We start from the raw sequence: 282,977 nt of genomic DNA on the forward strand, positions 1-282,977 counted from the left end.
ATTTTCTTAGTTCATAGGAATGTCTCTAGAGCTAGAATTCATGTTATTAAGACTACTACTGATTTCGAAAAGGGTAAGTTCCCTACCTCATATCTTGGGACTCCTCTCTCTTATGGGAAAATCTCTATTTTTGCCTATGATCCGATCATCTCTAAAATTCGCAATAAGGTTGTTAATTGGAAAGGACGTCTTTTGTCCTCTGGGATAAACTCACCTTACTGAAATTTGTTCTCTCTTCTATTCCCATTCACATTCTATCCATTCTCAACCCCCAAAAGAAAGTGATTGATGCCATTCATAAAGCTTTTGCCACATTCTTCTGGGGAGGTAGATGGTCAGCCTAAGAAAAATGGGTCTCTTGGTCTCACATTTCTCGCCCTTTACCTGAAGGCGACCTTGGTATTCATAATGTCTTTGATATTCTCAATGCCCTTCATTGCAAACTTGCTTGAAATTTGTTTAGATCTAATTCCCTTTGGGCTAATTTCTTTCACAACAAGTATATGCCTAACAATTTTTCTCATATTCACATCGAGGCCAAACCTTATCACTCCAGCACCTAGAAAGTCATTTGCAAATTCATTCCTATTATTCATCAAGAGAGTCAATGGAGAATTCTTGAGGGTGCTATAAGCTTTTTGGTATGATAATTGGTTCGACACTGCTTCTCTTTTTCAAAAAGGTGTTCGTGTTTCTTCCCCCAATCTGTAAATCAGAGATGTCTGTACTCATTCTGGGTGGAACTGGGATGAGATTCTTAGTTTGGGTGACCATTCTCTCTTACATGAACTTAGGTAGTTTTCCATATCGCTTAAGCCTGGCTCAGACATTAAAATTTGGAAACATTCTATAGATGGAATTTTCTCAAGGATGCATCTCCCCATATTTCTTTTTGCCACCTTCATTTCGAACAAAGTTATTCCCTTAAAAATCTCCATTTTATTTGGAAACTTTGGCACAATGGTATTCCCCTATATGACAATATTCAGCATTGTGGTATCTCTATTGCTTCTACTAAATGCAACTGTAATGTTGTTGGTTCTTTGGAAACTGTTTCTCATTTATTTTCTTATTGCACTTTTAGCGAGACTATTTGGTGATACTTTTGTAATGTTTTTGGCTACACCCCCACTTCTTTCCCTAACTAGAAAAGTCGTGGCATTCACTAGTGGTATTACTTTCTAGGCAATGCTAAACTCCACTTGATTGTCTCTCTTATTCTTACTTCATTTTTTGGGAGATTTGGCTTGCCAAGAATAAAGTCAGGTTTGATGGCACCCAGATCAATAGTCTCTCTATTATCTATAAGGTTAAAGCATGGTTGAGAGATCTCAATTTTCTTCTCAAACCAAAAACTATTGTATCCAGCGCTAGTGTTACCACGTTAGACACCTTCCATCTCCTTATCCTAACAATTAGATCCAGAAGACCTATCTTAGCCAAATGGATTCGTCTTGTCGTTGGTAGTTTTAAGTTAAACATAAATGGTGCCTCTAAAGACAACCCTAGTCCTGCTAGCTGTGGGAAAGTTTTATGTTCTCCTGATGGTGCCTTTATTGTTGGATTTTCTTTCTTTTTGGACGTTGGTACTAATACTTATGCTAGAGAAATGATTTGTACAAGTCCCAAATAGACAAGTCCTATACAAGCCTTTGTAAAAAAGTAGACCCCACTTTAAAAAAGTGTAAAAAAAATTATTATTTATTAGTAGGACCCATTGTTTTATAAAAGGCTTGTATGAGGTTTGTCTATTTGGGACTTGTATTTAGCATTACTCATTATGCTAAATTTTCTGCTCTGAAGTTGGGACTTACCTTATGTTATCAACTGAGTATTACTGATTTTATTGTGGAGTCAGACTCTCTTCTTATTTTTAATTGGTTTAAAAATAATTTGTTGCCCTCTAGGTCCTATTTCAAAATTTGGGATGACATTCTTCATTTTAAAAGCGCTTTACAATTTGATATATTCCATGTAAATAGAGAAGGCACTGCCTTAGGTGATAACTTTGCTTCTTTCACTACAATGGGCAATACGGTAAGCTTCTCCTCCCTTTATGAATTACCTAACCGCATGATTGTTATATTTTTTTTAGATCGTGTAGAAACGCCCACGTTGTATCATTAATTTTCTTTTCTTTATTTCTCACTTGTAATTAGTTTTTATTAAGGATTATAGTTTTTATAGAAGCCTATTTTGAGATTTCTTTAACCCTTGTGCTTCCCTTTGTATAAGATATTTATCTCTCATAAGTGAGAGCTAATCAATAAAATTGAGTTAATATTCTCTTATATTTTCTTTTTAGAAAAAGAAAATTACTAACCTGTTCTCTTCTTTTTTTTTTTTTATAAAAAAAAAAAATACTAACCCGTGCTGAGATAGGAAAGATATAAGATTTTGTGAATCAAATATTCCAGCAGTTAGAGATGAAGACGCTGGCTGGCATTGGACACGCACTAACCATGCATTGGGTTCAGTAGTACTGATAATAGTTTGGCAGCAATTGACCTGATAAGACATGCATGCAGTCCAATTTTTATAAGATAGAAGCTGTTTTTTTCTTTGTTTGTTGAGATGCGTGTGATAACATTGCCCAGCTGGACTTCTGTGATATCTGGCTGTTCCCAGGCTGGAAGCTGGTCAAGTGACGCCATGGATCATCAGTAGTTGTTCTGTCAAATATTAATGACGATGCATGCAGCTTGGTCATGATGACCGTCCGGACGCCTTTACCATTTCGATTTTACTTTAAAGCGGTTGCCACTTGGATAGATACCTACTTCATGAGTTTGGATACCTTTTTCTTTTCTATCTTTTCTATCATGTAATATTTATCCAATTCACCTGCATAATTAGAACAGATGTTTAGTTCACCAACCTTAAACTATTTGAATCCTTTGATATCCTCTTCCACTGTTTTGATATCATATATGTTCTCTCTATCCTCAGTGAATGTCAGTAAAATTCAAAGCAGTATAATGATTGGAATTTAATAATTTGATTGATATAATTATTTTGATATAATATTTTTCACTGGTTTTCATGTGCTCTCTAAATATTGAAACCTCATTATATAGTACTATAATTTTCACATCTAAATATTGGAAAAAAAAAAATTAATTAGTACTGTTCTTAAATAATCATGATTATCAATAATCATAACGGTGAACTCATATGTTGTAGTACTGTTCTTAAAATTGTTTTTATTTCCTCTTGGATCTGCAGTTGGTTATCCCTAAATATATAGGTCTTGATTTATTTTTACCGATGAAATAGGTTGAAATAAAAATTAAGTTGAATAAAATATTATTAAAATATATATTTTTAATATTATTTTTATTTTAAAATTTAAAAAAGTTAAATTGTTTATTTTATTTTGTGTTGGAATTTAAAAAAGTTGTAATGATTAAATGAAATGAAACTAGTGTTGAAAACAAACGAATCTAAGGTGCAGTTTGAATAGTGAGTTGAGATGAGATGAGTTAAGATAAAAGTTGAAAGTTGAATAAAATATTGTTAGAATATTATTATTTAATATTATTATTGTTTTGGTAATTGAAAAAGTTGAATTATTTATTATTTTTTTTATGAGAATTTATAAAAATTATAATGATGATATAAGATGAAATGAAATGAAATACTTTCACTAGGGGCTTGAATGATCTGCATTGGAATAGTCAAACAACAAGGGCTTGAAATATGAGCTACAATATTTGGGAGTGTTTCTTCATAGAGATGTGCTAGGTACAATCCACTTAAGCAGTCCCTACATACGCTACTGTTTGTCATTTCTCCATGTCAGCTTAGGTCTTGAACACAAGTGGCGTTGCAGCAACAACAACAGATGAGGTCTTATTTCTTGACACACAACAAAGTGTCATTACACAGGTATGCAGTAGTTCATGTAAATAAATTTGTTTACTAAAGTATGATAATTTTTAAGTGATTTTTTAAGTGTATTTTCATTAATTCGGTTACAAGTGGATCTGCAACATGGTTAGTTTTAGTCGGTGTATTGGAAGTTGGCAGGAACTTTATGCTTGTGGAGGTGTTGGCATTTATGGAGCTGGTTGCTTATGGCATTGTTCATTTGAAATGTAGTTGTTGCCAATCGCTGTTGGAATTTTTGTACTCAACCTTTGTGGTTATTGTTTGTATTTGACATTAGCCATAGCTACATTTGTGGTCACACTTTGTATTTATGATCACGGTTTGTACCTGTTGTGACATTTATTTTCAAACAAAAGCAACAAGTGGATACTATATAAGCAATATACTTGTTTTGTGCTTTTAATAAAGAATGTCATTTATTTATTTTTAAAACAACCTGAGTTTGCCTGGACCCTGGTTTTTAAAGTTAGTCTGCTTATTAGGTGCTGAAAGTGTTCGACATATACTTCAGTTTCACACTTTATTAATGCACTAGTATGTAAAGAAGAGCAACTCTCGCATATTACAAATCTCAGCTTACTATTACAACTACAAATTTAATGGAAAATATGTTATATTGAAGGGATCATAACTTTGGTACAGTTGAAAATATAAGCTGCATAGTACAACTTTGACAAGACTGCATATTAATGTAAAATGTTTACAAGTCACCAATCTGGTTACACTAGAACACAAAGTTAACAACATACAAAAAGTCCCTAACACAAACTTAATCTCCTATTGATCTTGATCATAGCTTAAACTTTGAATCCTTTGATCTCCTCTTCCACTGTTTTGATATCATATATGCTCTCTGTATCCTCAGTGAATGTTAGTAAAATTCAAAGCAGTAGAATGATTGGAATTTAATCATTTGGTTAATATAATTATTTTGATAAGCAACGTCGTCTAGCTTACTGCAATTTTTTTCACTGGTTTTCATGTGCTCTCTAAATATTGAAACTTCATATTTTATAGTACTATGATTTTCACATCTAAATATTGGAAAAAAAGATCATTAATTAGCATACCATTTTATATACATTAATTATCAATAATCGTAACGGTGAAGTCATATGTAGTAGAACTGTCCTTAAATATTTCCTCTTGACTCTGCAGTCGGTTATACCTAAATATAATATACAGCCTCCTCCTTTTTTTTTTTTTTTTTTTTTTTTTTTTTTTTTTCAGATAAAATGAGATGAATTGAAATAAAAGTTAAAAGTTGAATAAAATATTATTAACATATATTTTTTTAATATTATTTTTATTTTAAGATTTAAAAAAGTTAAATTTTTTATTTTATTTTATGTGAAAATTTAAAAAAGTTGTAATAATTAATTGACATGACATGAGATAAGATGAGAATAGTGATGAAAACAAACGAGATTAAAGTGTCATTTGGATAGTGAGTTAAGATGAAAGTTAAATAAAATATTATTATAATATTATTTTTTAATATTATTATTATTTTAAGAATTAAAAAAGTTGAATTATTTATTAAATTTTTTTATGAAAATTTGAAAAAATTATAATGATGATATAAGATGAGATGAGATGAGATAAGACGAAACACCTTCACTAAAATCTTAATGATCTTCATTGAAGTAGTCAAACAATAGGGACTTGAAATATGAGCTATAGTATTTGGGAGTGTTTCTTTATATTTGAATATATTCTATTCATCTTAAAAAATAATATTTTATTTTAAAAATTCAGATCCGACTACCTTTATATTTTATTTTAAAAATAGACCCAACTAATAGTTGAGAAATAAGCTGAGAAAAAATAATAGTTGAGAAATAATAATTTATGTAAAAATTAAATTATTAATTAATATTAAAAAATATGAAAATTTAAAAAGTTATTATTAAAAAATAATATTATATTATTATTTTAAATAATTAGAGTTATGTATTGAATTTGATGATTTTAAATTTATAAAAAATATGTATTTTAACTAAATTTTAGAGAGAGGATGAATTCAATGCTTATGCTCGACTATATCCAAAACACGAGGCCCCACAAAATATTTATATGTGCGAGACAATTGAAGGTCACATATAGGTGCATAGACCTTATCGAAGTTAGCGCACTGATAAGTACTGTACGTGCAGGAAGCGCCACAACAGAAATTGTATTCGCATAGGATCTCGATCTTATAATTTGCTTCATTTTCAATTCCTCCGGCAATCCGAATACTGCAATGGCACCACAATATTCAGGCGCCGACCACCAGCTTCACTTTGTGATGATACCGTTGATGTGTCCGGGACATATTATTCCCATGGCCGACATGGCCAGGCTGTTGGCACAACGTGGTGTTATCATCACCATTATTACAACAACCTTAAATGTCATCCGAATCAAGCCGATCATCGGCCATGCCATTGAATCTGGGCTCCCAATCCGAATTGTCCAGCTCCGGTTGCAACTCCATGAGGTGGGCTTGCCAGAGGGATGTGAAAGTATTGATACAATCCCTTCACGCAGCTTGTTTGGGAACTTCTTTGCTGCTGTTAATAAGCTGCAACAACCGCTGGAAGAATTACTTGAAGACATGGAACCGACTCCGAGTTGCATATTGGCCGACAAGAATCTTCCTTGGATAGCTGATGTTGCTGGAAAGTTTAACATACCAAGACTTTTATTTGATGGCACAGGTTGTTTCAATCTCTTATGCTGTCATAGTTTGCACGCATCTCAGGTCCATGTGAGTGCCTCCGATTCAGAGTTCTTTGTAGTGCCAGGTTTACCTGAAAGAATTGAGTTAACTAAAGCACAGCTACCATCAGGCTTGAATCCCTCCATGCAAGATTTTAAAGATCTTCATGCAAAGATAAGAGCATCTGAAGAAGGAGCTTATGGAATAGTGATCAACAGTTTTGAGGAGTTGGAATCAGCATATGTTAAGGAGTATCGCAAGGCAAAAGGAGATAATAAAGTTTGGTGCATTGGCCCGGTTTCACTATCCAACAAGACAGACTTAGAGAAGGCTCAGAGAGGTAACAAGTCCTCCATTGACAAAAACAAGTGCTTGAAGTGGCTTGATTCGTGGCCTGACAACTCTGTTGTTTATGCTTGTCTTGGAACCCTTTGCCGCCTCACACCATTACAACTAATAGAGCTTGGTCTAGGCTTGGAAGCTTGCAACAGGCCCTTTCTCTGGGTCATTAGAGGTGATAATGGAAAAGAAGAGCTGGAGAAGTGGATATTAGAGGATGGTTTTGAAGAGAGAACAAACAAGAGAGGCCTCTTGATTCGGGGCTGGGCTCCTCAAGTACTGATTTTGTCACACCCTGCAATCGGAGGGTTTTTGACCCATTGCGGCTGGAACTCAACGCTAGAAGCAATTTGTGCTGGCGTGCCAATGGTGACATGGCCTCTTTTTGCAGACCAGTTTTTTAATGAGAAGTTGGTTGTGCAAGTTTTGAAGATTGGTGAGAGAGTAGGGAATGAGATAGCTGTCCCCGTGGGAGAGGATGCGAAATCTGGAGTCTTGGTGAAGAGGAAGAAAGTTAGGGAAACTATACAAAAGATAATGACTGAAGGAAAAGAAGGGGAAGAGAGAAGAGAACGAATAAGAAAGCTTGCAGAGATGGCAAGGGAGGCAACAGAAAAGGGTGGATCTTCATTCCTTAACATTACATTGTTAATCGAAGATATAAGAAAACTAGGCATGGGCATTCAAGCTTAAAGTCATATGCAGTAAAATGATATTTAGCCCTATGTTTTTGCATTGAATGTATCGTTTGGATATTTGAATTTATTTTTAATAATTAAGAAATTGACTATTAATGAAGTTGTAATTTTTTTCTTAATGACCAATGGTGGTGCATGCTTATAATATATTTGAAAGAAAATATAAAAATAAATGCAATTTATACTTTGACGAGACAAAAAAAAGCGGTCCAGCACCCTAATCGAGAATGCATGTCGTTCTTTTATGTTGTCTTTCTTACACTATTCCTTAGTGTTCATGATAATGCAACACAAATTGTGAAAAGATAACATAATGTACAAGCTGAGATTGCTGTGTAAAATGTTCTTAAATGTTCATTCCGGGATCTAAAAGAGTAATACTATATATAATTATAGAATGTGCAAATATAATATAGTTATTTTAAAAAAAGTGAATTCTATTATTAAAACATTAATTTCTTTTCATATGGATCCGTATTTATTATTTTTTTTAAAATAATTATATAATACTTGCACATACAATTACAACTATTATTTTTCAGTCAAAAAAAGTTATTTTAATGCTTCTATTCTTTTTAGTTTCAATTAGTTTGAAGAAAGCTATGCTTTTCTTTACGAGCAGTGCTACTTTGCCGACTGAGTAGAACCGCTCATTGTTACTGCTAATTATTTTTCTAAATTTTTTATTTTTATTTTTCTATTCATATTTTTTAAATATATTTAAATATTTTTTAAAATTAAAAAAATATATAAATATACTTAAAATCACTTTTTTTATGATTAAATAAAAAAAATTACTAAACGATTAAATTGAGCTGTAAGTAACGGCATAGTAATTTTTTTCCTTTCTTTCTCACTGATCATCTGGTTGAGTGCTGGCAGCGTACTGTGCTCGTGTCACAAGTTCCAACTATCCATTTCAATTTGATGCTCTGTATCTTAATGGAGGGAAGATAAGTACACGACTGAATTCATGGCATGGGAAACGTGCCTTGGTTTATCATTCCCATTCCCTTAATGCTTATGTATGCTCTTACGTCACAGCCAAACCAAATAACTGAACAAGAAGGTGACACCAAAGCTCAGGAACACTGCTGTATATTTTAGCAGCAAGGCAAATGTATCAACCAGAAGAAGATTGTTTCTCAGCCACTAATATTTTGGCCCGGAAATTGCAGCACGGTATGTGTTCTCAGCAGGATATCTTTTGCAAATACCTCAAGTTTTTATCTAACTTATTTTTTTTAAAAAGAAAATATTTTTATTACAAAATAATTATATAAAAATAATTTTATAAATTAAAATAATTTGATGTGATTTATCAAATTATAAAATTATTTTTATTATAAAATAAATCTAACGAATATTACGAAACTACATAAATAATTTAAAGAAATGCCGTCTTTTCTCTTTTTACAACAAAAAAAATGTTCTATAATAAAATATATAATGTCACACCCCGTTTTTGTGGGAGAATCTTTTAATTTGAAATTCATAATAATAGAAAACTTAAATACAATACTTTTTTAAAAGTAAATGACCTACAAATCCTTCTAAAGAAAGTAGACTCGACATGAATAATATTCTCTCAAATATCACAAATCCATTTATCTTACCTGACACTTATCTCACGTTTTTCTTATAATCTTGTGACGGTATATGGGTTCGAACGGTATAGGCTATGTTCGAACACGACTGAAATTATTTACGTTCGAACGTTGTGTGATCGTTCGAACTCTACGAACATAAATTTTATTCGAACATTACGTTTACGTTCGAACACTATTGTCGTTACATAGAGTTCGAAGTTTTACGTTCGTTCGAACGATATCTCTTTAATTTAAATCAATAATAGAAAACCAAATAGACATTCATACTATTTGAAAAAATACATTAGAAACTGTTTAACACTCACAAAAGTGTTAAAATAAGCGCAAACTAAATAAATAACAGTCGAGACGGGCATTGTTCGTACATAAATAGATAATCCCAAAATCCATCAGTTGCTTGGAGGCCTGTACTGTTGCATAAGCTGTTGCATTTGGAGTTGCATCTGTCTTCTGAACTCTTCTTGTTGTTCTTCATGTTGTTTGAGGCGCATCTCCATATCTGCTTGTTTTGCCAATTGAGCCTCTAACTCATGCTGTCTTGCAGTCAATTCTTCGATTCTGGAATTCGCATTCTCTAGCGCTATAGAAGTCGTAGATGCATTCCCAGAAGAAGAGGAAGAGGGACCAGGCTTTACACAACGACCCAAACCCCTCAAATATCCTGAACGTTGACCCAGGACTTGTGTAAAAATCTCAATATCACTTGTTGAGGAATTTTGATCTGACGCAGATTCAGCACGTAGGACAATCATTTTATCCTAGTCATATATAAGATAAAGAATTAATATCGTCATAAATATTCTAATATATTTAATTAAAACAGGTTATAAAACTTACATAATTTTCATGGGCATCAGGATGAGTCCACTCTCCATTACGATCAGTGTGCGATGCAGCATATAATTTTGTCAGATCATAATTAGTATCTGAATCTTGCTACAATAAATGTGTTAAGATATAAAATCATTATGATTCATCCAAATAATTAACTATATCCAATAAAAAAAAAATAGCAATACCAATTTCTTAGAAAGGCGATGGAAAGATCTTGAGCCTGCATGATGATTAATCTTCAATTTTGATCTATTTGTTTTGTTTATAGAACTTCGCTCCTGCAAAGAAATTGAAAATATGATGAAGCGAAATGCCAGATAGGACAAGTAAAATAATTAAATTTCATTATACCTGATATGATGGATCTTCAAACATGTCACAAAGTTTTTCCCACTCAGAAGGTCGGACATCCTGGAAAGGATCTTGGCGTGCATCTTCCTTCTTCTCAAACTTATTATAATACTCATGACACCTCGCCTTATATTTACGGAATGCATTACCCATAAGCTCTTCCACAGTCTTACACTCCTCTCTCCGACCAAAATTTAATTCGAAATCATCCTTAAAAAAATAGTCACAAACACATTATCATTTATAATATTCTAAATTTAAGTAAAATATAGAAATTTATTCTACTAAATCAATGTTTTAAACATTACCAAACAACGCTTCTTGATAAGCTCTTTAACATCTTGGGGGACTTTCTTCCATGAAGTCGTTGCCAAAGGTGCGTATGTTCGTGTAAGAGCACCCACATGTGATGCAAGCCAAGCTGCTGGTTGTCCTTCGCCCCCAGTATGTTCGTCAGGAATGTTAACCTTGATCTTACCCACCTTCCGATATTTTTCCAACGTCACCCCTCTAGTTGTGCCTCGACCTTGACGAGATTGTACTGTAGATTCTATAAAATATAACATTGTAATCAATTTCATTTATATCTCTATTATAGGACCTTAATTAATAACTTTTATGAGTATTAGATTTTTACCTTGTTCTGTAAAATCAATCTCTAATGGTGACAATGAAGGAGAGCTAGGAATAGGTGGAGATGGGTTGCGAACTCCCTTCCTCTTTGGCGGCATAATTTCAAACTACTGATACATTCAATAAGTAAAATATTTGTCATCAAGTGTAATGTTAACACATAATTGGTCAATCAGAATCTGTATCAGTTTCATTTGATAATTCGCTCTCATCATCTGTAGATACTTCAGATGATTCAACATTTTCCTCAACTGTCGCATCAACAATTTCAGCCTCAATATCTTCTCTATTTAATGGAATCATCTCATACTGGCTCAAATCCACAAACAAATTTAAGGCGGGTTGACTCTCTTGGTATGCTTCTTGAGTAGAAGAGTCATCTTCTTCTTCATCTTGTCCTTCCGCCTGAGGGATAACATCATATATATATTTCTTGGAGAATATTTTTGAACTACTCGCCATTGATTTCCTAACTTCGGGTCATCTAAGTAGAATACTTGAGATGCTTGAGAAGCCAAAATAAAAGGATAATCTTCATACCTTTTTTTGATGTATTAACACTCAAAAAATATTCATCATCACGGACTCCAGTACGAGGATTGCTTAAATCCCACCAATCACACTTAAACAGATACACCGCAAGCTCTCCCAAATATTTCATTCCAATTATATCGACAATAACTCCATAGAAATCAATATTTTCTCCATCATGACTTCCTTCGACTAGGACACCACTATTTTGGGTTTTCCTATAACAATCTCGATCCAGTGTGTGATACCTACTTCCCTGAGAAATACATGCAGAAAATCGAGCAGCGCATCTCGATGGGCCACGCGCCAATGCATACAGTTCATCAGATATATCATTTGGATTATTTGCATGCAATTGTACAACCTACATATTGAGTAAAGCGTATACTATATCAAAGTTGAAATTAATAATTTTTCATTTGTTATTGAGTAACGCATATTTAATTTCATTACCCGTTCTTCAAACCATCTCGGGAACTCCTCTTCATGTTTTTGGTTTATATCATTTACTCATAGTTCCTTGAGCACGTTAATATGATCACTGAAATTGATGATTACCACAAATATTTTATATTTTGTATTTTTTTAAAATTAATGAGGCAATTTAAATTAAGAAAAAGTTATAACTTACTTCAAGTAGTTCTCTATCTCAGGGCAATTGTTCAGCACGTACCACTGAGCTTTCTCGAACTCTCTTCCACACAAGTCATAATCACGCACTGCACCAATTGGACGAACTTGTTGGGAAAACACAGAAAATATATTCTGTTGTCTTGCTCGGTCAACGTCAAAGTTTCTTTCTGGCCGATCAAACCGAGTGTCAACTCCATGGAAATATTTGGAACAGAAGGTATGCCACTCATCGTCAATATATGCTTCTGCAATTGATCCTTCTGGATGGGCCTTGTTACCCACTATACGTTTCAACTTTCCAAGAAATCGTTCAATGGGATACATCCATCTATATTGAACTGGTCTTACAAGTCGAGCCTCACGTGGCAAATGAACGGTTAGGTGAACCATGACATCGAAGAATGACGGTGGATAAATATTTTCTAGCTTACACAATATTATGACAATTTCTCGTTCCATTCGATCCAAAGCTTCTACATTCAACGTCCTAGCACATAAGTCTTTAAAAAATGCACCCAACTCAGTCAAAGCCACACGCACATCTCTGGTCAAGTACCCACGGATACCAATAGGCAAGATATACTGTAAGAAAATATGACAATCATGACTTTTTAATCCAGTTATTTTCCAATCATTTGTTCTCACACATCTTTTTAGATTTGAGGCATAACCGTCCGGTAATTTGATCTTCATTAGCCACTCACAAAATGTAACCCTTTCATTCCTTGACAATGTATACCACCCAATCGGCATATAGACAGACGAACCATTTTCTTGCAACTGCATTTCCCGTCTTATTCCCAACCGCTTCAAATCCTTCATTGAGTTTATTGTATCCTTTGTTTTTCCTTCAATTGACATCAATGTTCCCAATACGGATTCGCAAATATTTTTTTCAATATGCATAACATCAAGGCTATGTCGCAATTTTAACTTCGACCAGTACGGGAGTTCGAAAATATACTCTTCTTTGTCCAATTCAACTCATTCGTAGCTCGTTTTCTCTTTCGTTGTTTTTTACCAAATTCATTACAACCAACATTTATCAATTGTGCAAGTACATCTTCGCCAGACAAATATGGTGAAGGTTGGCCCCATTCAACAGTTCCATCAAACATTCTAGAATTTCCACGCCATCTATGGTCACCAGGTAAAAATCAACGATGACCCATGAAACATAATTTCCTCCCGTACGTAAGCCATTCAGATTTGGTATATTTGTTACAAGTTGGACATGCCATTTTCCCCTTAGTACTCCAACCTGACAAATTCCCATAATCTGGAAAATCATTTATTGTCCACAACACTGCAGCATGCATCTTGAACGACTTGCCTGTTGACGAATCAAATGTGACAACCCCATTCTCCCACAAATCTTTCAATTCTGCAATCAATGGCTGTAAGTGTATGTCTATATAATTTCCCGGTGACCTCGGACCTAGGATGAGCAAACTCATCATGAAATATGGATCTTTCATACACTTCCACGGTGGTAGATTATACGGCATAAGTACAACTGGCCAAGTACTATGACTAGTACTCATGTTCCCAAAAGGATTAAATCTATCTGTTGCCAACCCAAGTCTTACGTTACGCGGTTCTTCAGCAAACCATGGGTGTTCTTGATCAAATTCCTTCCACACCTGGGAGTCAGCAGGATGTGACAAAATATTATCGTTCCTTACTCTGTCTGATGAGTGCCATGTCATATCTACAGCCGTTGCGCGTGACATAAATAATCGTTGTAATCTAGGTATCAATGGAAAGTGGCGTATGACCTTTTGCGGAACATTTGCCTTGTCCGATGTCCATCTTGACTCGTGGCATATAGGACACTCGTTCAACTGCTCATTCTCTCTCCAAAATAATATGCAGTCATTCTTACATGCATGTATTACGTTGTAATCAAATCCGAGTCCTCGTTTCAACTTTTTTGCTTCATAAAAGTTACGAGGTAAAGTATTGTCTGTCGGCAGTGCCTCTTTAAACAACTCAAGTAACATATTGACTGCCTTAATAGATAATCGACACATTGATTTTATGTGAAGCAATCTTACAGTAAACGACAACTTACTATGTCTTCTGCATCCTGGATATAGCTCACGATGTGAATCATTCCACAAGCGTGCAAAAGTGTTATGGCCCCCATCATTTGAGCTTGATGTGTCCGTGTCACCTTCATTCATAAACATTCCCGCACCGATGTCACCTAACATTTCCTCCATATCCTCATCGTAATCATCTCCAATAATCTCTGGTTGTACATCTTAATCGATCTCTTCTTCTTCATGTGGAGCTTTAAATGAAGTTGGATATGGTTCACCGTGTAAGACCCAATCAGTATAACCCTTATCAATACCTTTGACAAACAGATGCTCTCTCACCAAGTCTATCTTATGAGAACGCAAATTCCTGCATTCTCTGCATGGGCATCTGATACGCCCATCACTATCACATGTACCCAATGCAAACTCCAAGAATTTTTTAACACCTTTAGCATATACATTGTAATTCTGACCCAATCGATCGCTAACTCTCATCCAACTCTTATCCATGCCTAATTATATTCATTACAAACAATATTGTAATGCATCAGCAAACAACTATGTATCATGTACCAATTAATGAGTATGCCACCTTTCACCGGGTAGTTGGTCCTATCCCATTCGGTATTGTAAGATCATAGTCGCCAACCTATGATCTATTATCTGTCACGTCCAACAAAATTTCGGCAGCATCTCCCCATAGTTCTCCAAATATGCTCGTTTGGTTGTGTGCACTGACGATTAACACGTCGTTGCACCATCACCGAAACTGCATATCCAGAGAACAATGGATGAATCTACCAAAATCATAATGTTGGACGACAACAGATATAGTTCTATAGTTTGCGAGAATGATCTTACAATCCCAAACTGTCCACTCTGGACAATTCAAGAGTTATCAATCAAGCATTCATCCGGATTGATAATTCTCGAACGGGTCTAAGGTTTATTTTGATGAACAAACAATGCAAAATATGCTAATATATGTCAAACAATAACAACATATTATTTATACAACAATACAACAAAAACTTAATTAGTAGGTATTATTAAATCTTAACTATTTATATTTTAATTTAAAGATTTAGTAGTATTTTAATTTGAATATTAATTTTATTAATTTATATTTAAGTATTTAAGTATTATTAAATCTTAACTATTTATATTTTAATTTAAAGATTTAGTAGTATTTTAATTTGAATATTAATTTTATTAATTTATATTTAAGTATTTAAGTATTATTAAATCTTAACTATTTCTATTTTAATTTAAAGATTTAGTAGTATTTTAATTTGAATATTAATTTTATTAATTTATCTTTAAGTATTTAAGTATTATTAAATCTTAACTATTTCTATTTTAATTTAAAGATTTAGTAGTATTTTAATTTGAATATTAAACTTATTAATTTATCTTTAAGTATTTAAGTATTATTAAATCTTAACTATTTCTATTTTAATTTAAAGATTTAGTAGTATTTTAATTTGAATATTAATTTTATTAATTTATCTTTAAGTATTTAAGTATTATTAAATCTTAACTATTTCTATTTTAATTTAAAGATTTAGTAGTATTTTAATTTGAATATTAATTTTATTTATTTAGAATTAACAATATTAAATGGTAATTGGTCCTAATTATTTGTGATTTAGTAGTACATATAAGTTATAACCATACCAAACCTAACGTATTCTGTATACGTTATTGATGTAATGTCATTATCCGTTCGAACTATGAGAACCTATGTTCGAACAAAATGAATACGTTCGAACGGTAATCCGAACCCGTTCGAACGTATTCATTCCAGATTCCAGTCGCCTTCAACAACGCCGAAAACTCCATTAATCCCAAACTCTAACAAACACAAACAACAATCTCAAAGCATACAACTTTCTAACATTGCAAAATATAAAGTTCAAACCATACATTTCTATTTTAAAAGAAATACCTGAATTTTTGAAGATGAAAAGGAAATAATCCGAGAATAATCACAAACTATCCTACAAGTAATAATCCGAGAATAATGGAGTGAGATGAATAATTTTTTTGAGCTTAAGGGCTAGTTTGAGAAAGAATACCTCTGATATGCGAAGGGGTAATCTTCGGGCGACCACACGGAGCGACAGCAGGAGGAGAGAAACATAATTGTGAGGTTCTGTCGTGTTTTTGAAGAACATTTCATGTTCGAACGGTTATTTACTAACCGTTCGAACGTGAAAATATTAAGCGGGAGAAAATTCCCTCCTAATTTTCACGTTCGAACGTTAACATATGTGTTCGAACGTTATTGATTTATTACCGCTCGAAAATTAACAGTTCGAACTTTAATTTCTAACTGTTCAAACGGTATTGTAAATGTTTATTTATATTTTTTTTTCATTACACCTTTTGAATAAAAGAACAACATTAATATATATAGACATATTAGATGATACTATAGTTTAATTGGCGGGATATTTTCCCACCACTGCAATAATCCATTCGAACTATAACAAATTACGTTCGAACGGTAATCCAGCTGTCTTGTTTTTGGCGGGATGTTTTCCCGCCATTTGCCTTGTCCGTTCGAATGTTTTTTTACGTTCAAACGTTAACATATGTGTTCGAACGGTTTACGAGTACCGTTCGAACACATATCCTTTATGTTTAAATATAACTTTTTTCATCATTAAATGAAAAGTACTATAACATCATATGTATTAGTTATATATACTATCATATATAATGTAATATATACTATCATATATATAGTAATCTATACTAAATATATAGTATATATATATAGTAATATATATTATCATATATGTAGTGACCTATACTATCATATATATTATTAACAATTTATAGGAATATAAATATAGTATACATTTAATATATTTTTTAATAAACTTACAAAACTTCTGATCGAACGTGAAATAGTAACGGTCGAACGGTTTTATATTAACCTTCGAACTTTAACTATTAACGTTCGAACGGTTATGCACGTATAAGTTATCGCAGGCAGCTCATTCTCTCACGCCGCCGTCCCCACCGTTTGAAAAAGCGAGAAAACGTTTGAACGCACTACATTCACTACTGTCTGCCGTCGTGATCAGCACATACGCCAATCACTTTTCCTCCCAAGTAAAGGTATGTATTTTCAAACTCATTTTACCGTTTATTTTATAATTTTATGGTTTTATTTGTTTTTTTTTTAAATTGCATTTTTTCATCAATAATTACCGTAGAACATCATAAATCTATCGTAGGATGTTTAGAAATGAAGAGTACTTTGTTTTTAGTCGAAGAAACCACGGAATCGATTAATTTTTGAGTATTTTCATGGCCACTGAGTTGACTCAGCCATGGCCGAGTTAGATCTGTTTTACGTTCGAACGGTATTAACCAGTCCGTTCGAACGGTAAACCTGTACGTTCGAACGTTATTAATTGTCCGTTCGACCATATATTTAGACGTTCGAACGCTAATTATTAAATTCATTCCATTAACATTTTATTAGCTTATTAAATTGTTTTCATCGTTTAATTGATTATATGTTCTATCAATTAATTTATTAAATTGCTATTAGTATATAATTTTGTAAATCTTTTAGTCGTAATTAGATTTTATCACTAATCTTGAATGTATATTTTATTTTTAAAATTTCAGGATCATAATAATGTCTTATCGGGGCCGTAAACATGGTAGATCAGGAGAACCTTCCATCCAAACAGTTCGAGAGCGGACCGTTTTACTTGAGCGACAGGTAAAACTGTCTGATTTTGTCACTCTTATATGGGAGGGTCATTCCCTCCCATCAGTATTCAATGATCGTGGTTGGGCACCAATCTTAGATCAGCGAGAAGAAGGAATGGAGCTCGTTTCCTTCATTGAGATCGTTACTGAGTTCTATAAAGAGCTCGGTGCTGCTAGCCCAGACGATGGAGGAGCATATAGGATCTGTGTCCGAGGAGCTCCTGTTATATTTTCAGCAGAAGGACTCGCTGTATATCTGGGTATTCCTAGGCTTCTTGATGCCTATCCAAACCTGCCCCCTAGAGAGTCTGGTCCTTCAGGTGATGCAGCTATGTCTCAGGATGAGGGACTAGATTACACAGATGAGATCGATACACTTGCTGATCACGAGATCAGAGACTTGATTGTTGGTCCAGATGCTCCAGTGTATGATGGCTCCAAGAGTATTAGGCAGGCAGATTTATCTTCATTCTTCAAGATTATGAATTTGATCATTGCCAATAATATTGACCAACGGCAGCACAAGACGGAGGTCGGCATGGATCGAGCGAGATTTATGATACGGGTCGCTCGTGGCATCCCGATCGACCTCGTTGGTTATATATTTGAGAGAATTCGATCAGAGGCACGGTTCATTACGACAGATATACTTCCGTTTGGGATCCTCATCACTCGATTTTTGCTACATGCCGGGGTTGTGTCCGAACCTGCAGAGCGTTCCCGATTTCCGATGGCACCGATCAACAGCACCACCCTATCACGGAGAACAGGACACTCTAGATTTCGTTTTCGTGGGGCTGTTCCTGACAGGGCTGAGATTCAGAGAGATGCACAGCCGGGAGATACTGGAGTATCGGCTGGTGAGACATCTACATAGGCTGAGACATCACGCACATATATTCGCGAGGAGATGGCTGACATATTGCGTGCTGAGATCAGCGTACACACATCAGCAGTGATTGATGTAGTGCATACTGCCATGTCTGAGTTGCGTACAGAGATTATGGCTACCGTCTCTGGGTTACGTACAGAGGTTAATGAGTTACATACAGTGATTAATGCCAATAATGCAACTCAGGTCACAGTTAGTACTCGATTGACACAGGTAGAGACACAATTAGCTGCAGTCGAGGATGTGTGTAGAGACCTCGCATCACAATAGTTTTTATCTTTTATTTATATTTTCTTTTGTTGTAATTATGAACAATATATATGACATATTGATAATTTGCTTTATTTGGTTGATTAATATATATGTGGTTGATAATATTTATTTAACTAAAAATCTTATTTAACGTAAAAGAAATTATTAAAATATTTTAAAATTAATTACATAAAATTAATTAATGAATTTGTATATATGATATATATTTTTTATATTTTGAGTTTCGTACCGAGATTAATATTATACATTCGAATGTATAAATGTGGTGCTTGAATATGTTCTAACTAAATATATTCCGTTCGAACGGTTTAGAAACCTTCCCGCCAGGATTTACGACCAAATATTTTCTGTTCGAACACAACAAATTCTCGTTCGAACGTTTTTGAACTTTCCCCGCCATAATAAAGTAATTATCCGCCAAATTTTACTGTTCGAACGTATTTTTTCACTTTCGAACGGAAAATTTTTTTTGAGACGATTTAATTCGTCACAGAAAATACTGTTCGAACGGTTATTTTGACGTTCGAATGATTTTCTAAATTCATCGATTTTTTGGGACAAAATTTAAATTTCGTCTCAAAAAATGACTTTTAGGGATGAAAAATATTTCGTCCCTAAATAATTTCGTCCCAAAATCTCAAATTTGTTGTAGTGTGAGTCAATTACAGAATACAGAATAAAACAATCTAAAAAAAATAATGGTATTTTAGAATTATTTCATTACAATAATAATTTAGTAAAAAATCATTCTGTATAAGCCTAATTGAAATAGCATCAAAAACATAAATACAGACCATGTTTAACCCAGTGACAAGTAGGGGTGTAAATTTAAACAGAAAAACCGGTCTGGACCGGTTCTTAGAATATGAAAACTGGCCAGTTCCGGTCCGGTTCCGGTTTTAGGATTTTTTGGACCGGACCGGACCAGTTGATAAAATATATATATATAAAATAATATTGTTATTATTGTATATATAAGTTTTATACAAAATATTATATATATTTATATATATTAATATATATAAGTTTTATATATTATGTGTAATTATAAATTTTTATGTGAAATTTTTATATATAATATATATAATTATATATATTCATATATGAAATAATTTCTTATTATAATTTATAAATTATTACATAAAATTTTAATACTAAATCACTAAAAGTTTATAACTAATACTAATATTTAATATATAGTTTATAATTAATACTAATATATAACTTATAACTATACCAATAGTCTAATATTAATACTATTATATAGTCTAATATATTAATAAAAGTATAAAACATATTTTTTTAAATCAGTTTTTTTTTTTTTTTATAAAAAAATTTTTAATGAAAAATTGTGAAACTTACATTTTAAAAAAAAGTAAAAACCAGACTGGACCGGATCGAAAACCGGAAGTATTGGTTTAGGAGGATAACCGGTGCGTAATCGGTTTTGAAAAATACAAAACCGATACATACCGATTCGGTCCTAAATTTTGTCCAAAACCGGACTGGACCGGTTACACCCCTAGTGACAAGATTGTGCATAATTGTGGTTAGTCAAGGAGAACAAATGCCACTTTATCTCCAAAGTTAGTGCATTCAGAACGAAGGCCACAATTGTACACCTATATGGGGTGTAATCGGTCCGTTTCAGTCTGGTTTTGGATATATTTTAAAACTGAACCGATACATACTAGTTTTGAGATTTGAAGAACTGATATCGCACTGGTTATACCCCTAAACCGATATTTACAATTTTACCTGTTCTAGTCTGATTTTTTTAGTATATTATATAGTATATATATTATAGTATATAATAATATAGTGATAATATATTGTAGTATATTATAATATATATCTTAATTGTATTATAGACTATAGTGATAATATATAGTTATTTATATAGGGTTTTAAAATTTAATATTATATTAATTAGTAATTTATCATATAATACAAAATTATCTTATATATAATTATATATATTATATATAAAAAATATTTTATAAAATATAAAAAATCAAAATATATATATATGAATCGGTCTGGTACAGTGTTGGAAAAAGGAAAATCGGAACCAGACTTATTTTGACCCATTTTGCCTCTCTTATGGACCGAACCGAACCTGGGACAGAATGGTCTAGTCTGATTTATTGGTTCACAGGTTTTTTCTTTCAACCCTGCACCTATGTTAATGTAATACCCCGTTCATTCCTTCTTATGTACGCTTCTTATTTCTGACGTATGTTCCTTCTTTCTGACGTAAGCAAATTCGAGGATGAGATTATGCAACAGTCTGTCCTTCTCTCTAACAACTGAGAGCATCGTCATGCATGCCGAACCCCGATGGCGTGTTTTAAAAGATATTATGTGACTTCTAAGGCACGCCCATTGTTTTAAATGTACTGAAAATATTTATAAGGAGTATTTCCTATGTTATTGAACTAAGTTTGATTTTAAATACGACAATTATAATATTCTTGAAGAGCTCTAAAAATATTATAATTGTCGGAAATCGTTGAATATTATTATTAAAATGATTTCAGTTATTTATAATATTATGGATTTAAACTATGTTGAAAGTTTTAATTAATTAAATGGTTTTATCATTTTAAATATATTAAATAAGACTTCATCATTTATTAATGATGAAGAATATTATTTTATAAACTAAAGTTAGTTTAAAATAATATTCTACCTTAATTCCTCTAAGTGCTTTTAATTAAGTTAATGTTTACGCATTTTCAAATCAGAATTTTAATTTCTCATCATTAGATCGTTTTGAAGATCCCAAGACGAAGGGACTGGGTTAAATACCCAGACCCCCTCTCTTTCTCCCTCACTTTTCCCTCAGCTCTCTCTCTCTCTCCTCCCTCCCCTTCAAGCGTACGATGTACGCAGTCCCCTCTCTGGCCGAACTGCTCCACCCCTCAGCCTAGCACCGCCGTGCGCCTCCTTCCTCCCTTCCACCGGCACCTCCTCCCTTCGGAGAGCCTCCCTACACCGGTCTCTCTCTCTCACGCTCTCTCTTCCTCTCTCTCGGCAGTGCACAGCCCGAATGGGCTTGGTGCTCACTGCACTGCCGTGCGCCGCCCAACGACGCCACCACCTCCACGGTAGCTTCCCCTCCCGCCGGCCATCACCCTCTAGCAAGCTCGACATCTACCTCACGACCACCTTCCTCCCATGCACGTTCGTGGCCTCCTCCATGCACGGGTTCACTGTGCACGCTCCTAGCCCTGCCGTGCGCGGCCACCTTGGCCACCGGACACCACCACGAGCTCCTCCTGGTCTCCCCCTTCCTCCTCCCTTGGACCCATGGCCAGTAGCCCCTCCTCCATCTCACGGTTCCTCCCTCTCTCACGCATGGGTTTCTCACCCTCCACCACTGTACACTGCCACCCACGGCAGATGACCACCATTTCCAGCCTCCTCCAGCCACCACTGACCCATCCCAACCGCCCATAGCCCTGATCTGCCACCCATGCATGCACACTCTCTCTCACTCTCTCACGGGCTTCTCCCCTCTCACACGGTCATTCCTCCCTCCACCATCGTGGACCACCGTGCCACCACCTCTGAGCCTCTACGGCTCCACCAGCAACTCCTTTAGCCGAATCCTAGGTCCAAACCACCACTTTATGTGGTGGGTAGCCACTGCACGTGGTGGACAACCACTGTACACGGCTAAATCCGCCGTGTTATGCTATTGCCACCATCACAAGGCCACTACGAGCCCTTCCAAGACCACACTTAGCTATCCAAATGCCCAAACAGTCACCATACGTGGGTTAGCCGCCATGTACGACCCTTTCGACATCATCGACGGTGACGATCAGCGAGCAACGCACGGGTTATCCCGTCGATGGTATAACCCTCTATCTCTCGTTATTTATGATAGTTGTTGATTAGTTGACTAGGTTGTGGATTGTTCTGTCAGTATTGTGAAGTTCGCTGTATTGTGATGTGTCGTGTAGTAAAGTGTTGGGCATTCTGTGTAATGAAGTGTTGGACATTATGTGTAGTGAAGTGTTGGGCGAAGTGCGCTGTGAAATGTGGAGCGTAGTTAGGAAATGTAGTGTAAAGTGTTGTGGGCTGTGCCGTGTAGTGTGGTTGTGGAGTATGTGCCGTATTGGTGATGTGGCATGTGAAATGGGAACAATACACGCTGAGTGTACTCTCTGTGTGTGTGGCGTAGTATGAAATAAGGAGAGTATATGTACAATATACCCTCCTAGCATATTGTGGAATGGGAAGAGTACACGTAGAGTGTACTTCATGTGGTAGAGTGATGCACCATAGGCGGGTATGCCATAGTGGTAATGTGGTGTAGTGTGTATGAAAGGAGTACATGTGGAGTGTACTCCATGTGATGGAGTGATGCACCATATGATGGGTATGCCATAATGGTGATATGGCGTAGTATGTATGAATGGAGTACAAGCGAAGTGTACTCCATGTGGTGGAGTGATGTACCGTATGGCATGTATGCCATAGTGGTGATGTAGTGTAGTGTGTATGAAGGGAGTACACGCGGAGTGTATTCCATGTGGTGGAGTAATGCATCATATGGCGGGTATGCCATAATGGTGATGTGGCATAGTGTGTATGAATGGAGTACACGCAGAGTGTACTCCATGTGGTAGAGTGATGCACCATATGGCGGGTATGACATAATGGTGATGTGGCGTAATGCATATGAAGGGAGAACACGAGAAGTGTACTCCATATAGTGGAGCAATGCACCATGTGACGCATATGCCATAATGGTGATGGGTCGTAGAGTGTGAAAATGGAATATATGTGGAGTGTACTCCACGAGGCAGCGATATTCCGTGTGGTGTGTCGCAGAGATAAGGATGATTGTGTGGTTGATAGGCGTGGAACGTGATGAGTAGTGTCGGGAACTGTGGAACAATGTCCCGAAATAGTTATGGTGTAGCCTGTAGTCTGAGGTGACAAATGTCACTATGATGGACTTATGGCTAGGAGTATGCGTGAAGTAGCAGAACAAGTGTAAGAGTACATAGCGAAAGCATGACTGGGTAACGTCACGAAATGACATGATTACTGACAGTCGTGCTTGTGATGGGTGAGGAGTTAGTGTAGAAATGATGTAGCAGGAACGTGACGAGACGTCATGATGTGATAGGAGTACGTGAGGAACCATACTCGTGATGAGTTAAGGGTTGATGTAAGAAATGACGTAGCGGGATGTCAGGTGACGTGACAAGGTCATGGTGTAGCTCAAGTGTAGTCTCGAGCATTATGATGTGACATAAGGCGTAGTGGTGAATGGAGTCTTGTCATGTTAAGTGTTGGGATGAATTGTCAAAAGGGAGGGGTAGCATGAAGAGTCATGCTAGCCGGGTTAAGAGAAGGTTGATATCGGAGTATGACCCTTGTCCTTGCGTGTAGGTGATCAACGTGTTATATGTTGATCTTAGGTGCTAAGGGGGGGTAAGGTATAAGTGTAATTTGGTTAGACACATGTACCGAACAGATTCACTATATGTAATAGGTAATCTAACTTAAGCACAGTTACACAGTGCTTAAGTCTCAGAGTTGGCTTAGAGCCGTGTGGCTTGTATGGATGGGAATGAGGATTTAGTATGGGATAAGGTGCATGAAAGTAGTGGCGGGTGTATTGTTAGGATTGGGATGCATGATTCCATCGGTCCAAATCATTCTTCGAATGAGGTTAGTAAAAAGAGTAAGACGAAGGTCTTAGTGTCTTAATCCTAAGGTGAATCATGGGTTCACTTTAGTGGATGAGCACTCGAGACAAGAACTTGAGTTGGAAGATGTGGTGATCGTAAGTGGTCCCCGAAGGGTTTAACATAGTAAAGGGCACGTAAGAGCACCGGATAGAAGGAGAGTGTTCCAAGTGATGTGTAGTTCTATTTCTAGTTTAAGTTGCTTATGCATTAGATAGAGAATGACATTAAGGTTATGTGTATGCATGTAAGTTGCCATCTGACAGGCACAAATGGACTGCATGATATGCAAGTAGCATGGAGTCCAGGTAAGTATTAGGTTCATACTCTTCTAGAGTCTTTCTAAAATATAAAGAAACAAAACGAAACGCTTTTCCTCATGATGCTTTACAAAAAGACACGAAAGACGATTTACGAAAGAAAATGCTAAGTGTTCAAAGGTATACATATGTACGGCCCTCCTTGGCAGTCCCTTTTTACGCAATGAAAGTATTAATTGTACGCATGTGAATGGATGACTATACGCTGTATTTATTGTATGTATTTTCTAAGAAAATTCATAAACTGCATGAAAGACATGAAAACGGTCGCTTTTACGGATCCCACTAACTGACGCTTTCATGTGTGCCATGAGGTGATACTCATGGATGCCGTGAAAGATGACGTTTAAGGTGATGCTTATGGATGCCACGAAAGCTGATGTTTAAGCTCATGTATGTTTTAAAATGAAGTTTTCCATGAACGAACTGTTAAATGAAGAATAGAGCTAAAATGAACTGAAAAAGGGAAGACGATTTTCGGGCTTACGCCCCAAACGATGTTTTTCTCATGAAATGATTTTTTCTCATGAAAATGAATGTTTTCTCATGAAATGACTGTTAAATGAAAGAAAAGAAAAGAATGAAAGCTCCAGCTCTTTAAAGCTGACATGAATGAATGAAAAGCAAAGAAAGACATGAAAACATGAAATGTATGAAAAAACGTAATGGCCACGTGAATGAATGAAAGGGTACCAATGAATGGGCAGATTGCAATGCCGGGTAAGTAGTACTGGTAGTGCACCTAGTGCTGCTCCCTATGAAAGGGATTCTCAACCTGTGACCATGGGCGGAGTCCGGGTCCAAAGGAAGACCGCTAACCCCAACACACGGGGCGTAACAATATGTACTGGCCTATGAAAGTGATAAGAAAGAATGTATGAATGCATGTATGCATGAACGCACAAACGCACGAACGCACGAACTTTTAAGAAATGAAGGCACTAAAGGGGGACACGTTTTACGAAAAGAAAGTCTATTTTCAAAAGAAAATCCTGTCCAATGAAGTTTTCGAATGAACGCACGTATGCACACAAGCACGCATGTACGTATAGTATGTATGAATGATGAATGCATGAATGAAAACCTATGTTGTTGTATTTTAACTGTATGAAGTAATGCTTACGAGTTATCGACTCATTTTAGTTTTTATGCATGTCCCTCCCCCTCACAGGAACTAAATGATCAGGACGGACACGGCCCATGGGGAAGAGCACGGAAGTCTAGACACAAGTTTTAATCGTACGAGGGACCATTTTATTATAAGATTAATGTTTTCTGCTGTAAACCTCTTTTATTCTAAAAACACATTTTATGATATAAACGTAGAGTCTTGCACCCTGGGTATGCAAGTAAAAAGTTTTAAATCAAACGGTAATTCTCGTCGTCCTTTATAAAAACATTTTATAAAAAACCTCACCACAAGGGCGGGCATTATAGTTAAGGTCAAACAGAAGCCACATTATATACCTGTGGTAAGACCATAAGAGAGGCAACAATTATAACATTTGGCAGGGCCATAACCAAAGTAATACATAATATTATGCCTTGAGAATTTCATATACAATTCAATAACAGAATAATATACTTAATATATAATATCGTAAAATCTATTAAAAACTTCATACTTACATATTCACATTTTACGCAATAGAAAAACAAAGTACAGAAAAGTTGCTCATGATTATACATGTCATGATAAAATGTCATATTTTATTTCTTAGATAAAAAGAGTAGTGAAAAAAATAATCAAGGTTGGTTTCATAAAAAAAAATATGCAAGTTTTATAAAACAATCAACCTCAGCTCATTTTAGACAATGTCAAGCATAGGAGCACTGCCTACCTAACTTTTGCAGTGTACTATTTAAGCCTTGAATTTGAATAGTAACATTATCATAACCTAATTAAGAAAAATATCACTACATATTAATAACTCATACCAGTAGAAAACCAGCCTAACTAACAAAATTCTATAACCTGTACCATAGCTTGATAAGAGCCACAATCCATTAGCCCATAGACAAATAGTGCATAATGGTGCCTCGGGTTTATCACAACCCAAGCATTAAATCCGATTAGTCCAACCTTCTTGAATTTGCTTAAATTCGATTCCAACACGCATCACATTTACATTTATACTCCCAACACATCAAAACACTAGCTTACATCTTACAACCATTCCCTCATTCGACCGTGACATTATCATGAAGGAACCTTCCAAACATCAACCAAGCCATGAAATCACTTAACTACAATTCCAACCTCCAACATAGACAACCCAAACTTCTAGTAAGCACCAAACATACAAGTCACAAAACTTAAAGGGTGATTACAAGGCTAGAGCTCGAGGGTACCATACCAGTCTTGGAGCGGCGTCCACTCGATGTCACCTAGAGATGGTTTGTGGTGGTCTAAGACACTTGGCGAGATGAGGCAGTGCAGCTCGCTCTAGTGGCCTCCACTCGTCACAAGGGTTACACTACAACAAAGAGTAAGCAAAGTGAGAGATCGAGAGAGAGAGAGAGAGAGAGAGAGAGAGACATATTAGAGTTGTGCTGACCATATATGCATAAATTTCAACAACCCAATCGAATATATGTGCCTACCAACCTAACATATATTCTGCTCATCCAAGCAAATGCATCAACCATCTTAGCATATGAGGCAATCATGTGCCAACCATCCCGAGCATATGTGCCGACCATCCGAGTATATATTCCAATCATTCGAGCAAATGGCCAAATGGGCCTGTTGACATAGCTTAAAAATAATGCAGAGAAAACTTCCTTACGTTCTTTCTCATTGAAAGATGTTGGTATTATACAGAGAGTAGTAGTAAAATAGAAAAGCTATACGGAAAAGAGAAAGGGAATAGAAAGGGAATATTGTTTGTATAACTTGAGAGAATTACTAACTAACTTGTCTACAGTTCTATTCTAGAAGGAAGGAGAAGAAATATTGGTATGTTGTTGTATGTGGCGTGGTGCATGACTCTGCCATTCTGTTATTGCCGAGTTGCCCAGTATGCATTCCATCTGTTTGTCAAAAAGTGTTGTAGATGAGTCACTACGTCTAATATGCCCAGTCGAGTCCAATGGGGTGTCAACCACATTGAGACTCGATCGAAAATAATGAAACTTTCCTGCAACAACTGGTTTGGTGAGCACATCAACTATTTGATCATTGGAACTACAAAAGATGACTTGTAATGTCTTGGTAGCCACCTTATCTCTAACAAAATGGAAATCAATATCCATGTGCTCGGTCTTCGCATGATATACTGGGTTCATCGAGAGGTAAGTAGCTCCTATGTTGTAAGACCACAAGGTAGGAGCTTTAGGCAAAAAAAATTCCCAGATCATGTAGGATTGTTTGTAACTAGATGGTTTTGGCTGCAGAAGATGCAAGCGATTTATACTCTACCTTAGTTGATGAGCGACCCACAATGCTTTGCTTTTTGGAGCTCCAAGAACTAAGGTGATGACCCAAGTAGATGTAGTACCCTCTAGTTGATCGACAGTCATCGGGGCAACCCCCCCAATCAGCATCAGAGTATGCATGAAGCTGAAAACTGAACTGAGTCTTGAAAAACATACCGAAATTAATTGTAGATTTGAGATACCTTAGGATACGCTTGACTGCACTCCAGTAAGAGGTTTTGGGAGTGTGCATAAATTGGCATACTTTGTTCACTGCAAAAGAGATATCAGGCCGAGTTAGAGACAAGTATTGAAGTCCTCCAACAATGCTTCGATAAAGAGTAGCATCTTTGAAATCAGAGGGATCAAATTTTGACAACTTAAGGGAGGCTACCATTGGTAATGAAATGGGTTTGGCAAGAAGCATTTTGCTTTGTATGAGCAGATTCTTAATGTATTTCCTCTATGACAACAACAAACCAGTAGGCATATGATCAACCTCGAGGCCAAGAAAATAGGAGAGGGTGCTGAGGTCTTTAACTAGGAAGACACGACTCAAATCATGAATAAGCTTCTCAATGGCAGATTGATGTGGAGATGTAAGCACTATATCATCAACATAGACCAACAAATAAATTTGAATACCATTGTAATTGAGAATAAAAAGATAGGGATCTGCCTTGGAGGAGCTAAATCCATAGTCAAGTAACCAAGTGCTGAGTTGAGCAAACCATGCTCTCGGGGCTTCCTTGAGACCGTATATGGCTTTATATAATTTGCAGATGAAAGTTGGGTGTGCCGAATCCACAAGACCCTGAGGTTGTTGCATATAGACTTCATCAGTTAAAGAACCATGCATAAAGGCATTTTGAATGTCAAGTTGTCTCAAGGACCATTGTCGTGTAACTGCTATAGAGAGAATCAGTCGGATTGTGGAAGGCTTGACCACAGGGCTAAAGGTCCCGTGGTAGTCCAAACCATGCTGTTGATGAAATCCTTTTGCAACTAAATGGGCTTTCCTCTTGTCAAACGAGCCATCTGCTTTACTTTTTGTGCGGAAGACCCACCTGCAACCAAGCACATTAGCCGTGGGAAAAGAGGGTACTAAAGACCATGTTTGATTCTGCTGGAGAGCTGTAAATTCTTGTTGTATAGCTGCACGCCATTCAACAAACTTAGAGGCAGTTGAATAACTTGATGGTTCATCAGGAACCGAAACATTGATAGTGAAACAATACGGAGAGGGAAAAGGTATGGTGCCATCCGTGAAAGTGCTGGGTCTAAAGGACTTTGTTTGGGCACGTGTGATAATGGGAGAACGAGGTGGTATGAGAATTGAAGATGTATTTTGAGGAGAAGGAGCTGGACTAGTTTCAGACACAAGGGATGAGTGAGGCGATGAAGAGGAAGGTGAGGGTGATGATTCTGTAAGATGAGAAATTGATGGGCTTGGGCCAGGTCCAACGATGTAAGGAAGGAAAAGTGGTAGTGAGGCCTTTCAGGAATAGAGGCGAAACTGATTATAGTGGGCCGTGTGGTAGAAAATGGAAAAGAGACCTCATTAAATGTAAGGTAGGAATGTAACGAATATATTTGCAACATCCGATTTTAGTTTGAGAGGAAAGAAACAAGTGTAACGTGTGAATTGATCAACAAAACAAAGATAGTATTTATAACAAAGTCTAGAAACATAAGGGGATGGACCCCAAACATCTGCACAAATTAACTATAAAGGTCTAGTAGAAATAGACCAACTATTACAAAAAGGTAATTGCTAACTTTTAGCATGTGGACATTCTAAACAATAAAAGGAAGAATTATTTGGAGTGGTAGACATTTTGAGTGAAGAACACATGAAACGAGAGCAAGAGAAGGGTATCCTAGCCTTCGGTGCCACTGAGCCAGACTTGTCCATTCACCAAGGTTAGCAGATGGGCTGGAAGATGATGACAGCTTAGAAGGAAAAACATAGAGCCCATTATGAGTAGGCCCTGTGAGGAGCACTTTCTTGGTCTTGTTGTCCTTCACAAAGAAATGAGATGAGTGAAAATCAAAATAGCATGAATTATCAGTACAAAACTGTAAAACCAAAACAAGATTTTTTGTAATGTTTGGAACATGTAGTAAATTGTGAAGGGGGAAACTGGAGGAATTAACAGAGAGATGAGAATCACCAATATTTTGGATGGGTATACTAGAGCCATTTCCAACCCTTATTGAGTCACTACCAGTGTATTGTTCAAATGAAATATTCAAGTTAGAAAAATCATTAGTAATATGATGTGTGGCAGCTGAGTCGGGATACTAGGCATAATCAGTCAAGGAGTCAGGAGCAGTGTAATGAGCTAAAAATGACTTTGGAGCTTCAAACTAATAAGAGTGATCAAACCAAATATGACACTATAATGCAACATGTCCAAACTTGTTGCAAACCTGACATGTAGGTTGATCTTTGTTGAATGGTTGTCGAGAATGTGAGTTAGAGGAGAAATTACGTCCTCCACGATTGTTGTTGTTGAAGTAGCTGCCCCTGCCTCGACCTTGCCTCCCATCATGATAAGAACCATGACCTCGTTGATCCCGAGATCCAGAGAAGCTGAAATTCACAGAAGGCTCAAGAGAGGAGATAACACTTTGTTTTGGTGAGACATACGACTCTCATGGATGAGCAACAATTGAAATAATTCATGAGAAAAAATGGAATCTGCTCGGGTTGTAATAGAGGTAATAAAATATTCAAAAGATGGACCTAGTCCATTTAGAAGGTCGGTGACTACCTCTTTATCAGGAAGAGAGTGCCCAGTTGCAGCTAAGGAGTCCACTGCGGATTGTACCTTACCAAAATAGTCAGAGATGTTTTAGTCTCCCTTTGAAAGATTTGTGAGCTGAAATCGTATCTGGAATTCCTTGGCTTGGGAGTGAGAGGAGAACATAGATGCCAAGGACGTCCAAAGTTTGCGAGCTGTTGTTGATGAAAGCACATGTCCTATGATGGATTCACTAAGAGAGGAAAAAAGTATGCTTAAAACAAGTTGGTCCGTTCGTTTCCATGAAGAAAAGGCTGGATTGGTTTTTGGGATATTAGATGTAGGATCAGTTATAAATTCAGAAGGAGGAGAGACTGAGCCATCAACGAAGGAGTAGAGATCATGCCCCCGTAGATAAGCCAAAATTTGTACCTTCCATGGAAGGTAGTTATCATTTGATAATTTTGCGGTGACTATATGGGAGAAGGAAGAAAGTGTGGGAGAGGAAGACGATGCAACCATGATAACAAAATACTGAAGATTAGTCTCGACAACTTTGATACCATGTTGACATAGCTTAAAAATAATGTAGAGAAAACTTCCTTACGTTCTCATTGAAAGATGTTGGTATTTATATAGAGAGTAGCAGTAAAATAGAAAAGCTATACGGAAAATAGAAAGGGAATATTGTTTGTACAACTTGAGAGAATTACTAACTAACTTGTCTACGGTTCTATTCTAGAAGGAAAGAAAAGAAATATTGGTCTGTTGTTGTACGTGGCGTGGTGCATGACTCTGCCATTTTGTTATTGCCAAGCTGTCCTGTATGCATTCCATCTGTTTGTCAAAATGTGTTGTAGATGAGTCACTAAGGCTACGTTTGGGTAGTAAGAATATCTGAGAAGTGTTGAGAATGTTTGTGAATAGTTATGAGTAGAGATTGAAGTGGATTTGTGGGTCCTATTGAGAGTATTTTGAGTTGTTTGGATGTATGAAGTATGTTGAGTTGTTGACTTTTGGATAAATAATTGAAAAAGGTGTGGGTCCCATCAATGATTGATTTTTTCTAATGATGATTTTATTTATATATAATAGTGATAAATATTATAGTGATTTTATTTTTTATTTCTATATAATAGTGATAAATATTATAGTGATTTTATTTTTTATTTCTATATAATAGTGATAAATATTATAGCGATTTTATTTTTTATTTATATATAATTGTGATAAATATTATAGTGATTTTATTATTTATTTATATATAATAGTGATAAATATTATTGATTTTAATTTTAATTTATATATAATAATAATAAATATTATAGTGATTTTATTTTTTATTTATATATAATAGTGATAAATATTATAGTAATTTTTGGAAAGATTTTGGTATGAAGATGGTTCATTGTGTTTGGCATGTAGAGTATTTTCAATAGTATGAGAATGCTTAAAAAGTGTTGAGGTATGTTGGCTACCCAAACAAATAGTAAATCTAATAGGGTCAACAATCAAGGCATATAAGTTACTCTCGTAATGACCATATCTAGATAAGCGCTGACCATCCTAACATTTTCAAAGTAATCTTGTCAATCACTCAAACAACGTTAACCCCTTACAAGCATTTTTTATTTTTCATTTGGTTTTTATTTAAATGACTTTAATACACAAAAATAAAGGCGCGAGAGAGAGTTAATACTCAACTCACCTCTCTTCTTCCACAATTAGGTGAAGACTAGGGGGCCGGAAACCCTAATTGAAAAACCTTTCAGCACGCCAATACATGACTCTTTTGCGAAGTGCTCCCTCAGAATTTTCCACTCTAGCCCCCAAAAGCAAAAAGGTTAAAAGATACTAGATGACCAAGTGAAAGTGAACATCCTTGAGTAAATCTTTAGAGAGGGTATCCTTTGTTTCTACTCTCTTTCTTTTAAGAAAAACTAAAAATTTAAAGGTCATTTAGATATAGAAACGGTTTCATCTCATCATTATAATTTTTCTAAATTCTCACATAAAATATAATAAACAATTTAATTTTTTCAAATCTCAAAACAATAATAATATTAAAAAATAATATTCTAATAATATTTTATTCAATTTTTAATTTTCATCTAAAAAAATTTAAAAAAAATTATTTTTTCTATGGACCGGCCCCTTGGACCTCAAAACAATCATTCAATGTCTACCTTCCAAAATAAATGACCATATACTTAAATAATTTTAAATGTTATGAAATTTTCAAGGTTAAAAACACTTCGCTTTCTTTATTCATAATATTTTGTATTCTTTTGATTGAACTACACCAATGTTAAATGACTATAAATTTAAAATAATAGATGAAGATCATGTTTAAGCAACTGCACACAATCAAACTATATATAACCTAGAAAAAAATAGAATAAAACTAAAAAAAACTAAGCAATGCCCCAACACATTGCATAGGTGCATGTCATGCGACTAGTCTTTAAAAAAACCTAGATTGTAGTAACTTCAAAATCTCTAAAGCTCCCCTTATATGGGTATTCTTAGTACTGTACAAAGGCCAACTCATGTGTAATAATTATATATATCTCTATAAGAAAACTTTTATTTGTGATTAACTATTTCCTGCGAATATGATTATTTCCTATAAAAATAAGTCTGTTTTTATTACAAATAATTATTTTTGTTGTAAATAATCCATCACAAATACATATATATATATATATATTTTGTACACACATGTACATAATAATTGAAAGTGAAGCTCAAGTCAGGACCTACGTGTGCCCACCATATATATAAAAATGGATTCAAAAGAGAAATGATGTCCTCACAATCCATTCATAAGTATTTCACAATTTCATAATAAAATAATATTTTTTTAAGAGAAGTAACAGGGCATCCAGTAGTTTGTTTCAGGTCTAGTTTGGATATTGAGAATACGTCACTATTATTTATTATTTTATTCTTATTTTTCACATACTTTTTATTATTATTTACAGAATATTTGAGAATACATCACTACCCAAATGCAAGCTCAATCTCTTGTGCTAGCTCTCATGATTTATATTTATCATGCAAGGTCCAAGAGTGCTCGGAGCTTTTTCTAGTATCAGGTTGCCGAATCAAATTGAAAACTCACTAGTTCCATAAGTAAAGGGTTCAACCCTTATTTTCTACATGTCTATCTCTCTTGTTTACAACTCTTATATATAGGCTGCTTTCTAGCACTACTTTCAAATGCAATCATTTGGACCCTAGACCTGAGGTCTTCACTTCAATTGCTCAGTCCAAGTGATCTGCTGCACTTGGAAATTTTATTGGAGAAGTATTGGTTGTTGTAAAGTCACTATAAAAGAATTTGGTTTTTGTGACGGATGAAACCATCACAAAAAATAAGCAAACCATCACAAAGACTTTTTTGTAACAGTTTGAGACCGTCATCTAAAAGGAGTCACAGAAAGTTATTTGTGACAATTTACTGTTCAATTGTCACAAAAAGTTTTTTTTGTGACGATTGGATGTCTTCCGTGAGATGTAACATTTGAACGTGAAAATTTTTTGTAACAGTTAAAATCTGTCACAAAAAGTAACATTCGCATGTAAAAACCAATGTTTGAATTTTAACCCAACCGATTAACATTCAAACATAAAAAAGTTAGATGTTCGTTGTTTTTGCTTCACACAATTAATATTTACGTTCGAACGTAACGAACGTTTGCTCGAAGACGTTTGAATGTAGCATTCATATGTTAATGAAGAAGCATTTGAACGTAAAATGTTTAACGTTCGGATGTTGGGCTGCCGTTCGAACATATCTATTCTAATAATTCGAACATTTAGATCGTTTATGGGTGGAAATGTTCAAACGGAGTGACTTACGGTTGAACGTTGGATCCACAGTACATTTGGAGTGACTGTCATCAAGATTACCCATCGTGTAGATATTCTAAACGAGAAGGTCACGACATTGATTGAGGAGTTCTGCAATACATGATTTGTGAACATGTTAATCTGATTGTTGTTTACAAAATTTTATCATATTTTGTACTTTATTTTTATTATATGTAATGAACAGTATTATTTAATATATCTACTGTTTTTGAATTTCAATTCTCAATCTTTTTTAATGTTAGCTTATCCAACTTTAATATTAAATTACTACACTTCAATTCTCAATTTTTTTCAAATTTGAAACATACAACTTTAATATTAAATCAATTAACGTTCGAACTTGAATCATTAACATTGAATGTTGGCACCAAAATTTACACGTCCGCACGTAAGTAGCCTTAACGTTCGAATTTCCAGGGCCCGTTCGAATGTATACATACGTTTGAATGTGAATATGTATACGTTCGAACGTAATACAATTTCTCGGCTATCTTTAGTGACGGTTTCCACAAATTGTCATAGAAAATACTTTTTGGTAACAGTTTGAAGACTATCACAATTGCCAAACTGTCACAAAAACTCATTTATGTTATAGTGACTCCTCCCGCGCACACTAGCTAATCTTTCTTTTTTTATTCATGATCCTCTTCCTATCTATCTCTTTCTTGTAAAATGCACCTATCCAGGGATGTGTAAAGCAGCCATAGATTGACATTGGTGTGAAAAAAGTACCATGCCGCCAACTCGTAAATCTCCAATAGCGATAACTATTTTTCAGAACACTCATGCAGTTGCATTCAAGTTCTTTCTATCAAAAGGTGCAATTAGTGCGTCATTCGTTGTCTTGTCTAAGTCCTCTTTCACATTGAATACTTGATGAATGGAATCTCACAACTTGTAAGTAGAAATCTAGACGAGTAGCTTAATTTCTTGCTTGTTTGAGGTCTCTTTTGGTTGCTTAAAGGCATCTCATAGAATAATCCATGCTTATTATTAGTAGTTGTTGATGTGAGAAAAGTTGGCTCAACAGGCTGGAGGGAGAAAAAGAGTCAATCACGACCCACTGGGGCGACTTAGGCCTCGATCAGTGTTGTTTGGAGCCACCAGAGGTATTCCGGTGTGGTTGTAGGATGTCAATGCATAAGTGCAGAGAAAGTAAAGAGAGATGGACACAAAGATTTACGTAGTTCGGCACTAGGCTTACGTCCACAGGGGTTTGTGAAGAGGACTTTCCACTATAATGTATTAGTTTACATTCACACATGGTCTCTCATATTTTACTATACAAAGAAAGCTGTAGATCTGCTTGTTAGAGAAGAAAATCCCTCTGGAGCGACCTCTTCGAAACCAAAGAAGAAGAAGTCGAGAGCGTCCTTTTAAAGTCGTCTAGTCCCTCCCCTTTATCTAATCCCCCTGCCATGAGGTGACTTGACCCTTGGCGTGTCTAATTTGCTCTCCTTAGCCTCTGACCCCTCTAACACTTACATGTTCTCATGTCCCTTCTTATCTCTTTCTTGTTTCCTCTCTTGTCCCTAGTGGTGGGTTGGACCCAACCATGGGCTATGGTATTTTATCCCTTTACAGAAGTCCGCGATTCTTAAGGGCAACTTGTTCTAACAAAAGTCCTTGAGAATCTTTAAGATAAAATACACCACAAAAGTCGTCAACAAGAAAATAAAATAATCCGCTTGTGTTAGATAAGGATGTAACAAGATGAATCGTGACAATCATGAAGATGAGGATGTGATGAGATCATGATGGTATGAAAAGATGATGAGATGATAAATGATGAGATGATGATGTATATGGATATAAATGGATGAATCGTGAAGGCTATGAAGACAATGTAATGAGATCATGACATGAAAAGATGATGAGATGATAAATGATATGCAAAAATTACGAGCTAAGCCGACCAAATCGGTAAGGATAAAAACCAACACCTTGGCCAATCTAGTGAAGAGTGGATGCTTTGCAAAATGATAGTAAAAGCCCCCGTGCTTATTTCTCTCTAATTATTTAGCCTATCTCTCACAAGTAAGAGACAACCTAATTTATGAATATATGATGCTTGCAAGGTAAACCATCAATAAATGTAGTAATAGAAAATGCGAAAAACAACACAAATATTTTTACAATACTTATCTTAATGTTACAAAAATAAGCATCTACTGGATAAATGTGATAAATGGTATATCAAACCTATACTTTTAAACTTCGAGATAACTTCATCTCTTAACAACATCTCATCACAAAACCTATTACAAATTCTAAAAATAAATTAAGGAGAATAACAGTATACAACAACAAATATCAATAATGTTAACAATAATGAAACTAATGAGGATGATCTCAAAACTAATGATGATGATAATATGAAAAGATTATGCAATGATAATGTGATGAGATCATGATGATAGATGAGGATGTAACGAGATAGATCGTGACAATCATGAAGATGAGGATGTGATGAGCTCATGATGGCATGAAAAGATGTTGAGATGATAAATTGTGAGACCATGATGAGTATGCTGATGTAAAGAGATGAATCATGATGGTTATGAAGATGATGTAATGTGATCAAGATAATATGAAAAGATGATGTAATGATAAATGATATGAAAAGATGATGAGATAATAAATATAAATGGTGATAAATGATATAAATGGTGCCAGGTTGGTCCTTTGGCCCACCCACCCTTATATATATATGTACATATATATTTATAAATATAAATATAAATCATAATATCATATATATTAAAAAAACAAAGCCTTAACTATAATACCACTTTTTCTCTCTCTCAATCTATGTTTAGTCATTTTTTTCCTTTGTAGCAGACGGCCCCCTCCACCTCACTCCTCACTCCCTCACCCCCTCACCCTTCTCTTTTTCACATTTCTTTCAGACTTTCAAGCCTCAATGCCCACCATCCCTTCTTCTCTCTCTTTTTTCTTCTCCTCCATAGTTTTCATCTTCTTCTCCTTTTTTTAACCAACTTCTCAAATCTTTCCATTATCGTGGCACCAAAAACTTGACTCACTAAAAAATGAGTAGCACAAAGGTTATTCTAAGTGCAGGAGGATGTCGCGTAATAATTAGGAAAAAATTCCTAGATCGTCTCCTCAGGGAAAATTACTTAAAATCAAACTCGTTTAAAATGGTGAAAATATTAACAAAGAGAAAATAAAAATGATGGTATGTGTAATAGATGGAAGAGTGCAACAAGAATGAAAAGGGTACTAGTCATGGACTAGATTCATATTTTTTGATTTTTGAGTGTTGAAATGAAATGTACAAGACTAACAAATTAAAATTAACAATTAAAGAATCAACTAAACTGAACAATCTTAATTAATCTGAAAATTAAACAATAAAACTGAAATTATTTAAGTCCTAATTAAACTTTAATCAATCTAATATGCAATGGAACTAAGAGATTAATAAAATTAAGCTAAGAATTAAACTAGATTAGAAAGTAATTCACAAAATACGAACTGAAAATTGAAAAACCCCAAAATCAAGATTCTAGGGTTCATCATTGTATTCAAATCACTAATTCTCAAAATTAATCCATAGTAATTGTAATCACTGTTCAATGAAAGCTTAAAGAAGTGAGAAAAATAAATAACACGAAGTAAATGAACAAAAAATAAATTGCCCAAACTTCTAAACCAAAAATCTCAAAAATATTCCATAAACTTTAAATTGAAATTAAATAAAAAGTAGGGAATGAAAAGAGCAAGCCAAGTAAATGGAGATGGAGGTGGTAGGGAATGGAGGAGGCTGCTGGAGCGACAATTGGACCCTGGAAGAGTTCTTCAAATGTGCGGCGCTGCTCTCCAAAAATTCCACAATTTCGTGCTAATGATATCCTTAAATAGGGTAGAAAAGAAACCCTAATGTCTTCATATTCCCGCACACAAAATTGTTTAAATTTTAGGACTCAACTTGGCAGCCATGTATGCACTTCAGAAGTTAGAATTTGGAAATCCTTATTAGAGACAACTTTATAGCCCTTTAAGATAGCTTTCCAACGCATTAAAAATCGTATCAATCTGATATTTGAGTGGAAAATTATGATTAAAATACTAAAATGTGTCCATTCTGTCTCCTAACGTATTTTGGACTCTGATCCGAATTACTCTCAAACCCTATCATTATCCTTATTTGAAGAGTCCTATACTTGTTGAAAGTTCTTAGATTATTCCTTCTTGCCCACTTGAAAGTCATTTGAATTTGAAATTAGAAATAAAATAATAGAAATTAGAAATAAAATAAAATAAGAATAATAGAATATCAAAAATATGTTGTGCATGTGAATGAACATTGTCCAATTAAATCACAAGTTATAAAATTAAGCATAAATCATGCTATTAACCAATTTAAATCACAACTCAGATTTATTCATCTTATCATTTTTTCATCTAAAACCAATAATAATGTAATGAAATAAATAAAATATATTGGTTCTAAATGTATAAAATATGCAATAATTCAGCTCAATCAGTGGATACTGATGGCAATCTCGCAGGCTACAACAGTAAGACCACAGTTTAGTCGTGGGTCTCTACCACTCAAAATCGCGGTATTTGTTGTAGGTCTGTATGTTAGAGACCCATTGTGACTATGAGTGATGAATTTGCAAGTTTAACAATCCACTACTACAACTATGGGCTATAAAGATCTGTGACCCGAGACCACGACATGTGGGTTTGTGCACAATTATTACTTGGTTTTGTTTATTTTTTTCATTTTTGTGAGTTTTTTTTGGTTTTTTGTTGGATTTATGATATTTTCTAATATGTAAGTTTGTTTGTTTTGATCTGTAAGTTTGTTGGTTTTTGTTTGGATTTTTATTGGACCATTTTTGTAAAAAAATGTGGTGTTGAACTGTGTGGTTTGACAGTGGTGGCTCCAATCCACCTCCTGCTATCCAGACGAGGTCACCCAACCACGGGTTTACCCCTCTCCCTTCCTAGTCAATGCATGTAACAATTCTAGTGAATAGTGGATGCTTTGCAAAATGATAGTAAAAGCCCCCGTGCCTATTTTCTCTAATTATTTAGATCATCTCTTAAATCACAAATAAGAGACAACATAATTTATGATTATATGATATTTGCAAGCTAAACCATCAATAATGGTAGTATAGAGAATGCGAAAAACAACACAAATATTTTTCCAATACTAAAAATAGACATCTATTGGATAAATGCAATAAATGGTATATCAAACCTATAATTTTATAACTTCGAGGTAACTTCATCTCTTAACAACCTATCATCACAAAATCTCTTGCAAATATTAAAAATAAATTAAGGAGAATAACAGTATACAACAACAAATATCAATAATGATAACAATAATGAAACTAATGAGGATGATCTCAAAACTAATGATGATGATAATATGAAAAGATTATGCAATGATAATGTGATGAGATCATGATGATAGATGAGGATGTAACGAGATAGATCGTGACAATCATGAAGATGAGGATGTGATGAGCTCATGATGGCATGAAAAGATGTTGAGATGATAAATTGTGAGACCATGATGAGTATGCTGATGTAAACAGATGAAACATGATGGTTATGAAGATGATGTAATGTGATCAAGATGATATAATGATAAATGATATGAAAAGATGATGAGATGATAAATATAAATGGTGATAAATGATATAAATGGTGCCAGGTTTGTCATTTGGCCTACCCAGCCTTGTGTGTATAGATATATATAAATATTAATCATAATATCATATATATTAAAAAAACAAAGCCTTAACTATAATATCACTTTTTCTCTCTCTCAATCTTTGTTCAATCATTTATTTCCTTTGTAGCAGACATCCCCCTCCCCTCACTCTTCAGCCCCTCACCCTTCTCTTTTTCTCATTCTTTTCAGACTTTCACGTCTCAATGGCCAACATCCACTTTTCTTTCTTTTTTCTTCTCCTCCATATTTCCCATCTTCTCCTCCTATTTTTAACCAACTTCTCAATTCTTTCCATTATCATGGGTACTCATGGCCGTTCCACTGGCTACAACGGTAAGACCACAGCTTGTTCGTGGGTCTCTACCACACAAAATCACGTTATTCTTCGTGGGTCTGTATGCTAGAGACCCATTGTGACCATGAGTGACAAATTTGCTAGTTTAACAATCCACGACTACAACCATGGGCTATAAAGATCTGTGACCCGAGACCACGGCATGTGGGTTTGTGCATGATTATTACTTAGTTTCGTTTATTTGTTTCGTTTTTGTGAGTTTGTTTTGGCTTTTTGTTGGATTTGTGATATTTTCTAATATGTTTGTTTGTTTTTATCCGTAAGTTTGTTGATTTTTGTTTGCATCTTTATTGGACTGTTTTTGTAAAAAATGTGGTGTTGAACCATGTGGTCTGACGGTGGTGGCTCCAATCTGCCTCCCGCTATCAAGACAGGGTCACCCAAACACGGGGTTAACCCCCCTCCCCCCTTCCAGTCCATGCATGTAACAATTCTAGTGAAGAGTAGATGCTTTGGCAAAATAATAGTAAAAACTCCCGTGCCTATTTATCCCTAATTATTTAGTATATCTCTCAAATCACAAGTAAGAGACAACATAATTTTTGAATATATGATGTTTGCAAGGTAAACCATCAATACTGGCAGTAATAGAGAATGTCAAAAACAATACAAATATTTTTCCAATACTAAAAATAGACATCTATTGGATAAATGCAATAAAAGGTATATCAAACCTATAATTTTATAACTTCGAGATAACTTCATCTCTTAACAACCTATTATCACAAAATCTCTTGAGAATATTAAAAATAAATTAAGTAAAATAATAGTATACAACAACAAATATCAATAATGATAACAATAATGAAACTAATGAGGATGATCTCAAAACTAATGGTGATGATAATATAAAAAGACGATGCATTGATGATGTGATGACATTATGATGGTATGAAGAGATGATGAAATGATAAATAATGAGATGATGATGAATGCGGATGTAAATAAATGAATCGTGAAGGCTATGAAGACGATGTGATGAGATCATGATGATATGAAAAGATGATGAGATTATAAATGATATGAAAAGATTACGAGTGATCGGTGCAAAACTACAAGTGCATAGTATTGTAGTTTTATAGTAAAGTGATGAGAAGAGTATCGTCCTCAGAGATTGGTAACTTACTTTTGATAAATACTGAAATTATACTAATCTCAACTTTATTTAGAAAAGTCACTAAGATTTTTGTAATTGCAAATTAAAATAAAATTAATTTAAAAAAAAATACTCAAAGGAAAAGAAAGATATTGTTTGAAGATCAAATCATTGAGAAAGAAGACGTCTAGGAAATCGATTTCACCTAATTCCTTACTATACTTTACTCATCTAACTAATTGAATTTAATTCTTTCTGTTTGTTAGTATATCTCCACAAACATCCAAAAGCCTCTTTTGGTAGTCAATTGGAAATTATTCTTGTTCATCATGTTACACAAGAGTATGCAAATTAATAAGATAAGAAAACAATAAGATCAATAATTTTAATACTACATAGGTTCATACAAATCTTTCGATCTCTATATTTACCTATGCCGAAATATCCAATATCTATCCTATAATTCCCTCTTTCGATAGCAAATCACAAGATTAAAATCATCTAATTACTGGCCAGTTAATTAGAAGTAATAAGGTCAGAATAAATTAGACAAATATAGGAGAGAATTACTTCAAATTAACATAGAAGATCAAACATAGTTCGGAACTAGATTACATCGTTTTTCTAGAATAAAGAAAATTTAGTTCATGCTAAAAATTAAATTTAACATAAACCAATTCACCATAATTTTTCTGAGAGAAGAATAGAAGAAAATGAACACAGAAAATGCTCCTCGCAGTCCGCAGTGTCGTCCCTCGCAAGCCGCAGCGTCTGAAACTAAAAACTCCAAAGAAATGCCCCTCTAAAAAAGAACTCACCAATTTCGTGCTAATGATATGCTTAAATAGGATAGGAAAGAAACCCAAATGTCTTCATATTCCCCCACACAAAATTGTCTAAATTTTAGGATTCAACTTGGCAGCCACATACGCGCTTCAGGAGTTCAAATTTGGAAATCCTTATTAATGACAACTTTGTAGCCCATTAAGATAGCTTTTCAATGTACCAAGCATCGCATCAATCTGATATATTAGAGTGGAAAGTTATGATTAAAATACTAAAGTGTGTCCATGCTGTCTGCTAGCGCATTTTGGACTCTGATCCAAATTATTCTCAAACCCCATCATTATCCTTATTTGAAGAGTCCTACACTCATTGAAAGTTCTTAGGTTGTTCCAACGTCTTTCCCACTCGAAAGTCCTTTGAATTCGAATGGGTTTGTACTTGCTCTTTTGTAAACTCTAAAATTAAACATAAAAATCTACTCAGGAGTATTTCAAAGTAAATAGAAACTCAATTCAATAATACACATTAATTCCAAAGATTTCTATTAACATTTTAGCGTTTTAGTCCAATAATAGGGTATTTAGACTAAAGTTTAAATTTAAAAAGTGATAAAATATAAGAAATTATGCAAGTCATCAACAAACTAAGCCGAACAAATCAGTAAAGATAAAAGCCAACACCTTGGCCTACAATGCGATGGAGAGCAAGTCTACTACCTGCCTAATTCTATGGGTGGACGAGCTTTAATTCGCCTGTTTCAAAGGCTAGCGGGCAGGTGCCTGGTTGGGCCTTTGGCCCACTTGGACTTTAATATATATAAATAAAAATAAAAATCATAATATCATATATACTAAAAAAACAAAACCTTAACTGTAATACCAGTTTGTCTCTCTCTCAATCTCTTCTATCATTTCTTTCCTTTCTAGCAAACATCCCCTCCCCCTCTCTCTTCACCCCCTCACCCTTCTCTTTTCCTCATTCCTTTCAGCGTTTCACGCCTCAATGGCCACCATCCCTTCTTCTCTCTCTTTTTTCTTCTCCTCCATATTTCTCATCTTCTCCTCCTCTTTTTAACCAGCTTCTCAGTTCTTTCCATTGTCGTGGGTACTCATGGCAATCCATAGTTTACGACGGTAAGACCACAGTTTGGTCGTGGGTCTCTACCACTCAAAACCACGATTTTTGTCATCGGTCTCTATGTTAGAGATCCATTGTGACTATGAGGGATGAATTTGCAAGTTTAATAATCCATTACGATGACCAAGGGCTATAAATATCTGTGACCCGAGACCACGGCATGTGGGTCTGTGCACGATTATTACTTGCATTCGTTTTTGTAAGTTTGTTTTGGTTTTTTGTTGGATTTGTGATATTTTCTAATATGTAAGCTTGTTTGTTTTGATTTGTAAGTTTGTTGATTTTTGTATGGATTTTTATTGTATTATTTCTGCAACAAACTTGCAAGTAAGAGACAACCAAATTTATGAATATATGATGTTTGCAAAGTAAACCATAAATAAATGTAGTAATAGAAAATGCGAAAGAAATACAAATATTTTTACAATACTTATCTCAATGTTACAAAACTAGACATCTACTAGATAAATGCAATAAATGGTATATCAAACATGTCATTTCATAACTTCAAGATAATCTTTTAACAACTTGTCATCACAAAATCTCTTACAAATTTTAAAAATAAAATTAAGGAAAATAATAGTATACAACAACAGATATCAATAATGATAATAATAACGAAACTAATGAGGATAATCTCAAAACTAAAGATGATGATAATATGAAAAGATGATGCAATGATGATGGGATGAGATCATGATGATAGATGAGGATGAATGATGATGTGATGAGATCATGATGATAGATGAGGATGTAACGAGATGGATCGTGACAGTCATGAAGATGAGGATGTGATGAGATCATGATGATATGAAAAGATGATGAGATGATAAATGGTGAGATGATGATGAGTATGCTGATGTAAAGAGATGAATCGTGATGATTATGAAGATGATGTAATGAGATAATGATGATATAAAAAGGTGATGTAATGATAAATGATATGAAAAGATGATGAGATGATAAATAATATGAAAAGATTATGAGCCAAGCCGAGCAAATCGGTAAGGATAAAAGCCAACACCTTGGCCTACAACACAATGGAGAGCAAGTTTGCTACTTGCCTGCATGCCACAAGTGGACGAGCTTTAATTAAACAGTTTTAAAGTCCAGCAGGTGGGTGCCAGGTTGGGCCTTTGGCCCACCCAACCTTTGATCTGTAGATATATATGTATATATATATATATATATAGATCATAATATCATAAATATTAAAAAAACAAAACCCTAACTATAATACCCCATTTTCTCTCTGTCAATCTCTCTTTAGTCATTTCTTTCCTTTCTTGCATACCTCCCCCCTCCCCCTCTCTCTCTAGCCCCTCACCCTTCTCTTTTCTTCATTCCTTTCAGAGTGTCACGCCTCAATGGCCAGTATCCCTTCTTCTCTCTCTTTTTTCTTCTCCTCCATATTTCTCGTCTTCTCCTTCTCTTTTTAATTAGCTTTTCAGTTCTTTCCATTGTCATGGGTACTCATGGCCATCCATAGTCTACGACGGTAAGACCACAGTTTGAAATTAGTGAAAGCCCCCGTGCCTATTTCTCCCTACTTATTTAGTCTATCTCTCAAATCACAAGTAAGAGACTACGTAATCTATGAATATATGATGTCTACAAGGTAAACCATCAATAATGGTAGCAATAGAAAATGCAAAAAACAGTACATATATTTTTATAATACTAACCTTAAAGTTATAAAAATAGACATCGATTGGATAAATGCAATAAATGATATATCAAACCTGTAATTTTATAATTTCGAGATAACTTCATCTCTTAACAACCTGTCATCACAAAATGTCTTGCAAATATTAAAAATAAATTAAGGAAAATAATAGTATGCAACAACAAATATCAATAATGTGAACAATAATGAAACAAATAAGGATGATCTCAAAACTAATGGTGATGATAATATGAAAAGATGATGCAATGATCATGTGATGAGATTCATGATGATAAATAAGGATGTATGATGATGTGATGAGATGATGATGGTATGAAAAGATGATGAGATGACAAATGGTGAGATGCTGATGCTAAAAAGAAAGAAGTATAAGTTGAAGAAAAACTCAAGAGACAAGGGGCTGCAAATTGTTGCTGTAATAGCTGTAGAATTGTTTCAGATGTGCTATAATGCAGCTCCTATTTTGACACTTCTAAAGATTGATTCTTATACAAGGGGTCTTGAATGATGTGGCCAATTATGGCTTGAGAGGAGAATTTGGAAAGGTAAAAGGGCTGGAACAGATCATTACATCTGTTGAGATTTTCCTTTTGTCATGCAGCTGCGACTGTTGCTTTTTGCATCACTCTTAGCTGCTATTTGATGTCTCTATGAGGAGTTATTTCAAGGCTTTAACACAAATTCATGGAGAATTAATCAAGGTCAAGATGAAACTGAAGAGAGGAGAGGAATAGGACTGATTTGTAGCAATTAAATCAAACCAGAAACAATGTAAAGATAGATGACAGTTTTTGTTTTCACCTCAAACTTGAACTAGTTTAAGTTGTTTCTCTAACCTTCGAGCTTCCTCCTTTTTCTATAGACTTCAATATTGTTTTTGTGGTTTCTATGAAGGTTTTTCTACCTCTTGAAGTGGCCTAAAACAAGGGAATGGTGGAGATAAGATCTGAACAATAGAAAGAAAAGAAAGGAACTGTGTGTTGCTGTTCCCCTCAGTTCCAGCTATGTAGAGCTGGTTTTGGTCTGAGATTTTAACGTCATTTGGTACTCCTAATGTCACATATTGAGGTTGAGTTAAAGAGATGAGATAAAGGCAAACTAAGGTTCTAGAACTTAAGAGGAATCAATTGCTGAATTTTCTGCACTAGCTCGTACAGCCAGCCAGTTAGTTGTATACCTGTTTCGAAACCCCCCTCCTTCAACTATAATCCCAACTACACAAGCAATGAACTAGCTTTGAAAAAAATGGAAATAAGCATGATTTAAGGGTAGACATAGCATAAAAACAACAATAGATAGTTCTTGATAAACCAGAAAATTCTAAGAGAAAACTTACCAATTTGAATGAAATCCTTGGTTGTTTACTTAGTTATTAGCTTGAGTAGAAGGTAAAAAAATACATACCGATCTCTACTAGTTTAACTCATAAAAACGGAGGCCTAAACATAATTGAAAAGTGATTCAAATAGAGGAAGAAGTATAGTTAAAACTATTGCAGAACTTTTTTGTAGAAACTTTACAGCTTGGAACAAAACAAGGCAGAAAATCATCTCACCTCTTCAAGCAGTAGATTGCACGAATTATGCATGTTTCTACCTTCCCTCCACTTGGTTACACAGCCAACTAAACAAATATTAGAGGAAAAATGTAAGGACAGATGAGATTAGAAGACACTATGACAGAATCTGTTGCAGAAAATTTCAGAACTTGGAAGTGTGTTGCTGCTATCTTTTTAGGTGCTAAACGTGAACTAAGAGAGGGAAAAATGATGGAGTTTTAAACTAAACTGAACTTAGTCTTCTTATAAATGAAATTTAAGCCAAAGTTCCAGCCTTGTAGAGTGAAGATATAAGCTAAAACTGAGGGGGAAACTGCTGCAGCACAAATAGAAAACATCACAAATTTCCTGATGTACTTTGAGCTCTAACAGGTGGTTTTAATCCTATTTACAGATCCTATTTTCCTTCCTTATGATTATCCACTCAAATACACAAGATATAGAAGAAATATGTGAGAAAAGGAAGGTGAAACTCACTACATAAATTCTGGACAGCAGTAGATATTCAAAGAAAAGCTAAACATGGTTGCCGTTTGTGTGTATTGTGCAGCCAGCTGCTCTTGCTTATTACTTGAATTTCCACTGCCATCCCTTGCTTCAACTGCTATCGTCCATTTCAGCTGCTACATGATGGGAAAAAGAAGAGGAAAGCAAGAGAGGAAGAGCCATGGACTTTAGGCTGAAGGAAGTGAAGATGATGGGATCTGTCTTGGGGCTCAAGGTGTCGACCGATTGTGGGTGTTAGGGAAATATGTAGTAGTCTTAAAACGAAGATAGAAAAAGAAAGAGATACGGATGGAGATGATGAGTACCTGGTAGGATCACAAAGAAACATTCAAAATAGTCCATACAGAATACGTTCTCATTGAAGGGTGCGGGTGGGCTGAATGTTAGAGGATGAGCCAAACCAGAAAAGTATTATAAGGGGATTTGCATTAAACTACAAAATCAAAATACCCCCGTGGAGAATTATAAACATATATGAATCAATTTTCACTAGAAAGATTGGGGAAAAGAAAAATTAAAACAATGACTGCATTCGTTTCAGATACGAATTTATTTGAAGATATAGAGAGAAAAAAAACAAAAAACAAAAGATATGTTGCAAATCGTTAATGGTAAAATTTCCCCCCATCACCTTCACTTACATATGACCCGCAGAGGCCTTGCAGAACCACGATCGTAGTAGGTCTGCCTTGCCGTGAGAAATCTTTGAGGTGCTTCTCACTGCAGGATAGCTGAGGACCTGTGAGAAATAAATAGTAAAAATCGTGTAGACCCAAAGGAATGATGTGAGGAATACTCAAGCTAGTAAGTTTTCAAGCTAATAAGAGGAAGACCAAGACAAGAAAAAGCTTAACGGAATAATGTGAGTAATACTCAAGGGAATAATGTGAGGTGTACTCTTTTAACTAAGAGGAAGAACCAGACAAGAAAAACCTAGCTAGCAAAAGAACAAGAAGCATATGCTCATCAATCCAAAAGGGAGAAGAGAAATAGATGAGATAAAAAGGCGTACATACCACCAATCTTTAATTCGAGGAGACAAATGATTTCGTACTCGAGCACGTCTGATTCTCACGCCCTCGGCTTGGATTAGAAAATCACCTCTAGCGTTGAAAACAATTAATCGAGAGGCTTTTGCAATAGAGTTACACCGATTGAGCAAAATGGAGGGCAAAGACCAAACCGACACTGGTGAGGATTAACGAGGAATTTCACCGGAAGTCTCTCTCTATTCAAAATTCAAATTGGACAATGGAAAGAAACTAACGGCTCGTGGATGTATAAAAGCTGAGGGCTTTGTGGGTTTTTTCTTCTTTTTTTTTACCGTTGCTGGAATGGTTTGCGTTTTGTTTTTAAAACTTTTTAAAATAGAAATTGAGCAACGGAAAGAATGGCTAAATTTCTCTCCTTTCTTGTCTTATAAAATGATTCAAAATACCCACATTTAATTTGGAAAAATATAAATATAAATATAAATTTTTTGGTTTAATTTTTTTATTTAATGTATAGCGAAAATTAAGAAACATAAAATTGTGGGTTTGGTATAAAATTAATAAGACGAAATTACACTTTGTATCTCAAAACTATATTGAGTGCCACAATTTAAGATTCAATTGTTAAGCCGAAAGAATAATAAGTTAGAAGAGATGATTTAAGGAGAAAGAGAAATGATATTTGTTTATAAAAAAAATAATATTTATAGTCATAGAGTGCGCAAGTGTTGCATGGGATATACATGAAAAAATTAAATTTTTAATAGTAAATCTCTCTTTTTTTAACATGAGTGCGCACAACTCATTATTATATCTAATATGAACTGGTAGAAAAAGAATGACACCTCTCACTCTCTCGAAAAAGAATGACACCTCTCACTCTCTCCTTTTTCTCTCTAAAGTAGCCCCCCTCAAATAACCAAGACTAGAGGGGAGGGGGTTGGAGCTTTGTCTCCTCCCTCCCCCCTCCCTCCTCCCTCATCCATCTTCTCTCTAATTTTTTCTTTTATTTTTTCTGATTTTGTATGCTTTTCTTTTAAAGTAGTGCGAAATGCCGATATGTTGTTTCTCCAGAACCCGACGACCACCACACACTCCACCGCAAGATTCCCAAGTCACCAATTTTTTAGACAGGTGAAGAATTTCGTCAAACGGAGCGGCACGTGAGCCACACACAAGGTCCAAAGTACACGTGTGACATCCACGCGCCACTGCAAGGGGAGCTCTACTGCCGCCACGCGCCACCGCAAGGGGAGCTCTACTGCTGCCACGCGCGGCATTTCTGTGACCAGGGCTATCGGTTTTGTCAGACTCGACTGTCCACTGTACTTCCAAAGTGGCACGTGTCCCTCACGCGCCACCACAGTCCCTATGTTTGTTTTTTTTTATTTCATCTAAGGTTGAGAATGCGGATCTACAGCTTTCCAAGCTGTATTTCTCTATTTTCTCATATATCATTTACGTTTTCTGTTATTTCCGTTGTTTTACATGAATAATAAAAAAGAAATAGTCTCTTGAACATTTTTTCCATATATGAAAGTCATCTCCTCCTTTAGGGGTAGGGTTTGAAATCTCTGCTTTAAGCAGAGTGTGGTTTCTCAGATGGTTTGTTTGTAGAAAATTCTAGAAGTTAAGATCATACCAATTATAAAAGAATTTGTTTACTGGTGGAGCCCTAACTATAAATAATTGGTTTATAATCTGAGTTTTTTCCTATATGTATCAGTCACAGTTGTAACTTCACTTTCATAAATGAATGCAATCTATTTAAAAAAATGAACCGGTAGAGATTTTAATTGATATTTCATCTTGCATATATTGGAAAGAGTAATATTATATACAGTTTTAGAATATTCAATCATCGCACACTCAATTTGAAACCCCATGAGACTCACCTTAACAAAGAGTTTTTTCATGAATTTTAAATTTCCTCACTTTTTTTAAAAAATAAATACGTAGAACTTAGACTCTCAAACTGTTAAAGATCATTTTCCAATAGAAAAATGAGAAATCATGAAAGTCTTTAATAATATTATATCTTCAATGTTCTAATCTTTCCTATATAATAAATGGTGTGAAGACCTTGACCTTGACACCTAAAGTTGCACTTTGCCAATTCCCACCAAATTTGGAAGTGCTTTCATCATTGAATCCTCGTGATTTTTCTTCGTCTTTATTTCTTTAATGTCTTCCCTGGACATCCAGAGGACCACGCATGTAATTTCAGCACCGGTGGAATTCCAAACCAGACAGAAGATTCCAACTCTAACGAAACAACATGAATCTTAAAACTCTCCTCTGCTTCCTCTGCCTCTTTATCTCTCTATGTCACTCCTGCGCAACCCCGACCCTATTATTTCAAGCATGGCATGCAACCCACTGTCTTTCTCTTTTTGTATCTTTTCTGTATCTGCATTCATGTTTCGTAGTAATTGTTTATAATCGTATGGTATGATAGGGGTTCAATTGGGAATCGAGTAATAAAGGAGGATCGTACTTACAATTCACATCTATTAATCTTATAGCATAAAATTAATATACTAGAATAATTAGACATTAATAATTTATTAATCTCACTAATAAGTTTGATGTTACTTATACTATACTAATATAATTGAACATTAATGAATTAGTAATCATTAATAATAAATACTAAATTCTCACAATTAAGTTTAATATTAAAAAAATTATAATACTAAACTTATATAGTGTCATATGTGTAAATGATAAACCGGATCGGACAAGACCAAAACTGAAAGTTCCGGTTTTTAAATTTCCAAAACCGGTACATATCAGTTTGATTCCAAAATTTCTCCAAAATGGGATCATATCGAACCAGTTACACCCTTAAATACGACTCACCACCCCTACCGCCAATTGTGGAATCTCATTTTGGCAGTGCTAATTGGCTACTAACGAAGCGACGTCATTTTGTAAAACACAATCTCGTATCATCTATATTTTCATTATCTTTTAATGACGTGTAAGCCTATAATTTTAGCGACATTTGGGATGCATATAAGAAATACATAAATTTTAAAATTCTCAAAATTTCACATAATTTTATTTCCCAATATTACTGAAACACAAAATATTTTTCAATTTCAAATCTTCAAATTTTTTTATCTAATCATTTAGTTAATCATTATCCAAACACAAAAATAATACTTTTATAAACTTCAAAATAAAAATAAAAATCAAATAATAAAATCAAATAATTTTTTAATTTTTTAATATTTTTATTCAAATTTTCTCTCATTTTTTAAAAATTAATAAAATGTATTAGCTTAAACCATTTTAATACTATTCACATCGTTACGACATTTTTCATTGTACAAGTATATTAACAGGTGATGTCGTGTTGGTGAGCTACTGGAGGCAAGTCGAACCCATGACGTTGAGACTACGCTTGGATGTTTAATCCGCACTGCACATGTGCGGAGTATGAACTTGTCCTACTCGTTTAGTCTCCTTAAAACTCCTTACCTTTCTCTCTTTCATTCCGTATTTAAATCACTCGTTGAAAGCAAGAACTCTGGCCAGGCATTGGGCCTTTTCCGCCAATTGCTGCAATCAAACGTAAAACCAAATGACCTCACTTTCTCTTTGCTCCTTAAAGCCTGTAGATCGTCGTCGTCTTCTTCTGCTTTGAATTCACCCAATCAAAAGATACAAGCAAATCAGATTCAGACCCACTTGGTAAGATTGGGCTTTGACCAATTTGTATATGTGAGTACTGCATTTCTTGATTTATGCATGAAATTGGGATGTATAAAACATGCACAGAAGTCGTTTGATTATATGCGTGATCGAGATGTTGTGACTTGGAATGTATTGATTTGTGGGTATTCGCGAAATGGGTATGATTCTGATGCATTGGAACTCTTTGTTCAAATGCTTAGAGAGGGTTTTAGTCCTTGTCAGACGACTTTGGTTAGTTTGGTTCCATCTTGTGGTCAGCATGAGCTCGTGTTTCAAGGGAAGTCTATTCATGGGTTTGGAATTAAGGCTGGCCTTGATTTGGATTCTCAAGTCAAGAATGTGCTTACCTCTATGTATTCTAAGTGTGCAGATTTGGAAGCTGCAGAACTTTTGTTTGAGGAAATGGTTGAGAGAAACGTGGCTTCTTGGAATACCATGATTGGCGCCTATGGGCAGAATTGTTATTTTGATGACGCTATGCTTGTCTTCAAACAAATGCTGGAGGAGAGTGTGGAAGCCAATTCAGTAACCATTGTGAGCCTTCTGTCAGCAAATGCTCATCCTGAATCTATACATTGTTATGCAATCAAAACTGGTGTTGTCAATGACACTTCTGTGATTACTACACTTGTTTGTGTTTATGCAAGGTACATGAACACAGAATTTGCCGAGCTGCTTTATGAGTCATTTCCCCAGAAGAACTTGGTTTCCCTTACAGCAATTATTTCAAGCCATGCTGAGAAAGGAAAGATAGATTTGGTGGTGGGTTGCTTTAATCAAATGCAGCAATTAGAGATGAAGATGGATGCAGTTGCTATGGTCAGCATCCTCCATGGGATTACACATCCTGCTCACTTGGGCATTGGACTCACATTCCATGGTTATGGATTAAAGATTGGGTTGAGTGATAATAGTTTGGTTGCAAATGGCCTGATAAGCATGTACTCCAACTTTGATGATATAGAAGCTGTTTATTCTTTGTTTTTTGAGATGCGTGAGAAAACATTGATCAGCTGGAATTCTGTGATATCTGGCTGTGTACAGGCTGGAAGGCCAAGTGACGCCATGGAGTTGTTCTGTCAAATGAAGAGGTTTGATCACAGTCCAGATGCCATTACCATTGCGAGTTTACTTTCAGGTTGTTGCCAACTTGGATACCTACAATTTGGGGAGAGACTTCATACTTACGTCCTAAGAAACAATCTAGAAGTGGAAGATTTTGTTGGAACTGCTCTTATAGACATGTACACCAAGTGCGGAAGAATAGAGTGTGCTGAATGGGTGTTTAAGAGCATCAAAGAGCCATGTTTGGCAACATGGAATGCGATAATCTCAGGCTACAGTTTATATGGGCTCGAGCATAAAGCTCTTGGCTGTTATTCTGAAATGCAAGTTCAAGGACTAAACCTGATAAAATTACCTTCTTGGGTATTTTAGCTGCTTGTACTCATGGGGGTCTTGTTGATGAAGGGAGAAGATACTTCCAAATCATGAGAGAAGAGCTTGGCATGGTGCCGGGTTTGCAGCACTATGCATGCATGGTTGGTCTCCTTGCTCGTGCAGGCTTGTTTGAAGAAGCAATGGATTGTGTCAAGGATATGGAGATTAAGCCTGATTCTGCCGTGTGGGGAGCTTTGCTAAGTGCTGCTTGCATCCATCAAGAGGTCAGGCTTGGGGAATGTTTTGCCAAGAAGTTACTTTTCTTGGATTGCAGCAATGTTGGGTTTTTTGTGTTAATGTCAAATCTTTATGCTATGAAAGGGAGGTGGGATGATGTAGCAAGGATGAGGGACATGATGAGAGACAATGGTGGGGATGGCCGTTCAGGAGTTAGCATCATTGAAATGACTTCATTTGAAGACATGAATAGAAACTAGAAACTTGTGCTTGAGTAAAGTAAATATGAATACAAAATTTTTGGCTGCCTGAGTTTTTATTTTAATTTTTTGAATGCTGATTGATTTTATCCTATATTTGTTACATAAATTCACTTGCATCTAGGATTTGATGCAGTTGCGCGTGAGAAATAACGTATTTGATTAGAGCAATTTCACTACAGCCAATTTAGGATTTCCCAGTCTTCTGAAGTAGGGGTGATACCCGCCCCCTACGGGGCGGGGCCACCCCTCCCCCGCCCCCCGGCCCCGCATGGCGGGGCGGGGTCCCCCGTCCATTGGGCCGGGGTGCGGGGGTGGACCCCCACCCGTCCGCACCCCATACTGGGCCTTCGGCCCAGTACATTTTTCTGGGCCCTAAATGGCCCAGAATCGGTTTTTGGGCCACTTTGGGCCCAGAATTCGTTTTTGGGCCATTTGAGCTCATTATTTAAATTAAAAAGTATATAGATTTAAAAACAGGAAAAAAAAATAATATATATATATATATAGAATCATAGATTGAACTATTACGTTATTAACTAATTAAGTAGTAATCATCACTAAGGCAGTAAGGCACTATGCTAAAATATTTTGTTTACAATTATACAAATTAAGAGAACTAATAAACTATTACACTATTACAAACTCCTCTAAAAGAAATAAATATTACAAATTGTACAATTAACTATTGTAGCAACATTACAATTAATTATAAATTAACAAAATCATAATTTTTCAATTTGATCAATTTGATTTTGGGGTGGAGCCGTAGCGGTGAGTTCACTGAGTGGTGAGTTATGTCTATTGCTATGAGACTGAAAATCAAGATCATAAAAGTCAATAAGTTATAAAACCTGAAATATTAATAAGTTAAAAATAAAATAAATTAGAATTAAAAAGTTATAAAGATGAAACAAAATTTTAAATGCAAAAAACAATTATGGAAGAAATTGTGCAAACCATGACAATGGTGGGTCCAATACAAAGTCATACTGCATCGGAGGTAGCCGTAGACGTCGTCTCATGTATCACTATAAGTATTAAATTTGAAATCAAATTAATGAATACCAATTAAATGAAAATAAATAAATTAAAATAAGAAATTGAAAATGAAATTAAAATAAAATAAATACCATATCCAAACTGATCATTACTATCCTCCTCGACGTTGGCCTTCTCATACTCAAGAACATCCGGAACATGAATTGGAGTTCCCTTGATCTAATTCTACGTGCAAATCAAAGCCTCCACAGTGGCAGGAGCTAATGAACTCCGAAATGAATCTAATACACGTCCTCCCGTGCTAAAGGCCGACTCTGAGGCTACTGTGCTATCAGGGATGGCCAAAAGTGTGCAGGCTATCTCTCCAAGGATGGGATACTTCACAGCATTCACCTTCCACCAACTTAATATATCAAAATCTCGTGAAAATGGTAGAATCTCTGCTGCTAAGTATCTGTCTATCTCGGGCTGAGCCTCTATAGAACTCCGAAGGAAGGGGGTCTGCTCATACCTCTCACCCCACTCCAATCTACGTCTTTTCCCAACCTCGACTTCAAAAACTGTGAGCCTGAAGCTGAGGGGATAGGTGTAGGTGCCGCAATATTACCACCCCGCAGGGTGGAAAACTCATCAAATAATCTAGTAAGGGTTTCCCGAACCCTTGCTGCAATAAGCTCTGCCCATACTTGCCCGTACGCAAGGCCCAATCCAAATATCATGCCATCCAACTTATACCTCGGGTCAAAGACGACAGCTATATATAACAAAATATTAGCCTTCGTTAAATCTCCCCAATACTTGTCGTACTTTGTCCTCATAATCAATGACATCTCCCGCATCCTAATGTGACCACCCGCGACCATGTCATCTAATTCTTCTTTTACCCTACATATTTGCTGACATACAACATTGGATGTAGGGTACAAAGTTCCAGATAGCCTCATGGTGACATCGTAAAAAAGCCTCAAAAACTCTACAAAATTAGTTACAATTTCTCAATCATCCTCTACGGGTTTCCCCAATCTCCCGTGATCATCAAAATATTTAACATATTGGATGTCTTCGTCACCCAATAATGTAAATGCCAGCTTATATTCTTGGGCCGCCTCCAACATCAGAAATGTTGAGTTCCATCGTGTAGGCATATCAGTACAAAGGCCCCTCTTAGATGTTAGGCCCGCAAATCTCGCAGCAACCTTGAATTTGTCCAACCTCGAAGGAGAAGATCTCACCCATCTCACAGCAGTCCTAACCCGAGCAATCGAGTCATGAAGATCTCTCAAACCATCAGTGATAATCAGATTCAGAATATATGCCGCATATCTCACATGCAGACACTCACCACCCATGAGTGTCTTATTTGCCTCTCTAAGATAGGTCTTTAGATGTCCCAATGCAACATCGTTAGACGAGGCATTATCGACTGTGACTGTAACCACTCGGGTCAACCCGCACTCCTTTATTGCGGCCTCCAAGGCCTTTCCAATTGTCTCACCCTTATGATCGGTGATTTTACAAAATTTTATAATTTTCTTTTGCAATGTCCAATGACAATTAATAAAATGCACAGTCAAAGACATATAACTAAAATTTTGGATCGATGTCCAAGTGTCAGTGGTGAGACAAACAAATTGATCCGCCAATTGACCCCTCAACTTCTCCTTTTCAATGTAATAATGTTTTTTTACATCTTTTGCCACCGTGTGGCGAGAAGGAATATTAAACCTTGGTTCCAAGTAGCGAGAATACACTTGGAACCCTTTCCCATCAACAATTTGAAAAGGTAGCTCGTCCATTATGACCATACGAGCTAGGTGTCTTCTACACTCATCGGGATCATACTTAGTATACCCCTTCAAAGTTGCACCTCCACTAGTCTCATCCGCCATTTTTTTAAGTCCAATTTCTAGCCTAGATTGGCTTTTGTCTTGTAATGATCTTAATATTAGAATTTTTTTGCATTGCTCTTCTAAGTGCACTTTTAATTGTGAGGTGCCATGTTTCCTATAGTGACATCCATAAATTTTCCCACAATAGTTACACTTGGCTTGGGGGTTACTTGAGTCACCACCCTCTAGTTTGGTGAAATGACTCCAAACTATTGAAGCAGGTTTCTTGCTGGGCTTGGGGGCGGGGCAAGGTGTCGTAGGGCTAGGGGTAGGGGTTTGAGTAGGAGGGGTAGGTGTAGGTGTAGGTGTAGGTGTAGGGGTAGGGGTGCCCTCGGCCTGGAAATGAGAGCTCGCACTAGAATCTGCTGGCATATCCATGAACTCAAGCAAACAACAAATCTGAAATTATAGAAAACATAGCAAATATATAATGAACATAAAAAAAAAAGTAGAATAAAAAATTAGACCATATAATTCATCAAACAATTGTAAAAAATTTAAAGTCATAAATTTTAGGCATTAAAAAGACACATTAATTATTCAAGTTGTAAAAAGACTTGTAGTGGTTTTAGTTATTTTTTATTGTACTATTTTAATTATTTTCCCGAACTCAAAACAGACAAATTTGAACCAACATATTAAGAAAAATGATCACATCCGAGCATATTAAATTAAATAAAGAAATTAAATACAATACCATAAAAATGAAACGTCTAGAAATCAACTCAAAACAAGGGATGAGATGTTGATATGAATGGATAATAATGATTATGGTCGCTTTACAAAAGGATGGATGTCCATATCGATAATGGGCATGCACCATAATTACTGTGTTAGTATGAATGTTCCAAATTTGTTGAGGGCTTTGTCTTGTCACCCTAAATGCTTTCTTTTTACTAAAACAACATGTTTATGCAAATTCTCTTTTGTGTTCAAATGAATTTGACATTCATAATATATATATATATATATATATATTTATAACTTGAAAGACTATAAGGCATAAGCATAGCAACTATATAAATTATAATGAACATAAAAAATAAAAATAAAAAAAGTAGAATAAAAAAAAGTACCACTTGACATTCATAATTTTATTTCATCTTAATTCATTATATTGAATTTCAAAATACCCTAGTGCATTCTTTTTTTTTTTTTTTTTGTTCAATTTGGTAGGCAACATCAAATTCTGTTTTTAAACCCCTAAATTAATTTTTTAAACCCCTAGTGCATAGCAATTTTAAAGATTAAACCCCTAAATTAATTTAGGGTTTCGGATTGGAGCCCTAAATTAATTTAGGGCTCCAATCCGAATTAATTAGACCCAATAATATTGAAATTCAGTGATTTACACACATTATATAATACAAACAAAAAAAAAACAATTCACAGCACACAATTCACGGGTCACGGGAGTCATTCAAAATTTCAAAGATCAAACCACATGCACAATCTAAACTCCACAGCACACTATTCACAAAATCCCATCCTCCATCTCCGATAAACCCCATCCTTCCTCCAATCTCCATTAAATATGTAAATCACAAAAAAATTAAAGTGTCGAATTTGGGTTTCTTACCTTCGGAGATGAAGAGAGAGGAACCGGGTGCGAGTCCGAGTCGTGCGACGAGGATGGCGATGCAGATAGACGGACCGGGCGGCGGCTCACGGCTACGAGAAGTAACTCAGAGAGAGAGAGAGGCGAGAGCGACTGAGAGTGAGAAGAAGAAATCGAGGCAGAGGCGAGAAAGGGGGGGGGCTAGGTTTCAGTTTTAAGTTTGGGAATTTTAAATCCAGGCATTTTTTTTTTAATATATATGTAAATAACGTATATAATATAATTATATATAATTATAATTATATATATATATCCAGGGCGGGCAGGGCGGGGGTCACCCCAGCCCGCCCCCGCCCCCGAATGTTGCCCCCCGCCGCCCGCATCTGACGGGCGAGGTGATCCGCCCTGCCTAACGGAGGCAGGGCCGAAGCGGGGCGGGGCAGCGGGGGCGGGGCCCCGCTGCCCGCCCCGCTGCCCACTCCTATTCTGAAGTAAAATAAACATATGCTATTTTTCCTGAAAAATAAACGTTCGCAAATTTTGTTTTTCCCTTCTCTATAATTTATTATTAATTCTCCATTAAAGAATCTTCAACTTATCGTGATTATTGATTAATGGTTTCGTCCTACCCTTGGTAGTTTTAAGTTAAACATAAATGGTAGCAATTGACCTGATAAGCCATGTATCTAGTCCAACTTTGATAAGATAGAAGCTGTTTTTTCTTTGTTTGTTGAGATGCGTGTGATAACATTGCTCAGCTGGAATTCTGTGATATCTGGCTGTTCCCAGGCTGGAAGCTAGGGCTGAGCAAAAATCCGACAATCCGACTCCGAATCCGACTCCGCTCCGGCTCCGCTCCGAGTCCGCTCCGACTCCGACAAGTCGGAGTCGGAGTCGGAGTTTTTTCCCTATTGGAAGTCGGAGTCGGAGTCGGAGTCATTGAAGAACCGACTCCGACTCCGCTCCAATCCGCCTCCGACAATCCGCCTCCGCCTCCGACTTGGTCCTCCGACTCCGCCTCCGATTTTATACATATTTTATAAAAAATATGTGTTTTTCTATATATTAATCATTTAAATTTTATACAACTATATCTTATATAGTTAGTTAAACTCAATAATATACTAGTTAAATAATATATTTATACTATAATATATAGACTAAATTGACTAATAAATAATAATAGTTTAGTATATGACTATATGTAAATATCATACTATTACAAATTTATAATATTACTACCATGTTACATGTAAGTTGTAACACTAAATTACTAATGTATAAATATAATAACATGTAATACTAATGTATATATAATATACTATAAACACTAAGGTGCATAATAACATCAACATGTAATACTAATGGATAAACACTAATCTATAAATTTAGAATAACATATAATACTAATGAATAATAACTAAAGTATTATTCATATAAATTTTATATAACAATATCTTGTATTAATTATATTTTTTGACTTAATAAATTCTCAACATATTCCTTTTGATAAATATATTAGTAATACTAATATACATTAGTATATTAATTAGATTTATGGTCTAATACTAATACTATTAGTAATCCACTTTAACTAATACTAATATTTATACTAATACTATTATAGACTATAGTTATAACTTATAGTATTATACCTACACTAAATCACTGATTCACTATAACTTATACTAATATAGTTATGTTAAATCACTATAACTAAAACTAATGTAGTTATACTAATCATTATAACTATATATAGTATTAATATCACTATTAGTATAATATATAGTATTAATAATAACTAATACTAATATAACTATTACTATAACTAATGTCACTACTAGTATAACTAATACTAATATTAATATACTAATACTATTAGTGTATTACTAATATTTATATATATTAATATATATATCAAGTATAAGAGATTTAATATATATAATATTAAATCACTAACATACTAATAGTATGATACTATAGTATTAGTAATTATACTATAAGATATAGTAATAGACTAATAGTATAATATATTAATACTATATTATATATAAAATAGTAATACTATATTTTGAATCTTCATTTCATATACGGTGCCTTTTTGTTTTAATATTCATATATAATAATATATATCATATATATAATATAATTAAAAATAGATTCATAGTAATTATAATAGTATACTATAGTAACTATACGGTGCTTTTTTTTTAATCTTCATTTCGTATACGGTGCCTTTGTTTATTGTAGTGATTAGTTGGATGTGGATATGGAATCATGGACGATGGGAGTACATGTAAAAATATGACTTTCTTTTTATTTTTTGAATGTATGTTAGTATGTTACTTGTTTTATTTAGTTGTATTTTTTATTATAATCAAAAGTTTAATAAGTTTAGATTGTAATTTTGAGAAAATTGAAATTTGAAAGACCACAATTTTTTTTTAAAGTGGGTCAAATATGAAGCTAAAAAAAAATTTTAAAAAAAAGTCAAAAAATCCGACTCCGATTCGACAAGTCGGAGTCGGATCGGAGTCGGATTCTCTACATGTCGGAGTCGGAGTCGGAGGTCGGATTCGACCTCCGACAAAGTCGGAGTCAGAGTCGGAGGTTGGGCCCTCCGACACCGAAACTGTCGGTGCTCAGCCCTACTGGAAGCTGGTCAAGTGACGCCATGGATCATCAGTAGTTGTTCTGTCAAATATTAATGACGATGCATGCAGCTTGGTCATGATGACCGTCCAGATGCATTTACCATTTCGATTTTCCTTTCAAGCGGTTGCCCACTAGGATATATACCCCTTTTTTTTTTTTTTTTTCTTGCAAGTAAGTATTTTATAGATAAACCATCAAATACAATATACAAATTCAGTGAGATGAGAGTCTCCTATAATTTTCTCAAAATCAACACACATTATAACACAAAAGTAAGAAAATAAAGGAGGTGATCGGAGTCAAAAATTTGACTCCCATCCAATTTCCACAAAGGGAGATCGTTTGAAGACAATTTTTGAATAGTCTGATAAACAGACTATCAACTTGCAGCTAAAAGCCACAGTACAAAAGGGTGTGCTGCAACTTGTTGGTCTGGACAGGCTAGAAGAAACCTTCACATCCACTTTCACTTGATCTTCGGTTAGAAAAAACAGAAACATAATGTAGCAACTAAAAATTGAGACGAATCATTGGCTAAGGGCCACCACTGGATGTGGCAGCACGTGCAGTACACGCATCACATCTGGAGAGAATTGAAAAGACAGAACAGCAAAATCCGACACCACTGATTCCAACGGTGCCGCGGTTGTCCACTTGGATATATTCCTACTACATGAGTTTGGATACCTTTTTCTTTTCTATCATGTAATATTTATCCAATTCACCTGCATAATTAGAACAGATGTTTAGTTCACCAACCTTAAACTATTTGAATCCTTTGATATCCTCTTCCACTGTTTTGATATCATATATGTTCTCTGTATCCTCAGTGAATGTCAGTAAAATTCAAAGCAGTAATTTGATTGATATAATTATTTTGATAAGCAACGTCGTCTAGCTCAGTGCAATTTTTTTCACTGGTTTTCATGCGCTTTCTAAATATTGAAACCTCATATTATACAGTACTATAATTTTCACATCTAAATATTGGAAGGAAAAAAAAAAAAAACATTAATTAGTAGTGTTCTTAAATAATCATGATTATCAATAATCATAACGGTGAACTCATATGTTGTAGTACTGCTCTTAAAATTGTTTTTATTTCCTCTTGGATCTGCCGCTGGTTATCCGTAAATATATAAGCCATAGTTTTTTTTTTTGCGCATATGAGATAAGATGAGATGAGTTGAGATAAAAATTAAAAGTAATAAAATATTATTAAAATATATTTTTTTAATATTATTTTTGTTTTGAGATATAAAAAAGTTGAATTGTTTATTTTATTTTATGTAGAAATTTAAGAAAGTTATAATAATTAAATGAAATGCGACTAGTAGTGAAAACAAATGAAGCTAAGGTGCCATTTGGATAGTGAGTTCAGATAAGATGAATTGAGATAAAGGTTGAAAGTTGAATAAAATATTGTTATAATATTATAATTGTTTTGGTAATTGAAAAAGTTGAATTATTTATTATATTTTTTTATAAAAATTTGAAAAAATTATAACAATGAGATGAGATGAAACATTTTCACTAAGGGCTTGAATGATCTACATTGAGGTAGTCAAACAATAGGGACTTGAAATATGAGTTATAGTATTTGGAAGTGTTTCTTCATATTTAAAGATGTACTATTCATATTCAAAAGTAATATTTTATTCTAAAAAATCAGACTCGACTACTTCGATATTTTATTCTAAAATTAGACCCAACTAATAGGTGAGAAATAAGTTGAGGAAAAATAATAGTTGGAAAATAATAATTTAAATAAAAATTAAATTATTAATTGGCATATAGTTAGTATAGTTACAAAATATGAACAAAAAAATTTTAAAAAAATTATTGAAAAAATAGTATTATATTATTATTTTGACTAATCTAATATAGAGTTATGGCTTGAATGCTTTTGAATTTATGAAAAAAAAATAGTACTACATATAGTTACAGTTTTACTTATACTTTTATTTACAAGATTTATTTTGTTAGTTTTATTTTAAAATTTAAATTTCATAATTTTTAACGTATCAACTGACACGTTCAAAAATAAAATTTTTATAAATTTTTTAAAATATATTTAACATTTCCCCACTCTTTTATGTATTTTACCTAAGGATAGTGCTACTGGATTGACGGTTCCAGCCGATGGTGAACCGATGCAATTTTCAGAGTTTTTTTTTTCCTTTCAAATACTTGTTTTTTTTACATTTTTAAATACTTTTTTTTTAATAAAAAATACATAAATTAAATAATATTTACTTTCTTAATCTAAAAATAATAAATAAATAAATAATCATCGGTCAAACCATCAGCAGACCATCGGTTGAATGAGCATTTCCCTGTACCTAAATTTTAAGGTGACGATGAATCCAATGTGCTCTAACTATATCCAAAACACGAGGCCCACAGAATATTTATATGCACGAGACAATTGAAGATCACATATAGGCCATAATGCATAGACCGACGTTAGCGCACTGATAAGTACTGTAAGTGCAGGAAGCGCCACAACACAAATTGTATTCGCATAAGATCTGAACCTTATAATTGGCTTCATTTTCAATTCCTCCGGCAATCCGAATACTGCAATGGCACCACAATATTCAGGCGCCGACCACCAGCTTCACTTTGTGATGATACCGTTGATGTGTCCGGGACATATTATTCCCATGGCCGACATGGCCAGGCTGTTGGCACAACGTGGTGTTATCATCACCATTATTACAACAACCTTAAATGTCATCCGAATCAAGCCGATCATCGGCCATGCCATTGAATCTGGGCTCCCAATCCGAATTGTCCAGCTCCGGTTGCAACTCCATGAGGTGGGCTTGCCAGAGGGATGTGAAAGCATTGATACAATCCCTTCACGCAGCTTGTTTGGGAACTTCTTTGCTGCTGTTAATAAGCTGCAACAACCGCTGGAAGAATTACTTGAAGACATGGAACCGACTCCGAGTTGCATATTGGCCGACAAGAATCTTCCTTGGATAGCTGATGTTGCTGGAAAGTTTAACATACCAAGACTTTTATTTGATGGCACAGGTTGTTTCAATCTCTTATGCTGTCATAGTTTGCATGCATCTCAGGTCCATGTGAATGCCTCCGATTCAGAGTTCTTTGTAGTGCCAGGTTTACCTGAAAGAATTGAGTTAACTAAAGCACAACTACCATCAGGCTTGAATCCCTCCATGCAAGATTTTAAAGATCTTCATGCAAAGATAAGAGCATCTGAAGAAGGAGCTTATGGAATAGTGATCAACAGTTTTGAGGAGTTGGAATCAGCATATGTTAAGGAGTATCGCAAGGCAAAAGGAGATAATAAAGTTTGGTGCATTGGCCCGGTTTCACTATCCAACAAGACGGACTTAGAGAAGGCTCAGAGAGGTAACAAGTCCTCCATTGACAAAAACAAGTGCTTGAAGTGGCTTGATTCGTGGCCTGACAACTCTGTTGTTTATGCTTGTCTTGGAACCCTTTGCCGCCTCACACCATTACAACTAATAGAGCTTGGTCTAGGCTTGGAAGCTTGCAACAGGCCCTTTCTCTGGGTCATTAGAGGTGATAATGGAAAAGAAGAGCTGGAGAAGTGGATATTAGAGGATGGTTTTGAAGAGAGAACAAATAGGAGAGGCCTCTTGATTCGGGGTTGGGCTCCTCAAGTACTGATTTTGTCACACCCTGCAATCGGAGGGTTTTTGACCCATTGCGGCTGGAACTCAACGCTAGAAGCGATTTGTGCTGGTGTGCCAATGGTGACATGGCCTCTTTTTGCAGACCAGTTTTTTAATGAGAAGTTGGTTGTGCAAGTTTTGAAGATTGGTGAGAGAGTAGGGAATGAGATAGCTGTCCCCGTGGGAGAGGATGCAAAATCTGGAGTCTTGGTGAAGAGGAAGAAAGTTAGGGAAACTATACAAAAGATAATGACCGAAGGAAAAGAAGGGGAAGAGAGAAGAGAACGAGTAAGAAAGCTTGCAGAGATGGCAAGGGAGGCAACAGAAAAGGGCGGATCTTCATTCCTTAACATTACATCCTTAATCGAAGATATAAGGAAACTAGGCATGGGCATTCAAGCTTAAAGTCATATGCAGTAAAATGATATTTAGCCCTATGTTTTTGCATTGAATGTATCATTTGGATATTTGAATTTATTTTTAATAATTAAGAAATTGATTATTAATGAAGTTGTAATTTTTTTCTTAATGACCAATGGTGGTGCATGCTTATAATATATTTGAAAGAAAATATAAAAATAAATGCAATTTATACTTTGACGAGACAAAAAAAGCGGTCCAGCACCCTAATCGAGAATGCATGTCGTTCTTTTATGTTGTCTTTCTTACACTATTCCTTAGTGTTCATGATAATGCAACACAAATTGTGAAAAGATAACATAATGTACAAGCTGAGATTGCTGTGTAAAATGTTCTTAAATGTTCATTCCAGGATCTAAAAGAGTAATACTATATATAATTATAGAATGTGCAAATATAATACAGTCACTTTAAAAAGAGTGAATTCTATTATTAAAACATTAATTTCTTTTCATATGGATCCGTATTTATTATTTTTTTCAAAATAATTATATAATACTTGCACATACAATTACAACTATTATTTTTCAGTCAAAAAAAGTTATTTTAATGCTTCTATTCTTTTTAGCTTCAATTAGTTTGAAGAAAGCTATGCTTTTCTTTACGAGCAGTGCTACTTTGCCGACTGAGTAGAACCGCTCATTGTTACTGCTAGTTATTTTTCTAAACTTTTTATTTTTATTTTTCTATTCATATTTTTTAAATATATTTAAATATTTTTTAAAATTAAAAAAATACATAAATATACTTAAAATCACTTTTTTTTATGATTAAATAAAAAAAATTACTAAACGATTAAATTGAGCTGTAAGTAACGGCATAGTAATTTTTTTCCTTTCTTTCTCACTGATCAGCTGGTTGAGTGCTGGCAGCGTACTGTGCTCGTGTCAAGTTCCAACTACCCATTTCAATTTGATGCTCTGTATCTTAATGGAGGGAAGATAAGTACACGACTGAATTCATGGCATGGGAAACGTGCCTTGGTTTATCATTCCCATTCCCTTAATGCTTATGTATGCTCTTACGTCACAGCCAAACCAAATAACTGAACAAGAAGGTGACACCAAAGCTCAGGAACACTGCTGTATATTAGCAGCAAGGCAAATGTATCAACCAGAAGAAGATTGTTTCTCAGCCACTAATATTTTGGCCCGGAAATTGCAGCACGGTATGTGTTCTCAGCAGGATATCTTTTGCAAATACCTCAAGTTTTTATCTAACTTATTTTTTTTAAAAAGAAAATATTTTTATTACAAAGTGATTATATAAAAATAATTTTATAAATTAAAATAATTTAATGTAATTTATCAAATTATAAAATTATTTTTATTATAAAATAAATCTAACGAATATTACGAAACTACATAAATAATTTAAAGAAATGCCGTCTTTTCTCTTTTTACAACAAAAAAAATGTTCTATAATAAAATATATAATGTCACACCCCGTTTTTGTGGGTGAATCTTTTAATTTGAAATTCATAATAATAGAAAACTTAAATACAATACTTTTTTAAAAGTAAATGACCTACAAATCCTTCTAAAGAAAGTAGACTCGACATGAATAATATTCTCTCAAATATCACAAATCCATTTATCTTACCTGACACTTATCTCACGTTTTTTTTATAATCTTGTGACGATATATGGGTTCGAACGGTATAGGCTATGTTCGAACACGACTGAAATTATTTACGTTTGAACGTTGTGTGATCGTTCGAACTCTACGAACATAAATTTTGTTCGAACATTACGTTTACGTTCGAACACTATTGTCGTTACATAGAGTTCGAAGTTTTACGTTCGTTCGAACGATATCTCTTTAATTTAAATCAATAATAGAAAACCAAATAGACATTCATACTATTTGAAAAAATACATTAGAAACTGTTTAACACTCACAAAAGTGTTAAAATAAGCGCAAACTAAATAAATAACAGTCGAGACGGGCATTGTTCGTACATAAATAGATAATCCCAAAATCCATCAGTTGCTTGGAGGCCTGTACTGTTGCATAAGCTGTTGCATTTGGAGTTGCATCTGTCTTCTGAACTCTTCTTGTTGTTCTTCATGTTGTTTGAGGCGCATCTCCATATCTGCTTGTTTTGCCAATTGAGCCTCTAACTCATGCTGTCTTGCAGTCAATTTTTCGATTCTGGAATTTGCATTCTCTAGCGCTATAGAAGTCGTAGATGCATTCCCAGAAGAAGAGGAAGAGGGACCAGGCTTTACACAACGACCCAAACCCCTCAAATATCCTGAACGTTGACCCAGGACTTGTGTAAAAATCTCAATATCACTTGTTGAGGAATTTTGATCTGACGCAGATTCAGCACGTAGGACAATCATTTTATCCTAGCCATATATAAGATAAAGAATTAATATCGTCATAAATATTCTAATATATTTAATTAAAACAGGTTATAAAACTTACATAATTTTCATGGGCATCAGGATGAGTCCACTCTCCATTACGATCAGTGTGCGATGCAGCATATAATTTTGTCAGATCATAATTAGTATCTGAATCTTGCTACAATAAATGTGTTAAGATATAAAGTCATTATGATTCATCCAAATAATTAACTATATCCAATAAAAAAAAATAGCAATACCAATTTCTTAGAAAGGCGATGGAAAGATCTTGAGCCTGCATGATGATTAATCTTCAATTTTGATCTATTTGTTTTGTTTATAGAACTTCGCTCCTGCAAAGAAATTGAAAATATGATGAAGCGAAATGCCAGATAGGACAAGTAAAATAATTAAATTTCATTATACCTGATATGATGGATCCTCAAACATGTCACAAAGTTTTTCCCACTCAGAAGGTCGGACATCCTGGAAAGGATGTTGGCGTGCATCTTCCTTCTTCTCAAACTTATTATAATACTCATGACACCTCGCCTTATATTTACGGAATGCATTACCCATAAGCTCTTCCACAGTCTTACACTCCTCTCTCCAACCAAAATTTAATTCGAAATCATCCTTAAAAAAATAGTCACAAACACATTATCATTTATAATATTCTAAATTTAAGTAAAATATAGAAATTTATTCTACTAAATCAATGTTTTAAACATTACCAAACAACGCTTCTTGATAAGCTCTTTAACATCTTGGGGGACTTTCTTCCATGAAGTCGTTGCCAAAGGTGCGTAAGTTCGTGTAAGAGCACCCACATGTGATGCAAGCCAAGCTGCTGGTTGTCCTTCGCCCCCAGTATGTTCGTCAGGAATGTTAACCTTGATCTTACCCACCTTCCGATATTTTTCCAACGTCACCCCTCTAGTTGTGCCTCGACCTTGACGAGATTGTACTGTAGATTCTATAAAATATAACATTGTAATCAATTTCATTTATATCTCTATTATAGGACCTTAATTAATAACTTTTATGAGTATTAGATTTTTACCTTGTTCTGTAAAATCAATCTCTAATGGTGACAATGAAGGAGAGCTAGGAATAAGTGGAGATGGGTTGCGAACTCCCTTCCTCTTTGGCGGCATAATTTCAAACTACTGATACATTCAATAAGTAAAATATTTGTCATCAAGTGTAATGTTAACACATAATTGGTCAATTAGAATCTGTATCAGTTTCATTTGATAATTCGCTCTCATCATCTGTAGATACTTCAGATGATTCAACATTTTCCTCAACTGTCGCATCAACAATTTCAGCCTCAATATCTTCTCTATTTAATGGAATCATCTCATACTGGCTCAAATCCACAAACAAATTTAAGGCGGGTTGACTCTCTTGGTATGCTTCTTGAGTAGAAGAGTCATCTTCTTCTTCATCTTGTCCTTCCGCCTGAGGGATAACATCATATATATATTTCTTGGAGAATATTTTTGAACTACTCGCCATTGATTTCCTAACTTCGGGTCATCTAAGTAGAATACTTGAGATGCTTGAGAAGCCAAAATAAAAGGATCATCTTCATACCTTTTTTTGATGTATTAACACTCAAAAAATATTCATCATCACGGACTCCAGTACGAGGATTGCTTAAATCCCACCAATCACACTTAAACAGATACACCGCAAGCTCTCCCAAATATTTCATTCCAATTATATCGACAATAACTCCATAGAAATCAATATTTTCTCCATCATGACTTCCTTCGACTAGGACACCACTATTTTGGGTTTTCCTATAACAATCTCGATCCAGTGTGTGATACCTACTTCCCCGAGAAATACATGCAGAAAATCGAGCAGCGCATCTCGATGGGCCACGCGCCAATGCATACAGTTCATCAGATATATCATTTGGATTATTCGCATGCAATTGTACAACCTACATATTGAGTAAAGCGTATACTATATCAAAGTTGAAATTAATAATTTTTCATTTGTTATTGAGTAACGCATATGTAATTTCATTACCCGTTCTTCAAACCATCTCGGGAACTCCTCTTCATGTTTTTGGTTTATATCATTTACTCATAGTTCCTTGAGCACGTTAATATGATCACTGAAATTGATGATTACCACAAATATTTTATATTTTGTATTTTTTTAAAATTAATGAGGCAATTTAAATTAAGAAAAAGTTATAACTTACTTCAAGTAGTTCTCTATCTCAGGGCAATTGTTCAGCACGTACCACTGAGCTTTCTCGAACTCTCTTCCACACAAGTCATAATCACGCACTGCACCAATTGGACGAACTTGTTGGGAAAACACAGAAAATATATTCTGTTGTCTTGCTCGGTCAACGTCAAAGTTTCTTTCTGGCCGATCAAACCGAGTGTCAACTCCATGGAAATATTTGGAACAGAAGGTATGCCACTCATCGTCAATATATGCTTCTGCAATTGATCCTTCTGGATGGGCCTTGTTACCCACTGTACGTTTCAACTTTCCAAGAAATCGTTCAATGGGATACATCCATCTATATTGAACTGGTCTTGCAAGTCGAGCCTCACGTGGCAAATGAACGGTTAGGTGAACCATGACATCGAAGAATGACGGTGGATAAATATTTTCTAGCTTACACAATATTATGACAATTTCTCGTTCCATTCGATCCAAAGCTTCTACATTCAACGTCCTAGCACATAAGTCTTTAAAAAATGCACCCAACTCAGTCAAAGCCACACGCACATCTCTGGTCAAGTACCCACGGATACCAATAGGCAAGATATACTGTAAGAAAACATGACAATCATGACTTTTTAATCCAGTTATTTTCCAATCATTTGTTCTCACACATCTTTTTAGATTTGAGGCATAACCGTCCGGTAATTTGATCTTCATTAGCCACTCACAAAATGTAACCCTTTCATTCCTTGACAATGTATACCACCCAATCGGCATGTAGACAGACGAACCATTTTCTTGCAACTGCATTTCCCGTCTTATTCCCAACCGCTTCAAATCCTTCATTGAGTTTATTGTATCCTTTGTTTTTCCTTCAATTGACATCAATGTTCCCAATACGGATTCGCAAATATTTTTTTCAATATGCATAACATCAAGGCTATGTCGCAATTTTAACTTCGACCAGTACGGGAGTTCGAAAATATACTCTTCTTTGTCCAATTCAACTCATTCGTAGCTCGTTTTCTCTTTCGTTGTTTTTTACCAAATTCATTACAACCAACATTTATCAATTGTGCAAGTACATCTTCGCCAGACAAATATGGTGGAGGTTGGCCCCATTCAACAGTTCCATCAAACATTCTAGAATTTCCACGCCATCTATGGTCACCAGGTAAAAATCAACGATGACCCATGAAACATAATTTCCTCCCGTACGTAAGCCATTCAGATTTGGTATATTTGTTACAAGTTGGACATGCCATTTTCCCCTTAGTACTCCAACCTGACAAATTCCCATAATCTGGAAAATCATTTATTGTCCACAACACTGCAACATGCATCTTGAACGACTTGCCTGTTAACGAATCAAATGTGAAAACCCCATTCTCCCACAAATCTTTCAATTCTGCAATCAATGGCTGTAAGTGTATGTCTATATAATTTCCCGGTGACCTCGGACCTGGGATGAGCAAACTCATCATGAAATATGGATCTTTCATACACTTCCACGGTGGTAGATTATACGGCATAAGTACAACTGGCCAAGTACTATGACTAGTACTCATGTTCCCAAAAGGATTAAATCTATCTGTTTCCAACCCAAGTCTTACGTTACGCGGTTCTTCAGCAAACCATGGGTGTTCTTGATCAAATTCCTTCCACACCTGGGAGTCAGCAGGATGTGACAAAATATTATCGTTCCTTACTCTGTCTGATGAGTGCCATGTCATATCTACAGCCGTTGCGCGTGACATAAATAATCGTTGTAATCTAGGTATCAATGGAAAGTGGCGTATGACCTTTTGCGGAACATTTGCCTTGTCCGATGTCCATCTTGACTCGTGGCAGATAGGACACTCGTTCAATTGCTCATTCTCTCGCCAAAATAATATGCAGTCATTCTTACATGCATGTATTACGTTGTAATCAAATCCGAGTCCTCGTTTCAACTTTTTTGCTTCATAGAAGTTACGAAGTAAAGTATTGTCTGTCGGCAGTGCCTCTTTAAACAGCTCAAGTAACATATTGACTGCCTTAATAGATAATCGACACATTGATTTTATGTGAAGCAATCTTACGGTAAACGACAACTTACTATGTCTTCTGCATCCTGGATATAGCTCACGCTGTGAATCATTCCACAAGCGTGCAAAAGTGTTATGGCCCCCATCATTTGAGCTTGATGTGTCCGTGTCACCTTCATTCATAAACATTCCCGCACCGATGTCACCTAACATTTCCTCCATATCCTCATCGTAATCATCTCCAACAATCTCTGGTTGTACATCTTAATCGATCTATTCTTCTTCATGTGGAGCTTTAAATGAAGTTGGATATGGTTCACCGTGTAAGACCCAATCAGTATAACCCTTATCAATACCTTTGACAAATAGATGCTCTCTCACCAAGTCTATCTTATGAGAACGCAAATTCCTGCATTCTCTGCATGGGCATCTGATACGCCCATCACTATCACATGTACCCAATGCAAACTCCAAGAATTTTTTAACACCTTTAGCATATACATTGTAATTCTGACCCAATCGATCGCTAACTCTCATCCAACTCTTATCCATGCCTAATTATATTCATTACAAACAATATTGTAATGCATCAGCAAACAACTATGTATCATGTACCAATTAATGAGTATGCCACCTTTCACCGGGTAGTTAGTCCTATCCCGTTCGGTATTGTAAGATCATAGTCGCCAACCTATGATCTATTATCTGTCACGTCCAACAAAATTTCGGCAGCATCTCCCCATAGTTCTCCAAATATGCTCGTTTGGTTGTGTGCACTGACGATTAACACGTCGTTGCACCATCACCGAAACTGCATATCCAGAGAACAATGGATGAATCTACTAAAATCATAATGTTGGACGACAACAGATATAGTTCTATAGTTTGCGAGAATGATCTTACAATCCCAAACTGTCCACTCTGGACAATTCAAGAGTTATCAATCAAGCATTCATCCTGATTGATAATTCTCGAACGGGTCTAAGGTTTATTTTGATGAACAAACAATGCAAAATATGCTAATATATGTCAAACAATAACAACATATTATTTATACAACAATACAACAAAAACTTAATTAGTAGGTATTATTAAATCTTAACTATTTATATTTTAATTTAAAGATTTAGTAGTATTTTAATTTGAATATTAATTTTATTAATTTATGTTTAAGTATTTAAGTATTATTAAATCTTAACTATTTATATTTTAATTTAAAGATTTAGTAGTATTTTAATTTGAATATTAATTTTATTAATTTATATTTAAGTATTTAAGTATTATTAAATCTTAACTATTTATATTTTAATTTAAAGATTTAGTAGTATTTTAATTTGAATATTAATTTTATTAATTTATCTTTAAGTATTTAAGTATTATTAAATCTTAACTATTTATATTTTAATTTAAAGATTTAGTAGTATTTTAATTTGAATATTAAACTTATTAATTTATCTTTAAGTATTTAAGTATTATTAAATCTTAACTATTTCTATTTTAATTTAAAGATTTAGTAGTATTTTAATTTGAATATTAATTTTATTAATTTATCTTTAAGTATTTAAGTATTATTAAATCTTAACTATTTCTATTTTAATTTAAAGATTTAGTAGTATTTTAATTTGAATATTAATTTTATTTATTTAGAATTAACAATATTAAATGGTAATTGGTCCTAATTATTTGTGATTTAGTAGTACATATAAGTTATAACCATACCAAACCTAACGTATTCTGTATACGTTATTGATGTAATGTCATTATCCGTTTGAACTATGAGAACCTATGTTCGAACAAAATGAATACGTTTGAACGGTAATCCGAACCCGTTCGAACGTATTCATTCCAGATTCCAGTCGCTTTCAACAACGCCGAAAACTCCATTAATCCCAAACTCTAACAAACACAAACAACAATCTCAAAGCATACAACTTTCTAACATTGCAAAATATAAAGTTCAAACCATACATTTCTATTTTAAAAGAAATACCTGAATTTTTGAAGATGAAAAGGAAATAATCCGAGAATAATCCGAGAATAATCACAAACTATCCTACAAGTAATAATCCGAGAATAATGGAGTGAGATGAATAATTTTTTTGAGCTTAAGGGCTAGTTTGAGAAAGAATACCTCTGATATGCGAAGGGGTAATCTTCGGGCGACCACACGGAGCGACAGCAGGAGGAGAGAAACAGAATTGTGAGGTTCTGTCGTGTTTTTGAAGAACATTTCATGTTCGAACGGTTATTTACTAACCGTTCGAACGTGAAAATATTAAGCGGGAGAAAATTCCCTCCTAATTTTCACGTTCGAACGTTAACATATGTGTTCGAACGGTATTGTAAATGTTTATTTATATTTTTTTTTCATTACACCTTTTGAATAAAAGAACAACATTAATATATATAGACATATTAGATGATACTATAGTTTAATTGGCGGGATATTTTCCCACCACTGCAATAATCCGTTCGAACTATAACAAATTACGTTCGAACGGTAATCCAGCTGTCTTGTTTTTGGCGGGATGTTTTCCCGCCATTTGCCTTGTCCGTTCGAATGTTTTTTTACGTTCAAACGTTAACATATGTGTTCGAACGGTTTACGAGTACCGTTCGAACACATATCCTTTATGTTTAAATATAACTTTTTTCATCATTAAATGAAAAGTACTATAACATCATATGTATTAGTTATATATACTATCATATATAATGTAATATATACTATCATATATATAGTAATCTATACTAAATATATAGTATATATATATAGTAATATATATTATCATATATGTAGTGACCTATACTATCATATATATTATTAACAATTTATAGGAATATAAATATAGTATACATTTAATATATTTTTTAATAAACTTACAAAACTTCTGATCGAACGTGAAATAGTAACGGTCGAACGGTTTTATATTAACCTTCGAACTTTAACTATTAACGTTCGAACGGTTATGCACGTATAAGTTATCGCAGGCAGCTCATTCTCTCACGCCGCCGTCCCCACCGTTTGAAAAAGCGAAAAAACGTTTGAACGCACTACATTCACTACTGTCTGCCGTCGTGATCAGCACATACGCCAATCACTTTTCCTCTCAAGTAAAGGTATGTATTTTCAAACTCATTTTACCGTTTATTTTATAATTTTATGGTTTTATTTGTTTTTTTTTAAATTGCATTTTTTTCATCAATAATTACCGTAGAACATCATAAATCTATCGTAGGATGTTTAGAAATGAAGAGTACTTTGTTTTTAGTCGAAGAAACCACGGAATCGATTAATTTTTGAGTATTTTCATGGCCACTGAGTTGACTCAGCCATGGCCGAGTTAGATCTATTTTACGTTCGAACGGTATTAACCAGTCCGTTCGAACGGTGAACCTGTACGTTCGAACGTTATTAATTGTCCGTTCGACCATATATTTAGACGTTCGAACGCTAATTATTAAATTCATTCCATTAACATTTTATTAGCTTATTAAATTGTTTTCATCGTTTAATTGATTATATGTTCTATCAATTAATTTATTAAATTGCTATTAGTATATAATTTTGTAAATCTTTTAGTCGTAATTAGATTTTATCACTAATCTTGAATGTATATTTTATTTTTAAAATTTCAGGATCATAATAATGTCTTATCGGGGCCATAAACGTGGTAGATCAGGAGAACCTTCCATCCAAACAGTTCGAGAGCGGACCGTTTTACTTGAGCGATAGGTAAAACTGTCTGATTTTGTCACTCTTATATGGGAGGGTCATTCCCTCCCATCAGTATTCAATGATCGTGGTTGGGCACCAATCTTAGATCAGTGAGAAGAAGGAATGGAGCTCGTTTCCTTCATTGAGATCGTTACTGAGTTCTATAAAGAGCTCGGTGCTGCTAGCCCAGACGATGGAGGGGCATATAGGATCTGTGTCCGAGGAGCTCCTGTTATATTTTCTGCAGAAGGACTCGCTGTATATCTGGGTATTCCTAGGCTTCTTGATGCCTATCCAAACCTGCCCCCTAGAGAGTCTGGTCCTTCAGGTGATGCAGCTATGTCTCAGGATGAGGGACTAGATTACACAGATGAGATCGATACACTTGCTGATCACGAGATCAGAGACTTGATTGTTGGTCCAGATGCTCCAGTGTACGATGGCTCCAAGAGTATTAGGCAGGCAGATTTATCTTCATTCTTCAAGATTATGAATTTGATCATTGCCAATAATATTGACCAACGGCAGCACAAGACGGAGGTCGGCATGGATCGAGCGAGATTTATGATACGGGTCGCTCGTGGCATCCCGATCGACCTCGTTGGTTATATATTTGAGAGAATTCGATCAGAGGCACGGTTCATTACGACAGATATACTTCCGTTTGGGATCCTCATCACTCGATTTTTGCTACATGCCGGGGTTGTGTCCGAACCTGCAGAGCGTTCCCGATTTCTGATGGCACCGATCAACAGCACCACCCTATCACGGAGAACAGGACACTCTAGATTTCGTTTTCGTGGGGCTGTTCCTGGCAGGGCTGAGATTCAGAGAGATGCGCAGCCGGGAGATACTGGAGTATCGGCTGGTGAGACATCTACATAGGCTGAGACATCACGCACATATATTCGTGAGGAGATGGCTGGCATATTGCGTGCTGAGATCAGCATACACACATCAGCAGTGATTGATGTAGTGCATACTGCCATGTCTGAGTTGCGTACAGAGATTATGGCTACCGTCTCTGGGTTACGTACAGAGGTTAATGAGTTACATACAGTGATTAATGCCAATAATGCAACTCAGGTCACAGTTAGTACTCGACTGACACAGGTAGAGACACAATTAGCTGCAGTCGAGGATGTGTGTAGAGACCTCGCATCACAATAGTTTTTATCTTTTATTTATATTTTCTTTTGTTGTAATTATGAACAATATATATGACATATTGATAATTTGCTTTATTTGGTTGATTAATATATATGTGGTTGATAATATTTATTTAACTAAAAATCTTATTTAACGTAAAAGAAATTATTAAAATATTTTAAAATTAATTACATAAAATTAATTAATGAATTTGTATATATGATATATATTTTTTATATTTTGAGTTTCGTATCGAGATTAATATTATACATTCGAATGTATAAATGTGGTGCTTGAATATGTTCTAACTAAATATATTCCGTTCGAACGGTTTAGAAACCTTCCCGCCAGGATTTACGACCAAATATTTTCCGTTTGAACACAACAAATTCTCGTTCGAACGTTTTTGAACTTTTCCCGCCATAATAAAGTAATTATCCGCCAAATTTTACTGTTCGAACGTATTTTTTCACTTTCGAACGGAAAAATTTTTTTGAGACGATTTAATTCGTCACAGAAAATACTGTTCGAACGGTTATTTTGACGTTCGAACGATTTTCTAAATTCATCGATTTTTTGGGACGAAATTTAAATTTCGTCTCAAAAAATGACTTTTAGGGATGAAAAATATTTCGTCCCTAAATAATTTCGTCCCAAAATCTCAAATTTGTTGTAGTGTGAGTCAATTACAGAATACAGAATAAAACAATCTAAAAAAAATAATGTTATTTTAGAATTATTTCATTACAATAATAATTTAGTAAAAAATCATTCTGTATAAGCCTAATTGAAATAGCATCAAAAACATAAATACAGACCATGTTTAACCCAGTGACAAGTAGGGGTGTAAATTTAAACAGAAAAACCGGTCCGGACCGGTTCTTAGAATATGAAAACTGGCCAGTTCCGGTCCGGTTCCGGTTTTAGGATTTTTTGGACCGGACCGGACCAGTTGATAAAATATATATATATAAAATAATATTTTTATTATTGTATATATAAGTTTTATACAAAATATTATATATATTTATATATATTAATATATATAAGTTTTATATATTATGTGTAATTATAAATTTTTATGTGAAATTTTTATATATAATATATATAATTATATATATTCATATATGAAATAATTTCTTATTATAATTTATAAATTATTACATAAAATTTTAATACTAAATCACTAAAAGTTTATAACTAATACTAATATTTAATATATAGTTTATAATTAATACTAATATATAACTTATAACTATACCAATAGTCTAATATTAATACTATTATATAGTCTAATATATTAATAGAAGTATAAAACATATTTTTTTAAATCAGTTTTTTTTTTTTTTTTATAAACAAATTTTTAATGAAAAATTGTGAAACTTACATTTTAAAAAAAAGTAAAAACCAGACTGGACCGGATCGAAAACCGGAAGTATTGGTTTAGGAGGATAACCGGTGCGTAATCGGTTTTGAAAAATACAAAACCGATACATACCGATTCGGTCCTAAATTTTGTCCAAAACCGGACTGGACCGGTTACACCCCTAGTGACAAGATTGTGCATAATTGTGGTTAGTCAAGGAGAACAAATGCCACTTTATCTCCAAAGTTAGTGCATTCAGAACGAAGGCCACAATTGTACACCTATATGGGGTGTAATCGGTCCATTTCAGTCTGGTTTTGGATATATTTTAAAACTGAACCGATACATACTAGTTTTGAGATTTGAAGAACTGATATCGCACTGGTTATACCCCTAAACCGATATTTACAATTTTACCTGTTCTAGTCCGATTTTTTTAGTATATTATATAGTATATATATTATAGTATATAATAATATAGTGATAATATATTGTAGTATATTATAATATATATCATAATTGTATTATAGACTATAGTGATAATATATAGTTATTTATATAGGGTTTTAAAATTTAATATTATATTAATTAGTAATTTATCATATAATACAAAATTATCTTATATATAATTATATATATTATATATAAAAAATATTTTATAAAATATAAAAAATCAAAATATATATATATGAATCGGTCTGGTACAGTGTTGGAAAAAGGAAAATCGGAACCAGACTTATTTTGACCCATTTTGCCTCTCTTATGGACCGAACCGAACCTGGGACAGAATGGTCTAGTCTGATTTATTGGTTCACAGGTTTTTTCTTTCAACCCTGCACCTATGTTAATGTAATACCCCGTTCATTCCTTCTTATGTACGCTTCTTATTTCTGACGTATGTTCCTTCTTTCTGACGTAAGCAAATTCGAGGATGAGATTATGCAACAGTCTGTCCTTCTCTCTAACAACTGAGAGCATCGTCATGCATGCCGAACCCCGATGGCGTGTTTTAAAAGATATTATGTGACTTCTAAGGCACGCCCATTGTTTTAAATGTACTGAAAATATTTATAAGGAGTATTTCCTATGTTATTGAACTAAGTTTGATTTTAAATACGACAATTATAATATTCTTGAAGAGCTCTAAAAATATTATAATTGTCAGAAATCGTTTAATATTATTATTAAAATGATTTCAGTTATTTATAATATTATGGGATTTAAACTATGTTGAAAGTTTTAATTAATTAAATGGTTTTATCCTTTTAAATATATTAAATAAGACTTCATCATTTATTAATGATGAAGAATATTATTTTATAAACTAAAGTTAGTTTAAAATATTATTCTACCTTAATTCCTCTAAGTGCTTTTAATTAAGTTAATGTTTACGCATTTTCAAATCAGAATTTTAATTTCTCATCATTAGATCGTTTTGAAGATCCCAAGACGAAGGGACTGGGTTAAATACCCAGACCCCCTCTCTTTCTCCCTCACTTTTCCCTCAGCTCTCTCTCTCTCTCCTCCCTCCCCTTCAAGCATACGATGTACGCAGTCCCCTCTCTGGCCGAACTGCTCCACCCCTCAGCCTAGCACCGCCGTGCGCCTCCTTCCTCCCTTCCACCGGCACCTCCTCCCTTCGGAGAGCCTCCCTACACCGGTCTCTCTCTCTCACGCTCTCTCTTCCTCTCTCTCGGCAGTGCACAGCCCGAATGGGCTTGGTGCTCACTGCATTGCCGTGCGCCGCCCAACGACGCCACCACCTCCACGGCAGCTTCCCCTCCCGCCGGCCATCACCCTCTAGCAAGCTCGACATCCACCTCACGACCACCTTCCTCCCATGCACGTTCGTGGCCTCCTCCATGCACGGGTTCACTGTGCACGCTCCTAGCCCTGCCGTGCGCGGCCACCTTGGCCACCGGACACCACCACGAGCTCCTCCTGGTCTCCCCCTTCCTCCTCCCTTGGACCCATGGCCAGTAGCCCCTCCTCCATCTCACGGTTCCTCCCTCTCTCACGCATGGGTTTCTCACCCTCCACCACTGTACACTGCCACCCACGGCAGATGACCACCATTTCCAGCCTCCTCCAGCCACCACTGACCCATCCCAACCGCCCATAGCCCTGATCTGCCACCCATGCATGCACACTCTCTCTCACTCTCTCACGGGCTTCTCCCCCTCTCACACGGTCATTCCTCCCTCCACCATCGTGGACCACCGTGCCACCACCTCTGAGCCTCTACGGCTCCACCAGCAACTCCCTTAGCCGAATCCTAGGTCCAAACCACCACTTTATGTGGTGGGTAGCCACTGCACGTGGTGGACAACCACTGTACACAGCTAAATCCGCCGTGTTATGCTATTGCCACCATCACAAGGCCACTACGAGCCCTTCCAAGACCACACTTAGCTATCCAAATGCCCAAACAGTCACCATACGTGGGTTAGCCGCCATGTACGACCCTTTCGACATCATCGACGGTGACGATCAGCGAGCAACGCACGGGTTATCCCGTCGATGGTATAACCCTCTATCTCTCGTTATTTATGATAGTTGTTGATTAGTTGATTAGATTGTGGATTGTTCTGTCAGTATTGTGAAGTTCGCTGTATTGTGATGTGTCGTGTAGTAAAGTGTTGGGCATTCTGTGTAATGAAGTGTTGGACATTATGTGTAGTGAAGTGTTGGGCGAAGTGCGCTGTGAAATGTGGAGCGTAGTTAGGAAATGTAGTGTAAAGTGTTGTGGGCTGTGCGTGTAGTGTGGTTGTGGAGTATGTGCCGTATTGGTGATGTGGCATGTGAAATGGGAACAATACACGCTGAGTGTACTCTCTGTGTGTGTGGCGTAGTATGAAATAAGGAGAGTATATGTACAATATACCCTCCTAGCGTATTGTGGAATGGGAAGAGTACACGTAGAGTGTACTTCATGTGGTAGAGTGATGCACCATAGGCAGGTATGCCATAGTGGTAATGTGGTGTAGTGTGTATGAAAGGAGTACATGTGGAGTGTACTCCATGTGATGGAGTGATGCACCATATGATGGGTATGCCATAATGGTGATATGGCGTAGTATGTATGAATGGAGTACATGCGAAGTGTACTCCATGTGGTGGAGTGATGTACCGTATGGCATGTATGCCATAGTGGTGATGTAGTGTAGTGTGTATGAAGGGAGTACACGCGGAGTGTATTCCATGTGGTGGAGTAATGCATCATATGGCGGGTATGTCATAATGGTGATGTGGCATAGTGTGTATGAATGGAGTACACGCAGAGTGTACTCCATGTGGTAGAGTGATGCACCATATGGCGGGTATGACATAATGGTGATGTGGCGTAATGCATATGAAGGGAGAACACGAGAAGTGTACTCCATATAGTGGAGCAATGCACCATGTGACGCATATGCCATAATGGTGATGGGTCGTAGAGTGTGAAAATGGAGTATATGTGGAGTGTACTCCACGAGGCAGCGATATTCCGTGTGGCGTGTCGCAGAGATAAGGATGATTGTGTGGTTGATAGGCGTGGAACGTGATGAGTAGTGTCGGGAACTGTGGAACAATGTCCCGAAATAGTTATGGTGTAGCCTGTAGTCTGAGGTGACAAATGTCACTATGATGGACTTATGGCTAGGAGTATGCGTGAAGTAGCAGAACAAGTGTAAGAGTACATAGCGAAAGCATGACTGGGTAACGTCACGAAATGACATGATTACTGACAGTCGTGCTTGTGATGGGTGAGGAGTTAGTGTAGAAATGATGTAGCAGGAACGTGACGAGACGTCATGATGTGATAGGAGTACGTGAGGAACCATACTCGTGATGAGTTAAGGGTTGATGTAAGAAATGACGTAGCGGGATGTCAGGTGACGTGACAAGGTCATGGTGTAGCTCAAGTGTAGTCTCGAGCATTATGATGTGACATAAGGCGTAGTGGTGAATGGAGTCTTGTCATGTTAAGTGTTGGGATGAATTGTCAAAAGGGAGGGGTAGCATGAAGAGTCATGCTAGCCGGGTTAAGAGAAGGTTGATATCGGAGTATGACCCTTGTCCTTGCGAGTAGGTGATCAACGTGTTATATGTTGATCTTAGGTGCTAAGGGGGGGTAAGGTATAAGTGTAATTTGGTTAGACACATGTACCGAACAGATTCACTATATGTAATAGGTAATCTAACTTAAGCACAGTTACACAGTGCTTAAGTCTCAGAGTTGGCTTAGAGCCGTGTGGCTTGTATGGATGGGAATGAGGATTTAGTATGGGATAAGGTGCATGAAAGTAGTGGCGGGTGTATTGTTAGGATTGGGATGCATGATTCCATCGGTCCAAATCATTCTTCGAATGAGGTTAGTAAAAAGAGTAAGACGAAGGTCTTAGTGTCTTAATCCTAAGGTGAATCATGGGTTCACTTTAGTGGATGAGCACTCGAGACAAGAACTTGAGTTGGAAGATGTGGTGATCGTAAGTGGTCCCCGAAGGGTTTAACATAGTAAAGGGCACGTAAGAGCACCGGATAGAAGGAGAGTGTTCCAAGTGATGTGTAGTTCTATTTCTAGTTTAAGTTGCTTATGCATTAGATAGAGAATGACATTAAGGTTATGTGTATGCATGTAAGTTGCCATCTGACAGGCACAAATGGACTGCATGATATGCAAGTAGCATGGAGTCCAGGTAAGTATTAGGTTCATACTCTTCTAGAGTCTTTCTAAAATATAAAGAAACAAAACGAAACGCTTTTCCTCATGATGCTTTACAAAAAGACACGAAAGACGATTTACGAAAGAAAATGCTAAGTGTTCAAAGGTATACATATGTACGGCCCTCCTTGGCAGTCCCTTTTTACGCAATGAAAGTATTAATTGTACGCATGTGAATGGATGACTATACGCTGTATTTATTGTATGTATTTTCTAAGAAAATTCATAAACTGCATGAAAGACATGAAAACGGTCGCTTTTACGGATCCCACTAACCGATGCTTTCATGTGTGCCATGAGGTGATACTCATGGATGCCGTGAAAGATGACGTTTAAGGTGATGCTTATGGATGCCACGAAAGCTGATGTTTAAGCTCATGTATGTTTTAAAATGAAGTTTTCCATGAACGAACTGTTAAATGAAGAATAGAGCTAAAATGAACTGAAAAAGGGAAGACGATTTTCGGGCTTATGCCCCAAACGATGTTTTTCTCATGAAATGATTTTTTCTCATGAAAATGAATGTTTTCTCATGAAATGACTGTTAAATGAAAGAAAAGAAAAGAATGAAAGCTCCAGCTCTTTAAAGCTGACATGAATGAATGAAAAGCAAAGAAAGACATGAAAACATGAAATGTATGAAAAAACGTAATGGCCACGTGAATGAATGAAAGGGTACCAATGAATGGGCAGATTGCAATGCCGGGTAAGTAGTACTGGTAGTGCACCTAGTGCTGCTCCCTATGAAAGGGATTCTCAACCTGTGACCATGGGCGGAGTCCGGGTCCAAAGGAAGACCGCTAACCCCAACACACGGGGCGTAACAATATGTACTGGCCTATGAAAGTGATAAGAAAGAATGTATGAATGCATGTATGCATGAACGCACAAACGCACGAACGCACGAACTTTTAAGAAATGAAGGCACTAAAGGGGGACACGTTTTACGAAAAGAAAGTCTATTTTCAAAAGAAAATCCTGTCCAATGAAGTTTTCGAATGAACGCACGTATGCACACAAGCACGCATGTACGTATAGTATGTATGAATGATGAATGCATGAATGAAAACCTATGTTGTTGTATTTTAACTGTATGAAGTAATGCTTACGAGTTATCGACTCATTTTAGTTTTTATGCATGTCCCTCCCCCTCACAGGAACTAAATGATCAGGACGGACACGGCCCATGGGGAAGAGCACGGAAGTCTAGACACAAGTTTTAATCGTACGAGGGACCATTTTATTATAAGATTAATGTTTTCTGCTGTAAACCTCTTTTATTCTAAAAACACATTTTATGATATAAACGTAGAGTCATGCACCCTGGGTATGCAAGTAAAAAGTTTTAAATCAAACGGTAATTCTCGTCGTCCTTTATAAAAACATTTTATAAAAAACCTCACCACAAGGGCGGGCATTATAGTTAAGGTCAAACAGAAGCCACATTATATACCTGTGGTAAGACCATAAGAAAGGCAACAATTATAACATTTGGCAGGGCCATAACCAAAGTAATACATAATATTATGCCTTGAGAATTTCATATACAATTCAATAACAGAATAATATACTTAATATATAATATCGTAAAATCTATTAAAAACTTCATACTTCATATTCACATTTTACGCAATAGAAAAACAAAGTACAGAAAAGTTGCTCATGATTATACATGTCATGATAAAATGTCATATTTTATTTCTTAGATAAAAAGAGTAGTGCAAAAAATAATCAAGGTTGGTTTCATAAAAAAAAATATGCAAGTTTTATAAAACAATCAACCTCAGCTCATTTTAGACAATGTCAAGCATAGGAGCACTGCCTACCTAACTTTTGCAGTGTACTATTTAAGCCTTGAATTTGAATAGTAACATTATCATAACCTAATTAAGAAAAATATCACTACATATTAATAACTCATACCAGTAGAAAACCAGCCTAACTAACAAAATTCTATAACCTGTACCATAGCTTGATAAGAGCCACAATCCATTAGCCCATAGACAAATAGTGCATAATGGTGCCTCGGGTTTATCACAACCCAAGCATTAAATCCGATTAGTCCAACCTTCTTGAATTTGCTTAAATTCGATTCCAACACGCATCACATTTACATTTATACTCCCAACACATCAAAACACTAGCTTACATCTTACAACCATTCCCTCATTCGACCGTGACATTATCATGAAGGAACCTTCCAAACATCAACCAAGCCATGAAATCACTTAACTACAATTCCAACCTCCAACATAGACAACCCAAACTTCTAGTAAGCACCAAACATACAAGTCACAAAACTTAAAGGGTGATTACAAGGCTAGAGCTCGAGGGTACCATACCAGTCTTGGAGCGGCGTCCACTCGATGTCACCTAGAGATGGTTTGTGGTGGTCTAAGACACTTGGCGAGATGAGGCAGTGCAGCTCGCTCTAGTGGCCTCCACTCGTCACAAGGGTTACACTACAACAAAGAGTAAGCAAAGTGAGAGATCGAGAGAGAGAGAGAGAGAGAGAGAGAGAGAGAGAGAGAGAGAGAGACATATTAGAGTTGTGCTGACCATATATGCATAAATTTCAACAACCCAATCGAATATATGTGCCTACCAACCTAACATATATTCTGCTCATCCAAGCAAATGCATCAACCATCTTAGCATATGAGGCAATCATGTGCCAACCATCCCGAGCATATGTGCCGACCATCCGAGTATATATTCCAATCATTCGAGCAAATGGCCAAATGGGCCTGTTGACATAGCTTAAAAATAATGCAGAGAAAACTTCCTTACGTTCGTTCTCATTGAAAGATGTTGGTATTATACAGAGAGTAGTAGTAAAATAGAAAAGCTATACGGAAAAGAGAAAGGGAATAGAAAGGGAATATTGTTTGTATAACTTGAGAGAATTACTAACTAACTTGTCTACAGTTCTATTCTAGAAGGAAGGAGAAGAAATATTGGTATGTTGTTGTATGTGGCGTGGTGCATGACTCTGCCATTCTGTTATTGCCGAGTTGCCCAGTATGCATTCCATCTGTTTGTCAAAAAGTGTTGTAGATGAGTCACTACGTCTAATATGCCCAGTCGAGTCCAATGGGGTGTCAACCACATTGAGACTCGATCGAAAATAATGAAACTTTCCTGCAACAACTGGTTTGGTGAGCACATCAACTATTTGACCATTGGAACTACAAAAGATGACTTGTAATGTCTTGGTAGCCACCTTATCTCTAACAAAATGGAAATCAATATCCATGTGCTCGGTCTTCGCATGATATACTGGGTTCATCGAGAGGTAAGTAGCTCCTATGTTGTAAGACCACAAGGTAGGAGCTTTAGGCAAAAAAATTCCCAGATCATGTAGGATTGTTTGTAACTAGATGGTTTTGGCTGCAGAAGATGCAAGCGATTTATACTCTACCTTAGTTGATGAGCAACCCACAATGCTTTGCTTTTTGGAGCTCCAAGAACTAAGGTGATGACCCAAGTAGATGTAGTACCCTCTAGTTGATCGACAGTCATCGGGGCAACCCCCCCAATCAGCATCAGAGTATGCATGAAGCTGAAAACTGAACTGAGTCTTGAAAAACATACCGAAATTAATTGTAGATTTGAGATACCTTAGAATACGCTTGACTGCACTCCAGTAAGAGGTTTTGGGAGTGTGCATAAATTGGCATACTTTGTTCACTGCAAAAGAGATATCAGGCCGAGTTAGAGACAAGTATTGAAGTCCTCCAACAATGCTTCGATAAAGAGTAGCATCTTTGAAATCAGAGGGATCAAATTTTGACAACTTAAGGGAGGCTACCATTGGTAATGAAATGGGTTTGGCAAGAAGCATTTTGCTTTGTATGAGCAGATTCTTAATGTATTTCCTCTATGACAACAACAAACCAGTAGGCATATGATCAACCTCGAGGCCAAGAAAATAGGAGAGGGTGCTGAGGTCTTTAACTAGGAAGACACGACTCAAATCATGAATAAGCTTCTCAATGGCAGATTGATGTGGAGATGTAAGCACTATATCATCAACATAGACCAACAAATAAATTTGAATACCATTGTAATTGAGAATAAAAAGATAGGGATCTGCCTTGGAGGAGCTAAATCCATAGTCAAGTAACCAAGTGCTGAGTTGAGCAAACCATGCTCTCGGGGCTTCCTTGAGACCGTATATGGCTTTATATAATTTGCAGATGAAAGTTGGGTGTGCCGAATCCACAAGACCCTGAGGTTGTTGCATATAGACTTCATCAGTTAAAGAACCATGCATAAAGGCATTTTGAATGTCAAGTTGTCTCAAGGACCATTGTCGTGTAACTGCTATAGAGAGAATCAGTCGGATTGTGGAAGGCTTGACCACAGGGCTAAAGGTCCCGTGGTAGTCCAAACCATGCTGTTGATGAAATCCTTTTGCAACTAAATGGGCTTTCCTCCTGTCAAACGAGCCATCTGCTTTACTTTTTGTGCGGAAGACCCACCTGCAACCAAGCACATTAGCCGTGGGAAAAGAGGGTACTAAAGACCATGTTTGATTCTGCTGAAGAGCTGTAAATTCTTGTTGTATAGCTGCACGCCATTCAACAAACTTAGAGGCAGTTGAATAACTTGATGGTTCATCAGGAACCGAAACATTGATAGTGAAACAATACGGAGAGGGAAAAGGTATGGTGCCATCCGTGAAAGTGCTGGGTCTAAAGGACTTTGTTTGGGCACGTGTGATAATGGGAGAACGAGGTGGTATGAGAATTGAAGATGTATTTTGAGGAGAAGGAGCTGGACTAGTTTCAGACACAAGGGATGAGTGAGGCGATGAAGAGGAAGGTGAGGGTGATGATTCTGGAAGATGAGAAATTGATGGGCTTGGGCCAGGTCCAACGATGTAAGGAAGGAAAAGTGGTAGTGAGGCCTTTCAGGAATAGAGGCGAAACTGATTATAGTGGGCCGTGTGGTAGAAAATGGAAAAGAGACCTCATTAAATGTAAGGTAGGAATGTAACGAATATATTTGCAACATCCGATTTTAGTTTGAGAGGAAAGAAACAAGTGTAACGTGTGAATTGATCAACAAAACAAAGATAGTATTTATAACAAAGTCTAGAAACATAAGGGGATGGACCCCAAACATCTGCACAAATTAACTATAAAGGTCTAGTAGAAATAGACCAACTATTACAAAAAGGTAATTGCTAACTTTTAGCATGTGGACATTCTAAACAATAAAAGGAAGAATTATTTGGAGTGGTAGACATTTTGAGTGAAGAACACATGAAACGAGAGCAAGAGAAGGGTATCCTAGCCTTCGGTGCCACTGAGCCAGACTTGTCCATTCACCAAGGTTAGCAGATGGGCTGGAAGATGATGACAGCTTAGAAGGAAAAACATAGAGCCCATTATGAGTAGGCCCTGTGAGGAGTACTTTCTTGGTCTTGTTGTCCTTCACAAAGAAATGAGATGAGTGAAAATCAAAATAGCATGAATTATCAGTACAAAACTGTAAAACCAAAACAAGATTTTTTGTAATGTTTGGAACATGTAGTAAATTGTGAAGGGGGAAACTGGAGGAATTAACAGAGAGATGAGAATCACCAATATTTTGGATGGGTATACTAGAGCCATTTCCAACCCTTATTGAGTCACTACCAGTGTATTGTTCAAATGAAATATTCAAGTTAGAAAAATCATTAGTAATATGATGTGTGGCAGCTGAGTTGGGATACTAGGCATAATCAGTCAAGGAGTCAGGAGCAGTGTAATGAGCTAAAAATGACTTTGGAGCTTCAAACTAATAAGAGTGAACAAACCAAATATGACACTATAATGCAACATGTCCAAACTTGTTGCAAACCTGACATGTAGGTTGATCTTTGTTGAATGGTTGTCGAGAATGTGAGTTAGAGGAGAAATTACGTCCTCCACGATTGTTGTTGTTGAAGTAGCTGCCCCTGCCTCGACCTTGCCTCCCATCATGATAAGAACCATGACCTCGTTGATCCCGAGATCCAGAGAAGCTGAAATTCACAGAAGGCTCAAGAGAGGAGATAACACTTTGTTTTGGTGAGACATACGACTCTCATGGATGAGCAACAATTGAAATAATTCATGAGAAAAAATGGAATCTGCTCGGGTTGTAATAGATGTAATAAAATATTCAAAAGATGGACCTAGTCCATTTAGAAGGTCGGTGACTACCTCTTTATCAGGAAGAGAGTGCCCAGTTGCAGCTAAGGAGCCCACTGCGGATTGTACCTTACCAAAATAGTCAGAGATGTTTTAGTCTCCCTTTGAAAGATTTGTGAGCTGAAATCGTATCTGGAATTCCTTGGCTTGGGAGTGAGAGGAGAACATAGATGCCAAGGACGTCCAAAGTTTGCGAGCTGTTGTTGATGAAAGCACATGTCCTATGATGGATTCACTAAGAGAGGAAAAAAGTATGCTTAAAACAAGTTGGTCCGTTCGTTTCCATGAAGAAAAGGCTGGATTGGTTTTTGGGATATTAGATGTAGGATCAGTTATAAATTCAGAAGGAGGAGAGACTGAGCCATCAACGAAGGAGTAGAGATCATGCCCCCGTAGATAAGCCAAAATTTGTACCTTCCATGGAAGGTAGTTATCATTTGATAATTTTGCGGTGACTATATGGGAGAAGGAAGAAAGTGTGGGAGAGGAAGACGATGCAACCATGATAACAAAATACTGAAGATTAGTCTCGACAACTTTGATACCATGTTGACATAGCTTAAAAATAATGTAGAGAAAACTTCCTTACGTTCTCATTGAAAGATGTTGGTATTTATATAGAGAGTAGCAGTAAAATAGAAAAGCTATACGGAAAATAGAAAGGGAATATTGTTTGTACAACTTGAGAGAATTACTAACTAACTTGTCTACGATTCTATTCTAGAAGGAAAGAAAAGAAATATTGGTCTGTTGTTGTACGTGGCGTGGTGCATGACTCTGCCATTTTGTTATTGCCAAGCTCTCCTGTATGCATTCCATCTGTTTGTCAAAATGTGTTGTAGATGAGTCACTAAGGCTACGTTTGGGTAGTAAGAATATCTGAGAAGTGTTGAGAATGTTTGTGAATAGTTATGAGTAGAGATTGAAGTGGATTTGTGGGTCCCATTGAGAGTATTTTGAGTTGTTTGGATGTATGAAGTATGTTGAGTTGTTGACTTTTGGATAAATAATTGAAAAAGGTGTGGGTCCCATCAATGATTGATTTTTTTCTAATGATGATTTTATTTATATATAATAGTGATAAATATTATAGTGATTTTATTTTTTATTTCTATATAATAGTGATAAATATTATAGCGATTTTATTTTTTATTTATATATAATTGTGATAAATATTATAGTGATTTTATTATTTATTTATATATAATAGTGATAAATATTATTGATTTTAATTTTAATTTATATATAATAATAATAAATATTATAGTGATTTTATTTTTTATTTATATATAATAGTGATAAATATTATAGTAATTTTTGAAAAGATTTTGGTATGAAGATGGTTCATTGTGTTTGGCATGTAGAGTATTTTCAATAGTATAAGAATGCTTAAAAAGTGTTGAGGTATGTTGGCTACCCAAACAAATAGTAAGTCTAATAGGGTCAACAATCAAGGCATATAAGTTACTCTCGTAATGACCATATCTAGATAAGCGCTGACCATCCTAACATTTTCAAAGTAATCTTGTCAATCACTCAAACAACGTTAACCCCTTACAAGCATTTTTTATTTTTCATTTGGTTTTTATTTAAATGACTTTAATACACAAAAATAAAGGCGCGAGAGAGAGTTGATACTCAACTCACCTCTCTTCTTCCACAATTAGGTGAAGACTAGGGGGGCCGGAAACCCTAATTGAAAAACCTTTCAGCACGCCAGTACATGACTCTTTTGCAAAGTGCTCCCTCAGAATTTTCCACTCTAGCCCCCAAAAGCAAAAAGGTTAAAAGATACTAGATGACCAAGTGAAAGTGAACATCCTTGAGTAAATCTTTAGAGAGGGTATCCTTTGTTTCTACTCTCTTTCTTTTAAGAAAAACTAAAAATTTAAAGGTCATTTAGATATAGAAACGGTTTCATCTCATCATTATAATTTTTCTAAATTCTCACATAAAATATAATAAACAATTTAATTTTTTCAAATCTCAAAACAATTATAATATTAAAAAATAATATTCTAATAATATTTTATTCAATTTTTAATTTTCATCTAAAAAAATTTAAAAAAAATTATTTTTTCTATGGACCGGCCCCTTGGACCTCAAAACAATCATTCAATGTCTACCTTCCAAAATAAATGACCATATACTTAAATAATTTTAAATGTTATGAAATTTTCAAGGTTAAAAACACTTCGCTTTCTTTATTCATAATATTTTGTATTCTTTTGATTGAACTACACCAATGTTAAATGACTATAAATTTAAAATAATAGATGAAGATCATGTTTAAGCAACTGCACACAATCAAACTATATATAACCTAGAAAAAAATAGAATAAAACTAAAAAAAACTAAGCAATGCCCCAACACATTGCATAGGTGCATGTCATGCGACTAGTCTTTAAAAAAACCTAGATTGTAGTAACTTCAAAATCTCTAAAGCTCCCCTTATATGGGTATTCTTAGTACTGTACAAAGGCCAACTCATGTGTAATAATTATATATATCTCTATAAGAAAACTTTTATTTGTGATTAACTATTTCCTGCGAATATGATTATTTCCTATAAAAATAAGTCTGTTTTTATTACAAATAATTATTTTTGTTGTAAATAATCCATCACAAATACATATATATATATATATATATATTTTGTACACACATGTACATAATAATTGAAAGTGAAGCTCAAGTCAGGACCTACGTGTGCCCACCATATATATAAAAATGGATTCAAAAGAGAAATGATGTCCTCACAATCCATTCATAAGTATTTCACAATTTCATAATAAAATAATATTTTTTTAAGAGAAGTAACAGGGCATCCAGTAGTTTGTTTCAGGTCTAGTTTGGATATTGAGAATACGTCACTATTATTTATTATTTTATTCTTATTTTTCACATACTTTTTATTATTATTTACAGAATATTTGAGAATACATCACTACCCAAATGCAAGCTCAATCTCTTGTGCTAGCTCTCATGATTTATATTTATCATGCAAGGTCCAAGAGTGCTCGGAGCTTTTTCTAGTATCAGGTTGCCGAATCAAATTGAAAACTCACTAGTTCCATAAGTAAAGGGTTCAACCCTTATTTTCTACATGTCTATCTCTCTTGTTTACAACTCTTATATATAGGCTGCTTTCTAGCACTACTTTCAAATGCAATCATTTGGACCCTAGACCTGAGGTCTTCACTTCAATTGCTCAGTCCAAGTGATCTGCTGCACTTGGAAATTTTATTGGAGAAGTATTGGTTGTTGTAAAGTCACTATAAAAGAATTTGGCTTTTGTGACGGATGAAACCATCACAAAAAATAAGCAAACCATCACAAAGACTTTTTTGTAACGGTTTGAGACCGTCATCTAAAAGGAGTCACAGAAAGTTATTTGTGACAATTTACTGTTCAATTGTCACAAAAAGTTTTTTTTGTGACGATTGGATGTCTTCCGTGAGATGTAACATTTGAACGTGAAAATTTTTTGTAACAGTTAAAATCTGTCACAGAAAGTAACATTCGCATGTAAAAACCAATGTTTGAATTTTAACCCAACCGATTAACATTCAAACATAAAAAAGTTAGATGTTCGTTGTTTTTGCTTCACACAATTAATATTTACGTTCGAACGTAACGAACGTTTGCTCGAAGACGTTTGAATGTAGCATTCATATGTTAATGAAGAAGCATTTGAACGTAAAATGTTTAACGTTTGGATGTTGGGCTGCCGTTCGAACATATCTATTCTAATGATTCGAACATTTAGATCGTTTATGGGTGGAAATGTTCAAACGGAGTGACTTACGGTTGAACGTTGGTTCCACAGTACATTTGGAGTGACTGTCATCAAGATTACCCATCGTGTAGATATTCTAAACGAGAAGGTCACGACATTGATTGAGGAGTTCTGCAATACATGATTTGTGAACATGTTAATCTGATTGTTGTTTACAAAATTTTATCATATTTTGTACTTTATTTTTATTATATGTAATGAACAGTATTATTTAATATATCTACTGTTTTTGAATTTCAATTCTCAATCTTTTTTAATGTTAGCTTATACAACTTTAATATTAAATTACTACACTTCAATTCTCAATTTTTTTCAAATTTGAAACATACAACTTTAATATTAAATCAATTAACGTTCGAACTTGAATCATTAACATTGAATGTTGGCACCAAAATTTACACGTCCGCACGTAAGTAGCCTCAACGTTCGAATTTCCAGAGCCCGTTCGAATGTATACATACGTTTGAATGTGAATATGTATACGTTCGAACGTAATACAATTTCTCGGCTGTCTTTAGTGACGATTTCCACAAATTGTCATAGAAAATACTTTTTGGTAACGGTTTGAAGACTATCACAATTGCCAAACTGTCACAAAAACTCATTTATGTTATAGTGACTCCTCCCGCGCACACTAGCTAATCTTTCTTTTTTTATTCATGATCCTCTTCCTGTCTATCTCTTTCTTGTAAAATGCACCTATCCAGGGATGTGTAAAGCAGCCATAGATTGACATTGGTGTGAAAAAAGTACCATGCCGCCAACTCGTAAATCTCCGATAGCGATAACTATTTTTCAGAACACTCATGCAGTTGCATTCAAGTTCTTTCTATCAAAAGGTGCAATTAGTGCGTCATTCGTTGTCTTGTCTAAGTCCTCTTTCACATTGAATACTTGATGAATGGAATCTCACAACTTGTAAGTAGAAATCTAGACGAGTAGCTTAATTTCTTGCTTGTTTGAGGTCTCTTTTGGTTGCTTAAAGGCATCTCATAGAATAATCCATGCTTATTATTAGTAGTTGTTGATGTGAGAAAAGTTGGCTCAACAGGCTGGAGGGAGAAAAAGAGTCAATCACGACCCACTGGGGCGACTTAGGCCTCGATCAGTGTTGTTTGGAGCCACCAGAGGTATTCCGGTGTGGTTGTAGGATGTCAATGCATAAGTGCAGAGAAAGTAAAGAGAGATGGACACAAAGATTTACGTAGTTCGGCACTAGGCTTACGTCCACAGGGGTTTGTGAAGAGGACTTTCCACTATAATGTATTAGTTTACATTCACACATGGTCTTTCATATTTTACTATACAAAGAAAGCTGTAGATCTGCTTGTTAGAGAAGAAAATCCCTCTGGAGCGACCTCTTCGAAACCAAAGAAGAAGAAGTCGAGAGCGTCCTTTTAAAGTCGTCTAGTCCCTCCCCTTTATCTAATCCCCCTGCCATGAGGTGACTTGACCCTTGGCGTGTCTAATTTGCTCTCCTTAGCCTCTGACCCCTCTAACACTTACATGTTCTCATGTCCCTTCTTATCTCTTTCTTGTTTCCTCTCTTGTCCCTAGTGGTGGGTTGGACCCAACCATGGGCTATGGTATTTTATCCCTTTACAGAAGTCCGCGATTCTTAAGGGCAACTTGTTCTAACAAAAGTCCTTGAGAATCTTTAAGATAAAATACACCACAAAAGTCGTCAACAAGAAAACAAAATAATCCGCTTGTGTTAGATAAGGATGTAACAAGATGAATCGTGACAATCATGAAGATGAGGATGTGATGAGATCATGATGGTATGAAAAGATGATGAGATGATAAATGATGAGATGATGATGTATATGGATATAAATAGATGAATCGTGAAGGCTATGAAGACAATGTAATGAGATCATGACATGAAAAGATGATGAGATGATAAATGATATGCAAAAATTACGAGCTAAGCCGACCAAATCGGTAAGGATAAAAACCAACACCTTGGCCAATCTAGTGAAGAGTGGATGCTTTGCAAAATGATAGTAAAAGCCCCCGTGCTTATTTCTCTCTAATTATTTAGCCTATCTCTCACAAGTAAGAGACAACCTAATTTATGAATATATGATGCTTGCAAGGTAAACCATCAATAAATGTAGTAATAGAAAATGCGAAAAACAACACAAATATTTTTACAATACTTATCTTAATGTTACAAAAATAAGCATCGACTGGATAAATGTGATAAATGGTATATCAAACCTATACTTTTAAACTTCGAGATAACTTCATCTCTTAACAACATCTCATCACAAAACCTATTACAAATTCTAAAAATAAATTAAGGAGAATAACAGTATACAACAACAAATATCAATAATGTTAACAATAATGAAACTAATGAGGATGATCTCAAAACTAATGATGATGATAATATGAAAAGATTATGCAATGATAATGTGATGAGATCATGATGATAGATGAGGATGTAACGAGATAGATCGTGACAATCATGAAGATGAGGATGTGATGAGCTCATGATGGCATGAAAAGATGTTGAGATGATAAATTGTGAGACCATGATGAGTATGCTGATGTAAAGAGATGAATCATGATGGTTATGAAAATGATGTAATGTGATCAAGATAATATGAAAAGATGATGTAATGATAAATGATATGAAAAGATGATGAGATAATAAATATAAATGGTGATAAATGATATAAATGGTGCCAGGTTGGTCCTTTGGCCCACCCACCCTTATATATATATGTACATATATATTTATAAATATAAATATAAATCATAATATCATATATATTAAAAAAACAAAGCCTTAACTATAATACCACTTTTTCTCTCTCTCAATCTATGTTTAGTCATTTTTTTCCTTTGTAGCAGACGGCCCCCTCCACCTCACTCCTCACTCCCTCACCCCCTCACCCTTCTCTTTTTCACATTTCTTTCAGACTTTCAAGCCTCAATGGCCACCATCCCTTCTTCTCTCTCTTTTTTCTTCTCCTCCATAGTTCTCATCTTCTTCTCCTTTTTTTAACCAACTTCTCAAATCTTTCCATTATCGTGGCACCAAAAACTAGACTCACTAAAAAATGAGTAGCACAAAGGTTATTCCAAGTGCAGGAGGATGTCGCGTAATAATTAGGAAAAAATTCCTAGATCGTCTCCTCAGGAAAAATTACTTAAAATCAAACTCGTTTAAAATGGTGAAAATATTAACAAAGAGAAAATAAAAATGATGGTATGTGTAATAGATGGAAGAGTGCAACAAGAATGAAAAGGGTACTAGTCATGGACTAGATTCATATTTTTTGATTTTTGAGTGTTGAAATGAAATGTAAAAGACTAACAAATTAAAATTAACAATTAAAGAATCAACTAAACTGAACAATCTTAATTAATCTGAAAATTAAACAATAAAATTGAAATTATTTAAGTCCTAATTAAACTTTAATCAATCTAATATGCAATGGAACTAAGAGATTAATAAAATTAAGCTAAGAATTAAACTAGATTAGAAAGTAATTCACAAAATACGAACTGAAAATTGAAAAGCCCCAAAATCAAGATTCTAGGGTTCATCATTGTATTCAAATCACTAATTCTCAAAATTAATCCATAGTAATTGTAATCACTGTTCAATGAAAGCTTAAAGAAGTGAGAAAAATAAATAACACAAAGTAAATGAACAAAAAATAAATTGCCCAAACTTCTAAACCAAAAATCTCAAAAATATTCCATAAACTTTAAATTGAAATTAAATAAAAAGTAGGGAATGAAAAGAGCAAGCCAAGTAAATGGAGATGGAGGTGGTAGGGAATGGAGGAGGCGGCTGGAGCGACAATTGGACCCTGGAAGAGTTCTTCAAATGTGCGGCGCTGCTCTCCAAAAATTTCACAATTTCGTGCTAATGATATCCTTAAATAGGGTAGAAAAGAAACCCTAATGTCTTCATATTCCCGCACACAAAATTGTTTAAATTTTAGGACTCAACTTGGCAGCCATGTATGCACTTCAGAAGTTAGAATTTGGAAATCCTTATTAGAGACAACTTTATAGCCCTTTAAGATAGCTTTCCAACGCATTAAAAATCGTATCAATCTGATATTTGAGTGGAAAATTATGATTAAAATACTAAAATGTGTCCATTCTGTCTCTTAACGTATTTTGGACTCTGATCCGAATTACTCTCAAACCCTATCATTATCCTTATTTGAAGAGTCCTATACTCGTTGAAAGTTCTTAGATTATTCCTTCTTGCCCACTTGAAAGTCATTTAAATTTGAAATTAGAAATAAAATAATAGAAATTAGAAATAAAATAAAATAAGAATAATAGAATATCAAAAATATGTTGTGCATGTGAATGAACATTGTCCAATTAAATCACAAGTTATAAAATTAAGCATAAATCATGCTATTAACCAATTTAAATCACAACTCAGATTTATTCATCTTATCATTTTTTCATCTAAAACCAATAATAATGTAATGAAATAAATAAAATATATTGGTTCTAAATGTATAAAATATGCAATAATTCAGCTCAATCAGTGGATACTGATGGCAATCTCGCAGGCTACAACAGTAAGACCACAGTTTAGTCGTGGGTCTCTACCACTCAAAATCGCGGTATTTGTTGTAGGTCTGTATGTTAGAGACCCATTGTGACTATGAGTGATGAATTTGCAAGTTTAACAATCCACTACTACAACTATGGGCTATAAAGATCTGTGACCCGAGACCACGACATGTGGGTTTGTGCACAATTATTACTTGGTTTTGTTTATTTTTTTCATTTTTGTGAGTTTTTTTTGGTTTTTTGTTGGATTTATGATATTTTCTAATATGTAAGTTTGTTTGTTTTGATCTGTAAGTTTGTTGGTTTTTGTTTGGATTTTTATTGGACCATTTTTGTAAAAAAATGTGGTGTTGAACTGTGTGGTTTGACAGTGGTGGCTCCAATCCACCTCCTGCTATCCAGACGAGGTCACCCAACCACGGGGTTTACCCCTCTCCCTTCCTAGTCAATGCATGTAACAATTCTAGTGAATAGTGGATGCTTTGCAAAATGATAGTAAAAGCTCCCGTGCCTATTTTCTCTAATTATTTAGATCATCTCTTAAATCACAAATAAGAGACAACATAATTTATGATTATATGATATTTGCAAGCTAAACCATCAATAATGGTAGTATAGAGAATGCGAAAAACAACACAAATATTTTTCCAATACTAAAAATAGACATCTATTGGATAAATGCAATAAATGGTATATCAAACCTATAATTTTATAACTTCGAGGTAACTTCATCTCTTAACAACCTATCATCACAAAATCTCTTGCAAATATTAAAAATAAATTAAGGAGAATAACAGTATACAACAACAAATATCAATAATGATAACAATAATGAAACTAATGAGGATGATCTCAAAACTAATGATGATGATAATATGAAAAGATTATGCAATGATAATGTGATGAGATCATGATGATAGATGAGGATGTAACGAGATAGATCGTGACAATCAAGAAGATGAGGATGTGATGAGCTCATGATGGCATGAAAAGATGTTGAGATGATAAATTGTGAGACCATGATGAGTATGCTGATGTAAACAGATGAAACATGATGGTTATGAAGATGATGTAATGTGATCAAGATGATATAATGATAAATGATATGAAAAGATGATGAGATGATAAATATAAATGGTGATAAATGATATAAATGGTGCCAGGTTTGTCATTTGGCCTACCCAGCCTTGTGTGTATAGATATATATAAATATTAATCATAATATCATATATATTAAAAAAACAAAGCCTTAACTATAATATCACTTTTTCTCTCTCTCAATCTCTGTTCAATCATTTATTTCCTTTGTAGCAGACATCCCCTCCCCCTCACTCTTCAGCCCCTCACCCTTCTCTTTTTCTCATTCTTTTCAGACTTTCACGCCTCAATGGCCAACATCCACTTTTCTTTCTTTTTTCTTCTCCTCCATATTTCCCATCTTCTCCTCCTATTTTTAACCAACTTCTCAATTCTTTCTATTATCATGGGTACTCATGGCCGTTCCACTGGCTACAACGGTAAGACCACAGCTTGTTCGTGGGTCTCTACCACACAAAATCACGTTATTCTTCGTGGGTCTGTATGCTAGAGACCCATTGTGACCATGAGTGACAAATTTGCTAGTTTAACAATCCACGACTACAACCATGGGCTATAAAGATCTGTGACCCGAGACCACGGCATGTGGGTTTGTGCATGATTATTACTTAGTTTCGTTTATTTGTTTCGTTTTTGTGAGTTTGTTTTGGCTTTTTGTTGGATTTGTGATATTTTCTAATATGTTTGTTTGTTTTTATCCGTAAGTTTGTTGATTTTTGTTTGCATCTTTATTGGACTGTTTTTGTAAAAAATGTGGTGTTGAACCATGTGGTCTGACGGTGGTGGCTCCAATCTGCCTCCCGCTATCAAGACAGGGTCACCCAAACACGGGGTTAACCCCCCTCCCCCTTCCAGTCCATGCATGTAACAATTCTAGTGAAGAGTAGATGCTTTGGCAAAATAATAGTAAAAACTCCCGTGCCTATTTATCCCTAATTATTTAGTATATCTCTCAAATCACAAGTAAGAGACAACATAATTTTTGAATATATGATGTTTGCAAGGTAAACCATCAATACTGGCAGTAATAGAGAATGTCAAAAACAATACAAATATTTTTCCAATACTAAAAATAGACATCTATTGGATAAATGCAATAAAAGGTATATCAAACCTATAATTTTATAACTTCGAGATAACTTCATCTCTTAACAACCTATTATCACAAAATCTCTTGAGAATATTAAAAATAAATTAAGTAAAATAATAGTATACAACAACAAATATCAATAATGATAACAATAATGAAACTAATGAGGATGATCTCAAAACTAATGGTGATGATAATATAAAAAGACGATGCATTGATGATGTGATGACATTATGATGGTATGAAGAGATGATGAAATGATAAATAATGAGATGATGATGAATGCGGATGTAAATAAATGAATCGTGAAGGCTATGAAGACGATGTGATGAGATCATGATGATATGAAAAGATGATGAGATTATAAATGATATGAAAAGATTACGAGTGATCGGTGCAAAACTACAAGTGCATAGTATTGTAGTTTTATAGTAAAGTGATGAGAAGAGTATCGTCCTCAGAGATTGGTAACTTACTTTTGATAAATACTGAAATTATACTAATCTCAACTTTATTTAGAAAAGTCACTAAGATTTTTGTAATTGCAAATTAAAATAAAATTAATTTAAAAAAAATACTCAAAGGAAAAGAAAGATATTGTTTGAAGATCAAATCAATGAGAAAGAAGACGTCTAGGAAATCGATTTCACCTAATTCCTTACTATACTTTACTCATCTAACTAATTGAATTTAATTCTTTCTGTTTGTTAGTATATCTCCACAAACATCCAAAAGCCTCTTTTGGTAGTCAATTGGAAATTATTCTTGTTCATCATGTTACACAAGAGTATGCAAATTAATAAGATAAGAAAACAATAAGATCAATAATTTTAATACTACATAGGTTCATACAAATCTTTCGATCTCTATATTTACCTATGCCGAAATATCCAATATCTATCCTATAATTCCCTCTTTCGATAGCAAATCACAAGATTAAAATCATCTAATTACTGGCCAGTTAATTAGAAGTAATAAGGTCAGAATAAATTAGACAAATATAGGAGAGAATTACTTCAAATTAACATAGAAGATCAAACATAGTTCGGAACTAGATTACATCGTTTTTCTAGAATAAAGAAAATTTAGTTCATGCTAAAAATTAAATTTAACATAAACCAATTCACCATAATTTTTCTGAGAGAAGAATAGAAGAAAATGAACACAGAAAATGCTCCTCGCAGTCCGCAGTGTCGTCCCTCGCAAGCCGCAGCGTCTGAAACTAAAAACTCCAAAGAAATGCCCCTCTAAAAAAGAACTCACCAATTTCATGCTAATGATATGCTTAAATAGGATAGGAAAGAAACCCAAATGTCTTCATATTCCCCCACACAAAATTGTCTAAATTTTAGGATTCAACTTTGCAGCCACATACGCGCTTCAGGAGTTCAAATTTGGAAATCCTTATTAATGACAACTTTGTAGCCCATTAAGATAGCTTTTCAATGTACCAAGCATCGCATCAATCTGATATATTAGAGTGGAAAGTTATGATTAAAATACTAAAGTGTGTCCATGCTGTCTGCTAGCGCATTTTGGACTCTGATCCAAATTATTCTCAAACCCCATCATTATCCTTATTTGAAGAGTCCTACACTCATTGAAAGTTCTTAGGTTGTTCCAACGTCTTTCCCACTCGAAAGTCCTTTGAATTCGAATGGGTTTGTACTTGCTCTTTTGTAAACTCTAAAATTAAACATAAAAATCTACTCAGGAGTATTTCAAAGTAAATAGAAACTCAATTCAATAATACACATTAATTCCAAAGATTTCTATTAACATTTTAGCGTTTTAGTCCAATAATAGGGTATTTAGACTAAAGTTTAAATTTAAAAAGTGATAAAATATAAGAAATTATGCAAGTCATCAACAAACTAAGCCGAACAAATCAGTAAAGATAAAAGCCAACACCTTGGCCTACAATGCGATGGAGAGCAAGTCTACTACCTGCCTAATTCTATGGGTGGACGAGCTTTAATTCGCCTGTTTCAAAGGCTAGCGGGCAGGTGCCTGGTTGGGCCTTTGGCCCACTTGGACTTTAATATATATAAATAAAAATAAAAATCATAATATCATATATACTAAAAAAACAAAACCTTAACTGTAATACCAGTTTGTCTCTCTCTCAATCTCTTCTATCATTTCTTTCCTTTCTAGCAAACATCCCCTCCCCCTCTCTCTTCACCCCCTCACCCTTCTCTTTTCCTCATTCCTTTCAGCGTTTCACGCCTCAATGGCCACCATCCCTTCTTCTCTCTCTTTTTTCTTCTCCTCCATATTTCTCATCTTCTCCTCCTCTTTTTAACCAGCTTCTCAGTTCTTTCCATTGTCGTGGGTACTCATGGCAATCCATAGTCTACGACGGTAAGACCACAGTTTGGTCGTGGGTCTCTACCACTCAAAACCACGATTTTTGTCATCGGTCTCTATGTTAGAGATCCATTGTGACTATGAGGGATGAATTTGCAAGTTTAATAATCCATTACGATGACCAAGGGCTATAAATATCTGTGACCCGAGACCACGGCATGTGGGTCTGTGCACGATTATTACTTGCATTCGTTTTTGTAAGTTTGTTTTGGTTTTTTGTTGGATTTGTGATATTTTCTAATATGTAAGCTTGTTTGTTTTGATTTGTAAGTTTGTTGATTTTTGTATGGATTTTTATTGTATTATTTCTGCAACAAACTTGCAAGTAAGAGACAACCAAATTTATGAATATATGATGTTTGCAAAGTAAACCATAAATAAATGTAGTAATAGAAAATGCGAAAGAAATACAAATATTTTTACAATACTTATCTCAATGTTACAAAACTAGACATCTACTAGATAAATGCAATAAATGGTATATCAAACATGTCATTTCATAACTTCAAGATAATCTTTTAACAACTTGTCATCACAAAATCTCTTACAAATTTTAAAAATAAAATTAAGGAAAATAATAGTATACAACAACAGATATCAATAATGATAATAATAACGAAACTAATGAGGATAATCTCAAAACTAAAGATGATGATAATATGAAAAGATGATGCAATGATGATGGGATGAGATCATGATGATAGATGAGGATGAATGATGATGTGATGAGATCATGATGATAGATGAGGATGTAACGAGATGGATCGTGACAGTCATGAAGATGAGGATGTGATGAGATCATGATGATATGAAAAGATGATGAGATGATAAATGGTGAGATGATGATGAGTATGCTGATGTAAAGAGATGAATCATGATGATTATGAAGATGATGTAATGAGATAATGATGATATAAAAAGGTGATGTAATGATAAATGATATGAAAAGATGATGAGATGATAAATAATATGAAAAGATTATGAGCCAAGCCGAGCAAATCGGTAAGGATAAAAGCCAACACCTTGGCCTACAACACAATGGAGAGCAAGTTTGCTACCTGCCTGCATGCCACAAGTGGACGAGCTTTAATTAAACAGTTTTAAAGTCCAGCGGGTGGGTGCCAGGTTGGGCCTTTGGCCCACCCAACCTTTGATCTGTAGATATATATGTATATATATATATATATAGATCATAATATCATAAATATTAAAAAAACAAAACCCTAACTATAATACCCCATTTTCTCTCTGTCAATCTCTCTTTAGTCATTTCTTTCCTTTCTTGCATACCTCCCCCTCCCCCTCTCTCTCTAGCCCCTCACCCTTCTCTTTTCTTCATTCCTTTCAGAGTGTCACGCCTCAATGGCCAGCATCCCTTCTTCTCTCTCTTTTTTCTTCTCCTCCATATTTCTCGTCTTCTCCTTCTCTTTTTAATTAGCTTTTCAGTTCTTTCCATTGTCATGGGTACTCATGGCCATCCATAGTCTACGACGGTAAGACCACAGTTTGAAATTAGTGAAAGCCCCCGTGCCTATTTCTCCCTACTTATTTAGTCTATCTCTCAAATCACAAGTAAGAGACTACGTAATCTATGAATATATGATGTCTACAAGGTAAACCATCAATAATGGTAGCAATAGAAAATGCAAAAAACAGTACATATATTTTTATAATACTAACCTTAAAGTTATAAAAATAGACATCGATTGGATAAATGCAATAAATGATATATCAAACCTGTAATTTTATAATTTCGAGATAACTTCATCTCTTAACAACCTGTCATCACAAAATGTCTTGCAAATATTAAAAATAAATTAAGGAAAATAATAGTATGCAACAACAAATATCAATAATGTGAACAATAATGAAACAAATAAGGATGATCTCAAAACTAATGGTGATGATAATATGAAAAGATGATGCAATGATCATGTGATGAGATTCATGATGATAAATAAGGATGTATGATGATGTGATGAGATGATGATGGTATGAAAAGATGATGAGATGACAAATGGTGAGATGCTGATGCTAAAAAGAAAGAAGTATAAGTTGAAGAAAAACTCAAGAGACTAGGGGCTGCAAATTGCTGCTGTAATAGCTGTAGAATTGTTTCAGATGTGCTATAATGCAGCTCCTATTTTGACACTTCTAAAGATTGATTCTTATACAAGGGGTCTTGAATGATGTGGCCAATTATGGCTTGAGAGGAGAATTTGGAAAGGTAAAAGGGCTGGAACAGATCATTACATCTGTTGAGATTTTCCTTTTGTCATGCAGCTGCGACTGTTGCTTTTTGCATCACTCTTAGCTGCTATTTGATGTCTCTATGAGGAGTTATTTCAAGGCTTTAACACAAATTCATGGAGAATTAATCAAGGTCAAGATGAAACTGAAGAGAGGAGAGGAATAGGACTGATTTGTAGCAATTAAATCAAACCAGAAACAATGTAAAGATAGATGACAGTTTTTGTTTTCACCTCAAACTTGAACTAGTTTAAGTTGTTTCTCTAACCTTCGAGCTTCCTCCTTTTTCTATAGACTTCAATATTGTTTTTGTGGTTTCTATGAAGGTTTTTCTACCTCTTGAAGTGGCCTAAAACAAGGGAATGGTGGAGATAAGATCTGAACAATAGAAAGAAAAGAAAGGAACTGTGTGTTGCTGTTCCCCTCAGTTCCAGCTATGTAGAGCTGGTTTTGGTCTGAGATTTTAACGTCATTTGGTACTCCTAATGTCACATATTGAGGTTGAGTTAAAGAGATGAGATAAAGGCAAACTAAGGTTCTAGAACTTAAGAGGAATCAGTTGCTGAATTTTCTGCACTAGCTCGTACAGCCAGCCAGTTAGTTGTATACCTGTTTCGAAACCCCCCTCCTTCAACTATAATCCCAACTACACAAGCAATGAACTAGCTTTGAAAAAAATGGAAATAAGCATGATTTAAGGGTAGACATAGCATAAAAACAACAATAGATAGTTCTTGATAAACCAGAAAATTCTAAGAGAAAACTTACCAATTTGAATGAAATCCTTGGTTGTTTACTTAGTTATTAGCTTGAGTAGAAGGTAAAAAAATACATACCGATCTCTACTAGTTTAACTCATAAAAACGGAGGCCTAAACATAATTGAAAAGTGATTCAAATAGAGGAAGAAGTATAGTTAAAACTATTGCAGAACTTTTTTGTAGAAACTTTACAGCTTGGAACAAAACAAGGCAGAAAATCATCTCACCTCTTCAAGCAGTAGATTGCACGAATTATGCATGTTTCTACCTTCCCTCCACTTGGTTACACAGCCAACTAAACAAATATTAGAGGAAAAATGTAAGGACAGATGAGATTAGAAGACACTATGACAGAATCTGTTGCAGAAAATTTCAGAACTTGGAAGTGTGTTGCTGCTATCTTTTTAGGTGCTAAACGTGAACTAAGAGAGGGAAAAATGATGGAGTTTTAAACTAAACTGAACTTAGTCTTCTTATAAATGAAATTTAAGCCAAAGTTCCAGCCTTGTAGAGTGAAGATATAAGCTAAAACTGAGGGGGAAACTGCTGCAGCACAAATAGAAAACATCACAAATTTCCTGATGTACTTTGAGCTCTAACAGGTGGTTTTAATCCTATTTACAGATCCTATTTTCCTTCCTTATGATTATCCACTCAAATACACAAGATATAGAAGAAATATGTGAGAAAAGGAAGGTGAAACTCACTACATAAATTCTGGACAGCAGCAGATATTCAAAGAAAAGCTAAACATGGTTGCCGTTTGTGTGTATTGTGCAGCCAGCTGCTCTTGCTTATTACTTGAATTTCCACTGCCATCCCTTGCTTCAACTGCTATCGTCCATTTCAGCTGCTACATGATGGGAAAAAGAAGAGGAAAGCAAGAGAGGAAGAGCCATGGACTTTAGGCTGAAGGAAGTGAAGATGATGGGATCTGTCTTGGGGCTCAAGGTGTCGACCGATTGTGGGTGTTAGGGAAATATGTAGTAGTCTTAAAACGAAGATAGAAAAAGAAAGAGATACGGATGGAGATGATGAGTACCTGGTAGGATCACAAAGAAACATTCAAAATAGTCCATACAGAATACGTTCTCATTGAAGGGTGCGGGTGGGCTGAATGTTAGAGGATGAGCCAAACCAGAAAAGTATTATAAGGGGATTTGCATTAAACTACAAAATCAAAATACCCCCGTGGAGAATTATAAACATATATGAATCAATTTTCACTAGAAAGATTGGGGAAAAGAAAAATTAAAACAATGACTGCATTCGTTTCAGATACGAATTTATTTGAAGATATAGAGAGAAAAAAAACAAAAAACAAAACAAAAGATATGTTGCAAATCGTTAATGGTAAAATTTCCCCCCATCACCTTCACTTACATATGACCCACAGAGGCCTTGCAGAACCACGATCGTAGTAGGTCTGCCTTGCCGTGAGAAATCTTTGAGGTGCTTCTCACTGCAGGATAGCTGAGGACCTGTGAGAAATAAATAGTAAAAATCGTGTAGACCCAAAGGAATGATGTGAGGAATACTCAAGCTAGTAAGTTTTCAAGCTAATAAGAGGAAGACCAAGACAAGAAAAACCTTAACGGAATAATGTGAGTAATACTCAAGGGAATAATGTGAGGTGTACTCTTTTAACTAAGAGGAAGAACCAGACAAGAAAAACCTAGCTAGCAAAAGAACAAGAAGCATATGCTCATCAATCCAAAAGGGAGAAGAGAAATAGATGAGATAAAAAGGTGTACATACCACCAATCTTTAATTCGAGGAGACAAATGATTTCGTACTCGAGCACGTATGATTCTCACGCCCTCGGCTTGGATTAGAAAATCACCTCTAGCGTTGAAAACAATTAATCGAGAGGCTTTTGCAATAGAGTTACACCGATTGAGCAAAATGGAGGGCAAAGACCAAACCGACACTGGTGAGGATTAACGAGGAATTTCACCGGAAGTCTCTCTCTATTCAAAATTCAAATTGGACAATGGAAAGAAACTAACGGCTCGTGGATGTATAAAAGCTGAGGGCTTTGTGGGTTTTTTCTTCTTTTTTTTTTACCGTTGCTGGAATGGTTTGCGTTTTGTTTTTAAAACTTTTTAAAATAGAAATTGAGCAACGGAAAGAATGGCTAAATTTCTCTCCTTTCTTGTCTTATAAAATGATTCAAAATACCCACATTTAATTTGGAAAAATATAAATATAAATATAAATTTTTTGGTTTAATTTTTTTATTTAATGTATAGCGAAAATTAAGAAACATAAAATTGTGGGTTTGGTATAAAATTAATAAGACGAAATTACACTTTGTATCTCAAAACTATATTGAGTGCCACAATTTAAGATTCAATTGTTAAGCCGAAAGAATAATAAGTTAGAAGAGATGATTTAAGGAGAAAGAGAAATGATATTTGTTTATAAAAAAAATAATATTTATAGTCATAGAGTGCGCAAGTGTTGCATGGGATATACATGAAAAAATTAAATTTTTAATAGTAAATCTCTCTTTTTTTAACATGAGTGCGCACAACTCATTATTATATCTAATATGAACTGGTAGAAAAAGAATGACACCTCTCACTCTCTCCTTTTTCTCTCTAAAGTAGCCCCCCTCAAATAACCAAGACTAGAGGGGAGGGGGTTGGAGCTTTGTCTCCTCCCTCCCTCCTCCCTCATCCATCTTCTCTCTAATTTTTTCTTTTATTTTTTATGATTTTGTATGCTTTTCTTTTAAAGTAGTGCGAAATGCCGATATGTTGTTTCTCCAGAACCCGACGACCACCACACGCTCCACCGCAAGATTCCCAAGTCACCAATTTTTTAGACAGGTGAAGAATTTCGTCAAACGGAGCGGCACGTGAGCCACACACAAGGTCCAAAGTACACGCGTGACATCCACGCGCCACTGCAAGGGGAGCTCTACTGCCGCCACGCGCCACCGCAAGGGGAGCTCTACTGCTGCCACGCGCGGCATTTCTGTGACCAGGGCTATCGGTTTTGTCAGACTCGACTGTCCACTGTACTTCCAAAGTGGCACGTGTCCCTCACGCGCCACCACAGTCCCTATGTTTGTTTTTTTTTATTTCATCTAAGGTTGAGAATGCGGATCTACAGCTTTCCAAGTTGTATTTCTCTATTTTCTCATATATCATTTACGTTTTCTGTTATTTCCGTTGTTTTACATGAATAATAAAAAAGAAATAGTCTCTTGAACATTTTTTCCATATATGAAAGTCATCTCCTCCTTTAGGGGTAGGGTTTGAAATCTCTGCTTTAAGCAGAGTGTGGTTTCTCAGATGGTTTGTTTGTAGAAAATTCTAGAAGTTAAGATCATACCAATTATAAAAGAATTTGTTTACTGGTGGAGCCCTAACTATAAATAATTGGCTTATAATCTGAGTTTTTTCTTATATGTATCAGTTACAGTTGTAACTTCACTTTCATAAATGAATGCAATCTATTTAAAAAAATGAACCGGTAGAGATTTTAATTGATATTTCATCTTGCATATATTGGAAAGAGTAATATTATATACAGTTTTAGAATATTCAATCATCGCACACTCAATTTGAAACCCCATGAGACTCACCTTAACAAAGAGTTTTTTCATGAATTTTAAATTTCCTCACTTTTTTTAAAAAATAAATACGTAGAACTTAGACTCTCAAACTGTTAAAGATCATTTTCCAATAGAAAAATGAGAAATCATGAAAGTCTTTAATAATATTATATCTTCAATGTTCTAATCTTTCCTATATAATAAATGGTGTGAAGACCTTGACCTTGACACCTAAAGTTGCACTTTGCCAATTCCCACCAAATTTGGAAGTGCTTTCATCATTGAATGCTCGTGATTTTTCTTCGTCTTTATTTCTTTAATGTCTTCCCTGGACATCCAGAGGACCACGCATGTAATTTCAGCACCGGTGGAATTCCAAACCAGACAGAAGATTCCAACTCTAACGAAACAACATGAATCTTAAAACTCTCCTCTGCTTCCTCTGCCTCTTTATCTCTCTATGTCACTCCTGCGCAACCCCGACCCTATTATTTCAAGCATGGCATGCAACCCACTGTCTTTCTCTTTTTGTATCTTTTCTGTATCTGCATTCATGTTTCGTAGTAATTGTTTATAATCGTATGGTATGATAGGGGTTCAATTGGGAATCGAGTAATAAAGGAGGATCGTACTTACAATTCACATCTATTAATCTTATAGCATAAAATTAATATACTAGAATAATTAGACATTAATAATTTATTAATCTCACTAATAAGTTTGATGTTACTTATACTATACTAATATAATTGAACATTAATGAATTAGTAATCATTAATAATAAATACTAAATTCTCACAATTAAGTTTAATATTAAAAAAATTATAATACTAAACTTATATAGTGTCATATGTGTAAATGATAAACCGGATCGGACAAGACCAAAACTGAAAGTTCCGGTTTTTAAATTTTCAAAACCGGTACATATCAGTTTGATTCCAAAATTTCTCCAAAATGGGATCATATCGAACCAGTTACACCCTTAAATACGACTCACCACCCCTACCGCCAATTGTGGAATCTCATTTTGGCAGTGCTAACTGGCTACTAACGAAGCGACGTCATTTTGTAAAACACAATCTCGTATCATCTATATTTTCATTATCTTTTAATGACGTGTAAGCCTATAATTTTAGCGACATTTGGGATGCATATAAGAAATACATAATTTTTAAAATTCTCAAAATTTCACATAATTTTATTTCCCAATATTACTGAAACACAAAATATTTTTCAATTTCAAATCTTCAAATTTTTTTATCTAATCATTTAGTTAATCATTATCCAAACACAAAAATAATACTTTTATAAACTTCAAAATAAAAATAAAAATCAAATAATAAAATCAAATAATTTTTTAATTTTTTAATATTTTTATTCAAATTTTCTCTCATTTTTTAAAAATTAATAAAATGTATTAGCTTAAACCATTTTAATACTATTCACATCGTTACGACATTTTTCATTGTACAAGTATATTAACAGGTGATGTCGTGTTGGTGAGCTACTGGAGGCAAGTCGAACCCATGACGTTGAGACTACGCTTGGATGTTTAATCCGCACTGCACATGTGCGGAGTATGAACTTGTCCTACTCGTTTAGTCTCCTTAAAACTCCTTACCTTTCTCTCTTTCATTCCGTATTTAAATCACTCGTTGAAAGCAAGAACTCTGGCCAGGCATTGGGCCTTTTCCGCCAATTGCTGCAATCAAACGTAAAACCAAATGACCTCACTTTCTCTTTGCTCCTTAAAGCCTGTAGATCGTCGTCGTCTTCTTCTGCTTTGAATTCACCCAATCAAAAGATACAAGCAAATCAGATTCAGACCCACTTGGTAAGATTGGGCTTTGACCAATTTGTATATGTGAGTACTGCATTTCTTGATTTATGCATGAAATTGGGATGTATAAAACATGCACAGAAGTCGTTTGATTATATGCGTGATCGAGATGTTGTGACTTGGAATGTATTGATTTGTGGGTATTCGCGAAATGGGTATGATTCTGATGCATTGGAACTCTTTGTTCAAATGCTTAGAGAGGGTTTTAGTCCTTGTCAGACGACTTTGGTTAGTTTGGTTCCATCTTGTGGTCAGCATGAGCTAGTGTTTCAAGGGAAGTCTATTCATGGGTTTGGAATTAAGGCTGGCCTTGATTTGGATTCTCAAGTCAAGAATGTGCTTACCTCTATGTATTCTAAGTGTGCAGATTTGGAAGCTGCAGAACTTTTGTTTGAGGAAATGGTTCAGAGAAACGTGGTTTCTTGGAATACCATGATTGGCGCCTATGGGCAGAATTGTTATTTTGATGACGCTATGCTTGTCTTCAAACAAATGCTGGAGGAGAGTGTGGAAGCCAATTCAGTAACCATTGTGAGCCTTCTGTCAGCAAATGCTCATCCTGAATCTATACATTGTTATGCAATCAAAACTGGTGTTGTCAATGACACTTCTGTGATTACTACACTTGTTTGTGTTTATGCAAGGTACATGAACACAGAATTTGCCGAGCTGCTTTATGAGTCATTTCCCCAGAAGAACTTGGTTTCCCTTACAGCAATTATTTCAAGCCATGCTGAGAAAGGAAAGATAGATTTGGTGGTGGGTTGCTTTAATCAAATGCAGCAATTAGAGATGAAGATGGATGCAGTTGCTATGGTCAGCATCCTCCATGGGATTACACATCCTGCTCACTTGGGCATTGGACTCACATTCCATGGTTATGGATTAAAGATTGGGTTGAGTGATAATAGTTTGGTTGCAAATGGCCTGATAAGCATGTACTCCAACTTTGATGATATAGAAGCTGTTTTTTCTTTGTTTTTTGAGATGCGTGAGAAAACATTGATCAGCTGGAATTCTGTGATATCTGGCTGTGTACAGGCTGGAAGGTCAAGTGACGCCATGGAGTTGTTCTGTCAAATGAAGAGGTTTGATCACAGTCCAGATGCCATTACCATTGCGAGTTTACTTTCAGGTTGTTGCCAACTTGGATACCTACAATTTGGGGAGAGACTTCATACTTACGTCCTAAGAAACAATCTAGAAGTGGAAGATTTTGTTGGAACTGCTCTTATAGACATGTACACCAAGTGCGGAAGAATAGAGTGTGCTGAATGGGTGTTTAAGAGCATCAAAGAGCCATGTTTGGCAACATGGAATGCGATAATCTCAGGCTACAGTTTATATGGGCTCGAGCATAAAGCTCTTGGCTGTTATTCTGAAATGCAAGTTCAAGGACTAAAACCTGATAAAATTACCTTCTTGGGTATTTTAGCTGCTTGTACTCATGGGGGTCTTGTTGATGAAGGGAGAAGATACTTCCAAATCATGAGAGAAGAGCTTGGCATGGTGCCGGGTTTGCAGCACTATGCATGCATGGTTGGTCTCCTTGCTCGTGCAGGCTTGTTTGAAGAAGCAACGGATTGTGTCAAGGATATGGAGATTAAGCCTGATTCTGCCGTGTGGGGAGCTTTGCTAAGCGCTGCTTGCATCCATCAAGAGGTCAGGCTTGGGGAATGTTTTGCCAAGAAGTTACTTTTCTTGGATTGCAGCAATGTTGGGTTTTTTGTGTTAATGTCAAATCTTTATGCTATGAAAGGGAGGTGGGATGATGTAGCAAGGATGAGGGACATGATGAGAGACAATGGAGGGGATGGCTGTTCAGGAGTTAGCATCATTGAAATGACTTCATTTGAAGACATGAATAGAAACTAGAAACTTGTGCTTGAGTAAAGTAAATATGAATACAAAATTTTTGGCTGCCTGAGTTTTTATTTTAATTTTTTGAATGCTGATTGATTTTATCCTATATTTGTTACATAAATTCACTTGCATCTAGGATTTGATGCAGTTGCGCGTGAGAAATAACGTATTTGATTAGAGCAATTTCACTACAGCCAATTTAGGATTTTCCAGTCTTCTGAAGTAAAATAAACATATGCTATTTTTCCTGGAAAATAAACGTTCGCGAATTTTGTTTTTCCCTTCTCTATAATTTATTATTAATTCTCCATTAAAGAATCTTCAACTTATCGTGATTATTGATTAATGGTTTCGTCCTACCCTTGGTAGTTTTAAGTTAAACATAAATGGCAGCAATTGACCTGATAAGCCATGCATCTAGTCCAACTTTGATAAGATAGAAGCTGTTTTTTCTTTGTTTGTTGAGATGCGTGTGATAACATTGCTCAGCTGGAATTCTGTGATATCTGGCTGTTCCCAGGCTGGAAGCTGGTCAAGTGACGGCATGGATCATCAGTAGTTGTTCTGTCAAATATTAATGACGATGCATGCAGCTTGGTCAAGATGACCGTCCAGATGCCTTTACCATTTTGATTTTCCTTTCAAGCGGTTGCCCGCTTGGATATATACCTTTTTTTTTTTTTTTTTTTTCTTGGGCAAGTAAGTAATTTACAGATAAACTATCATATACAAGATACAAGTTTAGTGAGGTGGGATTTCTCTACAATCTTCTCAAAGTCAACACACATTATAACACAAAAATAAGAACATAAAGGAGGTGATCGGAGTCAAAAATACCCAATTTCCACAAAGAGAGGTCGCTTGAAGACGGTTTTTGAATAGTCTGATATATAGACTATTAACCTGCAGCTAAAAGCTACAGTACAAAGGGGTGTGTTGCAACGTGTTGATCTGGACAGACTGGAAGAAACTTTCACATCCACTTTCACTTGATCTTCGGTTAGGAAAAGTGAGAATATAGTGTAACAACTAAAAACTGAGACGAATCGTTGGCGAGGGGCCACCACTGGCTGTGGCGGCGTGTGCAGTACACGCGTCACATCTAGAGAGAGTTGAAAGGACGGAACAGCAAGATTCGACACTACTGATCCAAACGATGCGTGGTTGCCCACTTGGATATATACCTACTACATGAGTTTGGATACCTTTTTCTTTTCCATCATGTAATATTTATGCAATTCACCTGCATAATTAGAACAGATGTTTAGTTCACCAAGCTTAAACTTTGAATCCTTTGATATCCTCTTCCACTGTTTTGGTATCATATACGTTCTCTGTATCCTCAGTGAATGTCAGTAAAATTCAAAGCAGTAATTTGATTGATATAATTATTTTGATAAGCAACGTCGTCTAGCTCACTGCAAATTTTTTCACTGGTTTTCATGTGCTTTCTAAATATTGAAACCTCATATTATACAGTACTATAATTTTCACATCTAAATATTGGGAAAAAAAACATTAATTAGTACTGTTCTTAAATAATCATGATTATCAATAATCATAACGGTGAACTCATATGTTGTAGTACCGTTCTTAAAATATATAAGCCTTAGTATGTTTTTGGAGATGAGATAAAATGAAATAAGTTGAGATAAAAATTAAAAGTTAAATAAAATATTATTAAAATATATATTTTTAATATTATTTTTATTTTAAAATTTTAAAAAGTTGAATTGTTTATTTTATTTTGTGTGAAAATTTGATAAAGTTATAATGATTAAATGAGATGAGACTAATGTTAAAAAAAACGAAGCTAAGATGCCGTTTGGATAGTGAGTTGAGATAAAAGTTGAAAATTGAATAAAATATTATTAGAATATTATTTTCTAATATTATTATTGTTTTGATAATTGAAAAAATTGAATTATTTATTATATTTCTTTATGAGAATTTGAACAAATTATAACGATGAGATGAGATGAGATGAAATACTTTCACTAAGAACTTAAATAATCTGTATTGAAGTAGTCAAACAATAGGGACTTGAAATATAAACTACAGTATTTGGGAATGTTTCTTCATATTTAAAGATGCACTATTCATATTCAAAAGTAATATTTTATTCTAAAAAATCAGACTCGACTACTTCGATATTTTATTCTAAAACCAGACCCAACTAATAGTTGAGAAATAAGTTGAGCAAAAATAATAGTTGAAAAATAATAATTTAAGTAAAAATTAAATTATTAATTAATATATAGTTAGTATAGTTATAAAATATGAAAAAAAAAAATTTAAAGGTCACATATAGGCCATAATGCATAGACCTTATCGACGTTAGCGCACTGATAAGTACCGTACGTGCAAAAAGCGCCACAACACAAATTGTATTCGCATAAGATTTGAACCTTATAATTTGCTTCATTTTCAATTCCTCCGGCAATCCGAATACTGCAATTGCACCACAATATTCAGGCGCCGACCACCAGCTTCACTTTGTGATGATACCGTTGATGTGTCCGGGACACATTATTCCCATGGCTGACATGGCCAGGCTTCTGGCACAACGTGGTGTTATCATCACCATTATCGACGACCTTAAATGCCATCCGAATCAAGCCGATCATCGACCGTGCCATTGAATCCGGGCTCCCAATCCGAATTGTCCAGCTCCGGTTGCAACTCCATGAGGTGGGCTTGCCAGAGGGATGTGAAAGTATCGATACAATCCCTTCACGCAGCTTGTTTGGAAACTTCTTTGCTGCTGTTAATAAGCTGCAACAACCACTGGAAGAATTACTTGAAGACATGGAACCGACTCCGAGTTGCATATTGGCCGACAAGAATCTTCCTTGGATACCTGATGTTGCTAGAAAGTTTAACATACCAAGACTTTTATTTGATGGCACAGGTTGTTTCAATCTCTTGTGCTGTCATAGTTTGCACGCATCTCAGGTCCACATGAGTGCCTCCAATTCAGAGCCCTTTGTAGTGCTAGGTTTACCTGAAAGAATTGAGTTAACTAAAGCACACCTACCATCGGGCTTGAATCCCTCCATGCAAGATTTTAAAGATCTTCGTGCAAAGATAAGAGCATCTGAAGAAGGAGCTTATGGAATAGTGATCAACAGTTTTGAGGAGTTGGAATCAGCATATGTTAAGGAGTATCGCAAGGCAAAAGGAGCTAATAAAGTTTGGTGTATTGGCCCGGTTTCACTATCCAACAAGACGGACTTGGAGAAGGCTCAGAGAGGTAACAAGTCCTCCATTGACAAAAACAAGTGCTTGAAGTGGCTTGATTCGTGGCCTGACAACTCTGTTGTTTATGCTTGTCTTGGAACCCTTTGCCGCCTCACACCATTACAACTAATAGAGCTTGGTCAAGGCTTGGAAGCTTGCAACAAGCCATTTCTCTGGGTCATTAGAGGAGATAATGGAAAAGAAGAACTAGAGAAGTGGATATTAGAGGATGGTTTTGAAGAGGGAACAAAAGGGAGAGGCCTCTTGATTCGGGGCTGGGCTCCTCAAGTACTGATTTTGTCACACCCTGCAATCGGAGGGTTTTTGACCCATTGCGGCTGGAACTCAACGCTAGAAGCGATTTGTGCTGGCGTGCCAATGTTGACATGGCCTCTTTTTGCTGATCAGTTTTTTTATGAGAAGTTGGTTGTGTAAGTTTTGAAGATTCGTGAGAGAGTAGGGAATGAGATAGCTGTCCCCGTGGGGGAGGATGGAAAATCTGGAGTCTTGGTGAAAAGGAAGAGAGTTAAGGAAGCTATACAAAAGATAATGACTAAAGGAAAAGAAAGGGGAGAGAGAAGAGAACAAGTAAGAAAGCTTGCCGAGATGGCAAGGGAGGCAACAGAAAAAGGCGGATCTTCATTCCTTAACATTACATTGTTAATCGAAGATATAAGGAAACTAGGCATGGGCATTTAAGCTTAAAGTCATATGCAGTAAAATGATAATTAGTCCTATGTTTTTGCATTGAAGGAATCGTTTGGATGTTTGAATTTATTTTTAATGATTAACGAAGTGAATATTAATAAAATTGTAATTTTTTTTCTTAATGGCCAATGGTGCATGCTTAAAATATATTTGAAAGAAAATAGAAAACAAAAATGCAATTTATACTTTGTAGGGACCAAAAAAGGGACCGGTACCAGCGGTCCAGCACCCTAACCGAGAATGGATGGTTCTTTTATGTTGTCCTTTGGCCGCAGGGACTCATGCTTACACTATTCCTTCATGATAATGCATCACAAATTGTGAATGATAACATAACGTAGTAGCTAAGAGCACTGGTAATAGCTTATTTATCTTTATTTTTATTTTTATTTTTATATTTATATAATATGTCTTTAAATTTATCTATATTAACTTATGCATATCTAAATTTTTATATTATTATGAATAGTGTTTCAAACTAGTTTGAAGAAGTACTATTCACTCTTCAAATATTATTTTTAATGTTTTTTCTCTCTCTACCCATTAAAATCAACTTTATGTAATTTTTATTAAGATGATTTTGATATATAAAATTTGTATTAAGTTGAAGATACAAAGTATTTTTAAGTACATATTAATATTTATTGATAAAATTGATCATTTTGATATATGAAATTAGTAATATTTAGATATATGAAATTTATATTTTTGAGCATATGGTACTAATTGTAAAATATATAAAAAATAATAATTTTAAGAAAAAAAATTAAAAATAATAATATTTTTTTATTATTTAGTTAAAAAATACATAATCCAATATGTGTGTTTTTCTTGATATATAAAATCAATCTTTAAAAGATGTGATTTTAAAAAGCATATAGAGAAACTAACGTTTGTGCTCAGATTGCTATGTAAAATGTTCCTAAATATTACTTTTAGTAGTCTAGAAGAGTAATGTTACATACAGTGGTGGAGTGTGTAAGTATTATACAATCGCTTTGAAAATGAATAAAGTCTACTATTAAAAAATTAATTTCTTTTCATATGTATCTCGTATTTATTTATTTTTAAGTAATTATACGACGCTTATACACTCACGACTGCAACTATCATTTTCCAATCAAGAAAGCTTATTTTGATGCTTACATTCTTTTTAGCCTCAATTAGTTTGAGGAAAGCCCTGCTTTTCTGTTCGAGCGTTCATTTTACTGTTAGTTGCTTTTTTAAATTTTCTTTATTTTTTTATTCATATTTTTTAATATATTTAAATATTTTTTAAAAATAAAAAAATATATCAATATATTTAAAATTACTTTTTTTATCATTAAATAAAAAAAAAAATAGTTAACGGTTAAATGAAGCGGTAAGTATTGGCGGCATAGTAATTTTTTCCTTTCTTTCTCACTGATCAGCTGGTTGAGTGCTGGCAGCGTACTGTGCTCGTGTCCCAAGTTCCAACTACTCATTTCAATTTGATGCTCTGTATCTTAACGGAGGGAAGATAAGTACACGACTGAATTCATGGCATGGGAAACGTGCCTTAGTTTATCATTCCCATTCCCTTAATGCTTATGTATGCTCTTACGTCACAGCCAAACCAAACAACTGAACAAGAAGCTGACACCAAAGCTCAGGAACACTGCTGTATATTAGCAGCAAGGCAAATGTATCAACCAGAAGAAGATTGTTTCTCAGCCACAAATATTTTGGCCTGAAAATTGCAGCACGGTATGTGTTCTGAGCAGGACATCTTTTACAAATGAAAAAGATTACTGTGCCGCTCCAAAGTGACCGCCATATTTGACCGCTCAACGAAATTATTATTATTTTTTTACTTAATAATGAAATGAATGACTTTAAATATATTGATATATTTTTTTTTATTTTTTAAAAATATTAAAATATATTAAAAAATATGAATAGAAAAATAAATAAAAAATTACAAAAGTAACTATCGGTAACACTGAGCGGTGCTACTCAGGCGGTAGAGTAGCACTGCTTTTTACAAATATGCCAAGTTTTTATCTAATTTATTTTTCTTGAAAGAAAATATTCTAGTCACAAAATGATTATACAAAAACAATTTCATAAATTGATATTACTTCATGTGATTCGTCAGATTATAAAATTATTTTTATTATAAAGAAAATCTAACGAATCAGATGAATCTACATAAATAATTTAAAGAAATTATGTCGTCTTTTCATTTTTTTACAACAAAAAAATGTTCTATAATAAAATATATAATGTCACGACTCACACCCCGTTCTCGTGGGTGAATCTTTTAATTTGAAATTCATAATAATGGAAACTTAAATACAATAATTTTTTAAAATTAAATGACCTAAAAATCCTACTAAAGAAAGTAAACCCGACATGAATAATATTCTCTCAAATATCACAAATCCACTTATCTTACCTAGCACTTATCTCACGTTTCTCTTGTAATCTTGTGACGTACTATATATTTCAACTGTCACAATCATTAAAATCATCTGAAAAATAAAAATTGGAGATAAACAGGTAAGTCCAACGACTTAATAAGCAGTAAATCTAAACTAGTATGTATACATAAGCCAATTACAAAATACAGAATAAAACAATCTAAAAAATAATAGTGGTGTTTTAGAATTATTTCATTACAATAATAATTTAGTAAAAAAACATTCGGTATAAGCATAACTGAAATAGCATCAGAAACATAAATACAAACCATGTTTAACCTTGTGGCAAGATTGTGCATAATTGTGGTTGGTCAAGTAGAACAAATGCCACTTTGTCTCCAAAGTTAGTGCATTCAAAACAAAGGCCACAATTGTACACCTATGTAGGGGTATAACCAGTCCGTTTCAGTCCAGTTTTAGACATATTTTAAAACTGAACCGATATATACTAGTTTTGAAATTTGAAGAACTGATATTGCACCGGTATTTTCAGTGTTACCAATTCCAGTCCAAATTTTTCAGTATATTATATAGTATATATATTATAGTATCTAATAATATAGTGATAATATATTGTAGTATATTATAATATATATTATAATTGTATTATAGACTATAGTGATGTATTATAATATATAATATAATAATTAGTAATTTATCATATAATACAAAATTAGTATTATATATAATTATATATAAAATATAAAAAATAGTTTATAAAATATAAAAAATTAAAATATATATATATATGAATTGGTCTAGTACAATGTTAGAAAAAAGAAAATCGAAACCGGACTGATTTTGACCGGTTTTGAGAAAAATGAAACTAGTACTGGACCGAACTGAACTAGGGACGGAATGGTCTGATTTGATTTATTGGTTCATCGGTTTTTTCTTTCACCCCTACACCTATGGCAAGGTCAGAACATAAACCACATTATATACCCGTGGTAAAACCATAAGAGAGGCAACAATTATAACCCTTGGTAGGGCCTATAACCAAGGTAATACATAATCTTATGCCTCGAGAATTTCAAATACAATTCAATAACAAAATAATATACTTAGCAGATAATATCGTAAAATCTATTAAAAATTTCATACTTCATAGTCACATTTTACCCAATAGAAAAACAAAGTACAAAAAAGTTGCTTGGGATTATACATGTCATGATAAAATGTCAGATTTTATTTCTCAGATAAAAAGAGTAGTGCAGAAAATAATCGAGGTTGGTTTCATAAAAAAATATGCAAGTTTTCTAAAACAATCAACCTCAGCTCATTTTAGACAATGTCATCGCTTACCTAACTTTTGCAGTGTACTATCTAAGCTTTGAATCTAAATAGTAACATTATCATAACCTAATTCAAAAAAATATCACTACCTATTAATAACTCATATAAGTAGAAAACCAACTTAACTAACAAAATTCTATAACTCACACCATAGCTTGATAAATAGACAAATAGTGCATAATGGTGCCTTAGGTTTATCACGGCCCAAGCATTAAATCTGATTAGTCCAACCTTCTTGAATTCGCTTAAATTCGATTCCAACATGCATCACATCTACATTTGTACTCCCAACACATCAAAACACTAGCTCACATCTTACAACCATTCCCTCCTTCGACCATGACATTATCATGAAGGAACCTTCCAAACATCAACCAAGCCATGAAATCACTCAACTAAAATTTCAACATCCAACATAGACAACCCAAACTTCTAGTAAGCACTAAACATACAAGTCACAAAACTTAAAGGGTGATTACAAGGCTAGAGCTCGAGGGTACCATACCAGTCTCAAAGCGGCGTCCACTTAGTTTCAGGAGCAAGGCGATGTCACCTAGAGATGGTTCGTGGTGGTCTAAGACACTTGGCAAGATGAGGCGATGTGGCTAGCTGTAGTGGCCTCCACTCGTCACTCGAGTTATACTACAACAAAGAGTGAGCAAAGTGATAGAGAGGGAGAGGGAGAGAGAGAAGGGCCTAGTTACAGCGTGTGGTGGTCGGAACAATAGGGACCAGAGCAGCACTAACTTGGGATGGGCGGCATGGGATTGGGCACAACAAAACATCATAAAGGATAAGAGAAAGAGAAACCAATATACAGAGGGAGACTGAGGGAAGGAGAAAGAGTAAAGCTTATTGGAGACAAACGCATAGTCAAACGGCGCAACTTCATGTGGCGGAGGAGCCTAATGATGGTGCACAAGAAAGAAGGTGAGAACAACTTGAGTGAGATAGAAAGAAAGATGGAAGAGAAAGGAAGAGACTGACCAAGGTGAGAGGATAAGAAAATAAAGAGAAAGAGAGAGAGAGAGAGAGATGAACGGAGCTTATCGGCGGCATGGCTTCGTACCAAGAGATGTGAGGGAGAGATAGAGAGAGAAAGTGAGAGGGAGAGATGTTGAGGGTAGGGATGGCAATATGTGACACAACTCATGAACTCAACACGAACATGACACGAAATTAACGGATTTGGGTTTGACGTTAATGGATTCGGATCATAATGGATTCGGATCAAAATGAGTTGACCTATTCAGATACGATTTATAAACGGATTAATAACGGGTCAACCTGCTTAACATGAAATCAACCCGTTTTGACCCGTTTATAATTTATTTCAAAATTAAAATTTTATTATTGTTATGTTATAATATTGGTATTTCTTAGTATGCTTATGTTTTTATTATTGGGATTGTAATTTTATACCTATGTTCATATATGTTATTGTATGGTTTGTAATATTGGTTTTATTATATGCTAAAATTTTAAAAATATTGATATATATATATATATATTAAGATATTGTGGTTATTAATAAATATAGATTTTAATTTTTATGTGAAATTATGTTAATTATGTCAAATGAGTTATGCGTTTTAGTGTAACTCATTTACATGAAACAAACGCGTTTAATTGAGTCGTATCGTGCTAACATATTTCTAATTAATTATTAAACAGATCAAAATGGGTGATACGACACAATCCGTTATCTAAATGAGTTGGGCTAGAGTTTGAAAGTTTGACACGTTTAGCTTAATGGGTTGGGTTCAGGTTAACTAATATGAACCCGCGGGAATGGAATCTCTTAAACCCACAATCAATTTGAAAACTCATCCAAGAAAGTCAAATTCAAGTCAATAGATGGAGAATCTATATCCATTGAGAACTCATTTTAAGAACCTGTCTCAAGAATCCAGATTACAAGGAGGAATGCCACAAATGTTGTGATTTACCTTTGATAAGTTCAAAAGTTCAATCAAGAATAAGAGGAGATAAACTCAACTCACAAACAATAAATTCATTAAATTTCATAAACTCCTTAACATGAGGCTACAAAGAGTATTTAAACCAAAACCTGGTTTTATTAAAACCATAGCTAAAATAAAGCCTTTTCTTCCAAAACTACCCTTGGATGAATAGTTTCGTGACTACAGTACCACAGCTACAGTAACTCGGCTACAATACTTCTTTATCCTAGTTCCTAAAAAGTTACTTTCCAAATAAGCCATTGGCCAAAATACAAGACCTTCTCAAAAATCCTGGTTCATAAGAAATAAGACATATGTGGGCCAAGCATCCTCAAGCCCAATTATTTTAGACTAATTCCTATAACTAATAAAATAAGCCACTTTAATGAAATAAACATGTCGAAGGCCTTCAATCACACAATTATAATAATAGGTTGTGACACCCCGACTCTCACGTACAGGAACGCTTGAATTGTGACGTCGGGATGATGACAACAAGGTCACGCATTCAATGATAAGTGATCAAGTGTATGCAACATCCAAAAGTACACAATAAAAGTCGCAGTGGTTAATATAAATAAGTCAACTAAGTATTAGAAATTTAAATACAAATATCCAAAACAAATTACCTTTAAAAAGTTATACAGTTATTCCAAAATATATTACAAAAGGCAAATACATAAACAAGTGATAAAACGAATCTCGATACACGAGAGCAACCCCAGATCACTCCTCCAACGGAGCCAAAGCCTAAGGCTCGTCATCCTCATCTGCATCAAAATCTGCGATACCATAAAACGGTACCACAGGTAAGTAATAATCCAAACAATTCTCGAGATAAAAACGCATTAATGCAACTAACAAACATATCCCAAAACCTCATTTTCCCCAAAAATAATTATTTTCCAACATACGCCAAAAACCTCATTTGACCATAAACACGCCATGAATAATACCCATCATTTTTTCAGAAAATGTGCTCGTAACCATTAAATAATAAACCGATAACAAAATCATTTATCGGACACTGTAGGTAGGAATCGCAGGCGGGACTATACCACCATCCATACAATTCCTTTTCACACAAGAGATACTCATCAGAGCACTGTAGGAGGGAATCACAGGCGAGACTCTACCACCATCTCTGCTTACCACCATCCCTACCGCGTGCACTGTATGCGGGAATCACAGACAGGACTATACCACTATCCCTGCGTACCACCATCTCTACTGCGTGCACCGTATGTGGGAATCACAGGTGGGACTATACCACCATCCCTATAGTCTCTTTTCCTTTCTCTCAAACCAGTCAATCCAATCATTTCAAACATACTCAAAATCATTTTTCACATGAAAACTCAGTTTTCAAATAAACACATGAACACGTATGCAATCATGCGAAAACCCAGTTTTTAGTTACAAACATGATCATGCGTGCAAATATGCAATGTACATGAAATGCCACAATATCCAACATCTAACAATTCACAACACAGTCCAAAACACATAAACAACTCCATACTCCAATCCATCCGACCCTCTTATTCCTCAGACTCAGTTCGGCATAACCAACCATTTCACAGAAAAATGAGTTAGTGCAAAAATACATTTAAATCACAAAAGTTATTTAGGAAAATACCGGCGCTTTATTATAATTTTCGAAGGATCATGGAGCTACAAGAAGTGACAACATAGCAACAGAACAGTGCAAAATGCACTGTGGCCGTGGGTCTCAAAAATTCAATTTTGAATAATGACAAACCAAGACCGATAGGGTAGGGTTTAGGGATGTCGGTGAAGCCAATGGTGATGGTGGTTGGCCGTGATTGGTGGCATAGAATGCGGTTAAAGGCTAAAATACCCAAAACGAAAATATTGATGGTGGGGCTTCACCGGTGGCAAATCGGGGTTGAGGATGGGTGCATTAGGTTACTGGAAGGTCAAGGAAGATGTGGTGAAGAGATGGTGGCCGGAGGTGGCGGAACGGCAGCGTAAAGACTCAAGGAATGCCGCGGCTTGAGGCCGCACGCGGGGGCCAGCAGCGGCGCGAGAGGGGCTGGGAATGGAAGGGGGTGATCGCCGGCCGGTGAGGAAGAGAATGGGAGGGGCGGTGAGGCACACGGCGGCATGGTGGTGGTGGCTGGGTGGAGAAGAAGAAAACGCACAGAGAAAGGGAGAGAGGGACTCGTGCGCGCAGGAGGAAGCAGGGGAGGAAGGAAGAAAAAGAAGAAAAAGAAAGAAGAAAAAGAGGAAAGAGAAAAAGAAAAGAGGGAAAAGAAAAATGGAGGGAAAGAAATGAGATCTAATTCTCACATCTTGGGTCACAAAATGATCCAACGAAAAAGATTTTAAAACAGTAAATTAAATAAAATAATTTAAATATAGTGATTAAATGAATATAAAATAATTAAATCCAACAATAAACTAATTTAAAATAAAAAGTAATTTAAATAATAAACAATAATTAATAACAAGAAAACACATTGAATTAACAATTAAAAATCTTAAAATAATATAACGTAAATCATCTAAAATTTAAAACAAGAACTCATAATCTTAATAAATTCAATAATTTACTTAGTCAAAATACAAGTAAATACGGGGTATCACATAGGTCCTAATTTAAGTTGCACTCTTCCATAGCTTGTATCACGTAGATGATCTATGGATTTTATTCTCTCAAGAATATTCGACTCTTGCTAGACTCGTCCCAAGTGGATTACACTAATCTTTGCATTGCTTCCTTGATCTTCTTAACTCTTGAGATGAGATGAAATGAGATTAAAGTTAAAAAGTTGAATAAAATATTGTTGGAATATATTTTTTAATATTATTTTTGTTTTGGAATTTGAAAAAGTTGAATTGTTTATTTTATTTTGTGTGGGGATTTGAAAAAGTTGTAATGATGAAGTGAGATGAGATGAGATGTTTCCTGAAAACAAACGAGGTCGTAATTGACCCATCTAGAACTTACAAATGATCTTTAAGACTAGACCCACCTTAATTCTCATCATTCCCCCTCTCCTTAAAAGGATTCGACCTCGAATCTCCAGCTGCATCAAAGGGAAAAATGTTAGTAACATTGAAAACAATAGAACTATGATACTTACCTGGAAGATCCAATTTATATGCATTTCCATTAATTTTCACAAGAATTTGAAAAAGTCCATCCCAGCTACTTCTGTCATCAACAAGCAAAAGCATCAAACCTAAAGGAGTAAGTGGATTAAAACCATAAACAATTTCAAACGGAGAATAAGAAATAGTAATATGCAAGGTTTTATTATATGCACACTCTAATAAAGGCAAATGGTACTCCTGCAAACGTTCATGTAACAATTTAATGAATGGTAAATGATATTCTCACAAACGTTCATGAAACACACCTAAAACTTTTCTTACAACAAGATGACCACTTCAATTATATGCAAACTTAATGAATAACAATCAATACTCCCACAAACGTTCATGCAACAGATTAATGAATGACAAATGATACTTCCACAAACATTCATGCAACACGTCAATGAATGGTAAATGATACTTCCACAAATGTTCATGCAACACATCAAAAGTCTTCCTTGTAACACCCCGTATTTTAGTGTATTTTTACTGAAGGAATTATTTTTATGTAATTAAAATAATTTCTCTTATTTTAAATTGGTTGGATTTTTAATGAGTTTATTTCTATGATTTTTATTTGGTGGAAATTATTTTTATATGCTTTCTTAATATTTATTTATTGTTATGCATTTAAATTGCTTTTAATTAATTATTTCAATTTGACTTTACCATTACGTTTAAATTATTTTATTTAACTTGTGGTTTTAAAATCGTTTCCGTTGGATCATTTTTGTGACCCAAGTTATGAGGATTGGACCTCATTTCTTTTCCCTCTATTTTTTCTTTTCCTTTTCTTTTTTTTCTTTTCTTTTTCTTTTTCCTTATTTTTTTCTTTCTTCCCGTGCGGACGTTTCTCTCTCCTCTTCTCTCTCTCCCCGCGTCCGTTTCTTCCCCCCACCAGCTGCGCCGCCGTCCGCCGGCGGTGGTCGACACCGCCCGGCTCCACCTCTTCCCCAGCCGCCGGCCGTCCTACCCCACCAATATCACCGCCGTTCGTGCCGCCGTTAGCCTCCACGAAACCCACGAAACCCACGACGCCGCGGCACATTTTCCTCCATTGCGCCGCCGTCGCGCCACCTCCGGCCACCATCTTCCTACCACTTCATCCCCGGCCTCTTGGCAACCCATTGGACCCAACCCCAGCTCCGATCCGTCACCGGTGAAGCCCCACCAAGTCCATCTCCAATTTGCACTTTTTTGGCCTAAAACCACCCCTTGCGCCGCCACCCACGGCAAACCACCACCACCACTAGTTTCACCGACCTCCCTAGGCCCTACCCTATCAATCTTGGGTCTTCGTTTGTCCTCGTTGAAAAATGGGTATCTGTGACCCACGGCCACAGTGTATTTTACACTGTGGTGTTGCTCAAACGTCGCCTTTTTCTACTTTGCGATCCTCGGAAAATTATTATATTGCACTGTAAGTATTTCTCCAAAGAACTTTCGTAATTTAAATGTATTTTTGCACTAACCCATTTCACTGTGTTTTTGGCATGCCGGACTGAGTCCGAGGAGTTCGGGGGTCGGATGGATTTGTGATTGGAGTTGTTTGGTTGGATTTGATTGGATTGGTATTTGTTGGTTTGGATGTTGTGTTGGTACATGTGCATTTCATCATTTCATGCATGATCATGTTTGTAAAAGAAAACTGGGTTTTCGTGTATTGCATTCATGTTCATGTGCTTTGAAAAGCTATGATTTTATGTGTTAATATTTTTGGTGCGTGTGTATCACGACCCCAAGCCGAGATGGGGCATTAACTCGGTGGAGCTCCTCTGGTTACTCGGGAGCGGAATATACTGAGTAACGTCCCCTGGATTGTCGCCGGGCGACAATGGGATCGGACGAGATGGTCTCGTGCCGACTCCGTGGTCCTTCTGCTGGCGGGGACTAGAGGATGTCTGGCCACGTACGCGCTGGGCGCGGAACTGGGCATCGCTCGTTGCGTAGTGTGAGTGCTTGGCCACGTACGCGCTGGGCGCGGAACTGAGCACCGCTGCGAAGCCAGGACGTGCGGATGGTCCATAGGGGAGACCATGGTGCATATGGAAATAATGCATGGTGCATTTGGGATTAATGCACTATTTTCTGGGAAAATAGTGCGAGTTGATTTTTGGGTAAATCATTTTCTGGGAAAATGATTTACGGATAATTTGGACCAAAATGGGATTTTGGTGTGTGTTGGAAATTTATCATTTTCGGGGAAAATGATGTTTTGTGGAAAAATGCATGTTTTCATGTGCATGCATGTTAGTTGCATTTAATGCATTTTGTATTACGTTGTTGTTTGGGTTATACTTACCTGCGAGACCATTTTGTGGTGTCGCAGATTTGATGCTGATGAGGAGGAGGAGGGCGAGCCTGAGGAGACGGCTCCGCCTGACGAGTGATCTGGGATCACTCGTTTGTACATTTTAAAACTATTGTAAATTATTTTATGAATGACTGTATAACTGCTATTTAAATCTTTACTGATGTTTGATTGTAATTAAATTCTGGTACTTAGTTGACTATCCGCTGCGTTATTTTATTTGAACATTGTTGCATGTACACACACTGGCACTTCGTTGGGATGTGTGACCGTGTTGTCACCATCCTGGCGTCTCGATCCCTGTGTATTTATATAAGGGGGATTGGGGGCGCCACATTCCTTATACTAAAGTTACCCAACAAACCACTATTTCTATCACACACAAACAACTTACACATAAAACTAGTATACACACAAAGTCTATTCTCTCTAAACAAGTACCAATTTAGTTTATAGAACTTACCAGACGATGCTTTCTCACATGTTCCATACACACTAGCAAAGTCATCGTTATTAGCATGCAATTTCTTACCATAGTCAAATTTCAATAATTTTGCATTTAAAATAAAGATAAGGACATACCTTCTTGCTAATGCATTAACCATAAAATTTTCCTCACCATGTGTGTATTCGATTACATGAGAAAAAATCTCAATACAGTCTTCCCACTTAGTATGTATTCTAGTCAACAACTTACATTGTCTCTTCAAGTGTGTCAAATACTTATGTTCTTCAAAGAAAGGTCGGGTAGGAATTGTCACACCTAACACAAAATTAATATAGTGCTCTATCTCCCTAATAGGTGGCAATCCACTAAACGCACAGTTAGGAAACACGACTTTATATTCCTGCAACAAAGAGACAATAACATTAGGCAAAGATACGTCAAGTTCGTTAGTATTAAGACTCGCCTTAGCATAAAAACTCACTTTTTTTTTCTTCCACTTTCTTCTCTCTTTTCTTTCCACTCTCTTTTTCTTTTTCACTATCTTTTTCCCTTTCACTCTTTTTTTTCTTTTTACTCTCTTTTATTATGCCACTCTCTTTTTCTTCATCTTTTTTTGAACTCTCGACCTCATAATTATTTTTCAACTCATTCTCTCTTTTTCTTAAGGTCTCAGCCTCACCCTCATTTTTTTTTTCTCTCTTTCTCATTTTCGGTCTCACTATTTCTTTTTTCCTCAATCTCACTTTCACTCTTGCTTTTTAGCTCAATCTCACTTTCACTCTTGCTTTTTAGTTCAATTTCTTCTTCACTTTTTTTTTTTTTTTTTTTATCATTCTCACTTTCCCTCTTTCTTTTTTTATCACTCTCATTTTCACTCTTTCTTTTTTGTGCAACCTCACCTTTTCGGTTTCAGTTGGTCCCGATGGACCTGTGTTGGAGTTAAAGGAGCAAGTTTGATTATTTTTCAATACTTTTCAAAACTGTACATGTTTCTTAACCCATCATGAATCACCTTCCTATCATATTGCCACTTCCCCAACAAAATATGGTCAGTATGCATGGGCACTACATCACAAAGCATCACATCTTGTATTTCCCAATTGAAAAGAAACAAGCACTTGCTTATTTACCCTAACCTCCCCACAATCACTCAACCACTGCAACTTGTATGGTCTAAGGTGTTTGAAGGTAGGTAAATTCAATTTCTCAACTAAAGTAGTACTAGCCAAATTAATACAACTCCTCCCATCAATGATCAGACTACATACCTTGTTATTGGTATGACATCTAGTATGAAAAATGTTCTTTCTTCACTGTTCTGTATCATCTATAATAATGTGTATTGAGAATACGCTTGGCAACAAGAGACTCACTATAGTCTTCATTCTTATACTCATGTTCAATACTAACCTCACGCCTCCTCCTATCTCTCATACCCTGTAGATTTTTAATTACCACTTTTTGATGATCCATATTATCTCTCACTTCATCCAACACCAAGTTTAACCGCTCAAACTGTTGTTGCATGGTTTGCAACACAAAAGATGAGTTATTTGCAATCTCCTTTGGTGATGAGTCACTCCTACGATACATCGTAATGTGCTGCACAAAAAGAATGTTAATGGAAAACCTTACATACTCCCTTACATGTGCCAACCATCCCAAGCATATGTGCCGATCATCCGAGTATATATTCCAATCATTCGAGCAAATGGCCAAATGGGCCAACCATCAAGGCATATAAGTTACTTTGGTAAGGACCATATTGAGCATAAGTGCCGACCATCCTAACATTTTCAAAGTAATCTTGTCCATCACTTAAACAACGTTAACCCCTTACAAGCATCTTTTATTTTTTATTTGGTTTTTATTTAAATGACTTTTTAATACACAAAAATAAAGGCGCGAGAGAGAGTTGATACTCACCTCACCTCTCCTCTTCCATAATTAGGTGAAGACTAGGGGGCCGAAAACCCCAATTGAAAACCTTTCACCATGCCACATGAATCTTTTACGAAGCGCTCTCTCAGAAGTTTCCACTCCTGCCCCCACAAGTAAAGAGGTTTCAAGATACCAGATGACCAAGTGAAAGTGAAAATCCTTTGAGAAAATCTTCTAGAGAGGGTATCCTTTGTTTCTACTCTTTCTCTCTTTTAAGAAAAACTTAAAATGTAAGGACCCATTTAGATATAGAAACGATTTCATCTCATCTCATTATTATAACTTTTTCAAAATTTCACACAAAATATAATAAACAATTCAGTTTTTTCAAATCTCAAAACAATAATAATAATATTCTAATAATATTTTATTCGACTTTCGACTTTCATCTAAAATATCTAAAAAAAATATATTTTTTCCAAAATAAATGACCATATATTTAAATACTTTTAAATGTTGTGAAATTTTAAAGGTTAAAAACACTTTGCTTTCTTTATTCATAATATTTTATATTCTTTTGATTGAACTACATCATTATAAATTTAAAATAATAGATGAAGATCATGTTTAAGCAACTGCACACAATCAAACTATATATAACCTAGAAAAAAATAGAATAAAACTAAAAAACTAAGCAATGCCCCCACACATTGCATAGGTTCATGTCATGCGACTAGTCTTTCAAAAAACCTAGATCGTAGTAACTTCAAAATCTCTAAAGCTCCCCTTATATGGGTATTCTTAGTACTATACAAAAAACAACTCACGTGTAATATATAATTATATATATCTCTATAAGAAAATTTTTATTTGTGATCAATTATTTCCTGCAAATATGATTATTTCTTATTAAAACGAGTCTCTTTTTATTACAAATAATTATTTTTTAATTTCAATTCTCAATCTTTTTTTAATTTGAAATATCCAACTTTAATATTAAATCAATTAACATTCGAATGTGAATCACTAACGTTGAATGTTGGCGCCTAAATTTACACGTTCAAATGTAAGTAGCCTCAACGTTCGAATGTCCAGGGCCCATTCGAACGTGAATATGTATACGTTCCAACGTAATACAATTTCTAGTCTTTAGTGATGGTTTCCGCAAACTGTCACAAAAAATATTTTGGTAACGGTTTGAAGACTGTCACAATTGCGAAACTGTCACAAAAACTCATTTATGTTATAGTGACTCCTCTCACTCACACTAGCTAGTCTTTCTTTTTTTATTCATGATCCTTTTGCCTGTTTATCTATTTCTTGTAAAATGCACCTATCCAAGGATGTGTAAAGCAACCGTAGATTAACATAGGTGTGAACAAAGTACCATGCCCCCAACTCGTAAATCTACAATAGTGACAACTATTTTTCGGAACACTCATGCAGATGCATTCAAGTTCTTTCTATCAAAAGGTGAAATTAGTGCGTCATCCGTTGTCTTGTCGAAGTCCTCTTTCACATTGAATACTTCATGAATGGAATCTCACGACTTGTAAGTAGAAATCTAGATGAGTAGCTTAATTTCTTGCTTGTTTGAGGTCTCTTTTGGTTGCTTAAAGGCATCCTCACAGAATAATCCATGCTTATTATTAGTAATTGTTGATGCGAGAAAAATTGGCTCAACAGGCCGGAGGGAGAAAAAGAGTAAATCCAGGCCCACTAGGGCCACTTGGGCCTTGATCGGTGTTGTTTGGAGCCACCGAAAGTGTTCTGGTGAGGCTGTACGGTGTTAGTGTGTACGTCCATGGCAGTGGATAGAACATAAGTACAGAGAAAGTAAAGAGAGATGGACACAAAAATTTACGTGATTCGGCACTAGGCTTGCGTCTAGGGGAGTTTGGGAATGAGAGTTTCCACTATAATGTGTTTGTTTACATTCATTCATGGTCCCTTATATCTTATTATGCAAAGAAAGTTGGAGATTCACTTATTGTAGAAGAAAATTCCTCTGGAGCTTTCCTCTCTGAGGTTGAAGAAGAAGCCGAAGAAGAATAAGTCTAGAGCATCCTTTTAAAGTCATCTTGTCCCTCCCTTTTATCTAATCCCCCTGCCATGAGTTGACTTGACCCTTGGTGTGTCTGATTTGCTCTCCTTGGCCTTTAACCCCTCTGATACTTACATCCTCTCATGTCCCTCCTTATCTCTTTCTTGTTTCCCCTCTTGTCCCTAATGGTGGCCTAGTGGGCTGGACCCAACTATAGACTATGGTATTCTATCTCTTCACAGAAGTCCGCGATTCTTAAGGGCAACTTGTTCTAACAAAAGTCCTTCAGAATCTTTAAAATAAAATACACCACAAAAGTTGTTAACAAGAAAACAAAATAATATGTTTGTGTTAGGTAATAAATGCCTCCAGGAGCGAATTTAGGCAGGGACATATTTGACCGCATATGATGCAAGTAAGGAGCTCAGATGTGGCAAGAGATTTGCTTGACTGTGTATGGTGCGAACGTGGAGCTTGGATGCTGCGGGAAACTGGCTCAACCACGTAAGGTGCGAACATGAAGCTCGAATGTGGCGGGAGGCTGGCTCAACTGTGTATGGTGCTAACGCGGAGCACAGATGTTTGTTGTTAATAAACTATTTTTTTTAATGCAAAATTGATGCTTAAAACTTTTCTTTTCTTTAATCATCATATCTATTGTAAAGTGTAGGTTCGTTTGATGGCTTTGTTTTCGATTTGTTGTTAGTGTTGGAGTTTGTGTGAAGTAATCCACGCAAAGCGGTCAAAGGGCCCGTCAACCCCCTGAGTCTACTTTAGGCAGTTGCAGATCCTGTCAGCTTGTTCCTGAAAGTAACTCGCACTAGGCGGTCATGGAGCTTGGAGGCCTGTTAACTTCGAAGGCTCGTTCCCAGAGGTAACCTGCTCACTGCAGTTATGCATAATGGTAAGTCTAAAGACTCGGCTTGTAGCACGAAGGTCGGCAAGTCGAGGGACTTGTGCCCGACTGGCTGTGAAGGAGCAGAGCTCATGAGGACCTAACCCTTAGCCAATGCATCACGGCCACCCAAGGGACTGAGCTTGTGGTGCACGAAAGTCGGCAAGTTAAGGGACTTGTGTCCGATTGGCTAAGAAGGGAAAAACTTGAGAGGCTTTGGCCCTTAGCTAATGCATCGCGACCATGCATTGCACGAAGGTTGGCGAGTCAAGTGACTTGTGTCCGATTAGCTATAAAAGGGCAGAGCTTGGGAGGCCTTAGCCCTTTGCCAATGCATCGCAGCCAACCAAATGACTGGACTTGTGGTGCACGAAGATTGACAAGTCAAGGAACTTATGTCCGACTGGCTGTGAAGGGGAAAGCTCTAGAGGCTTTGGCCCTTAACCAATGCATCGCGATCATGCATTGCACAAAGGTCGGTGAGGTAAGTGACCCGTGTTCGATTGGCTGTGAAAGGGTAGAGCTCGAGAGGCCCTGGCCCTTAGCCAATGCATCACAACCAGCCAAGGGACTGGGCTTGTAGTGCACGAAGGTTGGCAAGCCAATGGACTTGTGTTCGACTGGCTGTGAAAGAGAAAGCTCGAGAGGCTTTGGCCCTTAGCCAATGCATCGCGACCATGCATTGCACGAAGGTCGGCGAGTCAAGTGACTTGTGTTTGATTGGCTGTGAAGGGGTAGAGCTCGGGAGGCCCTGGCCTTTAGCCAATGCATCATGGTCAGCCGAGAGACTGGGCTTGTAGCGTGAGGCGCTTGTATGTGCTGAATTACTTTATCGGAGCATAGCGAAGGTTGGAGATGTGCCACTGTTGAGGCTCGACTAAAATAGTCCGGTGTGCCCACTGAGTAGAGTCCTGACATGCCCGTTGCGGAAATTCAGTGCATGTCTGTTGGGGGGGGGGGGGAATCCATGCATGCCCGTTGGTCCAGCGCATGCCCACTAGCTGAGTCCGTTGAGAGAGCCCAGGTGAGCCCACTGGGAGAGTCTGCTGGGGGAGTATGGGTGAGCCTATTAGGAGAGCCCGTGTGAGCCCGTTGGGAGAGAAAGGGTGAGCCCGGATGAGCTCGCTAGGAGAGTCCAAGTGAGCCTGCTGGTCCGAGCCGAGTTTTGTAGTACAGGTGGTGTCCGTTTGAGCCCTACAACTGGGAGGCTGAGTGGTTCAAGCTGGGTGGTCGAGCCTTGTGTGGTGCAATAGAGTCTTGAGCCGTGTTGGGCTGTCCCATGCAAAGAGTCCTGAGCTATACAGGGTTGTCCAAGTTATGTGGGCCTGGTTCGTGCCTAAGTGGTGAGTGGTCTGTCTGTGGGGGGTGGACAAATCTGAATGTTGAACCGCGGGAGCTGCACGGGGTCTCGATCACTACATCATGAAACGCTGAGTTGATGAACTAAGGGGGGATGAGCTCGCCAAGTCCGAGCTGTGAGGGGTCTAGGCACATGGTGTCTGAGTCCTGCAGCTGGGAGGTGCCCATGCACGTAGGGCTTACCGAGTTGTGAGAAGTAAATGCACGTGGGGACTGTGTAGAGTTAAGCATCTAAGTGGAATTTCAGTTGCAGAGTTCTCGAGCTGGGTGAATGGTGTCCGAGCAGTGGAGCCTGGTCCAAGCCATTAGGTTGCCGAGCAGGTGGCTTTCGAGTTGGTGCATGGCTTCCAGGCATATGGGTCTTGCGCTAGTGAGGGACTGCTGAGGAGGTGACCACCATGGCTGTGGCAGATAATGCCGGCGACCCTCATGGCAGTCGACCGTTTCCTTTGGCCATGGGTCCAGGACCATCTTGGGTGCATAGGATCGTGCACCCGTAGGGATGCTTGCACGCTACTACCGTAGGAGGTGGCCATTCAGTGGAAACGGAGGTAATCAATGGACCATCTGGATGCCGCCGTAGTTCCTGTCGTGCCACGGTGGTCTTGGGTTGTGAGGCCTTCATCCCTTGCAAGACCACAGTTTGTGGTCCTTTCATTGGAGCCAGGACTGTTCACCCGACCCGACCCGTCCCGAAATTCACTGTTCCGACCTGACCCGATTCTAGTGCAATTCCGTTTACTCGATTACCCGTTCGGCCGATATCCGATTACCTTTTTTTTTTTTTTAATAAAAATAGAAAGTTAAGTTATTTTGATCGTGTAAGTTATTTTGATCCACTACATTTCAATGAGAAAAAAATCTATTTACAAAAAATCTATTTGTAAATATCCTAGCTACATCAATATCCTAGTTTAAGTACCAGTTGCAAAATTCACATTCTATTGACATATCATGCATATTTGTAAACTTTGCAGTAGTTGGTAGCCGTTAATGATCTGATAGGGGAATTTCCATTTACTGCTTCTCTTGAACTTGCTTGATTTTCTTTTGTTGCACTGCATTATTTGCTTCTGCAACTGCTGCCGTGGAGGTGGCTGCTGCTGCTACTTCCCCTTTCAATATCCTAGCTATTGCTGCTGCTCCTGAAATTTTTTATTAAAAATGGGATTCCTTATGTGTAGGTATTAATATCATCGAATTTGCATCATATATATATAGATCATGATCATAATAACTAGTAGAACTTGTCAAAACAATAAACAATTGATTTATGCCAAACTAAATTGTCTAATCCGTGAGTCATGAGAGTGATGCCAAGTACTCTAGTTGACATTTTTTTAATTAAAGATAAACTTCAAGAGTAACTTGGGCAAGGGATAAAACAGGAATAATCTTACTGATTTTGATCAGCAAAAGTAATTCAAGTAATCTTCAATCGACCTCATTTAAAATATTCTTCAAAGTTATCTCTACATTAAAAAAAAAATTATGTTAAACATATAATTAATTGAAAAGATTATATGAAAATAATTTTCAAGTGTGAATCTTACCGATTTTTAACTTGTAGCTTTCAGCATCTTCTATTACATCTTGGGAGTCATAATTAATAGATTGAGCCATTAACCAGTTTTGTGTGCAGATAAGAGATTCAACTGTTGTTGGGACTAATGAGCTACGAAATGAATCTAAGACACGACCTCCAATGCTAAATGCCGACTCAGAAGCAACAGTAGATATGAGAATAGCTAACACACCTCGAGCCATATTAGCAAGGATCGGATATCTGATTGAGTTCACCTTCCACCATAGTAGAATATCAAAGTCGGGTGTCGATCCTTCAATACTTTCCATGAAATACTTATCCAATTCTGATTTAGACTCTACCACACCCTTTGATGCTTGATATTGTTCAAACATACTTAATATATCATCCACATTATCATAAGAAGTGTTGCTTTGGGTCTCACCAACACTTGATTGGCCCCTACTTGAACCTACACTGGATTTTGAATATTGCTTATACATCCGCTCAATCATCTTCCTTAACCAATCAACAAGTTCAGATGCTCCTTCATTCCCAAGAAAATTTCTAAAACAAAATTCCAAAACTTCCAACTTGAAATGCAGATCAAGCATAGATGCAATAAACAACATTTTGTTCAATTTCTCAAAATCTTGCAATACTTGTCATATTTTAATAACATCCTCTCCGACATGGTTTTTAGCATATTACTCTCACTCATAGAAAATTTGTTCAAATAATTATGATTGTAAATATTTCTCTAATAAACAAATTTGAAGTTGCATAAACTGAGCTTGAAACCCGCAAAGTCGTATTATAAAAAAGCTTCAAAAATTATACAAAAACCTTGATGGTTTCCCAATCATGTAAAGTTGGTATTCCTTGTCCAACCTCACGTAAATATGGGCCAAACTCGTTGTCTTCATCTTGCATCACCTCAAACGCTGCATAATATTTGAGAACTGCACTTAACATTAGATATGTTGAGTTCCACCAAGTTGGAACGTCAAGACAAAGGAGCCCACCACCCAAAATATTTTGCTTCTCTGCGCATGACTTGAACTTATTAAGTCTTGCAGGGGAAGACTTCAATATTTAACTGTATTTCGAATCTTAACAATTGATTTATCAACTTCTTTCAATCCATCTTGGACAATGAGATTCAAAATATGTGCACAACATCTTATATGCATAAGTTCATTATCTAATACCATACAATTCCTAAGTTTGACAATTTTTCTCAAATAATTGATGGTCGTAGTATTAGAGGATGCATTGTTGACTGTGATTGTAAATATCTTCTTTATGCCCCATCCAAGTACAGATGACTCAATCTCTTTTCCTATTGTTATTGCTTTGTGATCAGGAACTTTCTTAAAATCTATAACTCTCTTATGTAAAATCCAATTATCATCAATAAAATGGGCTGTTATGCACAAATAGTTAACATTTTGAATTGATGTCCACATGTCAATAGTGATGCAAATCTTATAATCAGATGCTATGAACATGTTCTTCAACTTATCTTTTTCTAACATGTACATCTTCATACAATCTCGCATAACAGTATTGCGAGAGGGGATTGGAAATCTAGGCTCAACTACGGCCATAAAGTCCTTAAAACCTTGTTTTTCTACAAATCTAAACGGTAGCTCATCCATGATTATCATTTTAGCTACTGCCAATCGTATTTTTTGTTCATTGTACTTAGTAAGTCCAACACTAGGACTGCTAGTTGTACCATCCACCCTCCTCTTCCTAGTCCCGATCATTTTTTATTGTGGGTTATCCCTTCCAACTCCAATAGCATTAAAGACTTTACATGTTTGATGATGGTACTTCAAAGATGAAGTACCTTGTTTTTTAGGATGACATAACAAAACCTTACCACAATAATCGCACGTGGCTTTGGGCTCATTGGGATCCTCGACGTTATCAATCATTGTAAGTGTTGCCATACATCTGATCTTCCCCGTTTTCTTGTGATAGGAGGGCGAACTTGAGGACAAATTGGGAGAGAGCTATCCAAAGTTGGAGGCAAAGAACTATCCAAATGAATCACATTGGGCATTGATTTAGACCCAGATGAAGGCACAGTAGCACTATGTTCCATAGAGTTTAACTGCAATTTGAGATAAATTATGTTACAGGTACACCAATATATTTAGATTAAAAAACTAATGACAGCGTAAGTCAATCATGATTTGACAATCTAGGCATGCAATAAAATTTTAAAAGCTAGCAAGGTACTATGTTGTAGTTGCCAGGAGGACTTTTACATCCAAGAATATAAGAGTCTGCAATATTATTCATCAAGAATAGAGGCTGATGTTTAAATGAGGCTGCTTCAACTGGAAACTTTTTTTTTTTTTGAGTGAGAAGAACTAGAAATCACTCAACTGAGTTTTGATTCCATTATGCAATAAATAAAAAAGAGCGCGAATGTTACTCTCCTTCATGTTCTAATGTTATGATCGAAAACATTACAAATTTTGTTTGAATGAGAGAGAGATCAAGAACCCTTTATATGGTATGACAAAGTAGCTCTAAAGTTTATAGAGAAATGTGAGAAAAATGAGTACATAGTGGCCAACTGCCAATACATGGTAGCATATGAAATCTCAGAGGAAAACTGCACTAATGGGCAACAAGAACATGATAAAAGCCACAAGTGACATGAATTGTTACAGGTCATAAAGCAACCAAATGGCTTTGATTTCTCAGAAGCAACAAACATTACAGAATGCATGCAGGGCAGGCAAATCTAGGTAAGTGGGATTAGTGACTTTTGAGGATTCAATGTGAGGTAATCTCCAAAGTTTAGCAATGATATTATTGTCTTAACCACTTAGATAAGCTGAAAACGGATAAGATTAACCAAATTTCACAATGATATTCATAATCCAGAATTGTAATCAACTTGAAGTAATGGAGACCTAAGCAAGCAAGAAAGTGAAGAACATGCCCACAAAACAAACAAAAGAAAAAGAAAAAGGAAAAAAGAAAGAAAGAAAGTGAAGAACATGTCAGCGACAATGAAATCAATATTCTGGCTACCACTTCAACGAAGCTAAATGTCAATTAACATACATTCATAACTAAGTAAAATTACTTCCCTTTAGCTGTTAACCTCTCTTCTCTTCCACTCCAACATCATTAACAGTAAGTAATCAGTAACCATTAATCAGCAAAGCCCGAAAAAAAGAAGGAAAAAAGAACATCTTCTTTATATTCTAATAAAAAAACAAGAACCAAGTTGGAATTGGTCCTCTATGACAACTATTCCTCAACAACTCACTTTCACTATATAAATTATCTTTCATGCATGCCTCTTAAATCATCTGAACCAGAACCAGAACCATCTCCCCCTCCCTTTTCCCTCACGCTCTCCTCCCTTTGCTCATAGCCAACAAGGGGCAACCAACAAAGCTAATCATGATAAGAATTAAACAATATCTATAACATACGTTTCTTGAGACCGGGATGTTGAAAAAAAAAACCATAAACTCAAAATACCCATAAACCCAAAATATTCAGTATAGTCGATTCCTTCATCAGAAAATACTCAAAACACCCATAAACCCACGACTAACAAACTCACGAACTAATCTCATGCAAGGGAGCAAAATTTTGTTTTCCAACCATCCAAACACCGATAAACCAAACGACAAACCCACTAACCTTGATTCTAAGTTGCGATGGAGAGAGTGAAAGCTGCGAGAGTGAGCTGCGATGGAGAGAGTGAGCTGTGAGGGAGACTGAGGCTACGACGAGGAGAGTGCCTGCGAGGGAGAGAATGTCGAGCAGGAGAAAGGAGAGGAGGGCTGAGAGTCCTTCGGTGAAGAAGAAAAATAGTGTGTTTAGATTAAATCGGGTAAACAGGTATTACTCGTTTAAAAAAGAATTGGGTAACGGGTATTCCGTTTCCGTTTTAAAACACAACCGGGTCGGGTCGGGCCGGTACTTCGATCTCTTTGTTCACCCCTAATTGGAGCTGCCTCCCCTGAGGGCGGAGGAGGACGGTTGCCATTAGAAACTGCTGGCAAGCTACTTCGTGGCTCACCGGCAGGTGTGGCGGGCTCGCTGCTGGCTATCTCGGGCCTATCGGATGCACGCGGCCGTGCACCCATTAGATACACTGTGCTCAGCCCTTGGTGACGGGGGCGAGTCAGTCGGAGATCAAAACCTCTGGCAGCCCCGATAGTGGCTGGCTATCGCCATTTACGATGTCGAGTACATCTCTTGCCACAGTTGGGCCCAACGCTCGCCATGTACGCGGTCGAGTACACCTCCTACCACAGTCGAGTCCCGCGATTGCCATTTGCGCGGTCGAGTACATCTCCCGCCACAGTCAAGCCTCGAGCTCGCCAGGTACGCGGTCAAGTACACCTCCCATCACAGTTGAGCACTGCGCTCGCCATTTATGCAATCGAGTATATCTCTTGCCATAGTCGAGCCCTACACTAGCCGTTTATGTGGTCGAGTACACCTTGCTCCACAATCGAGCCCTGCGCTTGCCATTTTTGTTGTCGAGTATAGCTCTAGCCATAGCCGAGCCTCGCACTCGCCATTTACATTGTCAAGTACATCATCCACCACATTCGAGCTCCACACTAGTCATGTATGCGGTCAAGTCCACCTCCCGCAATAGCAAAGCCACGCACTCGCCATTTATGCGATCAAGTAAAGCTCCTGCCACTAGAGAGCCCTGCGCTCGCCATTTATGTTGTCAAGTACATCTCCCGCCACATCCGAGCCCCGCACTCACAATTTACATGGTTGAGTACATCTTTCACAACAGTCGAGCCCTGCGCTTGCCATGTATGTGGTTGAGTACACCTCCCGACACAACCGAGCCCCGCGCTCGCCATATATGCGGTTGAATACACCTCTCACTAGAGCCAAGTCCCACACTAGCCATTTACGCGGTCGAGTACATCTCCTGCCACAGTCGAGCCTCGCACTTGTCATGTACATGGTCGAGTACACCACCCTCCACAGTCGAGCACCACGTTCGCCATTTACGCGGTCGAGTACATCTCTTGCCATAGTCAATCCCTGCACTTGCCATGTATGCGGTCGAGTACATCTTTCGCTACAACTGAGCCCTGTGCTCGCCATTTACGATGTCAAGTACATTTGCTGCCTCAGCCAAGCCTCACGCTCACTGTTTATGCGGTTGAGTATATCCTAGCACTACTGAGCCCTGCACTCGCGATTTACGCGGTCGAGTAAATCTCTCCCCACAGCCGAGCTCTGCGCTATCCATTTACACGATCGAGTACAACTCCCACCACAACCAAGCTCCGTGCTCACCATTTATGAGGTCGAGTACACCTTCCGCCACAGCCTAGCTCCGCACTCACCAGCTAATGTGGTCGAGCGTATCTCCCGCACCTTTCCTAATCCCACATTGGGAAATCTTTGTCGCTTAATGCAAGTCAAATGGATAACGAGAAATCCGCTCCTGGAATTTATTTCTCTACGAACTTTGGCAGGTGATTTTGATTGCATATTTTATCTTTAAAGATTCTCAAGGTCTTTAGTGGAGCAAATTGCCTTTAAGAATCGTGGGTAACTAGAAGGGATAAAATATAATCAGGTCCGTAGTGTTTTCTAGGCCCAGCCCAAGGTGGGAGGTCTCATCAGGAGGGAAGAAAGAGAGAGGATGGGAGGAGACAAAAAACTAATGGAGGACAGAGTGCCAGCAAGAAAATGGGAGAAGTGATATAAAGGAGATGTGATTTGACATAATGCAAGTAAGGGTCAGAAGATAAAAGGTAGTAAACAAGCCATTGATGGGGGCTTCTTCTTTAATCTCGACTTTGGCTTTTCAAGGGGAGGGGGTGAACTCCAGCGAAGATCTCTCCATCAGAAGATAAGCTCAAATATCCATTATACATTGAGAGACTATGAAAGGCTATAAATAAACTTATTATAGTGGATATTTCCTTCTAAAAACCCTCGTGAACATAGGGTTTATGTCGAACCATGTAAGTTTGTGTGTCTCTCTATCTTTTATATTCTTAGTATTTATTTTCCATTCACTGTCATGGATGTACGCATAGCAGCACTAGACCACGCCGGAGACCGATCGAGCCCCAAATCGTCATAACGGGTCAGGAATAACTTTTTCTCCCATTTTGACATGCTATGCAATTTTTAACATTATCAATTCTCTATAAATTAAACAACTTAGAATAGCACATCCCCAACAACCATAGCTCCTAGTTGTGGCAACATAGTCCATCATTTGGATTGCATAAAAACTACAAATGGTGACACAATCACCTTTAATGGGGATGGGTAGGGATCAACTCGATCGTCGATCTCGTAATCCTTTTTTTTTTTACTCTGTATTAACTATGGCGGCCAGGTGTTTGTTGGGATTTTTCACCCTTAGGCATCTTATAACCATATTTTAAAGGATAATTTTACAACCCTCGCTCCTGAGTTCCGCTCCCTCTTCCTGCTTGATGTGGCATGCCCTTTTGACATCTATTTTAATATTAAAAAAAAACACATGTGAGGCATCTATTTAAAAAAAAATGTTAGAAACGCTTCATTTCTTTTTTTTTTCTTCTTTCTTTTTTGTTCTGGGCGAACCTCAGCCTCAGCTTTTTTTTTTTTTTTGTTCATCTTCTTCTCTGAATCAGTCAGCTTTTGTTCTTCTCTCCCGAAAAAAATACCCATTCTAGTGGCAAGTAACAATTTCAAATGTCAAAATGGTTTGCATGGGTAACATGTAGTACTAGTACAACATATCATCCTCTTATTTTGTGAACCTCATCTCAATGCAGATGGTGGCTTCCAATACCAACCGATTAATGAGAACCAATAGTGTCAACTATGATGTGATTCAACTGAGACCAAGGTGACACCAACAATATTGGCACATACGAAGTCCTTGTCCTCCATATAAAACTCTACAAGGGACTTGGGAGACCCAATGGGCCAGGGGAATATTGAGGTGCTCGTTCTAGATAGATTATGAGAGTTGGCAATGATGTGCAGCACATGACGAATGCTACAAAGCATCAATGGAGGTGATTTGGGCCAAAGACCTATTGGGCAAGCACTAGGCCACAATAATTTTCAAAATGCTGCAAACCATTTTGGCATTTGAAATTGTTACTTCCCACCAAAATGGGTATATTTTTTCAGGAGAGAAGAACAAAAAAAAAAAAAAAAAAAAAGACGCTAAGGTTGAGTTCGCCCAGAACAAAAAAGAAATGAAGCGTTTTGACAAAAAAAAAATGAAGCGTTTTGACAAAAAAGAAGAAGAAAAAAAGAAAAAGAAATGAAGCATTTCTAACAATTTTTTTTAATTAAAATAGACGCTTGGCATTTGTTTTTTTTTAATATTAAAATAGATGTCACGGGGACATGACACATCAAACGGGAAGGGGGAGCGGGACTCAGAAGCAGGGTGTAGAATTATCTTTTTAAAATTGCATATATCTAATATAAATATATGAAGAGTGCATAGAAAAAAAAAATGCAATTGTCAGCACTTTTTTAAGTCTATGCATGTACCCCGTATGATCTCACAGCCATAAGTGAAACAGCCATTAAAGAATAGTGTTATCATTCATCTTGATTTTTAATTATCAAATTGGACCAAAATAATTGATGTAGTATATTTTAAATAACCTTTTAACAATGCAAAATAAAGGAATCATTTAAAGCATATGACATCAATCAGTGTAGAAATAGCAAAATATGTAACGAAGAACAATTAATTTTCTCACAAAAATCTATACTTGGGAACTATTTAGAGAAAGTAAATCACATAGAAAGAAATTCAGCAGAAGAAAAAAATGACATAGGAAGAAGTGGAGCTTTTGAACTTTGCAAGACCCTCTGAAGTCTCATGCACATGATAAGTACTACAAATTTATTCTTTTGCCGAACCTTACATACTAATTTTTATTGACAAAGGATGGATCGATTTTAATCTCCTTTTCCATTTTCATTATCATTCTTATTTTAGTTTTGGAACGAACAGAATATTTCGATACCTGTATTTTTTAACGTACTATTTGATAATTAACTATACATATATAAACTGATAATTAATAAAAAAAAAAGTATCTATCATATATGTAGTTGTGTGTGTATATATATTTTTATCGCTATTATATTATGGAAGAACTGAAGATTTCTAAATTGAAGATACGTTCAAAATGTATAAAAATAAATAAATACATAAAAGGTAGAGATATTTGTGGCAAAAGATAATGATATAAAACTCATAAACTTGAGTTGAGAGACACAAAAAAGATAAAGAAAAAAAATAAATAGCCGATAAATTATTAAAAATAATGAGATTAAAAAAAAAGATTGAAGGGGACATAATTAATGTTACAAAAAAAATTTAAATTATATAAATTATTTTTAGATTTTAAAATTAAATGAATGCTATCTAAATTTAAAATTTATAAAAATAACATCCAAACATAAAACAAAAAAAAAAAATATATATATATATATATATATATATATATATATATATATATATATAAAATTGTCATTAAAGCAGTCCGAAACGTAATGTAGTCCAGAACGGATCAAGATTTGCAACGAAACAGAATGAAAATATATATAGTATATTAGATATTTGAGATGAAATGAGATAAAAAATTAAAAGTTAAATAAAATATTATTAGAATATAATTTTTTAATATTTTTTTTAATTTTAAAATTTAAAATAATTATATTATTTATTATATTTTATATAAAAATTTAAAAAATTATAATAATTAAATAAAATGAATTGATATAATTTATATAACGAGAACTTCCTCTCTAACGGTCAAGGTCTGCCCAGTTTTCAACTAATGGTCAAGGTCCTTCTTGTTTCCTTTTCCTATCAAATGATCAATGGTCAATGTCACCGCAAGTTGCAACCGAATGAGTAAGAGTTTTTGTTTTATATTTTTTATGACTTTACAAATAGTGATCAACATGCACGATGCAAAGCTTATAATTAAATTTATTTGTTAAAAGAAGAATACTATATATAGGATATACAAGCTCTACAAAGCTCTTTTGATAAAAAATAAAAGGGTCCATCATGAAAGTAAGCTTTTCATGTCGGGTTTGAGATGTGTCCCACCTCCCTTTTTTTTTTTTTTCTTTTTTAAGAAAAATATTAATAGAGGCCTTCAAACTTATCACTTAATTTTATTGTCTACACATTTTAATTTTTATTTAATAATTAAAAAAGTGATTATTAGTAAAATTATATATTTTTTTATTTTTTCTAATGTTAAAAAAATATTTAAAAATAAATAAATAAATAATTTTATAACTAATGGTATGCCTATGGTAAACGTTGGCCGGCCCGCTGACACGACCTTTTTTTAAACGGATTGTAATAGACTTGTAGCCGCTTGAATCGTACAAATCATTCTTATTTTGTATACTCTATTTAAAATGAAGAATAATTAAATAAAATTGAAATTATTTTTTTAATAAAGTATCAAAATTACATTTTTTGATTTAAAATAAATTGTAAACTAATTATAAAGTAGTTGTAGGTGTATCATTATCTTAAATTAATTATATGGAATATTTTTAATAAGTTAAATGATTTGTACAATCTTAAAATATGTAACTCCATTTAAAAAAAAAATAGACAAGTTTAAAAATTATATGAGAAAATTTATTTTTTAATAACGAGATCTATTTTTTTAAATGAAGTGCGCTAAAATTGTACCAATTTACAAAAGTAAGGACACATTATAACCTATTTATCTATTTATTTTCACTCATTGAATCTCTTACCTGGCCCAAAGATGACTTGCCCTTTATATATAAATAAAACGCAATGCCGTCAAGCTATACTGCTTATTCTCTCATCATTCAGTCTCCACTAACACTAGAATCTAATGGCTCTTGAAACCCAAAAACTTCACTTCGTTTTGCTCCCCCACCTGTCCCAAGGCCACCTGATCCCCATGACGGACATGGCCAAGTTACTAGCACAGCATGGTGTGAGCGTCACCATAGTCACCACCCCCATCAATGGCGCTCGAGCTAAACCAGTCATAGATCAGGCCATCCAATCCGGGCTCCATATCCAGCTTCTCCAAGTCCAATTTCCATGCTCTGAAGTTGGGTTGCCTGAAGGATGTGAAAGCATGGACGCCCTCCCCTCAAAAGACATGTTCAAAAATCTCTTGACAGGCATCAGCATGCTGCAACAACCAGTGGAGCAGCTTCTGGTCGAGCTAAATCCTCCTCCAAGCTGCATCATTTCCGACAAATATCTTGCCTGGACTGACCGCACAGCCCGTAAGTTTCGGATTCCCAGAGTTGTTTTTGATGGTACTAGTTGTTTTGCGCTCCTGTGTACACACAACATAATCACATCCAAGGTTTGTGAGCATGTGTCCGAGTCTGAGCCCTTTGTTGTGCCTGGTTTGCCTGATAGAATTGAGCTAACTAAATCCCAACTACCTAATTCTGTCAATATTGTCCCCTCCAACACAGCGGGTATTCGCAAAGAAATTAGAGAGGCTGAACTAGCAGCATATGGGGTTATAGTCAACTCTTTCGAGGAATTAGAAACAGCATATGTTAGAGAATACCGAAAGGTCAGAGGCGAGAAAGTTTGGTGTATTGGCCCGGTATCACTAACCAACCAAAACAACCTAGATAAGGCTGCCAGAGGTGACAAGTCTTCCATTGATGAAAACCAATGTCTGAATTGGCTTGATTCGTGGAGACAAGGTTCCGTAGTCTACGCTTGTTTGGGAAGCCTCAGTCGCTCGACATCTGCACAGCTGATAGAGCTTGGGTTAGGCTTAGAAGCATCAAACCGACCTTTCATTTGGGTGATAAGATCAGGAGACAGATTAGCTGAGCTTGAGAAATGGATGTCCGAAGAAAAATTTGAGGAAAGGGTCAAAGGGAGAGGGGTTGTGATTAAGGGTTGGGCTCCGCAACTGTTGATTTTGTCACATCCTGCAGTTGGAGGGTTCTTGACACATTGTGGATGGAACTCATTACTTGAAGGGATATGTGCAGGCTTGCCAATGATAACATGGCCGCTGTTTGCTGAGCAATTTTACAACGAGAAGTTTGCTGTGCAAGTGTTGAAAATTGGTGTGCCTGTGGGGGCCAAATTTGTTGTGAATTGGGGACAGGAAGAGAAGCATGGGGTGGCGGTGAAGAGGGAACAAGTTAAAATGGCAATAGATCAGTTGATGGATGAAGGAGATCAGGAAGGACAAGATAGAAGAAATAGAGCTATAGAGCTTGGGGACATGGCCAAGAGTGCAATTGAAGAAGGAGGCTCTTCCTATCTAAGCATGAAATTGTTAATCCAAGATATCATTAAAGTATGCAACAAGTGATCATTATTGGTAATTTAGAATAGGCTAAGCTTCTGCCTAAACAATAAAAAAGAGAAATTAGGCTAAGCTTGCTTTGGACTGCAATAGATGTAATAAAATTAATCAAAGTTCTATTGTAGTTCTTCAGAGATTGTTCTTAGATAATTTTCAATGGTTTGTTTAATTTTCTATCTAAAACTGTTAAAAAATTACTTTATTTATTTTAGCTAATAACTTTTAAAAAACATATATATTTACTCTTTCTCTATATATAAAATTGATAAATACTTGTGGTTGCTCTAATTTAGCCACTTTTGTACTGATTGCAAAATGTCTTTTCAAAAAAGAATTTAGGGTGTGGGTTACTTTGTAGTTTGTTGTAGACTTTGGTCTCTACTAACTTATCATTGTCCTTTGGATTATGCAAATACAAAGTAATAATTTACATAATATCACATGATTGCATTTGATTATTTCACTCAAAATCTATTTTCACGTTAGATTATCAATCTATTAGTCAAAATAATAAAAAAATATTATTAATTTAATAATAATATTTTTTCTAATTATTTTTGTCATATTTTGTAATTCTACCATTTATATGTTAATTATAATTTGATTATTAATTAAAAATATAAGATTGGTAGAGACAAACTGTATAATTAAACAAAACAACTCTTCTACACTTGGAGACAATAAAATTACAACATCTAATTGCACCAATCAGTAACCAGAAGCAGCTAATTTTACATCTAATTACAACATCTAATTCCACAACAGCATTCCACAATGAAAACAACAATAATTCACAGCAGCATTCCACAATTAAAACAATTTCCACAATTCCACGACAGCGACAGGGACATGGTACACAAGCAAAATCCACCACAAGTTTCATTCACTTGCTAGAGACATTAAGTTTTGGATAATGAGATAAAAATTTTTAATTTTAGATAAAAGTTTAAAATATTATTTTTTAATATTATTATTTTTTTAAGATTTGAAGAAGTTGAATTGGGATACGAAAAAGTTAAATTATTTATTATATTTTAGATAAAAATTTTAAAAAAATTATAATAATTAAATAAGATGATATAAAAATTTTGTAATTCATATCGCTTGCCAAAATCCAAGACAATCACCTCCAATTGAAACATGTGTGTATCCTAGAAGGCTAGAAGTACCTTATAATTACTCGGAATATACATAGCCCACCTCTAGACAAATCATTTTTTTTGGCGTAAGGTCCTATTTGGATATTAAAAAGATTTTATTTCATCTATTATCATCTTTACAAATGTTTAAAATTTTTATACAAAATATAATAAAAAAATAATAGTTACAGTCGTGAATATGTAAATACCGTACAATTACTTAAAAAAAATAAATAAATAAGAGATTCACATGAAAAAATTAAATTTTTAATAATAAATCTTATTCTTTTTTTTAAAATAACTATACGACATTTACGCATTTCATTACCCTATGTAATTTTACTCATATAAAAAATAATTCTTTTTTTTAAAATTTAAAATAATAATATTAAAAATAATATTATAATAATATTTTATTTAATTTTTAATTTTTATCTAAAATCATTCCATCCTCTCTGAATAGGTTCAACGGTTTCTAAATGAATCGTCGACCGGATCCATCTCTTTACCTCTTTCGATTAAACAAAACAGAAAACCTAACCTAACCAGCGAAAGGAAGAAGCTCAAATTTCAAAATTCGAACTTGGCGCTCTTTCAAGTTCAGAATCTCAGATCCCTAATTCCCATTTGTCAGATTGTCAAGCCTTTCCTTTTCTCTGTTTCTGTCTCTTCCTCACCACAAAGAAACAGAGATGGGTGCCAATCACAGCCGCGAAGATCTGGAACTCTCCGACTCCGACGCTGAAAATTACGAGGAACAGTCGGAACAAGAAGAAGCTGAACAAGAAGAAGAAAACTACCATGACGCAAAAGATAGGTCCTCGGAGCGCAGACCCAAAACACCGTCTTCGCTCGATCAAGTAGAGGCCAAGCTCAAGGCCCTGCAGCTTAAATACCCCTCCTCAGACCAGAACCCCAATCTGAAGAATGCCGTCAAGCTCTACCTCCACATTGGCGGAAACACCCCTATCGCCAAATGGGTAGTCTCAGAGAAACTCACTTCGTACTCTTTCGTCAAGACCTCTCGAATCGACGGTGACAATGACGAGGACGAAGACGGGGAAGATGACGAGGAAGGCGGAGATTCTTGGTGGTTTTTGAAAGTTAGTTCCAAGATTAGGGTGAAGGTTTCAACGGAGGCGCAATTGAAGACTTTTGGGGATCAGCGTCGTGTTGATTTTGTGGCCAAAGGTGTTTGGGCGATGAAGTTTTATAGCGACGAGGACTACAAGGGCTTTGTTGCTAAGTTTCAGGAATGTTTGTTTGAGAATACGTACGGGGTAGAGGCCACCGAGGAGAATAAGGTGAAGTTGTACGGGAAAGACTTCATTGGGTGGTTGAAGCCGGAAACTCTGGACGACTCTATGTGGGAAGACGCTGATGATGCATTCTCAAAGAGCCCGAGTTCAGAAACGCCGGTGAGAGCGAGCCAAGATTTGAGGGAGGAGTTCGAGGAGGTGGCCAACGGTGGGATACAGAGCTTGGCATTGGGGGCGTTGGATAATAGTTTCTTAGTTGGTGATTCGGGCATTCAGGTTGTCAAGAACTTCGCTCATGGAATTCAAGGGAAAGGAGTTTATGTCAATTTCGACGGTGGGGATTACAGGAGTGGTTCGAGTTTGGCGCACTCCACGCCGAGAAAGGCACTGCTTATGAAGGCAGAGACTAATATGCTCCTCATGAGTCCAATGAATGGTGGGAAGCCTCACTCCAAAGGGCTCCATCAGCTTGATATTGAAACTGGGAGGATTGTTACGGAGTGGAAGTTTGAGAAAGATGGAACTGATATTACAATGAGGGATGTGACAAATGAGAGTAAAGGAGCACAATTGGATCCGTCAGGCTCAACGTTTCTGGGATTAGATGACAACAGGCTTTGCCGGTGGGATATGCGTGATCGAAAAGGGATGGTTCAAAATCTTGCTAATGCTAGCACCCCCGTCTTGAATTGGACACAGGGGCATCAGTTCTCCCGAGGGACTAATTTTCAGTGCTTTGCAACTACTGGTGATGGCTCGATTGTTGTTGGGTCTCTTGATGGGAAGATTAGATTGTATTCGATCAACTCTATGAGACAAGCAAAGACGGCTTTCCCGGGCCTTGGTTCACCTATTACACATGTGGATGTTACCTTTGATGGGAAGTGGATCTTGGGCACTACGGATACCTATTTGATCCTTATCTGCACGCTCTTTACTGACAAGGATGGAAAAACAAAGAATGGGTTTAGTGGCCGTATGGGGAATAGGATCTCGGCTCCGAGATTGTTGAAGCTAAACCCACTGGATTCGCATCTAGCTGGAGTAAATAATAAGTTTCGAAATGCTCAGTTTTCATGGGTAAGTGTACATATTCTGTGCCTGTTCTTTGCGCCTTTGTTCAGCAGCTAGCCGCAAAAATAGGTTAAGAAGTTACTATTTGATTCTTATGGTAATTACATTTGGAATTGGGTGCGTAGATATAAGAACATTTCAACTTCAGTAATTGCTAGAATATATTATGATTGCATATCTGGCATTCCTATTCCTTGCATTATCTCTGCATATTGTAAATACATATGGTCATCGGTTTCCATGTATAGCAGATCGTATAGCTGGTAGAGTAGTTTAATTTTCTTATTTTTTGATCCCTGTAATGTTTATTTAAATCAGTACAAGGCCACATACAAGATCTGGGCTGTTTCCTGACAGTATCTATATGTATTTCATCTGCTTTAATGGCATAATTTCATGCATCTAGTTGTTAGCCATACTTAACACGTTTTGAACCCATGAATTGGCAAAAATACATTTAATTGGAATTCATTTAGCCTATTCCGTGTGCTTGGTGTGAATTGAATGCAAATTTATTTCACGTATTACCAGGCACATGAATTGAATTCGAATTCATATTATCAAATTTGATCTGAATTTATTTCATGTCACGGAAGAATCTTTTTACCAAATACCCCACATTATGTACCGACACTAGCAAACTTGCGTTCCTCTCTTTCTCTCTCTCTATCAAACACTTTATATTTTTCTTTTACTGAAACTCCATAAAAGAATATATGAAGGGTTGAATTGTCCTTTAACTTTTGTCTGATTTACAAATTTGGATACTAAATTAATCTAGGGGTTGGTATGGGAAAACTCATCCTATTATTTTTATTTTTATTTTTTATTTTTCCAAGTATTAAATGAAGCTAAACTCTGTCTTGTCTACTCCAAACAATTAAATTTGATTGTGACGTCTACTAGTTCACTTTATATTTGAGTTTAGTTGGTATATATGAATTTAGTTTATATTTCCTGTTCTTCTCTATTTAATGAAATTAATTGACTTCGAATTTGGATTAATAAATTGGTTCCAAGCAGGGTGTTAATGGAATAGCTGGTTCTTGATGTGTTCTATTGTTGCTTTTATCTCTTTTTTGCTTTATGCATTGAAATTGCACACTAGCTGCTTGAGAGATGAATTGCATGCTCTTGATGTGTCCATTAATCTTGCCATGTACTTGGAATTTGATTTGGAAAGTATTGTTATGAAGCATATTGAGTGAAGACTGTCATTGAAGTAAATGTTATGTCAACTCTACACACTATAATAGTGTTTACGGGGAGAGAGAAGAATCTTCTCCGCACCTTTCTCTCTTTGCTTGAGCCTCTTTGTACCTCCAGCTTTTGACTGGTTGACACATACACGCGCACACATGAAATTGAGTTTCATACCTCTTGTCAGATTGGGAATTTCCAACTTGAAATTTTCGTTGTAGTTGTAAATATTGATTATATTATCATTATGATGATTTTGTGCTGTTGAATTTGCAGCTCATGGATACTTTGGTTTAGTGGTTTGGCAATCAGCTATTTGATTAACTTGGCTAGCATTTCTTGCATTTATTTTAATGCTGTCATTTATCATGAATTCCTGCTGAATCTGGTTGATGAGCATTCCATCATAAAGATTGCGTTTCTTTAGCAATTTTATGCCCCTCTACTTTGGGGAGCAGGGTTTTCTTCTGTAGAAGCTGCTCAGTCCCTGGATGTTTTTCTTTGATTTCTGTTTCTTTATCTTTACATATAAAATAATTTCTTTATAACCAATTTGTTTGTGTTTCTGTAACTGAAGCTTATGCTCAAATTCATAAATGTAGAAATCCATGTATCAGTTGCGGAATTAAGTTTTTTGTTTATGTATTTCATTGTGAAAAAAATCTTATAGACATAATTGAAGATACAAAATATATTATCAATATACCAATTTAGGGATGTGGTCTGTCATGGTTGCGCCCTTTTCTCTTCTTTTTTTCCTTGTAAATCTTTCTCTAATCTTAAACTTAATATTGAAACTTTGATCTTATTTTTTAATGAATGTTCTTTGTGCCGATTGTGAGAAAAGTGTTATTAGAGCTCTCTGACTCTCTCGGTAATGTCTTTCATATACACTTGCTTTTGGAACCTCTAGTTTTCCTGTGATTTTCATTAGTTCTTGGGTGCACTCTTAACAATTTCATGCACATATTCTTAGGTCACGGAGAATGGAAAGCAGGAGCGCCATTTGGTTGCAACAGTGGGCAAATTTAGTGTGATATGGAACTTCTTACAGGTGAAGAATAGCTCTCATGAATGCTACCGCAATCAGGATGGTCTCAAGAGCTGCTATTGTTACAAGATAGTCCTGAAGGATGACTCCATAGTTGATAGTCGTTTCATGCATGAGAAATTTGCCGTCACCGATTCACCTGAGGCCCCGCTGGTCATTGCAACCCCCATGAAAGTCAGCTCCTTCAGCATATCCAGCAGGCGATGACATTCTCTGTCAAATGCTTTCGTTTAGAACTTTACTGTATTCTAGATTATTGTTTCATTAGGGCATGTTTCAAAATGAAGTCAGTAAAAGAGATTTTCTAGTTCTTCTGACTGTTTTAAAGGAGAGTTATAGATTGTCTTGCAATTTGCAAGCGATTTGATGTCTCCCAGCAATTAGTGTTGTATTAATGCTTGATGAAGCACAAGATGTTCTTTCTCTACTTTAGACCTATGAATTGAACTTCGGTTTAAATGAGTCTTGTTCTGTATCAAACTCCTGTTCTATCTAGTGATCGAAATCAAGCTTGCTTGGTATATTTTTCTCCTAATTTGTGCTATGATAATACCATCATGTGTTATTAGTTATGCTCATAAAGACAAACAGCTGAAAAATGCCAATAATTTAGGTGTCATTTGGATTGAGAAATACTCTCAATCCATTTCATCTCATCTTATTATTATAATTTTATCAAATTTTCACATAAAATATAATAATCAATTCAATTTTTTTAAATTATAAAACAGTAATAATATTTTAATAATATTTTATTTAACTTTTAATTTTTATCTAAAATTATTTCATCTTATCTCATTATCTAAATAGAATGATCTCCAGTATTTTCGAGGAAAGTTTTTTTCCCTCGTTTCACAGGTTAATAAAGCTCATAAAGAAAAAAGGTGTGGAAAAAGACTAGTTGATTTGCTTGGATGTTTAGGCCCAAATGTACATACAACGCTTATCGAATTGATGAGGTCCAAAACAATTAACTCAAAATCCCAACCCGTAATTGCACATACATGGTGGTTGCTGGCCCATTGTTAGATCATGGAGGTTTTGCTTTTGTCCAACTTGTTGGACTTCATACTTCTTCAACTACCCCTTAGCTCTAGCCAATATCACATACAAATCATGAGCGAGTTTGAGAACTTGGCCTTATATAGAGGTTATTTCATTGAAGTGATAGAGTCTAACTTGACTTATGATATATTTTCCTTTCAGGAGTTTGAGTTATCTTCCTTTTAGGAATTTGAGTCCCTTCTTATCTTTATCTCTTAGCTAAAATTGTGGGGGACTCAAGTATCCCTTCTAGTTATCCCGTTAATTTTTTTTGTGCTGACACATGGGATGTAATTTTGATGCTTTATTAAAATTTTAAGTTTTCAAAACTATCCTCCATTTGGAACGTAATTGTAAAATAGTTGTATAAAATTTATAAGTTCAGCATTTTCAAACAAAAAAATGAGCGCACGCACACATACACATGACACACACACAAATATATATATATATATATATGTATGTATGTATTCATTACGAAGAACTTTCTAACCACTTCTATCGGATATATATGGTTTTGTCAAAAGGTTAGGCTGATCATGTATTACATATATATTAATTAATTTCTAGACCTAATGGAAGTCGAATTAATTATTAAACTTACTGGAATTGACTATGTTAAGTAATTAAGTTGCATCTGTGAAGTCATTTTCTTATGGGGCCATTGAATAGATGTATTTTTAGGGGCAGCTTTATCAGTAGGTGTACCTAATTAATTGGGTTTGCTCAACCAATCCTTTCGTAATCACTAGCCAATTCTACCACACTATATATATACACACACACACGACACTTTCCTTGCACCCAAACAATATTTTATCACCTGATCAGACGGCGAAATTCGTTACAGAAAGGAACAACTCAACGTTTTCGATCTGTAAAAAGAATAAACTAATTGGTTGGCACAAATTAAGAGTCTTTACGTACAATATATATTTGGCTACATAACGTATACATCTATAGGAATAATCCATGAATCAATTACCATCGAGAAAGAAAAAAAAAAAAAAATAGATATATGAAATGGGTTTTACACCGTTGATCGATAATGTATGTGTTGTCTAAAAAATTTACACGCACTTGTTTCGTGTGTGTTTATGTAATATTTCTCTCCCACTAGCTAGTGCATGTAGAAGATTGATCCAAATATGGTCTTGGATTATGCATCAAATTAATAAGAAGATTATTGAAAAGGATATTCTCACCAATAATGATAAGAGATGCAATTAATTAATAGATCATGTTGCATCTAATTAATTATCCAACGACTGGTATGGTTTGTGACGGATTATTTGCGACGATAACGACTATTTGCGACAAAAACAGACTCATTTTAACAGAAAATAATTATTTTCGTTGAAAATAACTGGTCATAAATAAATAGTTTTCTTATAGCATATTAATTATTTACTTGTAGCAGTACTTACAAAAAATTATGAACTTCCGCTAGCAAGCTAGCTATTCATGGAGACAAAACTCATTCCATATTACGTACGTACGGTTTGTTCTTATAGCAAGGCAATGTGATATTGCTAATAATTAATTTCACTTTGATTCAACATCCCACCTCACCAATTTTTCTATCACACGATACAGCATATTCTAAAATCAGATGGTCGAATTCGATGGGAATACATTTTTTCCCCCCCTTAAATTTGTATATATACTACTTAATTTGTTGATGAATTAAGAAGCCATGTTATGTTGTGGTACTGTATCCATAATTTCGCTCTTGATGACTGCTCTGATAACAAGCCTGCAAAGTGTGATATCAAGTCATATTGTCATTAAAGGCTCGAGTATTTTCTCCCATACATCGATTGGTTTTAGATGGATTAATGACAATTTACAGACAAAGGTCATCATGAGCTCAAATCGTACGTTAAATTAGTCCCAACGTATGCATGATGAAGGAAGGATGTTGGACAGAATGTTTTAAATAGATTACATAATTAGATGGATTGGACAAAACATGAGCATTGTTAGGAAAAGATGGCTCTAGACTCTAAGTATATATATAGTTAGATGAAGTGTAACTAATTTTAATTCTTTCATATTTTCTTAACATATCTTTGAATCAAATGAACAAAGCCACAGCTTACTACATCACCACCAATTTTAATTATGAAAATTTTAATTCACCAACCTTTTTATTATCATCAGATGTGACATTAAATGATCGCCCCACAAGTGAAACATAATTAATAGTCTCAATTTATTTGATACCACATCATAGAATGGTAGGAAGATGATGATCATATATAAAAGGATTAATGTGGGTAATATGTATATTTTTTTAATGATTTCATAATTTCAATGAGCTAAACCTAGCTCAAGATCAGATGAATTAGCTAGATTGGGGCTTTTGGCACTAGGCCGTCAGCATACGTGAATCTATTTCATAGCACAACCAAAAAGAAAATAAAAACAGATGATCAAGAGCATAGATATCCATATTATATGGCTGAGACCAAGATCTTAGGCAGTGTTTTTCTAACCATCTATTCACACATAAATAATTATGTGGTGTAATCATGTAGAAATCCCAAATATATTATCCTTCTACGTTTAGAGAAAAGGGGTAAAAAGAAAGCCAAAAAACAAAAAAACAAAAGGAGAAAAATAATGCAAATTAGTTCTAATCCATCAAATGAGACCGTCTAGGATCTGTAATATTAATCCGCCAATGCTCATCAGGCAACCCCATCTCCCTAGCCTTCTTTGTGTCCCAATCCAACTCAATCCTCCTCCTCTCCGTCAACCCACAAAAACGCTGCAACCCTTCATCCATGGTGTCGTGAAACTTCCACCACCTCCGGTGCGCCACATCGGTCGCATAAACACGTTGGTCTGGAATGTTCCAGTTACAGTCATAGTCCCTATAGCATTGCCATGGCTTCAACCCTAAATAGTGTATAGAATAAACCTTGGGCGGGTCCGCCCCAAACAGCTGGTTCTTAAACCCTGTCTCCACCGTCGTGTTCGCCCAAAAATTCTTCAAGAAATTCACCCTCCTCGGGAACCGGTGCCACCACACAAAGATTTCGTTGAGGAACCCTTGGTCACCGCCGTTGTACGAAATTATGTCTTCTCGATGATCCATGAGCACTCGAAACGTGCAGTTGGAGGGCTCGACAACCATTATGCCAGAGTTGAAGATGGAAACGTCGTTGCCGGTGGCTGACAACTGAGGGAAGTAGAAGAGGATGTCGAGGTTACGTAAAACAAGGACGTCGGAATCAATGAATATGAGTTTTTCGTAGTCAGTAAGTTGCCAAAGTCGGAACTTGCTGTAGTTGTACTCGTTGTACGTGTCCTTCTCGGCTCTAGGGTTGCGTATCCGCTCCATGATGCGTATCTTCCAGCCGGCGGCGGCAAGGGCGTCGCGTTTGGGCGTGGAGATGGAGCTATCTATGAGCAGTATGAGGTCGCGCTTTGTGCCGGTTTGGATGAGGCTTTTGGCGAGGGTTATGGCACCGCAAACATAGGATTCAGAGGAATGAAGAACTGTAACGTAGGCTTCTCGTTTTGGTGTCTTTGTCGAGCTTTGAATCTTGGAGATGTCGAAGACTTCACGTATCCCTGGGAATCAATTCCCAACAACTGTATTAATTTGGGATCTATGAACAACATGCAGTATACTATGCAGGTACTTCAAGAAATAATTTTTATTTTTCACAGAATTTGAAGAGAATAATTTGTTAGAATATTATAATTAGAGAACTGTTATAGACACAAAAAGATCATTACACAATATAAACTCATAAACTGATTTGAATTTATGAAATTTGTTAGATCTACTTTATAATAAAAGTAACTTTACGATCTGACATTCTACGTCAAATCACATCAGTTTATGAGTTTACTTTTATATAATCCTTTTGTGGTTAAAGTATTTTCTTTATAATTAAGTTAAATTATTATATTTCCAAGATATGGTAGAGATAGATATAGATGTTTCCAAATTCTAAAAGACAATATTACATATGCAGGACTAACTGTGTTTGGCTCCTAGGAAGTAGTTAGGAATGTTTCTTAGAAACAAAGCTAGAGAAAAAACTGTCCCACCCACCAAAAGCTAGATGTCATGACTAAAACTAAAAGCAAGCAAAGACTTTCGTGTGCTCTTTATTTGATATTTCACTTCAAGATAATGCCGCCAACTAAACCACGATGGTATCGAAAATAAATGTAGGAAATAAGCCATAAGTTAAAGGGAGAAGTGTTACGTAGATACACAAAAAAATCTTACAAAAATAAATCTATAAATAAAGATGATTTTATATGATACGTTAAATTTATTTTATAATAAAAGTAATTAATTTAAAATTTAACGTACTATATGAATCATATCAGTTTATAATTTTATTTGTTAAATTTTGTGATTTTCCTGGTCCGTTGAAATCTCCTTTTGATCAGGTTAAATAAATTACAATATCATACTGAAAACAAGGCGCCTGTAGCTCAGTGGATAGAGCGTCTGTTTCCTAAGCAGAAGGTCATAGGTTCGACCCCTATCTGGCGCGTTTCTTTCTTTTGTTCTTCAACTTTTTTGCCTATGCTTTGTAAATTACATGAATGCATAAAGAAAACTGAGAATTAAGACTCCAATTGAAACAAAGGACTCGAAGGTTTCTTTAGAATCATGTGCTATGTAATCTTATGATATTTGAATAAGAAAACTGGGAATTGAGATTGAAATTGAAGCAAATTAAGGACGACTCGAATCATTTTTACCTTGTCCCCAAAGTGGTAAAGACAATTTGCAAGACCCAACTGGCAATGAAACCTTCTGCTCCAACCTCCTCATGTCCGACTCAAAAAACCACCAATCTCCTTCTTGTTTCACCAAATCATCGCATCTAAACAGCTCCATCATCGGCCTGCACTTGCTCAAAAACACCACCTTGGTCTTGCTGTACCAGTCTCTCTTCCCTTTCTTCACTGCTAAATTTGCTGCCACAAGATGAACTTGGAGCCTCAACACGTCTCTTGCCCAACCCTTTTCCGGAAACTTGCATGGCAATTGCGCCACAATCATGTCCAAGTTTTCGTACCTTCTGTAATCCGGCATTGGCACCTCAGGGCAGGTTGCGACATCAATCTCTTCCTCCTCGTCTATCCATTCGGGAAACAGATCTTTCCATTCAAAATACTCGGAGACCTGTTCGAATGTGACTGGTATTGTTTCCAAGCTGCGTGCGCTCCATTCGCTCACATCCAGATCTTCCATATTCACCATCCCAATCTTCATTCCTCCCCCATTTCAATCATGAAGCTTGGCATTTCTATCTTGGTCAGGTTTCCTTTAGGCTTTTGTGAATTTGCAGCTTCTGTCTCCTCCAGAACCACCTTCATCTTAAGACCTGTGTCCACCTGCAAAAGTAGCACTCGAAGGTTCAGAATCATTAAAAGAACAAAAAAGAAGACAAAAAGGTGAGAAGAGAGAAGAATTCTGAGGGGTTGTGGGCAGGAAAAATAGCTTGTGCCGGCTCACCTTACCTTGTGATGGCACTCACGCAATGAACACCTAACAATCGATGCAGCATTCTCAAAGTAAACTGAAGTAGATGGCCGGAGAAGAAGAGATGCATAAACTATAAGGAAGAAAGCAAGGAAGATCAAGTTGATTTTGATCACCAAAGCCCTTGAAGGAATGACCTTCATAATCTTTTGAAGACCAAATCCTTCCTGCATAATGCTATCCAAAAAATCTGTAGTGCATGCCTCAAATAGAGTGAGAGAGAGAGCTTTATATATATCTAACTAATTACTCCATTTTTCGCAATGAAGCGTAATGGTTAATTATTATGATTAGGACCTTGAAGGAAACTTTTGGATGCAGTGGTTAGAGAGCCTAGGGAGTGTTTTTAAGAAAATCTCAAAATCAAGAGGGCCAAAACCATTTAAACAACTCCAAGTGGCATTTCCTGTTGTAATCTTGTTGGTTTTCAGTGAAAATCATGCTTAATTTTACTTTCTTATTCCATGCTGTAGGATATTGCTCGTATTTCTAGACAATTTCTTGAGTTCCCTCCCTATCTATACTCGTATATATAGGTTTTTCTTTCGATAAGTGTTCACATATCACATCAAACCACGTCAATTTGTAGGTTTTATTTTTATAAGATTTCTTTATGACTAAAACACTACTCTTTCCCTTATGATCTCTAGAGAAAAAAATAAAAATAAAAATAAAAATGTGAAAAGAAGCAAATGAAAAAAGGTCCCTTATTCAAATAAAATGGATAGAAAAATTAGAAAAAAAAAAAAAAAGTCCATAAAAATTGTGTCCAGTGTAAAAAAAGCAATAAAACAAAGCTAGAAATGTGGAAAGAGGCAGGTAAGCAGGCCGTCCAACAACTCTTCGGTTGGGCAGTCGACTTCACGAAAGATAATGTCGCTGTTATCCGTTATGAAATCGTGAATCTCCACCAATATTCTATTTCTAATCATTTACACATTTATGTCCATCTTTTATTCATAATTGTTATTTATTTTATATGGTTACTTTAGGTTAAATATCAGCACATCAGACAACTCATCAATATGAATGTAGCCCATGTTTTACACGACCTTGTGCCTATGTTTATGGTGAACTATCACATTGGAATATTATTATTATTATTTAAAAAAAAAAAAATTCTAATCAGCCTCCTGATAATGACGAACACGAAGTGGGGTTCTAGTTAATAGACAAATGGGCTATTTGTCCCTTAAATCGATATTATTTTTGTGCATAAATGTGCCATGTGGAGATGGAGCATCCTCTGTTTTGGGCCCTGGATTGCTCTTGTTCTGAGAAATCTCTAACGAACGAATATTGGGCAATATGATGCTTTTGTGTCATATTGCACAATTCAGGTGGCAAAGAGGACCCATCGAGTCCAAACTGGCAAGGCATACGATTACACCAATTTATGGAAATAAAGGTAAAAATCCACTTGTGGGAGACGGCAATATTTATTGAGCAAATGGGTATTATGTTGGCGAAAAATTATATTTATAGTTATAGAATGTGCTGCACTTTCCTTTTGAAATAAGTGAGTAAATATGAAATTCACAAAAAAATTAACTTTTTAATTGTGAACTCCACTCTTTTTCAGAAGGAGTGTGCCGCACTTGCATAACTCATGATTGTATATAACATTACTCTATCTAGATAACAAACCAAGCACCGTAAAAAATAACAATCAGAAAAGTTCTCATTTTCAGGTTTCTCCCGAAAACAGAACCAGTGAAGACCGGGTGGCCATGTAACTTAAAAGAGTAATAGAGCTCTTGACTACAAACCCCGGTGTCGAGGGATCATATCCACCCACCCGCAGCCATCGAAATGGAAGCATGTTTCCTCTGTTTAGCTTCATAATGCAAGCCGCTGTAAATTAAGAAAATCATGGAGCCACGTACCTTATCTCTCTTCAAGCCTCAGTGTCAATACACAGCAAAAATTCCACATGTTATAGACTACAACCCCTTTTTTGGATAGGTATAAACCACAACCATGTTCCAACAAGGATATTGCCATTTCAATTATATGTGGCAGAGGAAACATAAAGATGCAGAGATGCCGTTTGTATGAGCGTCTGATCATTCATGTATAAATCATATATGCGCAGTTAAAAGAGATTTGCCGAGCTCTCTTACAAGGTGTGATTTCGCTTGAAATTGATCTATATATGTTTAACAACATATATAGGGCGCATTTGTGTCAATGCAATGCAACTGTACACAAATTACAACAGTCCCACAATATTTGTCTCAACATGGTGATTTCCCTGACCTTCACTGGATCTCTTTTTAGCTGTAAAAACCCACACTCCGGAGCTTTAATTTTCCTACACACCATTAGCTGCATGTCAAGGAATTTGTTTTGTTACATTCAAGTATGCAGTATACACAATCAAACACGCATACAGGGGTTGCTGATGGTCATGATGGCTGACCTGCTTTATTTTGACCCTGAAAACATGCCGTATGCTAACAGCTTCCAGATCCTTTCAAATGGTCAGTTGAAGTCACGCATCACATGAATCACGCTTTAAGCACTTCTTGAATGTGTTGAGAGTGGCTTTTGCCAGGTGGAATAAAAATCAGATCTTCCCACCCTGAGTTCCGCTCACTCATCTGCATCAGTTATGAGGAACCAAATCAAGATTCAATTTTCGTTTTTCGTTTTTCTCTTTTCTATAATGAAAAATACCATTTACATTGGAATTGCCAACATTCATTACCTCCATTTTTCTCAAAACAGCTTCCAAGCTACCAACCTGTAGAAATAATTTTAATTAACTAATGTAATAGGGATGGTACCAAGAATAAAAGCATTGGACTGTTTGAGATGATGTGCAGAAGTCATCAAACATGAAACGTTTCCTGTACAGAATTCTGCCCTAAAGAGGGCATAAGAATGAAGAGTCATACTATCCGAAGAAACAAGAAAAGATACTAAACTTGGTGTGTTGCAAAGAAAGGAAAAAATGATCCACGTAATAAGCAAAAAATGAACCATGTAAAAAGCAAAAAATGAACTACGTAAACATATTTTGAAATTTTCTTCAAGCTTCTGGACAGATTAAATATTATAATGCAATGTGTTTTCAATGAAAAGATTCCACCATAAGCTCTAAATGATTAAGAGAGAGGTGGGCGAAAGAATTGCTGCTTGTCATACCATAATATGTTGAGATAATGCTGGTCCTCTTGATGCCCTAGAGACCTTCGACAGTTCTTTTTCTATATCCTCCTGTGTAGGAACAAGCAAAGGCCGCTGCTAGTAAATCATACACTCATATCCACATCTTAAAATGTAATAGCATCTACAAGGAGTTCAATTGGCCAAACCAACCTTGGTAAAGTAAATTGGACAATAACGCTTGTTTTTCTTCTTGACAACCAGAAGGTCGGACTGTAGCCACAAACAACTGATTATACAAAACTGAGGAAGAACGATTGCTCCAGGGCAACTAAACGCCCAAAATTTCATTTCAACGTACACTGAAGCAAGTTTCAGTCACCAAACTGATCCCCAGCACTGTCAAGGGCAGACAATATCCATGCTACAATTCTATTTCTTTGTCATGGATACACCCCCATACATCCATAAATAGTTTTTTACACATACACATTATCAATGTAATACTTTAGAAAAATCCACACTAAAATAACAAAAAATGAATTCACAAAAATAATGGAACATATAAAATCAAGTTGTGAGTCGGGAGAAAAACCAGACCTTATAAAAAACAAGAGTGTCATTTAGATCATGGATTTTCTGTTTTTTACTTTCTCCTTCATACCAGCCTCTTTATATTTGTACGTCAAATTATTTCAATTACGGACATGTGCGCGTATAAGCCATCAATGGAACAAATTAGATCCATGGGTTATTTTACCTAAGAGCTCAGTTTAACATATTTTTGCTTGCACTCTCTTGTATACATCATGTGTACTAGGGTTCCACCTTTAGCCCTTTTTAATAAAATTTTATTGGTATTAGAAATGTATTTCTGCTTTCAAAGATGAGAACTAGATTCAAAAGTAGAATAACAAACCTGAAAAACAGGAACTCCATCAAACCCATTCCTGGAATCTGCGGTTTTGAGCTAATCAACATGAAAGATAATTGTGAATCCATCTAAATTGGTAGATTAATACAATCACACAATAGCCAAAGACAATTATACAACATTTTCCTTTTTTGATAGGTAAAGAAAAGTATACAGCATTTTCATAAATAAGAATTAGGAGTTTCTCTCACAACATTTTCTATCACAGCTAAGGTGTCCGCTCAGTGGAACTTCACATTTCCTGCTATCCACACGAGAAGCCAAAACCAAATGGTCTTTGTATTGTGTATGCCACCCTACTTTTTTCTTCTTATATTTTGGTATTATATTAAGTCATATGTATATTAGCATATGGCCCTACTTAAGACAGAATAAAAATTTACGATTCAATACAGAGATACAAAATAATGAGATTGAAATTGATACATGATAAATATCACGGAAAAATTATGGCACATTATAAAAGATAGAGTGGTACAGTTCTATTCTCGTAATAATAAAAACAAGTACAAAAGATTAAATATCAAAGTTCAAAGCACAAAGGGAGTATTTCGGCCCAAAAATGAAAAGAGTATAAAGGAAGTTAAAAATACAATGGCGGATCATCTAACTCTACATTTACAGATAGCAATGACCATGTGAATGTTAGTTGCTTACTGCGCATGAAGAGTTTCGGTTATCGCTCTCAAAATTGAGAGATAAGATAATACAGTATAGGCATTGCCTTCAATCTAAACAACCGGCACTGATGTGACTTAGAGCGACGGGAAGTGACACAAACTAACCTCCAATGCGTTCTTTATTTGAACAGGGTCAGGCAAAAACCGAAATGCAATTCCTTCGACCTTCAACATATATACCTATAATTCGAAAAAAGAAAAGAACAAAAATTATATTTCAGAAAATGAATCTAACAATGAATATAAAAAGCTGAGAAACCAAAACAGCTACATAGATTTATCAGTTATATTCACAGCTATCTACCAAACCCACCATCAAGCGCTAAGAATTTCACTTAATTGGAGATAAAAAAAAAAAAAAAAAAAAAAAAAAAAAAAAAACACTTAATTTCCAACTACGTACCTGGTCAAGAGTAATGGGAACAACCTTTGCCTCACTTCGTAGTTCTCTTTTCCGTGTTCTAACCTGAAAATGGCCACAGAAAAACCATCAATATCTCAAAAGAGACAAAAGAAAACTTTCCGCTCGGTTGCTGAGAAAATGTCGCAGACCCATTCCATTTATATTGCTTAAAAGTAAGCAAATAAACAAAAAGAAAATCTATTCATTTGTATTACTTTCCTATCATTTCTCGGGAACCGAACACGTGAGATAGAATTACTAACTTGAGCAAGGAAGGCCTCGGCGTCCTCCTGGCGAAAACAAAGCAACCCAATCGAGTTGACACCACTGGGATCAGAGATAAGCACGAACTCATTGTTCGAATTGCTGACAGTGTAGACTGACGTGCCAGTTAGGGTTTTTGCCACGTGGTCGGAGCTCAGGCCTGCGGCCAAGGCTTGCTTCGGCTGTGTTACCGACGCGAACAGCGGAGGATACGACGAACGGGGACGCCGGCTTGCCACAGGGGGCCAGCCGTCAGATAGGGTTCCAGCGAGTCGCTTGGTGTCCTTGAAGCGGCTAGCTAGCTCTGCGCAGAGCCGGTGGCAGTGCTGGTGGACGAAGGTGGAGAGCGAGAGAAGGGGGTTTGCGGGGCCGTAGGGTTTTGGGGACTCCATGACTTAGGAAAGTAGAGAGAAAAAAAATAGCGGTGCGTGCATCAAGTTGATAATGGGGTCTGAGACTTGGAGGTGTGCTATCGTCACCTGCAGATGATGAAGTACATTTCACGCACGTATTGGCACGCGAGTATACCAAACGTAAGTGTTAAGCGAGTATCAATATATGTTTTAATGGGCTGGTTTACATTTTTCGGCCTTGAGCCCAATGTTCAGTCACTTCGGTCTTCATCCAACTTCATAAAAGCCAAGGCCCAACACTCCTCCAACCCCTCTATCTATGTCTAGCGATTATAGAACGCACAAGAATAAACAGTAATTCTTGTTTAACATTTTTATTCCATCAATGCCCTTGGTAATTAAGTGTTATTACGATTTTAGCATTACTTTTTGCGTTTTACTTTTTCAATTTGCACTTTGTCAGCCACTCACTCATATTTGATTTGTCATTACTGTTTTAGGCTTTTGATTTTGTCAGCCAATCTTTCATCTTGAATATTTAAATTTGATCGATAGAGGTTAAAATATTAAAAATAAACTAATTTAAATAGATAATTAAAATATAAATATCATATCATACATTTAAAATTAACTTTAATTTATAAAATACTAATATTTTATCATTAAATAAATTATAAAATTTTGCTAAATATTTTTAAGAGAATAAAATCATATAAATAATTAGAAATTTTAATATAATTTAAATCTCATAATAATTAGGCTATTTACTAATCAATTTTATGTATTCTTTTAATCTTGATGATTGTGAACTAACATCTAATTCAATTATTCAAGATTCTGTGTTACATGTAAGGAGTCACACTTTATTTACGATTTGGACACATTATTTTAAAAAATTTTATTTTTTCTTCTAATTAGACAAAATGTGGCAAACGTGCTTTGCACGTTAAACCATTACTAGTGTGTATATATATATATATATATATATGCATACCCACTCATAGTAAACATATAAACAAAAAATAGTTCAAATTAGAGAAACAATAATATATTTTTAAAATCTTACCTAAAAAAATTTACATAACAATAATAATACATTTGTTGAAGAAAAATAGTTGACCGATTTAATTACCATGCAAGATTAGATTGAGAGCAATATATTAAGAGCTTTGCAAGGTATAAGCGATTTGGTGCACCAAACCTCGTACTATTGCTGACATGATTTTTTTTATTGAAAAGAAAATATCAAAAAAAATTTTGAAAGAAGAAAAAGTTCTCTGTCTCATAAAAATTATTTTAATCTTTAATTTCCACCGTTTCATTAATTAGATACTTTATACATCAGTATTGGTACATAATTTGATGTATGAACTCGTTTGTGAGAAGACTTTTCCATATATTAATTAAAAATAATGATATATATAAATATCAAAGGTTTAAATCTATCATATACATTTTATTAAAAAATAGGCTACATCATTAAAAAGTAAGATGTTTTATTTTTTATTTATTTTTTTATTGGGTCCACTTTTTTTAAAAGAGGCTTACGCAAGTTGGGAAATGACCTTTTACAAAACTCATTCAGCACTTATGGCTTCACACCTTACCAATTAGGTAGGGAATTACCTTTCTTGCTATCTTAGTTTCTCGTCTTATAGGCACTTAAATTATAGAGGTGAGATAGAATAAGAAATTTATAAATAGTAATGAGATAATTTATAAATAATAATAAAATTATTTATGTTAAAATATTTTATAAGATTTTGAGAAATGATAGATAAAAAGTTGAATAAAAATATTATAAAGTTATAATATTGTTAGAATATAATTTTTTATAAATAATTTTTATTTTGAGATTTGAAAAAATTGAATGTGACGCTCTCGACCCCCACTTGCGTTCAGGCAGGAGTCGCGATACCAAAATGTTGGCCGTTCGGATCAAACACCCCTCGCACATGAAAATGTAGCATGTACTCGCATGCTCAATAAATGTGTACAATTAATTCACACAACGAAAAAATAAAAATGGATAGCCAATTAATTTTAACAATGCTAGAAAATCTAAGATTACATCACTATGCAAAATATCCATAAGCCACTAATCTCCCAATCCCCGATATAAAATTAATACAGTCATCCGACTAAGTAAAGGGAAAGCACCAAACAATGCTACATAAGGGGAAAGGTATCCAAGTCATCACTCCTAGCGGAGTCGATCCTCCAAGTTTGTATTTGCCCAAAGTCTACACGGAACCGCAGGTGGGGACATCAAAGTGAGATTTCACAATCTTAACAAGTAAAGCTGTAATGCCGCAATGGAAGGTCCAAACCACATTATTCATACTCTAAAAGGACTAGTCAATGATATAATTAGAGTCTCATTGGAACCTTATAAAGAGCAATAACTTCTTATTTTCAAGTAATGTGAGATTTCATACACCACATATCCTTATCCTTTTCATATGGAGTACCACAATCAACCCCCTTAAATTCTCGACATCCTCGTCAGGTCAGTCTGTCGTAGGTGGCACTGCTCAAATTATATATTTTTGGTTATGACAGGATATGATATCATTTGTAACGCTCAAATGGAAGGTCCAAACCACATGGCCTATACTACAAAAGGATTAGTCAATGATACAATTAGAGTCTCATTGAAACATTATAAAGAGCAAAAACTTCTCATTCACAAGCAATGTGAAATCCCATACACCACTTACTCTTATCCTTATTATATGGGGGTATCACAAGAGCCATAGATTAACACCAAAAAATACAGTGAAGAGGAAAATTGAGATCTTTAGTATTACTAGATTATACAAAACCAATTTCCTTCTCAATACTTACACAAAAAGCCACACACTCAAAATCACATTTTTATTTGAAAATCCACCATTTATTTAATTAAGATATGTACCATGGTCTCACCTAGAGACCATCTGCACACTCTAGCTCCCTTCACCACACTACAAGTAACGATCGTGCATATGACTTCGTAACGAGTGATGCCTAGCTCTACAACTAGTGCGTATGTGATAAGACATCCACTAGCCTCTGCCAGCAGAGAGGCTATGGAGTCGACACGAGAGCATTGCCATCTCGTCTGAGTCTATCATCACCCAACAACAACCCAAGAGACGTCATTCAATTTTACACACTCTCGAGTGACCAGAGAAGCTGCACCGAGATAATGTTTCATCTCGACTTGGGGTCATGATCCACATAAAGTCCATACACTCATTTTAATTACGCATGCACATGGTCTCCCCTAGAGATCATTCGAATATTCTGGCTCCCTTCCCCACACTACAGGTAACGACCATGTGTGTTACTTCGTAATGAGCAATGCCCAACTCCGCGCCCAACACATATGTGACCAGACAACCTTTAGTCTCCGCCCATAGAGAGGCCACAGACTCGCCACGAGAGCATTGTCGTCTCGGCACGACAACCTAGGGGACGCCACTCAGTTTTACATACTCCCGAGTTACCAGAGGAGCTCCACCCAGATAATGTCCCATCTCAATTTGAGGTCATGATACACACACACAGCCATAAAACAAGTTTTCAATCTTTTGACACAAAAACCACAGTTTTCCAAGTTTACAGTACAAGCACAAATAATAAATTAATGACAAATAATAAATAAAAATGCAGTCATGCAACATGCAATTATTAGATGATATGGTACAACATAATACAACAATCAAACACAGTGTAGCATAAAATTTCATAGTTTATTGTTTTCACCACTACACGCGATTCCCAACACTCCACTCAGCCCTCAACCCGCAATCCATCACCAACTACAGATTTTATCCCAACGCTCCACAGGCTTTTGGCCACTTAACCAATCACAACCATACTACCATAATAATACAGTTTTCCAATGTTAGTATCCGAAAGGTTAGTCTAGGGTTTTACTTACAATGCAGACGGGCAATTCTGGATGATCAAGTTCGCCAAATTAAAGTAACCCTCTCAGACTGAGAGAAACTATGAGTACGCGCATGCATGTGTCACTACATAGATGGAAAAACGGTTAATCGAATCTGAATGCGCTCTAAAACTAATATACAAGGTAAGTGGCAAATGGGCTTATTGTGGTGGAGTCTAGAGGGGTAGAGCATCGCGGCGGCAATGACGGTGCACGTTGACAGGTGGATCTGGATAGATTAAGGGGGATCTATGACTAGGAAAAATTAAAGGGTGGTAGATTTGACGTAACAGAGGGTGGAAGAAGGGAAACTCAAGGCGAATGGTAGTGGTAGGCAGAGGCGCAAAACCCTAAAGAAGGGATCTAGGCATAGGTTGGGTGGATCTGAGGGGGAAAGAGGCTGAGTAGATGGGGAGAGGTGAGGGGGTGGTCGAACGACCTCTAGAGAGCACTTGGAGGCAGCAGACCACAATGGTGAGTGGCAAAGCTTAGGTAAAGATTTCCTAACTTACAGGAAAAGAGACCCAAAGTGAGATAGAGACCGAGAGACTTAGGGAGGGCAAGATATGAACAGACTGAGAGAAGAGGCCAACCGATGAGGAGTGACGGCGTCACAAAGGTAGACAACGAAGTAGAGATAGAGACAAAGGTATGGGCAAGGAGTGAGACAAATAGTGTGGGGGCATGTCTTCTAGAACGGTGGGGAGCGACGTTTGACATAGAGAGCTCGATGTGGTAGTGGTTGGTGGTCGGCAAACACAAATCATAGAAGAGGGAGAGAGAATAGAGAGGGAGGGTTAGAGGGTTTTGCAGCTCAATCTTAGAGTCCAACAGAGACAGCTAACGGTGGCTTCCACGACGGTAGTGAAATGGAGAGAGAGAGAGAGAGAGAGAGAGAGAGAGAGAGAGAAGGACAGAAGAGGAGGGAGTGCAAGATTGAGAGATGAGAGTACCAACGACATGAGGTGGTGAGATGTGGACAACGACAACAAGGGATGGACGAGTTTGCAAGGGAGGGGGGAGAATGAATCGGGGAGGGGATGTGGCTTAGGGGAGAAAGCGGGAGGAAGATTAAGGATTTTAGGGTTTTTTCACCCTTACACAAAAATGACGCCATTTCCATGGGTTGAGGGGTTGGGCTTCTTTTCTTCAGCTGGGCTTCCACATGAGTTGGGCCAACTGCCTACACACACACACACACACCAAAAGAAAGAAAAAAAAAAATCCTCTTCCGAATCAGTCTTGCGCTTCACATGGGTTGGGTTTTATATAAATTATTTTTTATATTTTGTTTGGAAGTTTGGAAAAGTTGTAATGATTAGGTGATGATTAGATGAAAAAATTGAAAGTTTCAAATTGGAAAGTGTTTGTGTTTGAAATGCATTTGGATGTTGAGATGAGATGGAATGAGATAGGTTTAGGTAATCTATAAAACCAAACGAGACCTTAATTAGTTTGAGACTTCAAGACGCTGGTACAGTGATGTTGTGCTGAGACATCACGCAAACTAATGGTTATCACCGAATGGTTTGTAGGCCACCCCATAAGTCAATACCCTCAATAGATCATTCGTGAGTCATCCTATCCTGTGAGATTAGTTTCCATGCAACCAATCTAGGAAAGTGAATTTGGAGGTGGGTTCTCCCATGTCTACCACTCCATTTTGCATAGAGTAATGCAAGATACAATATTAAAGTGTGTTATTAGAGTGTGTAAGTAATTTCATGTATTCATTTTTAAAAAAAGTACGGTCTTCTATTAAAAATAATTTTTTCACGTGAATATTAGATTTACTCAATTTTTTCAAAGGTAATGCATGAGACTCGTATACCCTAAGATTGCAAATATCATTTCTCTTTTACTGAAAGCAAGTTAGAGAGAGAGTGCAAGAGATGGATGTAAGAGAGAGAGGCAGAAAGAGAGTGAAAGAGAGATGAATGGAGTAACATATCAGAGTTGACGAAGGAAACCAAGAATAGAGGGCAGTGGCGTGAGGTGTCCAATGGGAAAAGAAATTAGTAGAGTAGAGAGAGTATTAGGTTGAGGGAGGAAAGAAGTAAGGGAACTGAGGGTTTCAGCCATAAAAGGCACCTTTTCGGTGCTTTTTTTGTTTTTTGGACCAACAAATTGGGTTTTAAAGCCTTGGGTCTGGTCCGGTATGTAATACCGCGGTCCAAGATACAGCCCAGGCCCACAAAGAAGTCCATCTACCTGTAAAATGGTGTTGTTTTGGTAAGTGAATTTCTCTTCTCTTTTCCCTCTCCTTCTTCCCCTGACGGTTTTCTCCCCCGTGTTTCTCTCATTCTCATCCTTCTCTCCCCATTTTACTCTACCCACTCTTCTCATTCTTCACAGTATCTCTCAACCCCCACAGATTTTCTTTGGTTTCCCTCTCTCTTGCTGCTCTTTCTTCTATTTTCTTTCTCTGTGTTGTGCCATCCTTCATTGCCGTAAGCCAAACAAACCCCTTCTGGTTTTGAAAAACCATCGCCGCAAGCCATCATCTTCTCTTCCCTTTACGTTGTGACCACCACCCTCCAGTATTGTTCCAAGCCGTAGCACCTCCACCAAGGGCCACCATCACTGTTGCCAACCCACGAATGAGTAAGCCACCCTCGGTCCCTCACAGAAAATCGCAAGCCACACGTCCCACGTACACCACGCCAAGGCCACAACCAGCCCTATACACGTCAATCACCATAGCCTTACTTCATGTTGTGAAACTCCCAGAGGCAGACCATCGTCAGCAACCGTGAAGACGGAGGGTAAGGCCACACGGACATGCCAACGTCCTCTGTTTGGGAACCTAAAACAGAGCACTTGCTTTCTTCCCTTGAGCCACAAGGCCGCGACCACCCTCCTCAGTTCGACCACCATCTAGCCATCGTAATCCTCACCTTGTACTGCCAACCCCACACAAACCATTGGCCTAACCACCAAGTAGTTGCACCAAGGAATCCTCACGATTAACTGTTCATGTTAGAAAGCTGTGAGGCCTAAAGATCAGTTTGACCTCCACAGTACATCAGAGAAGATCCAGTTCCCCTCCAACTCCTACAAATAGCACTTTCTATTTTGTCGCACTTGCTAGGGTTGTACAAAAACTGATGAAACCGGTCGACAACAACACAGACTGACTATTGGAGCATGGACTAGGTCAAAATTGGCAAAGAACCGATCTACCGACGGTAAAGATTCCTTAAAATCGAAGTTGGCTAGTTCGGTAAAACAATGCAGTTCAAGTGAAACGGTGTTGTTTTAGAGCTAACGTATACAAAACAAATGTAAGTGGAATGATGCCATTTTGTATGTAACATATTAAAAGAAAATATAAGTGAAACGATGCCATTTGGCCTTAAACCAAATGGTGTCGTCTCGATTTGAGCCGTCTTCTTTCCCCTTCCCTCTTCTTCTCCAGTTCGATTTCTCTCACTCTCTCTCTGCTTTCTTAGATTGTGACTCTCTCTCACCTCTCTAAGTTGAAGCTTCACTCCACCACTGCCGACCCAGAACCAACCAATAAACTGTCAGAATCAGTACGGCCGGTATTCCTCCTACCTAGGGCTGGTTCGGTCGATCTTCCTCTCAAAATCTTCCCTATTGGTCGATTTTCACCCCTAGCACTAATTGCCGCCGTAGAAGGTCTAGCCGTTAACTTCCTCATCGGTGAGCCTCTGTCTCACCATCACTTTCATTTTACAAGTGGAAAATTATTGTGTATCCTTCATAAAGCAACCATGTATAGACCCAAATTACGTATTTGCCCCTTAACTTGAAAATCAATGGCAGAAAGTGATTTTACGTTGGACTTGTTTATGTTGGCTTGTTCCTTATATTGCGGGTTGGGCTTGTTTTACAGTTGGTGTTTATGTTGGGCTTAGTCTTGTTTTGGTTAGTCCAAAAACTCATATTATTTTTACAATAAATTACTTAAGAATTGAAGTTACATTATTAAGTGTTAAATTTTTACAACTAAATTTCGGTAGCAATTAATAAGATTTTAATTCTATTTTTAAACACTTTAAGTCTTATTTAATTCTATCTTCTAAATGAGTTTCTGCAGGTTATGTTAATTGAAATTCATATAATTATTTTATTAAGTTGTAAATTAAAAGTGTACATAGGTTGTTGTATAAATTAAATAATATTAGTGTCTATTAATTTCTGTATATAACAAATAATTATTAAAGCTATTTCCATAGTATGTATGTTAGTAAATGGAGAATTTTAGCAAGTCTTTTTAGAATTAGTAACGTTTAGTATTCCTTATAGGAAACGATTGACATTCGGTCGGCATGGTAGTGGAAAAATCCAGATAAGTTATAAAGTCCAAGTAAACGAGGTTCCTATACTAAACTTTGCATAAAAGAAATGGACTGAGGTTTGATTTTGAAAAAAAAAATGCATGTTTTTTTTGAAAAGAAATTTGAAATAACCTTAGTTATTTGTTCAACATTACTCATAAAATCTGTATGAAAGAGAAGATTATTTCTATCATGATTGGTGTAGACAAGAACAAGGTTTTGACATTCTGTTTTTAAACTGTGCAAAAAGAATGAATATGAAATCTGAAAATTTGTGTATGAATATGTGAAGATGTTTTGAATCTGTTTTGATTATGCGAATATGATATGATTCTGTTCAGTACTCTATTTTGAAATGATTTGGCATTTGAAAACCTTTGGCATGACATTTTAATTCTGTATCTAGCTCTGTTTCTGCTTTACTCTGATCTTACCATAAGTGTAAAACTATGACCTGTATCATATGGTTGGTATCAATATTTATGTTTCTGAGTGCACCCACTTTGAAAATAAAATAGTTTTTTTACGTAGTCTTTTCTGTGTACACACTCAAGGCTCCAAGGTTAAATAAGGGGAAGATTTTCAGTATGATACTTCTTGGTTTGACTACTAGGGATAGCACAACCCCACCACGGGGTTAAAGCTTGTCTCTATTTTGATATGATGCTTTGATATGATATAATATAATAAGATGATGATGTTCAGTTATGTTATGCCAAAGGACTTTTGAATATGAACATTTTGAATCGTCACTCTAATGTTCTGATAACATGTTTTGGATCTGTATTTTGAAACTATAATGTTTTATTTTGCATACTGAACTTTGTGAAAACGTTTATGTTTATATACTAGTATATATTCTCTGCTTATTGAATTGTTGATAACTCACCCCTTTATTTTCACAGTATTTTTAGATAGTGTTGATGGTTTAGCTGGGATCAGGAATAGGAAACATGAGTAAGATTAGTTGAGGATAGGAAGTTGAGTACCTAAGAGTACCATTGCTGATAGAGGATTTTTATTTGCTAGCGTGGATTTCATTATGTTTATTTGGTTTATTGAAACTGGTGTAATTGCTAGTTCATTATGTTAAGGCTATTGGGAAATTGTGGAACCGTTGATTTATGTTATTGGATTATCGCATTGATGACCTTGTAGAGGAATTTATTCAATAAGTTGCAATAGACGAACTTATGTTTTGTTTTGGAGCCTTTGTAAATTATATTTGTATTTGGGAGACATAATTATAGGTGACAGGTGGTGACTCTCCGACCCATCCGGGTACGGGGCATTATAGGTTATCACACAAATACTTCTACAAAACCATGCATCAGTAGTCTAGGGGTGGCAATAAGTGTTTGCAGGTCGTGTTTGTCGTGTCAAGTCAGTATTAGACTATATAGATCAACCTGAACACAACCCGTTTAATTGTCAAACCTTAAAATCCTAAGAAATAATGGGTAACACGATATGACTCGTTTAACCAGTTTAGTAATTAACTTTTATTGGGTTATCCTGGACACGAACCATTTAACCCGTTTAACATGTTTCATATAAATTAGTTGAGCTGACCCGTATATTTATTTTTTAACCCAATTAATATAATTTCATATATAATACAAGAATAAATATATAAATTATTCACAATTATAACTGGATTCATGATAAAGTATTTTATTATCAATATCCAAACCAATTACAATATATAGGAAAATTAATATTTTCATAAAATAAAATTCCATATTAACAAAAAGTTAAATAGTTTGATATATTAAGTAATCAAATACTAATATTAATATTAAACATTCCCAACAATAAAGAAAGACATATAGAACTAAAAATTTGTAAAATTCAAAAATAAGATTTATTCATGTTATACAGATTGATTGTGGATTTCATGGATTGACCTGCAATTGACAGTTTATTAATCGTGTCGTATCGGATCAACTCGTTTTGATCTAAACTTATTTATATTAAACCAAAACTAGCTTATTTCGTGTCGTGTTAGAAAATAGTAAGTAAAAAAATTAAAGTCCAATTTTTTTTTTTTTTTTGTTACCAATTAGCAATTTTACTAGTTCAAATTTTTGTGGGAAAATAATTTGACGCTTAAGGAGCCAATATTATCGTTTATCGTTCGATGATGTGAGGGACGATAATTCATGCATGAATAAAATACATAAATAAATAAATAAGTAAATGGACTTTCTCCTTTAGCACCATTTACTATTATATTGAATTTCAAAAGCTGACCAAGAAGAAAACGTACGGAGAGCAGCGGCCGGACGGGACTGGATAAGAGAGGAGGAAATTTGGTAAAAATATTATAATGAGTTAATTCTTTTTATTCCAATTTCTCTAGTAAATAATTAAAAAGTTCAAATATTTTTTAATTAAATGGAAGAGATACGTATTAAGATCGAGTACTGCATGTTCGTGGCAAGATCAGATTTAACCTCGTCCAAAGGCCTTGCTTGTGTTTGGTAGATAAACTCTGACGTTCGTCCAATGTTCATCTTTCGGAAAGGCCGGAGCTGGCAGACAACCAGTGTGTTAGCTAGGCTCGAGTACTGGGTTGGGAGTGCTCTCTTTGGCACCCTGCAAAACAAGATAGAATTAATATACATAGAACACCTATATATATATATAGATATGTATATGAGATTAATAATACTATTTTGACACCTTATTTTAACACTTCATGTATTTAATTTAATTTTTTTAATTTTTTTTCTTTACTTAATAGTTAAGGAAGTGATTATTAATGTATTGATATATTTTTTTTTATATTTTTTAAAAATGTTTAAAAATGATAAAAAAATATGAATAAAAAAGTTAAAAATAAAAATGAAAAGCTGATTTTAGCCTAACCATAACTTGCCGCAGGCATATATGAGCGGCAGAGTAGCACCGCTCTATATATACACACACATAACACACATATATATATATATATATATATATATTTGGAGTTTAAGGTGAACTTGGGTGTTAGCTAGGACCGGAGATGGCACTTGATCATGATCATGATCTGGGTGAATTAGTACATGAGTATATCATGCATGAATGAGTACTACTTTTGCGTGAAAATATTGGTATCTGTAATCCTGGAGCCTCAGATTGCGAGTCCAATAAGGTAGGTCGATATCTTGGTCAAGCTGCCAATGCACCACTTTCCTGATAACTTACCAAGATAATTAAGTTCTTTAGGATAATGAAAATTAATACTAATTTTTAGACCAGGTCAGCAATCCCAAAATATAATAGTTTTGCAGAGAGACATGTTGAATCATTGTACGCTAAATTCAGGAGGATTGTTATGCATGCTTAAATATTGAAACATGCGTGTAAATAAAATATATTATTAATATTTGTTTGACCAAGTTTACCAATGAATTTGAAGCGTTCTTCTCACTTATTTTCATCCAGCTAGGGTGGTGGATAAGCATGTAAAACTTTTGCTGCGTAGGACCGTAATGAGAAATTAATTAAACACGTGTCTTATATATATATATATATATATATTTGGGTCGTCATATAACACGACCTAAGAATATGACACAAATCATTATCATATACGCCAAAAGCCTATAAGCCTGTGATCTGATTGACATAACTTTCAGTTCTTAAAATAGAGGTCTGGAGTTCGAAAGCTCCCTGTCCCAAATTAAAAAAAAAAAAAGCATGATCATATGTACTAGTTTGAATATCCTCAATATATATCCCACGTGAAAAGTATTAATGAATTCTTACCGAGCTGTTATTAATAAATCATAAACATATAATATTATAGTCCAAGAAATATGTTTGGAAAGTTTCAACAGGAGACGGACATATGCAGTTCCTCGATCCTTTGTTCAAAGGCGGCCATACATATGCACGTACCTTATGAACAGAATTGCGGCAAGAGAAGCTAGGACACAATAATTAATTGAAGATGGCCTCCAGAACTGAGGCTATAAATACGTGTAATTTGTCGATGGATCAAAGCCAAGAACAGAAACTTAACCTTCCTTCGATCTTCCATAAACAACAACCAAAGCAATCTTTCGCTTCTTAAGATCACTTACGTACCTTAATTTTTCGTCTTCGTCATGGAAACAACAATGTCGGTTCAGCCTCAGCACCCAACATACAGGAAGTTGATCACCATTTTAAGCATTGATGGGGGTGGTATCAGGGGGATTATCCCTGGAACTATACTAGCTTTCCTTGAATCACAACTTCAGGTACATGAATATATATATATATATATATATATATATATATATATATATATATACACTTTGGTTTACCGGAAAGTTTCAATATCTAGGTCTCCTATAAACATACATGATGCATATGTACACAGGCGAAATTCTATATATCCAGTACTGCAGAAGAAGTTATATGAATGTCACCACGTACTAACAAGTTTGATATAACCATGGCGTGTATATATAGGAGCTGGACGGTGAAGAAGCTAGACTTGCAGACTACTTTGACGTGATTGCAGGAACAAGCACAGGTGGTCTTGTGACCGCCATGTTAGCTGCTCCAAATGAAAATAATCGACCTCTCTTTGATGCCAAGGATATCACGCCCTTCTATCTCCAACACGGTCCTCGGATTTTCCCACAGAAGGGGTATTCTTGATATATACTTGACTACTCCCTTCACAATAGTAGATCAGTACTGTATATTTTATATGTACAGTACATATGAAAGCTTTTGTATATTCTCCATATTTAAATATTAACTAGTGAAAATGTACTGGTCTTGAATCTTTTGATTACAGTGGCTTATATGGAATCTTCAGATCACTGATAGGGCCCAAGTATGACGGGAAATACCTTCATGGGGTTCTAAGGGAGAAATTAGGAGAAACTCGGCTGCATAGCACATTGACCAATATTGTTATTCCAACTTTTGATATCAAGAATCTGCAGCCAACAGTTTTCACATCCTATGAGGTCTGATCTCTCTCTCTCTCTCTCTCTCTCTCTCTCTCTCTCATCATGAGCTTCAGATGTTAGTTTCCTTTCATATAAAATTAATATTAATAAATTCTGAGCTTATGATATAGAGAAAATCGAATTCTTTTCACTTTTACGAGTCTGACAGGGCGAGAAATATGTATATCAAAGCCATTGACCTATTCCCTCTTAATTGCAGGCGAAGAAACATCACTCCTGTTTGAATTCTCGACTATCCGACATATGCATCGGTACTTCGGCAGCTCCAACATACCTTCCAGCTCATCACTTCAAGCACCAGAACGATGGGGGAAAGGTTTCTGAATTCAATCTTATAGATGGAGGTGTTGCTGCAAATAACCCGGTATAAATATTATATAATCTTTAAAGTGATATTTTTATGTTTTAAAGTTCCAAAAAGTTGAGCTGATTTTCTTTTTTTTCCTGGCCTTTTGTTGGCTCCGTGGTCCAGGCTTTAGTTGCCATAAACCAAGTAACTAAAGAGATCTTCGATGCCAATCCTGATTTCTTCCCAATAAAGCCCACAGACTATGGTCGCTTTCTTGTAATCTCATTGGGCACTGGCTCAGGAAAGATAGAGAAAAAATACAGTGCTAAAATGGCAGCAAAGTGGGGCCTTTTTGATTGGTTAGTTCATGGCGGTTCAGTTCCAATAGTGGATGTGTTTACTCAAGCAAGTGCAGATATGGTTGATTTGCATCTAGCTGTGGTTTTCCAAGCCCTTCATTCAGAAGAGAATTACCTCCGAATTCAAGTAACAAATTACTTCTTTTGATCTATGGTTTCAATGCTTGCAAGGGGTTTAAAATTTCAAGTTATTAATTACTATTTCTATAAAATATTGGTTTAGGATGACACCTTGACTGGGACAGCAGCTTCAGTTGATGACTCTTCAAAAGAGAACTTGAACAAACTTGTAGAGATAGGGGAGAAACTACTGAAGAAACAAGTATCAAGAGTGAATTTGCAGACGGGTTATTCAGAACCAGTCAAAAATTGTGGTACAAATGAGGATGCTTTGAGAATGTATGGAAAACAAATGTTTGAACTCGCATAAATACACCTGATTTCATTATTTGATGTTGTACTCATATATAGTTTATTATAAAAATAATTAATACATAAATTCTTTCTGCAGGTTAGCCAAAAAACTTTCTCAAGAAAAAAAGTGTCGAGAGGCCGGAAAATCTACAAACATGGAGCACGTTGATGCAGATTACTAGTCTCTGAAGTCGGGCTATTCATGATCACCTCCATTCTACATATTTATAGCGCGCAGTTCTCAATGATTTCCCTTCTAATTCATACTATTCTTTTCATATAATGAATTCATTCTTCGTTGATTGTTTGATGCTACAATAAACAAAAAACTTGTCAAGAAATTTGAAAGTTTGATGTAATGGTTACGAATAAAGTTATATGTGATGATTGAAAGTGTTTGATTAAGTTTATGTGTAACAATATTGTGAGCTTTTTACCATATATAGATATTAGACAAATATTTGCAAAGAACTCATGAGTAGCAAATTATTGTGTTGAAATTCCAACTTTTTAGTTAATAATATAATTAGGATTAATAGATTTAAATAATTCTAAGTTATAAAGCAGCTTATGATCAATTGTAAAGGATTTTGATTAAAATACCCAAGCCTAGCACTAAGTCCAAGCTAAGCACGAGTGCTATAATATTTTGTTTTTTTCGGGTTAATATGTATGAAAAAGCCATTTGAGTTTTAACGAGTAATTTGAAAATAGGTTATAGGCCTAAAATTTATTTTGGCAGAATATGAATGTTATTGGGCTTAATAACTATGTTAAATTAATCTTCTAATGAGCCAAGTGGGAATTGACTCAAATTTTTTTTGGGACAAGTTCTATTATTTTTAGAACTTGAGACGAGGCGGCCATGAGAATTTATCAAGTACTAGGCCCATTATTATTTATATATTTCTTAATCTATAAAAAAATACAAACAAATTAGATAAATTTTTTAGGTTGCGTTTGGATGTTGAGTTGAGTTGAGTTCTATTTGAATAGTAGTGAGTGAAGATGGTTTTGTGAAGTCTATTTAAGATGAGTTTATGCGTGTTTAGATGTTAAAATGAATTTAAATATATGTATAAAAAGTTGTAGAATAATTGGAACCCACCATAAATATACTGTTCACGTGTCAGTTCTGTCTCCTGCGCAGCCAAGGGTAATTCCAAACTTGCACATTGCTAAAACCGGCTATTCACACTTTACAGTACCGATCCTTCAACCTTGCGCCCAAGCCGGCGCTTCACACAACAATGGGACTTTTTCTCATTTGAGTTGAGATTTTTCCCAAAGCCGGCGCTTCACACAATTTGATGTTTATTTATTTATTTTACTAATAATATTTACCCCCATCAGCCAGGTTGTAACAAAATAACATAAAAAAATTATTTTTTATGCAAATATTTTCTTACTCTGAATTTATAAAAACTGAATAAAATAATTATCAATAAAATACAACATTATCATGCCCACATTTTTTTTTCATCATTTTTTTACATATTATTTAATTACTAGTAAAAATATTGGCCACTCAACTATAGAAAAATTTACCGACGATCTTCAGGACATGAACGATCGATCATGTGTAAATTTTGCCGATATTGGGATATTTGATTCAGGTCATGACTAGTTTGCCCAATGTTTTGAATATGAATTTATGATAAATAGCATACGCACTGGTACGATCAATTTCAATCAAGGCAATATTTGATTTTGTACGTCAAATTTCATTACGATGCAACAACAAGTGCATTTCAAATAAAAAATAATATCTCTATAATTAAACATCGATATATATAAAGAAATTGTCTAAAATTTACGAACCATTGTTTGATCTTGACATTAACAAAAAAATTGGGCCCACATGTTGAAACTTAGGTGTGGCCTTGTTGTCCAGTACTTGCATGCGCCCACATAGGTAGTGTAATAACATTCTTGGTAGTGGCCATCGCATGTGCTGATGCAGTCAACATGTTAAGAATATGAGATTGTTGACTGGTACTATGATCGTCAATAGACCTTGGGTAATTATCGGGATCGTTATTGTAACATCTCGTATTTTAGTGTATTTTTACTGAAGGATTATTTTTAATAATTCAAAAATTTATTCTCTTATTTTATAATTATCGGATATTTTAAATGAGTTATTTTATGATTTTTAAATTGTGAAAATTAAATTGTTATGTTTTCTTAATATATATTTATTGTTGTACATTTAAATTGTTCTTCTTTTAAATTAATTGATTGTGGGATTTAATTATTTTCTTTTCATTGTATCATTACGTTTAAATTATTTTATTTGATTTGCTGTTTTAAAATCATCTTCGTTGGATCATTTTTTGTGACCCAAGAGGTGAGGACTGGACCTCATTTCTTTTTCCCACTTTTCTTTTTCTCTTTCTCTTTTTCTTTCATTTCTTTCTTTTCTTCCTCTGCTCTTCCCTTCTCGCACGACGTCTTCCCTCTCTCTCCCCGTGCTTTCCGTCGCTCGCCCAGTCCGCCCCCGTGCGCCTCCGTTCGGGGACACCGCCCCTTCTGTTCGATTCCCCATCGGCCGGTGATCCCACCTCCCAAATTCCAGCTCCTCTTGTTCCGTCGTTCTCCTTCACGCGCAACACCAAGCCCCTGCGTTCTCTTCGCTCTAGCGCGGTCGTCGCGCCACCACCGGCCACCATCTCTTTACCACTTCATCCTTGACCTCCTAGCAACCCAATGGACCCAACCCTAGCTCCGATCCGTCACCGGTGAAGCACATCCAACCCCATTTTTGATTTGGGTATTTTTGGTCTTCAACCACCCTTTGCGCCGCCACCCACGGCAAACCACCACCACCATTGGCTTTACCGACCTCTCTAAGCCCTACCCTATCAATTTCGGATTTTAGTTTGTCTCCGTCGAAAAGTGGGTTTTGAGATCCACGTCCACAGTGTATTTTACACTGTTACATTGTTGAGCTGCCACTTCTTGCAGCTTCATGATCCTTCAAAAATTATTATATAGCACTGTAAGTATTTTTCCAAAGAACTTTCGTAATTTAAATGTATTTTTGCACTAACACATATTATTGTGATCTGGTTGGACATGTCAGACTGAGTCCAAGGAGTTCGAGGGTCGGATGGAATTGTGAATTGTTGGTTGTTGTGGTGTTGTTTCATGTATATGGCATATTTGCACGCATGTTCATGTTTGTAAATGAAAACTGAATTTTCACATGATTACATACATGTTTATGTGTTTATCTGAAAATTAGATTTTCATGTGAAATGATTTGAGTGTGTTTGAAACGACTAGATTGACTGGTTTGAGAAAAAGGAAAGAGAATGTAGGGACGGCGGTAAGCAGGGATGGTAGTAGAGTCCCGCCTGTGATTCCCGCCTACGGTGCACGCGGTAGGGATGGTGGTAAGCAGGGATGGTGGTTGTGTCCCGCCTGTGATTCCTGCTTACGGTGCACGCGGTAGGGATGGTGGTAAGCAGGGACGGTGGTAGAGTCCCGCCTGCGATTCCCGCCTACAGTGTCCGATAAATGGTTTGTTTTGTGTGAATAATTTTTCTGGGAAAAATGGTATTTTATGGCTAAGTGTATTTTGTCATATGAATGCATGTTAGTTGTATTAATATATTTTTATCCCGAGAGTTGTTTGGTTTATACTTACCTGTGGTACCATTTTATGGTATCGCAGATTTTGATGCAGATGTGGATAACGAGCCTTAAGCTTGGCTCCGTTGGCGGAGTGATCTGGGATTACTCCTGTTTATCGAGATTCGCTTTATCAATTATTTATATATTTGTTTTGTAATATATTTTGGGATGACTGTATGACTTTTAAAGATGATTTGTTTTGAATATTTGTATTTAAAATTCTGGTACTTAGTAGACTTATTTATATCATCCGCTGCGATTTTTATTGTGCACTCTTGCATGTTGCACACACTTGAGCACATTTCGTTGGGATGTGTGACCCGTGTTGTCATCATCTGACGTCACGATTCCCTTATTTTTGTACGTGGGAGTTGGGGCGTCACAGTTATAATCTCCAAATATATGATCATTAGGTGTATGGATGAAGCTATGGATTGTGCAACATGCGATAATAAGATATTGTTGTCGAGTGGTAAGGTATGGGACATTAAATTTAAAATTAAAAAATGCTTCTTCAACACACTGAAAGTTCGTTCAATGACATTCTGAAGGGTTGAATGCCGATAATTAAATAGATTTTTATATCATTGGAAGGAACGATTGCCATAACATTTAGATCTGTGATACCTTGCCCTTGAAAACTGCAGCATAAAACCTTCGGTACAGAGAAATGCTGAATCTACTAAATAATAATAACCTGAAAATTTACTACAACCTTAATTATTTATAAACATTGAAGAATCCAAATTATCGCAAGCTGTGAATGTACAAATTAAATAATGTGTAAAAATTACCGTCTTCAAGCCATGGAAAATGGTTTCCCGAATGCCTTAACGCATTGATTAAAATACAAGTATCATGGGCTGTACCCTTCCACCCTGCGTATATGAATGTGAATTTGATATGGAAATCACAGACACACAAGACATTCTGGGTAATCTGGTGATACTGATTTATATATGCGTTTGTTACGGAAGCCAGCACAGCTGCGTCGATCATGATCCCATCCATTGCACCATGACAATTTTACAGATTTTGTTTTAAATTCTCATAAATTCCAAAATCTCGTATTGCAAACATGATGACATTTGTAGAGTAAATTTAAGCTATGAAAGTAGATCATGTAAGAAAAATTTACCTCAAACTATAGATAAAGTCTGAGACTTCTTTCAATATAAGGCATCACCCCTGTCGTCTAGCTTGGTTTAATCACATGGGGTGATAGGTGACATAATGCACGCATTACATTGTACACATATCGATTTATAGTTTCAACCGGATGTTGAAATAGGTTAGCTGCATTTCGTTGAATGACACCATGTCCGACAGTGTAGCAAAATATTCCTAAGGCTTCCTCAACCATGAGCTCTCGTGACAAATCACACAAGCTAATATCTCTACGTAAATGATCACATAAGGCTTGTAATGCATATACCTCCATTCAGAATATCTCGTAATAGTTGTCAGGATGTTCATTTAAGCCTGCGATGATGTACTGATAACCACGTAAGCCAATGCTATGTTGTGGCTTGGGCATACGGCGTTGGGCACGAGATTGCTGCTCCTCCATCATCATGCTCAAAAGAAGAACCTCTTCGTCCATACCATCGTTATGGCTTCTCCATGCGTGCCATTCTGCCCATCTATTTTCGTCAAATGTACTTGACGCGTTACTACTAGAGCCCTCCTTGCTCGCCTTGTTCTCCGTGGTGTTTACCTCATCATTCCACCAGCTATCATTGTCCATGCTGTGCTTTGAAAAATGATGTTCACACAAATATTAAACATTACACATTGCATATGTATTTGTCATCCAAAGAATAAAAGGAATTCATATAGAGCGGGAACTTAGCAAGTACTTTTATTTAAAACCAAGTTTATGTTTGAACTTAAATTAGCCCACACGAAATAAGATTGGTAGAAATCATTCACCATCTAATAAAGTTATACATAAAATAAAGTGGCATTTAAAAACAATATAGCAAGCCAGATATGTGTGGTCAGCATAGCGACCAGACCCACTCTAATCTCATTACTGGGGTCATGTTCTGGAAAATAGTTAGGACATGAGGATCCATAAACACTTTTGTTGCATGAAGATGAATGTCCATAGGTAGGGAAGGGGTGATGTCCTGCAAAGACTTCATACATTCTGCAACATTGCTATGGCCGACATCAGACCCATTATTCTAACCCTTGCCTTCACTGCAGTTGGAACTGCATAGTTCAAATATCTTTGCATCCAATTCTGCCCATTGTTTAGAAGTCGTGGCAAGTGTCTGTATGGCAATACTAAGCTCTGGTGAGTATGATGGCCTGGCTGCATCCCTAAGTCGCCTACGAGGAGTCTTTGGCTCACCCCTTTTGCGTCAAAGGAGTCATTGAAATGTTATCCAAATCAATAGTCGAGTCTAATCCAATGCCACTACCCAACACCGGATCTTGATCCCTTAATTCATCCTCCAGTTGCGCGACTGGAGGGGGGTTTTTGCGTTGAGGCATAATGCAAGACCCCTATTGCGACAAACTGACCAAAAATTGTGCAGAGGACGTCATGGTTGGCACAACCGTTGGTCTTGTACTTTTTCCACTGGGAACTAGCCTAAGAAATGGTAAAAATAATTACACAAATTGACATAAATTGATAAAAGCATTTAATCATATAATTGGCCATAAATTGATTAGATAATGCAATAAATTTAAAATACAGAAAGGTTAAGCCAAAATAAGATGAAGGTTACCTGGATCACGTTTGCCCAATGTTCTTCTATACCAATAACAATTTTTGTATTAGGGTTCCAATCCATGCCCATTTGACCTATTAAATCTGTAAACTTGCGTTGTGTCTGCTTAAGATGGGACATTTTCCCCTTCACTTGTGATGAATCAACTAGCCTAATACCAAGTTGATTGAGGTGCGTGGCAAGTCGGATTGTGTCATGGTTTGTAATTCTGGACCCACCAATTTACCCTCCAATGTTTCTTGGTACAACATATCAACCAGCATCTCCTCCAACCCACCAGCCCACAGCTCACGATCACGTACAACCTCTATGTCATCCATGGTATGCTGCTAATGGCCAATAATGACAATACAAAAAACAGACAATGCAAACAATAGACACTGCACTTAAATCCATATTATTATGTATTGCTATGCATCATAGACATGGTACATGCATTAAGTCCAAAACATTTAAATTTCACTATATTAAATGCATAGCAATGTTATTTTTGCATTATAAGTAAAATGCATGTAATATATCATACAAGGAATCGATGCCTATATATGAGTAAGATAACTTTAGAATGTATTTGTACTGATAATGTTTTAATACCTTGTACGAGGAGCTACCGAATGAGTGTAGAAAGTATGGCTGCAAGTCATACATGTCAAATGTTTAGAATCATTTTCCAAAAAATAATAATATGCAGTCCTAGATTTTTAAGTCCATTTTGAGTAACATTGAGAAAATGCCTTTGGCTTTGGACAATACACTTCATATTCTACAGGGTATTGTGGCAGCAGTGATCACAAAGGGCTTTTGAGGATTGTAATTTTTACTTTAATTGTTGGAACTCAGATCGATATACCAATTTGTGTAACCAAAGTTTCTGGACAGAAAAATCTCAAGTGATCATACCCGAGGCACAATAAGCAGATATGCAATGCAAAATAACATAGCACTCTTTATCACAATCTCACGGATCAACCAACATTCCACCACATTACAGTTTTCACAGACAGACAATGCCAAATTAGGATAGAGCATTACTGTAATTACAACAATAAGTAAATTATAATTAAGTAATAAAAGTTAGTAGGAGTTGAATGTAACAAGGCTTTTTAAGGGAATTAATTGAAAAGAGTCATGTTTAACCAGCAACAATTAATTGAAAAGCCCATGAGTTCAAATGAGATAGATTTATAGTCCTAATGGATGGGAGAAAAGCAAAACAGAATACATGTTGCCAACACCAAACAAAGATAATGCATACTGCACAGGACATTGCAACAGCTATGATCAGCATCCTTACAAAATTTTTGTCCAATATGGTCATGCACTAGAATAAATTAGCTAGTTTGTCACCTAAAATGTATTTCACAGGAGAAGAAACAACCTTTAAGCCAAAATTTAAATATTCTTGTAACCCACTCTAGTTTATAGGCCAAAACAACCCTTAAAACCAACACCATCCCCAACATTTGTACTGAGGATTAGACGCACAACCACTTAATGCAAGATATGACATAAATTGGGTCCATTACAATTTGATGGACCTAATTACAGGAAGGCACAAATTTGTGGTTGCAAAGATGTACAAATTTGCACAAGGAACATGTAATTGAGGATTATGTTTTCAGTGGGCAATCACAGCTATATGACATTCACCAACAGATTAACATATGTAAGTGTTTATTTGTTCATATATTTGGTGATACCAATCTTGCATAAGCCTAGGAAAAATTGCACTCCAAGTGTTTGAGTAATTATTCTAAAATGCATGTATGTCAAATGTAGATCAAAAAGTTGAGTCGTTGCTTACACGGTACGAGCGCGTCCTCGGAGCCAAGATTGCTGATCACTTGAAGGTAAGCCTTCGGTTGATCCGCTTGACTGTGGAGGAGCTTTGCTTCCGTAGTAAAATGGTGGTGGTTTGGGATGATCTCGGCATGGGAATTATATAGGAATCTCAATACGCAAAGAAACGAATAGGGGCACAAAGGAGATGCTCACACGGGTTTACAGTAGCACCTATGAGTTGAGAGATTGGAAAGAAATTTTTTAGCAGACGTAGAGTTTAGTTTGTAAAAAGGAACAACAATACTCTGATCGACATTGTTTATTTACCACACCGAAAGGGTGTAAGCCAAAGTTTTGCAGTGGTTCAGACGGGAAGGACAACCCCTTTAAACTTCAATCACTGTTGGAGCACGAGGACTGCAGACGTTGGAGGAGTTGATGGTGGAACCTTTTCCATTGAAACAGAACATCTCCTTCTCCAACCCATCGACTATGGGGAATGACTGTGGGGTTCGATAGCTTTCTAAATTTCAAGCTCCCGATTGCGACTGGGAAATATTCACAATGGCACACAATTTTGTTCACTGTTATGCTCTGGAAGACGGGTTGGGGAAGAAGAAGGACGGAGAAAGAGAGAGGGAGGAGTTATAACGGAAAGGAAAAAAAATTAAAGGTAGTGGCAGAGGAAGTCAAGAATCTCTGCAAAGTTGTTGTGTTACGTCCATCTACAGTATCAATTGAGTTGAATGTTTTTTACAGATGAAAACTCAGTTTGAAAGTGCGTTTGGATGGCAGATGAAGTTCAAATTTGAACTGAGCTGAGCTGCTTCTGACTTCCAAATGTAACCTTAGAGTGCTATAATTGGCCTAACATATTTGTTAAGACTATTCATTACCCAAGATGTGGGCCCCCTAACATTTTGGAAATAGACCCAAAATTTATAAAACGCACAAATTAAAGCTCAAAAGCACTTTGTGAGACCCATGCATAACTCCATGCATATTGTTTTCTTCATCTTCTTTAGTTGAGGTTTCCAAGTACTGCGCATATATAGATAAAGATCACACTCCACAATAGTTTTCCACGTGACCTTAGCCCCCTTCCGTGAAGACACAACTGCCCATTTCTCTATAAGCCTATGTCATACCTGCCACTAGGATTACAATTTAGAGTCCTCTTCCCATTAAAATTCCTAACCTCTATCAACTGCTACAACCACATAGCATGCATGCTAAAATGTGTTATATATTTTAATGTAAAGCTCCTTCTACATAGAGATAGTAGGGAAACCTAGTTTTAGTTATTACAACTTTGCCCTCTAAGTTATAAGCCAAAGAATGAGAGTTTTGAATATTTTATTTTTAGTTGGATTTGCTTTTATGTTGGGCCTAAGTTTGATTGTAGAAAAACTTGTGTTATTTTTTTAGTAGGTTCCGATTCACTTTAAATTAGTCTAAAAAGTTGTTAAACTAAAAATATTTACAGTTTTAAATTATATAACTTGGTATTTTGTTCTTATAGTTAAATTCTGGTAATAATTTTTGCAAGTGACATGAAAATGTTCTGAATATGTTTTTCAAGATGTGAAATGATATGAATTTGTTTAGTACTCTGTTCAGATGTGTTGGGGCATCTGAAAACCTTGGCACGATTTTCTGAAGCTATATTCTGATTAAAGTCTGATTATGATGTTTCTCTTTTGTTCCAATAAGGCCCCACCACTGGTGACAATAGTGGCATATGACCCAATCATGAGTGATAATAGTGACATATGGCCCAACCAAAGTGATAACAGTTATGGGTGATAATAGTGACATATGGCCTAGTCACATGTGATAATAGTGGCATATGACCATTCCATGGGTTATAATTATGGCTTATAATCCTACCACGAGATTAAACATGGCGTACGGCCAAGCCACGGGTGATAATATTGGCATACGACCCTTTCATGAATTATAATTGTGGGTGATAACCCTACCACAGGGGTTAAGTATGATATCTGTTCAGATGTGATGCTCTGATATGTTGAAGATGAGATCTCAGATTTTGATATGCTAAAGGATTTTTGAATAAAAATGTTTTCTGAAAGTTTCGTTCTGATATTTTTGATAACATGTTTTGATTTTGCATTCTGAAAGCAAATGTTCCTGATTCTGCATTCTGAAAGTAAGTATTTTGTTCTACATTCTGAATTATGAAAATGCTCATGTTTACATACTAATATATGTTCTCTGCTTACTGAGTTGTTGATGACTCACCCCTTATCTCCACAATATTTTTTAGATAATTTAGATATTTCAGTTAAGGATCAAGATTATGAAGTATGAGTGAAACGATTTAAGCATAGTGTATTAAGCATAGAAAGTTTTTATGAGTGTTGATGAGTTTTATTATGAAATTTTGTTTGTGCACTGATGACTTGGCATTTTGGGAGATTGATTAAATTGAGGAAATTAGTTTGAATCAAATTTTTTGTATGATATTGGGAATTTGAAGTTTATAAATATATTGTTAGAATGTGAGTTTAAGTGATAAGAAATAACTCTCCAACCCCATGTGGGACTGGGGCGTTACATTGATCCTGTTGAAAAAGCTCTCAATAATCTAAATTAATTAAGGAAGGAAAAAAAAACTAGAAAATCAATCAGTGTGAAATAAATTGTTAAACTGGCCTACAACTATTTTGCCTCAAAAGCTTTGAAAAAACTATGGCTTGGCCAAGGAATAAAAATTATCTAGGAGCTAATCAGGGTGTGTGAGTGATACCTTTGCAGCATGAATTGTTAGGAACGATGAGGAAACAAAAGGGAAAGGTAGAATTAATCACATGCAACATAAAACTTACGTGGTTTAGTAATGTGTCTATGTCTACACGTATAAAACTATAGATGATTTTTATTTTAGATGATGACAAAAGACTACGACAATTATACAAAGGATAATATTACAACATACAAGTAAACCTAATCTTCTAACTCCCACCTTGCCTCATATTTGAATAAATTCCTCCCTCTTCGAGTTTCCCCTTCTCTACCTCTAAACCTCATTAGTAAAGGCTTATGATCCGAGCTTCTTGCCACTAACACTTCAATCCCATAATCTTGGAACATACTAGTCCAAATAGGATTAGCAATCACTCGATCTAATCTCTATTTCGTATATATTCCATCCCCATGTTTATTACTCCAAGTAAACATATCTCCCTTAAAACTAAGATCATGCAAGTGACAATACTCCAACACTTCTCTAAACCTAACCATCTGCGCTTCCCTCCTCGACTTCCCTCCCATCTTCTCATTACTAAACAAAATTTCATTGAAATCTCCAATGACACACCAAGCACTTTGAGAATCTGGTCAAGAATAGTTGCAAAGGAGGTGGTCTACTACTGATTCTATGCCTAATATGATGAATCTGCCTGAGAGGTGTGGTAGAGATTTAAGGAGATGGAGCAGGGGACAGGATAAGAACAAGGGGAGGGAATTAAAGGTTCTATCTGATCGATTGAAGACATTACAGGAGACTGAGGATGAATATAACATTTAGGAGGTGAAGGAAATTCAATTGAGACTCGGTTTTCTATTGGAACAAGAAAATATTATATGGAAACAAAGAACAAAAAGACATTGGTACAAAAGAGGGGGATAGGAATACTCGTTATTTTCATACATGTGCTACGGAGAGGAAGAAAAAGAATACTATTAAAAGGGTGAAAGGGGAAGATGATATGGTGCGGGCTGATGTAGTAGAAATTGCAGGAGCATTTCAAAGCTTTTTTTACAAAGGTGTACACTTCTTCAGACCCATCTCTAGAGATTATAGACAAATGCTTGGAGAATATGGAGCCTAGAGTTTCAACTGAGATGAATTAACCATTGGATTCGGTTTTCACTAGAACATAAGTGGATGAAGCAATCAAACAGATGGGGCCTCTTAAATCTTTGGGACCGGATGGCTTCACAGCAGGTGTTTTCCAGACTCATTAGGATGCTGTTGGAGATGAAGTTAGTAAAGCTGCCCTTAGCTTCCTAAATGGAGAGGGTACTCTTTCCTCTTTTAATCACACTTTTATTGCTTTCATTCCCAAAGTAAAAGATGCTGTGAATGTTAGTGATTTCCGTCCTATTAGCTTATGTAATGTGATGTATAAGATTATTGCAAAAGTCATGGCTAATAGGTTGAAGAGAGTGTTACCTTTAATTATTTCTTGTAACCAAAGTGCATTTCTACCGGGACAATTGATCACTGATAATGTTATGATAGCTTATGAAATTCTACATTCCATAAAGACTCACAAGAAAGGAAAGGTGGGAAGTTTAGCTTTGAAGTTAGACATGTCCAAAGCATATGATAGGGTTGAATGGAGGTATTTGGAGGCTTTGATAGTGAAGCTAGGATTTAGTGAAAAGTGGGTTCAAATGGTGATGGAGTGTGTCAGTTTAGTAAGCTATGCAGTTTTGGTTAATGCTATTCCAAAGGAGATTTTGTCCAACGAGGGGGTTGAGACAAGGTTATCCTTTGTCACCTTATCTCTTTATCCTTTGTGCTGAAGGTTTAAGCTCATTGATTAATGCAGCGGAGAAGAAGGGGGATATAAAAGGTGTTTCAGTGAGAAGAGGTAGAGCATGTATCAATCATTTGATGTTTGCGGATGATTGTATTCTTTTTTGTAGAGCAAAGGTTTCTGAATGGAAGAAGATTCATGAATTGCTGCAACTTTATGAGGCAGGGTCAGGTCAGATGTAACACCCCGTATTTTAGTGTATTTTTACTGAATGATTATTTTTATTTGTTCAAAAATTTATTCTCTTATTTTAAGTTTATCGGATTTTTAGTGGGTTTATTTTTATGATTTTTAGTTTGTGAAAAATTAAATTTGATATGTTTTCTTAATATTAATTACTGTTATGCATTTAAATCTCTCTTTATTTTAAATTAATTGATTGTTGGATATAAATATTTTATTTTCATTTTATCATTACGTTTAAATTATTTTAATTGAGATGCTGTTTTAAAATCATTTTCGTTGGATCATTTTTTGTGACCCAAGATGTAGGGATTGGACCTCATTTCTTTCCCTTCATTTTTCTTTTTCCCTTTTCTTTTCTTTTCTTTTCTTTTTCTTTTCTTTTTCTCTTTCTTTTCTCTCCTCTCTCTCTCTCTCTTCTCCCAGCCCAGCCTCCGCGCGCCACCGTGCACCTCACTGCCCCTCCCATCAGCTTCCCCACCGGCCGGTGACATCACCCCACCAATCTCAGCCTCCCTCGCGCCGCCGGTAGCCTCCACCAACCGCTCACAGCCGCTGCACATCTTAAGCTCCAGCGCTGCCGTCGCGCCACCTCCAGCCACCAACTCTTCACCACTTCATTCTGGACCTCCTAGTAACCCAAAGCACCCATCCTTGGCTCCGATCTACCACCGGTGAAGGCTATCTAAGCACCCATCCTTGGCTCCGATCTACCACCGGTGAAGGCTATCTATCTCCATCTCCATCTTCAATTTCGACATTTTTGGCCTAAAACTGCCCTCTACACCGCCACCCACGGCAAACTACCACCACCACTAGTTTCACCGATATCTTTAAGCCTTACCCTATCAATTTCGGGTCTTAGTTTGTCCCCATTCAAAAGTGAGTTTTTGAGACCCACGACCACAGTGTATTTTACACTGTTACGTTGCTGTGTCGTCACCTCTTGCAGCTCTATGATCATTCAGAAATTATTATATAGCACTGTAAGTATTTTTTCAAATAACTATCGTGATTTAAATATATTTTTGCACTAACCCATATTATTGTGAATTGGTTGGACATGCCGGACTGAGTCCTAGGAGTTCAGGGGTCAGATAGATTGTGAACGGAGGTATGAGTTTGATTGGTATTGTGAAATGTTGGTTGTTGGTATGGTGTTGTTCATGTACATGGCATATTGCACGCATGAACATATTTGTAAAGGAAACTGGATTTTCGTGTACATGCATTCATGTTCATGTGTTTCATGAAAACTGGGTTTTCATGTGTTAAAGGATTTTGGGTGCGTGTGTATCATGACCCCAAGCCGAGATGGGGTATTATCTCGGTGGAGCTCTTCTGGTCACTCGGGAGCGGAATATACTGAGTGACGTCCCCTGAGTTGTCACTGGGAGACAACCCGATCGGACGAGATGGTCTTGTGCCGACTCCGTGGCCCCTCTGCTGGCGGGGGCTAGAGGATGCTTGGCCATGTACGCGCTGGGCGTGGAATTGGGCATCACTTGTTGCGTAGTGGGTGCTTGGCCACAAACGCGCTGGGCGCGGAACTGAGCATCGCTACGAAGTCAGGAGGTGCGGATGATCCTTAGGGAAGATCATGGTGCATTGGTTAATGGAATAATGAGATGTTTTCTGGAAAAATAGTGTGTGTTGATTAAAAGATTTTTATGTGATTCATTTTCTGGGAAAATGAGATTTTATTGATTTGGGTCATTTTTTGAGAAAATGACGGAGTATTATTTTTGGGCCAAAATGAGATTTTGGCGTGTGTTGAAAATATCTATTTTCGGGAAAAATAGTATCATCATATGCATGCATGTTGGTTGCATTAATGTATTTTTATCTCGTAGTTGTTTAATCTATACTTACCTGCGGTACCATTTTGTGGTAACACAGATTTCGATGCAGATGAGGCTGAGGGTGAGCCTGAGGATTCGGCTCTGCCCGAGGAGTGATCTGGGATCACTCGTTTTGGTTTGAGACTTGTAAAATATTTATTTTGGATGACTGTATAATTTTTAAACCTTTTTATTGATTGTTTAAATTGTATTAACCATTCTGGTACTTAGTTGACTTAATTATCCGCTGCGTTGTTTTTGTATACTGTTGCATGTACACACACTTGGCACTTTCGTTGGGATGTGTGACCCTGTTGTCACCATCCTAGCATCTCGATTCCCATGTCTCCTTACATGGGGGTCGGGGGCGCCACATCAGATGCTTAATAAACAGAAATCTTCTTTCTTTTTTAGTTCTAATACTAGAGCTATCCCTGATATATTCAGGAAGCAAGAGGTGGTGTGTGTGGGAGCTATGAAAGGTATTTGGGGTTACCAGCTTTGGTGAGAATGTCTAAATTGAATACATTTAGAGGAATAAGAGTGTATATGGCAAAAAATTCACAGCTGGAAAAACTCATTTCTATCAAAAGCAGGAAAAGAAGTACTTATCAAAAGTGTATTACAAGCTATACCTACGTACACGATGAGTGCATTTCGGCTACCAAAGAATTTATGTCATGAGATTTCTAACATCATTGCTAAATTCTGGTGGGGTAGTAGGGAGGGGGAGAAAAAGATTCATTGGAAGAGATGAGATACGATGGGCAAATCTAAGAGTGAGGGAGGTATGGGGTTTAGGGATTTGGAGTGTTTTAATGAGGCTTTGCTTTCCAAGCAATGCTGGAGAATGATGCAGTATCCATCTTCTTTGGTGGCAAAGATTTTTCAAGAAAAGTATTTCAAGAGGAAATCCTTAATGGAGACTAAACTAGGGAAGGTACATCTTTAATTTGGAGGAGTCTGTTTTCAGCAATTGAATTGTTGAAAAAATGGTTACGATGGAGGGTGGGTAATGGCCAAAATATAAAAATATGGGGGCATAAATGGCTTCACTCTCCAGAAACTTTCAGTGTTCAATCCCAAGTTAATAGGCTGGATTGAGATGCAAGAGTAAATGAGTTGATTGATGAGGAGAATCATAGTTGGAATGAGCAGTTTGTCGCTGAAATGTTTACTGAGGAAGAGGCAAAACAGATTTGTAATATTCCTATTAGTTTCCTTGGAGGACCCGACAAGAGTTATTGAGGAAACAGGTGATGGAAATTTCAGTGTCAGGAGTGCATATTATTCTGCTCTAAATCAGAAACATATGCTGCAGGGAGAGGCTTCTATAAGGAATTGTTTGGAAAAGTGTTGGAAGAAGCTTTTGGAAATTGGAGGTACCAGGGACTGTGAAGAGCTTCATGTGGAAGGCTTGTCAAGGGGTGTTACCAACAAGACAAAATTTGTATAAGAAACGGGTGGTAGACAATCCAATTTGTATGGTTTGTAAGCAAGAGGCTGAAACAGAGGTTCATGTGTTATGGAGGTGTGTTGTGGCTAATGATATATGGAATGATGCAGCAAGTCCAGTGTAGAAATGGCATGTGAATGAAATGAATTTTTTAGAGCTTTGGATAAGGTGTACAGAGACACTAAATGATGTTACTCTTTGTTGGGTTGCTATTATGTTGAGGAAAATATTGTTATGGAGGAATAATTCTGTTTGATGGTAGAATGATTGATCCAAAAAGTCTTGTACTGGGAACTAATGAGCTGATGGAAGAGTTCAAGACAACGCAGGTGAGAAGGCAAGAAGGTCAGCAAGGAGGAATTAGTTCCAACAACACTAGAACATGGAAAACACCATTAGAAGGTTACATTAAGGCCAATTGGGATGCTGCATTACACGAAGATGTTAAGGAAATGGGTATTGGAGTTATAGTTTGAGACTGTGAAGGAGAAGTTCTGGTTACACTCTTCATTAAAAAAATTTTAATTCCAAACCAGTACTAGCCGAATGCTTGGCATTATTTAGAGCAATGGTTTTGTGCCATGAACTTAACTTAATCAATGTAATTTTTGAAGGTGATATACAAAGTGTTGTGAAGGAAATTAATAGTAAAGAAGAGAATTGGCTAAGTAATGGATGATATCAAAGAATTACTTAAAAGAAGACAAGATTGGAAGGTAGCATGGGTACCGAGAGCAGGAAATGGTATTGTACACAAATTAGCTAAGTTTAGTTTTAATTATAGGGATGAGATTGTAATGATCGAGGAGAGTCATGAGTTTATCTCAGGTAATGTCTTGTTTGACTAATCTGGCGGGTGCATCAGGTCTGATCTAGATCAGTCAAATCTGAGAAAAAAAAAAAAAAAAAGCAATAAATCCTTGTTGATCAGACCATGAACTGAGCTGCCTATAAACAAAACCAGGCTCCAGACTAAAACAGGCCCAACATGAATTTGTAACCAAAAAAGTAATTCTAACATGTGTGACGTCGGAAATTATGACCATCAACATATATCTTATTGTAAAGAAGTATATTAGAAAAAAAAAAGAAAATGCTTGAGCCATCGAGGAAGGTGACCTTCAAAAGTGACCGATCTTTTTTTTTTTTTGTTTTACTTAATAGTTAAAAAAATATTTTTTAATGAGTTTGTGTATTTTTTTTAAATATTTAAAGGTTTAAAAAATATTTAAAAAAAAAAAGTACAATTTGCACTATACAACGCCGGGATCACCTTTCTCAATGGCCGTAGCATTGACAAATAAAAAAAAAGAAAAAGCAAAAAATAACTACACGAATCGAAGAGGAATACTAATAATTTTGGGAAGAGCTAGTGATCATGAGCTAGTGCAAATAATCTTTCGCATAAAGGGACAAATCCACATATGAAAATTTCAATTCCGTTTACTGCTCGTTCTCAACTTTATCGATCCCTTCCTCTTGAAGGATCAACATTTCCATATTTAATTTGGTGATCGGATATTAGGACATGATGATGCACCTACGGAAAGAAATTCAAGTTATATGGTTTGGCTAAGGATAAGAAAAGAACAAATAAAAAAGGGAATCACGGATTTAGATATATTCCTAGATTAAATTAATCATGTTAAAATCAAGGGTCCTCTTTGAAATCCTCCTCCTTTTGGCATATATGAATTAAATATCGATAGCAAAAATCTCATGGCCTTTGCTTCGTTTAATCTCTCTTGCAAATTGGGTCGACATGATACCAAAATTTTTGCAGAAATTTTTGTTTTAAAAATTGGTTTTGTACTCCATTAATGTTACTGCTAGCTACGTACCTATCCATGATGTTCTTATTCTTGAAACCGATTAATATATAATAGATTTAAACCCTGTAAACAACGGCCTCCTTGGATTTATTTTGAACTATAATAATTGATAGTACTACGTGATCTATGGACTAATTAGGATCTAATAGTTATTAAATATTTTTTAATTACGATTACGTGATACTCTCAATCGCTCATTGTTTTAAATATTTTTTTAAGTATATGGCTGTAGGAGATCAGTAAAGTGAATAAGACTGTACAATATTAATGTTCGTGTGGGAAAAGGTCTCCAAACTGCAAAGCATATATTCTATGTTACCTTGATCTGTTTGCTAAGGCGACCTATTACGTATTAACAATGAAGTCATATAGTATTAGAATAGCAAATTCATGACAAACCAGTGCATGTCTTTATTCATTAAAGGCATCTGTTTAAATAGATAATATATCTACACGGTGGCAACAACCAACATAACAATCTAATTATAACCAGCTCGCTAAACTTCATATTGATAAAGAAAACTCCCTATAATTAAAGATATATAATAAATACGTAATAAGTGATAAGAATGTGATAAGTGATGAGATGATAAGTTGTAGGCATGTTCATCCAGTCCAGGTTTTTTCCCGGCCCGATCTGGAACCCGATTATCTAGGTTCAGGTTATAGGTTTCGGTCTGGAATAAATCTGGGCTGGTACCCACATAGAAAAATGTTAGGAACCCAGTTAGGGAAGAGATCGTGTGAAGTGCCTGTTGTTCATGATTTACAGTGTATTTCTCCTTTTCTAAATTTATATTAATTTTGGCGTATTTTTCCTTTCGAATCCTCGGATTTCTCTTACAGTATCACTCTTCCCTAAGATTAAGCTACGGTTAACTTAGGTTACCCAAAGGGCACTAACTTTTTCATTCCGGATCGGCCAAACTGCCTGGATCGGACCAAAGTTTGGACCGGTTGGTCTTGGTCCCAAAATATGTGTAACACCCCGTATTTTAGTGTATTTTCACTGAATGATTATTTTTAATAATTCAAACATTTATTCTCTTATTTTATAATTATCGGATATTTTAAATGGGTTATTTTATGATCTTTAAATTGTGAAAATTAAATTGTTATGTTTTCTTAATATTTATTTACTGTTGTACATTTAAATTGTTCTTCTTTTAATTTAATTGATTGTGAGATTTAATTATTTTATTTTCATTGTATCATTACGTTTAATTTATTTTAATTGATTTGCTGTTTTAAAATCATTTTCATTGGATCATTTTCTGTGACCCAAGCTGTGAGGATTGGACCTCATTTCTTTCCCTTCATTTTCCTTTTTCTCCTTTTTCTTTTCTTTCTTTTCTTTTTCCCAGTTTTCCCCCCCATCCCGCGCGACTCACTCTCTCTCTCTCTCTCTCTCCGTCCGATTTTGTCTTCCGCCCAGCTCGCCGCCGTGAGCCGCCGGTGACCCACACCGCCCCCTCCGTCCAACTCCCCACCGGCCGGCGACCCTTCCCCTCAAATCTCAGCTCCTCCATCACCGGCGTTCACCTCCACGCACGGCTTGAAGCCGCGACCTTCTCTTCCTTCGCGCGCTGCCGTCGCGCCACCTCCGGCCACCATCTCTTCACCACTTCATCCCCGACCTCTTGGCAACCCAATGGACCCAACCCCGGCTCTGATCCGTCACCGGTGAAGCACAACCAAGCTCATCTCTGATTTCGACTTTTTGGCCTTAAAACCGCCCTTTGCGCCGCCACCCACGGCAAACCATCACCACCATTGGCTTTACCGACCTCTCTAGGCCCTACCCTATCAATTTCGGGTCTTAGTTTGTCCCCATTCAAAAGTGGGTATTTGAGACCCACGACCACAGTGTATTTTACACTGTTGCGTTACTGAGTCACCACTTCTTGCACCTCCGTGATCCTTCGAAAATCATAATATAGCGCTGTAAGTATTTTTCCAAAGAACTATTGTGATTTAAATATATTTTTGCACTAACTCATGTTATTGTGAACTGGTTGATTGGACATGCCGGACTGAGTCCGAGAAGTTCGGGGTTCGGATGGATTATGGACAGAGTTGTGTGATTGATTGGTATTGTGAATTGTTGGTTGTTGATTTTGGTGTTCATGTACATAGCATATTGCATGCATGATTATGTTTGTAAAGGAAACTGGGTTTTCGTGTACATGCATCATGTTCATGTGTTTTACGAAAACTGGGTTTTCATGTGTTAAAGGATTTTGGATGCGTGTGTATCACGACCCCAAGCCGAGATGGGGTATTATCTCGGTGGGGCTCCTTTGGTCACTCGGAAGCGGAATATACTGATTGATGTCCCCTGGATTGTCTCTGGGCGACGATGGGATCGAACGAGATGGTCTCATGCCGACTCCGTGGCCCCTTTGCTGGTGGGGGCTAGAGGATGCTTGGCCACGTACTCGCTGGGCGTGGAACTGGGCATCGCTCGTTGCGTAGTGGGTGCTTAGCCACAAACGCGCTGGGCGCGGAACTGAGCATCGCTACGAAGCCAGGACGTGCAAATGATCCCTAGGGGAGATCATGGTGCATTGGTTAATGGAATATTGAGTTATTTTCTGGGAAAATGACAGAGTATTATTTTTGGGCCAAAATGAGATTTTGGCGTGTGTTGGAAAATATCTATTTTCGGGGAAAATAGTATTTTTTTTATTTAATGCATATCTCATCATATGAATGCATGTTAGTAGCATTAATGTATTTTTATCTCGTGGTTATTTGGGTTATACTTACCTGCGGTACTATTTGTGGTAACGCAGATTTTGATACAGAGGTGGATGAGGGTGAGCCTGAGGAGTCGGCTCCGCCCGAGGAGTGATTGGATCACTCGTATTTTGGTTGGGACTTGTAAAAATTTATTATGGATAACTGTATAATTTTTAAACCTTTTAACTGATTGTTTAAATTGTATTAACAATTCTGGTACTTAGTTGTATTAATTATCCGTTGCGTTATTTTGTACACCGTTGCATGTACACACACTTGGCACTAACGTTGGGATGTGTGACCCTGTTGTCATCATCTCGGTGTCTCGATTCTCGTGTCTCCTTACATGGGGGTCGTGGGTGCCACAGGTGGTATCAGAGCAGTTCAGCTCTGGGTAAATCCACATGTCCCTTAGGTGAAGTACCAGAAATATTCTTTTAAAAATATAAGTTAAATTATTTATTTTAAGGAATCTTTAAATTTGGATTTGTTATTTATTTTATTTATGTTATATTATTATATTTTACTTTATTTTAGTTATTTCAATGTTACTTTGTTTTGGTGTTTGATTTTGTTCGGGTATTTAAACGGAGTTAAAGATTGTTATGACATGAAGATGGTAAGACCAAGAAGGCAAGCTAATGAGCCCGAAGATGAATTACCAAGAGGTGATGGAAATTATGCCATGGTGAGGGCGTTGAATAGGATGACTGAGTTCTTTCAACAGAATTTCCGACCGCCGCAAGGAGATTTAAATAGAGTTGTCCATGTTGGGTGCACCTATGAGCGCTTCCTAGCGCATAGGACTCCTGCCTTTACTGGGGAGGAGGATCCACTGCGAGCTAGGAGGTGGATAGAAGATCTTGAGAGAACATTTGAGGTTTATGGGTGCACGGAGGCCCAAATGGTATTGTATGGAAGCTATATGCTGCAAGGTGAAGCGGCAAACTGGTGGCAGACCAAGCGGCAACTCCTAGAGATGGAGTTGGGATCTTTTGCTGCTGTGTCCTGGCAGCGATTCAAGAAGGAGTTCGACGACCGTTTCTTTCCTGTTGCGGTGAGACGGCAAAAGACTCGGGAATTCAATAATTTGGTACAAGGAGACATGACGGTCGAGCAATATGCTAGGAAATTCATGGAGCTTGGGCAATTCACTACTCACCTCATTGCCACTGAGGAGTTGCGGGTTGAGCGTTTCCAGGAGGGTCTGCGCCCTGATATACGCAGACAAGTGGCCTGTCTAGAGATTGTGGATTTTCAGAAATTAGTAGATTTGGCCACTATTGCAGAGCGGGAGAATACTTTTGTGGTAGGCTCCCCTCCAGGCCAGAAGAGGCGGAGTTTTGCTGGTGAGGGCAATAGTTCTGGGTCACCGCAGAAGTTTGTTCAGAGGGTTGGGGCCCGTTCCCAGGCAGCCTCTGGGGTTCGTGCAGGAGGTCGAGCTCCAGTTTGTAGCAGGTGTAATAGAGCCCATGAGGGTGACTGTGGCCAAAGAGGGATCCAGTGCTTTAGATGTGGCCAGCTGGGTCACTTTGCTCATGAGTGTCCCAGTCAAGCTCAAGGAAGTCAAGGAGGACGAGGAGGTCGACGAGGCGGGAGGAGTAGCCAGAGACAGTTGGTACAGGCCCGAGTATATGCTGTGACTCCTGGTGATGAGGATTATGGGGCTCCAGAGACCAACGATGCTGGGGTGATTACTGGTATGCTTTTAACTTAATTGTTGGACTTGATGTTTGGTGTGAGTTGGTTTTTGGATTTATCTGGTGTATGTATTTGCTTCGGGTAGAGTTCGTCTGTATGATTTTTATGCATGTACCTTGTTTGATTCTGGGGCGTCTCAATCTTTTGTGTCCGCTACTTTTGCGCGGATGTGCAATCTAATCACCGAGCCGTTATCACAATCCTTGGTAGTGACTCTTCCAAATGGTGAGCTGGTGTGGTGCTCCAAGGTTGCTTTAGACTGTCCTTTGGATTTTGGTGGGAGGACATTGGATGCGGATTTGATTGTATTCAAGCTGCTTGGATTTGACATAATTTTAGGTATAGATTGGTTGCACCGATATTCTGCAAATATCAATTGTAGAAGTTGGATAATTGGCTTACAACCTTCGGATGGAGAGTATTTGGAATTTGTGGGAAGCAAGTTGAAAGCAAGACCTGCAGTTATATCTGCAATTCAAGCTAAGTGAGACATAGCATGTAGAGCAGATGCTTTTTTGGTTCAAGTGGTGTCTACGCCATCCGAGAAGAAGTCTTTAGTGGATATTCTGGTTATGGAAGAATTCCCTGATGTATTCGTGGACGAGTTGCCCGGATTAGCTCCCGTTCGTGATTTGGAATTTGTTATTGATTTGGAACCTGGAGCGGCTCCTGTGCATAAGGCTCCTTACCGTATGGCACCGTCTGAGTTAAAATAATTGACAACTCAATTGCAGGAACTTGTTGACAAATGATTTATTCAGCCTAGTACTTCACCGTGGGGAGCGCCTGTTTTGTTTGTCAAGAAGAAAGATGGTACACTCAGAATGTGCATCGACTATCGGGAACTTAACAAGGTGACTATCAAGAATAAGTATCCTCTTCCTAGAATTGATGATTTGTTTGACCAGCTTCAGGGAGCAGCTGTCTTTTCGAAGATTGATTTGAGATCAGGGTACCATTAGTTGAGAATAAGAGATAGGGACGTGCCCAAGACTGCTTTCAGGACGAGGTATGGGCATTATGAATTTAAGGTGATGTCTTTTGGGTTAGCTAATGCCCCTGCTGCTTTTATGGATTTGATGAATAGGGTGTTTCGGCCTTTCTTGGATTCTTTTGTGGTGGTGTTCCTTGACGATATTCTGATTTATTCGCGAGATGTGGAAGAACATGCTTGCCATCTTTGTTTGGCACTTGGAAAATTAAGGGAGCATCAATTATATGCTAAGCTGAGTAAGTGTGAATTTTGGTTGGAAGAAGATAAATTTCTTGGACATGTGATTTCCCAGGAGGGAGTGGCCGTAGATCCTAGTAAAGTGGAGGCTGTTTTGTCATGGCCTCGCCCTTCAACAGTTCGTGAGATACAGAGTTTCTTGGGACTTGCCGGTTATTATCGAAGATTTGTGGAGGGGCTTTCTCGACTATTTGGACCTCTCACTGCTTTGACTAGAAAGAATGCTAAGTTTGTATGGTCTGATAGATGTGAGAGAAGCTTCCTTGAGTTGAAGAGAAGATTGACAACGGCACCTGTTTTGGCACTTCCGGAGCCACACAAGTCATTTGTGATTTTTAGTGATGCATCTAAATTCGGGTTGGGATGTGTTCTTATGCAAGAAGATCGAGTTGTTGCTTATGCATCTCGCCAGTTGAAAATTCATGAGAGGAATTATCCCACCCATAATTTGGAATTGGCAGCTATAGTTTTTGCTCTTAAGATTTGGCGGCATTATCTATATGGCGAAGTCTGTGAAGTCTATACCGATCACAAGAGTTTGAAGTATCTGTTTACTCAGAAGAATCTCAATATGAGGCAGAGGCAGTGGTTAGAACTGATTAGCGACTACCAATGTGAGATCAAGTATCATCCTGGAAAGGCGAATCTAGTCGCAGGCGCTTTAAGTAGGAAGTCTCAACAGGTGGAAAAAGCAGAGTCGTCAGATGTGGATTCTCTCCTTTGCTGGATGAGGAGACTCCTTATTGAAAGTTCGCAGCAGGAAGAATTATTATCTTCGGTTTTAGATGTCCGGGTTGTGGATTTTGAAGAATTGAAGACTATTCAATGAAGGGATCCAAAGTTGTTGGCCATGAGAAAGAGAGTCGGAAAGTCTAACGGACCCTTGCACTATAGTCTGGATAAGGATGGTTTCCTTCGGTTTCGGGATTGTAGGGTGATTCCCCGAGATTCAGAATTTAAGGAGAGAATTTTGGCAGAGGCTCATACGGCTCCTTATTCAGTTCATCCAGGAAGCACGAAAATGTATGGAGATTTAAAGAAAAATTACTGGTGGGAAGGAATGAAGGTGGATATTGCCATGTTTATCGAGAAATGCGACACGTGCCGTCAAGTTAAAGCTGAACATCAAAGACCTGCTGGTAGGCTTCAACCTCTCCCTATTCCTGAGTGGAAGTGGGATGACATTTCTATAGATTTTGTGGTGGGTTTGCCGAGGACTCCTAGTGGAAAGAACTCAGTTTGGGTGATTGTTGACCTGTTGACCAAGAGTGCCCATTTCTTGCCTATCAATAACACTGACTCTTTGGGTAAGTTGACTTGGTTGTATGTTAAGGAGATAGTGCGTTTGCATAGAGTGCCCAAGAATATCATGTCAGATCGGGACCCGCGGTTCACGTCCCATTTTTGGAAGAGTTTGCAGGCAGCTTTAGGCACTAAGTTGAAGTTCAATACTGCATATCACCCACAGACAGACGGTCAATCAGAGCGTACCGTCCAGACTCTTGAGGATATGTTGCGAGCTTGTGTCTTGGAATTTCAGGGGAGTTGGGAGAATCACCTGCCACTAATTGAGTTTGCCTACAATAACAGTTTTCATTCCTCCATTCAGATGGCCCCGTATGAAGTTTTATATGGGAGGAGGTGTAGATCACCGTTGTGTTGGGATGAAGTCGGCGAAAGTAAATTGATTGGGCCTGAGATAATTCAAGAAATGAAAGACCAAGTTCAATTTATAAGGACTAAAATGGCGGAAGCCCAAAGTCGCCAAAAGAGTTATGCTGATGCAAGGAGAAGAGACTTATCATTTGAGATAGGCGATTGGGTTTACCTTAAAGTCTCTCCGATGAAGGGGGTTAAGCACTTTGGCAAGAAGGATAAGTCCGAGGTATGTTGGCCCTTTCCAGTTTGTAGAGAAAGTTGGGCTAGTTGCTTATAGAGTTACCCTGCCGGATTATTTTGGGGATGTCCATGATGTGTTCCATGTATCATCTTTGAAGAAGAGTTTTGGTCAGCTAGAGCCGCGTTTTGTCGACTCTGAACGCATTGAACTTCGGCCTAATCTTTCTTATGAAGTTGCCCCGACTCAGATTGTGGATTGGAAAGAGCAAAGGTTAAGGTCTAAGACAATACCTTTGGTGAAGGTGTCGTGGGGCGATCCGATGGCTCAGGATTTCTCTTGGAAGAGAGAAGCTGACATGAGAGAGCAGTACCCGTATCTGTTCGATTGATTCTGGCGGTATGTTCTTAAGTTTGCTCCTAGTTGAATCTTATTCCTGTCTTAGCCTTATGTTTGACTTTGCCAATTTCGAGGATGGAATTAGTTTTTAAGAGGGGGAGGATGTAACACCCCGTATTTTAGTGTATTTTCACTGAAGGATTATTTTTAATAATTCAAAAATTTATTCTCTTATTTTATAATTATCGGATATTTTAAATGGGTTATTTTATGATCTTTAAATTGTGAAAATTAAATTGTTATGTTTTCTTAATATTTATTTACTGTTGTACATTTAGATTGTTCTTCTTTTAATTTAATTGATTGTGTGATTTAATTATTTAATTATCATTGTATCATTACGTTTAATTTAATTTAATTGATTTGCTGTTTTAAAATCATTTTCGTTGGATCATTTTCTGTGACCCAAGATGTGAGGATTGGACCTAATTTCTTTCCCTTCATTTTCCTTTTTCTCATTTTTCTTTTCTTTCTTTTCTTTTTCCCAGTTTTCCCCCCCATCCCGCGCGACTCACTTTCTCTCTCCCTCCGTCCGATTTTGTCTTCCACCCAGCCCGCCGCCGTGAGCCGCCGGTGACCCACACCACCCCCTCCGTCCAACTCCCCACCGGCCGGCGACCCTTCCCCTTAAATCTCAGCTCCTCCATCACCGGCGTTCTCCTCCACGCACGGCTTGAAGCCGCGGCCTTCTCTTCCTTCGCGCGCCGCCGTCGCGCCACCTCCGGCCACCATCTCTTCACCACTTCATCCCCGACCTCTTGGCAACCCAATGGACCCAATCCCAGCTCCGATCCGTTACCGGTGAAGCACAACCAAGCTCATCTCTGATTTCAACTTTTTGGCCTTAAAACCGCCCTTTGTGCCGCCACCCACTGCAAACCACCACCACCATTGTCTTCACCGACCTCTCTAGGCCCTACCCTATCAATTTCGGGTCTTAGTTTGTCCCCATTCAAAAGTGGGTATTTGAGACCCACGGCCACATTGTATTTTACACTGTTGCGTTGCTGAGTCACCATTTCTTGCACCTCCATGATCATTCGAAAATCATATTATAGCGCTGTAAGTATTTTTCCAAAGAACTATTGTGATTTAAATATATTTTTGTATTAACTCATGTTATTGTGAACTGGTTGATTGGACATGCCGGACTGAGTCCGAGGAGTTCGGGGGTCGGATGGATTATGGACGGAGTTGTGTGATTGATTGGTATTGTGAATTGTTGGTTGTTGATTTTGGTGTTCATGTACATAGCATATTGCACGCATGATCATGTTTGTAAAGGAAACTGGGTTTTTGTGTACATGCATCATGTTCATGTGTTTTATGAAAACTGGGTTTTCATGTGTTAAAGGATTTTGGGTGCGTGTGTATTACGACCCCAAGCCGAGATGGGGTATTATCTCGGTGGGGCTCCTTTGGTCACTCGGGAGCGGAATATACTGAGTGACATCCCCTGGATTGTCACTGGGCGACGATGGGATCGGACGAGATGGTCTCGTGCCGATTCCGTGGCCCCTTTGCTGGTGGGGGCTAGAGGATGCTTGGCCACATATGCGCTGGGCGCGGAACTGGGCATCGCTCGTTGTGTAGTGGGTGCTTGGCCACGAACGCGCTGGGCGTGAATTTGAGCATCGCTACGAAGCTAGGAAGTGCGGATGATCCCTAGGGGAGATCATGGTACAATGGTTAATGGAATATTGGGTTATTTTCTGGAAAAATGACAGAGTATTGTTTTTGGGCCAAAATGGAATTTTGGTGTGTGTTGAAAAATAGTATTTTTTTGGATTTAATGCATATCTCATCATATGCATGCATGTTAGTAGCATTAATGTATTTTTATCTCGTGGTTATTTGGGTTATACTTACCTGCGGTACCATTTATGGTAACGCAGATTTTGATGCGGAGGTGGATGAGGGTGAGCCTGAGGAGTCGGCTCCGCCCGAGTAGTGATTGGATCACTCGTGTTTTGATTGGGACTTGTAAATATTTATTATGGATGACTGTATAATTTTTGAACCTTTTAACTGATTGTTTAAATTGTATTAACAATTCTGGTACTTAGTTGTATTAATTATCTGCTGTGTGGTTTTGTACACCGTTGCATGTACACACAATTGGCACTAACATTGGGATGTGTGATCCTGTTGTCATCATCCCGGTGTCTCGATTCTCGTGTCTCCTTACATGGGGGTCCTGGGGTCTAAGAATTTTGGACTGGACTAGACCGAACCCCTATATATATTTATAAAATATTTTTATTAATTTAATAAATTATTTTTATATAGTAATTATATAATTTAATGATTTATTTTTCATCTAATTTATTATCATTGACCATATAAAATATTAAATAATATATGCTATCAATTAATAATATATCATTATATGTAAATAGACAATAGTCACAATAGTAATGATTCATAAGAAATATTAGTTCCATAATTATTTTTTATTCTATTCATATGAACAAATATATATTATGTAACAAATACATTATACAATACTGCTAAATTACTAATCAGGCTAGCCAACCATTATTGATTTCATAAAAATATTTATTTCTTATAATTACCAATTCATGCAATTTTTTTTAAAAAGGCAATAAAATACATAATTAAAGACTTGTATATATACAATGAATATCGCCAGCATAGCAAATAATTATAAATATAAAACCACCAACATTGCAACACAGATTTTTAATATCTATGCGCATTTTTTTTTTTTTGATAATAAGAGATCACATTTCATTAATAGAGGACATACAACTTTGACTTAAACAAGTCAGTTACAAACGTTAATAGCTCCCTAGCACACTTTCGTGGCTGACATGGTCTAGCCCAGGCGACAGAACTCTAAAGACCTAAGTTTAAGAGATCCGTCGCGCATATCTCTGTCCCCGACAGAGTAAATAGTAACCAGGTAACAAAACCCATACCTCGACTACGCGAAGTAGGGTGCACCAACCCCATACAGCGACAAATGTTAGGATTTTTTTTTTTAATATACAGGACACTAAAATAGAAAAGAAAACAACTGCAACAATAGAAAAGGAAAAAGCTCCAAGCGGTTGTGGAAGCGCGTGCAGTACACGCGCCGCCCTGGGAGAAAACCGACTCCTGATCATGGAGGTTCCAGACTCACAGAACCCAGCGGCGCCGCGCGTGCTGATGGCAGAGAACCTCTCGGCGGCGAGAGAAAGCCACTCGCTTAACGCCTCCGATTCTACTGACCGCGCGTGCGAGCAACTTGCCGCTCCGTTTGGCGCCGCCTTCGGTAGTCTTGAGGATCGGCGGCTAGGCAATGCCATGGAGAGGCGCGTGCTGATCTATGGGTACCGGAAGCACCAGATCTGCGATTCTCCCTTATTTAGCCTGCAAAACACAAAAACAAAATAGAGCACTACACAAAGGGGACGGGGTTGGAAGAGAAGGAGGGAGAGGAAAGGAGCCGGAGCTCCCACCCCCTCGAGCCAGATCTGAAACAAGTGCTTTGAGGTAGATGGGTTTGAGAGAGAGAGCATCTATGTGCATGCATGAATCATGATGATGCATCAATGCTTCATTAAAACTTAAAAGAATTTTGGTTTGAAGAATTCTTGCATGTTTTTTGGTCTCTTGACCAATCAGTTTTTAGGAATCTTCACACCTGGCTGATAAATAGAGAAACAAGCTAGCATTTAAAAATAAAAGATAATCTATTACTAAAATAGTAAATACATTATAATTTATAAATGATAGATTCATACATACTTTATTATTTACACTTAATTAAAGACTTAAAATAATTATTTTTAAGATGCCTAAGTTGCAAACAAACATTAGTAATATATGCTATCAATTAATCATATTTGATATATTGTTGTGAAACAAAAGAGAGATAATAAATATACAAGATAAAATTGGCTCTTCAGGACCTCAATATTATTCACTACTAATTTTTATTTTCTTCGCATAGACTCATTGTTCACACTTAGTGGTTCGCTCGAGTGGTGTATTGAGCACATATCGAGTGAACTGACGGGTTGATATTAGCTCGAGTGGTGTGTGGAGCGCCTATTGAGTGAACTCACGAGTTGATCTTAACTCGAGCGCCATATCGAGCAGAAGTCGAGCAAACTCACGGGCTGATATTCACTTGAGCTCCAGATAGAGAGGAAGTCGAGCGAACTCACGGGTTAGGGTTTCTATGGATGCTTGTTGAGTTGAAATGGTGAACTCAGATTTCTTTTTAAATTACCTGTGTTGAAAAGGCATCTTTTAGCTTTATTTTCAAGCCAAACGATGTCCTTTCAACCTAGGTTCTCTTATCTTTCACTCCTTCCCCCTCAATTCTCTCTCACTCTCTCATTCTCCCTCTTGATTCCCGACTCCCGACTCTCTCAAAATGGCAAAAAAGCCCTAGAGGTTAGAACTCCCAAAGCCTCTGCCGCAGCTTCCAGCCGTGAACTCCTAGCGCCTCCAATTCAAATCCATCTAGTTTTTATATGGTATAACCCGTGAGTTCCTACTTCGAGTACTTCCTATTTACATTGGAAAAAATAGAAAAAAATGAAGTTGTTTAGGAAATATCAATTGATTTTTAATCCCAGTAATGGATAACCTCGTGTATGCTTTTAGCTTTGCATTATTGCATATATGAATATGGATTTGAGATCTTGTACGATTGCTTGTGATTTGGTCTTTGTAATGTTTTTATCTTTACATTTGTTTGATGCTTTGATTATTGGTTATCATAAATTCTATGGATACTTGTTAGTTACTAATATGATAGTTGTTAAGTTGGTAATCTCAAATCAGATTATTTGTTATTGGCTTAGGTCTAGAAAAAATTCAGATTTGGACTTGTTAAGTTTATTTTTGTTTGATTATTTTTCTAGATGGACCTTACAAAAGAAAAGATTCTGGGAGATCCTATTACCGATGATGTTAATGAGTCAACACAAGGGTTTAGTGTCATTCATCCACTCCCACCCAGACCTAATGTAAGTACTAAATTGAGTGGTGTTAGAGCTAGGTCAATGGTTTGAGATCACTTTACAAAAATATCAAAAGGTGATCCCACTAAGCCTAGGCCTAGGGCTGTATGTAATTACTGTGGTACTTCGTATGCCTGTGATACAAAGACCAATGGTACAAAACCCATGAAGTACCACATTGAGAAACAATATAAGAAATGTCCGTTTAATAAGACGGACAAGTCCCAAACTACTTTATGTTGGAAGCCGAAGGATGGAGGAAGTGGTAGTGGGGGACTTGTTCCCATTGCATTTAGTGTGGAGGCTTGCAAACAAGCCTTAGTGGAGATGTTGATTCTTGATGAGTTGCCCTTTAGGTTCGTTGAATGGGAGAGTTTCAAAAGATTTGAGGGAAAAAAGATTGTTTTAATGTGTATTTGAGGGAAAAAAGTAAGTTGAAAACTGCTTTTCAAGGGCAACGAATTTCCCTTACCACAGATACATGGCCATCCATGTAAAACCTCAATTGTATACATGTCACTACACACTTTATTGATGATGATTGGAATCGACAAAAGAGGAATATTATTTCTTTTTCTTTGGTTGAAAACCACAAAAATGATACACTTGGTAAGGCCATAGAGAAATGTTTGCATAAATGGGGGTGACCGAAAATACTTGCAATTACTGTTGATAATGCAAGTTCTAATAACAGAGCAATATCTTATTTGAAAAAGAAAACCAAGCATAGGAGGGACAATGTCTTGGGATATCAACTCTTGCATATTCAGTGTTGTGGCCAAATATTGGATTTAATTGCCTGTGAGGGGTTGAAAGAGTTTGGTGACTGTATTGTAAATGTGAGAAGTGTTGTGGAATACGTGAAATCTTCCCTTCAAAGGTGGAGTACATTTAAGTCGTGTGTACAATTAGAAGACATTACATACAAAGGTCATGTTTGCATCGATGTGCAAAGTAGGCCGAACTCCACCTATCTTATGTTGGAGAGGGCGAAAAAATTTAGAAAATCTTTTGAATGGTTAGCAGAAGAAGATTCAAACTTCCTTGCTAGTATGAGAGATGATGACGATGACGATGATGATGGTGATTTTTGGATGAGGAGAATGTTAAGGAAGTTAGGGCCTCCCAAGAATGATGACTAAGAGAAGGTAAAGTTGTTTGTAAGGTTTCTTCAGGCTTTTCATGATGTAACTTTACGTTTCTTGGGTAGTGAATATGTGACTTGCAACTCTTTTTTTACTTAGTTGGTTACAATTCAAGATGTGATTGACATGGAGTGTGAAAAAGGAAACCCCGTGGTGGGATTAATGACAACAAATATAAGGAAACAAATTGATAAATATTGGGGTAATATTGAAACTATGAATTTGTTATTGTATGTTGGACTTGTTCTTGATCCTCGGTACAAGATGAGATATCTTGAGTTTTCGTTAGAATCAATATATGTCTATAAGTCAACAAAAGTGGTTGATTTGAGTTGGAAGGTGAAAGATGGTTTAACTCGCATATATGATGCATATGTTGAAGATGAAGAAGGGAACAATTCTGAATAACAACAGCAGCACACAAGTCCCCTATGTGAAGATATAAGTACTACAATTAGTAGACTTGAGGATAGGAAGACACATAGATTTACCCTATTTAAGCAACGATTACAGTTGAAAAACTCTTTAGAAAGCAAGTTAAAGGTTGATAGATACTTAGTTGAAAACTGTGAGGAACAAGATGCAAGTTTCGACATTCTAAATTGGTGGAAGGTTAATTCAGTTAAATATTGGATACTTTCAAAAGTTGCAAGCGATATACTTACAATACTTGTATCTACAGTGGCCTCTGAATCTGCATTTAGCACGGCTGGTTGTGTACTTGATCTTTTCCAAAGTAGTTTATCTCCGATGATGGTTGAGGGTCTCATTTGTGCATAGAGTTGGCTTCGTTCTTCTACTCCAATCAGCCTTAGGACTTTAATGGATGAGGTAGAGAATTTTGAGAAGTAGCTAGATATGGGTTTGTAACAATTATAAATTTACTTCATTTTATATTTTTTATGATTTATATATTATGTAAATTTATATAATTCTTTTTGTTTTATCTTTAATGTATAGAACTTGTTGGGGAGGTTGAAAATTTTATGGAGACGTTGAATACAATACCTACACCCAATGCAGATGAATGAGGTGAGAAGAGTATACTTTTATACTACTATACTAGTTATTTTTATTATTAAACTAAGACATTTAATATTTTTTTGCTATGTTTTTGTAGTAAAGTTGTGAAAACTTGAAGTTTTGAACTTGGAGACTAAAGATTTGGAGTTGGAGTTTGTTTTATTACTATTCAGTCATTTATAATTTGTAATTTCGACTTAGATGCATGGATTGTAATTTGCAAATTTTATTGTGTATTTTCTTTACTTTTTTTGATTTTGTAACTTTTGTTTTCTTTCATTTAGAGTTTGGATGATTAGGGTTTTTTAGTTTTATTAGTATTTTTCATTTTTTTCTCTATTTTTCTTTTATTTATATTTTGGATGTTATTGGAATTTTGCATCTTCTTCTAGTTGTTTTTTTCTATTTTTTGTAACACCCCGTATTTTAGTGTATTTTTATTGAATGATTATTTTTATTAATTCAAAAATTTATTCTCTTGTTTTAAAATTATCGGATATTTTAAGTGGTTTATTTTATGATCTTTAAATTGTGAAAATTAATTTGAGATATTTTCTTAATATTTATTATTGTGATGCATTTAAATTGTTATTCTTTTAAATTAATTGATTGTTGGATTTAAATATTTTATTTTCATTTTATCATTACGTTTAAATTATTTTAATTGAGATGCTGTTTTGAAATCATTTTCGTTGGATAATTTTTTGGGACCCAAGATATGGGGATTGGACCTCATTTCTTTCCCTCCATTTTTATTTTTCCCATTTCTTTTCTTTTTCTCTTTCTTTTTCTCTCCTCTCTCTCTCTCTCTCCCCGCCCGTTTCTCTCTTCTCTCAGCCTAGCCGCCGCCGCGCCGCCGTGGTCGGCACCGCCCACCCCTCCAGCTTCCCCTACCCCCGGGTTGAGACCCACGGCCACAATGTATTTTACACTATTACGTTGCTGTGTCGCCACCTTTTGTACCTCTATGATGCTTCGGAAATTATTATACAGCACTGTAAGTATTTTTCCAAAAAGCTATCGTGATTGAAATATATTTTTGCACTAACTCATATTGTTGTGATCTGGTTGATTATATGCCGGACTGAGTCTGAGGAGTATGGGGGGTCGGATGGATTGTAGACGGAGTTGTATGTTTGGTTGCTATTGTGAAATGTTGGTTGTTGGTATGGTGTTGTTCATGTACATGGCATATTGCACGCATGATCATGTTTGTAAAGGAAATTGGGTTTTCGTGTACATGCATTCATGTTCATGTGTTTCATGAAACTGGGTTTTCATGTGTTAAAGGATTTTGGGTGCGTGTGTATCATGACCCCAAGCAGAGATGGGGCATTATCTCGGTGGAGCTCCTCTGGTCACTCGGGAGCAAAATATACTGAGTGACGTCCCCTGGGTTGTCGCCGAGCAACAACGGGATCGGACGAGATGGTCTCGTGCCGACTCCGTGGCCTCTCTGCTAGCGGGGGCTAGAGGATGCTTGGCCACGAACGAGCTCGGCGCGGAATTGGGAATCGCTTGTTGCGTAGTGGGTGCTTGGCCACGAACGCGCTGGGCGCGGAACTGAGCATCGCTACGAAACCAGGACGTGCGGATGATCCCTAGGGGAGATCATGGTGCATTGGTTAATGGATTAATGGGCTGTTTTCTGAGAAAATAGAGTGTGTTGAATAAAAGGATTTTATGTGATTCATTTTCTGGGAAAATGAGGTTTTATTGATTTGGGTAATTTTCTGAAAAAATGATGGAGTATTATTTTTGGGCCAAAATGGGATTTTGGCGTGTGTTGGAAAATATCTATTTTTAGGAAAAATGATATTTTTGAATCTGATGCATATTTCATCATATGCATGCATGTTACTTGCACTAATATGTTTTTATCTCGTGGTTGTTTGGTTTATACTTACCTGCGATGCCATTCTATGTAATGCAGATTTTGATGTAGAGGAGGATGAGGGTGAGCTTGAGGATTCGGTTCCGCCCGATGAGTGATTGGGATCACTCGTATTCTGGTTTGAGACTTGTAATATATTTATTTTGGATGACTGTATAACTTTTTAAAGATGCTTAGTTTTGAATATTTGTATTAAAATTCTGGTACTTAGTTGACTTGTTAAATTTATCCGCTGCGTTGTTTACTGTACACTGTTGCATGTACACACACTTGGCACTTTCGTTGGGATTCATGACCGAGTTGTCATCATCCTGACGTCACGATTCTCGTATTTTTTGTACGTGGGAGTCAGGGCGTCACATTTTTCTTGTATGTTAAATTATTAGTAATAATTTAGGTTGAAAATAGTCTCAAAATCCGGCATTGGGACAAAATTTGACTAGCAATGTCAGTTGGGCCGAAGCTTGAAAAGTGGCCCATTGGGGTAAGGGTTGGACTGAACGAATCGACCGGACTGGATTGGATTGATTGGCAACGGTCAGGTTTGGTCCATATGCCACTTCAGTCTGGTCTAGGATGGGAAAACCCTATATAGAACTCTTTCGGTTCTCAAAATTCCCTAGGGACCGAATTCAACCCTAGTTACCCCAGTTAACATACGCTTGTAATCACTTAGGTACGTTTATTTTCTGCTTGCTCGGTTTGAATTAACCATCGCATATTATTTTCAAGTACAAAGTCTAGGTATTAGTGGATTGTTGGTGCACAGGGCAACATTCACATATTTGGACAACGTTGCTTATCTCGCTTATTTATTGATCACCTCATGACACTAGGTATGACACTTCTATGGTAATAAGCTGGATAGCTCAATTACGTGTGTGATATGAGTAAAGTATGATTGCTGGGAATATTAATGAATTATAGTTACATAACTAATTTGGATTGCAAGTTGGTTGTATTGGGGTTATGTGTTGATTTGTTTGAGTTGGAGGTGATTGTCAGGAGTTGTTGTGTGTGTGATACAAATGATGGAAGTTGCTAGAATTTCTAATTGGATTATGTTTGAATGGTAGGATCTATAAATGGTGTTGTGTTCTTATATGTTATTGGCCAAGAGAAATTGTTGGCTGTTTGAGTCATTTCGTGACTGGTTTGTCATAATGTTGCAGGGGGGATTATTATGCAGCTGTACGGGTTGATAGGTGGCTGTTGGGTGGAGATTTCTTGGCTGTGCTGGGGTTTAAATGTTGATGGTTTGAGGAGGTGGTTGTATAGGTTTATTTTGTGATGAATATTGGGTTTAAAAAAGGCTGGTTTGGGGTTTTATTAAATAAGCTAGTGTCTTACTGGTTTGGGTTATTAATTGATTGGAAAATGTTTATTGGTTAGGTTGCGATACTGTTAGAGGTCGAACCCAAGACGTAACTTATACACGGTAGAAGTCAGGTAAGCGGGATTCCCATACTAGACTTTACATAAAGAGAAAATGAAATGAGGTTGATTTTGAAAATTATACATGCTTGCTTTGAAAGGAAATCTAAAAACAACCTCAAATATGTGTTCTGCATATTCATGAAATCTATATAAAGAGAGATTATTTTTTGTCATGAAGATCTAAAAAGTTTTGCTTTGATTAAATGAAGATGCTTTGATTTTATTATTTTGAATATGTGAAATGATAGAAAGCTATTAAGTACTCTGTTTTGATATGATATGTCATCTAAAAACCTTGGCATGAATTTCTAATTCTGTATCTAATTATAATCTAGTTTCGATGTTGTTTCTGTTCTATTTCCGATAAGGCCCTGCTACAGGTATAACAGTAGTATATGACCCTACCACATGTATAATAGTGATATACAACCCTGCCACGAGTATAATAGTGGTATACAATCATACCAGGGGTATAATGATGATTTATAACCCTATCATGGGGATAGCCATGGGGGTTAAACATAGTATATGGCCCCGCCAATGGTATAATAGTGGCTTACGGCCCTGCCATGGGTATAATGGTGGTTTGTAACCCTACCATGGGGTTAAACATGGCCTCTACCCCGATGTGATATGATGACGATGTCTTAGTTTTTTATATGCCAAAGGATTTTTGGAATAAGAATGTTTTCTGAAAATTTTGTTCTGATATTTTGTAACATGTTTTGATTATGCATTTTGAAAGAAAATATTTTATTCCGCACTTTGAATTCTGTACATGCTCATGTTTACATATTAGTATATGTTCTCTGCTTATTGAATTGTTGATAACTCACCCATTTATCTTCACAATATTTCAGATGACTTTGATGGTTCAGCTAAGGATCAGTAATAGTGTACATGGACAAGATTAGTTGAGGATAGTGGTTGAGTACATCGGGGTGCTGGTGTTGTTGGTGGATTTATGTATTCAGTAGATGGATTTCAGTATGTTTAGATGATTATGAAGACTTATGTAAACAAACTTTATTTCATTTTATTATGTTAATTGAGACGTGGAGAAGTTGATCTATTTTATTTGGGTTATTGTATTGAGGATCTACTAGATTAGTATGTGTAATTAATCATATTGGAGGAATTTATGTTTGATTTAGAGTCTTTGAAAATATATATTGGACATGGAGAATATATTAGAAATGTTGAAATTGATTATTAGGTAACAAGAGTTAACTACTTTGACCTTTGTGATCGGGGCATTACACTAATTTTCAAAGAGAATGTACTCCTAGCACCACTTCAAACCCAACTAGAGCCAACACACACACACACACACACGTATATATCAATAATAAAGGTAAACCCTTGTACAATTAGAGTTACCCCTTGGGGCATTCGCCAAAATGTTTTCTTTTTCTCCCTTGACGCCACCATGACTTCAAGACTTCCCTCCGAGTTAGATTTTAACCCCAAAGAGGCTACTATTGCCTTGCTCATGAAGTTGGGAGAGCTCCCTGAGTTTATCAAAATCACCATTGACTCAAGGTCAATTACACTCTCATGGTTTTCAGTGCTTCTATGCCTAATACAACATACAAAGATATCATTGATTTAGTCTCACTCTCACTTCCATTCTCTTCCATTTCAATATCTCCATCTTCATCCTCTTCTTGACATGCTTCGATCATGAACAACCTTTTACACTTGTGACTTCGCCCATACTTCTCATTACATTTGAAGCACAAGCCTTTTTCTTGCCGTTCTCAGAGCTAGGCTTCTCCTTCTAGGTGGAAAGAGGCTACTGCCACCCTTTCGTCAAACGGTGTCCTTTGGTATGCAAACAATTGTTCCACCAGATATGCACAACTTGTTGGATCTTCTACTCTATTGAATAGCAGAAACTCAAGTTTCACCATTCTTTGCATTTGTTATTATTGATAGGGCTGAAATTTTGGGGTCCTCTACTCCCTTACATGTTGTTAGAATACTCCTGCCACCATTTCTATTAACTGTTGTTGCACTTTTGATATTGACTTTATTAACTACTCTAGCTATGAAACTCTTCCCTCCATGGTAGATTGCTGCTATTTATTGTTAAAAAAAAAAAAAATACCTTGTAACCAGCTAAGAAACAATGGAAAAATCCTAAAAAACTACGGGTTTGTTCGTTTTTCGATCTATGGTTGGGTGGCTCTTGTGCACTCTGGTATTTCTGGTTTCATTTGAGGGAAACTGAACCTCCCTAATTTCTAGTTTCTCTTGAGGGAAACCAGACCTCCCAATTATTCGAGTAGCCTAGCTCTGGACACCAATATTATGTACCTTGACTGTCTTCAATCTATTAACAATGAACCCACACTGTACTAGATTAACAAATTGACAAACCACCGTCTTTATTCATTAATGGCATATGATTAAATAGACAATAGACCTACACTGTAGATTGCAACAACCGACGACATAACTACTCGATAACCAACTCCGTACAATTAAGGATAAATAATAAATATTTGATAGATGTCCCTATGCCTAGCTATGACAGAAAAATGTAAGTGTGACAAAGATTTTGTTGATAAATACATGCATTTATATATATATATATGGATCTAATTAAATGAGTATCTAAACGCACTTCAACGCTACAATTCAAATATTAATGATCAAACAAGCAAAGAGAATTGGCTTTAACTTCATATTTTGGAATACCAAAACCTAGCTATAATATTTGGAGCTCATGATAATCATCTTGAGCTTTTGATAAGGTTTATTAATGGACGATGGAAATTCCCGAACTTGAGGATTTCCAGTGGGTGAGAGATTTCTAGCTAAACACAAAAAGGTGCAAATAAATAAAATTCTACCATATCCACTTCCAAGCATAAATACTTTTTGCTCAGTTTGCCTACATTTTAAGGGTGATCCCTCGATGTTACAGGTAGGAGATCACATGCATGAAGTGCATGGGATGGGCATCTCTAATTAAAGATCAGCGGGGTTTTATCTTCTTGTTCAAAAAACAATTACAATATCATTGATGACCCCAAAAAAATTTTAATTAAAAATTAACAAAATAATGTTTAGAAAAAGAAAGAATAATACAAACATCATGAAGTGAAAGAGATCATCATATATTTACTCTTTAGTGCGTTCATGAAGTGAAAGAGATCATCATATATATACTCTTTAGTGCGTGCATGCATGTTTACCATTAATTCTAAAACCAGAAAAAAAAGCCAACATTTGTTGTAGTATTAATTCAAGAAATTTGTAGTATCATTGATCGTCGATCTTAAAATGCCTGGAAAGATGCAAGGAAAGAATATCGTAAAATATAATATAATATTATTATTATGTGATTTGCGTTGGACATTGAACGAATATATGCTTTTCTTAACATCATGATCATATGTTTGTGATTTTTATGATATGTATATAACGATTTATAAATAATATATATAATAATATTGTTGATGTAAAAGTTTGTTGGCTAGGATTCGATAACTAGAACCTATTTGAATTATTAGATGAATGTAATTTGTATTTATCTTTATCTATGAATATTTAAATTCAAAGATAAATAGATTAATAGATAAAGATTTATCTTTATCTTTATCTATGAATATTCGAATTCGAAGATAAGTAGTTGAATAGATAAAGGTTTAAAAGACTTTTAATCAAGATTGAATGTTCGAAAAGTGGTTGAAATTACCTAAGATTTCCGCTGCATTAGAGGGATATTTGAGTAATTTCAAATATGATGGGAATCATACAGGGATGACGATGTTTGAATTATTTTCCCTCTCGGCAAGATAAGTGGGGACTGGATTCCCACTCTGTGGCCATGTCCTGCGCGCCCAGCCGTTCCATCCCCATATAATATCATGATCCTGATCCACTAGGCCATATTACTCACTTTTTTCTTTTATTTCTTAAAGGCATTGAAACAGTGACTTATTCGATTGATTATAACATGTCCTTATCAAAGAAATTAATAATATGGATGATTAATTGGATCTCGATGGTCACCATTTCTTGTACGTAATTAAATATTATGATAAATGATTTATAGAGTCTTACGATGTCCAAGTTTTGTACACTCTCTTTAAAAGAAATATAGGACCCACACGAAGAAATCCATTTGTTACTAGTGGGCTCTACTTTTTTTTAAAGAGATTATATGAGACTTACATACTTTAAGACTGTATATATATAACAATACTCAACTTGAAATCCTGATCATGTGGAATCAATTAATCGATCACATCATGAAATTATATAATTTTCGTAATCAAGTAGCTAACATAAACTATGCTATTTATCCAATTACATTGCTAGAAATATCATTTGGTTTATCATCTAGCGTGGTCCAAAAAAAGTTGTATATTCTACTCCACTAAAGAAATATCACTACCAAAATACGTCTTTCCTCCACAACAATGAATTATTTAGTCATGATCGATCTCCGGGCCCAAATAAATTACGGTCTACAAGCTTTGTACACTCTCTTTAAGAGATTACACAAAACTTGCATATTCTAAGACTATATAACATTACTCAACTTGAAATCTTTATCATGTGGAATCAATTAATGGATTACATCATGAAATTATATAATTTTCGTAACCAAGTGGCTAACATAAACCAAGCTATTTATCCAATTACATTGCTAGAAATATTATTTGGTTTATCATCTGGCGTGGTCCACAAAAAGTTGTATATTCCACGCCACTAAAGAAATATCACTACCAAAATATGTCTGTCCTCCACAACTATGAATTATTCGGTCATCATCGATCTTCGGCCCCAAATAAATTACGACGTGCAAGTTTCATACACTCTCATTAAAAGAAATGTACAGATCTAGGATCCACATGAAAAAATCCATTTGTTACTAGCAGACCCTACTTTTTTTTAAAGAGATTACATGAGACTTACATACTCTAAGACTATATATATATAACATAGCTCAACTTGAAATCCTGATCATATGGAATCAATTAATCGATCACATCATGAAATTATATAATTTTCGCAATCAAGTAGCTAACATAAACCATGCTATTTATCCAATTACATTGCTAGAAATATCATTTAGTTTATCATCTGGCACGGTCCAAAAAAAGTTGTATATTCCACTCCACTAAAGAAATATCACTACCAAAATACGTCTATCCTCCACAACAATGAATTATTCAGTCATGATCGATCATCAGGCCCAAATAAATTACGGCATGCAAGTTTCGTACATTCTCTTTAAAAGAAATATACATATGTAGGACCCAGATGAAAAAATCCATTTATTACTAGTGGACCCTACTTTTTTTTAAAAGAGATTATAGGAGACTTACATACTCTAAGACTGTATATATCTAACATTACTCAACTTGAAATCCTGATTATATGGAATCAATTAATCGATCACATCATGAAATTATATAATTTTCGTAATCAAGTAGCTAACATAAACCATGCTATTTATCCAATTACATTGCTAGAAATATCATTTGGTTTATCATCTGACACGGTCCAAAAAAAGTTGTATATTCCACTCCACTAAAGAAATATCACAACCAAAATACGTCTATCCTCCACAACAATGAATTATTCAGTTATGATCAATCATCGGGCCCAAATAAATTACGGCATGCAAGTTTCGTACACTCTCTTTAAAAGAAATATACATATCTAGGACTCACATGAAAAAATCCATTTATTACTAGTGGACCCTACTTTTTGTTAAAGAGATTATAGGAGACTTACATAGTCTAAGACTGTATATATAACATTACTCAACTTGAAATCCTGATCATGTGGAATCAATTAAATTATCACATCATAAAATTATATGATTTTGATAATCAAGTAGCTAACATAAACTATGCTATTTATCCAATTACATTGCTAGAAATATCATTTGGCGCGGTGCAAAAAAAGTTGTATATTCTACTCCACTAAAGAAATATCACTACCAAAATAGGTCTGTCCTCCACAACAATGAATTATTCAGTCATGATCGAGCTCTGGGCCTAAACAAATTACGATGTGCAAATTTCGTACACTCTCTTTCAGAGATTACATGAGACTTACATACTCTAAAGTTGTATATATATAACATTACTCAATTTCAAATCCTAATCATGTGGAATCAATTAATCAATCACATCATGATTTTATGGAATTTTCGTAATCAAGTAGCTAACATAAACCAAGCTATTTATCCAATTACATTGCTAGAAATGTCATTTGGCGGCGGTCCAAAAAAGGTTCTATATTCTGCTCCACTAAAGAAATATCACTATCAAAATACTTCTGTCCTTCACAACAATGAATTATTCAGTCATGATCGATCTTTGGGCCCAAATAAATTACGGTCTGCAAGTTTCATACACTCTCTTTAAAAGAAATGTACAAATCTTCGACCCACATGAAAAAATCCATTTGTTACTAGTGGACCCTACTTTTATTTTTTAAAGAGATCACACGAAACTTACATATTGTATGACTGTATATATATAACGTTACTCAACTTGAAAATCTTGATCATGTGGAATCAATTAATTGATCACATCATGAAATTATATAATTTTCATAACCAAGTAGCTAACATAAACCAAGGCATTTATCCAATTACATTGCTAGAAATATTATTTGGTTTATCATCTGGCGCGGTCCACAAAAAGTTGTATATTCTACACCACTAAAGAAATATCACTACCAAAATATGTCTATCCTTCACAACAATCAATTATTCAGTCATGATCGATCTTCGAGCCCAAATAAATTACGGCGTGGAAGTTTCGTACACTCTTTAAAAGAAATGTAAAGATCAAGGACCCACATGAAAAAATCCATTTGTTACTAGTGGACCCTACCTTTTTTTAAAGAGGTTACACAAGACTTATATATTCTAAGACTGTATATATATAACATTACTCAACTTAAAATCCTGATCATGTGGAATCAATTAATCGACCGCGTCATGAAATTATATAATTTTCGTAATCAAGTAGCTAACATAAACCAAGCTATTTATCCAATTACATTGCTGGAAATATCATTTGGTTTATCATTTGCCGCGGCCCAAAAAAAGTTGTATATTCTACACCACGAAAGAAATATCGCTGCCAAAATACGTCTATTCTCCACAACAATGAATTATTCAGTTATGATCGATCTCTCGGCCCAAATAAATTTCGGTGTGCAAGTTTCCTACACTCTCTTTAAGAGATTGCACGAGACTTACATATTCTAAAACTGTATATATATAACTTTACTCAACTTAAAATCTTGATCATGTGGAATCAATTAATCGATCACATCATGAAATTATAGAATCTTCGTAATCAAGTAGCTAACATAAACTGAGCTATTTATCCAATTATATTGCTAGAAATGTCATTTGGTTTATCATCTGGCGTGGTCCAAAAAAGTTCTATATTCTACTCCACTAAAGAAATATCACTACCAAAATACGTCTGTCCTCCACAACAATGAATTATTTAGTCATGATCGATCTCCGGGCCCAAATAAATTAAGGTCTGCAAGTTTTATACACTCTCTTTAAAAGAAATGTACAGATCTTGGACCCACATGAAAAAATCCATTTGTTACTAGCAGACCCTACTTTTTTTTAAGGAGGTTATAAAAGACATACATACTCCAAGACTGTATATATATAGCATTACTCAACTTGAAATCTTGATCATATGTAATCAATTAATCGATCACATGATGAAATTATATAATTTTCGTAGCTAAGTAGCTAACATAAACCAAGCTATTTATTCAGTTACATTGCTAGAAATATTATTTGGTTTATCATCTGGCGCGGTCTAAAAAAGTTGTATATTCTAAGCCACTAAAGAAATATCACTACCAAAATACGTCTGTCCTCCACAACAATGAATTATTCAATCATGATCGATCTCCGGGCCCAAATATTCACAAAAAAATCAACAAATGAATAAAATCTTATTCGCATCAATACCAAATGAATTAGTTGCCTGCAAGCATGCACCTGAAGTTTTATATAAACCCATGTCATTTCCATACAGGCCAACCCATCCCAGAGCTCGGTAAGCCAAAACACCAACTCCGCTAGCAAAAGAATAATGTCTCATACTGCTCCGAAAGTTGCTACCAAGGATGAATCTGTGGCATGCAATGATGTGCAGTTGAAATCTTTGTTTGAGCGCTGTGACACGGACAAAGATGGTAGGCTTAGCCAGGTAGAGCTGCAGAAGGTTTTAGCAGACTTGGGAGTTGAATTCCCTCGTTTGAGAGCTAAATCAGTACTCTGGCATGCTGATGAAAATGAAGATGGATACATAAGCTTGAACGAGTTCAGCACGCTAGTGAAATATGCCTTAACACTCAGCACCATTCCCAAGGCCTAACTTTATATTATATACATATAGAAGATTGGGGGGGGGGGGGGATAATAAGTAGTGGTATAGTTTGTGGAACACATGTGGGTTGTGTACTTTGCAAGCTACAACTTTCTTACTTAATTAACGTACAATAAATCCTCTCTTTCTAGGTTTTATAGCCTTGAGTACTATTTGATCTGAATCTCTTTAATACTTAGTACCAATATCACTTAAAATAGTAACTCATGTGATGATTGGAACAAAATCAGGCTAAAATAATCCATTCAAACTGTCTATGATTAGTACTTCAACGATTCTTGATTGGTTTTCATTTGAGCTATTTCATTAACAAGCATGTTTCTTGGAATCACTCGATTTTTTTACATGGTATTCCTTCGTAGAAAGTGAGGACACTATTCAATAAGATGTGGAGTCTCATCCTCTTGTTGAAAATAAAAAAAGGAATCATTTTGTCATAGTGATCTTCATAAAAGTCATTCCTTTCAAGTCTCTATTCTCTAGCTTTGATATGTGGTTGTTGTAGTTAAATATTCCTTTAAAGGATAATATGCATGGCTGATATATATTCTTTGTCTATTGTCCTTTTGATGATAAAAGATGAGAGGGATAGGATATATAACAATTAGAATTGAAATTTTGAGATCATATTGATCATACATATTTTTCATAGTGTACAAAATTGGCATAATAGTATTCATCATGGAGGTTAATTAGGTAATTTCACACAATTTTTCTAATTCAAAAACACTATTTAGTATGGGATTTTTGGGCATCCAATGTTGTGACCTGTCATGTTTTATGCCAAGCCCAAGTTCTAAACCAAAAACCCAGCCGAATAGAAGAAAAAAAAAACAAAAAAAAACAAAGGTGCAAAACGAATCGTTTCAGCAAGGCTTTTGTATTCTCTCATTTTTTTTCCCCAACCCTCGATATCCTATTCCCTCCTTGTTTATGTAGCATCAACATAGTGATGGAGATCCAAGAAGGGTCATTCAAATGCCACTAGGAGGGCTAGGCGTACCGAGGCTTTGAGGGTGAGATTGGGGTGCATGCATGGCTTGGGTGATGGGTCCTTGGGCGCCCAAGAGAATGTCAACTAGAGGAGGATCGAGTTGTTAGCCAAATTCCTTGATTTTAGTGGTTGATTAGCGAATCCCTTGAATTTAGGAGAAGAGGCAAACCCCTTGATTTAGGAGATTGAGCTGTTGTTAGAGGATTGACCGAATATCTCCTTCAAATTAGGGAGATTATCTATTTGTTAATTTATTTGAGTTTGTTTCCTTTATTTTAGGAGTTGTTGGGTTGTTTCCTTTATTTTACGAGTTGTTGGATTGTTTCCATAATTTTAGAAGTTTGACTTGTTTTGAGATTGTGATTTCAAATTTTAAAAGAAGTTGTTAGAGGACAAAAGGGGGGAAGGCTAGCTGAACCCTAGCACTATTTATTTGGGGTTTTGCATTGTAATTGATTATGCTATGTTGAATGAATGAGAATTTTCTCTTACAACTTTCAGAAATTGAGTGCTATCTTGAATTACTCTTAATTTTCACCAACCAACCCATTGGGATCTTTGTGTTGCCTTGAGGTAACCATAGCTTCAATCACTCAACACGCCACAAATGAGAGTGAGGCTTCCATCATTGGTGCTTTCATTGAGAGTGTCCAACCCAAGGAGAAGAAGCCATGGCCGATCGACAACCCACTCATAAGGAGCGGATTGAGAACCTTGAAGCCACTTTGGAGGCACAACACACCGCCACCAATGAACAGCTTGGAAGGTTAGAGGAGGTGCTCCACCAATTGGTGGATCAAAGGAGGAATGGAGAGAGGAGGCCCCATAGGAGAAGAGCCCATTGTCCGGAGGGTTCTGTTGGATCTAGAAGAAGCCAATGCCAAGAGAGGGTGGATGACTTGGATTCATCTTCTCAATATTCCTCAAGCACTCATGAGGAATCAACTGGAAAAAGTGAAGAAGAATGAGGGAATCATAATGAGAGGAGAGGAGCACGTAGGGGGAAGTTCTCAAGCCAAAGATGGACTTTCCAAAGTTCAATGGTGATGACTCGAGCATGTGGGTTAGTAGAGCTGAGCAATACTTTGAGCACAATCATATGGAGGGCCATGCAAAAGTGTCCTATGCCATCTACTTCCTTGAGGGGGAGGCCAACCAATGGTGGCAATGGATGAGGAAGACATATGGGGCTCAAAGGAGGGAGTTGAAATGGAGGAAGTTTGTTAAGGAGCTTTTGAGGAGGTTTGGGCCAACTGAGTATATGGACTACCATGAGACTCTCTTAAAGATCAAACAAACTGGATCTTTAAGGATTATCAAAAGGAGTTCGAATACTTGTCCACTAGAGCACATGGGTGGTCGGAGAAGGCCCTCATTGGGACCTTTGTGGGCGGCTTGAAGAGTGAGTTGGCGGTGGAGGTGAAGCTTAAAAAGCCGAAGACTTTGATGCAAGCTTTGGAGGTTGCACGGATCAAGGAAGATCAATTCCAAGATTTAAGGAAGAATAGCCACTTGGAGGTGAGGAAACCACCCCAATGGTTTCCAAGTTTGATGTAAACCATTTAGCAAGGTCTTCTCACCGGGAGGTCCTAGTTGAGGTGCATCAAGTGGAATCAAACCATTACCTGTGGGAGTGAAGAGGCTACCTTGGGAAGAGATGCAACGAAGAAGTGAGAAGGGGCTTTGTTTCAATTGTAATGAGAGGTTCACAGTGGGCCACAGATGCAAAACCAAACAAATGTTTCTCATAGAGATGGAGTCGGAGGAAGAGGAAGGCATAGAGGAGGAAGAGCAAGGGCGAGAAGAGCAAGAACAAGATGAAGCTGTGAGGGGAGATCCTCAAATTTTTATCCATGCATTGACGGGTGTTGTGGGGCCTAGAACGATGAAAACACAAGCACACATTGGCAAGATGGAGGTAACGAATCTTGTTGATAATGGTTCATCTCTAAACTTCATCAATTCTAAAGTGGCTGAGAGCTTGGGGTTGCCTATGACTTCTATCACTCCATTCGAGGTCAAGGTAGCTAGCGGGGAGAAGATGAGGTGTAGATAAGTATTTAAAAAAATATGTTTGAAAACACAAGGCCTTGAAATTTTAGTGGATTTATATTCTTTGCCTATTGTGGGGTTGGACATTGTGTTGGGTGTGCAATAGCTAAAGGAGCTAGGGAAGATAGTCTCGGACTATAGAAAAATGACTATGGAGTTTATGATGAAGGCAAATGGGTGACCAACAGGATGAATGTAAGAGGGGGATGTAAGGTCATGGGGCCTAACGAGATGGAGAAGCTACGGAGACAAGGGGCAATGTTTTGCTATCACATTGGCCTCCCAACTGAGGGGCTTGAGTGAGGGACATGAAGTGGAAGATGGGGGCATGGAGAGAGAGTTAGGGGCTGAGGTTCCTAATGATTTGAGGGAGTATGTGAGGAAGAGTGGCCAAGTGGCAACCGAAACCTTGGTTCAATGGAAGGGGCTCCCAATCGAAGATGCTACATGGGAGAATGTTCGGGTTCTCAAGGATCAATTCCCAGATTTGGACCTTAAGGACAAGGTTGGTCTTGAATGGGAGAGGATTGATGGAGATCCAAGAAGGGCCATTCGTAATGCCACTAGGAGGGCTAGGGATGCCGATGCTAGGAGGGTGGCATTGGGGTGCATGCATGGTTCGGGTGATGGGTCCTTGGGCGCCCAAGACACTGTCAACTAGAGGAGGATCAAGTTGTTAGCCAAATTCCTTGATTTTAGGGGTTGATTGGAAAATCTATTGAATTTACGGGAGGAGACAAACCCCTTGATTTCAGGGGATTTGGCTGTTGCTAGAGGATTGACCGAATATCTCTTTCAAATTAAGGAGATTATCTATTTGTTAATTTGTTTGAGTTTGTTTCCTTTATTTTAGGAGTTGTTGGGTTGTTTCCTTAATTTTAGAAGTTTGACTTATTTTGGGATTGTCATTTCAAATTTCAAAAGAAGTTGTTAGAGCAAATAAGGGGGGGAAGGCTAGCCAAACCCTAGCACTATTTATTTGGGTTTTTGCATTGTAATTGATTATGCTATTTTGAATGAATGAGAATTTTCTCTTCCAACTTTCAAAAATTGAGTGCTAGGTTGAGTTAGTCCTAATTTTCACCACCCAACCCATTAGGATCTTTGTGTTGCCTTGAGGTAACCTTAGATTCAATCACCCAACACGCCACAAACACGTGAGTGAGAGTAAGGCTTCCATCACATAGACCCCAACCATCACTCCTCCTGTTTACCTCTCTTCTTTGTAATTTGTACAAGTATTCCTGGCTCCATGCTATTCATCTTGGTTTGTGTTGCGCCACAAAGCTTTGCCACACCAAGCTAGCCTTTGTTTTCCCTAGCTCGGCTTCTTTGTCCCCTTTTTCCCTAGCCGCCACCTTCCGTTCTCAGTTTCTGACACGACAAGTTAATCCACCTCCTTTTTCCTTCACTTTGGAGCCGGCGGGCACAATGACTAGCCCAATAGAAAAAAAAAAAAAAAAAAAAAAAGGTGCAAAATGTACCATTTCAACATAGACCCAACCATCTTGCCTCCCTTTCTCCTCCTGTTTACCTACTTCTTTGTAATTTGCTGCTAGTCGCTGTGCCTGCCGGCTCCATGCCATTCATCTTGGCTCATGTTGCGCCACTCTCCACAGCTTTGATCGTTGACACCGCTGCATCGTCATGCGCCACAAAGCTCTGCCACACCAAGTTGGCCTTTGTTTTCCGTATCCCGGCTTTTCTTTGTCTCCTTTTTCCCTAGCCACCTCCTTCTGTTCTCAGTTTCTAACATGACAATTACTCCACCTCCATTTCCTTCACTCTCTTGCCATCTCACTCTTCTCTCTCTCTCTCTCTCATTGCTAAGCTTGCCACCACAACTTGTGGAGGCTATTGCGCCACATGAAAATTTCAATGCCATTAATGCTTGTTTTCCTCTTGAAGGCTCAACATTTCTATATTTTGGTGATTAGATATTAAGGCATGCACCTACGGAAAAAAATTCAAGTTATGGTTTGGCTAGGGATAAGAAAGCACAAATAAAAAAGGGAATGACTTACCAAAACTACAACAAAATTTGGTTTTTGGGACGATTTGTTGTGGAACGAAATGAAAATCGTCCCAAAAAATGAGATGCAGGGATGAAATTCAGATTTTGGTTTAAAAATAGACTGGAACATGTTGACCGTTCGGTATATGTATATCGTCCCTAATAAAAATATAACAGTTTGAACATGGTAAAGAAATTGGCGAGTTAAGCACTAGAAATTGATTTTCCTTTCGGACATACCACTTTTCCGTTCGAGCATGTAGATCATCAAAGTTCGAATGTGGATAACAGCGTTCGAACGGTTATTTTTCGTTCGAATGGTATATGTGTTGTTCGAACACTAACATTAATTTTAATTAAAGAATATATAATAGAAATCAACAATTAATTTATAAAAAAAAGATTTAATTCATAATTAATTAAATTTACCAAACATCACATATTGTCCATACCAAAAACAAAAATAAAAAATACAAAATTATGAATTAAAAATACAAAATACTAAGATCTTAACTCTTTGCACACATCCTCGACTGAAACTAGGTGTGTCTCTAATTGTGTCAGTCGAGTATAGATCGTGACCTAAGTCTCAGACACGAGATCAATCTTTGTACGTAACTCAGAAATGATAGCAGTAATATCTATACGTAAGTCAGAGAAGGCAGTACGGATCTTCGTATGCACTGTAGTGACCATCTTTGAAGTCTGTGTGGGATCTCTGCATGCACTATATCATCAATCTGGTCAGGAGTAACAATGCGTGATGCCTTGGGCAGTGTGGATATCTCACCGGCCGATACTCCATGATATGTTGGGTGTGCATCTTCAACTTGAGTATCAACCAGCTTATTCTTAGGAGCACGATAATGAAGTCCTGAGTGCCCCGTGCTCCATGACATGGTGGAGGAGTCAATTGGTCTAATCGGCTCCCGGACATGCTTGGTAATATCTGGCAAGACCCTGGCCTGTAGTAGGAATCTCGTGATGAGGATCCCAAAAGGCAAAATATCTGTATAATGTAGGAAGCCTCTAATCGAATCCTGATAAATATATAGCCCACTAGGTCAATAGGCACCCATATGAACGATGCGTATCATGAACTTCGCCCGATCAATGCCAACCTTTGTCTTGTGCTGCCGATGATCAATATTGTTGGCGATAATCAAGTTCATGATCGTGAAGAAAGAAGATAAATCAATCTATTTAATGCTCTTCAGCCCATCATATAGAGAAGCATCCGGACCAATAATCAACTGTCTGACCTCATGATCCGCAAGACCATCGATCTCATCTCTATCAAAGCCCTTGTCCTCAACCGTCTCCGCATCAGCTGTAGACTCCTTGCGCTCCACGTTCGGATATGTTGTTCGTAAACGTTGGATGCTATTGAAATCAATTAGTTTGTCTACTGAAAATATAAATGATGTTCCCTGTATAGTGATTGTATTTGCATCATCAGCATCTCTACTAGAGCCACCGAGCGCACTATAAAACTCAGTGACGATGTTGATGTATGACATGAGGTGGAACACCTCATCCCAGTGGTCTAGAATCGATGTCCAATCGAGCTCAATAAAGACGAATGCCAAGGAACACCCCTCGCAAAGAATATCTTGAAAGTCAGAGATCTTCACCCGACGCTCCAATAATATCGTCTGGCCTGCAAATGTATCGCCACTAGTACTAGAGGAAGTTTCCGTCCTTGATCTGCTACGCTTCCTTCCAATAGACGACATTTTCAATCTGAAATTTAAATAATAAAATTAAGAAAATTAGTTATAAAATGTCAAATATAAAATAGTGACAAAATTATATAATGACTAAAATAATTTAAAATTGTTTGACTCTTAAACGTTCGATCGAATTATAAGGCGTTCAAACGCCACAATGCAATTTAAATTAACCGTTCGCACAATGTTACATATGTTCAAACAGAAACAAAATTGTTCAAACGGTTTCCCAACCGTTTGAAATTAAAACATGTCAGTAATACATTCAAATGTGTTTGAATGTCATTATTATATTCGAACGCCATCTTAATAGATGGTTGAATGGTATCCTAAACCGTTTGAGATTTTGACCCTTGAATTCTAACCGTTCGAACGAAATCTAGGTCGAGCTCAGTAATGGTTAAGTTGACTCAGTGGCGATTGAAACGAAAGGAATCCACTGATTCCTTTCGTTTCTTCCACAAATAATACACACACAAGGCTGGAATGTGCATTGAAGCATCTCGACCTTGTGTTTTCTAGCCCTAGAATACTAAATCTATATATTATATGAGTTTTCTATTTTTTTTCAAAATTAAATGAAAATAACCAAAAGAATACATTTAAACAGAGGAAAAAATGTACCTTTTGAACAGTTGCATTGATGGTCAATGGTAATGGTGATATGGTATGCGTTCGATCGATTTTTGAGTTTTGAACATATAAAACAAATTGTTCGATCAATCGAGAATCAGGCGCCTCTTATAGTGTAGACACGTTCGAACACATGTATGCATCGTTCGAACAGATGTTTGAACGTTAAATTCCTATGTTCAAACGATTTTCTATTCAATTGGGAGTTTGAACGTGGTATACAGGAATTCGAACTTGGTATATAGGAGTTCGAGGGTTAGTGCCCTCAATTTGCATATTGTATTTTTTTTTTAACTTATTTCAAATATAATATAGTAATATATACTATACTAATAACTATATATTATATAATAGTATATAATAATAAATATACTATATAACTATAATAAAGATATATTATATAATTGTATACTATATAAACTATATCACGATATAATAGTATTATATACTATATAACTATGTATTATATAGTCTATATTATATGTATATACTATATATTTATGTACTTTATAGATATAACTATATAGTTATTATAACTATAGTTATAATATTGTAATATAACTATATATTAATATAATAATACTATAGTCTTAGTAATGTTATAGTGTGGAATGAAAGGGCTACATTTTGTGAGTAGCTAATGAAAGTTAAATTACCGAATGGGTATGCCTCGAATCTAACAAGGTGTGTGCGAACAAATGACTGAAAAATTACTAGACTGAATAGCCATGATTGTAATGTAGTTTTACAACATATCTTGTCTGTTGGTATTCGTGGATACTTGACGAGAGATGTGCGGGTGGCTTTGACTGAGTTGGGTGTATTTTTTCAATACTAATGTGCTAGAATGTTGAATGTAAAAGTTTTGGATCATATGAAATGAGAAATTACTATAATATTGTGTAAGCTGGAGAGTATTTACCTACTGTCATTCTTTGATGTTATGGTTCACTTAGCCATTCATTTGTCACGTGAGGCTCGACTTGCAAGACCAGCCCAATAAAGATGGATGTATCCCATTGAACGGTTCCTTGGGAAGTTGAAACGCATAGTGGGTAACAAGACCCGCCTAGAAGGATCAATTGCAGAAACATATATTGATCATGAGTAGCATACATTCTGATCCAATTACTTCAAAGGCGTTAACACGAGGTTTGATTGGCTGGAAAGAAACTTTGATGTTGACCAACCAAGACCATGAAACAGGTTTTCTGCATTTTCCCAACAAGTACGTGCACTTGGTGTAACATGTGGTTATGACTTGTATAGAAGAGAGTTCATGAAAACTCAGTGGCACGTGCTAAACAATTGTTCTGAGATAAAGAGCCACATGAAGCAAGTTCACCTTATTTGTTAATTAATATTTTAATTTACTTTAGAAAATTATACGAATATAAATTTTTTGGTATTGTTTAATTTTAGGAATCATACTAATGTGTTCAAAGAATTGAGAGTAAATGATATAGATCATAGACATAAAGAGGAGTTCCTGAAATGGTTTGAACAACAGGTTTTAACATTACAAATGCGAGTTTGAACTAAATTAAAAAATACGTTGGATTGTTTATTTTTGGATGTTTATTCTTTATTTAGTATGTGGGTTGTACAAATACATGTGACTTATCCAAATGATATATTGGATAAACTGTATGCATTGGCGCATGGGCTCTCGAGACACACTGCTCGATATTTTGCCTATATTTCTTGAGGAAGTAGGTATCACACATTGGATCAAAAATGCTATAGGAAAACACAAAATGATGGTGTACTAGTCGAAGGAAGTCATGACGGAGACAACGATTTCTATGGGATTATTGTCTATATAATTGGAATGAGATATTTGGAGAAACTTGTGGTGTATCTATTTAAGTGCGATCGACGGGATTTAATCAATTCTCGAAAAGGAAAACGCCATGATAAATATTTTCTGAGTATTAATACATAAAAAAAAATGGTATGAAAATGATCTTTTTATTTTAGCTTCCCAAGCATCTCAAGTATTCTACTTAGTCGATCCGGAGTTGGGAAATCAATGGTGAGTAGTACAAAAATTTTCTCCAAGAAAAATATAAGCAAAACAAATAGATCAAAGTTGAAGAAATTGGTAAGATCTCTGGAGCTCAAGATATTTCCATCACCTTTTTATGAAGTTGGTAGTATACTTTTTATTTTTTTATTCTATTTAGTTTGTTTTTTGGAGGTACTAATTTAATATTGAATTTATATCTTAACAATATCTCTTGTAGCAAGAGTCAAACACCAATTATGACATGACAAAATTATATACTGCATCACATACTGATCATAATAGAGAGTGGACTTATCTTGATGCTCGTGAAAATTATGTAAGTATTATAATCTATTTTAATTAAACATATTTGAATATTTGTGATGATATTAATTCTTTATGTTGTGTGTAGGATAAACTGGTTGTCTTACATGATGAAGTTGAGTCAGATCAAAATTTCTCAACAAGTGATGTTAAAATTTTTATTTTATCTTTTATTTTGTCAAAATTCCTCATCTTGATCTTCTCTTTTATTTTGTTCTTTGCAGTTGTCTTAAAATGTTGTGTATATGTATATATATATATATATCTCTCGGTAAACCGAGTAGAAGAGGGGTGTTATTACCCTTTTGCCCTTTTGAAGACATGAGTTGAGTTGATTTTGTATATTGAAAGAGTATGGGCGGCATAATTATTTTATTTGGACTTAGATGTATGGACTTATGTTCTTAAGTTGGTATATTGATGTATTTTGTTTTGTGACATAGTTGTATTTAGTAAAAATATTATTATATAGTTTTAGAAATGTCTTAGAATTGAATATCTTAGTCAGAGAAATTAAGTAGATATGATGGATTTGGAAAAATGGTGGTATTTTAAGGTTATGAGAATTTTTGATACTGAGGAATTAAAATAGGGTAATTTTAACATTTTCAGTTTTAATTATCAAAATACGTGTCCTACTGAAAATTTATGAAACTTACATGATTATAGGTGACGAATAAATTTTTGTTTGGCACTATTAAGGAAAAGTTAGGATGTCTAAGTAAGTGGGGTTTTTATATTAGACTTTATATAAGAAGAAAATGAAACAAAGTTGATTTGAAAATATGTATGTTTGTTTTGAAAAGAAATCTAAAAATAAACTCAGTTATGTGTTTCTGCATATGCATGAAAGTTGTATAACATAAAATATTTTGTCATGACTGGCGTATACATAAGCTAATTTTATACATTTTGTTTCTGAACTATGCAAAATGAGCAAATATGAAATTTATGAAAATTTGTACATGTGATGTGAAAATGTTCTGAAACTTTTTTGAATAAGTGAAAAGATCTGAATTTGTTCAGTACTCTGTTTTGGATATGTTGTGACATCTGAAAACCTTGGCATGAGATTTTGATTATGTATTCTGATTAAGTCTGATTATGATGTTCTGCTCAGTTTCCTTTACGGCCCAACCACAGGTTATAATAGTGGATACGACCCAATCACAGGTTATAATAGTGGATATGGCCCAACCACGAGTAATAATAGTGGATACGACCCAACCACGGGTTATAATAGTGGATAAGGCCCAGCTACGGGTATAATGATGGTTTATAATCCTACTACTGAAGTTAAACATGGTATACGACACAACCACGGGTATAATGGTGGTTTATAACCCTATCACCAGGGTTAAACATGGTATCTCCGATATGATGAAGATTAGGTCTCAGATTTTGATATGTCAAAGGATTTTGAATAGGAAAGTTTTCTAAAAGTTTCGCTTTGAAATTTTTGATAACATGTTTTGATTTTATATTCTAAAAGCAAACATTTTTTTATTATGCATTCTGAAAGTAAATATTTTGTTCTGCATTCTAAATTTTGAAAATGCTCATATTTACATACTAGTATATGTTCTCTACTTACTGGGTTGTTGATAACTCACCTCTTATCTTCATAACATTTTTCAGATGATTATAATGGTCTTGCTGGCGAGTAAGAGTAGGTTGTGTTAGAGAAGTTGTGAAGTTCGTAGAAGAATAAGTACCTCAGGGTACAAGTATTTATTTTGGGAGTCTCTTCAGTTGATTTATGATTTTATGTTATTTTTGGTACTGTAAGCCGTGGAAATGTTGAGACTGTGTGGAATTATAATTTATTCCTTTGAGGTAGTTAATCAGTGTCTTGATGGAAGGACATATATTTCTGGTTTGAATAAATGGATTTTGTATTTTGATGGAATATAGTGTATAAATCTGTTATGGAAGATGATGTTAGGTTACAAGAGCTAACTCTCCGGACCTTTGGGTATGGGGGCGTTACAGCATGAAATAGTAAAAAGAACAATAAGAGGAGTTCAGGAGAGAGATGCAAATCCAAATGCATATGCTTATACAATAGTTCAGGCCACCAAGCAACCGATTTTCATGTTTGCATAGATTTTGGGATTTAATTATAAAGTTCTATATGGATGAAATTATTAGTATTATTAGTATTTTATTTATTTAGTTTGGACTTATAACTAGATTTATTTGTATGGAACAACTTGTAATGTATTTTTTAAATATTATTTAATTATGCATTTTTTTAAAAATTTTTGGTTAAAATAAAACATTAACCGTTCGAATGTCCATGAAACGTTCGAGCATGATACATCAAAAACAACCGTTTGAATATCACATGATACCGTTCGAATGGCTGTTACCTGGCAAATCGCTCGATCCTTTTATTATACATTCGAATATCTTACTCAATCTGTAAAAATATAATTTCATTTCGATCATGAATTTGTTTGTTCGAATGTTTCCTCATGTCTATTTAGTCAAACGGACTAGTATCAATCGACCACCAATGTAGGATACGTTTGAAGATACAATTTACGTTCGAAATTTTTTGTTGGTGTTCGAACTCCTTTCTGGGATGAAATTCAGTCGTCCCAGAAAAAAATGGCCGTTCGAGCATGTTCGAATAGTCCAACAAATGTTTGTCCCAAAAGATTATTTTGGGACGAAATTGTTATTTTCTTCCCAAAATAAAATACCTTTTAGGACAATGATATTGAGAAGATCTTGAGACGCTTCGTTTTCATCCCAAAATATTGTATTTTGGGACAAAAATTTTCGTCCCAAAAGACATGATCTATTGTAGTGTATATTCCTAGATTAAAATCATGTTAAAATCAAGCCTCTTCATTTGACTCCAATTGCATGAATCTTCAACTTCAATCAATTTAAGTTGTTAAGATATAATTTAAATAATTAAATTAATATCTTTCCATTTTTAAACTACGTGACGTGAGGGTAGAGGTAAGATATAAACTAAATAATTTAATTAATTTATCGGTAACGATAGGATTACTACCCTCTTACTACCTATTTACTACTTATAGTGTATTTCAAATTTTTTCAATTATTTTATCATTTTATTTTAAGTATTTTTTTAACATCCTTAATTATTAAGAAAAAATTAAATATATATATATATAATTTTACTAATAGTCATGTCCTTAACCATTAAGTAAAATAAAAAATTAAAAAAATAAATTAAAAAAATAGTAAATAAATAGTAGGAGAGTAGTAACCTTATCATTGAGTGGCTAGCCTAGCTACTTGGGTGGTGTGGGTACTAGATATTCTTTCCTTGCATCTTTTCAGGCATTTTAAGATCGATAAATGATACTACAAATTTCTTGTATTAAGACTGAAACAAACGTTGATTTTTCTTTTTGGTGATCATCAATCATATTGTATTAATTGTTTTTTCAACAAGAAGATCATAGGGTATATATATATATATACACACACACACACACACATACACACACTCTAGAATCATTGGCGTGCATGGGACATAACACCCCGCTCTTTAATTAGAGATACCCATCCCATGCACTTCATGCATGTGATCTCCTACCTGTAACATCGAGGGACACTTAAAATGTAAGCAAAGTACTGAGAAAAAAGTATTTATGCTTGGATGTGGATATGGAAATTAATATACCCTTCATGATATGGTAGAATTTTATTTATTTGCACCTTTTTGTGTTAAGTTAGAAATCTCTCACCCCTGGAAATCCTCAAGTTCGGGAATTACCATCATCCATTAATAAACCTTATCAAAAGCTCAAGATGATTATCATGAGCTCCATTTATAGCTAGGGTTTGGTATTCCAAAATATGAAGTTAAAGCCAATTCTGGTTGCTTGTTTGATCATTAATATTTGAATTGTAGCAATGAAGTGCATTTAGATACTCATTTAATTAGATCCATATATATATATATCATCAAAATCTTAGTCACACTTACATTTTTCTGTCATAGTTTAGGCATAGGGACCAATATATGAAGTAATTAATAAGCTAGCTAGTTGTTCCCATTGTAAATTTGGATCAATCTAGTAGAGTAGCTAGCTGTCGACCCATATCATCCTGAAGCTGCTAGCTACGGCGTTGGAGGAGCATGATAATGAAAATGCAACAAAGGAAGGTACAACACAGAGGGTGGCCTCGGCAGATGCAACAGTACCTGAGCATAATGGTACATGATTGTACCAATGTTGAGCATAATGGTGCATGGCTGTGCTTCATGGATGTACCAATGTCAGGCACATTTTCTCTCTATAAATTCATTCTTTGTAGTGGAGTCATTAGTCCTTTTTTCTTGTCTTTTTGTTCAGACTTGTTATCTATATGTGAAGTTGGCTACTGCATAGCAGCATATACGTTTGTTTCCTTTGTACAGATAGCAATAGGTGCTTTTGATACATGCTTACATATTCTATTCTGTAGTTCGTATTATTTTCTAATGAGAAGTTCATAGCTTTCTCTTCCATTTTGAAACTGTTTTCACTTCTCAGATTTCCTTCTCATCCTTTGCTTCCCAAGTGCTACTGTGAAACTTGTTTTTTTACATGGTACTAGAGCAGTAGTTGTTGTGAACAATGGAAGACGAACAATCAACCAAAAAAATTGACAACCTGTTTCACGTTTTCTCAACTTCTTAGATCAAAACAATCCCTATCGAATAGAGAATGGGGATAACACAGCGGATAGTTTGGTCACTTCTCTCTTAACCACATAAAACTATGTTACCTGGTCTAGAGCCATGCGAAGAGCACTCAGGGCCAAGAATAAGACTGGCTTCATTATTGGAAGACATCAAAAGGCCTACAAGTCAGGATGATCCCCTCATGGAGGCTTGGGAACGTTGCAATGATGCAGTGGTATTGTGATTTCACAACTTTGTAAGCAACTTTGTGAGAACTAGCTTAGTCTTTGTTGATGATGCTTATGCTATTTGGAATGAGCTACAAGACAGACTATCATAGCAAAATGGGCCACACATTTTTTTAGTTGAAGAAGTCTTTAGCAAGTCTCTCACAAGGAGGTGATTCAGTAAGCATATACATTGGAAAACTCAAAACTATTTGGGATGAACTAATTCTATATGACCCTATGCCTAAATGTACTTGTGGTCAATTGAAAATTCTGAGGGATAGGTACCAAAGGGATGGTGTCATCCAATTCCTTATGGGCCTAAGTGACTGCTACTCCAATACCAAGGACTAGATCATGTTGATTGAACCTATGCCTGCATTGAACATGGTTTTCTCCATCGTTCAATAGCAGGAGAAACAACACCAGATGATTTATGGTACCTCTTCCCCTGACCTTATGGCCATGCTCACTAAAGGGAATTTTGGCAACTTCAAGTCTGCAAACAAGCGTGAGAGGCCTCATTGCACACATTGTAAGATGCAGGAACACACTTTAGAGACCTATTTTAAGGTTTGAAATGCCAAGACTCCAGTATCCAACCACTGCCATATGAATGGACGCTTGGTAGACAAATGCCACAAGCTACATGGGTACCCACCAGGGCATAAACTGCACAATAAAGGGAAGGGGTCCAGTGCTTTTGTTACCCAATCAAACATCCCAGTTGAACTAGATCAAGATGAAGGGGATGGTGATAAAATGGCACTCACCAAGGGGCAATATCAATAACTTCCTCCATTGCTGCAGCAAAAGGATCACTCAGTCAAGTCTTCTACAACGCAACATCAGACCACTTTTCCCACTACAACAAACACAGCCAGTATTTTCAAGACTTCTGGTATTCACTCTTGTCTCTCAGTCAATACACAGAAAACTTCCAGTTTTTCTAATGTTCCTTGGATTTTGGACACGAGTGCAACTGACCACATGATTCGCAACCCCTCTTTTTTCAACACAATCACTGCAAATGTATTTTGTTCAATTATGCTTCCCAAATGGTGAAAAGGTACCTTTCACCCACATAGGAACTAGTAGAATCACTAAGCACATTATTTTACATGATGTGCTTTGTGTTCCATCATTCACTTTTAATTATTATCTGCCAAAAAAAATTCTAAGGACCTTGCTTGTTGCCTTGTATTTCAGTCAAACTCTTGTTTCCTATAGGACCTTTTGTCATGGACCACGATTGGGATGGGTGAAACCAAGGATGGATTGTACCACCTGCTGAAAATTAAAGTCTCCCCTCAGCATTGATGACTACCCTTTCAAAGCTTTCCAAGAATGATAGTTTTATTTCTGCTTCTGTCATGAATAGCATTTTTGTTTCACACCTTTGGCATTGTCGCCTAGGCCATGTTTCAAATTCTAGGTTATCTTTGATCAATGATCCTATTGTACAAAACTCCTTACCTTCTAATAATAAAATGCCTTGCTTTATTTGTCCTATGGCCAAACTGCATAGGTTACCTTTTCCTCACAGCTCTCATTCTTCCTCTAACAGATTTGAAATTGTTCACTTTGATCTTTGGGGCCCTTCTTTAGAAAATGCTTATGATGTTACTCGATTTTTCCTCACTATTGTGGATGAATTTTCTCGAACCACTTAGGTTTATCTTCTTAAGAACAAATCTAATACAAGACAGTGCATAGAGTCCTTCTTCAACCTGGTTGAGAGCCAAGTTGGAGCTAAAATTAAGACTGTTAGGAGTGACAATGGGACTGAGTTTCAAATGAAAGCATTTTTTAGTAAGAAAGGTGTCATTCATCAAAGGAGTTGTGTCCAAACACCTCAACAAAATGGGATTGTTGAGAGAAAACATTAACATCTTTTGAATATTGCAAGGGCTTTAAAATTTTAGTCTAACATTCCTCTCAACTATTGGAATGAATGCATCCTCACTACCACCTAACACCTTATGAGACTCTTTTTTAGACCAAACCAACCTATGAACACATGAGAGTTTTTGGTTGTCTTTCATTTGCCTCCACCTTATCTCAAGGTAGAAAAAAGTTTGATCCTAAGGGAAGTAAGTGTGTTTTTTTTGGCTATCCCTTTGGAGTGAATGGTTACAAATTACTTGATCTTGAGAGCAAGTGTGTTTTTGTCTAGGGATGTCATTTTCCACGAGTCTATTTTTACCTTTCAAAGGGATTCATCTCCATAGGAGTTACCCATACCTACAATTGAGCAGGTTTTTTACTTCTCTTTGGCTGAGAATTCCCATCAATTCACTGGTCCTTCTAGTCATGACCAGCCACCAACCGTTCAATCACCATATTCTGAACACCTCCAAACAGAAAATCACCCTCTCTCTCCATCAAGACCATCATATTTTCCTGAAGCCATTTGCAGCCCTGATGTTACCACCTCAGAACCCTCATTCACTCTTGAAGCCTCTAAAGACAGCCACCCTATACACTATCCTGCCTGTACTGATCAAATTTTGGCATCTCCACCTCGAAAATCAACCAGGACTAAGAAAGCACCTCAATATCTCCAAGACTATCATTGCCAGCAGGTCAGTCTTGGTTCCTTCTCCCAATCTATGGATTAGTCAGTTCCACTCTTTTTAGGTAGACCCTTTCTTTTGTCTAATACTTTGTCTTATTAGAAATTCTCTCCTAATTTTCAAGCTTTTTCCACCTCCATTTCCACCCAAGCTGAGCCACAAACCTATAACCAAGCTGTTAAAGATCCTAATCGATACAAGGCTATGGAAGCTGAGTTAACAAGTTTAGAGTTGAACAACACTTGGGTCATTTCTGACTTACCATGTAACGCCCTGCACCCGGAATGGTCGGAGAATTACTACCTGTCACTTACAAACCTGTCTCTCCAAGCACTTAAAACTCCAAGGACTTCATGATTAGCACACAAACTCATATTTTCCAAATAATCATAATACAAACTCCATAAGTCATCATTTCAAAAACATAAACCAAGGGGGTCCAAAATCTTCCAATAACCTCAACAAAATTAAACAATACATCTTTAGGTCTCAATAGGTCCAAAAAACATAAAGTACTTCAAATACTCAAGTTAAATCCATCTACTAACAATGGTACTCTTAGGTACCCAACCTTCCATCCATATCTAGCCAGCTTCAATTCTATTCCTGACCCCCAGCTGGGTAATCAATGTCATCTGAAAATATATGAAGATAAGGGGTGAGTTCTCCACAACTCAGTAAGCAGAGAACATATACTACTATGTAAACATGAGCCAATTTTAGAAAGTTTAGTATGCAAAAATAAATCATTTCATTTTTATCAGGAAAAATCAGAGCGACTTTTAAAATCTTTTCATACTCATAAACCAAATTCATATTCAAAAGCTACTTTGGCATAACGTAACTACACATCTTCATCTTATTATATCATATTATGTCATATACCATGTTTAACCCCTGTGGTAGGGTTGTGCTATCCCCGGTGGCCAAACTAGGAAGTATCATGTTGTGAAACTTTCCATTTTTCAATCTCAGAGCCCTGAGTGTGCACACATGAAAGAACATGTAAAAGACTACTTTGTTTCCAAAGTGGGTGCACTCATATCATATTATATCATGTTGGTACCAACCATATCACAGGAACCCGTATCATCATATCAGAACCATATTCAGAATCAGATTCAGAACAGATAAGTATGCCAAAGTTTTATCATATCCATATCATATCAAAACACGCGCGAAACATATTCATATCATTTCCATTTGATCAAAAACAGATACAAATCATTTCATACCACATGTATAAAAATCTCAATGGTATCATACTCGCTCTTTTGCATATTTCAGAAGCATGTCAAGTATTGCTCATGTCTACACATTTCATGTCAAAAATATTTATTTTCTCTTTCCTCCGTATCTTATGATTGAATGCAAAACATACACTGAGGTTATTTTTCACTTTTTCGTTTTAAAATAACATGCACATTTTTACAACCCAAATTCAGTTCAATTCTTTTCATGCAAATCTAGTATAGGAACCCTGCTTACATGGACGTCTTAGCTTTTCAAAAATTTCCTCAACAACGCCGAATAAAATTAGTTGTCACCTATAAAATAATCACATAAATTTTCATAAATTTCCAATTTATCTCGCATTTTGATATTCAGGCCTAAACATCTAAGATAACTTATTTTAACTTCCTCAAAACCCAAAATTCTCATTCCTCTTAGAATACCAACATCATTATTTAAATTCATCAATATCCAACTTAGTAACTCTGACTAAAACATTAAATTCTAACCTATTTACGATTGAGATCTTACTATAATTTATAATACTAAATATCATAACTATATCAAAATCATTATAAGTAGAAACTCATACTTTTGTTTAAATAATAATAAAACAAAAAAATATTCTTTTAAGTATTATTTATCAGTATCTACTTGGTAACCATTCCAATAAAATATTAGTCCCTTAAAAATATCCACTTAACAAAGTAAATCCACACGTCTACGCCCAAATAAAAACATACTCTACAACCCACGTAATATCTTCATGATTTCAAACCCCAAGTACATGATATAACCTCATTAAACTACACAAAAAGGTAATAATATTTCCTACTATTTGATTAACATAAGTTACATATATATAACTATGTGTATACACCAGAAGACTCAACAACAAGCAGCCGAAGCACTTATGGAAAGACGGGGGCACGACGACGTGGAGCAAGCGGTAGGCTACGGGGGATGGGGGGTGGCACTTGGTCACTGGCTGTGAGCGAAAGAGAGACGAGTGAGAGAGACACACGGTGAGAGGACGAGGGAGGGACCAAGAGGAAAGAACCACTAACGGAAATGGCGTGAGCTTACCGTGGGAAAAAAAATGAGGCGGCGTGCGGCGGACTGGGGTGGAGGGGAGTCCTCGCAGGCAGTTTCTGTTGGGGGGGTTACCACGCAGATGAGTTTTTCGGTGGTGGGTGAAGGTGGCAGCAAAAGGTGGCCGAAAGGTGCTCTGTTTTTGGATGATGAAAACAAAGGATTTCAGTCCTGCAAACAGAGGCTACGGGGCACTTGGGCAGCAGCTGTGTGCGGCTGGGCACGGTCGTGAGGTCCGGACAGAGGTTCACCTGGAGCGCAGATGAAGTGGTGTGGCAGCAATGGGTGGTACGGCGGGTGATAGAAGCTGTGGTTGCCGACAAAATCCTTGCTAGCACAGGAGAGGAGGTCTCGGTTTGGGCTTCTGGGAAGAGGAGAGTGAACGACGCTTAGCTAGGGTTGAAGATGTTTAACATATAAATATATAAGATAAAAATAGTAAAGAGATAAAACCTAGAGGAAAAGGATACACCTACATGCAATGAAAATGGAAAATAAGAACGTGAACAAAAGTGACGAAGGCGTGAACCCGTGTGACAAATTATGGAACCGTGAACCACGTGCATGGATGGCAGTGAGCTGGGTATTACATACCACCTGGGAAGGTTGCAATTGATTGCAAGTATGTTTATAAGGTGAAGTGCAAAGGTGAATGTTGGTTGGATAGTCCATGAATCTAAGCCAATTCAGGTCATTGTAGCTAGTGACTGTTTAGAATCAGCTACCCTCATGAAAAGCTTCCTGCATCAAAAATTTAAACTTAAGGACTTGGGTCACTTAAGGTATTTTCTTGGGAAATAACTGGCTAGATCCTTCTAAGGAATCCACATTTGCCAAAGGAAGTATGCACTTGACATCCTTGCAGACTCGGGCACCCTTGGTTCAAGGTCTGTTAATGTTCCTATGGATCAAAACACTAAGCTGAGCAAAGACACTGGCCAAATGTTACTTGACCCTGCAATATATAGATGGCTCATTGGTTACTTTATTTAACAATTACACAACCTGACATTTCTTATAGTGTGCAGAATCTAAGCCAATTCATGGTCTGTCAAACTAACATTCACCTAGCTATAGCACAAAAGGTTCTAAGGTACATAAAAGGAGCTCCTGGTTAGGGCATTTTGTTCTCTTCCTTAGCTGATCTTCAATTGTCAACTTATTGTGACTCTGACTGTGCCTCTTGCCTCGACACTAGGAGATCAGTCATCGGGTATTGTGTGTTCCTTGGGAGTTCCTTAATATCTTGGAAGTCTAAGAAGCTGTCCATTGTGTCCCAATCTTTTGCTGAAGAAGAATATAGAGCCATGGCTACGACTTGTTATGAAGTAACTTGGCTAAAGTATCGCCTCACAGATTTACAAGTAGCTCATGTACAAGCTGCTACTCTTTACTATGATAATCAAGCAGCCTGGCAGATTGCATCTAATCCTGTATTTCATGAACGAACCAAGCATATTGAGTTAGACTACCATCTCATCAGGGAAAAGATATTAGAGGGTAGTATTCAGACTGCTCACATTTCTAGTAGGTTGCAGTTAGCTAAGGTATTCACAAAGGCACTTCCTACTTATCTCATTAACTCACATCTCTACAAAATGGGAGTAGTAAATTACTACTCTCCATCTTGTGGGGGGCTATTGGACCATGATAATGAAAATGCAACAAAAGAAGGTACAACACAGAGGGTGGCCTCGGCATATGCAATCACCTGGGCATAATGGTGTATGGCTGTGCTGCATGGATGTACTAATGTCAGGGACATTTTCTCTTTGTATATTGATTCTTTGTAGTGGACACATTAGTCCTTTTTTCTCGTCTTTTTGTCCAGACTTGTTTGTATGCAAAGCTGGCTGTTGCATAGTAGCATTTATGTTTGTTTCCTTTGTACATATAGCAATAGGAGCTTTTGATACATGCTCATATATTGTATTATGTAGTTCGCATCATTTTCTAATGAGAAGTTCATAGCTTTCTCTTCCATTTTGAAGCTGTTTTCACTTCTCACATTTCCTTCTCATCCTTTGCTTCCCAAGTGCTCTTGTTTTCTTACTAGCGTCTCCAAGCTCTTTGGTACTGTGGAGATGATTGTGTTACGTGGATTATTCAACAGCAGTAGTTATCAATAGTAGGAGCATATTAGTTGAGAAGTGTAGCAGCAGTAGGGGATAATTACAATAGGGGACTCTAGCAGCAGTTGTTATTAACTTATTATTCATCACTTTCTTATCACTTATCAAATATTTATTATTTATCCTTAAATGTAGGGAGTTTAGCTAGTTATCTAGTTGTTATGTCAGTTGTTACCATCTACAGTGTAGGTCTTTTGTCTATTTAATTATATGCCATTATTGAATAAAGATGTTGGATTGTCAATTTGTTAATCTAGCATTGTGTCGGTTTATTGTTAATACATTGAAGAGAGTCAAGGTACATAACATTGGTGTCTAGAGCTAGGCTACTCGAATAATTGGGAGGTTTGGTTTCCCTCAAATGAAACTAGAAATTAAGGGGGTTCGGTTTCCTTCAAATGAAACCAGAAATACCAGAGTGCACAAGAGCCACCCAACCATAGATTGAAAAACGAACAAACCTATAGTTTTTCAGGATTTTTCCATTATTTCTTACCCGATTACAAGGTATTTTTTTACAATAAATAGCAACAACCTACCATGGAGGGAAGAGTTTCATAGCTAGAGTAGTTAATAAAGTCGATATTAGAGGTACAACGACAGCTAATAGAAATGGTGGCTAGAATATTCTAACATGTAAGGGAGTAGAGGACCCCAAGTTTTCAGCCTTATCAATAACAAACACAATGAATGGTGAAACTTGAGTTTCTGCTATTCAATATAGCAGAGGATCAACAAGTTGTTCATGTCTGGTGGAACAGTTTTTTGCATACCAAAGGACGCCTCTTGAAGAAAGGGTGGCAGTAGCCATTTTCCACCTAGAAGGAGAAGCCTAGATTTGGTTTGAACTCCTAAAACAGGAAGGAAAAGAGATAACTTGGGAGGAGCTCTTGAGAGTGTTGCATGCACATTATGGACCTGCTCAAATATTCGATCCATTTGGTGAGTTCATAAAGTTGAAACAAGAGAGTTATGTATGCAAGTACCAAAGCAAATTTGAAACACTATTGACCAAGATAGGATTTCTCTTGCCTCAAAGATAGGCCAATGTGTTTGTGAGTGGCCTTATGGAATCTATTAAACCAGATGTAATGGCAGCAAGGCCACAAGATCTATCATTGGTAATGAGGCTAGTAAGCATTTATGAGGCCAGGATTGATGCCTTGTGAAAGTCAACTTGGGGAAAATCTAAGAAAAATATCGAAGACACTCGTGGGGGAGAAGTGAAGATAGCGGTGCTTGTTAAACGATTAAAACCCCATCAGAGCTCCGAGAATGGCAAGAAAAGGGTTTGTGCTTCAAATATAATGAGAAGTATAGGCCAAGACACAAGTGTAAAAGATTGTTTGTGATCGAAGCATGTCAAGAAGAGGATGAAGATGGAGATATTGAGATGGAAGAGAATGGAAGTGAGAGTGAGGCTGAATCTATGATATCTTCACATGCTACATTAGGCGTAGAAGCATTGAAAACCATGAGAGTGTAATTGACCTTGAGTCAATGGTGATTTTGATAAACTCAGGGAGTTCTCCCAACTCCATGAGCAAGGCAATTATAGACACTTTGGGGTTAAAATCTAACTCGGTGGGAAGTCTTGAAATCATGGTTGCGTCGAGGGAGAAAATGAAAAATCTTTAGCAAATGTCACCAGGGGTAACTCTAATTGTACAAGGGTTTACCTTCATTATTGATATATACATATATGTGTGTGTGTGTGTATTGACTCTACTGAGGTTTGAAGTATGGTGCTAGGAGTACATTTTCTTCAAAAATTGGGGTTAATATTGAATAATAGTGCTAGAAGTTCATTGTACGCAGGGATCAAAAGAGTTTGTAGTACCTATGGTCCTAGAAGATCACCATTGCAGCACAACAATAATAGATCTATAAGCTTATGGGGTTTGATTTTATTATTAAGTACAAGTAGGGAGGAGAAAATGTAGTTCATGCCCTTTCAAGAATGGAAGAACAACAGGAAACCCCATCACAATTGCAGGCTATCTTACAACCAGTACTTAATTGGATAGAGGTAATTAAAGAAGCAAATACTACCTAATATTGGAAGACAGGATAAGAGAAGGTGAATGTAACGCCTCTGAATCCTGCTTGTGATTTGGTAGAATTTGTGACATTGGGATATTGGTCACACAGGTCATACACCCTTCACATGTAGTGATAACAATAAAGAAAAAGGTGGGGGAGGCAATCATAGTATCAACACAACCCCCACCCGTGGCTCAACAAGAAGAATCTCTTCTCCAATCACAAGACGTTTTAGACCAACGTATTCAGAGGATAAAATAAATTCTAGTTCACTAGCAAGGGTTACATATGGAAGAAGCGACATCGGAGGAGGCTTTCTCATTTGAGCAACGATATGATCCCAAGTCTTCTACCCTTGTGGATAGGGTACTCCTTAAGGAGGGAGAGATATATGTTACGTGCATTATCCAACAACAGTAGTTATCTAGCAAGAGTAGGAGCATATTAATTGAGAAGTTTAGCAATAATAGAAGATCCTTACAATGGGGGGCTCTAGCAGTTGCTGTTATATATCAACTTATCATCTCATCACTTATCACATTTTTATCACTTATTACCTATTTATCATATATCTTCAATTGTAGGGAGTTATCTTTATCAATAGGGAGTTTAGCTGGTTATTAGATTGTTATGTTGGTTGTTGCTGTTGAGAAGTCCCACACAGTTTAGGAACAAACTCATCCTGGCCTTTATAAGGACTTACCTCACTCCTCCTATTAGGTATTTTATGGGGAAAAATGAGTATTTCTATATGGTATTAGAGCCTGTTAACTATGACCGATGATGTGCTCCTGCGATCTACCCACGATGATGGTACTGGAAATACCGGCTCACACATGAGGGAGTGTGTTGAGAAGTCCCATATGTTTTAGAAACAAGCTCATCCTGGTCTTTATAAGGAATTCCTCCATTTCTTTTATTAGGTCTTGTATGGGGAGAAATTAGTATTTCTATAGTTGCTGCTGTGTAGATACATTATCTATTTAAACAGATGCCAGTAATGAATAAAGACACTGGTTTGTCAATTTGATATTCTAATACTATATGAGTTCCTTGTTAATACGTAATAGGTCGCCTTAGCAAACAGATCATCTGTAACGTAGAATATATGCTTTGCAGTTTGGAGACCTTTTCCCACACGAACATTAATATTGTACAGTCTTATTCACTTTACTGATCTCCTACAGCCATATACTTAAAAAAATATTTAAAACAATGAGCGCTTGAGAGTATCACGTAATCGTAATTAAAAAATATTTAATAATTAATCACGTTAAGAGGATTGTAATTATATATAATATTATATTATTATGTGATTTGCGTTGGACATTGAACGAATATATGCTTTTCTTAACATCATGATCATATGTTTGTGATTTTTATTATATGTATATAAAGATTTATAAATAATCTATATGATATGATGGGATGACGATGTCTGAATTGCTTTCCCTCACGATAGGATCAGTGGGGACTGGATTCCCACACTGTGGCCGTGTCCTCATGCCCAGGCGTACTTCCATCCCCATATAATATCATGATCCTCCACTAGGCCATATTACTCACTTTTTTCTTTTACTTTTTGAAAGCGTTGAAACAGTGACTTCTTCGATTGATTATAACATGTCCTTATCAAAGAAATTAATAATATGCAGGATGATTAATTAGATCTCGATGGTCACCATTCCTTGTAATTAAATATTATGAAAAATGATTTATAGAGTCTCAGGGTGTGTAAGTTTCGTATACTCTCTTTAAAAGAAATGTACAGATTTAGAACCCACGTGAAAAAATCTATTTGTTATTAGTACTCTACTTTTTTTTTTTTTTTTTTAAAGATTACACTAGATCATTTGTACACTTAGATTTAAGACTGTATATAATATTACTCAACTTGAAATCCTGATCATGTGAAGTCAATGAATCGATCATATCATTAAATTATCATTTTAGTAATGAAGTAGCTAACATCAACCAAGCTACATATTATCGAATTACAATGCTAGAAAAAATATCATCTAGTTTATCATCTGGCGTGATCCAAAAAAAGTTTTATATTCTACTCCACTAAAGAAATATCACTACCAAAATACGTCTATCCTTCGCAACAATGAATTATTCGCATCAATACCAAACGAAGTTGCATGCATGCACCTGAAGTTCTATATAAACCCATGTCATTCCCAATATACAGGCCAGACCATCCCAGAGCAATTGCAACAGCAAGCAAACAACATATAATTTCAATTACCCATAATATTCCCTTTTTAGTTTTTACCACGGGAAACCAAAACTCCAACTCCGCCAGCAACAGAATAATTTCTCGTGCTGCTATGTCTCAGAAAGTTGCTGTCAAGGATGAATCTGTGAAATGCAGGGATGCGCAGTTGAAATCTATGTATGAACGCTGTGATACGGACAAAGACGGCAGGCTTAGCAAGGTAGAGCTGCAAAAGGTTTTAGAAGAGCTGGGAGTTGAATTCCCTCGTTTGAGAGCTAAATCAGTACTCTGGCATGCTGATGAAAATGAAGACGGATACATCAGCTTGAACGAGTTCGGCACACTCGTGAAATATGCCTTAACACTCAGCACCATTCCCAAGGCCTAACTTTATATTATATACATATAGAAGATGGGGGGGGATAATAAGTATTGGTATAGTCTGTGGAAAACATGTGGGTTTTGTACTTTGCAAGCTGCAGATTTCTTACTTAATTAATGTACAATAAATTCTCTCTTTCCGGGTTTTATAGCCTTGAGTACTATTTGATCTGAATCTCTCTAATACTTAGTATCAATATCACTTAAAATAGTAACTCATGTGATGATCGATTGGAACAGAATCAGGCTAAATTAATCCATTCAAACTGTCTATGATTAGTACTTCATTGATTCCTGATTGGTTTTCATTCAAGGTATTTCATTAACAAGCATGTTTCTAGGAATCACTTGATTTTTTTACATGATATTCCTCCGTAGAAAATGAGGACACTGTTCAATAAGATATGGAGTCTCCTCTTGTTAAAAAGAAAAAAAAAAAAAAAAGGAATCATTTGATGATTTTGATAATGTTAGTAAGTGAAGTCGGGGATTATGTATTCTGATTTCTTTTGTCATAGTGATCTTCATAAACGCCATTCATTTCAAGTCTCTCTTCTCTAGCTCTGATGATCTGTGGCTTGGGTAATTAAATATTCGTTTGAAGGATAATATGCATGGCGGATATATATATTCTTGCTGATAAAAGATGAAAGGGATAGGATACATACCATATTAGTATTAGACAATTTGAAATAATATTGATCATACATATTGTTCGTAGTGTACAAAATTGGCATTATAATATACATCATGGAGGGTTAATTAGTAATTTCACACAATTTTTACTAATTCAGAAAGACTATTCAGATGGGATTTTAAGGCATCCAATGTAGTGACCCGTCACGTTTTATGCCAAGCCCAAGTTCCAAAACAAAAAAACAAAAAACAAAAAACAAAGGTGCGTATATATCGTTTCAGCAAGCTTATTGTATTCTCTCATCTTTTTCTACCTCAGCCCCCGATATCCTATCCTCTCCCTATTTATGTAGCATCAACATAGACCCAACCATCACGCCTCCCTTTCTCTCTGCCTGTTTACCTCTCTTATTTGTAATTTGCTGCTAGTCGTTGTGCTCGGCTCCACGCCATTCATCTTGGTTCGTGTTGTGCACCGTCGACACTATGAAGCTCCACTGTGTCATCATGCACCACAAAGCTCCGCCACACCAAGTTGGCCTTTGTTTTCCCTAGCTGTCACCTTCTGCTATCAGTTTTTGACACGACAAGTTACTCCACCTCTATTTCCTTCACTGATCTCTTGCCGTCTCTCTCTTCTCTCTTCTCTCTCTCTCTCTCTCTCTCTCTCACTCACTCATTGCACGCTAAGCCTGCCACCACAACCAGTGGAGGCTATTGAGCCACATGAAAATTTCAATGTTGTTTCCCTTAATAATGCTCGTTTTCCTCGTGTTGGTGCATCTGCTTGAGACCAACACTGTAGCTATACAACCAGGCCACTTCTCGAATGGCTATTGCGTTCGTAATTCAGGATCGGACCTCCTTGAAAAACTTGGCGACGTCACCCAGACGAGACTTCAAATTCGTAATCTCCATGTTGTGGGAGAGGAGGTTGATTTGGGCCTCATGAGAATGCCTGAAGTTCCCAAATAAAAGTCTCGAATGCTGCCTAGCTGCTAGGGCCCGACCTCATCGGGATTCCTCCAACTCCCTTGGGGCGAACTCCGTCTCCTCCTTGGACTTCTACAACTCCTCCCGAACCGACTCCAACTGCATATAAGCAGTCTTCAGCTCTGTTTCCAGAGTGACCAAGCTCTGCTCGGAAGCAATGCGAGCCTCTTTGAGCTACTTCCTCTCTGACATCTAACGAAAAAGTCCACTGTGGAAGAGGTCCTTGAGAGTCTTCTTCTTCTTCTTCTCTTTGTGCCTCACGGCGACCATCTCCAGGTGCTGGTTTTGCTCCTTTAGGAACACCACCTCATTGATTAATTAAAATACCCAAAGCGCCCCAAGGTACCGAGCTCCCGGTTAGCCTTCTCCAACTCTCCTAATTCCTCCTCGATTGTCGTAACCAATTGGTCTGCAGCCTTCAAAAAAACGAGGAAGTAAGAAAAGCCGTCTTATGAATAATAATGTAAGTGAGAGAGAAATAAGGCTGGAGGGAAAGATGAGCTTAACTGGGCAAACAAGGGTCTCAACATCCGGCCTACGTGCTTGGAGGCATCGGCCCAAGCTTTGTCTAGAGCTGAGGCCGGGGGCAGTGTCCACTCTGCCTCAAAGGAAGATGAGGGACTAGCGACCGCCAACTGACAAGAAAAATTGGGAAGGGACCCCAGGTCTCATTGCATGGCCTGGGCACCATGGGACTTGAAGCCCCGTAATCATCATCATCGCTCAGGTCGATGACGGGGGGAGGATCCTTAGCAAAACTCCGAGCTATGACTGAAGGAACTTTGGGTGTCAACCCCTCGCCTCCCTCACCTTCTCTATCCTCTTATTCGCCATCTTCTTCTTTTCTACCTTCTTCTTCTTCACCTTGAAAGAAGAAGTTGGCCCAAGTCACTTCTGACCTTATGGCTCGGGAAGGGCTTGGCTCTGCCTTCCACTACCCGGGCTCTGGGGTCGAGTTGCCTTCATCTCCCATAGTGCCTTTATGAGCATCTCCATGAATTAAGGCTCGAGAGGGGCTTGGCTCGGGTGTCGTCCCGATGTCTCCATGAGTCGAGGCTCGAGAAGGGCAGGACTCTTCCTCCTGTGACTCGGGCTCTAGAGTCATCTTGCCTCGCTCGCTCTCAGCATCTCTCTGAGTTGAGTTTCGAGAAGGGGGTTACCCAGCACCTCAGAACTCGGTCGACGAACCTGCCTTTACAACCCTTTCCACAATCTCCATCTGAAAAGTATCCTCAAAAGAAGTGAAAGGCTAGAAAGAGCTGGGCTCATGAGAGAAGGAGTGCGCCAGTGAGGCGAAAAATGCTACCTGAAGATCGCAAGCTTCAATTCCTCTGTCGAAGGAAACAATGGGTCCTGGAAAGGTTCGGCGGGCGAAGAACCAGTCAAAATAGATGGACAGGCAGCAGGTCTAGAATCGCTAGGAAATGACATTGTCGTACCCCATGTAGAGGGAACCAGAATCTCTGCACGCACAGACTCCGGGACTCGAGGCCTTTGGGAATGGTTTCCAGATAGCCTGGCCAGACCACCAAAAGAGGTAGAGCCCCCATCCTCACCACTTTGCGGTAGAGAATCCTTGAGCACCCTCGGTCTCTTGGTCGGGCTGGTCGAAGGAGGCGGGGCGTGTTTACGATGAGAGGGTCGGGCCTCGGGAGGCGGCACGCTACCCAAGAAATTTCATCCGATGGTGTATAACTGGTTGGGCGCCTTCAAGTAGTCATGAATGTTCTCATCAGAAAAAACCACGTCAGTCTTTGAATTGTCTGGGTGGACCCTCACCCAAGCTGTGACCAACTCGTACTAAGCCTCTTCCCTCCGATTAAGGGTAAGTTCCAAGCTCTCTGCAGATAGGGGGTATCCCCAGCACACCTAAATGGGGAACTCCTTGTGGGCGGCTTCCCCTTCAGTATATTTCCAGTCCAGGCCCGACACGAAAAAGAACTTGTGGGACGACTCCTTTATGCTCGAGTGACTACCCTCGAGCAAAGTGATCTTTCAACTCGAAGACGGGGCCTGTAAGCTGACGATGTTACCCAGTCAGTAGATAAGCCGATCTGCATAAAAGAATTCCCAAGGCGTCAGGTTTGGATATTCTTCAGGGGTCTTACTTAATACCATATGGTAGATGATATAACTAGAGATCAGGAGGTGCCACGCGTTAGGATGGAACTGCGACGGGGCCAATCTGAGGTAATATAAAACTTCTCAATCCAGACGATAGAATGGGAGGCAAAGACCATTGGAAGAGAGCCACCCTTGTTGTGGTTCCGTCAAGGTTCATCGCATGCTCGCCCTGGGGCATCTCCAAAACCACGGAAGGGGGAATCAGGTACTTGGAGTGGAACGCCGGGATGTTAGCACCGGACACAAAGGAAACCCAATGTTTACGACCGAAGTGTGGAGGAACAAGGTCAAATTTTTTGAGCCATTGTAATAGTGAGAAGTAGCTGGAAGTAGCAGGAAAAACCACATGAACTCGAAGGAAAAAGAGCGCTGCCAGAAGAAGAGTGGTCGAAGGAACACGGTGGTCGGAGAAACAAAAAGAACTCGAAGAGGAGAGACTGTTGTCGAAAGAGGGATGGTCGAAGGAACACAGTGACTAGAGAAGCGGAGCAACACAAAGGAACTTGAAGGAAACTGGAATGAAGACTGTGAGAGAGGAAGAAGAGGGAGGGGTGCGCTTTAAATAGTAGGGAAGGTTGGGCAGCGCATGAGAAATGAAGCGACACTGACAGTGATGATGATCGCAAGGGCACACGGATACAGCAGCCAAGATGATGGCCTGAAAGGCATCCGTCACAATAGGCGTGTGGGGGCACGAAACGATGAAACCACGGGGCTTGAAGAGGAAGGCAGATGGCTTGTGCAATCAACCGTTGGGAGATGGAGCAATCGTTGGGAATGAAAATAAGAATTTATTAAGAGTGAGTGGCCTTGGAAAGTCCAATCGACAATAACCGAATCGGCAGAAACTGAAGAGAGGGGGGAAGCCACGAGAAGCTTGAAGCTGAACGGACGAAGTCGTGATGGAGGAGTTATGAACTCCCCATGACCTTGATAGGAATTTATGGGGTATTGTGAAGGAGGGCCTATCCCGGAAGGGCCCAAGCCCAAGAATACCAGGCTATAGTGCCCTAGGCCCAAGGAAGGAAGTTGGGAACACCAGGCTAGAGGATCGGTATGAGGGAGGGCCCATCCCGAAAGGCCTATTGACGCCAAGTTCAAATGTGCCAAGGGAAATTCCCGGGGCTCAGTAACTTGCTGAACCCTATCACTAAGCACCAGACAGGATGCCCAACTACACGCGGATGACAGCATGTGCCCGGTCGCGGATTCGACAAACCCAGAGTGAGCCGCAAGCAGTGCCTGTGTCAGGAATCCTGACACGTAACGGCATGCCCCCTCCCCCTGCGTACAAAGCACAACTCACCCGCGAACTGACACATTGCCCTGGCAGGGAGGTGGCTGCGGGACAAACCCAGCATGGCTGACATAGCACGATCTCCTGCTAAGCCACAGACTGATGCACTGGGGGGACAGAAACGTAGGTGGTATTGCATTTGACACCTGACGCACCACGATCTCCCTCGACAACAAAACCAAGATCAGGTATAAATAAGGGAGATTCCTTTGACGAAGATCTCTCGCTCTCTGTCCAATAACCGTTACCATCATTCTGTATTTTCTTCATAGAATTGTCCACTGACTTAGGCATCGGAGTGATCCCAGGATTCACCGGAGCCTCTTATCCCTCTTAGTTGCAAGTGACTTGGAGCTTGGGCATCGCGGTACTGCCTCGGCTGCGAAACACAACATCAACTATACCTTTCATGATATGGTAGAATTTTATTTATTTGCATCGTTTTGTGTTTAGCTAGCAATCTCTCACCCCCCAGAAGTCCTCGAGTTCGGGAATTACCATCATCCATTAATAAACCTTATCAAAAGCTCAAGAGGATTGTCATGAACTCCAATTATAGCTAGGTTTTGGTATTCCAAAATATGAAGTTAAAGCCAATTCTAGTAATTGCTTCCATGTATTTATCATCAAAATCTTTGCCACACGTACATTTTTCTGTCATAGGCATAGGGATCACTAATGTATAAAGTAATTAATAGTAATATATTATTAATTACTTTATATATTAGTCCCTATAGCTAGCTACATTGTTGGAGAGCGTCTTCAAGCTCTTTGGTACTATGGAGATGGTCAGCTTACATGCATTATTCAATAGCAGTAGTTATCAACAGTAGGAGCATATTAGTTGAGAAGTATAGCAGCAATAGGAGATCATTACAATAGGGGACTCTATATTAAGATAGAAATTTCTCAAGAAACAGTTACGGCAACAGAGCTCTCACACTTGCAGGAACGGTGCACATAGGTATTACCAGACTTGAAGCTTCCAGAAGAAGAACCTTGTAACCAAGGATAAAAGAGTCACAGGTGTCCTAGCCCTAGAAGATTCATTAATAATAGAATGCATGACTGTGAACCGTATGATCTGATTTGTTTTTGCAAAACCTGTATAAATATAGATTAGGAAATGTATGTACGAGACATGAGAATATGAAAAGAAAATATGAATCAAAGATGATTTTATTGCATTTCCTCGAGCACTTTCTGTACACTATCAGTTTTCTTCCCAAATAGCATAGTCTCTTTATGGTATCAAGAGCTATACAAGGAATAACTTCCCTTCTTCTTCTTGCAAACCTACACAGAGAAATCAATGGCCAACCCAGAATCTTAAACGTCATCTCTTCTTCCCTCTCACCCACCATCAACCCCACTGTCATAAATTCTTCCACACACTTCATCACCATCAAACTCACAATCAATAATTACCTCCTGTGGAAAGTACAGTGTCCCATTCCTTAAGGGTCATCGTCTCTTTGTGTTTGTTGATGGCTTTGATCCAAAGCCCCCTCCCACGATTGATGGTCTGGAAAATCCTGATTATTCCAACTGAATTTTGCAAGATCAACTGATTATTTCTACGATTAATGCCTCTCTTTCAGAAATTGTTCTCGCTCAAGTCTTAAATTGCTCTACCTCATATGATGTTTGGAACACTCTTCACACTATGTTCTTAGCATAGTCCTTTGCTCATAGTATGCAAACAAAATTCCAGTTAGCCACTGTAAAAAAAGGGTTTGATTCCATCATAGAATACTTCAATAAAGCCACCTCTCTAGCTACGACTTTAGGAGCTGCCGGCCAACCCCTTTCATCCACTAAATTTGTCATATACTTACTTGCTGGTCTTGGGAGTGATTATGAGTTTATTGTAACTTCCTTAACTACTCGGCCTGAGCCTCTTTCTACTCCCCAAGTGTTTAGTTATTTACTGAATAATGAGTTAGGAATTGTTCACCAAAATAACTCTCTACTTTCAGGTTCTCCTCTTGCAACTCACAATACCACTCGACAGTTCATTTCTAGCCTTATTCCGGGCAGAAGCAAGGGCAATTTTTATCGTGGTCGATGAGGTTGTGGAAGACATCGTGGCAGCACAACTCCTTTTTCCAATCTAAACCCTGGTTGACCCATGTGCCAGGTTTGCCAAAAGCCTGGTCACACAGCATAGCCTGTTATCACAGGTTCAATCTGGCTTATCAAGCCCTTACATCGACTTCTCTTGTTGTTCATTACGCAGCTCCACCTTCTCATGCTTCTAACTCCAATGCATGGTTCATGGATACTGTCGCTATGAACCATTTTACTGCGGACTTTGCCAATTTAAACTTGGATGCTACGTCTTCGTATGGAACTGACCAAGTCAACATTGGCAATGGATCCACACTCAGAATTCAGAACATTGGATCCGCTCATTTACACTCTTCTTCTGGCAAATTTCTACTCCGTAAACTCCTACATATTCCTTCCATTACTTGCAATTTACTTTTTGTCCATCAATTTTGCCTTGATAACTCAGTATTCTTTGAATTGCACTCAAATTATTTTTTTGTGAAAGATTTGCACACCCGAATAGCTCTTCTTTAGGCCCTTGTTAAGAATGGGCTATATGAATTACCTATTGATGTTTCGACAAAACTGGCTCCTGTTCATTCTAGTTCCTTTTGACCACAAGCATTAATCGGTGAATGTACATCTACGCAAACTTGGCACTCCTGTCTTGGCCATCCAAGCCCTCACACAACTACCTTTACGATAAAAAATTTTCAGCTTCCTGTTAACTGCCAAACCCTTATGCCCCCTTGTTCTGCATGTCCTCAAGTAAAATCACATACTCTACCTCACCCTCCCACCACCTCTAGATCAACCAAACCTTTTCATCTTTTGTTTCTTGATATTTGGGGATCGGCGCCTATGCCCTCCGCCATTGGTTGTCGATTTTATTTGTATGTAGTTGACGACTTTTCTAAATATATTTGGCTTTTTCCACTTTAGTCCAAATCAAGTGTTACGACTATTTTTTTAGCTTTTCTCAAATATATTAATAATTTCTTTTCTCTAAATGTTGCTTCTGTCCAAACAGATTGAGGAGGAGAATTTCGACCTTTAAACAAAATTTTTCAATCCACTGGCATCAGTCATCGCATGACGTGTCCTTATTCACATGTCCAAAATGACACTGTTCAACAAAGACATCGTCCCATTGTGGAAACTGGGACGAAGCCTTTTTAATGGATGTATTCCTTATAAACCGATTGCCCACACCAATCCTTAATCACAAATATCCATTTCAACTTCTCTTTCATCATCCCCCGGATTAAAAGTTTCTACGGACTTTTGGGTATCAATGTTGGCCCAATTTACGTCCCTTCAATCACCACAAATTAGACCTTAGGTCAAAACCATGTGTTTTTATGGGCTATAGCCCAGACCATAAGAGGTATTGTTGTCTTCACATCCTTACGTGTCGACCTATATCTCCTATGAAGTTCAATTTCATGAAGATATTTTACCGTTTGCATGAAGTCCTCAAGCTACCTCTATTAACAACTCGGCAAACCCATCTTCGGGCCTGTTACTAACCCCCACTTCTCCCTCTCCAATTTTTCTTGTGGCTCCAACAATATCATCTTCACCTGGGCCACTCTCAACGTCTTAGCCCACCTCTTTACCTCATCTTACCCCATCGGCCCAACCACACCAACCCACAGTCCATCATCCATCCTCTCTTCAATCCTCTACGTCGTCTCCATCTCAATCGCGTCCAGCTGCGCTACAACCTTCCCCTGTTCCAAACTTACAATATGTTTCAATCTCTTCTTTGTAACTCCAACCTACTTCGACACACCCTATGATAAAACGTTCCCGGAACCACATCCATCGTCCCCTTCACCAATCTGATGGCACAATCCCCTGGCTACCCTCCAAATCATCCCTCCATCTCACGACCTCTACCTCCTCCCTCATCCTAAAAGAATCCACCTCTTTCACAGAGGCCTCCAAGTATCCCAAATGGCATGCGGCCATGGCTTTTGAATTCGAAACACTTCTCCTTAACTGGACATTGGATTTCTTTTTTTCTTTTAAAAAGTCTAGGCCACAAGTCCAAGAGTGGCCTCTCCCCAAAATTTATTAAAAACCCTCACTTATGGTGGAGGAATACCTTGAAAACAGCCAAACAATCCAAAAATCATACTCGGGGAGTTACAAAATAAACAATAAATCCACTAACCCCTATACAAAAAACCAACAGCAGCAACAAACTAAAATAAACAATAAACTGTTTCACGTAAACAATCTAAGCCAACGTAAATGCAACGTAAAAAAAACTCTCCAATTATTCTCTAATACTTGGCAGCCCCAAATAATCCATTCTCATCAATTCCCTCGTTTGGACGAGGCAAGTCATTTGAATTCCTATATATACAATTAATTCCTCTCTCCCCCAGTCTTGCTAGAAAATCTACCACTTTATTTCCTTCATGAAACTGATGGGAGTTAATCCCTTAGTCTTCCTCCCTTAACATCCTTAGGTCCAAGTGGGTTCTCAAATCCAAACGATGTGTCGATGGCATCCTTGGGCTATGCAAGGCTTGCCTTGTAGCGAAACGGTTTCTTCTACAAGCCGGGGTTGATTTCACCGAGACTTATAGCCCCATTGTCAAACCCGTGACTGTTCACCTTCTCCTCTTTATTGCAGTTTCCTCTTCCTGGCCATTACATCAGTTGGATACTCAAAATGCTTTCTTACATGGTGACTTGGAATAGGATGTTTACATGCATCAACCCCTGGGATTTGCAAATCAAGATTACCCTACTCATATCTGCAAGCTGCGTAAGTCTCTCTACAGCCTCTAACAAGCCCCTCGGGCTTGGTTCTCGAAATTAAGCAATAAATTGTTGTCTATTTGTTTCCATGCTTCTAAATCCGATTCATCCTTGTTTATTTTTTGCAATGGTACTGATGCGGCTTATGTGTTAATCTATGTGGATGACATTATTGTTAGTAGTTCTAGTAATGCTCTTATTTATGATTTTCTTACTGCATTGCGTGCTTCATTTCTAGTTAAAGAGTTAGGGTCATTACACTATTTTTTAGGAATCGAGGTCCATAGAAACTCTCATTGCTTATTTATGTCTCAAACCAAATACATCACTGACTTGCTTAAACATACAAACATGCATAACTCTAAGTTAGTGTCAGCCTCCCATGTCCATATCTGCCAAACTCACTGCCTTTGAGGGTTCCTCATTTGATAACACTCAACTTTATCGCAGCATTGTTGGGAGTCTCTAGTATCTTGCTTTTACACGACCTGACATCTCCTTTGTCGTTAATAAAGTTTGCCAATTTATAAACTGTCCTAGAGTCTCTCACTGGCAAGTTGTTAAACGCATTCTTAGTTACTTGTGTCGCACCTCTCACTTTGGTTTGATTTTTCCATTTCCTCTCCTTTTACTTTGTCTGCCTTCTCCAATGCTAACTGGGCTAGTTGCCCCGATGATCGCAAATCCACTGGTGAGTTTTGCGTGTATTTTAGTTCACATCTGATATCTTGGGGATCTAAGAAGTAGCCTACAATCACTCGATCTTCTACTGAAGTTGAGTACAAAACTGTTGCTAACACTACTTGTGAATTACTTTGGTGTGATAATATCGATGCAACATATTTATCTGTTAATTCTGTTTTACATTCACGTAAAAAACATGTTGATCTTGACTATCACTTTGTGTGAAAGCATGTGGCTGCCAAAGCACTTAAAGTTTCATTCATCTCCAACAACAATCAGCTTGAGGACATATTTACCTGGCCTCTATCTATTCCTTGATTTAATTTTCTTCGATCAAGCCTCACCATCTCTCAAATGCCGTTTGACTCGCGGGGGAATATTAAGATAGAAATTTCTCAAGAAACAGTTGTGGTAGCAGAGTCCTCACACAAGTAGGAGCAGTGCACAAAGGCATTACCAGACTTGAAGCTTCCAGAAGAAGAACCTTGCAACCACGAATAACAGAGTCACACATGTCCTAGTTCTAGAAGATTCTCTCATAACATAATGCATGACTGTGAGCCGTATGATCTGATTTGTTTTTGCATAACCTGTATAAATATAGTTTTCGAAATATATGTACGAGAGAAGAGAATATGAAAAGAAAATATGAATCAAAGATGATTTTAACTGTGGCATTTCCTCGAGCACTTTCTGTACACTATCAGTGTCTTCCCATATATCATCAGTCTTTTTACTCTACCGTCAGTTGTTATCAATTTATCAATCATCACCTTCTTATCACTTATCAAATATATATTATTTCTCCTTAATTGGAGGGAGTTTAGCTAGTTATTGAATTGTTTTGTCGGTTGTTGCCATCTACAGTGTAGGTCTATTGTCTATTTAATCAGACGCCACTAAAGATGCTGGTTTGTCAATTTGTTATTCTAGTACTGTGTGGGTTCATTAATGTTAATATATTGAATAATGGTGTCCAGAGCCAGGCTACTCGAATAATTGGGAGGTCTGGTTTCCCTCAAAATTAACCAGAAAGGAGGTTCGGTTTCCCTCGAATGAAACCTGAAAATACCGGATTGTGCAATAGACACGCAACCATAGATCGGAAAAGGAACAAACCTATAGTTTTTAAGGGTTTCCCCATTGTTTCTCAACTTGTTACAAGGTATTTTTCACAAAAATAGCAGCAATCTACCATGGAGGGAAGACTTTCATAGCTATAGTAACGAATAAAATTATAAAAGCGATATTAGAAGGGCAACAATAGTAAATAGAAATGGTGGTGGGAGTACTAGTCTAGTTCTTATCAACCAAACCAAAATATGATTAAGCTGGGGAAAACCCCAAATTTTCAGCCCTATCAACATTAACAAACGCAAATAATGGTGAAACTTGAGTTTCCGCAATTCAATGGATCAGCAGAGGATCCAACAAGCTAGGCATGACGGGTGGATCAATTCTTTTCATACTAAAGGACACCACTTGAACAAAGGGTGGCATTAGCCGCCTTTCACCTAGAAGGATCAGAAGCCTAGCTTGGCTTCACCTCCTAAAACAAGAAGGAAAAGAGATCTCAATGAATACGTCTGTCCTCCGCAACAATGAATTATTCAGTCATGATCGATCTACGGGCCAAAATATTCAGAAAAAAATCAACAAATGGATAAAAACTTATTCGCATCAATAGCAAACGAAGTTGCATGCATGCACCTGAAGTTCTATATAAACCCATGTTACTTCCTTACAAGCCAATCCATCCCAGAGCAGCTGCAACAGCAAGCAAACTACATATAATTTTAGATACCGGCCATAATATAAACCCATGTTATCGCTGTGACACGGATAAAGACGGCAGGCTTAGCCAGGTAGAGCTGCGAAAGAGCTGGGAGTTGAATTCCCTCGTTTGAGAGCTAAAATCAATACTCAGGCATGCTGATGAAAATGAAAATGGATATATACATCTGCTTGAACGAGTTCGGCACGCTCGTGAAATATGCCTTAACACTCAGCACCAGTCCCAAGACCTAACTTTATACTATATTGGTATAGTTTGTGGAAAACATGTGGGTTGTGTACTTTGCAAGCTGCAGCTTTCTTAATTAACGTACAATAAATCCTCTCTTCCTGGGTTTTTAAGCCTTGAGTACTATTTGATCTGAATCTCTCTAATACTTGATCAAAAGAATATATAGACTTTGTTCGACTAACTTAATAACCCTTTCAGCCAAGCAATATTGGATTTCCAGTTTTTATACGAAGATCAGTACCAATATCACGTAAGAAAATAATTAATGTGATGATTAGATCATAATCAGGCTAAAATAATCCATTCAAACTGTCTATGATGACTTCAATGATTCTTGATTGGTTTTCATTCGAGTTATTTCATTAACTAACGTGTTTCTTGGAATCACTCAATCTTTTTTACATGATATTCCATTGTAGAAAATGAGGGCACCGATCGTGAACCATAGGCAGTGGGTCTCTTAGCAATGGATCTCCCAGCCTCAACCAATAACTTGGACTAATGCTCTTGTCATGGGCTTTGATATTGTGGGGGCCCAAATACCCCTTCTAGTTATCCCGCTAATTTTTTGTATGCTGGCACATGGTAAATTAAATATTTTGCATTCTTTGCATCTGCCTTTTACCTCGCTGGCTCTAGTTTTGAAAATACATGGTAAATTTTGAAAATTGGTCTCTAGTTTCTTATGTGATCCGAGATTTTTGTCTGTTTTGTGCTAAGTGGTGAAGAGCTTAGCTTGGAGAGATGGGCGAGATATGTACTCAACCACATAGGTATGGGTGTGGAGCTTGATTTTAAGTTTGTTTATTTGTGTGAATGTTTTGAGAGATTGTTTATTGTTGGCGAAGAGTGAATGTTTTTGTTTATTGGTTTTGGTGTGTATTTTGTGACCTTTTTGCTTTTGTTGGAAGTAGTGGATTCTCTGCTCCTTGTTGTAAATTGTTGTTGGTGTTCTTGTCTTGTTGTTGGTGTTTGTTGGTAGTAACCCGAGCTTAAGTGGTCATGGTGCCCATCGACTCTCTGAATCCACATTAGGCGATTGTCGAGCCAGAAGGAAACCCTCGCGAGCCAGTTGTGGAGCTCGGTGGCTCATTCCAGAAGGTAACCCGCTGGCGGAAATTGTGGCGTGAGCGTAAACACTCAATGCTTGTTGGTGAAGATCAATACGAGGGTCATGGGGTCTGCTAACCTCCACGCCCTTTCTGGTTGCAACACGAGTATGTAATTCAACTTTCAATGACTAACTGTTGAGAGCATCGTGGGGTCTTTTGACCTCCACGCCCGTTTCGATTGCATCGCGAGTATGTAACTCAACTTTCAGTGGCTAACTGTTAAGAGGGTCATTGGGTTTTCTGACCTCCACGCCCTCTTTGGTTGCACCGCGAGTATGTAACTCAACCTTTGGTGGCTGGCTGCTGAGTGCACCGCGAGTGTGTAACTCGACCTTTGGTGGCTAACTGTTGAGAGTTCATGGGGTCTTCTTACCTCTACGCCAGTTTTGGTTGCACCGCGAGTATGTAACTCTACTTTCAGTGGCTAACTAGGAGAGTGGGTCGTGGGATCTTTTGACCTCCATGCCTATTTTGGTTGCACAGCAAGTTTGTAACTTGACTTTCAACGGCTAACTTCGAGAGTGTGGGTCGTGGGGTCTTTTGACCTCCACGCCCATTTTAGTTGCATCGTGAGTATGTAACTCTACTTTCAATGGCTAACTTGGAGAGTGGGTTGTGGGGTCGTCTGACCTCCATGCTAGTTTTGGATGCACTACAAGTATGTAAGTCGACTTTCAGTGGCTAACTTGAAGAGTGGGTCATGGGTTCTTTTGACCTCTACGCCTGTTTTGGTTGCACCGCGTCTTAAGAGGTTTTCACTAAAATAAAATAGGTAAGTTTGAAATTTGTAAACTCATTCTGCTAGAGTGCGGTGAAGTCTGATGACACATGAACGATGCCCGTGGGCGGCTTGGGATGCCTATGATATCGAACAGCCTATTATCTCCTCACCTATGATGGGCTTCGTAGTTGGTGTTCCATGCCACCTAGGTGATTTCCAATATTCCCAAGATATGTAGTTACTGGGCTTCTTATGAAATCCCAATGAGTTTTGTGGGGGAATCTCTAAAAACCAAATCTGTTTGTGTAAATAAAATTTAAATCTCAAGTTTGGGAAAGAAAAATCGGAGCGATTTAGTTGTTGCTTTCAATTCTTCCTTGACTGAGATTATTTGCTACTGAAACACTTTTTGCACAGGAAAATTTCCCGTCTTTGAGCTCTTGACCATAATTGTCTATCCTCTCTTTTTCCCCCCTTTTTTTTGTGTTTGTATCATGGTTCAACTAAAATCATCAAACTAAATACAAGTGGGTAAATACTGAAATATTGTTTGAAAATAGAATTCAAGACCAAAAAAAATCCATATCCTAGTTTAGGATTTGAAGAATTCCACGTAAACCCATCCGTATTAATTTGACTTTGTGTAACTTTGGATGGGATGACACTACTTGGAAAGTGGGTGCCAATCACATTAATGATGTCTGATCTCACGAATATTGCTCTTCGATTCACACCTTATTGTTTGTTCTAAAACTTGGCCTATAGATCTTGTGTAATGACATTAACAATGGTTCCCTTTACCTTTTCAGAAGATTATATCAGATTATTGTACATATTAGTTCAAGTGTCTTGTACTATGTTAGTTTGTTTTTAGTGACGGCTGATACGATGATTATATTGTTATATTTGATTATTTTGCTTTTTATATTGCTATACTTTCTTTTGTCACTTTGACTAATTGAGATATTAGTAATCTTCCGGAATCACATAATTTGGGGATCATAATTTGTTAATTCCAGATCAAATGGGTCTTGAGAATCCATGTAGGGTGAGTAATCGATGTTGTGCTTCTTCTTTATCATCACTATCTGAAACTTGTGACATTGTTTTGGCTAATTGTTTCAAATCCTTCTTGTTGGTAATGGATGCTAATTATGTTTGAAATCTGCTGTGTTGAACTGGAACTTCTGGAGTCCAATTGTTGTTTTCTTAAGATCTTTTATGTTATTCATCAAGATTATACATTAATGATGTCTAAATATCATGTATATCAAAGTATACAAGCAGCAATAGTATATATCATAGTATATATATTATAGTATTTAACTATACTAGTATTAATATAGTATTTATAATATATACTCGTAAAATATATATTATAGTATATAATATATATATATATATATTATGATGTACCACCGTTCGAATAGTAATACGTTACGTTCGTACAGGATATGAACATTTGAATGCTTGATGTACCAATGGCAAGTCACATTCGAACGGTGGCTAGGGTTTTCTTTGTCTGCTGAAATGGTGACGGGAATTCCTCCCGCCAATCCCTGAGCATCGGATTAAAATTGGAAAGGTACTTTGTTATCTTTCGAACAATGTCACGCAAATTTTGTTAACGGAAAAAATTTCGTACTGAAAAAATTGTCACATTCGAACGCTATATGTTTCAAAATGTCGCGTAGGTGACAACTTTTTTTGCGGTAATAAGCATTGTTTTAATTTGAACAATGGCATTTGAATTGAAGGAACTTGTTACAACGACATTTTGTCACCATAATAAGTTCAAAAATTATAGACCTAGGTTAAATACCATAGATCACTTATAACGCCGTATACTCCTCATTTGATACTTCTTCTTTGATTTGCAGAGAGAACTGAGGTATTTGACAAGCTTTTTTTCAAAAATTCAAAGAGAGATAATCACACTTGGATTTACAAAGAGACAGAATGAGAGAGATAAGGATAGAGTGAGTAAAATTGAGGGAGAGTTGGGAAAAGGGTCGCATACGAATTTTTCCAAGAGACAATGTTTGGTAAAATCTATGCGCCTTTAACTTATATTTTTCGTTGTAAATTTTAGATGTTTATTAATTTTATTGTATCCCCTAAATGTGGTATAGGTATTTTGTTATCTATTGGATTTTTTGGAATTATATTAAATGTAAAATCTCTGATTTCTACTCATTATAATCTATATCTATCTTCGTTTGTTTGTATTGTCTATCATTTGTGAGGTTATATTTGTGAATAATCATTGTATTTTAAAGATTGTATCTGTCGATGCTGTTTTGTGTTTGAGTCTAGAAACTGGGTTGCAACCATTCAAACAATATTTGTTACCATTCGAACGTTGATTATGCATTTGAACGTACGTTATATACGTTCAAACATGAATTTCCATTACAGAATACACAAATTACTCTAATTAAATTTCAAAAATGTATTTTAAATTATCGCACAATAGAACATCATAATAATAAACATAATGAGCGTATAATTAATATTTAAAAACGTAATAGACAATAGGACGTTAAATACCAAAATAGAACAACATAATAATCAACTTTAATTAATACTTAAAAACATGCACACAAGTGAATAAATATACTAATAAAAAATACTTGATTAGAAGTAATTAACATAATAAGAGTAATTCTAATTAAAATACTTAATGACTTATCAAAAAAAATATTAAAGTACTTAAACAAAATACTTAATATAAAATAGACATATACAAAATCTAATGATGTAAAATTTAAAATCATAAAGCACAATTGATTAGGTTTAAGAAAATCATATAGCACAATTGATTAAATTTAAGAAAATCATACAACACAATTGAAATATAATTATATAATACTTGAATTAAATAATTATCTGATATTTGATATATTCTTGTATCCTGAGTTGTTGTTGTGTATTACTCTTGTGACTTATATGTTGCATCGAAATAAACCTTAGACCCATTTGAAAGTTATCAATCACACGGTTGATTGTTAACTTTTGAATTGTCCAAAGTGGACAGTTTGGAATTATAAGATTATTCTCGCAAACTACTCAACTGTATTTGTTCACGTTTAACATTATGATTTTGATAGTCATTCCCTGTTGTTCTCCGGATATACAGTTTCGGTAATGTGCATCAATGTGTTACTCATCGGTGCACACAACTAAACGAGCATATTTGGAGAACTATGGAGAGATGTTGTTGAAATTTCGTTGGACATGACAAATAATAGTTTATGCATGCTTCTTGGTGAAAAAAAGAAATTGCATAATATGTTAGATACATGCTTGCTTGTTGATGCCCACGTGGCTGTTTGTAATAGTGTAATAGGCATGGATAAGAGTTGAATGCGAGTAAAAGATCGCTTGGATGAAGATTACAATGTATATGATGAAAGTGTTAAGAAATTCTTGAAGCTCACATTCTCATAAGATAGACCTGGTGAGAGAGAATCTGTTTGTCAAAAATATTGACTAGGGTTATACTAATTAGGTCTTACACGTCGAACCATATCCAACGCCATTCAAGGTTCGAGCCTCCACATGAAGAAGAAGAAGAAGAATAAATCGATGAAGATATACAACCAGAGATTGTTGGGGATGAATACAATGAGGATATGGAACAAATGCTGGGCGACATTGGTGCAAGAATGTTTATGGATGAATGTGATATGGACACATCAAATTGAAATGATGCAGCTCATAACACTTTTGTACACTTGTGAAGTGATTCACAACAAGAGTTATATCCAAAATGTAGAAGGCTTAGTAAGTTTTCATTTACAGTTAGACTATTTCACATAAAATTTATACGATGATTATCAATTAAGGTTGTCAATATATTACTAGAGATGTTTAAAGAGACACTTCCATCAGACAATATTTTACCTCGCAACTTTTATGAAGCAAAATAGTTAAAGCGAGGACTCGGGTTTGATTATAATGTAATACATGCATGTAAGAATGACTGTATTATTTTGGCGAGAGAATGAGCAATTGAACAAGTTTCACATTTTCTATGAATCAAGATGGACATTTGAGAAGTAAAATGTGCCGCAAGAGGTCGAAGGCCACTTTCCATTGATACTTAGATTACAACGGTTATTTATGTCATGTGCAACAACTGTAGACATGATATGACATTCATCATCCTGAGTCAGAAATGATGGTATCTTGTCACATCTTGCTGATTCTCAGATTTGGAAAGAATTTGATTTGGAACATCCATAGTTTGCTAAAAATCTCGTAATGTGTGATTTGGGTTGATAACAGATGAATTTAACCTGTTTGAGAACATGAGTACTAGTCATAGTACTTGGTCAGTTGTACTTATGTCACACAGTTTACCACCATAAAAGTGTATGAAGGATCCATATTTTATAATGAGTTTACTCATTCCAGGTCCGAGATCACTGGAAAATGATATAGACATACATTTATAACCATTGATTGTAGAATTGAAAGATTTGTGAGAGAATGTGTTCCTAACATTTGATTCATCAACAAGCAAGTTGTTCAAGATACATGCTACCATGTTATGGACAATAAATAATTTTTTTACCGATGAAAACTTATCAGGATTGAGTATTAAGGGGAAAATAGCATATTCGACTTGTAACAAACATATGCAATCTGAATGGCTTACATATGGGAGGAAACTATATTTCACGAGTCATTGTTGATTTTCACCTAATGACCATAGATGACGTAGAAATTCTAGAATGTTTGATGACACTGTTGAATGGGGAACCTTCCACCATATTTATTTGACAAAGATGTACTTGAGTAATTGGTAGATGTCGATTCTAATGAATTTGGTAAAAAGCAACGGAAGAGAAAACAAATTGTGAATGAGTTGAATTGGACAAAAAAATATATTTTTCCAACTCTCGTATTGGTCGACATTAAAATTGCTAGTCTCGATGTTATGCATATTGAAAAAAATATATACGAGTCCGTGTTAAAAAATTTAATGTCAATTGAAGGCAAAAGGAATGATACATTAAACACACGGAATGATCTAAAGCGGTTGGGAATAAGATCGAAAATGTAGTTGCATCAAAGTGGTTTGCTTGTCTACATATTGAATGGGTCGTATACATTGTCAATAAACGAAAGTACTACATTTTGTGAGTGGCTAATGAAGATTAAACTACCAGACGGTTCTACCTTGAGTCTAACAAGGTGTGCGATCAAATGACCAAAAAATTATTGAATTAAAAAGTCATGATCGTCATGTATTTTTACAACATATCTTGCTTGTTGGTATCCATGAGTACTGGACGAGAGATGTGCACATGGCTTTGTGTAACGTTCGTCTTTGTGGTGAGACTTCAGAAAATAATTTAAGAAAATGAGACGTGAATTACTGACATTTTAAAACATTTTCATTTTCTTTCTCAAGGTATAAAAGATTCTATATTTTAAAATTAAAACATGCTTTGTATAATAAAAGAGAGTTTACAGCGAAAACCATTAAATTGATTTAAAAAGACATTTTTTCAAAAATTGGCTTTCATACATTACATAAAAAATTCCTAGGCTTCTGTCATTCTTCTCTTGGACCATGTTTGTCCTAACGCTTCTTAGTCATTTTGTTCCTTAGAGGGTGAGGGACATACATAAAAATAAAATGAGTTGAATACTCAGTAAACATTACTTCATACTGTAAAAATATACTAACATAGGTTTTCATTCATCATTCCTCGACATACTTTACATAAAACATTCATTTCATTTGAAAACATTGCAAGGTGGAGTTTTTTTTTTTACAAGGTTTTCATTTCACATGAAACATTCCCCACACATTGTGCATCCTTCATAAAAAACTAAATGATTACACAACATTCAATTTAACTCTTTCCACTTTTCTTCTAGTCGGTAAGCACTGTTACGTGACCTGTGTTGGGGTTAGCAGTCTTTCAGACCCAGATTTCATCCATGGCCACATGTTGGGTATCCCTTTCAGTCAGGGGGTAGCATTAGGTTCACTAGCAGTACTACTTACCTGGCATTGCAATCTACCAAGTCCATTGGTACCATCATTCATTTACTCAGTCATGGCTATTATGTATTTTCATACATTAAAACATTCATTCTTTTTTTTTTTTCATTTCATTCATTGCTTTCAGTCATTTTCTTTTCATTTCTTTCATTCATCAGTCCATTTTATTTCATAAATATCATTTAAAGCATAGGCATAAACATCATTAAAAAAATATCACTTCACAACATTCTTTAAACATCCTCTCATAACATCATTTAAAATTTATTTCATAGTCTCATTTAAATACACTTTCATAGTGTCATTTAAATATATTTTCATCACATCATTTAAACATCATTTAAAAGCATCAAGCATAACCATCAACATTTCATTTCATGAAAAAGAAAGACAATAGCTACTACATATAACATTCATTCACATGTATACAACTATAACTTTGGATGCATAAGTAGGGGTTGCCAAAGAAGGCCTTTACATATATATATCTTTAAACCTTAAAACTTAGCACACTTTCATAAAACATCATTTCATTTCCTTCATTTCATTAAAGAATATTTTTCTTAAGAGTTTTAGAAAGCTCTATATGAGTATGAACATAATACTTATCTGAACTCCATGTTATTATCAAATGGCAAACTACATGCATACATAACTTAACATCATTCCCTTCCCCAAGTGCCTAAGTGACTTAAACTTAGAACTTGTATAATACTACCATTTACTTAAACTTCCTTCACTTAGACATACTCTATCATCCAAGTCCATCCTCTTTGCTTTCCTTTATTACTTTTCTCTAAATCATCAAACACATAGCTTGGGACTCACTTGAGGTCACCTTTCCAAATACATCATTCTATTTCAAGTTCTTATCCTTTAAAGTAAACCTCCTCGATTCACTTTAAAGGTTAATACACATTATCATTTTTATAACATTCTTCTTACCAAATTATCCATTCCGATACATAAGTTGAACCAACTAAGGTTATACATCTCAATTCTAGTCAAGACATACATCCCTTCCTTCAGTCATGCATAATCTAATCAACACTTCATCATAATCCAAGTCAAGCAAAATACACAACTTTAAACCAATCTTGAGGCTTAAACATTGTGTACTCATGCTCAAAACAAACTATCCATTATATATGGTAAATCTATTTGGCACACGCGTCCAATCGGCTTATACATGTACACTACCCTTTTATCACTTAAGATCAACATATAGTCCACTAAAACGTCCGCTTGTGTAAACAAGCTTCATACACACCAACACCAACATCTAACTCAAACTCAATCAATATAACACTTCATACAACATGTCCAACTATACAACTTATCACAACGCTTCACACGACATACACAACATATAACCAAATCACAACTACACCACATCTCATCACTTCACACAGTTTCCAACCACTTTACAAACTACACAGCGATCCATAATTCAGCCCATCACTTCACATTCATAGTTCACTACACAGACCGCATTCACAATAGTCCCTCCACTTCACAATCACAGCCCCATCACAACTTTACATCATACCTTCGCATTCAATCCCAACACTTCACAACATGCTGCCATCTTATCAACTACATCACAACTGCACAATAACCCCGTCACCTCGCACTACACACAATAATGCCCATCACTTCAACTACACAGCCACATCACAAGCTCCACATTTCAATTCCTCAACCACAACACATTCCCAACACCATTTCAATTGTAGCTTCACAACATAATAAATCATCGAAGGAAAGAGATAGGAATTATACTATAAATTTCGGGGCCAAAATTGTTGCGTCACTTGCTGTCCGGCAAGGTCTCACAGTGGTGGCTATGTACGTGCAAGGAGGGGTTGGGTTTGGGGCTTGGTGGTCATTGTCGTGACCTTAAAACATGGGTTGTTTAGGTGGCTTGGTAGTGAGTCGTGTGTGGAGGGTGGGTGGTTCGTGGTGAAGGACGGTGGTGTTGGGTTGTCCCGTGGCTGTTGATTGGTGGTTGGCCATCAGATGAGGGAATTTGAGAGAGGAGGAGGCGGTTGGGCTCACAGGAGGAGGGGTAAGATTCGGGGAGGAGGAGTGCTGGCTGTGTGTGGTGGCATCACGGCGTGGAAGGGACGCTGATGGCTAGGAGGTTTGCGGCGGCGCACGATAGTAGGGACGAGTTAAACTGAGAGAAACAGGGAGGAGGGTCGTGAGGGGGGAGTCGTGGTGGTGCACATGGTGGCTTGCCCGTGGTGTGGCCCTTAGAAGGGAAAGTCGCGACTAGGTTTCAGCTTGAGGGGAGCGATGGCGTGGGGGAAAAGGGAGAGGGAGGATTGGAGGAGGAGGGTCACTGGCATGAGGCGACGGTGGAGGTGGTGTCGGCAACATGCGACGGCGTGGTGGAGGCAAGCTTGGGAGATGAGATAGTCACAGGGAGGTTGGAGGTTATGGCTGGGAGGGGAGAGAGAGATGAGGAGAAAAAGGGAAGGGATCTAGGGTTTTAATCCTAGCCCTACATTTAAGGGCCCTAACCTAGATTTAACGGTAGAGATTAAACAAAGAGGAATAAACTAACTAAATAGGAAATAAAGACTAGAAAAATAAATGGAAGGTAAATATACTGAGTATTAAAACCAAATAATTTATTCTTGATCATATAATAATAATATTCTTCATTTATAAAATAAAATCATGAGTTTACTAAATATTTCAAAGAGAAATAAAGAATCTGAATAAATAGAATTTTTAACATAAAATAAAATAATGAATCTTAAATAATATTTTTAAAGAAATAAAATCATTTAAATAAAATTATTTTTAAAACTATATTATTTTCGAGACTCAAAAAATATACAGAGACTTACTTTAAAAACTAGGTTTGGTCCAACAACACTAAAAATACCCAATTTAAAATAATTTTGGATTTATGAAAATATTTCAAAGACTTTAAAACATTAGGCTCCATTTAAAAATCATCCACTAAATTTAAAACACTTATTCAAGATTCAAATGCAAAGACGAGATTCGTGACTAATCAAGAGAAAAATGAACGGCTGGTCACACTTTGACTGCATTGGGTGCATGTTTTAAAGACTTAGATGCTATAACGTTGAATGTAGAAGTTTTTGATCATATGAAACGGAAAATTGCTATAATATTGTTTAAACTAAAGAGTATTTACCTATCGTCATTCTTCGACGTCATGGTTCATTTAGCCGTTCATTTGCCATGTGACGCTCAACTTGTAGGACCAGTCCAGTATAGATGGATTTATTCCATTGAACGGTTCCTTGTAAAGTTGAAACGCACAATAGGTAATAAAGCTCGCCCAGAATGGTCAATTACAGAAACATATATTGATAATAAGTGTTATATATTATGTTGCAAATACTTCCATGGAGTTGACACAATGTTTGATTGTCAGAAAGAAACTTTAAAGTTGACCAAGCAAGACAACAAAATGGGTTTTCTGTGTTTCCCAACACATACATCCACTTGGAGCAGCGCGTGATTATGATTTGTGTGGAAGAGAGTTCGAGAAAACTCTGTTGTAGGTGTTAAACAATTTCTCTAATATAGAGAGCCAGTTGAAGTAAGTTTTTATTATTCGTTAATTAATATTGTAATTTACTTTAAAAAAAATTATAAGATTATGAATTATTTGGTAATCTTCAATTTTAGTGATCATATTAACGTGCTCAAAGAGCAGGGAGTAAATGATACAAACCAGAAACATGAAGAAGAGTTATCGAAATGGTTTGAATAACGGGTAGTGACATTACATATGTAAGTTTGAATTACCAAAAAAATATTATAAATGTTTATTTTTGTATGTTTATGCTTTAATCAATATCTAGGTTGTACAAATGTATGCAAGTAATCCAAATGATATATCGAATGAACTGTTTGCATTGGCGCGTGGCCCCTCGAGGTGCACTGCTCGAGTTTTCTGAAGTATACCAAGAAAGTCAACTCGTCTTTAACTTGTTTGTGGATTTGAGCTAGTATGAGATGATTCTATTACATAGGAAAGATATTGAGGTTAAAATTTTTTATGCGACAACTGAGAAAAATGTTGAATAATTTGAAGTATCTACAGATGATGAGGGCGAATGGTCAGCTAAAACTGATATAGATGATTGATTGGTTTTTTGTTTACACGACACTTTATGAAAAATCTTTTGTGTAATGAGTGTATCAGTGTTTTGAAATTATGTCACCAAAGAAGAAGGAAGTTCGTATTGCATCGCATCTCCACCAATTTCTAGCTCTCCATTGGACTTATCACTAGAGATTAACTCTACAGAAGAAGGTAAAAATTTGATAGTTATTTTGTTTCAAATAAGGTAATTCATACATATTACAACGTTTCTAACCATCATTTACTTCGTTTCTACAACGAATATTATATTCTTTAGAGTTAACAGTACAATTTCATCAAGATTAAGGCACTACTAGAGGCGTGACGTTGAAAAAATATCATAGAGTGAATAAGATTAAGGTTAACATTCATGACGAACATACAGGAGCAGAAGGACAACCAACAGCTTGGCTTGCATCGCATGTGGGTGCTCTTACACTAACTTATGCACATTTGGCTACAAGTTCATACCTGAAAGTCTCCCATAATGTGAAAGAGCTTATCTAGAAGCGTTGTTTGGTAATGTTTAAATAATTGGTTTATAATATTATTTAATATGTATGCAAAATATAGAATATGTAAATGATAATTTTTGTGTAAATATTTTTTCAAGGATGACTTCGAACTAAATTTTGATTGCAAAAAGGAGCGTAAGACTGTCGATAAGCTTATGTGTAATACATTATGCAAATATAAGGCGATATGTCATGAGCATTATAATAAGTTCAAGAACAAAGAAGAGGCACGCCAACATCATTTTTAGGATGTCCACCTTTCGATTGGAAAACATTTCGTGAGATATTTGAGGATCCATCATATAAGGTAAATTTAATGAATTTTTTTATGTCTTATTTATAATTGTCGCTTCCTAATATTTAGAACTTCTATGCAGGAGCGAAATTCTATAAATAAAACAAATAAATAAAAATTGGAGATTCATCATCATGATGACTCAAGATCCTTGCATTGTCTCTCTAAAAAATTAGTAATGCTATTTTTTTATTGTATATAATTTGTTATTTGGATGTTTTGTAATGACTTTATATCTCAGCAAATGTCTCTTGTAGCAAGAGTCAGATACCAGCTATGATTTGACAAATTATGTGATGTATTACATACTGATCATAATGGAGAATGAACTCATCCTTATGCCCGTAAAAATTATGTAAGTATTATTATCTATTTTAATTAAACATATTTGAATATTTGTGGTGATATTAATTCTTTCTCTTGTGTGTGGAAGAAAAAGGTTGCCCTACGTGCTGAATCTGCGTTAGACCAAAATTTCTCAACAAGTAATCTTGAAAATTTTACACAAGTACTAGGTAAACATTCAGGATATTTGAGGAGTTTGGGTCGCTGTGTAAAACCTTCTAGCTTTTCCTCATCATCCCGGTATGCTTCCAACACCTTTGGAGCATTAGAGGAAGCGAATTCTAAGATTAAGAAATTAAGTACAGGGCAACATAAGTTAGAGGCTCAATTGGTAAAATAATGAGATATGAAGATGCGCACAAAACAATAAGAAGAGTTCAGGAGAGAGATGCAACTCCCAATGCAGATACTTATCCAACAATTAGGCCTCCAAGCAACTGATTTACATTATACGTACAAATTTTGAAATCTATTTCTCTACGAAGAATGCTAGTATTACTATTTATTTATTTAGTTTGCAGTTACAAGACTACTTTTATGGATATTGAAAAAATTGTAATTTATTTTTTAAAATATTATATATGTCTATTTGATTTTTTATTATTGGGTAAAATAAAATAGTTACCATTTGAACGACCTAAAATCATTCAAATAAAATCAATAAAACCATTCGAACATTGATACAAAACATTCAAATGCAATCGTTATTAAACATTCGAACAATACTGGGAAGAACGATAACTTTGAACATGAAATCAACGTTCAAATATCATCTCATACCAAATTGTTCGATCGTATCATAGTCTGATCCAACATTTTACTCAATACGTTCAAACATATTTTATTGTTCGACCATCAAATTTTTTGTTCAAATGTTTTTCCATGCCAATTTGGTCAAACGGACTGGTATCGATCGATCACTCACGAAGGATGTGTTCAAAGATAATTGACAATTGAACGTCGTGTTTGCACCGTTCGAACACGATTGAATGATTTTGCTCAAGTTCGTCCTAAAAGATATTTTTTGGGATAAAATTGATATTTTCGTCCTAAAATATCTTTTGGGACACTGTTATTAAAACGACCTTGGGACAATTTTTTTCCCCCTAAAATGCAGTTTGGAACGAAAATGTTCGTCTCAAAAAACCAGTTCTACTGTTGTGTATGTGGCTAGCTAGGTAGTTATTCCTTTGAAGGATAATATAATATATTCATGGGAGAAATATTCGTTGTCTGTTGTCTTTTTGCTAAAAAGAGATGTGAAAGGTATATGATACCAAAAACATAAGTGGGATAGCATTGGACATGAATTTGAGATCATCTTGATCAAACATGTTCGTAGTGCAAAAAATTGGCATAATTGTACATCATGGAGGTTAATTATGTAATTCCACACTCAAATTTTCAAATTCACAAAGACTATTCAATATTGGATCATTTTTAGGCATCTAAGCCAAGTTTTTTCTTGCAAATTAATTATTTAGCTAGGGTCTATATTAACAAAAATGATATTGTCAAGCTGGTGCATGTCATATAGAGCACACCTAATAATGTGCTTATATGACAAAATTTGACGATAAATTTTAAAATTATTTAATTCTTACAAATTAAATCTTACCATTTAAGTCACGTACTAAATGATGTACTCTACACACCAATTTGATAATAGAATATCTCTTATATTAATATTCATTTTTCTCCCATTTTTGGAAGTTTAGATTGCTCCATTTTAGCCTCGCCTTCCACAACCAGGATTATGTCGCCCTCCGTTCACCGCTTCCAATTTCCATACTCAACCAACACTAACCTATTCCATCCTACATGCATGCACTTCTTTCACTTTTTGGAGTATATGCTAAGTGTAATGTATAAACCTTGTATAAAATCTGCATGCAAGTTTTTTCTACTCATGATCTGCTTTTCTTTATTTCTTTTCGGGTGAGGCAAGATACATTTGTGACGCCCCAACTTCTACGTACAAAAAAACACGAAAATCGTGACGTCGGGATGATGACAACACGTGTCACGCATCCCAATGATAGTGCCAAGTGTGTGCAACATGCAAAAGTGCACAGTAAAAAACGCAGCGGATAATCTAAATAAGTCAACTAAGTACCAGAATTTTAAATACAAATATTTATAACAAATTATCCTTAAAAGTTATACAGTCATACCAAATATATTACAAAGACAATACATAAATAATTGATAAAGTGAATCTCGAGAAACAGGAGTAATCCCAGATCACTCCACCAACGGAGCCAAGCTTAAGGCTCGTCATCCATATCTGCATCAAAAGCTGGGATACCATAAAATGATACCACAGGTAAGTATAAACCAAACAACTCTCGGGATAAAAACATATTAATGCAACAAACATGCATTCATATGGCAAAATATACTTAGCCATAAAATACTATTTTTCCTTAAAAAATGATTATTTTCAACACACGCCAAAATCTCATTTTGGCCCAAAAATATAGTCCGTCATTTTTCTAGAAAATGATTCACACAAAAAAAACCATTTATCGGACACTGTAGGCGGGAATCACAGGCGGGACTCTACCACCGTCCCTGCTTACCACCATCCCTACCGCTTGCACCGTAGGCGGGAATCACAGGCGGGACACAACCACCATCCCTGCTTACCACCATCCTTACCGCATGCACCGTAGGCGGGAATCACATGCGGGACTCTACCATCATCCCTGCTTACCACCATCCCTACAGTTTCTTTCCATACAATGAATATTTATCACACACAATGAATACTAATCAGAGCACTATAGGCGGGAATCACAGGCGGGACACAACCACCATCCCTGCTTACCACCATCCCTACTGCATGCACCGTAGGCGGGAATCACAGGCGGGACTCTACCACCATCCCTACAGTTCCTTTCCACACAATGAATATTTATCACATACAATGAATACTAATCAGAGCACTGTAGACGGGAATCACAGGCGAGACTATACCACCATCCCTGCTTACCACCATCCATACCACGTGCACCGTAGGCGGGAATCACAGGCGGGACACAACCACCATCCCTATCGTGTGCACCATAAGCGGGAATCGTAGGCGGGACTCTACCACCATCCCTGCTTACCACCATCCCTACAGTCTCTTTTCCTTTTTCTCAAACCAGTCAATCCAGTCATTTCAAACACACTCAGAATCATTTCACATGAAAATTCAATTTTCAAACAAACACATGAAAACCCAGTTTTCAATAAACACATGAACATGAATGTATGTACACGAAAACCCAGTTTCATTTACAAACATGATCATGCGTGCAATATTCCATGTACATGAACAACGCCATAACAATAACCAACAATGCAAACCAAACACACAACAACTCCGTTCACAATCCATCCGACCCCCGAACTCCTCGGGCTCAGTCCAGCATAACCAACCAGTTCACAGATAAAATGATTTAGTGTAAAAATACATTTAAATCACGAAAGTTCTTTGGAAAAATACTTACAATGTTATATTATAATTTTCGAAGGATCATGGAGGTGCAAAAGGTGGCGACACAGCAACGTAACAGTGCAAAATGCACTGTGGCCGTGGGTCTCAAATACCCATTTTTGAATGGAGACAAACTAAGATCCGAAATTAATAGGGTAGGGCTTAGAGAGGTCGGTGAAACTAGTGGTGGTGGTGGTTTGTCGTGGGTGGCGGGGCAAATTGTGGTTTTAGGCCAAAAATGTCGAAATCGAAGATGGAGATAAATAGGCTTCACCGGTGATGGATCGGAGCTGGGGTTGGGTCCATTGGGTTGCTATAAGGTCGATGATGAAATGGTGAAAAGTTGGTGGCCGGAGGTGGTGTGACGGCGGCGTTGGAACGAAGAGAAGGCCTCGGCTTTGGGTGGTTCGTGGAGGTTAACGACGGCGAGATAGGGGCTGGGATTTACGGGGAAGGGTCGCCGGCCGTTGGGGGAGAGGTTGGGCTAGGCAGTGTCGCGCACGGTGGCGCGACAACGGTGGGCTGGGAGAGCGACGGAATGCACGAGGAAGAGGGAGAGGGACGGCGCGCGGGAGAGAGCTGGGGGAAAAAGAAAAAGAAGAAAAAAAGAAAGAGGAAAGAAAAAGAAATGAGATCTAATCCTCACATCTTGGGTCACAGAAAATGATCCAACGAAAATAATTTCAAAACAGTAAGTTAAATAAAATAATTTAAACGTAATGATAAAATGAAGATAAAATAATTAAATCCAACAATCAATTTATTTAAAAAGAAGAAAAATTTAAATGTACAACAATAAATAAATATCAAGAAAACATAACAAATTAATTTTCACAATTTAAAGTTCATAAAATAAACTATTTAAAATATCCGATAATTTTAAAACAAGAGAATAAAGTTTTGAATTAATAAAAATAATCTTTCAATAAAAATACACTAAAATACAATGTGTTACAAGATTCAATATAATAAGAACATGTCGGAAACCAAAGTACGTCACATATAATATGCTTTAACATGTAGGTAGAACAGAGAACATGATGTAGATCATATATATATATATATATATAAGAACATGCAGGAAACCCAAGTACGGCATATATATATATATATATCTACTCTATTATAATAAGCGGCTATCTAATTGTGAATGATAACTTTTATTTTTTTTTTCCGTTAACTTTTCTTGTTTTTCCGTTAAGTCCTGTTTTACCCAAAGACCCTTAAAATCGTTGATCATTTGACATGTAACTCTACTGTAGAATTTAATTAAGGATCATGTTTTACCAAAATGTCCTTAAGACCTTTAACATTTTGATGTGTAGCTCTCTTGTAGAATTTAATGAATGATCATGTTTTACCAAAATGCCCTTAATAGCGGTTAGATACTTTGCTGAAGTTTAGATTTTTTTTTTACTCTTTATTTTTTGTCTTTCTTTAACCTTATATTTTCTTTTCTCAGACAAATAAACTACTGACTTTTTTATTTTTTTATTTATTTAAATCTTTATGTTAGGTGCATTCCAGGCATAACGCATCTGGAGCCGTTCCTTAGTATGTGTGTGTGTGTATATATATATAATATTTAGATATAATTATACATGTCATTTATATAACATGTATAGCCACGATATTCCTTTACTATAAGTGAGGGCTATCAATAAAATTAGGATACCATCATCTTCTTAAAGAAAAAAAAATGTACAAGTGTTATATCTATAAAGAGATTTTACAAAAATAAACTCACAAATTGACGTAATTTCATGTTATACGTTAGATATATTTTACAATTAAAATAATTAATTTTAGAATAAGACGTATACATCAAACCACGTATTTTCTTATATATGACTAATTAGCTACGAACATTAATGAGGTGAGCCAAACCAGTCAGCCGTAGTACCGAATCAGTTTTCCAGCTTTGGGCTGTAACGATTCAAAGTTAAAGAAAGCCAGGATTCCATACAAACATAAGCTATGTTTGCTAGCTCCACTCTAAAAGTGCCACCGTCCGCCAAAGTAATGCATGCATGCAGCATGTACTCACATTAATGTCAATACTGATCACGTGATTCATGAGACGCGTCATTAGTCTTCGATTCTAATTTTCTCTCTCTCGTTTTGCTAAGGCTTCGTTTGGATTCTTAACTCATCTTAATTTTTTATTATAATTTTTTTAAATTCTAACACAAAATATAATAAATAATTTAACTTTTTCAAATTCTAAAATAATAATAATATTAAAAAATAATATTCTAACAATATTTTATTATCTCAACTCATTCACTTCAACATCTAAACACAACTTAAAACTTTGCTTTTAGATAATCAAAAGTGTACATGCAGAAGTTCTTACAAAAATACCCACTTTGCTTTAGTAAATATATATGGATTCATCAATCGACCATATATATTTACTAATAGAACTCCCCCGAGAGAAGCAATCGATCACCATTCCCCATCAAACTCATTGCATCGATCTTCATGTTGTTTGAACTTCAAAGCCCAATTTAATTAAACTTCACAAGTGTGGAAAGAAGTTTGATATTCTTAAATTGTGATTAAATGTTAAAATAGTCCCGTGTGGCTGCTTTTGGACAAATCGATCAATTTCAGGATAATTAATAAAATAAAATATATTATAAAACTTTAAAGTACTTAATAAAATTAAAAAACAAAAGCTTACAAAACTAAAAATGATAACCTTGACTAGATCGAGAAGAACGTTAAAACTCACCCGCCCAACAACAAAGATGAAAAAACTAAAATAAATAGAAAGTACATATATATATATATATATATATATATGTATATAAGTTTTGCTACTCGATCATCATCTCTACACGCCACACACCATACTTATTTATTTTTATGAGTTTGTTTTATTTTATTCTTTCTAAACTAATTGAGTTCTTTTACTCATCATCCATACACCACACATTTCGTAAGAGAAAAAAAATTAAAACAT

General features: G+C 36.4%; 10 protein-coding genes, 4 long non-coding RNA genes, 1 other non-coding gene and 1 pseudogene across 16 annotated transcripts; 12 read left to right on the plus strand and 4 right to left on the minus strand.

The window, feature by feature from the left end:
* Positions 1 to 6,095: 6,095 nt before the first annotated feature.
* On the plus strand, positions 6,096 to 7,742 carry LOC121241839 (UDP-glycosyltransferase 73C3-like). The gene is made up of 2 exons (XM_041139689.1): positions 6,096 to 6,935; positions 7,020 to 7,742. The coding sequence occupies exons 1-2, from the start codon at positions 6,137 to 6,139 to the stop codon at positions 7,625 to 7,627; spliced, it is 1,407 nt and encodes a 468-aa protein (XP_040995623.1). The 5' UTR covers positions 6,096 to 6,136; the 3' UTR covers positions 7,628 to 7,742.
* Positions 7,743 to 37,041: 29,299 nt separating this feature from the next.
* Positions 37,042 to 106,603, minus strand: LOC121241844. Its single transcript, XR_005935815.1, has 7 exons — positions 106,524 to 106,603; positions 106,189 to 106,415; positions 105,709 to 105,776; positions 104,209 to 104,250; positions 99,589 to 100,167; positions 43,890 to 43,998; positions 37,042 to 37,193 (listed from the first exon to the last, which is right to left on the minus strand). It is a non-coding gene; the product is annotated as an uncharacterized LOC121241844 (long non-coding RNA).
* On the plus strand, positions 45,052 to 45,567 carry LOC121241846. Its single transcript, XR_005935817.1, has 3 exons — positions 45,052 to 45,104; positions 45,136 to 45,259; positions 45,316 to 45,567. It is a non-coding gene; the product is annotated as an uncharacterized LOC121241846 (long non-coding RNA).
* LOC121241843 lies at positions 47,873 to 48,473 on the minus strand. The gene is made up of 2 exons (XR_005935814.1): positions 48,394 to 48,473; positions 47,873 to 48,285 (listed from the first exon to the last, which is right to left on the minus strand). It is a non-coding gene; the product is annotated as an uncharacterized LOC121241843 (long non-coding RNA).
* LOC121241837 (pentatricopeptide repeat-containing protein At2g04860-like) lies at positions 52,403 to 112,929 on the plus strand. Its single transcript, XM_041139687.1, has 3 exons — positions 52,403 to 52,952; positions 110,586 to 111,199; positions 111,254 to 112,929. The coding sequence occupies exons 1-3, from the start codon at positions 52,525 to 52,527 to the stop codon at positions 112,759 to 112,761; spliced, it is 2,550 nt and encodes an 849-aa protein (XP_040995621.1). The 5' UTR covers positions 52,403 to 52,524; the 3' UTR covers positions 112,762 to 112,929.
* LOC121241841 (pentatricopeptide repeat-containing protein At2g04860-like) lies at positions 52,638 to 54,590 on the plus strand. The gene is made up of 2 exons (XM_041139696.1): positions 52,638 to 52,779; positions 53,153 to 54,590. The coding sequence occupies exon 2, from the start codon at positions 53,185 to 53,187 to the stop codon at positions 54,217 to 54,219; it is 1,035 nt and encodes a 344-aa protein (XP_040995630.1). The 5' UTR covers positions 52,638 to 52,779; positions 53,153 to 53,184; the 3' UTR covers positions 54,220 to 54,590.
* On the plus strand, positions 64,239 to 65,954 carry LOC121241838 (UDP-glycosyltransferase 73E1-like). Its single transcript, XM_041139688.1, has 2 exons — positions 64,239 to 65,147; positions 65,232 to 65,954. The coding sequence occupies exons 1-2, from the start codon at positions 64,349 to 64,351 to the stop codon at positions 65,837 to 65,839; spliced, it is 1,407 nt and encodes a 468-aa protein (XP_040995622.1). The 5' UTR covers positions 64,239 to 64,348; the 3' UTR covers positions 65,840 to 65,954.
* Positions 103,182 to 103,617, plus strand: LOC121241845. The gene is made up of 3 exons (XR_005935816.1): positions 103,182 to 103,237; positions 103,269 to 103,392; positions 103,449 to 103,617. It is a non-coding gene; the product is annotated as an uncharacterized LOC121241845 (long non-coding RNA).
* Positions 112,930 to 115,066: 2,137 nt separating the features above from the next.
* Positions 115,067 to 116,747, plus strand: LOC121242177 (annotated as a pseudogene).
* A 29,031-nt stretch (positions 116,748 to 145,778) lies between these two features.
* On the plus strand, positions 145,779 to 147,895 carry LOC121241847 (UDP-glycosyltransferase 73C6-like). The gene is made up of 2 exons (XM_041139698.1): positions 145,779 to 147,371; positions 147,745 to 147,895. The coding sequence occupies exon 1, from the start codon at positions 145,881 to 145,883 to the stop codon at positions 147,348 to 147,350; it is 1,470 nt and encodes a 489-aa protein (XP_040995632.1). The 5' UTR covers positions 145,779 to 145,880; the 3' UTR covers positions 147,351 to 147,371; positions 147,745 to 147,895.
* Positions 147,896 to 148,941: 1,046 nt separating this feature from the next.
* Positions 148,942 to 153,599, plus strand: LOC121241848 (protein CYPRO4). The gene is made up of 2 exons (XM_041139699.1): positions 148,942 to 150,822; positions 152,993 to 153,599. The coding sequence occupies exons 1-2, from the start codon at positions 149,176 to 149,178 to the stop codon at positions 153,272 to 153,274; spliced, it is 1,929 nt and encodes a 642-aa protein (XP_040995633.1). The 5' UTR covers positions 148,942 to 149,175; the 3' UTR covers positions 153,275 to 153,599.
* Positions 153,600 to 156,589: 2,990 nt separating this feature from the next.
* Positions 156,590 to 159,977, minus strand: LOC121241849 (UDP-glucuronate:xylan alpha-glucuronosyltransferase 2-like). Its single transcript, XM_041139700.1, is given in 4 exon segments — positions 156,590 to 157,693; positions 158,849 to 159,373; positions 159,376 to 159,487; positions 159,614 to 159,977. Coding segments are annotated over 4 exon segments (1,776 nt in total). The 5' UTR covers positions 159,809 to 159,977; the 3' UTR covers positions 156,590 to 156,749.
* TRNAR-CCU lies at positions 158,565 to 158,637 on the plus strand. The gene has a single exon. It is a non-coding gene; the product is annotated as a tRNA-Arg (tRNA).
* A 1,641-nt stretch (positions 159,978 to 161,618) lies between the features above and the next one.
* Positions 161,619 to 165,470, minus strand: LOC121241850 (protein TIC 22, chloroplastic). 2 transcript variants are annotated; one of them, XR_005935818.1, is made up of 9 exons: positions 165,027 to 165,469; positions 164,764 to 164,826; positions 164,466 to 164,540; positions 163,666 to 163,716; positions 162,960 to 163,019; positions 162,786 to 162,857; positions 162,346 to 162,381; positions 162,058 to 162,238; positions 161,619 to 161,949 (listed from the first exon to the last, which is right to left on the minus strand). XR_005935818.1 is itself a non-coding variant. In XM_041139702.1 (8 exons), the coding sequence occupies exons 1-8, from the start codon at positions 165,417 to 165,419 to the stop codon at positions 162,146 to 162,148; spliced, it is 843 nt and encodes a 280-aa protein (XP_040995636.1). In that variant the 5' UTR covers positions 165,420 to 165,470; the 3' UTR covers positions 162,057 to 162,145. The 2 variants fall into 2 exon arrangements, 1 of the variants encoding a protein (XP_040995636.1); XM_041139702.1 differs by lacking the exon at positions 161,619 to 161,949 and having other exon boundaries at positions 162,057 to 162,238; positions 165,027 to 165,470.
* Positions 165,471 to 177,615: 12,145 nt separating this feature from the next.
* LOC121241851 (patatin-like protein 2) lies at positions 177,616 to 180,014 on the plus strand. Its single transcript, XM_041139703.1, has 7 exons — positions 177,616 to 177,850; positions 178,065 to 178,246; positions 178,399 to 178,573; positions 178,776 to 178,940; positions 179,049 to 179,351; positions 179,448 to 179,623; positions 179,736 to 180,014. The coding sequence occupies exons 1-7, from the start codon at positions 177,716 to 177,718 to the stop codon at positions 179,818 to 179,820; spliced, it is 1,221 nt and encodes a 406-aa protein (XP_040995637.1). The 5' UTR covers positions 177,616 to 177,715; the 3' UTR covers positions 179,821 to 180,014.
* A 70,351-nt stretch (positions 180,015 to 250,365) lies between these two features.
* On the plus strand, positions 250,366 to 250,800 carry LOC121242179 (probable calcium-binding protein CML27). The gene has a single exon (XM_041140073.1). The coding sequence runs from the start codon at positions 250,366 to 250,368 to the stop codon at positions 250,798 to 250,800; it is 435 nt and encodes a 144-aa protein (XP_040996007.1).
* The last annotated feature ends 32,177 nt before the right edge of the window (positions 250,801 to 282,977 follow it).

The sequence above is a fragment of the Juglans microcarpa x Juglans regia genome, chromosome 8D, assembly GCF_004785595.1.
Source record: "Juglans microcarpa x Juglans regia isolate MS1-56 chromosome 8D, Jm3101_v1.0, whole genome shotgun sequence".
NCBI classification, from domain to species: domain Eukaryota; kingdom Viridiplantae; phylum Streptophyta; class Magnoliopsida; order Fagales; family Juglandaceae; genus Juglans; species Juglans microcarpa x Juglans regia.

What these genes read in the sequence shown, in the direction of transcription:
- LOC121241841 (XM_041139696.1), top strand. Translation starts at nt 53,185, where the DNA reads ATGGTTGAGAGAAACGTGGCTTCTTGGAATACCATGATTGGCGCCTAT.
- LOC121241850 (XM_041139702.1), bottom strand. Translation starts at nt 165,419, where the DNA reads ATGGAGTCCCCAAAACCCTACGGCCCCGCAAACCCCCTTCTCTCGCTC. An exon ending in AAATAAAGAACGCATTGGAG is followed by an intron (nt 163,717 to 164,465) that starts GTTAGTTTGTGT and finishes CATGTTGATTAG; the next exon opens with CTCAAAACCGCAGATTCCAG. An exon ending in CATTATCTCAACATATTATG is followed by an intron (nt 162,382 to 162,785) that starts GTATGACAAGCA and finishes TTATTTCTACAG; the next exon opens with GTTGGTAGCTTGGAAGCTGT.
- LOC121241837 (XM_041139687.1), top strand. Translation starts at nt 52,525, where the DNA reads ATGAACTTGTCCTACTCGTTTAGTCTCCTTAAAACTCCTTACCTTTCT. An exon ending in CGAAATGGGTATGATTCTGA is followed by an intron (nt 52,953 to 110,585) that starts TGCATTGGAACT and finishes TGACGTTGAGAC; the next exon opens with TACGCTTGGATGTTTAATCC. An exon ending in TGGAATTAAGGCTGGCCTTG is followed by an intron (nt 111,200 to 111,253) that starts ATTTGGATTCTC and finishes CTAAGTGTGCAG; the next exon opens with ATTTGGAAGCTGCAGAACTT.
- LOC121241839 (XM_041139689.1), top strand. Translation starts at nt 6,137, where the DNA reads ATGGCACCACAATATTCAGGCGCCGACCACCAGCTTCACTTTGTGATG. An exon ending in CTTAGAGAAGGCTCAGAGAG is followed by an intron (nt 6,936 to 7,019) that starts GTAACAAGTCCT and finishes ATGCTTGTCTTG; the next exon opens with GAACCCTTTGCCGCCTCACA.
- LOC121241848 (XM_041139699.1), top strand. Translation starts at nt 149,176, where the DNA reads ATGGGTGCCAATCACAGCCGCGAAGATCTGGAACTCTCCGACTCCGAC. An exon ending in GAAATGCTCAGTTTTCATGG is followed by an intron (nt 150,823 to 152,992) that starts GTAAGTGTACAT and finishes ACATATTCTTAG; the next exon opens with GTCACGGAGAATGGAAAGCA.
- LOC121241851 (XM_041139703.1), top strand. Translation starts at nt 177,716, where the DNA reads ATGGAAACAACAATGTCGGTTCAGCCTCAGCACCCAACATACAGGAAG. An exon ending in CGGATTTTCCCACAGAAGGG is followed by an intron (nt 178,247 to 178,398) that starts GTATTCTTGATA and finishes TTTTGATTACAG; the next exon opens with TGGCTTATATGGAATCTTCA. An exon ending in AATGAGGATGCTTTGAGAAT is followed by an intron (nt 179,624 to 179,735) that starts GTATGGAAAACA and finishes TTCTTTCTGCAG; the next exon opens with GTTAGCCAAAAAACTTTCTC.
- LOC121241847 (XM_041139698.1), top strand. Translation starts at nt 145,881, where the DNA reads ATGGCTCTTGAAACCCAAAAACTTCACTTCGTTTTGCTCCCCCACCTG.
- LOC121242179 (XM_041140073.1), top strand. Translation starts at nt 250,366, where the DNA reads ATGTCATTCCCAATATACAGGCCAGACCATCCCAGAGCAATTGCAACA.
- LOC121241838 (XM_041139688.1), top strand. Translation starts at nt 64,349, where the DNA reads ATGGCACCACAATATTCAGGCGCCGACCACCAGCTTCACTTTGTGATG. An exon ending in CTTAGAGAAGGCTCAGAGAG is followed by an intron (nt 65,148 to 65,231) that starts GTAACAAGTCCT and finishes ATGCTTGTCTTG; the next exon opens with GAACCCTTTGCCGCCTCACA.